At 39.5% G+C, this 279,299-nt stretch overlaps 6 protein-coding genes across 18 annotated transcripts; 4 read left to right on the top strand and 2 right to left on the bottom strand.

Annotated features, from left to right (window-relative positions):
- The first annotated feature begins 4,415 nt into the window (after positions 1-4,415).
- alkbh8 (alkB homolog 8, tRNA methyltransferase) lies at positions 4,416-17,047 on the top strand. Of its 3 annotated transcripts, XR_010667157.1 has the most exons (13): positions 4,416-4,566; positions 5,190-5,323; positions 5,409-5,509; positions 5,592-5,723; positions 6,318-6,413; positions 7,094-7,198; positions 8,564-8,634; positions 11,152-11,258; positions 11,589-11,749; positions 12,517-12,776; positions 14,804-14,953; positions 15,930-16,780; positions 16,811-17,047. XR_010667157.1 is itself a non-coding variant. In XM_020639961.3 (12 exons), exons 1-12 carry the CDS (start codon positions 4,429-4,431, stop codon positions 16,599-16,601), a joined length of 2,127 nt encoding a protein of 708 aa, XP_020495617.2. In that variant the 5' UTR covers positions 4,416-4,428; the 3' UTR covers positions 16,602-17,047. The 3 variants fall into 3 exon arrangements, 1 of the variants encoding a protein (XP_020495617.2); XM_020639961.3 differs by having other exon boundaries at positions 15,930-17,047; XR_010667159.1 differs by lacking the exon at positions 5,190-5,323 and having other exon boundaries at positions 4,419-4,566.
- Positions 17,048-19,574: 2,527 nt separating this feature from the next.
- On the top strand, positions 19,575-39,517 carry cwf19l2 (CWF19 like cell cycle control factor 2). Of its 2 annotated transcripts, none has more exons than XM_065960485.1 (19): positions 19,575-19,691; positions 21,461-21,571; positions 21,877-21,999; positions 22,157-22,276; positions 22,493-22,612; positions 23,141-23,234; positions 24,561-24,676; positions 25,352-26,084; positions 26,342-26,603; positions 27,977-28,085; positions 29,477-29,578; positions 32,708-32,836; positions 33,230-33,367; positions 37,278-37,490; positions 37,909-38,025; positions 38,160-38,315; positions 38,634-38,714; positions 38,936-39,037; positions 39,170-39,517. In XM_065960485.1, exons 1-19 carry the CDS (start codon positions 19,599-19,601, stop codon positions 39,308-39,310), a joined length of 3,060 nt encoding a protein of 1,019 aa, XP_065816557.1. In that variant the 5' UTR covers positions 19,575-19,598; the 3' UTR covers positions 39,311-39,517. The 2 variants fall into 2 exon arrangements, with proteins under 2 accessions (XP_065816557.1, XP_065816558.1); XM_065960486.1 differs by having other exon boundaries at positions 19,581-19,700.
- A 5,398-nt stretch (positions 39,518-44,915) lies between these two features.
- gucy1a2 (guanylate cyclase 1, soluble, alpha 2) lies at positions 44,916-83,292 on the top strand. The gene is made up of 9 exons (XM_020639980.3): positions 44,916-46,395; positions 53,067-53,128; positions 54,167-54,291; positions 56,384-57,294; positions 67,922-68,134; positions 68,770-69,042; positions 70,853-70,996; positions 76,775-76,929; positions 77,183-83,292. Exons 1-9 carry the CDS (start codon positions 46,084-46,086, stop codon positions 77,400-77,402), a joined length of 2,415 nt encoding a protein of 804 aa, XP_020495636.2. The 5' UTR covers positions 44,916-46,083; the 3' UTR covers positions 77,403-83,292.
- A 17,033-nt stretch (positions 83,293-100,325) lies between these two features.
- On the bottom strand, positions 100,326-109,880 carry aasdhppt (aminoadipate-semialdehyde dehydrogenase-phosphopantetheinyl transferase). 2 transcript variants are annotated; one of them, XM_020639996.3, is made up of 7 exons: positions 109,534-109,880; positions 109,317-109,430; positions 108,934-109,063; positions 108,081-108,202; positions 107,087-107,248; positions 102,178-102,246; positions 100,326-101,047 (listed from the first exon to the last, which is right to left on the bottom strand). In XM_020639996.3, exons 1-7 carry the CDS (start codon positions 109,675-109,677, stop codon positions 100,943-100,945), a joined length of 846 nt encoding a protein of 281 aa, XP_020495652.2. In that variant the 5' UTR covers positions 109,678-109,880; the 3' UTR covers positions 100,326-100,942. The 2 variants fall into 2 exon arrangements, with proteins under 2 accessions (XP_020495652.2, XP_020495651.2); XM_020639995.3 differs by having other exon boundaries at positions 100,326-101,024; positions 109,534-109,878.
- Positions 108,240-116,912, top strand: msantd4 (Myb/SANT-like DNA-binding domain containing 4 with coiled-coils). Of its 4 annotated transcripts, none has more exons than XM_020639991.3 (5): positions 108,240-108,371; positions 111,280-112,001; positions 113,212-113,307; positions 113,423-113,722; positions 115,044-116,912. In XM_020639991.3, exons 2-5 carry the CDS (start codon positions 111,894-111,896, stop codon positions 115,806-115,808), a joined length of 1,269 nt encoding a protein of 422 aa, XP_020495647.2. In that variant the 5' UTR covers positions 108,240-108,371; positions 111,280-111,893; the 3' UTR covers positions 115,809-116,912. The 4 variants fall into 4 exon arrangements, with proteins under 4 accessions (XP_020495647.2, XP_020495646.2, XP_065816853.1 ...); XM_020639990.3 differs by lacking the exon at positions 108,240-108,371 and adding an exon at positions 110,296-110,390; XM_065960781.1 differs by lacking the exon at positions 108,240-108,371 and adding an exon at positions 110,497-110,631.
- Positions 116,913-121,223: 4,311 nt separating this feature from the next.
- gria4a (glutamate receptor, ionotropic, AMPA 4a) lies at positions 121,224-232,478 on the bottom strand. 6 transcript variants are annotated; one of them, XM_065960775.1, is made up of 18 exons: positions 232,076-232,478; positions 229,186-229,344; positions 186,970-187,209; positions 181,767-181,819; positions 181,396-181,527; positions 178,988-179,041; positions 177,795-177,953; positions 172,814-172,981; positions 171,545-171,649; positions 170,627-170,737; positions 162,407-162,613; positions 159,770-159,985; positions 158,614-158,774; positions 143,304-143,502; positions 137,672-137,919; positions 133,094-133,208; positions 129,595-129,732; positions 121,224-124,859 (listed from the first exon to the last, which is right to left on the bottom strand). In XM_065960775.1, the coding sequence occupies exons 1-18, from the start codon at positions 232,167-232,169 to the stop codon at positions 124,695-124,697; spliced, it is 2,724 nt and encodes a 907-aa protein (XP_065816847.1). In that variant the 5' UTR covers positions 232,170-232,478; the 3' UTR covers positions 121,224-124,694. The 6 variants fall into 6 exon arrangements, with proteins under 6 accessions (XP_065816847.1, XP_065816846.1, XP_065816849.1 ...); XM_065960774.1 differs by lacking the exon at positions 133,094-133,208 and adding an exon at positions 131,146-131,260; XM_065960777.1 differs by having other exon boundaries at positions 124,719-124,859; positions 129,485-129,732.
- Between the last annotated feature and the right edge of the window lie 46,821 nt (positions 232,479-279,299).

Here is a 279,299-nt window from a genome sequence, read left to right as displayed (position 1 = left end):
TTTATGCTGAGGCTGATATCCTAAAGTGATTTTCAGTTTCTGTCGATGCAATAATGAACTGCAACCAACTCCAAGCTCATTGCTGGTTGTCTCATGGCTTCATCCTTTCATTTTTGAGTTAAAACTAAGACTTATAGGTGGCATGTTTGTAGCAGGTTAATTCACATGGCACAGTGGAAAAATATTTTTTTGGACCTCTAATAATAATTTTGTACTACATGTCCCATGACAATAAGCCTACATATGAAATATGTAATATATTATGTAAACTATGAGCAGAGCCAGTATCACTGTAACCCTTTCCTAAAGTCTTTATGCTGAGCCTAGTTAACTAGATATTGGCTTATGTCTCCTATTCCCTTATAATTATGAAAGTCTAATTCATCCTTTTATCTAAAATACACAATCATATTTTAAACAATGTATTTGATTCCATCAAATAAACATTTAATTTAAATTGGGTATTTTTCTCTTTTTTTTTGGTCCAGTGAGCACCCATTGTGTTTTTTACTTTTACCGTCATGCATGCTGAACTGGCGCTAAGAAAAGGATTTTGACAGCTCACCAGAGCAAACCCTCTCAGCTCATCACTTGTCAGTACTTGACAGCTGCTTACAACGGTGTTATCTCTGAACTAATGTTAAACCCCCTTGACACACACACATTCTCCCGTGCACACAAAAAGGTCGCCATAGGACAAAGTATGTGTGAGCAAGACTCTCTTGAACCTTTCCATCCACTGGATTCCAAGGTCATTTCCAAAGGATTTAACAGATCAAACCGGCTGCCATTTTATCACCCTGCTGCTCTGTCAGCAGGGGAACGAGAGATATTTGACCCAGGGATTCCCATTGTCATGGAGATCCACTGCTGGGGCAATTGAATAAAGCAGGGAGGGTGTGCAGGCATCTCTGTGCACGGTGGACCACGGCCCACTCCGACAGCTGTGTGTCTGTTTAAGATAGAAAAGTGCTGGCAGGGTTACCCTCTAAATCAGTGGAGAGACAGAGGAGTGTCAACACGGCTTCAGTGACACCATTCCACACATTCTGGGACACTGAATATATCTGTGTGTCTGTGTTTGTTGTGTGTGTATGTTCAAATGTGTGCATGCCATGTTTGTCAAAAAGGGAAGCTAATTTGGTGAAAATTTTGACGTATCATCGCTGTGACTGTAAACGTGGACATATCATATTCAACAGCTTTACAGCTATGTTTGCTCACAAACACCCCAAGATAAGCCAATAAGAGTACTATTTCACAATAAAGCAGTGGCAAGAGGTAAGTAGCTTATAAACAAATACCCTGTTGATAGTTTGGGGAGACATTCAAATCACAACCTGCCATTGCATATAAAATTCATGCATAATTTGAGTTGACACCTTGGAAAAAATATATGGATCCAGATATTAAAAACTCTGTATCATCTTGCTGGTGAAAATATAAGTGTGAATATTTTTGACACATTTGGAGAGATTTCAACTTTTGTTTCAAAAAAAGCGAACAAGGCTGGGATAGTTCTACATCTTCTTTCTTTTAGAAAATATTCATTACCATTAACATTCTTTTTTATGATTCTATACCGCTAATCTTACACCAAAAATGCTTACATGCAGCACTTACCTACTTACTTCTGACGTTTTATATATTTTTGGAGCAACTTCAACGTATTATTATATTGCATGTATTGTTTATATGGCACATATGACACTTTATTTGACTAATTTACAGTTAAATTAAATGTATGATGAAAATATATCCTTATCCACAACTATAATTATTCCAAACAAAAGGGGAAAAAAATATTTTACCTACCTGTAGAAAGGACAACCATTTGTTGTCCTACACATGTAAACATCTTTATTGCAGTTTCTTTAAATCATGTTATTCAATACTCATCTTAAACATCTGCAGTTTTAACTGTTAGATTTCTTATCAGTATTTACCTGTCTAAGTCTTAACCTCAGATTTTGTTTTACTCTCATCTTCCTCAGACATGAAACATATCTGCTTACACATTGTCCCCAGAGAGTGGTAAAGATCAGAATCACTATTTTAAAAAGCAGTATCTGGTATCTAGATCCCTCCCAACTCCATCATGCAGCTAATTAGAATGCATAGCAGCAACATGAGTTTAGCCTCTGGATACTGGCCCTGCATTCTAAAGGGTGATGGCGTGCCTCATGGTACACAAGTGGTCCCACTTTAGTTGTCACTGTTATGGTGCTGTTACGGCTTGGCTGATGTGTGAAGCGAGGCTGCCCTTGGTCAAATAGCAAGGGAAATATCTTCCTAAGCCTGTTCATAACCTCAAAGAGACTTTTTGGGACAGCGACAACCCTTCGCCCACATTCATTGTTCATTAGATGCGGAACAAAGTTAGTCTAGAATCAGATCTCACCACATGGTCCAACTCTCGATCATGTCACGTAAGGTTCATTAGAAGATGTATCATTCATCAGCTACCAGATGGACTTTATGGTAAGATTGTTTTCTCAACTGCTGTTTCCAAGGTCAAAAGTTAACTTTGAATCTCAGGTTTCCAGAAAACTTGGACCAGAGGCTTTAAAGTTAAAGTCACTACTTCATGGTAAGATAGAGTGACTTCTTTGAAAGCTCAAGAGCAGCTTTTAAATGTGCTGCTGGAGACATTGTTTGCAACAACAATAAACTCAAGGGAGTCAAGAACACAGAAAGTAGAATAAAATGAAAGCACAATTGATCCCTGCCTTTAAATAAATAAATATTCCCCATTTTCAATGAATTTTTTAAGTATTCTGTAGACTGTCCCAAAGTACAATGTCTGAAAATCCTGATTAATTCACCAACAAATGAATCGAGTGGATTTCCATGGTTATCATCCCATGTTCATAAGGGAGTGAAGATTAGACTGTTTTGAAAAACAATATGGAGCTAAGGGTTGTGTTCATGTCACAGAGAGCAGCCATGGTCCCCTGTCCAACCACCTGTTGTTTTGCACACCAAACTAAGCATGCTGTTAAAACGATGAAGGGTTACCACTGGCCGGCAGCCCAGCCTGGCACTGTAATTACCAAGATGGCTGTGGACAGGTGAGGGCTTCATTACACAACACCCCTGTATTAATGCACAAACACACACAAATGTCTCATGCTCCTAAACACATACAAAAATGTCTACGTGCTTGCTGGAACACATGCTCAAACCCACAGAGAAGTCATTAATCTGGCTTTAAAGGAGTTTACACGCAGGATTGGAGCTATTTTGTGGGTGGAGGGACAAGGGTAGACAGGGAACTGAAACCATGACACTGCACCAAAACCAAAACAGATATATTACAGTATGTTTGGTTGTTATTGATGCATAAAACTGGAGCCAAAAAGCCAACTGTGTTTATACTTTTACATTCTCAGGTTTTACAGGATCATCCTCACTTGCCAAAATGAAAGTGCAGTCTGATGATGGATGAATAAAATGGATGAAAATGGAATGCCAAACAGTCTCCACCAGGATAGTCAGCACATATACTTCTATTTTATCTCTTAGTATCAAGTTAGCAGGGCCTATATGATCCCTGGAGCATTTTTGTCTGCCTTTTGTTTGGGAGATTAAGAAAGGCATGTAGCGTGGATTTTCCACCAGGGTTTAGGTCCAATATGATGGAGCCACAGGGTAAAGCATGGGACAAACATTAACATTAAAGAGAGAGTAATCCTAAAAAAAGAGAAATCCTATCATTAGCATGCTACTATAGATATGTAGCACAGCCCAACAATGGGCTGGCAAGGAAAGGAAATGGAAAGTAAAAAAAAAAAAAAAAAGAACTAAAATCTTACACATTGCTGAGTGACAAATTAAGAATTTAAGATTAATTTTAACAGTAGAAAAGTTTTTCTTTTAATCTGAAACATCCAGTTTTCAAAGACGGTCACAATAGAAATTATTTGGGAACCATTTTCTTCTTATTGTGATACAGGTAAAGGAAGAGGAATAAGATGTGGTATTCAGTGCAAGTACATTTTAGTTTGAAGCATTTAAATTATTTTTTTTTTTAAATGTATGTTTAATATCCAACAGGCTGACAGACATGAAAAAAATGTATTGAAATACAACACAGTGCTCCATGACAATACGTTTTAATCTTGACTTCTGAGTAACACTTTTGATAATATTTCCTGTGATTTGAGGAGGACACTACACACTAAAGAGCATGAGGCTTAAAATAAACGTTTTTTTCCCAGGACATTTTAACAAAATTTTAGCAAAAACAACTATACTATCAGCGCAGTAAACAACGTGCTTTCATCAAATGTAATTTTTGATTTGCGTTGAAGTCGTCCAACCATAAACAGGAGGGGGGTGCTGGCTGGTGCAGCGGTACGGAACTATCTTCAGGAACTATATTGTGTGTTGTGCTCGTTGCACCCGAACAAAATAACACGACGCACCATGGACCCTAGTGTGGAAAACAACGTGAATGGAATAAGAAGGAGCAAAGAGGAAAAGAAAATTCTTAAAAGACAAATAAAAGTCAGTTACACTCTCTTAAAACATGAAGGCATCACCACCACATCGCAGCCCACCAAGGTACCGGAAGTAACAAACACAAACACTTTTAATAAACAGGAAGTGACAGCTGCGAACAGAACGGAGCTTTTTTTTTTTTTACCAAACCAGACTCCATACATTACAATAATATCTACATTTCTACTCAAATTGAATGCGTGTTTAGTTTATGACGCGGCTTGCATGGTTGTCTAACTTATTGAAATATATTTGAGCTCGTTTTAGTTCCATAAAAGTCTACTAAAAATGAGCACACACACAAAACCTTCTTTGTAAAATTAAATTCAACTACCTTAAACTTTGGGTCGATTTGAATGTGTTTGTCAGAATGTGCCTCGGAAAACAGACTGAAAATATGACAGAGCAGAGAGAAAGCATTGACTCACATTCACATGGTACTGCTGTATCCCAGAAGACATGTAACACAGGGACAAACCCATACTTGAAAGGTACAATAAAAATATAATTTGTTCAGATATGTGTTTGTATCATGAGAAGAAGCTTTTCACTCAGGCGAACTTGAGTTTGTGTCTTCAATATGAGGCAGAGCACAGCAGTATTGAGGGAAAAAAACTACCCTCAGCCTAGAAGTCATGCATCTTAAACTGACCCGTCTTAAACCATCTGCTTCTCTCTTGCTGCAGAATTTGGTGGTGGCTAACGGCGGCCTGGGGAATGGCGTTAGTCGAGAGGAGCTGCTGTCAGCGCTGAAAGAGATGGGAGAGCTGGAGACGCTTCTCATGCACCCTAAAAAGCCTTTTGCTTTTGTAACATACAGGTGCTGCTTGAACTCTGGTTGAACACATTGAGAAGTTATTTTCAACATTCAAAACATCCCTTTGTTATTGTCTTTCTGTTTCCAGGTCTGAAGAGAACGCTCAGAAAGCGTACGTCCACCTCAACGGGCAGAAGCTGCAATGTGGAGAGAACAGTGTCACACTCTACCTTAGTTATGTCCACTCAGGTAAAAGAAATCTTTGTTTGCCTTACTTTTCAAAACTAGGTTGGATAACATATAATATACATTCATTTTTCTTTGTATGCAGTAACTTGTGAGGAGGAGGCGTCTGTTTCATTGCCGGAGGGATTAACCTTGGTGGAAGATTTTGTGTCCCAAGATGAAGAGGATCTGTTGCTCGCTGCTGTTGACTGGTCGTCTACAAATGATGATGTCTCTGGTGAGGGTCTTTAAAACTCAACCTACATCAGTGTAGTGCATCAATGTTTAAAAAAACGTGTCTGCAAGGCATTCAGGTAGTTTGCAAGGTATGTTGACAAACTGATATAATTGCAAATATTAAAACATATCAAACGAGAAATATTTAATGGTGCACTTCATTTAAAGCAACAATATGTACGAATTGGGTTTGGTTTGCTTTGGCGCCCACTGAAGGTCTCTGAGTGCAAATGCAGTAGTGCTGTTATGCCTCCCCTTCCCCTGATTTGTGAACTAGCACCATAAAGCCGTATGCTCTTCCCACGAGATGACCTCGTCCCGCTGCCAAAGTTAAACAGCGCAGTAAACGGGTGATCGGGCCGAGCTATGGACATGGGAGAGACGCCATTCTCACTTTTAAAAGTCGTTTTGCTATTAAATCGATCTTTGAAACAATTTTTTTTAAGGTAGGAAAAGTTACATATTGTAGCTTTAGAGTGGAGTAACTGCTTGTATGGTGTATTACATTTAACAGGTAGCTTCCTAAACACTGAATCCAAAACATTTAGAGATTTTTGTTCATCTGCTTTGCTAACTTCGTTCAAATGACTTTCAGCTCAAAAATCTCTGAAGCACAGAAAAGTCAAACATTACGGGTTTGAATTTCGCTACGACACGAACAACGTTGATAAGGACAAGCCCTTAGCTTCAGGTGAGTTTTCTTTCTTTTAAAAAAAATGTTTTTACATGTTTTATATTTTACAATCAGGGTTTTATAGATCAAATTATATATTTGACTGTTCTTGCAATAACTCAATCAGTGATTACAATTCTTTCATTTAGTGACACTGCATGCTTTTCTGTGGAATCCTCAGTGGTGTCTTTTACGTTAGTGCTGGTGGCCTTGGAGTTGTGTTTGTGCTGCTTATTTTGCAGCCATAACAGTCATGTCTCCTATTATGCATAACTCTCCTTAAAAACAGATTTGTTATGGAAATAATTCAACCCCCGACCAGAGTGTGTCCTTATAAGGACATGAACTATTCAGACCAAAATTATTTTTTGAATCAGGCTCTAAACATATTTATTTCTTCTGTTTAAAATGAACATTTTAAAATGGGTGCGTATGTGACTCCTGGGGCTTTTGCAGCCAGCCTCAAGTGGACAAACGATGAACTGCCGTTTTTTACACTTCCACTTTGGCTTCATTTTTCAACACCTGAGGTTTCCTCTTGGTCAAAAGATTGTGAACTGTGCACATAAAGCCTGGTTCTCTTGGTTACATGCAGACAAACTGTTACATCATTATACAGATATTGACAATGACATTTAGAAATAAAGTAACAAAGGAGCTAATGAGTGTTTGGTTTGTGTGTCTTTGTATGCATCCAGGTATTCCTCAGGAGTGTCTTCCTTTCCTGGAGCGATGTGTGAAGAAAGCACACATCAACATCCTGCCAGACCAGCTGACAGTCAACCAGTATGAGTCTGGACAGGGTGAGCCTTCGTTATCATAAACATACAATGTTAATTCAAAAATTTTCATACCAATTATAAATCACATAAAAAAATCATGCGTTCATCCAGGAGGGCTTCAACACTAAATCAATACCTCATTAGGCTTGGTTGAGTGCTGCAAGATTTTAAACAGGAATGCAGAGGCAGGAGAGACACACATAAAAACGATATGTAACTTCTCCCACTAAAAATAATAGTTTTGAAGGTCGATTTAATAGTACAACTAAAGAGAAAATGGCATCTCTGACATCTCTACTGCACAGCTCGATTGACCATTTGACTATTTACTGCGCTCTGTGATTTTGGCAGCAAGTTGAGGTCTTCTCGCAAGATGTGCGTATGGCTCTACCTCAATAGATCCCACACAAGACTTCAGTTATAAAAAGAAGCCAGTTAGCTCGGCTCTGTGCGGTTTGATACAATAGCTGAGGCAAAGAGATGGAAGAAGGAAAAATAGAGAGTGACCAAGCAAAAAAGCAGAGTGTAAATCCCTGCAGATATTATTTATACCAGATTGCGACGTCACGTAAAGCTGTATCGTTATCTGTGTCAATTTTGTCTCTTGTTGAGCAGCTTTACCGAGTGCAGAAAGTCTGCTAACCAAAGTTACGGTATGTCTCAGGTCTGCACACACATGAATAATTAAATCCATCTTACGTCAAAAAGTTCTCTCTTGCCTTGTGGATCTGCAAGTTGGCTTTTAAAGTTTGAAACCATAAAAACCTCAACTAGCATGATATATTACTCTCTTCAATGTAGCTATTTAGCAACAGCCCATAGATGTCATGAGACCGGTTGAATACGTACGGTACATACTTCTCATGTAAAGAGTTTGCAAACAACGGGCTGAAGACGCTTGCAGAGTCATATTTGTGCAAACTCCAGTTATATAACTGTACCCTGTCAGTCGACGTGGTTGTTTATATTCTCAAGCCGTCTTTGCTCACTTCACATTCTCTGTTTGCTAACAGATGCATGTTGTCTAAGAGGGGAAGTAGTAACAGCACCAGGTGTTTCTTTTTTTAACAAAACATAGGCGCACACAAGTAGATGTTTGCAGCTCATACCACAAGGTGGCAGCAGAACCTTTTCACCATGTAATAAGAAAATGCTTTGGTTCCCACCTGTTTTACTCTTCTTTAAATATTAATTAAGTTAAGAAAATGTCACAATGCAAACAAAGGTTTAAATTGAATAACACCTCTATTTTGGAGCTCATGACCAGATTAGATTGAGTTTCTTGTGAAATACTTGGATAATTTTAGTTTCACACATCTTACAAGTTTGCATAGTGTCCAGCTGTAGAGAAAAGGACTATATCATTTTATTTTTTTATTTTTTTAGGTATTCCTCCTCATGTGGACACTCACTCTGCCTTCGAGGACACACTCCTGTCACTGAGCCTGGGGGCCCGGGTAAGAAGTGAAACCTCCACTATTCAGCAATAAGCTTGTATAGACAATATTGATTCATTCGTCTAAAAGTAAAATGTAAAATACTCAAAGATTGAATTGTCATGTGAAAACAGTTTTTTTGTATTTCAGCAGTGAAAAGCAAAAAAGGGTGGCTGTAAATGGAATTCACAAGTGCTTCATGTGTCTCAGGGGGGTGGGGGGTGGGGGGGGGCATGGAGCTGTGCAGCAGTATGATTGGAACCAGTGTCCTTGTTATCTGACTGATAACAGTTTCTCACCTTGCTCGCAAGTCTCTATATCTCATCCTTTTACTCTCTCTCTCTCTCTCTTTCTGACGTGCTCATGTTTACTACGGTTGTCTCTCATTCACCATGTACTTTTATTAGTACAATATTAATGACTTTGTTAGAGCGGGGACACAGTCTCCCTGCTTTAACGACCAGAAGAGAGTCAGATTTCCACATTCCAAACACTGGGTGTTACTGTGTCCTCGACTGGATTGTGTGGCTTCAGTTCGACGCTGCATCGCCGGTTCAGTCTCGGCAGGGAGACTGCTGCTGATGAGCACCAATCTGTCCTGACCTGTCTGAAACTCAGAGGGTCCATTAGCAATCAGCTGTCATTTGTCACAGCATCTGTCACATGCACACACAGACAGACGGCACGTGTGATTATGAGGCACTAGATGTATTCAGTACAGAGGACAGGGCAGTAAGGCACTTGAACACTAAAAAGATGCTCCAAAAGAAAGAATTATTGACCACAAGTTCAACAATGCTCATCATCATAATTTACTTGTTAATTATGTATTTTTATATACAAATAACATCAAGTGGACACAAAACAAAATCAGAAGAGAAGGCAGAAGCTATAAGCGAGAAAATATTCATGCTATCGATAGGTTAAAGGGCAACAATGGACATGAAATAATCAGTGAAACAATTCACATCAGTAGAAACAACTAAAATATTGAAAGACAAAACACTAAAGTCAGAAATATTAGAATCAGACATAAAGGTAATATTCATGTATCAGTGGTCACATAGTCAACATGTGACCAGGAAGGTCCTATAAAATCCTTCCAGGAAGACCTCAGCATGAACACATGAATTATTCACATCACAAAAGTCAGACAAATCAATGAAGTATCAGCAAATAAGGTGTGACTGAACCCTCATGGAAAGGTGTAACATGTAACTGAGTATGTAATGATTGTAGAGAATCTATAATAGAAAATATTTCAAGGACTTTTTAGAATTGTGGTGCAAAAAGAAGTAACCCATATAAGAGATTTAGATTCTTACTTTATTGACTCCAGTCTCACTGAACACACATACACATGAAAACTTATGCAGATTGGTTGTTTACATTTTCATATTAAGTAGTCATGCTTAATGGGTTTATTGAGCCTGTTTGTGTTTGCAAAGAGAGAGAAAAATAAATAAATTGCTGGTGTGTGTGTGTGTGTGTGTGTGTGTGTGTGTGTGTGTGTGTGTGTGTGTGTGTGTGTGTGTGTGTGTGTGTGTGTGTGTGTGTGTGTGTGTGTGTGTGTGTGTGTGTGTGTGTGTGTGTGTGTGTGTGTGTGTGTGTGTGTGTGTCTCTCTCAGGGGATGATGAATAGTCTTGTTGTAGAGCGTAGCTGCCTGCATCACCATCGATTTAGTCACATTCCACCGGTTTCATTGATTGGCTGGTACTCAACAGATGGGAACATAGCAGTTCTGTGTGTGTACGTGTGTGTGTGTCTGTGAGAGATTTCTGTTTATGGTTTCAGGCAAAGATCTGATCATTTGCTGGAGTTGCATTTACATCACTTTCTCACAATAATACACAAACACTTCTGCCCGTCTGCACACACATGCACATTCATACCCCTCTACTTCACAAAATCCAATTTTCCTGCTGTCAGAACTGGGGGAGATGCAGTTAAGAAATTGCGTGGATGTAATTTCCCAGCAGAGCTCATGCTGCTACATGCTGTAAGGAAACATTGGGATCAAACACCAATGAATTGGATATTCTTCTGCTGGTTGTTAGTGAGAGAGCAAGGCAAAAAATGTGAGTGATGTCACAGCAAAAAAAAAAAACTAGAAGCAAGATGGAAGACATTGAATTTTTATCCATCTCTGCCCATGTCTGTTGTATTATAATAGTTGTTAGTTTTTACGAGATAAATTTGCTGCCAAAACAGAATGCGATCAGTGATGAAGCACAACCAAACATATTTTATACATAACTATTCACTATGATTTCTTTTTGATAGTAAAAGAACCAAAACCTTTATCGACCACCTTAGTTTGCTTATTAATGACACAGTTTTCTGGGTTTCCTTAGGTGTCTCATAATGTCAATTACCCAAACAGCTGTACAACACTCAAATAGCATGAAGTACTGAAATCTGGCAATGTCCTTTTGAAGAATTTAGGCTAAGTCAGCAAACATTTTCCTCAATGTTCATATAAAATTTCTAAATATTCATATCTTCAATGCATACTCTGCCTGTGTGTGTGATTACAGACAGTGATGGAGTTTCGTCATCCTGATGGTCATCTTGTTCCAGTGGTGCTGCCACCGCGGAGCCTCCTGGTGATGAAAGGAGAGAGCAGATACCTCTGGACGCACGGGTGAGCTGGACTGTGTCAGACGGAGTCAATTTATCTTGACATGACAGTGGAGTGACAGTTCCTTTCTTGGCTGGTTCATTGAGGGGAAGCACCGAAATATTGAATTTCTCTGACCTTCCTCTGAGCTTCATACTGTAGTTTGAACAAAAGAGTCGGTCTGTAGAGTTTCTCTACACATTTTAATCCCTTCATGAAGATAAACAGGGATGACAGGCTCAGGATTTTGTCATGCTCACATCTTCTGGTGTTCATATGACATGTCAACTGGACAGATTATTCATAGCTAGTAGTTTGTGTTTTGACGGTCAGTTGTCTCTTACCTTCTCTCAGGATTACTCCCAGGAAGTATGACATGGTGCCGGCCTGCGACCCACAATCCCCCGCTCTTAAGACAGCTGAAGTCGGGACCCCTAGCAATCTCACTCTGAGAAAGAGGGGCACTCGCACTTCTTTCACTTTCCGCAAAATAAGACACAAACCGTGTGACTGTGGTAAGACTTTTCATGTGCACATTGAAACACAACGTCACTGATTACTAACAAATCTTTTACCACTGGTAGATGTTACATAACTTTTTGGGGGGCCTGTTTTTGGGTAGAATACCCTTTTTTCCTGAAATACTCCTGGTGAATCACAACCTTTAGATAAATTCTTATGAACAGCATTCTCTCCTCTGGTTTTGTACTAACTGTCCCTCCAATTTTAGACTGCTATCCAAATTCTCCATTCTTATAAAATTTTAAAGAACGTTCTACTTATTTCTTTGCACTCTTTCTTAGACATGGAAATGTGGGTTAAAAAGGCATTCACAGCACTGTAACTGCACTTTTAAAAGTACTTAAGGATCTATTATTAGATAAATACTAACTCTGCAGTTCTTGTGCCTCTTGATCTCACCGCTGTGTTTAGACAGTAAAGATAAAGATAAACTTTATTGATCCCCCATGTTTTCGTAGACTATAGCAGTCATCTTGAATTCTCTTTTTGAGTTTTTCTCTAAACCTTTATGCATGAAACGTAAACAGTGCCTCTCCCTTGTGGAGTTCCCCTGGGTTCTATACTCGGTCCTATTCTTTTTTCTCTTTAAATGCACCCCTCAGGTGACATCTTCCACTGTTATGCAGATGACACAAACGTTTACTTTCCTTTGAAACAGAAAGATGTTACCTCTTTAAAAGCACTTTTTGACTTTTTCAAGGACCTCAAATCACATTTATAATCATAACCATAAACCCTCTTTCTCTGTGTCTTTCTCCAGCCTTCCCCTCTGCCTGTGATAGTCAGGGGGCTACACCTCCTCCCCCCTTGCTCCCTTGTTCCCATGCCGACGCAGCCCTTCTAGAGGAGGAGTATGTGCATCGGGTGTATGACGCCATCGCCTCCCACTTCAGCAGCACTCGTCACTCCCCCTGGCCTCGTGTTTGCCACTTCCTGACCTCGCTCCCTGCTGGCAGCGTGCTGGCTGATGTGGGCTGTGGAAATGGGAAATATCTGGGTGTTAACCCAGATGTGATTTCTGTGAGTATCACAATGTAATACCATATTATCTATAATTCAGTGGTACTTGGATTATCAACATACAATATGCCAAGCTACTTACGTACTTACTTACGTACGTCATTTATCTACAGAAAAATGTCATAACTGCAAGGGCTGTTGTTGGAAACAGCCAACAAATGAGGTACAACTCCTCTTCTGCTACTTCACATATACAAGTAGGGACTCTGATAGATTCAGAGGGATACGATTTGAAAGCCTCTTTAAGACTCATCCTCTTACATCAACAATCCATCCTCTTCTTAATGCAAACATTTCATGGTTAGACATTTAAAATAGTTTTGGGGAGTATATTGAAGCAAAACATTTAGCCTAGCTTAGCATAAAAAACTGAAACTTGGGAAAATGGCTGGCCTGTCTCGGTCTTGAGGGTAAAACAATACACTTATCAAAGCATGTCTTCTTTTTCTAATGTAAACATTGATTACGAAATCCCTTCTGGTTTTAGGCTGTGTTTCCTGTTGTTTCTTTTTCACATGATGCAAAACTTAATACATCAGCTATGGAGGTGCTGGTAGGTGTATTCCTTTTGGAGATAGTCAGGCTACCTTTAAGTGTTTGTGTACATTTTAAAGAGTTAAAAGGTTTTTTTTTGGGGGGGGGGGGGCTTTAGTGCCTTTATTGTAGAGACAGGACAGTCGATAGAGTCAGAAATCAGGGAGATGGAGAGTGGGGGAATGACATGTAGGAAAGGAACCACAGGTCGGATTTCGAACCTGGGCCGCCCGCTTGGAGGACTACAGCCTCCATACATAGGGCGCACACACCAACCACTATGCTACGGGCGCCCCTTGTGTTATTTTTTAAATCTCATTCTCAGATAAAAGTCAAATTTGTTGAGCTCTGACAAAGTTAGAGATTTGAAAATAATCTGTTGAGATACTCATTCCTGTTCAGGTGTTAATGCTTTATAATTACAGTGAGTTTCAGTGAGTTTCACAGTAACAGAGGCCTTGAATTGAATCGTCATGAATGTAAAAAAGAAAAGAGGTAGTATTGTGAAGCTGCAGTACCCAGCTGTTTGATTATTTACCTTCTAGTGTGAGTGTGTCTGCTCTTAATCGTCTATAGGCAGGCAGTAGCTAGTTTGGTTTTTTAAGTTACCGTACCTCAATTGACACATCTTGTCTAAATTAGCATTTGCCATATAAGACCAACTAATACATCCCACAGGGATTATATCCTTGGTGCAGCTGCATGTGTTACCCTCACTCTTATTTATGCTGCTCCCCAGTGTTTGCATTAGATCTCCGTTTTTATGGCTGTAGCCTACATTATTTGTTTATGTATGCACTCTGGGATAGTCATGTTTTGGGATTTTGAAGGTGCGTGTAAGCAGCTTAACATTACTCTGACCACAACAGTGATAAATCTACGCTCTGAGAACATTGTGATCCTGTAGGTCACATGTCAACTTCCTGAGCTCAATCTGCTACTTTTCTCCTAAACTGCTTTCCCAGTCAGTGAGTGTTATCTCCTTTTGTCTTACTATTTATTGCCTCTGCCTTTTGGGAACATGTCTTATAAAGCTTGGTTAAATTGACACATTAGACAAAATTCAAACTCCTCTTTTCCTTTTTGATTTCCCTCTAGCTTCCGTCGTCTATACTTTCATCTACGTCTGTGTTTTATAATGACTTAACTGTTCCCCCTTGATTTCTGTACTTAATCTGTCTCTCTACAACTATCCTCTATTTATCTCACTCACATCACAGTCCTCTATCATTCTTCTTCTTGTCTCTGTACTTTCTTCCACATCTCATGAATGAAGGAACATTTCTGTTCTTGTTGCTCCCTGTGTGGATTATGTTATTTATTTGGGGTAAACTAAGAATGATAACTGCATCCATAAATTCAGCTAAGACAACAACTAAGTTCTGTGTGTGTGTGCGTGTGTGCGTGCGTGCGTGCGTGCGTGCGTGCGTGCGTGCGTGCGTGCGTGCGTGCGTGCGTGCGCGTGCGTGCGTGCGTGCGTTGTTTCCTTTTAGGTTGGTTGTGACCGTAGCAGTGCTCTGGTCCACATCTGTGCAGAGAGAGGTTTCCAGGCGTTTGTATCTGATGCTCTTAGTGTCCCACTGCGAACAGCGTCCTGTGATGCTTGCATCTCTATTGCTGTCATACACCACTTTTCCACACAGGTAAGCATGTTGTACACTGAACATCCAAACACATACACAAACATGCATACAGAATAGTTATAACCATATAATATAATACTAATCCAAATAAATACATCAGTCTCCTTGTTGGTTGTAGTTTCAATGTTTTATGGTAATGTGGATCAACTAACAGGCTGCAGTACTAGAAGCGTCCTCTTAAGGACACAAGTATGAAAAATAATTGGCATCCATCTACTGCTTGTGAAAACTGGTCATGTGACTAATTTTGGACTGAACAATTTAAGTGTCTTTTTTTAGGTCTGATGTCAGTGTAATGAAGTCATTGTTTAAAACTGAAAAGAAAGAATTGTACTGCTGAACATCTTAAGTCTTATTTTTTTTATTTTTTGTCATTTTCTTCTTCACTTCAAACGACTATTGAGAAGGTAGGAGAGTAATAACTCTCCTACCTTCTCAATAGTCCTGTGTCTAAAAAATATTAACAATTTTAAGCATCTGGGACTTGTGCATGGTTAAATGTTATAGCACCAATGTTACTGTATGTCCATGTCAAATAAACAAATTAATAAAAAAAAAAACAAGATTGCAATGCAAGGCATCCAGTTCAGCTCAATCTTTATCATTTTTTGTCATAAAAACAGCATAGCAAAAATATTTCTAAAACATTTATAATTTCTTTGTATAACTTGGAGCATTACTAACAGCAAAACTCCAAAATGTCCCATTAGATGGAACATTTACTACATTAAGAAAAAAATCTAATTTGTGAAAACAACTTTAAAACAAAGTTTAAGGAAATGATTCTATTTTTTCCACCCAGCTTTTTTAAAGAGACAACTTTGAATTTTGTTTTCTCTATGTTCTCTTTTACACATTTGATTTGGTTAGTTCACAGGGTTCCTCAGGAGATTATGATAGTAATGGAGAATTAAATCATTTGTGTGTGTGTGTGTGTGTGTGTGTGTGTGTGTGTGTGTGTGCGCGTTTGTTGCAGGACCGTCGGCTGGCAGCAGTGAGGGAGCTGGTGAGACTTTTGAAGCCTGGAGGTCGAGCGCTCATCTATGTCTGGGCTTTTGAGCAAGAGTACAAAAAGCAGAGGTCCAAGTACCTTAAAGACCAGAACAAGGAGGGCTCTGATATCCACAGCCCCACCAAAAACACATCAGAAGAGAGCCAAGAGCCTCATGGGAAATCAAGCCGACATCTAGAAGACGACAACAGACCTGTTAACAAGATACAAGATGATTCCAAAGTGACTGATGGTAAACTTAGTGTGCACACTAACCGCACAGCCTTCAACACCCAGGACCTTTTGGTTCCCTGGCATCTCAAAGAGGGGAAAAGACGAGGGGAGGTAGAACCAGTAGAGACTGGGAGGAAGGACAAAATGAAAGACGATTCCAAAAAGACTTCTGGAAAGTCCTGCCCCACTACCAGCAAAGACTCTAAACCTATTCCTAGTATCGGCACTACCCAGTCCTCCACTGTGAAACCAAAGTCGGAGTCTGACAGCAGCCCAGCGCCAGTTTTTCACCGCTATTACCACGTGTTCCAGCAGGGGGAGCTGGAACAGCTGTGTGGTCAGGTGGCTGGAGTCGAAGTGCAGAGCAGCTACCATGACCAGGGAAACTGGTGTGTTATATTAGAAAAAGCTGGTACCCTCTAATTTAAGATCATTCAGATACAATGTAATGAAACAATTAAGAACGTTTTAATTGTTAAAGTTCAGAGGAGAGAAAATGGAACAGACATGCCATCAAATAAAGATAAAGATTTACAAAGTCCCTTCCTTAATTGTGCACTTGAGTGATTTCTTGATAGTATATGGAAGTGACATATTACAGAGTGGAAAAAGCCGACCTTCATGGTCAATAGATAGACTGCAAAATCGATCATAAACATTAATGTCAACTCAATGGTAAACAGCTTGTTCCTAAGTTTTAAAGTTGAAGGGCCAAGATGCAATGTGGCATTTTAGGAAGGAGGGATTTGTTCACATTCAAATATATGTTTCCCTCCCATTTATACATTTGTCTGACAAAAGGAGCATCTCAATGTGGTTCATGTCCAAATGATGTATTTTTTACATTAATAAAAGCATGTTAAAACGTTCTCATGATTTTTACATCACAATCATTGTCGTACATTTTTTGACATGAGTAGACAGATACATTATGCTACACGCTTATTTAAAAAATGATTTAAAGCCTAAACATATTTAATGGAATTTAGCAGTTTGTTTGCTTTGTGTGTGGTCAGGTTTTGTTTGGAAATGAAGCATAAAAAAGACATGACCAATATTAGGATTGCTGAAAAGCAGGCATTAAACACATAGAAGAAGACAGTTATTCAATACTACTCATTTATGTTAGCACTGCAGCTGAACAATCTTTTTTATTATTATTATTATTGCAAAACTAAAGTTTCTTCTTTTGGAGGAGCTGAAGTGTTTGTACTTTACACTGCAGGTACTGACATTCGGCCAATTTGGCCCAAAACTTAAAGTTTAGTTACACATCAAAGTGTTAAAGCTAGTTATTTATACAGTGTCCTAAAACAATGGATTTGTGTCTCACGATTTTTCTTAGTTGTTTTTACCTCAGCCTCCATGAATTATTCAGACTCTAATGTCAATACAGCGCTCCCAATAGCCTCAAACAGAAGTCAGGGGGGTCACTTCTGGACAGATGGCAATGGGATTTTAAATTAGGATCCAATCCTATTGAAATTCAGTTTTTGTGTTGTTTTTAAATTTTGGACAAACTGTTGATCAATCAATTGTTTATTTTAGTTTAGACTTGGTTTAATGTGAGTGTATGACGTAATCCCCCTTTCTTTCTTGCTCACAGAAGCATTCATACACGATGTCTCATATTAACAAGATAGGTTTTACCAGACGGCTTTAAAACAGAATGAATTGTAGGATAATAGGGTATCGATGGCAGAGGAGTGTAGCGCTGTTATTTGTTGTGGAGGTTGGTAATTGGTCAGCAGCTCCTGGTAAATTACTCCTGTGGCTCCTCAGTCCTCAGGGACCCACACAGATTGACACATTGTGGTGCTGCGGTGAGAGAGATGGCTCTGTGGCTTTTATTGACAGTGGGTTATTGATTACGGTGAGGCAGCTTGCTCTGTGTACGTGTGTTTGTGTGTTAGGGAGAGATCCTTTGTGTGCAGCAGTGTGATTGTCAATGTATTGTTGTAGTTCAATCTCTCAGCAGAGTCGGTCACTTGCCTTTTTGAGGAATAATTCAAATTTGAAGTTATCCCTCCCTTTGGTAAAGACAGGCTTGACAGGCTTAATGAGATTTTATATCTTCAGCTCCCAGGAGTAAAGAGACATTCAATACTGAGATAATGTGTAACACTTAACTCATGTAAGATTGGTTTTATGTGTGATGGTGCAGCTTTGAAAATGAAAAGTGATGCAATGGCCGAAATTAATCTAAGAGCAAAAGTACAAGTCCCTATGCTTTAGTCTGGTTTAGGTGTGGAGAGTTTAATAATGAATTTGGCTGTTTCTGCTTAAGGAAACTGTGAATTGTTTTACATAAGGGTGCTGTTATACTTTGCAGCAACATTGAAAAAGATTGTAAAAAAACAAAATGGACAAGCCAACAGCAAGCTCCCATCAAAACCCACCTAACACCTGGAGCAAAAGCCTGTGAGTAAAAGCTGTCACAGCAACATATGCACGCCAACGGTTTTAGAATATAATGTTCTGTTTTCTGGTTATTCTACTATTACTCCTTCTTCCACAATACTTTTCTTATATCTAATGCCTGTTTGCTGTCTGTTGTTCTTCCTATAATTGATCCCTTTTGTACTATTATGTCGTTCTTGAGAGTAAGCTGAGGATCAAGGCCTCTTGTGTTATACAGATTGTATTGCCTGGATGCTGACACAAATGTGTGAGTAAGGCTTCAAAATGAAAATGAGACATATTTTCTAGCAGGTTTCACTTTACACTGCAAATAGCAGAATAAGCTAGGTCAGGGGTGGGCAACTGGCGGCCCGGGGGCCACATGCGGCCCCCCATCAACCCTCAACGTGGCCCTCAGGTCAATTTTTACACATCAATAAATTCGAAAATATGACAAAATCTGCCATGAAAACCAGAAATATGTCTATAATTATATTTGATCACTGGTATATGTTGAGTTAAATCTGAGACATAATTGACTGTAATCGTTTTTGTATCCTACAATTTGGCCCCCTGGTATATAGTGAGAATTAAACGAATGTGGCCCTTGCTGCGACCAAACTTGCCCATCCCTGAGCTAGGTCGACATTCTAACCTAATATTCATAACCTAAATCCGCTTGTGCATACACATGTTTAAGTTCATTATCTAGTTAAACATATTAATGAAGCCTGATACATCTGGATTGAATTTTGTTCATACAAGGGGCTACGCTTAGACTTTGTACCGTAGCCAACACCCTTTGCACAAAAACAACCCCTTCATGTGTGTACCTTTAGCTACCTTAAGTTTAACATTTTGTACCCAAGTCATTTTGCCATAAAAAAAAATAGGCATCATTTTATCTTTATGTTAATGATGATGTCATTAAACTACAATAACCACAAATCAACGATTGCCGTAAACTCCCACGCTTTCACGACACCCAAGCAACAACATTGACGACAGTGCAGTGGTGTCATGGCGGCGTGCGGAGTCAGTTTTGAGAGCTCGAGCAGCATAGAGGACAGAAAGGATGGCAAACGACAGGCTCGAAAAGAGGCGATAGAAAAGGTATAAACTGTAAATCAGACTAACCTGTGAGTCAACCGAGGTCAGCTTTGTGGCGTCATATTTGACTTTAATGATGCAGGTTTCGACCGAATGGAAGCTAACAACCTAGCAGGCCAATAGCTAAGGTTGCGTTTACGTTATATTAAAAAGGTGTTTTTTTTTAATCTCACACCTTAACCGTGATGTAAATTGTCTCCTCTCACAGCCTTTATTTATTCCGGAGAGCTAACAGTACATGTGTGTGCACAGGCGGGAGGATAGTGCATGACAAACACAGATAGGAGACCTGTTACAAAGATGCTTTACGTCTTGTCTGTTACAAGCATAAAGATTAGGACAGGCTTTTGTAGTAATCACATGTTCACACAGGTTTTTGAATCGGTTTTTTTTTTCTCTCCCTGAGCAGCTGTGTTTACTGTTACCAGACACACACACAGCAACACGGAGCATTAATGATGAACACCGAGAGATGTAAAGACACTTATCTGCTCGGCTCACATGTGCTACACAAAACAATGCGTGGTCCTTTTTAAAATGCCCTTTCTAGTCTGTCAAGTCAAAGTCAACTTTATTCATACAAGCACATTTATAACAGCCGAGGCGGACCAAAGTGCTGTACAGTAAATCAGGCAAAATACATTGCGTCCAAAACATCATAAAGACACGTGTAAGCAAAAATTAAAAAAGTGAATTAAAACACAAAACAAGAGTCAAAGTTCTAGTAGACACTGCTGCTGGGATAAAACACTCAACTAGAGGTAAAAAAAAAAAAAAAAAGCCAAGAAAAAGAAATGTGTTTAAGTGACTTAAACTGCTCAGTTGTGGCAGCAGATCTTATTTTTAAATGGTAATCTGTTTTAAAGTGTCGAAAAAAAGCTTTCGATCGGCCCTGGTTTTTGAGCCTTTGTTTTGGGCACGTCCGGGAGCAGCTGGTTGGAGGACCTTGGTGCTCTGGATGGAGCATGAACATGTAGTAGTTCACTTAGGTAGTGAGGTGTTGAGCCATTTAATGATTTAAAAGCCAGAAGTAAAATTTAAAAATCAATCCTGCAGCGAACAGGAAGCCAGTGGAGAGAACGGAGCACATGGGTTATCGTGGTCCCTCTTTTTGGTGCCTGTTAGGAGGCGAGCAGCCGCATTTTGAAAAGGATTTGGGCTCATAATTACTTGATTGAGTCACTTTGGTCGCCGCATGTACATTTCACTAGGGCTGGGTGATATGGACCAAAACTCATATCTCAATATTGTTTAGCTGAATGGCGATACTCGATATATATCGATATGTATTTTATTAACAGTGAAAACACATGGAAAAAATAAACTACCTCTTTGTGAGTTTAAAAAGTAATATTATAAAATGAAAATGTTCCTTAAATACAATAACAGAGAGAGAGAGAGGAGAAGCAGGGTTAAGAGGGACTGACAGTCAGTCATCATCAGTGAGATGAGGAAAAGGTGACCTGGCACCTCTGTAACGTTATTTTAATGCAACTTAAACTATATCGATATGAACGATATTGTCTTACTCTATATCTTGTTTGAAAATATATCGATATATCTTAAAAACTCGATATATTGCCCAGCCCTACCTATCACGTCACTTGTCAGCACTACAAAATGCATTTGAAATCTGTATCATTGGTTTCATAATGAGAAAGAAAAAATATCACAGCTCCAAAGGATAGGCATTAGATGGACATCTTGACTGCAAATGCTGGTAACCTTGCTGTCATCCGTGATTCATATTTTGTCCTTCTTGTTTCCATCAGGCCAAGCAGCAGTATGACAAGGAAGAGAGGAGGAAGGAGCTGAAGAGGCTGAGAGGCGAGGACACATGGATGCTCCCTGAGATCAACCAGAGGCTGCAGGCGATAGAAGAAGTAAGATACAAAGCCTTCTCTCACTTATAGCTTTGGATGTTATCATAACTAGAATAAAGACCCTGACACATCAGTGTATTGCAATAGTTTGTCGGACCTACTCGATGACAAGTCATGAGTATACTGACTGTGTGTCGCAGGAACATTTTTGTCCACCTAAACCCACAATATGAAGACAAAAGTTTTACCCTGCAGGCACTCTTGTGTGATTGAGGACTGACAGTATAAATGTAATTCACCTTAAATATACAAATCACACAGTTAAGAGAGAAAAACATAACTGATGACGTCTGTACACTTTGCAGGAGGATTCTTTGAAGAGCAAAAAGAAAAAAGAAAAGAAATCTAAAAAGAAAAAGGAGAAGAAGAAGGCCAAGAAAGAGAAGAAAACCGCAGAAACGGGAGATGGCTCTAATGACAGCTCAGAGGTAAGATATTCAAACTCAGAATTCCTTCTGGCAGGGTCTGAATCTGAACTGTTCACTTACAAGGGATTTTTTTGATCCATCATATTTCTCTCTCTCTCTCTCTCTCTCTCTCTCTCTCTCTCTCTCTCTCTCGCGCTCTGCCTTCTCTGTCTATCAGGACTCGGGGGATGAGTGGGTTGAGGCCAAACCACAGGCCCAAACTGCTAAAGCCTGGAAGCTCCCTGATGACTCTAAACCTTCAGAGAGCAACCAAAGCCCAGACCAGAATGTCCAACAGGTGACCTCCTAAACCCCTGCAATGCATATACTTGAAAACTCCACGCTTCGACTGTTGAGATGAATACTTAATACTTCATCTTAATAGAGCGTACATTACTACATTTAGTACTGTATCAAGATTATTATTACATATTTAACATGCAAACACAGTTTTGACCTTTTCTGCTTTAGTGTTAAACTGACTCATTCATGTTTCTTTCTCTTTTTCCTGTAGAGAGACGAATGGATGACCTTTGACTTCCTGGCAATGAAAACTACCTCTACAACAGAGAGGAGAGCTGAGAAAGAACGGCTGAAAGACGAGGAGAAAGCAAAAGCACAGGCCATTGAACAGGTGAGTGTTTGTGTATGATGTATGCAGACATGGCAGAATCACATCTGTGTTAATAGACACCTGATGTAATATGAGAAGAGACGCATAGGGGAGAAAGAGTGATCTTGTTCTTACATGGATTGCACACTATTTGAAAACACGGTTGCATCCTTATCCTAATTCACCAGCTGTGTGGTTACCAGGGTAACCGCTGTGTTTACATATTTATTTCCTGTTTGTATCTTTGTCCTTCATCGCACTGTTGTCACTTCACTCACTCAGAATTCAATTAGTTATCTTTCATACAGCCCTGTTTTTCATGCTACTGATCCATGTGACTTTGAACTGCCCCCCCCTGGGACTAATAAAGTTTTTTTAAGTGTATTGAAGAGGTCGCTCCTTCTTGGAAAGTGATATATTGATGTGTGTGTGTACCTAATGCGGTCGGCAGATTTTTTCTTTTCTTTTTTCTTTTTTTTTTTTGCATTTGTGCCTCTGTTGTGTTGTTTACAGAAATGATTCCTGTGTGTAAATTTGTATTTCCCCCAGGCTGGTTTGCACAAATTGGAACTTAATCCATACTGGAAAGATGGAGGATCTGGTCTGCCCCCAGAGGAGAAGGCTGGAACTGCAACAACAAAAGGTAGCACCAAAGATCAGTGGGCTGTATTCAGGCAGATGCACAAGTTAGATTCTTAAATGTAAAAAAATCCTCAGAATAGTTGAAATCCTGAGTTTTTGTTATTGTTCACAATGAAGCACAGTCAATACTCTGTTATACTCAGGTAAACATCAGATAACCTTCAAGTGTGCAACCCTCTTTTGATCAATCTGCTCTGCACAATCACATTCTTATCACACCCTTATGTTTACTTGCAGCACTTTACACTCTTCTGCATCAGCCTTCTTTTCTTAACAACATCATAATTCATCTCAAAACAAGCTCTAGTGACCCTCCAGCCCTTCATTCATGTATCAACCCAGAATTTTCAGCTTGGAAAGGCTTTGTGTGAATATGTCAAGGATGATGGCACACCATTACCTGCCTGATTCAGAGTTAAAGAGTGTGATAAAATAGTAGAATTTAAAAACACCCAGTAATGTGGTCATAACGGTTAACATAGAGGTTTTACCAAAGACTGACGAATAAGACAGAACAAGGTGAGGCTTCAGAGTCAGAGATTTAGGAATCCAGAGAGAGAGAGACAGACAGACAGACAGACAGACAGACAGACAGACAGAGAGAGAGAGACAGAGAGAGAGACAGACAGAGAGAGAGAGAGAGAGAGAGAGAGAGAGAGAGAGAGAGAGAGAGACAGGGTGTAAGCTGTGTTAAGCTTACAAGCAAAAGCAGGCATACGTACACTTGTCTCTTATCTCTCCACTGTGAGTACAGTTTCCTCTGGAGCAGACATGGCTTCTCTGCTCTAAGCCTTATTTTACCAGAAAGGCAAATGAAGCCGATACAAACACCAAACACACGCTCACCTGCTTTGCCCTTCATATGTATGAGGTCTGTATATACATTTGTATGGTCGTTACTTTAAATGATGAGAAAACTTGTGGTTGTTTTTGTAAAAAGGTCTTAAAAAGGAAAACGTAAGCGAAGACATATGAATTAGCTGTGTTGATTGAAAGTAGAATAGATTGTTGTCGTTCTTTTATACAGTGGATAAAAAAAAGTCACTTTAAGGATCGCCGTCTCTTTTCAGTTGCAGGTGTAAAATGTAATATTTGTGTGTTTGCCAGCCTAACACTCTTTGTACGTCCAGCCTTTAAGCAGTTCTCAAACACTCTGGCTCAGTTACTTGATGTTGACTTTGATCCCAGCTTTTGGCTGTTACATCTTTAATGTTTTATCTCTCCAGGAAATTGTGTGAAGTGTTGTTTTTGAAATAACTTTTATGTTCCATGGATTTGAAGACGGATTTTTCCCTTGAATCTGTTTTTTTTTTCTGTCTGCCTGCAGTCTCCGTAGTGAACGACGCAGGTCTGAGCTGGCTGAGGAAGAGCTTCCAGAGGATGAAGGAGCAGGCTGAGAGGGAGCAGCGCAGCCTGAAGGATGTGGTGTCTGAGAGATACGGGGTGAGAGGACTTTCACGACTGCACACTGAAGCAGTCACCTACAGTTAAGCCAAAAAGTCACCAGACGATGAGGAAGTGACACAATATTCAAATTAAATCAAGATGAGATTAGAGTACACATTTGATTCCTTGTTACTCTAAATGACACACACACACACACACACACACACACACACACACACACACACACACACACACACACACACACACACACACACACACACACACACACACACACACACACACACACACACACACACACACACACACACAGTTCCTTTCAGCAGTGTCAGCATTTGTGTTCCTAGTTGACAGCATATAAACTGCGACAATCAGAACTGTGTGTGTGTGTCTGTGTGTGTCTGTGTGTTTCTCAGCAGTGCACCACTATATTAAATCTAGTACAGCAGAGACGTCTTCTAACATGGTGGTACATTATGTTTTTGGTATCCATTAAGCCCACTTTATCTTAAACATATGTGTGTGTTTGCTTATTTTTGGTCTCAGAGCTTTTTGTATTTATCAGTTGTGATAGAGTACGAGATGTCAGTATAATGTCTTGTATATAAAAACTCCCACTTGGGCAGATTTGAGTAAAACACAGCTGGTGTTATCTGACAAAACCTGGGAAAGCCTTCAAGTAATTTAATATTTCTTTTATTTCTCCTTTTTTAGTCAATGGAAGAATTTCAGCAGAGACTTGATGATGCTGAAAAAGCCGTTTACGGAGAGAAGAGAGGAGGAGGAGGAAGAGGAGGAGGAGGAGGAGGGGGAGAGAGGACAGCAAGAGGCGGATGGAGGAAAGGAGACAATGTGGACAGAGGGAGGATGTGGAGAAAAGAGGGAGAAGGAGCAGACAGAGATCAGTGGAGAAGAAGTGAATGGGAAAGAGATCCGTCACCAACAGACAGACAGAGAAACCGAGCCGGGAGAGGAGAGGGCAGGGAGAGAGAGCGGGGAGGGTATCGAGGGAGAGGGGAGGAGAGAGGTGGAGATGGTGACAGGTTTAGAGAGAGCGATCGAGACAAAAGGAGAGACAGAGATGGTGAAAGAAACCGAGAGAGAGACAGAGAGACGGATAGAGATGGTGAAAGAAACCGAGAGAGAGACAGAGAGACTGATAGAGATGGTGAAAGAAACCGAGAGAGAGACAGAGAGACGGATAGAGATGGTGAAAGAAACCGAGAGAGAGACAGAGAGGTGGATAGAGATGGTGAAAGAAACCGAGAGAGAGACAGAGATAGCGTAAGATACAGAGAGAGAGACAGAGACACGGATAGAGATAGTGAAAGAGAGAGACCTGTTACATCATTATCATCAGGGGAAAGTTGGAGTCAAGGTTCTTCCTCTCTTGGGTCACTAAAAAGCCGCTTCCTCAAACCCACTGAAGATGACGATAGCGGTGAAGGTGGGTTCATATTAAGGCCTTTTCTAGCAGTTGTCAGAGCACATGCACAAACATTTTGTCCATTTCTATCCAAACTCAGGAAACACCACTTTTCTTTAATCAAATTAATAATAATAATAATAATAATAATAATAATAATAATTTATACTTTATTGATCCCGCAAGGAGAAATTTGTTTGTATAAATTGTATACATATTCAAACACGTAGGGAGTCTCAGAGGCCCTAACATGCTTTAACACTTTCTTTATGTTGTAGTTTTAGAGCGTCGCCGCCCTCCTCCTGCAGGTCGACCCAAAGGGTTCCTAAAACCAACCTCTGACGATGAAGACCCTGATCCACGTAATACAAGCATTCCAACCTGGAAGAAGAGCAGCAGTTCTTCCCGGGAATCTTATAGCTCTGAGAAACAACAACAACAACACCAGGAGAAAGAGAGGGATCCTGGGAAGGCTGCAAAAGCTCCTCAAGACTCCGGCATGCACGTTGATAAAGCTGCTGCTACAACAACAACATCAAGGTTATACCCTTTTGATCTTTTTGGCTCATTCACATGTTTCTTTAATGATTTCAATCATTTTTGCACTGATTGAATTCTCCAGTTTGTATGACCTGTGTTTCAGTGGGCATAATGAATGCATTGATCCCATTATTGTCATTTCACATGAAGCACATCAGTAATAGTGTTACTATGCTATACACACAGACATCTTATATACTGCTCACAAACTTCACTGCAGCCACTTAAACAGTATTTTGCTGCTCATTTTTTTTAATTTCAGCAACACTGTAAAACATAGTATAAAAAATTTATTTGCATTTATCTTTGGAATATTTTTCATCTTGGCTGATAGGAAATTTCTCATTTCATGATTAAAAAAAGTAAAAAAATCACACATGCTGTGCTTTCTGCAGTCTAACCCTTACCCTTAGAATCTTTCAAGGGCCACACACACAGTTAACCTGCATGTGCTAAAAGAACTTCAAGACAAAATACTTAAAAGGATCAATCTGCATTGGGTCATATTTATGTTGACACATACAAACCATTCTATAAGTAAGTAATCCCTTCCATAAAACATGGCTGTGCCTTCACATGTGTGCTCTATTAGTCCTTATCTTCTTCTGCACATTAATCTTAATATACCAAGAAAAAACTCCCCATGTCTCTGAACTTGCCATATGTTATCTGTTGTAATCGTAATGGCTATCTTTCAATTCAAAGGACTCTGTCTAGTAGATAATATATATGAGTATTCTGTCCCTTTACAAAGACAGCAATCTGCAAAAACCCGAAATGTGAAACGTACCTGAAATAATAACCATTGCATCATGGGCTTATATAATTTCCTGTTTTCACGACAGTCCAACCTATAGCACCGTCGTCGGCCAGATGTCAGCATCACTTCTTTGAGAAGCTTTCTCAGTCGCTCTGGGTTTGCCTCATTAGGCTAAGTTGTTTGGGTTAAACCAGCACCCGTGACCCCCGCAGCATGAAATGAGCCTGCCGAGTGGCAGCAGAATGAAATGAGACTATGAGGAGAGTAATAGTGTAGAACGATGCTTCCCAGGCAGCACTTCAGATCCCTCACAGCAAGGCTGTAATGATCTCTAGGGGATGGGGGTGCAGAAAGGCTCAAATGAATCATGACAGATAAACAGTGTGAGGGCACATAAGATTACAACTAAATGGTTAAATCAAGAACATCACAGATAAGTTTCCTGTTATAAGGGTTATTATTAGGGGGGAATAAGAATGTCGGAGTTCAGGGGGGAACCGAAGAGAAACTCTGCATTAAAAAACAGAAGTTAAGTGCTGAAGAAAGGCTGCTCTAAGCGTGGTGCATAAACATATTGTGGTAGGGATTTTTTATTCCTCTGTATTTTTCTTAGGAGTGAGAGTGAGAGTGAGGAAGAGGAGGAGCAGGTTCCGCTGCTGTCAGAGGAGGAGATGAACAAACTTGGTGCCAAACTGGTGAAGGCAGAGATCATGGGAAACACGGTGAGTGTCATTGTTTCACATACTGTAAGAGTCACTGTGACTTTAGAAAACTTATTGGCCTGGAAACACAGGACAACAACAACCAGGCCTTCAGCATCTACTGTTTTAGGAAAGGAATTATTTGAAGTTGAGAAACAATTTATTAGCCTTATCCTGTTCGGAAAAGTTTCCCGGAGATGCTGTTAATCCAAGGATTATCATATCTCTGAGGAACTTTCACTCCTAAAAGATAAATTGGATTGACTTGCCAAAACATAAATTCAACACTGTGGATCAGATCAATAAATCATGTGTTCTCTCCTATAAGGATCCTGCACAGTGTCTGATTCTCTTTTTTTTTTTACTGGTTGTTTTACTTTTTGGTTTGAACATTTGTATCTTAAAAATTTGGACTCTAAAAGACATACTAGCCTTAATCTCTCTCTAGCATTAATACTGCATCACGCCATAATGCAAAACGTATATCAACACATGCACAGAGATTTATTTTCAATGTGTAGCTTTAATAGGACATGAGGGGATCCATCAATTTATAACTATTGATCTGTGCACTTAACTCCCTCTGTCTGTCTTCATGTGTCAATTCTAAAATAGAGTAATATATAGAGTAAGAACTGCCTGTTAAACACACACACACACACACACACACACACACACACACACACACACACACACACACACACACACACACACACACACACACACACACACACACACACACACTGCATGGACGCACATACTCACACTTACAATGTCAAATGGTATAGGTATCAGGCGGGTCTCCATCATCTCCCCACAAGACGAAACTATCAAACAGATATATCCAAACCACTTGGTGTGTGTGTGTGTGTGTGAGTGAGTGAGTGAGGGTTAAGTGCCTGTAACAGTCATTCACTTCTATTCACTCCTATTAATGCTTATGTTGAAATGTATTAATATGTGCCATGGCTTAAAAAGTTATTTGTGTGTGTGCGTGCGTGTGCGTGCCTGTGCGTGCGCTCAGTCTGCACTACCTCAGAGCCAATGTTATAGAAATACATGCTGCCTATAAAACATTAGCATACCACAGTTTCTCTTTCTGTATCTGGCATCATCTAAGCCTTTCTGAGTTATCTAATAGGCTGTATTTTTAGAGGCTGAATGATCATTTTTACATGACAAGAAATCTGCCAAGAACAGTTCATCGTCTTTTTAAAATCTTACATTGATAAGACTTGTGTGAATCAGTGTAGTGATACAACAGAAAACTCAAAGTACTTGGTCTTTTTCGATTCTCTGATTTTTTTTTTAAATTTTCAAATTAACAATGAATGGGTGACCAATCTTTACATTTTCTTGCTTTTTGAAAGGCATTTTTGTGTTATATAAATATATGCGTGTGTTTGTTTCAGGCTATGGTGGAGAAGCTAAAATCCCAGCTTGATGCAGCACACAAAGCCAAAGAGATCCACGCCAACCAACAGAAACAGCAAGAAACAGCAAGATCAAAACAGGTGTGTAAATGTATTATCTGTAAGTCTCTCTCTTTCATTCTGACAGGTATTGTGTAAGTAGCAAAGTGTTTGCACAGGTCGATCAATTAGCAGAAACAGCGCTCAGTCTAAAGGCGCACTCACACTAGGCAATCCGTACCGCACCCAAGATCATTTGACCTTCAGAGTCCAGTTCGTTTGACTAGTGTGAGTGCCCAGGTAAGTCCTGGAGCAGTGTGAGTCCAGGCCAGCGGGGGAAGGGGGAGGGGTCAATCGTGCTTCAGAACTGTACGGAGCAACTTTGCCTGGTGTGAGTGCGCCCCGACAGAATGGAATGCAAAAAGAAAAACCACCCAAAAGTTAAGTTCAGAATCTCTCCAAAATGGTTCCAACATGAATGGATGTTATGACCTTCATCATACTGATAGAAACTTTTGCAGTATATCAGACTGCATACATTTTGCATCATCTTAAGCCAATTGAATGTCTGTCAAATAAGAGGTGTTCAGGAATACTCAATTTATTTATCATTCCTTCTCGATTCCTTTTATCAATCTTAAAGGTCCCATATTATGCTTTTTTTGGTTTTATATGCTCTTTAGTGTGTTTTCCAAGTGTCCTGTGCATGTTTAGGCACATCTATTTGCAAAAATTCAAAGTCCACGGAAACGCGGCTTCTCCTACCTCCTCCTGTTAGCTGTAGCATTAGCCGCATGTAACGCTCGGTTCTAGCCCCCCTCGATAAAAATGTGTCAGTCCGACAAGGACTGACAAGGTGCTAATGTTTATGCTCCCCTCGGACGGAGACAAAGTGGCTGCATTCCCTATATGGTAAAAGAGGCGGGACATTTCCGAGAACCGTGCTGAGCAACTGACCAATTACGGCAGAGCGGATCGGCAGAGCAATCAGAGCAGACTTGGCACACTTGGGGTCTAACAGTGGGGGCTCAGCAGAGCGTAGCTGACGGACTCAAAGCGTAGAGGGAGTTAGGATGAGCAGTACATGAAAACAGACACTTTTTTCCGACTTTAGCTATTGTGAACGTACAAAAGTAGGAACATAGATTAAATATATGAACCCCAAAAAGGGCAGAATATGGGCTCTTTAATATTTTCCATTTCACTTTCACAGAGCACTTATTCCTCTGAGCTGATATCAGCACAGATTTATTTCCCAAGATTTACAATCGATCCAACACACACACGCATGTCCACATAACACTAAAAACCCAGAGCAGATTGACACATGTTTAGCTGCATAAATCCAGGTAGAGACACAGCAACCTAAATTGGATACTTACACTTATTCTCAAGTCATACAAACTCAGGAATAGATAAACACAGAGACTTGCACACGGCCTCTAACCCGACACCAACACACAGATACTGAATCTTTCCAATCTTTTCCCCTCTCCAATGGTCTAAACGCTAATCCAAACACTGAAGGCCATATTTTCTCTTAAATTCTTACACAGACACTTAGGACAGTTGGTTTCAGCAGCATCAGACTCCCTTAACATTTCAGACAAGACAAACATGCACCCGTCTTCAGCTGAAACTAAATCCTCTGCAGTTACATATGACCCCTTTTTAAAAAGGAATTTGTTTATTTGACGTCTTTTTGCAGCTCAGTTTTGAAGTCTTGCTGTCTTTCTGGACACAGCTCCTGTTTGACATTTTAGCCGACCCCTAATGAGAAACAAATGCTGCCCCTACCAGAGGTCATTCAGAGTGGGCCCCCCCCCCCCCCCCGTGTTTATCTGTGCAAGAGAATAAGAAAAAATATGACAGGAAGTCACAGAACACATGTAACACCTCGTCTGCATCTGTTGTACATGTGATTAATAGAAGGCAATGGCAGGGAGCAGACTCTTCAGCACTGCTTTATCTCCCCTCTCTTGTTTTCAAACACACTAACAGAGCATATTTGGGACAGGAGGAAACTCAAGACAACTTTATAAACTCATGTAGAGCAGGTCATGATTTATTAAATAACTTTATTTGCAGTGAATGGTAAAGCCAGATTCATCCCAAATAAGGCGGTCACCACGCATCCTGAGAAAAATGTCATAATTCTTGCATTTTAGTGCACTCATCAGCTGAGAGGTACTTCAGCCTTCTCAGATTCTGGAGTGCTGTTGATTTGCACTCATTCGAGGTCCTTCCAGTCTGTCTTGTTATCGAGGACTTTCGGCTTGTCTTCACCAGTCAGTGTTTCTGAAGCTTGCTGTCTGCTTCATATTTCATATTTCCAATGCGCTCAGTGCCTCAAAAGGCTCCACTTTCTCGACTGAAGCAGAGAAAATATTCTCTTCCATCATTCTCTTTCTGACAGTCCAGTTTGAGTCTCTTGTGACTGCCTCACATCCTCGCTGCTTCTCCCTCCTTGTTCGTGTTTCTTTGCCGCCTCTCTCTACTTGTCAGGTCGAACATCGGCCTCTTATAGGCTGTAAAGTCAGGCCCTGGATGCTGTTACGTAAAGATACTTTTTTCCCTTTGTGCAAAAATGGATTGTTCCAACCTGCAAGAAACTTCTTCAAACTTTTTGATTTCGTAAAACACATGTTGACAACTAAATTGACCCTGAAAAACTTTGTAAAGAAAGTCAGGTCCTCCATTTCTCTGTAAAAACACACCTCCCTTTTTATTAACAAGAAAATCAACCTTTATCTGAATAGACAAATGTTATCTCCAGAGCGCCCTCCTCAGATTTCTTCTAACACAGTTGTCGTCCAAGAGCGTCTTACTGATGGATCACACAGAGAAAAGATGATTCATCATAAAATAATGTGAACAAGTTACTCATTTATGTAGTAGTGGTGGCACTTTTTAACCCAGCCCTTTCAGAAGTTAAGATATTTTTTGGCATGAGAAAAGCTTCTTACAGTATTTTCATGATGTCAGAAGCTCCATTTGTTAGAAGAATAAAAGTCAGTCTTTTCTGCTCCGTCACACACGTCTGCTGCTCTGAATCCAAAACATTTGCAAATGCTTTCTGTTAATTTCACCCTCCTTCCCTTCATCGATTAGTGACGCATTTGCCTGACGCGTAGGTGTTGCATCCTCTTGGATACACAAATACTGTAAAGTCCTGTCCATGCTATACAAACGTGAAAATAACTTGGATGTGTTTTTTTTTTCTTCTTCTAGGTCACAGGTCGCTCCAGTGAAGACCAGGAAGTCCTGCTGTTCAGAACAGACCAATCAGGTCGGGCCTGGCCAGTCAATGCCCCGTCCGGATCCCTGGAGCCCCACGGAGGACGACGGAAGAAGAAAGCGGTAAAGAGGGAGGGATGACGGGTGGTGGGGAAGAAGAAAAACAAATGCCAGGACAGCAGGGAGGGACATTTTTTACAACATGAAAATGGCCGCTGCACACATGGTTAACATAAATCTTGAACTGAGTGAGAAGCCAATAAATCTTGTGCACCGTTAACATGTAGAGTTAGTGGCTTAGTTTAATATACTATCTGTCTGCTTTACATCTTTCCCTCTTGGAAAATCTCAGGCCTGTCCATGTTCACTGCTAATATCTTCAACATTTTGGTTGAGCTTTAGATATATCAGATTTTTTATTTATTTTTATTCAGCATCCAATTTCATTAGCCGTTAATTGTCCTCTCCTCCATCCTGCATCCCCACACATCCTCTCTTTTCCTCTCTCTTCTTCAGATTGAGACTCACGTTGACGGGGAGCGTGTGCGCTACTTCCAGGATGATGATAATGTGGGTCTGAAGGAGATGGTGAGGAGGGAGAAGATGAGCACTGCGCAGGATCAGAATGCCCTCTACTCTCGCATGGCTTCAAAGGTAAGAAAACTTTTGCAAAACCTTGCAACTCCTGGGCCCTGGTGACTAAGACGTGTGTAAATACTAAATAAATAAACGCCTGGTGTCTTAGGGCTTAGATCAGTAATTCTCTTGACAACACATGAGCAAGGTGTTTCACAATCTAGCAGCCTCACTGTTGGTTTTTATCACAAAATCTCAATTTAGAAAATACAATTCTGGAGTCAAAGACTTTGTACATTAAAGATAACTTTAATGTAATACAACTAAACCAACTAGATTTGCATTTATTAGCAAAGGGGAAGTTGTTTGATTATTTTAGGTGTTTTTATTCTGTTTCATCTTTTCCTCATTTGAGCCTCAAAGCACACCTCAGGTTGTCTCTAGAGCACTGCTGCTCAGGCCTTGGTTGGTTTTTCTTGTTTTCATAGAACCAAAGCTGCTGCTGTCCACTGTCTTCTGAAAGAGATGATGAAGCAAGAGCAGTTCAAGTTGAAGAGTAGAGTCTCTATGACACAATAATTGAACAGTAACCCTGCATGAAACTGTTTTTCCTAAACTTTCGTACCAGGCAGAGAAAGTGCCTTGTTGTCAGTGGTTGTAAGTGCATCAACCTCTTAATTTGATACTGGTACTACATTTGATAAGTATATCCAGATGACGGTGTGTTTCACACATTATTCTGTTGTCGTTATCTGAATCCCAAAAGATTAACTTTGCATTTATAATCTGTCGAAGATAAGATAACTCAACAAATATTTCTTGCATCTCGTGATTCTGCAGTCATTATTCAATCGCTCATATAAAACCAACTTCAAAACCAGTCCAGTCCGGTGTGGGGATGTTGTTCATGTTGGACTTTCTGGTGTAATTAGATAAAAAAAAACATTATGATACATAATAATAATAATAATCATTTTAAGAACATTTTATCAGCTGCAGGTTGGTTTCCATTTATTTACAATAATCTGTCAAGTGATTGCAACATAATGTATGTTTTGTCAAATATCTGGAATAGACAAATTCTGAAGAAAGCAAGATCAGTCTGGGCCAGCTCTGATCGTCCTCTCACAACAGATACACATTTAGTGCAGTTAATGCAATTAATCTTCTTTAAACCATGACTGCACTTACAAGAGGCACTGTAGCACTTTATATGTATTGCTACCATTCCAGTGTAAGTTTTGGGGCCGATACCGATATTATTTAGAGAGAAAAATTCCTATAATGACATATGGGCCGATATCTTTCTTCGATCTAGCTACAATCTTTAGAGATCAATTGATATAAATAAACAAACACAGTTCTTGCGTTGATCAGTCAAACCCAGTTATCAGATTCATAATTGAGACAAGATTTCTTATACATTTGAACAAACATCTTTATTGACCAGAATAACAACAGTGCACTGAAACACAAGTCTTTACTTAGAAATTAAAAATAATAAATACAAAATATATAATAATGAATGAAAAGCATATAGAAATATATAATAAGCTTGAATAGAATAAACCTAGTTGCATCAGCACATATCAGACATAAAATTGGCTGATACCAATATCGCGTAATGCTAATATCGGTTGATATTATCGGCCATGTGAATAATCGGTCGGGCTCTACAAAAAACATCAAGTGAAATGTTAGATAAAAAGTCTAATTATCAAAATTAGGAAGATTAACAATCGAATATCAAAGTTAAAAGTATCACAAAGGAGCCAAGTCAAACACAAGATCATTATAAAAGAGAATACGCCAAAACGATCAGATATGGTAAGTGTGTTATATATATATATAATGACATAAATAATGACATGTTATATGACTAAATATATTGTGATGCTGTTACCAAATAATATATTGAAATAATTAAACACAATTTTGCTTTCGTAGTATCATGATCACATCCTCATTGGTTTAAAACCAGAGGTAGAGCAAATTACATGTATTTTTTTGCAATCATGAAAAATGGCTTCTGATTTGTATTCCTTACAGTTCCTCTCGTCTATCATCAAACATAATGACTTTTTGTTCAGTGTGACAAGTCAACCTCTGCTTAAAAGAGTACAAAATGACATCTTTGCTGATAATCATAATTGAGAATTAAAACTTTGTAATACTCAGGTGGGTTCATGTTTTATTACATCCATTCACAAACCTACCTTTTACTCCCTAAACTTCGGAGAGGTTGGTCAAATTTTGTGTCCTGTTTCCCAGGTCTGTAGAGAACCCTGATTCATTAGGCACTTGTGATAATGACTCTCCCCCATACCTTTTATCTCCCCTCACTCCTGTTTCATTAACACAGAGCAACAGAAAACAAATAGCTAGCAGGCGTCTCATTTCTGTCACAACAACAGCGGCGTCAGATTAGATCAGCCGCAGCTGAAAACTTGATTAAAAACAACGTGGGGTTACCACCAAGGCACGGCAGAGGACACAGATAATGTTGTTCCACTGATGCACACTGAATGCTGCTTTGTTGAATTGATCAAAAATTGTCAAAATTGATCCTCCGTCTCCGCTGCAGCAATACAAACCAAGTTAGTTTAAGGTACAGCTGTGCTCAGGTGTTTTATGTCAAAATGTTTATCTCAGATTGAGATCTCCATCTGCAGATTCACATACTGCACTTTTCCTCTCTCTCTCTCTCTCTCTCTCTCTCTCTCTCTCTCTCTCTCTCTCTCTCTCTCTCTCTCTCTCTCTCTCTCTGGGTAAGAATATGACAACAACGTAGTATGATATCCTACTGACAGCTTGTGTGTATGTTTTTTTTAAAGGAAGCATTTATAAACAAAGGGATTGGAGAAGTTGCCATGGCAATAGAAAAAAAAGGAAAGAAAGATGAATGCTTTGGCTCTATCCATGTTTTTTGTCCCCCTTTCCCTGAGTTTATCTGTCTTCACTCGCTCACTCTCACTCATTCACTTATACAGGCACACTCTCAGACACACAATTGCCAACCCTTGTACAGTTATTCCACGTGCCCACGTACAAAAATACACACCCATACACGAATGCTGTGCACCTACAAAGAGTGACACTAAAAATACATCTACAGTTACCATGGCAGGGATTCTATAAATACCAGTTTAATCCATTGGTCAGAGACATAGTGCATTAAGTCAGCAGACTAGCATTGTCTGGAGATTTAATGTAGTTTATTTTTTAATAGTACATGAGTAGTGTGCCAGACATATGTTATCTCTTCTGCTCTGCTGCTACATGCTGAATTCACAATCTATAATTTAAAGGGCATCAAGAATGTGTCCATTTACCAAGAGACATGTGTGTAAATCATGGTGTGATGGGGATGTATGTCAGAAAATAAAACTGTCTTCTTTTGGACAAATGCTGCACGAGCTGCTGCACACTTAGTGCTGTCATTTACACACACACACACACACACACATACACACATGCATATACATGCACACACAAACACACACATGTACATTCCCTCCCACGCTGTCACTAAACTAATCCAATTTTCACTCTCTCTCACTCACACTCACTCCTACACAAGTAGTCATGCACACACACTTAAGCCATGCTCGCCTCTCGCGCTCTCACATGCACACTGATACCAACCTGTTGCCTGGTCGCCATGGCGACAGGTCTCAGACGTAGAAGGACCAGTGTCGATACTCAGCATCCTGCCTCACACGGTTAACACACATGACAAACTTACATGCAGGGCAGTCCAGGCAGAAACACAGAATTTGGCCTAGAAACAGCACAGAAGGATGACCATCTTTAAAGATAGTGATAAAGATAAATAATTCACTGAAGCGCACCGTGTTATTACTGATGCTTAAATATGTTCCCAGATTTGGCCTGCTCACCATTCCTTCTTTCTTCCCTCTTCCTCCATACATCTTCTCTCTGTCTCCTCTGTTGTCTCCATCGCCACCACTTCCACTCCACTCTCCAGATGATGGGAAAGACAGACGGCGACAACTACACGCTGGATGACATGTTTGTGTCGAGTGCAGCACAGCGGGAGGGCGAGGGGAGGGAGGAGGAGAGGATGAGGAGCAAAGCCATTGGGGAGAGTAGGAGGCTGGCGGCCTCCATGGAGAAATGCCACTACTGCTTCAGCAATCAAGAGCTCCCAAAGCACCTCATAGTGGCAATAGGGAGCAAGGTAAATGATCACAGGTTGGGATGTTTGAAGAACGATGGAATCTGTTCTCAGTGTCATTCATCTAATTACATTCAATGTGATGGTTTGCACAGTTTCTCCACAAATAGAGCCGGAACCTTGATTTCTCTATAAATCCTTAAAAATAAATGTTTACTAAGTTGTGTCATTAACTGTCCAAAACCAGAAAATGTTTGAATTTTTCCATCTGTAAATACAGTGTTTTCATTTTTCTTTCTTCTTAGAATATAATAAAAACTGTTATTAAATTGTCCGGACAGTCTTAGACTAATGGATCAGTTGTCCTTTCATTACAACTCTTATTGAATAGACTCAAGGCTTTGTCTTATTGATTATAAAAAAAAAAAAAATCTTCAGATCTATTGGATGCATATCTACAGTATGTTTGCATTGTGACCAGGTGTACCTGAGCCTGCCAGCAGGAGTGTCCATGACAGAGGGCCACTGTCTCATCTGTCCTCTTCATCATCACTGCTCTGCCACCTTATTGGACGAGGATGTCTGGTCAGAAATGCAGGTTAGCCAATCAAGACTTGTTAATCTTGTCAACATATCTGTTATTTTACAGGAGAGTTAGATAGAATCTGAATCTGATCTGTTTATTTCAAACACTCATGATAACCTCTATGCTGCTTTTTTTTTTGTCCTCAGCTGTTCCGGCGTACTTTGGTGCGTATGTTTGAGTCCCAGGAGCTCGACTGTGTGTTCATGGAAACACACATGAACCCACGCAGGAGGCAACACATGGTCCTAGAGTGTATCCCACTACCACGAGAACTGGGGGATATGGCACCCATATACTTTAAGGTGTGTGTGTGTGTGTGTGTGTGTGTGTGTGTGTGTGTGTGTGTGTGTGTGTGTGTGTGTGTGTGTGTGTGTGTGTGTGTGTGTGTGTGTGTGTGTGTGTGTGTGTGTGTGTGTGTGTGTGTGTGTGTGTGTGTGTGTGTGTGTGTGTGTGTGTGTGTGTGTGTGTGTGTGTGTGTGTGTGTGTGTGTGTGGACTCTCCTTTTCTAATCAACTTCATTTTGGTTTGACAAACAAAAAAGTTGCTACCGATCTGTTAAAGTTATAACATCAAAATAGTGCATATGTTCTTGAAAGTGTTGAAACTGTTTGTGCTTTCAGAAAGCTATCATGGAGTGTGACGAGGAATGGGCCATGAACAAAAAGGTCGTCGACCTCTCTTCGAAAGACATCCGCCAAGCTGTAAGCCCCCCTTGTCATTGTTTTTCCATTTCTCTTTCTTTTACTCCTCCAAACCTTTCTATGTAAGTTTGCAGTTTTCTTTTCTTTTTCTATCCTTTCCTCTCCCCTGATTTACTTTCTTTGACTGTCTTAACTTTGTATCTTTCCCTTTACTCCTTTCTGTTGTTCTCACCTCACCATCCATGGAAATTGTCGTTTATTGTTTGTTGAATACCTTTCAGGTTCCTCGAGGTCTGCCTTACTTTGCAGTAGACTTTGGACTCCAGGGAGGGTTTGCTCATGTCATTGAAAACGAGCAGAAATTCCCCCATTACTTCGGCAAGGTCAGTGTTGACAGTACATCTCTATGCCTTCCCTCCTTTTTAAACTATAACGTGCACGTGCAGCGTAAAAACAATAATCCAATCCAATTTTGCCAAATATTTCAACATGATAAATCCCTCTTTCTCTTACAGGAAGTGGTTGGAGGCATGATGGACTTGGAGCCGCGACGTTGGAGAAAATTAATCCGGGAGAACTTTGACGATCAGAGGAAAAAAGTCCTGCAGTTCGCACAGTGGTGGAAACCCTATGACTGCACCAAGACGGAGGGTTAACAAGACTAACTCACAGAGAGGTGTACAACACTCTGCTCAGAAACAGAGACTACACAGACATGAATCAAATACACTGTTGTTCCCAGAGTTGAAGTCACATATGGAGATAATGGTGCAGATGCCTTCATGATAATTGGACACAAAATCTCTTTTTTAGAAGTTGTAACATGAGAACTTGTATTACTTAAATAAAAAGTAAATGCTTAACTTTGATTTGTGTTTTTTATGTTGCATGCAAGAAAATGTTTCATATCTCCTTTTCTTTCCTCATCAAAACTACACATTTACAATAGGTTGGTGAACAGTAGAATAAGTATAAAGGCATTTTCAACATCAAATACATCAAATCCCCTTTGAAGCTGCATCTGTCCTTCCCCCTGTTTTTTTAAGTGTCTCTTATCCATACTGCCCTCCCCTATGCTGCAGCCCCCAGGATTTAATATCTTACTTTGTGGCTTCTTAATCCTTTTGCAGCTGTCACTTCATTCTAAAAGGTTTCAGTGTCATCACAGCCACATGTGCTGGCCTAAACTTGAGCGTACATGAGCAATGAAGCCCCCTTGCCCCCACATTTACCCCCACTTTTTTATCTTTCAGCTTTGCTATTGGCTGTGTGATAATCTTCCAGGTGTCATTTCAGACACCCTGTGATACAGATTATAGTGCAGAGTTTGTTTGAATCTCAAGGGATGGAAATTTGGATTTACTGTTAAGTTTATGTTGTAACAAGAGCAATCTTCCAAATTAATTATTTTTTTTCTTGCTATTAGAAAGCACCGTCATTAGGAATAAGAAAATCCCACATGTCGATAATGTAACCTTTACATATATGTTGAAAGGGAGCGCGGTAGCCGAGTGGTTAATGTGGACGCCCCATGTACAGAGATTGTAGTTGTCAAAGTGGGCAGCCTGGGTTTGAGTCCAACCTGTGTCTCCTTTCCTGCATGTTATTCCCCACTCTCTCTCTCTCTCTCTCTCTCTCTCCAATCTCTGATTCTGTCAACTGTCCTATCTCCAAATAAAGGCATAAAAAGACCCAAAAATAAAACCTTTAACAACATATACAGTATGTTGAAAGGATAATAGTTAAGCTGTGAAGGTCAAAACCCTGGACAATTTTTCAACCTACAGATGTGAAATGTTGGTCATAATAGCCTAGGGGTTATGACGCATGCACCGTATACAGAGACACAGCGGGCGTGGGTTCAAATCCAGCTTGGGCCCTTTGCTGCATGTCATCCCCCCACTCTCTACTCCCAACATTTCCTGTCTCTCTCCAGCTGTCCTATCTCATAATGGCTAAAAAATCTGTTATCATCCTAGGAATTATAACGATGAGTGTACTCGATCTTCAAGATCTTGAACCAGTCCAGTTGCCTTTGGATCAAGCTTTGAATGAACCATGATCATGGATGACTGAGAACCTACACAGACAACTATGAGTGTAACTAGGAGTACATCAAAAAATAGTGCCATGTTTCAGGATCATGAACAAAGAAAGAAGAAAATAAAAATAGGTACATGGATAAAGAAAATCATATAATTTCCTATTGGAGAGAGAGGGAGTAATTCATAGTGTAATAATATCCTGAGAGCAGGGAGATTGCCTGATACTTGCAGAATCAACACCTCAGCCACTGTCAGCAATGCCACACTGCTGAGGAGACAATGAAAGTATTCCCCTCAGGAAGAAAAGCGTTGCGTTTTGTCGTTATTGACCATTAATACAGCTTGACCTTGGTAGGACTCTTTTCATTGTAAAGATCAGCAAGCCATGGTGAAAGCAGTGTCTCTGCAGCTAGCAGTCAATGGGTTGTGGAACATTTATATTTTCTGTGCACATAGGAGGGACATATATAAAAACAATAATTACATTGGTCAGCCCCCCTCTGTTGCTTACTACGTGAATATGATGTAACCACCGACATGACCACAAACAAAGACATTCAAAGTGTGCTTTCAAAGGTCAGAGCATAATGTTTCAGGAAATTCAGCTGGATCTGTAATGTTGTTTTTAACAACATGCAATTTGCTGCTCTTTAACCTTATTTGTTCCTTTTGAAATGATCCCTTGGGACAGTATAGCAGGTTATTTATATTGCGCAAGTGACAGAGAGGCGCAGGTTCACGGTTAATAGCAGCAGAGTGGCGTGGAGTGATGTATGGTTATGGCCAATTAGATTGTTCAGCGGCAGATTTATGACTGAGACGACCATCTCTCTCTCTCTCTCTCTCTCTCTCTCTTCCTCTATCTGCCACTCACACACACACACACACATGTTCTCTCTAGAGCTATTTTGCATCCCCTCAGACTACCATTCTGTTTCATTCACCCTTTGCTAGCTTTCTAATTTCTAATGTTTGTAAGTCTTTCACGTTCTAGTTTAGAATTTACACAGTCATTGTGCATCATTAACAGGCAGAAGACATACATTTCTTGGACTGAAAAGGCCATAAAACAACATCTTTTTGTCAGGAAATCCAAAACTGACACCGACACGCTGCTAACACAGCGCCAGGGATTTTGGATTGGCCCGCGTAACTTTGGCTTTTTAATACCAGAAGTTACTGTTTCCCCTTCTCATACTATATTCTAAACTTTTAAAGACCTTGCTTATGATGTTCCTCTGACAAATTAAGGATCTAGAGACAGCCTTTTGTCCACCTTTGTTATGAGCTTATGTCAACAGAAAAAGCCTGTTAGTACTTTTAAGACAAAATAGAGACAATCAGACCAGGCAGGGACATTCATCCTCTCCTCATGCCTTTCCTTGGTGGTTTCTAGGATTTGTCTGTTTCTTTGGGAAATAAATTTACAGCTGGGCCATGAAAGTGTCAGTCACTGTGGATGAGATGGATGCGTGCGTGGAAGATGGTATTACATCTTTGAGGAATTTACTGACTTTTAGACTTAGACTTTCTTTATTGTCATTCGAACTTGTACTTTACAGGTTTTTACTTTACAGATAAGAACGAAATTTCGTTGCATTTGGCTCGTTGTAGTGCAGGAAAAAAAACAGCAGCAAGTATTTACATAGAAAAATAAGGTGCAGATATAAATAGATATAAAAAGAAAAGCTATGAGTAAAATTACCTGCAGGTGAAAGCTGAGTCCCTGTCCTCCACATGTAGCCCTCTCTGTGCTCCACTGATAGAACCCTCTGTCAGGAGTCATGTTGCTCAACAAAGAAACATGACGTGCGTGAGAGCGTGCCCCTGCTCGTTTTACAGACATGGGTAGCTTAAAACGGCCTGATTTGATTGGTCAAGACTTCACATATGAACGCAGCATCATTAAAATGTCTTAACATTTTTTTAAAGGGGAAACTGTATTTAAGGTGTTAAATTGCATTCATATATCAAATATGAATCAGTAAAAGCACAAGTTAGGAAAGTCTATTTTCTCCCAGTGATTAGGGTGGGCCAACTGCACAAGTGGGGGGTGCGGTGGGGGCAGGCCCTTTAAGGCCCACCTATAAAGTTGTGCCTGCACACAAGTACTTTCCACTACATATAAATACACACTTATGAGAACCTTTTCTAAAAGCTCCAGTGAGAAGTACACAGCATTAAAATTCTCATGTTGTGCGTCTGTGTATGTGATGTGGCAGGCAGTGTATGAAAGCACCATTGTGTTTCATGTTGCAGTTTGTCTGCTTATCTCTGGGGAAAGGTGTGTCATGAGGCCGAACTCTTTTTATCTCTCTGCATTCCTCAACATCTCAAATTTCAGACACTGCTCAAAGTGTGTGTCTACTCCTGGATGGTTTTGCCAGTATATTTTAGTTTTTTCTCCTTTTGCGCACAATTATTTGATATATCTGTGCGTGTGAGTGCATGTTGTGTGTATATATATATATGCAGGCTTGAACCTAAGATGACAGAGTTAATCTGTCTGAGGAACAGTTAAGGTGCAGTATAACTCTTGAGACTTGCTGGGTACCTGCTTTTCTTTGCTAATGCTATTCAAATGTAAAGTCATCCATTCCAGCTGTGCCTATTGAATAAGGTTACCACGAGGTGCCCCTTCCCAATGATAGCCCAGTTACTGAACCATTGCCATGTCTGCACTCTGCTACAAATGGCTGTCTGGCTTATCTTCTCTGGAACATTATTTATCCTATTGTACTGCTGGCTTTATTAAATGCCCGCATTATAACTGACTGATGGCGGACTGATTGCTAAAAGTGAACATACAGATAAGGAAAGAGAAACTGTGTGTAGTGTGTTAGGGCAGGAGTGGGCAGTGTGGGTGTGTATTATAAAGAAAAAAAGGAGCTACATTCTGTGCAATGTATTGGGGTCATGCTGCTCCAGAAAGTCAAATGAATTAGTAGGCACCTCCAGGAAATTACACTGTGTTGTGTGTGTGTGTGCACATGCTTCATGATGCATCATGCTTGTTTCAGTTTCTCTCTGCTTGTCCCTTTGGGGATCTAAATGAACAGACATGCTCTGCCAATTGAGGTCAAGGTCATTGCTGTGATTAGTGCCAGACATGAGCTTCATTCTGTTTTCTGACGGGGGGGCAACAAGCGTGTACCATTGCCGCTGCCAGCTCCATTATCAATCTGTGGAGCCATGTTTGTCCTTGCATATACTGTTGAACACATTTGGCACATTGCCATGAAGTTGGCTTATTGACCATGGCTGTTGTTTGATTGCAATGAGATTTTTCTTGATTAGGATTTCCATTTAGTTAATATTGGACCAATCATCAGTTTGTTGGCTGTAAAGATGTCGCATGTTTTAAAATCTGTTTTTAACTCCAAGTGGAGATGAACATGTATCCAAAATTTTGCTTTCAGCAAGCTCAACACTTCTTGTATTTGTTCCTGATTTAATTGCCTGTTTTTGGACTTTCATGTTTAAAAAAATTACAGAATGGTATTTAACACAAAATGATGAAACAACATATTACAATGGAAATGTCTGGTTATTTATTCAACTTGTCCAATAGATCCACCTTTAACTTTTCCTATCAGCAAGTCCTGGTCATTATTTTTAAATATACTTTAGTTCCTTCTAAACTGCATCCAGTTTAAAAAATGATTGCTATATGAATTGTATGCGTGTGTTATGATGGCAGTAGGAGTAATGTTTTGTTTTTTATAGGCTAGCCTTTTGCTTTTTAATATGTTAATTTATTTTGCACCAAAACACCAAGTCAAATTCCTTGCATGTATAGACATACTTGGCAGTAAACCCAATTCTGATTTGTTTTGGTCCCTGTTGATGGTCCTAACCCTTACCACCTACAATTTCCAATGGTAACTTACCATTAGAAATGGCATTGGCACCTACACTCTAAGTTGAGATAGGAGACAACAGAGACAGATGCTGAAGTCATTTATAGTCAGAACCATCCCTTTAGTTATCAACCACATCACACTGTCTTCATCAGCTGTGGAGCTATACATTTCCTACATGGTGGTATAGATTTGCTCACATGTAAAATAAATGAATATGCTACAGAATCTCTATCTATCTATCTATCTATCTATATATCATCAGATTGGTTGAGGTTTATTGACCAACTAAAACGGAGAACAGCGAGTTGCTGCTTACTTCACTGCACGAGGTCGGCAGAACGCGCATCACTTCACAGGTGCGTGCTGCTGATGGTTGTCTCGCTCACTCACTCTCTCCCTGCTCCACATCTCGCACACCTCCACTTCACCGCCTCGACTCCTACTTTGCTCCTTAACCACAGGAGACGACAACAATACACACACACAAACACAAAAAAAAAGGCACAGGAGCAACGACGAAGGAATATATAAGAACGATGGACTTATGATGAGAGGAGGGTCAGTCGGCCCCCCGACAGACTGGAGAGCCGCTGTCGCAGAGGAGACGCAGCAGGCAGCAGCAGCAGCAGCAGCAGCAGCGGGAGGAGGACGGAGGAGAGAGGGAAGCAGCCACATCTGCCGTGACTTTGGGGAATTCTCTCTGTCAAAGTGGGGAGGATAGGGGAGTCGTCAAGCCCATTCTTTTGGATGCCGAAATCCTCTGCCTGTGCAAGGAAGCGCTTATGTGGCGGAATAATCGTGATGGACCATTATGTCGATTTTTTTTTCAACCTTTTCTCAGTTATCTATCCTGCAATTTCAGCGTCCTGTTGTGGCGCGACACAACATTCATCGCCGTATGTAAGCCAGCCACTAGAAACGGCTTTCTGGCTATTTGTTAACAGTCGCTAGGTTTTTTTTTTTTTTTTTGTATTTTGCTTTTTTTAGGCATCATTTGAGAGTTTTTGGCCCTTTCTGCGTGGAATTGTTTTGGGGGTAAAGAAAGACGGGTTTTTTTTTTTTTTTTTTAAGAGGGCGATACCCCCATCTCCTCCCCTTACATAAATGTTTGCGTGCCGTTAGTGCTCTCGTTCTCGGTCGACCCCCCCCCCCCCCCTCCACCCCCCCCTTCCCTTCTATCCCTCTGAATAGGTCCGCTGAGTCTCACACGCAGACAGACGCATCTCTAATGCACACATAGACACACGCTGGCCTGGACACTCTCACGCGCACGCACGCACACACTCACACACACACATCTCATATGCATACGTAATTATACAGACAGACCTTGCCACCCTCATCCTCCACCAACCCTCTCACCCCCCACTATCTGATGACTCCCCGACGAGGAGTTGGACGTGGTACGAAACCGACTGTAGCATCATCATCACCACCACCACCACCACCACCACCATCATCCCCATCTTCAACACTACCACGGTCATCATCACCATCCTCCCCCTCTTCCTCGCCACTACCATGTCCTCGTCGTCGCGCAAGATCTCCTCCGAGTCTTTCAGCAGCTCGGTGGGCTCGGACTGCGGGCTTGAGAGCCCCGGGGGAGATGGGGGTGACGGCGGTCTGGAGACGGCGGAGGAGAGCAGAGGCTGCCCCTTCTCCTCGTTCCCCTCCTCCCACAGAGCGGTGCTCTGGAACGGCCGCAGCCCCGCCGACAGGTCTGCGTGCCCGGCGGGCGAGGAGCAGCAAGTACCCCACAAGAGGGTCACCAGGAGGAGACGGGTGAACCTGGACTCGTTGGGGGAGAGCCTGAGACGACTTACATCACCCATGGTAGGCCTCCAGCTCGGTCAGAAGAGCTAAAAATAACATTGAATAGTCATGTAAAAGTTGCTACACTGTATCCCCTGTAGTCGTCATCTCCTTTCAAACTGCACAAATGTTCAATAGGATCTTGGCCAGATAGGGAGCAGTTACATTTATAATGAGCACTGTTAAAAAGCATTGCTAAATTGGTGGTTTTATCATTCATTTTTTAAAAACATGTGTTTTCATGCTTATAATAAGCTGGGCATTATGGATCATGGAACAGCCGAATAAGGATTGTTTTCTGGCATTGTCAATTTGATGATAGCCAGAGGCACGTCTCCCACAGCTGTCTATAAAGTTAGAGAGAAACAAAGCCTGTAAGTTGCATTACATGACACAACTCCACTAGAAGTACCAGTGCCCCGTATCCCAGACATTGTATGTTTCCACATCATAATATAACATGTGCTGTGCTGTCTCTTAAAAAAGCCCATTTCATCCTTCCCATCTAATAGCCCAATGATCTGGCATATTATATAATAAATATTTTGTTCTGGAGCGGGAGAGAGAGATATATTCATGCCCTGTCTGTGTATATGTAATGATGTGAGGAGTGTGACGGATGAGCCTGTTTTTTTGTGGCTGTGTCCCAGTTGTATTACAGACTCTAATGCAATAAAGCAGTTATTAGAACCGAGCACAACTGTGATAGATGGGGTATTATAGGGTATTTTTTTTATTGCATCCTTTTATGGTACACCAGTTTAGAATTTAATTAAGTCTCCTGTAATTTTGGCAGCGTTATGTAGCAAGTCAACAATAATAAACATCCTAAACATAGATGTCACAGTTGTAGTTAATCTAAAATTGAATGGGGATAGTGTAAAACTGTACATTTTTTTTATGTAGCAATTGCATCAAAAAGCCTGTCCTCAAATTAAAAATCTCAATTGAAACCCTTGAAGCCCTCGAAAATGTTGCACTTTGGTACCATCCAGTATAAAGGAGATGTCGTCATTGACCGACAAAGCAGACCTACAGTATATTATCCAATTAAGACATTATTTACATCCTTCACTACCAACTGGAAAGCAAAGATACCACAAAGGTAGGTATTGTATTACAGGAGATGGCTGTATTTAAAGCCACAAACACAAGTATTGTTTTTTTTTTTTTTGTACATTGTGGATATGGTGTGGTCCAAACAGTTCAAGGCTCAACCTTTTTGTGCCATCATGTGTGTCATTGGTAACTTTTCTTACTTAGGGGCGGCTGTGGCTCAGTTTGTATAGTCGGTCGTCTCTCAACCGGAAGCTTTGGGGTTCGATCCAGCTCCCGCAGCAACATGTCCGATGTGTCCTTGGGCAAGACACTTAACCCCGAATTGCTCCCGCTGCTTCGTCGCCGGCATATGCATGTGTATTAATGGGATTAGTTACTTCTGATGGTCACATAGAAACGTCTGCCATCAGTGTGTGAATGGGTTTTAATGGGTAGGTGTGACCTGCGGTGTAAAAGAGCTTTGAATAGTCAGAAGACTAGAAAAGCACGATACAAGCTCAAGTCCATTTACCATTTACATGTAGTGCTGAACCCGAACACGCATGACAGTTCAGTGGTCTCTCATTTGACGGTTATGTATCTACTGTTCTTATAAGTCAAGATACATTAGACAACTTACTAAACGATCCAAGGTGCAATAATTGTACTTTGTATCACATAGAAGGAGCCGTTCCATCTCGTCTGAATGTCTTGATGTAGACAGTTTGTGGGCACTTACCGTTCAGTCTCAATGTCTTAAGACTGATCTAATACTGATATTAGATTGAATCGGTCCTTTCTCTAGCTGTCAGCCAAACATCCAAATAAGATGGATGTTTGGTGACACCTTGGATATAATAGTTGTAATTGTTTATTATTAAAGAATATTATTTTTGATCTTTTCTAGTTGATGTTATCTAGCTATGGATTCGCTCTCTTGCATGACTTCTGCTTTTATGATTATTGGAAATTCAATACACTTTAAAATGCATATGCAAATTGCATATTTTGATGAACATGTGTCCTAATACTAAATAGAAATGAAATATTTTAGGAGTGATGCCCAAATAGTGCACGCTGGACCGCCCTGTAACGACACTTACTCCAACTACTGTGGCCTGTCTGCTCTGAACGTTTTCCTTTTGAACCTTTTATGGTTAACACTTCAGATAAAAACAATCAATCAATGAACAATATTGTTTTATGATTGGTATCACATATTGCCTAATTCACTATTGTTTATCTAAAGTATTGTTTCCAGACTATACTTTTCGACAACCATTAGATTAAATTAAAAAAAAAAGCTATAAAACTAAAGTGATTCATGGTCATGCACATTGCTCCATCTGCTCCACCTTGTTTGAGTCTGCATAGCACACATTGTATCATGTATGGGTTAATGATCTGCTAATAGATGGCTAGCTAGCTCATCCGTTTTTTTTTTCACTGCTCTTGCTTCATATCTAGGAGTCCTGAAGTCTTGTGGGTTCCTCTAGCTCTATTTCTGTTTGTTCCCCAAAATCCCCACATAATAATAGGCACTGCTGTGTTTTCATCAGACTACAGCAGGTCGTGGGAATATGCTTCTCTAAATTACGAATTCTAAGACCCTGTGGTCCAATTCCTGGGAGAAATAGATGACACGAAGAAATCTACAGTAAGACAGCAAAGATTGTAAAGCATTTTTTGGCTGCAAAGGCACAACCTTGCAGAATAATGAAATTCAAAAGCACAGCTAAAATGTGAAGTTGGTGTATATTGGAGAGGACCACTGAGAGCCAACTTCAGCTCTGAGCTTCAGCTCTTACTCGCTGCTGATTTTTAATAGATCTGTGAAAAACGTTGAGCAGAGTGAACACTTACAAATTGGTTTGTATAACAGGGATGAGAATAGAATAGAATTTACATGATTCAGGACTACTAGGTGTTTTGGATTGATTGTGTGTTTGCAAGTAAGTATGCTTTTCCTTTTAGTGCAATTACAGGCATCAGTTCATGATCAGCTGAGCCTTTTTAAAAGTATGTAAGGGTTATTATGGTACCGTGTGCTTTAGTTACAGGTGCTGGTAAAGGATTGGTATCCATTGTCTTTTTTTGTTCAAACATAAAGCATGCTTCATGTTTTCCAACTACATAGTTGTTTATGCTGCTAAATTCAAACTTAATTGCTGCTGTAGGCAGGAACACACATGCATATTACACATTAGGCAGTTATTCATTTCCCTCACAACACACATTTTATTATCTTTTTTGTTCATTATTTTTCTTTGTGTCTCTCTCAACCACACACACACACACACACACACACACACACACACACACACACACACACACACACACACACACACACACACACACACACACACACAAACACAACTCAAACAGAGTGGCTGCGTGCAGTGGCAATGCCTGTTGTTGACTGCAATGGACCGTGACGGAGAGAACAGAGCATGCTCTCTGTGGTTGTCTTCACCCTGACCACACTGACCCAGAAGCTACAACACACACACACACACACACACACACACACACACACACACACATAGACACACACACACACACTCACTCACTCACATTTACATTTGTGCAAACAGTCATTTTCTGTCTCCCTTTCCCACTTTCGTGTAATCACATGGAAGGTGGCCATTAGCGTAGTGACCCATGACGTTGATCAAAAGGCCCTGAGTGTTGGCCACAAATATGAAAAGTGTGAGACAAGTGTGTGAGTGTGCTAATGTGAGAACTCACACACATCCTAAATCTGTGGTCGCAACTTGTCTACTGTTATTATGGGAAAACAGCGACTTCAGCTTTAGCTGAAAAAGCAATTTGTTCATTTTGCTACATGCAGGTGTGCTTGTCCGGTTTCCATGGACTTTGATTCAAACTGCTTTGTAGTAATAGCTTGTTGAGGTTGAGGCTGATATTGATTCATAACTCCGTTGGCCATTTTGTGTTCCCAAAAAATGCATGAAATGTACTGATACTGTTGTGCTTTTAAGACCACTTTTAATCATTTTCACATTTGTAAGACTCCTGAAAGTGGCATTTAAACAAACAGCAGGGGGAGTACAGATGGGTATGACATTAGGGATGCACAGTGACTCATATTATCACCGTTGTTGTGATATGACTAAGCTTAACAAATGCATCACATTAGACTGCCTGAGATATAATTATAACAAAGACTATTTTATGTACACGATACGTGCCTTCACTCTCACTCAGCATGCAAACATTTGACCTGACAGAGGAAGCTGGATACATAGGCTTATATTTTTACACCATTTAGCTAATCAGATTAAGCCCAAGCTACCCGTGAGCTACCCTAAAATTAATTGGTGTCAATCTGGTGTCAACAGCAAGGATAACTCTTAGATTGGCTGAAGAAGAAAAGAAGAGCGAGACAAATGTGGACAAACATTGCTGCCACAGTGCTATGTCATGATTTGAAGATATTAATATGAAATCTTAAAAGCAACCATTGTTACACAGTTGGAATATAGGAAAGACAATGCAACGTGAAACTCCTATCTGAGGCTTAATTCAAGTTCATAAGCAACATTTTGTACACTGAAATGCGTATGTGTGAAGAAGATATTTGTCCCCAACGCTTCAGTACTGTTAACGCCATAGTGCTTCTGCACAAGCAGATTGCAACAGAATTGTTTTCTTTGTACCTGCTTTATGCTGCCTCCCCCTGACAGTGAGGCCTGATGAGTCTCATGCTGGGATTATCTGCCAGGTCTCATCTGGTATACGGGTTTCTATTTTCTTAAATAGTGGTGGCAGCTTTCCAACAGTGCTGAAGCACTAGTACCCACTGCTTTGTGACCATACAAGTAACCAGTTCATGTGGATGTTAATTTGTCAGAAAGGTGCATTTAAAGATGACAAAAAGGAGCTGGTATGCGCTGTTGTTGTTGTTGTTGTGTTGCAGGGATTCAGTCCTGAGACACACAGAAAAGGCAGGTTCACACAAAGCAGATAGAAGTGTGACTGAACTTCACAGGGAAATAAATCAATGCAGGGCAACAGAGCAAGAGGAATGAAGTGAGTATTGGTGAGATTCTGCTCCCCTCCCAAGATAAAGAAACTGAGCAAATAGGAGAGTCACAGCAGCCGGTTTAAATAAAGACGACAGTAAAACAGCGAGGGAAAGGGGCGAAAAGGGGAGATGAGAGTGAAATTTTGTTGGGTCAAGTTTTATTAATCTTCCTTTACATGCTAATGTAAATACTCCTCCCAGAGTAGATGTTGTTCTGAGATTTAAAATCCACAATGTGAAAACAGACAAGCTCTATTTGTTGAAAACTGTAACTAGCGCCCCAACACCTTTGTTTGTGTGAGTGTGTGTGTGTGTGTGTGTGTGTGTGTGTGTGTGTGTGTGTGTGTGTGTGTGTGTGTGTGTGTGTGTGTGTGTGTGTTCTCTCTCTCTCACTCTGTCGAGGAGATTACTTTGTGACGGCTATTGACTTGTGTGTACAGTAAACATTCAAGCGATTGCAACAATGCAGACTGATGATGATGTATGTATGTGTACAGTATGTTTGCACTTTTGTGTGGCTGATAACAGTACGTGTTTGTTCATGATGTGTACACACATACTGTAATGCATGTTCTTCTGTAGTAAATGAGTAGCTGAAACAAGCATGAAGTGATTTATTGTCATGAGAATTTTTTTTTTCTTGACATAAACACACATACAGGCATAATGTAGACACATTGACGTAATCTTTTCCACTTCAGAAACAGAATTTTACACAACTTGTACAAAGTGTCCTTGCGTTTGTGTTCGATCAGGCTTGCTGTGGCTTTAGGTGAGAATAATAACATATAAGCAAGCATTGTTTCAACTTGCTCCGAGTGCTAATATTCTATTTTTGATGCTATGTACATGAATTTTGCATGAAGAAAAAAATATAATACAACCCTTCTTTGACTTCACAGTGAAAGAACTATATTCACTTATTACAAACGTCGGCTGGCACATTCAGATTTGTTCTTTAAAAGCACACACACCCTCTCTCTCTTTTAGCTCTACAAGTCCACAGCTCAATAGTTTATATCGCTCTCTTCCCTCCCTGTCTTTGCACAAATACACACACACACAAACCAACACACACAACCGCACAAAATCATTCCTGTATCTGTCCGGAGTGGGCGGCGGCCTCAGATTGACCTCTCCAGCTGGCACTCTGTGTTCTAGCATTGTCACTACAGCATCGCATTCAAGCTGCATCACAGATAATCACCTCGGGTCCGCCCTCTAAAGCTTAGGCTGTCAGAAACACAAAATATGCCATCTTGGCAGACAGACAGACAATTCACAAGTGTATTGTGGTTATCTTGACATTTTCTGACAACTTTTCAGACCTCAATGAAAGGGGATATTTAAAACAAATGACAAAACATAAAACCGTCTTTGATGGGGGCAAATATCAGGGATATTTCCTGTGAAAACGCCTGTGACATAACTGTGTGTCTTTGCTGCAGTATATACTCAGTTGATACTTTAGCAAGGCTTTTTGTATGCTGAGATAGACACATAAGGTGCAATAAATGCAATCACACATTGGTGCTCTAATAAATAAAAGATCACACATACAAATGCATTTGTTCTTGTTTAATATTTTCCCTTTTTCATCTTGCAGACACAGACTGTTCAAGAGGCTCTACAACGAACTCTCCAATACTACAGACAACAAGAGATCAGGTATAGCAACCTTTTTTAAGTTTTTGGTTCTCTTCCTGACTGCTTCTCTTTTATCGGTCTCCAAAGTCACACACACACACACACACACACACACACACACACACACACACACACACACACACACACACACACACAAAAAAAATTGTCAAAATTACATAACTCAGAAACGATTCAGAAAGGCACAACATGTACTAATACTGTCCATAAAGCATACACAGTTCACAAATGTAGTTTCTGGATTTGGACTTCTTTGGATTACTCTTTTTCTCCATCAGACATTGTGTACTTGATCTATGTATAATGAACCGCCACATGTTGTACCTTCAGCAATAATACCTGACACACATTTGTCTCTTTTGTGGCCTATAAATGGGGTCTATGTGTCTCTATGGGGATGTGATTGAGTGACTTTGGACTAAATTAATATGTGTTTTTAGAAGGACGACATTGGTATGTGTGTGTAGGCATCTGCAACTTATGTGATTGTCTTTGCAAACGATATTGTGTTACACAGTATCTCAATAATGTTTAATCCAATAAAAACAAATCAAGCTTTGGGAAAATGATATTCTTTTAGTGTAACAGTTCAATGAAGCCTGTGACCAGAGGATTTGTACTCTGATTGACCATATGAGTGTGTGTGGGAAAGCAAGAAAGAACATCCATTGGTCCGCCTTTATAACCATTGCTGGTGTGACCTTGAGCCCTGTCTTTCTGTCCAGCTGCTCCAGGGAATCTGCTCAGTGTACAACAAGTATGAACCCCACGGAGGATAACTAAACTGACAGGCCACCCAAATCATCCACAAAACTACCAACACTGTAGCCTAACTTTGTGCCTATCCATACAAATAGAGTACGCTGCACTTAAAAAAATGGCTTTTTAAAATCTAGCAGCAGTATTTCTTTCCGGACACAAAGACGTCGTCATTCAGAATAACCTTCAGCACTAAATGTGCATACCTTCTTTTAAGAGGATTCCTTAAAAATGATTGGTGGCAGCCCAACTTTCAGTGAATTATTGTTTGTCTCTTGACAGGTGTCAGGAAGTTGCTAGTGAGGAGAGAAGAAGAGAGAAAAGAGAAGATAAGTGCCCATTCCTCGAAAATTCTGGCTCAGAGGAAGATGTTCTCCAAATCCTGCAATACATGGCCACCATTCTGGGTAAGTTTATGAAAGAAACACTAAAATGTGTGCATTTTTGTGTGTTTGGTGAGAAAGGGATGTATTTATTGGACAGTTTTCACCTCTGCTTTTCTGGCCTTGCTCTATTCCTGCTGCTTTGGATCAATTTTACAGTACCATGTTATTTTTATGACAAGACACACACAGCTTCTCTCATTTGCTCCCCATGCCTGTCCATAGTGATCAGTGTCGTTTGTTTTAACCTGCTTGTGTGTGTGTGTGCGTGTATGTGTATGAACACTTGCAGAATTGCACAAGTCATCCTCCAGGGCCTGGACCTCTTAAACAAATTGTAGACACTTTTAATAAAAAAGGGAAATACAGTATCACGGCCTAGGTGGTTTGCATAAACTCAGACACAAATATACAGCTATTTACAAATGCTTAAACACACACAAACACTGTATGACTCACTCTTGAGGCTTACAAAGTCTCTACGGCCCATCATGAAAAAAACACAGACACGCTGTCCCGGTGAGTCACGCAGTACAGCTTTGTCCTCCCTCTGTTCTATCCAAGATCTTTTCCATCCTCCATCTACTTACCTCCTCCTAGTCCGTTTCTGTACAAAGCTTTCACCAATAACTGTTCACTACTACTTTTTGTTACCTTCTCTGTCCTTTTACTCATCTTCTTATTTGTGCTTCTCCTCAAAGTGTCTTTTGCTTTACGTCTCAGCTGTATGTGTATACAGTATTTGCCTATCTCTCCATCTCACTCTGTGTCGTCTATGTTAATAAATAATATTATGACAAAAGTCGTAACGGCAGCAGGCTAAACAAGTCGCACATACGTCCTTCTCTCAATCCTTGTTTTCAAGTCCTTGTTAGGGGATCCCGTGGTGTTCCCTGGCCAGATGGGACATGTAATTCTCCAGCATGTTCTGGATCTGCCCAGGGATGTCTTCCCTGTTGGATGTTCCTGAAATACATCCACAGGGAGGATTCCAGGAGGCCTTACTGCCAATGAAGGCATCTGTGCCCAAACCACATCAACTGTCTCTTTTCAGTTAGAGCAACAGTTGGACACAGAGCTCCTCCTTTATGCTCATTTGGCAAAAGTAAACAACTTTTGGCCACTTGTGCATTTGTATTCTACCAGTCATCAACCAAAGGTCATTATTTAAGTATTTTTAAGTATTTTTAAGTATATTTAAGTCACGATCAAACATGAATCAACTGATAATTTGAAAGCTTTAGCTAAAGGAATTGCACCCTCTTCACCCTCTATATTGCAGACGTCACTGATGACGCCAAATCAATCTTGCTGTCAATATCTATCTTTCACATGGCCTCGCTCACCTGTGTGTATAGTGCTGTGCGTCATGGTTGACTGAGTTTATGAGTTCAGTTTTCTACAGGCGCATTGCACATCATGTGTCTCTGAGCCGATATTGAGCTTTAAGCTCTTAGTCAGTGCAGTCACGGTGCACCAACACCTGCAGTGCACCCCGAGCCACTATATACAGCACCTACCTTCTGCTTCAATCAAAATACACAATCTAAGTGTTATTTAACATGGGTTTTTAACATTGTAGAAGTTTGACCTAACTTCTGAAGTGAAGTTTATTTATATAGCACATTTCAGCAACAAGGCCAATTCAAAGTGCCTCACACACGTTATCGAAAGCATTAAATCAAAGGGAAAAAGAAGCATTAAAATAGCAAATTTCATCACCTAACCAAACTATGAACAATCACAGATATGATTAAATATGAGAATGTTTAAAAAAAAAAAGAAAAGAAATACAAACACATTAAATGAGTTGTTTGTAGTTCACTTTCTGCTAAGGCTTAAAAAGCCTGGTTTAAGTTTTGATTTAAGATAACTTTAAAGACAATTTGCTGTTTTCTGTTAGTCCTAGCCAAAGCATGTCATGGCTCAGAGGTTCAGGATTCATGTTGTTGCTGTTATAAATGGAATTCACATTTCTACATTAAAATATAGTCAAAGACATTAACCAGTTACGTTCGGGCTGGTTAGGTGTATTGTTGTATATAACTGTAACTAAGTTTACAAAAAATGTAATTTTGCGTCCCTTACACTGGTGTTTTGTTCCCCCCTCTCCCAGGAGTACCATTCTGTGAGCTGCGAGAGCACTTTGGAGAAGAGTTCTTCAGCCTTTGCTTTGAAGAAAACGAACGAGTGCTTCGGGCTGTAGGCGGCAACCTCCAGGACTTCTTTAATGGCTTTGACGCCATTTTGGAACACATTCGCACCTCTACAGGTCGCCGTGCCTCATCTGAGAGCCCCTCCTTCCAGTGTAAGGATCCCCAAGAGGAGGAGACAGGGAGAAGAAAATTGGACAGTGTTGGAGAGCGAGGAGAAGGAGAGGTTAGAGGGAAGTTGTTGCTTCTTCATTGTTTCAACCCGGCCCCTGTTGTTGGACTGGTCATGCCTGGGCTAATTAGAGCTGTTGCGAGGCGGATCTTTCATTCAGAAGTTGAGGTGGAGGAAGTGCCACCTCTTACTCCCTTATTACCTAATGAAGATACAGAACACGCAGACGGTGACTCAGCAACCCCGACCCCAACTGCATCACCCACTGCCTCGCCCTCTTCCTCCCCGTCCCCACCCTCTCCTTTCCATACGTCGGTTCCCACAGTTTGCTTGTCCTTCCAAATCACAGAGACTTGCCCACCTACCCTCTCCTCCTTCCCAAATGCTGCCCCCGTGAGCACTAAACGGCCCCCGCACTCACTCTCCACCAACCCCAGTGATCTGCGCATTGGCCTGGCTACGTTTTGCCGTGCCTTTCCATTTCACCTGGTCCTTGGGCCTCACATGGAGCTACTTCAGCTTGGAGAAGGGTTGAGGAGACAGGCTCGCATTGAGCCTCATCGAAACCTCTCATTCAGGGACTGTTTCGAGATTGTCTCACCCAAGATGGAGCCGTCGTTCCGGGGCATTCTTCTTAGGCTTGCGTCCCCATTTACAATCCGTACAAGGCCTGACACCACACAGACAGGCACCAAGGAGAAGGTAAGGCAACCTACATAACACATTCTCATTATAGAGAAAAAGATTGCTGTAAGAGTAACAGCTTGGTTTATTGAAATCCAGCTATGAAATTTAAATGAGATTGTTGGTAATAATTATTTATAATCAACAACTTCCCTGAGACATCTGCATCAAAGAGTTAATCTCCAACATATCAATTTTGACCCCTGGATAGTGTGTGTGTGTGTGTGTGTTTTTTTATTTTTTTAACAAAAATAGATAATTGTAAAAATCAATTTTTGCAGCCAGAAACAAGTTTCCACTGTTTTTTTTTTTTTTTAATTGAAGCACTGCGAACTTAGAGAAAATGGCCATGTTGATTTAAGTTCTTCATGAAAGTAGAGGTTAATGAATTGAATTTGAATGACATTTCTGAAGTTCTAAGTCGTCTTCTGTGGTTAACCGTCAGATGCCAATTTTGTCTACATCAATACTCGGTGACTTTAAAAAATATGTTGCAACACAATCCTAAGTCAGTGATATGTTGCCTGGTAGATGTGAAGTAGGGCTGCAAAATGAATTGAGTTACAATCTTGATCAAGATTTTGACCTTCCCACGGTTAAAGAAACATGAAGAACGGCACCTTTAGACGTTCAAAATGCATCATCTGCCTGTAGAAACCTCTATGTGGTGGTTTATTGCAAATGTTTAAACAAGTATATTACCATATTTAAATTATGTTAGCAAGTAATTATGTTCTCTATGTATATCCTCTAACCCCTAAAACCAACAGCATCTGTTTGCCCCATGTTCTATCTGCACCATGCGCGCCAGTACCAATCAAAGCCTCTCTAGTCAATGCTTGTGTTTCCACTGCACGGGCCACCACTCAGTTTCACTTGAAATATGCGCCCAATCTATTTCCAATGGAGGCACTTCCAGCATACGTCGACTTCAATTTACAGACGCCCGATCGTTATCCCACTTTATCAGCATTATGCTTAATTGGGACTAAGTGAAGAACAAATCAACCTTTGAAAGGAAAATTAAACGGTTGTTTGTATGTTGTTCTCTGTTCCTGTGTGATCTTGTAGTTCTCCTGTGATCTTGTGAATTGGAGAATCTAGCTACTCTTGGCTGCACTGCACTGTGCTTCAGAAAAGGTTACAGTGGGGTGGGCTGTGGGCTGTGGGCTGTCGGACAGAGCAAAACCATGAGGCAGAACGTGCCACACAGCTCCTGCAGGGTCTTGGTGTACCATGTTAATGTTTGTTAACACACGCCTTTGATCTGTTCAACTTGTTTCCCTTCAGTTCTCTTTTCTACAAAGACACACACACACACACTCAGCCTTCTCCTCCACAACAGCTTTTCTCTTCCTCCCTTCCTGCTCTATTTGTCAGTACACTGCATGTTTACAAAATTCATCAGTAGTTCAGTTTTTTATAAAGTTATCCAAATAGGTTAATACAACTCACACTTTAAAGGTTTCACTTGTGATTCTATTATGACAAACATTGTGATCCGTGTTTTGATGAGGCATGCTGTTAATAATGTAGCATTTGGCCAACTAATAGGGGCCGGTATGGGCCAGATTTTTTGTCCCAATCCAGCCCTGGCAACAAATGAGAAGCATATATATATATATATATATATATCTATATATATATATATATATATATATATATATATATATCTATATATATATGTATCTCTCTCTCTCTCTCTCTCTCTCTCTCTCTCTATATATATATATATATATATATATATATATATACACTGTACATGTCATACACAATGAACAATAAGAAATAAAATAATGTCGCTATAATTAATAAATAATCGTGATCTAAAAATGTATCAAAATAATCATAATCATCATTTTGGTCATCATCATGCAGGCCTTGTTTGAGGTTTGAATTAGTTCCAATTTCCCTGAAACAATCAGACAGTTGTATCCGTCTATATCCAGTTCTTTATTGATCAGATGGTCTCCGCAGGCTGTCAGTGTCAGTACCAAATACCCTGATGCTAAACAGAACTGACAGATTGATCAGAGTGATCAATGTGTGGATGTATAGTTGTGGGGTAGATGTGAGAGAGGCATGTCTTAAACGGCACTTCCCAAAATATTTATGTCATTTTTGACATAAATATGTCAGCATTATGGTTGGGAATGCACGTGATCTGGTCAAACAGTCACTGTGTGTCCATCTATCAACAGTCAGTGACTTAACGATAGTGATCTTATGCCGCAGCCTGCTCTAGTCTGTGAACTTATTGTTATTCACAGATGGATTTTTGTTTTGAGTTTGTAATGTTATGTAAGGAAGGGGTGGTTTCATAGGGGAGCAGTGGTTGTCTGTGCATTACTACCTTCTAACAAAAGCAAGAATATATATTTTTTATCATTTCTTCAATTTCGTGATCTATTCATATGATCTGTGACATAAACGTGATCTGATCCAGTGGAAAACATCTTAAAACACAATTCTACACATCCCTAAAGACAGAAAATGTTGGGAGGAGAGAGTTGGGGATGGCATGCAGCTAAGGTCGGATTTGAACCCACAGCCACTGCAATGAGGACTAAAAGCCTCCGTATATGAGGCGCGCGACTCAACCTCTCGGCGATTCTGTGTCCCGCTTTAGGCTAATTCTGAGAGTTGCCCTCTCTGATCAAAGAATCACTATAAGAAATACTTATGTGAATGGACGGTTTGTTATGGAAGCAAATCATTGTCTTATCTTTGCTCTGTTTTTACTTCTTCAACAGCTGTGCCAATTTACAGAAGTGCATGACCAAACGGCAGAAATAAAGCTTCCTCAAATAGGAATATGATAAACTTGTTTGTATCATTCTGTCTGTGAAGACTTGAATGAACAGCATTACAGATCCGCAGCCAAAGACAGAGGGCTGGCCTTTCATGTCATGTTTCCCCCTCCTTGTCATAACGCTGTGAGCACTGGTCTTTGTCCTGGCACATAAAAAGAATCCACAGACAGATAGCAGACTTGCATTGCGCTCCAACAAGTTAGTTACTATTATGTCAAGTAATTGTTTTTTTCTGCAGGATAATTCAATGCAGCAGAGAATGTTTAAAGTAAAAAACATTTATAGATATTTTGTATAATTATAGATTATGTATTTCAAAATATTATGTATAGGCTGTGTGTGACTACTACACTGAATTAATACTATAATAAAACTAGTAATTACTATTATCATTGGGGGGGGGTAAAGTTATTGTATTGATTTAGAGCCCCCTGGTGGCGGAATCTACATACCGTGCCTTTAAATGACATCATTAGAAATAACATTGCCCATGCTTCTTATTGTTATGAATAGAATGTTTGATTTGAGGGATGCTTGATTTATGATCACTATTTTCACTGCTTTTTGATGTTTCCATTGTGCTGATCACTTTGTCGTATGCCATTGACTTTAACCAGCAGATCAAAATGAAGCATTTTTAATTGAGTTGAAGCCTTTTTAAAATTCCAGAAGCGTGTGGTTTGATAAGGTAACAGAGAACCTGACAGGAAGGTTGGTGTTTAGATTATGTGCAGTGACCCTGTTATCATCTCTTTCATATGTAACGTCTGCACATCAAAGCCGGTGTCATCGAGTCAGTGCACCATATGCTACTCTCCCTTTTTTTTGTGTCATCAATGATCAGGTACTTGACAGATTTGTGTTCCAGAATGTGTTTTGTATCCCCTTATCTTTTCCATATGAATCTTGTGTCACCTGGTCAGAGGCACAGAACAAAAGGAGAGAGAAAGAGAAGGATACACTGACATTTTCACTAGAAAGGGCAGGAAAAGAAGGCGACAGGCCAAGGCAAAGAGGCCACAAAAGAGCTCCCCCCCTGTGCTGCAAAGTGTGTGTGTGTGTGTGTGTGTGTGTGTGTGTGTGTGTGTGTGTGTGTGTGTGTGTATTTGAGTGGCCTGTGGTGGATTTGCAGTTTGACTTCTTCCCTTTCTTTGCCCAGAGACTGTGGCTGTGCAAGGGACAGTCAAAGACTTACTGAAAAGGTCAAATTGCATCTCTGTGCGCCTTTTTCTGTGTGAGCACTGCGGTCAGCACACAGGGGAGAGTACACACTGTCACAGCTCTTCTCTTACCAGCACATAAGTCTTGTTCATTATTTTTCCCTCATACAACAGTATTAAATCAATTTTATGTTTCACAAATGATGGAAAATACAGTAAATACAAGTAAAGGCTGTTTCATCACGTTATTTGTTGTTTTCTACAATCGCACACTCAACTGATTTAACCTCTTCAGCTCTTCTGATCCGGCGGAGGTTGCTTATTTGTAGGTCAGGTTTGTTGGCAGTTCTTTACGGAAGCTGTAAAGCAGAGCTGACCTGAGTTCTGAAATCAGCAGACACTCGGCTTTTTTGTGTTTTTCCTCGGTTGCCAGACATAAACACACAAAGTTACACCCTCACTTTTTGAGCTGGGTTGAATTGGATGCTCATCTTTTCTTTCTTTTCAAAATAGCTCAACGAGACATAAAACAGAGGATCTATGAATCACAACACCTACCTCCACTGTTGTGATGCCAGGGTTGTAAACATCTAAAAGTTGCCAAACTCTTGGGTCATGGAATCAAAATGTTGGTTGGGATTAGTCAGTGCTTTTTTTTATTTTATTGTCGGTTAGGTCTAAGTGATCAGTGTATATGTTTGAATTGTAGCCTGGACCAGCAGTTGTTGTCAAAATGACATATTCTAGTATTCAGATAGAAATCCTGATCCTTTAAATGACATTTTTACCCCATGTGATAGGTTTACACAGATGCACAATATTGAAGAAATTACTTCTGGAATGAGGAACCAGGATGTTGAATTAAACAATGTTTTACTTGGTGACAACTACTGTATTATATTTGTAGCAGCTGCTGAATTTGGTGTTGTTTGTGTGTGCATATGTGCACCTGCATGTCTGAGTACAAAGGGAATCTTGACATTTAGCACCACCTTTGATCCAGCTGTAGATAAATCACTGCTTTGATGGTTTGTTTGTTTAGGAGAGAAGGCTCTGTGTAGTGTTGGTCAATTTACGAAACATAGTGAATGAAAATACAAGGGAGGAGGAAAAAGACACCAACAGTAACTCTGCTTAGTAAAGTATGAGCAAAGCCAGACCTAATTACCGAAAATTAACGAATACAACAGAAAAGGGGCAACATTTTTCAGCAAATCAACATTAGACTTTGTTAGCTCATATGCTAATTTTAAACAACAGGCAACCTTATTTTGCTCATATCTCAATTGGACAGTGTTACATGTTACAATCGTAAAGGTGTAAATTCAAAGCTTACTTACAGCAAATGATTAGTATAGCTAACAGGCATTTTTGCTTGGAATTGGTTTGTAAGCTGTATCGTAGCTGTTTGTTTATGTGTTCTTACAACAACTAATCCATTGTCTTTTCAGCTGCTAATCAATGAAGGGTGAAATGAAAAGCCAGATTACACATGCTTGTTTGACCTGAAACTGTCAAGAGAGAAATGGATGGCATTTGAGTAATCCTTTTTGTGAACATTGTTTCAGGTGTGTGTTCCTTCACTCTGACTACTAAAGGTCCTTTATTCATTATCATCAACTTCTTACCAACTGATAAGCCTGTAGACATTTATTTCTATTTCTTGTTCATATCGTGTAGTATGGCATTCAAAAAAGATTGATGTAAATATCTGATTCATTGCTGATTCTTTTATGAAACATAAAGGTACGAGGTAGTGCTGCAGTGTTTATCAATCGCTAAGACTCTGTGGAAGAGAGAGTGTGTGTCAGGTCATGGGATGTAAGAGTACTGAAGAATATCGCAACGGTCTAACACGATAAGAACACGGCAACACTGCGAAAGTGTGTGTTTGTGAAGGACAAGAGAGGCTGACTCATTGACTCTTTGCAGCTCAGTGCTTGTTCATATAAATGAGCGTCTGTTGACATCCCGGAGTCTGCTTACGAAAAAGACAATCCATTTGCTGTCCACCTCTCACCATCTTTCTCTCATCTCTCTCCCTCTCATACCTTGTTACCATTTTTCATGTCCAACAATCTCAGCCCCCATTCTACTTACTCCTCCCATTCATTTCCTGCCTTAATTTCCACCTGTGGCCCTAACTAAATCTAAAATTTTAAAATTTTAGATCAACCTTCAGCTCACTGTTGCCTATGGCGATGGCATGCTGAAGCTGTACATGATTTTGACAATGCTGATAAGTCAAACATGAACATCGTAGTGTGCACTGCTCATGTCTTGCTATTTTAAGGCGTAACATTAACATGGAGTTGTTGTGTACAATTCAAACCTCAATCATGCACACTAAAAAAGACAATTGCGCACAGATTGACCACTAGGAGTCGGATGGGAGATATACAGTCCTCTCTGCCAAGTCACAAAAACCTTGAATCCCGTTATGGATTGTCTGTAGAGATATCAAATTAGATTACTTATTTAAACCATTTTAATTGGATATATTTTTCAAGCATGCTTTGTGAGAAAACATTTTGTTCTCAAGTAAACATCTTAATTCACATTTGTTTTACTTTTGTTTTTTATGCTATGTACTTTGTAAAATGAAGTAGGATATAGAAAAATGTAGAAAATATGTTTTTTTTTACTAGGCATCAACATTGTATGTGTTACAAGTGCAGAACTGCCTTGATGAAAAATGTTACTTTCTTGTGGTGGCCTTGAACAAGTGCTAAGTGTAAATGTATCAACTTGGTATAAAGAAGAATCACTACTACACACCAGCCTCCTTTCACATCGAGTGTATTTTTATCAGCTTCTGTAAAAAAAAATACACATTTCTCACTTTTGGCCTCCCTCAAGTTCAATCATTATTGTCCTGTTGCTTCTTTCTCACTATTTTCATTACACCTAATCATGCTTTCATTACTTCTTTCCCCCCCATGTATTTTTCACCCCCTCTATCCATACAGCTCTTTCTAAAAGGTTGCTAGTTTTGACATTTGATGAGTCCCCTCTATTATTTTCTCTTTTTTTTTATTTGTCCTCACCAACACACTTTCTCTGCCCAACCCCCCCTGTTTCTGTTGCTTTCTCTCCCAACCACCTCGGTGTTCTACTTTCGCCCTTCCTTCCTCCTTCACTTACCTCCTCTGCCTCTCCTCTGTGCCGGGATGACAGAGATGCAGGCAGCGAGAGAGGAGAGTGCTGAGTTAAACAGAGACACACAAGTAGGACAACACAACTGCCTCCAGGGTGTGTGTGTGTGTGTGTGTGTGTGTGTGTGTGTGTGTGTGTGTGTGTGTGTGTGTGTGAGTGTATTTGTGTTTCTGTGTGTGTATCAATGTTGATGTATGTGTGCATCAGTATGTTTATGTGTGACAGAGTAGGACAGTAAATGAGCGTGACTGAGAAACAAAGACAGACTCAAAGGTGGAGTGAAACTGTAACTCTGCCTTCAGGTTGATGAATAAAACAGCTGCTCGTTGGACATTTGATTGAGTGAGGTTTTCAAACAGTGGTTACAGAAACGAAAAAATTAAATACCAAAACAATGAAACTAAAACGACCATGAACAGAAATTGTCAGGATGTCTGAATGATGCTGTAATGCAGGGCTACCATTATTTGAGGCCCTAAAAGTCGGCAGACGTTACTCTGAACTTTGTGGATGCTCAGGTTTCAACTGACTATTCAACTAATTCAGCTGGTGCTTGTGAAGTGCAAACGCACCAAGTTGCAAAGCCTACCTCCACAATGTGCATGGCTGCTGTAGGTGCTTGTAGGAAACAGACTTTGAAGCACAAAATCTGTAGAAGCCTCATTTCTACAAAATCTCACATTGTTTTCTCCATCCCTGAATGTTCAAAAATACCAGCAACATCCCCTTGATACTGACTTGCCACTCGTCTTGTACAAGCCACATGTCAGTTGTCCCAAAATATTGAACTTGTTTTTATTATTATAGTCGTAATAATATTTGGTGGGTAACTTTAAATCTAAACTTAATGGCAACTTCAATCCTTTTTTTAGACTTATTGTTTTTACTACAAATAACATCACATGCCAATAGCCAGATAATGTAGTGCTGGAAATATCTGGAAATGATAAAACAAATGTGAATAAGTACACTGTAACCCACAATAACATTCTTCTTAGTTTTCAGCTAAGAACACTTTCAGCGATGCTTACCACGAAAAGCCTTTTAATAGTTTCGCTTCATTGTGCACCACAGCTGTTTTGACAGGTAAAGCGGTTACACATGGATACATATTGCGCAACTTTTATGTCTCCGAAATGCATGCTAAGGAGCTTAAGGCAGCATTTTCAGAGCTAGCTTTCTTATTTATTTAAAAACTTTTTTTTAGCATGTGCTACTGAACATAAATGAGCGTGTGCATGTTTTAGTGGTTGCACTCACATGGCTGCTCTCAACTCTCATGTGACACCAGGACTACTGCTGTGTTTCTCAGCGCGTGTAGATGTTGAGTGTACAGTAAGCAACTGTGAATAAAGAGTAGCGGAAGATGAAAAAGAATGTGTGTTCTGCATCACACTTAGTTGTGTGTTTCAGTGAAATACTGTGTCTTGAACTTATACCCTGTGTGGGTTGTAGACTGCATATGTCCACATGTATGCATATGTGTGTTTATATGTATGTATGTCAGTGTTCCTGAGAAACAGACAGTCAGAGGCAGAATGTGTGTCTCTATGGATATGTGTGTGTGTGTGTGTGTGTGTGTGTGTGTGTGTGTGTGTGTGTGTAGACTATATGTATTATGCAGACCTAGGAGAGCCTTGTGCTATAAATAAAACAGGGCTGCAGTGTGCGAACTGGCGGAATAATCTATCTGACACTATGGAGAAAGAAAGAGAGGAAGACATAATGTAAGAGACAGAGTAAAGAGCATAGAGAGAGAAAGAGAGAAAGGCATGAATGAAAGACAGATGAAGATGAAGGGAGAGGGAGAGAGAGAGAGAGAGAGAGAGAGATACCCTAAAAAGAAGCTAAAGAAATGAAGGGATAGGAGCAAGGACTGAATAGGAAAGGGTGAAATCATGTAGAGGAAGAAGAAGAAAAAGAGTGGCTTATCCACAGGGCCTCAAGCAGAGGTAGTTACCCCTGTGAAACAGCTAAGATTCATATTCAAAAGGACAGTAATGCCTCTCCTCAGCATCTCCTGGGGTAATCAGCAATACATCCCTATTTCAATCTCCCTTCAACTGCAAGAGGAACGATCTTTTGTTTTCATTCTTCACACCTGACTGAAAGAAAATCAGCAGGTGCAAAATGTTAAGAAATGAGTGAAACCAATTCTTTATCATACTCTGAAGTTACTGCTGGCTTATATTCTGCATTTGCAGTAATCATACTATAATGTTATTGAAAAGTACGATGAAACATCTTTTTTTCGTCTTGATTTGTGTTGTTGTTCACTTCTTTATTTGTGTTGTACCCACTCAAATACTAAAGTCATACTTCAATGATATGACCTTTGCATATGATCATAGCTCATGATATGTCGCTTGAGGACATTTGAACTGACTGTATGACTCAAACCAGTGACATTTGGATGATGACAGGATTGTGTATTTCATAATTAGGTCACTGATTTACCCAGTTCTTTGTACAGGTAATGCGTTATTATCAGATGTTGTTACACGAGGTTAGAAGTGTCTAAAAAATCATATTAAACAGTGTTGTTTAAATAATAATCAGGGTTCCACTATAATGTGTGCATGTAGACATGTGTTGTGTGAATTATGTCTGCATATCTTGTAGAATACAAGTTTTGCCAGTAGACATCAAGTTATGAACTTTGACCTAATTTACATCCTGAAGACTTTTTGTTTACCCTTGAAATACAAAGGTATTGATCACTTTATAAATTGTCTTTTACTAAATAATGATGCATTACAATATTTATTTCCCCCTTTTATAATACATTTTAAAGGAAAAAGCTACACACCTTGAGCTTTATAGGACAAAAGACAATGCCTGTGTGTGATGTAGAGAGATTTAAAGGTAGACATGAGCAATAGTGTGGTACAAATACTACATAAACAGTGACTGATGTATTGGATCACATTATTTAGAGAAATCCAAATATCAAGTGGACATAATATCCATTAGGGCTGGGTATTTCCCACAACCCCACGATACAATACGTATCACGATACAGAGGCCACGATATGATACGTATCCTGATATACTTGGATTTCGGATAACGCCCATGTCCTACACAGAATTCACTACAAGAGCTGTTCTTTATTGGTGAGAATAACAGCAGAGGCATTTTAAGGATCCTACAACTTAAAACACTTCAATTAAGGTCCTCAGGGATCCTAGAAATACATTCAAATATTTTAATCCCAGAGCTATGGCTATGGCGTTGTTGTGAATTGCAGCCGTATTGATTCTGTTACATCTGCATCGATACATGTATTTGCAAGGAGCACATGACGGTATATTGCCCCATCGATATTTTGACCATCTAAATCTTAATGTACATTATCTACCTGGAACAACCTGTCTCAGTATTTCTCTATATAATCTGTCTGTATGTTTGCACATGTATCACACAGAACTGTATGTAGACCTAGAATAAAAAAAAAACTAGACAAGGCAAATAGCCTGACTTTTTATCTAACATCATTTGAATGCTCTCTTTGCCAGGTCATGGAGTTAAAGGGTCAGATGATCCATGTGCCCGAGTCGTGCTCCCTGATGTTTCTGGGCTCCCCACGTGTTGATAAGCTAGAGGAGCTGATGGGCAGGGGCCTCCACTTGTCAGACATCCCCATCCATGATGCCACACGAGACGTTATCCTGGTGGGGGAGCAGGCCAAGGCCCAGGACGGCCTGAAGAAGAGAATGGACAAACTTAAGGTACATCGGTTGTCAGTTTTTGTGCGTTTATTTATATTTACACAGCAAGAGAACATGAACATGAATTCTCAATGCCTCGGCTGATTTAAACTTAGTGTAAGTTGTTTAATCTATTGGCTAGAGGAATGTTGCTCCTGGGACATACTTTTAAAATTCACTTTTTCAAAGATCCTTTTTGCAAGTTATTGAATCTTGACCCAAGCCAGTGCATCAGTTATAGGCAAGGCATGGCAAAGGTATTAATAGAGCACCATTCATACATTGAGCAATTCAAAGGGGTTTACAGAGTTGTCATGACAAGCATCAAAAGAGATATGACATTAGGCAAAATTAAGACATTAACATATCCAAAAGAAAGACAGACGTATATCATCGTGACTTGCCTGTCTTAAGAATGTATTGCATTAGACATACTTGATGTTATTAAGAAACTCACCCACAGACACAATTAAGCATATGCAGATAAACACGCCCCAAAATAAATCAAATTAATACGTGAATACATTTACATGCACCAGCAGTTTTAATTTGGCGCAGTACTCCCACATCCCTGCTTCATTGTCATCAGTGCATTCATCAGAGGAAAGCACGCCTAAGAGAACACTGTTAATCTTCTTCTCCTCTCTCTCCCCTAGGCCACTTTAGAGCGGACTCATCAGGCCCTGGAGGAGGAAAAGAGGAGAACCGTGGACCTCCTTTATTCCATATTTCCTGGTGATGTGGCACAGAAACTGTGGCAGGGTCAGCCAGTACCGGCTCGCAAATTCGATGATGTCACAATGTTGTTCTCAGACATTGTGGGCTTCACTGCAGTGTGTGCCCAGTGCACACCCATGCAGGTCATCTCCATGCTGAACGAGCTTTACACGCGCTTTGACTACCAATGTGGCATTCTGGATGTTTATAAGGTCAGTAGATGAGAGGTTCTCACATCTTCTTTGTGTGTTGTTGGTGAATACCTGTTGAGACAAGACGTTTCGAAAATGCATAAATCACTGGGTGGGGCTCTAATGTGTTAGGATTATAAAATGTTACAGTTTCATTGTATTAAATGAGGTCATCATTAAAGTTAAATTGATTTCCAGGAAGGTACAGACCCGCTCTCATGGGGTCTTCAAGTGTTAACTGTTGTGTGAGATCAGTTAAATCTTTAGGGTTTTTTCTGCGCTGTCATTTGTGGCTGTTCTCGTGCTGTGGAAAAAGTCACTGATCAATGTGGGAGCTTAACAGAGATGTGTCAATATTGTCCATGTGACTGTGTGGCTGTGGGCCTAGTTACTCACTTCACTGTCGTCCACAGCATTTTCCTCATTCGTACTCTCTATCACCAGAACAGTTATTCCCTTCTTTTTCACTCTTTCAATCCTCGCTCTTACCACCAATGTATCTCTAATCTAATTACCGCAGTCTCTGTGATAACGAGATATACCTGCCACATTGCTTTAAAAACATGCCATTCCTCTGTGTTATCAGATATGTCATGCTTTACATGTCTGTTGAAAAAGAAGAAGTTGTACATAGTCAAAATAAAAGGGATTGAGAGAGTATAAAAGAGGGTTTATGTGTGAAGTCGTCAATGAGTGAGTGTGTGCGTGGAAGAGAAAACAGGAACAGGAGGGACATGGTGAAGAGATTGAGGCACCCATATGTTTCCATTGTCATGGTTACTGTGGAAATCATTTAGCCCATGGCAGGCCTAAATGAGGCCAGTTTGTCTCCTAGTTTTTCCTTTTCTTCTTCACAAGGACCGTTTCTTTTTTCTTCTCTTTTTTTTTTTAACTTATAAAGATAGCATCACACCTTGACAATGGCACTGCTTGTTTGCTTTGTTCAAATGGGCTCAGGTTGCAGTATCTCAGTTTTGTGATGAGCTAAATAAGGGTATGCCAAACAAATATGTGTTGTTAAATGGAAAAAGAAGAAGCAACTTCCACAGCAATGCACAATTCAATGTTTGGACCTGTCATCGTTATGCAAGTTATTTAAAAAGGGGAAAAAAGCAGCATGTGGGAAACAGTGTACATTTGCTAAAAGCATCAAGAGACATGGTTTCTTATTGTCTATATACAAATCCACTGATAATTTGCATGAATTTAGCTGTTCAAGATTACACCTGACTGAAGCTGATCCGTGGTTTATCAAAGGCTTTAAGCTCTGTTCTTAAAATTCTTCCTTGGTGGGATGTGTTATCTATATCAAGAGACGTGCATGAGTTTTGCTACTTTTGTCTCTAATGTACAAACGGGTATAGGACATGAAAAGGATTTATGTTCAATTTTGTTCTTGTTTCCTTACAAATCAACATCCACCTACTTGTCATACCATAGCTGAAATATCTATATAAGTATATCTGACTCTGAAGAAACAGTAACTGAAAGATTCAAAGGATTAAGCATAATAAGGGATTTTCTTCATCTGCAAATGTTTGTATTGTATTGTTTTTTTGGCTTGTCAGACTGGGTCAGAGGCAGAGCAAGCCGCCATAAGCAGGTTTATCCAGATCCCTTCAACTGTTCACCAACTGTTGTTGTAAAGGATGTAGGCCAAGAGACTAAGACAAAGAGATTATGTAGTTCTTATATAACAAGAGGAATGAAAGAAGAGTTTTTCATTTCTACTACTTAATGAAGCGGGTATGAGTTATTTCATATACAACTGAAAAAACTCACACGTATTCATTTGAGTGTTTCTGCACCTCCTCCTCCATTTCTCAAACAGATCGAGACAATAGGTGATGCCTACTGTGTGGCAGGCGGACTCCACAAGAAGGTTGATAGTCATGCAAAGCCAATCGCACACATGGCTCTGAAGATGATGGAACTTTCTGAAGAAGTGTTGACACCTGATGGGAGACCTATTAAGGTGAGCTTTTTTAGTCACTCCTTAAAACATTCTTGGTCAAATGTTTGAATCTCTTTTTTATGTGTTGCATCCTTGATTTGTTTTGTCCCCCCTTCTTTTCCGAGCTGAATCTCACTTAGTTATGTGGCATTTTCAATTCTTAACAGGTTGATTATACATGCCTTTTTGCCGAACCAATGACTGTATCTCTATGTCCTTGCATATTTAGTATTAGCCTTTTGTCTTAGTGTAGTTTATTGTATATAAATAATATTTTTTCCTGCTTTTTGACTTGATACAAATCCAAGTAAAGTTCATAATTGCCTCTGAAAGAAGAGGCTAACTTTCCACTGACTGATTATAAATATAAAAGAATCCTTGTGACTAAAGTTCCTTTATGAGTGTAAAAACACGTACTGATTACTTAAGTCTCAACATTGTTGTGTCTCCAAGATGTTATTCTTGGCTTGTAATGATTTTTTAATGTGTGTGGGGAGAGGGGTGTGCTTCAACTTTGACCTCAGATCAGACGAGACAACCCGCTGAATTTAAGCATATTACTAAGCAGTAGCAATAGCAATCTTTTGAGAAAGGTTTTGTGCCTCTCTGATGGACATTACATTTGTCAATCAGCATTGAGATACTTTGCGTAATACAAGCTTTAAGCACCATGAAACACTTTTTGCAGAAGGAGCCTCAGTAGTGTGATCATATGATTACAATGCTTTGACAGTGGGTCTGTTTTGCCTGAATGGATCTTTGTTTTGAATATGTTTGTGTCGGTATTTGCACATCATTTTATTTCAGAAGGCATACCGAAAGCCAAGGTTACAGCACTGGAGACACTATGTGCAGTTGCTATGGTAATACAGGGTGCAACCTGTGCAGTTTCCATGGTGACAACATAATGACATATTTTGTTGTTTAAGTGGGTGGATCGCATGTAAAAAGGGGGAAGATAGATGAGGAAATCTGAAGTAAGATATGTACAGAAGGTTATTTAAAGACTGGATTCACTGAATCTATTTTTAATTTAATAAAGAGCAACACCAACTTAATGATGCCTAGTTTTAAGGTAAAAAGTAAGGATTTACTTTGGATGTCCGTTCCATGTGTTTACAATTAATTAAACAAGAGAAGTGATGAACATTTATATACGGTCTGTTTATGACTGGCCCTCGAGCCAGCTGCCCATGTCCCAACACAAGGAATTAACAATAAAGCTGCACACCCTGCTGAATGTGTGTACCATACCTTTGTCTATTAGGCATGTCCTAATCATAGCACTGACTGAAGAGGAGATGCTGCCCCCTGAGAGTTTTCCTCACAGCTTATGAGAGTTGCGACAATTTTGACTCTGAAGGGAAATTCAGTTCTGATCAATTACACGTTTCTGTTGTGCAGATGCTTAATAAAGAAATGTGGATTCCACTTGTATCCCTGTTTAAATTCAACTCTGCAGACTCAGAATAACGCCAACCTTGCAATCTATTTGCTAATGTGTGTGTTTACAATGTGCCCAACTGCCTAAGACAGAATCTAAAACCCATAATAGGACACCAATACCAACGTGACGTTTTGTACCATAATGCGTCTAACTGTGGTATGTGAGTTTGTTTTTTAACTGTCTAAGCGCTGATAGTCTTCTATCTTTTCCTCTCCATACCTCAGTCATTCACTTCTCTCTGATTAGACCTGCTTTACTTTCAGTTTCTTTATTAATCATAAGCTGGTTAATCTCTGCTCATTAAGTTAACCAAGTCAGTGATAAAATCAAGTTTCACCATCATATGGTGGTGGTATTTTTTCCTGTTAGCAGTTTTACAATAATGATTATTGTAGAAATCCATCAGATATATAAACTGATGTAAAATGAAATGTTGATAATCTGTTCACCTTAAAGGCTTACTATGCGATTTTTTGATCCAGCAGATGTCGCCCTTGAGCACCAGCATGAAACCAAAACAACTCGCGCTGCATTGTTGTGTTAGCATGCTAACGCTAGCGATCTTTATTATGCTCATATCTTCACACGTAAATTTACCTGAAATGAGTGTGATCTAGAAACACAGTTAAGCAGTGAGTACAGTATGTTATTCTTATTTTCTCTAGTCCCTCAATTAAACAACTTTTATACGTGAGGGGATGAGCCGGCTGGCCGTCCGTCCAGGCGATGTAAACAAACTGAAGATAGGACTCGGAAAACTCTGAAAACATCACAGACAGTGGGACTCGGGTGTTACACCCATTGTAGACAGTCATGACTCACAGAGTTATTTTCAGAGGATATACTTGATTTCTATTACATTTAAGTGTGAAAACTTGTAAAGCCTTTAAGGATAAATAAATGAAGGTCATGTTCATATTTATTTTCATGAGAAAAATCCTGTCTGTGTGCAACAGCATACATATTATTCAGTTGCATTTTTCCTCCTTGGCTTGAAAAGTAAATGAATATACTTATAAAGAAGTGAAGGAAAAAAGGCGATGACTGATTAGATAAGTTTCAAACCCTCATGAATTCAGCAGAATGCAAAGTTAACTCAGGATATAATTTATGTATATAGACCATCAGTCCAGTCTCCGTCAAGGTCGTCCATCACTGTTTGGTTGCCTTGGTAGCATTATGAGACAGGTCGTTTTCATACAAAGGTATTACCTGATGTAGTTGGATATTACGTCCGCTTTGGCACAGGTCATATTTAAAACAAATGTCTTGTGATCACAGAAACGCTTTCACCAATGTCAATGTTGAATTGCTGTTTTTCTTCTTTCACTGTTTTCAGCGATATTATCAATCAATCAATCTTTATGACAAATGTTATCTCGTTATCACGTTTTACAAAGAGCAGATAGAAGACCTTACTCCCTGTTATGCTACAAAAGTAAATTGAGCTATGGGGAGATGGGATAAGATGCAGGAAGGATTTCTCCTTTGTATTCTTCGCGTTCCTGTTGTCCACACTTCCTTGCCGCTGAGTTGGAGGTTGGACCAGGCCGTGCATGATGAGGACGGCAGTGGTTTTGGGGGCGACACAGTCCGATGGAGGTTGGGTGGCATCAGTGCCCACTAATCTCGCTGTAGGTCGGGGAGAGCTCCGTTTACTATCGGGACAAGGCCTCCTCCAGAATCGGGCTTGCATAAAATAAAACTTCTAATAAGTGCAAACATGCTTTTTTGTTTCATGACAGGACGGCACCTGTAAAGAATCCTTCCTTTTTCAGCATTAAGTGCTGTTGATTTTGACTTGTTTGAAAAATATACACATAAAACCAGGAGTAAAATGTCTTTGAGAGAGAGATAGCTGCTTATTAACAGACAGGACACTGATGTCCATTTGTCTGAGAATAGAAAGGCCTTGCCAAGCATTTTTGGCCTGTTCTCTGGTTCTTCCACTTTCTCTCTCTCTCTCTCTCTCTCTCTCTCTCATCCCACTTCCCCTCTTCATGGCTCCCTCCCCCTCTTCTCCTTTCGTAACTCTCCCCTCTGCAGCCTCTCTTGAACTCACTCCCATTATTTTCCTCTTCTTGCTTGCTCATCCTCTCAGTTTTTTTTTTCTTGTACTATTCTTTTTTTTATATATATATTTTTCCCTCTGTTATGCTCTCCTCTTCCTTATTCCTCCTCACTTCATGTTCATATAGAGGAGAGTTATAGAGGTGCTCAACACTTCAACGTGATAAATGCTGTTCACTGAGTGCACTCCACTCCAGCCAATGTTGCACTGTTATGCAAACTAACATGAGAGCTGTGAGAGAACTGAGAGTAAACGTTCAGCGAGAGCAATAGAGTGATCCGGGGACACGGAGAGAAATAGACAGAGGTGCGAGAGACAACAACATATATGTTTCCATTCGATTGCAGGCCTGTAGCACGATCTTTGTGCATGTGTGCTGGTGTATGAGTACGTGAGTTGGTGTGAATAATAGGTATAACTGATAACTGAGTTTCCAGTATAATTGGTTTGTGTCACATAAGCTACTGCAGTGTATTACAAAAGTTCTACTATATTCATCAAGTTTATACTAGAGATGTGTGGAGTCATCTGTGTGATCAATTCGAAGGCAAATGTTTGGTTACATTTTGAATTGTATAATATTATGCTGTTGTTATCAGCTAGGGTAGATTGAACAACAATATCAACTCCCTGTATAACCCAATACAGTTGAACAACACCGAAGTCTAACTCTTCTGTAATAACTTCAACGCTTGACATCACTGCATTAGTTGGAGGGAAGGGCTTCTAAACTAGAAACTGAATGTAAATTAAACAACACTGACTCCATGAAATCTCCCTCCTCTCTCAGCTTCTTTTTCAGTCTCTCTCCATCTCTGCATCCTTCTGTCAGCTTGGCCAGAGGCTACAATATGATTGGTTGTCCGTGCTGCTGCGCCATTTGCTCATTGGCTCACTGAGGGCCATGTGCTGTGAATGCTGACTCACAGCAAAATAAAGAAGGAGAGAGGAGCATGAACGTTACTGTGTCTGTGTTTTGAGACTAAGAAATAAAGAGGATAGTGGGCGCTGGATGCAGATTTGTTTGTGTGTAGAGCGGTTGTCTGTCGGAGAGACAGACAGAGGAGCGCATGGCCATCTGTAAGCAGTTTAGCTGAAAAATAGGTCACACAAGTGCACCTACCAGATTTCCTCTCTCGCTCTCTGTCTCTCTCGTTTTCTTTCTCTCTCCTCCTGTACTGTCAAGGTTTCGCCTTCTAAATATAGTTGCAGTTTGTCTCGCTCTCTCTTATTTTCCTCTCTCTCTCTTTCTCCTTTGTCTGTCTTTCTGTCCGTGCTCTTTCTACCTCACTACCCCCATTGCCTGTTGTTGCCATGACTACCTTGCAGTATGCTGGCATGCACACAGTGGCGTTGGATACCTAGGTGATGAGATGCTCAAATAGATCATTACAATTCTACTGGATTCCACTGACTATTGTGTACGTGTGTTGTGTGTGTGTATGCTGTATGTATGGTCACTTGATCCCAAGTGGAGGAAATCAATAGTTTGTCGAGTGGCCATCAAGTGGTAAGGTCAAATTGGGAAAATGGCCACATAGCTCCCACTCTGCCATCAGCCATTTAAAAATTCATATCTCAGCCAGATTATTATGCTGCACAATAACTGTTACCAAGGAGAGAAAGAAGCAATTATATATCTGATTTATTTCCCTCGCCAAATCTTTCTATTTTAAGATTTCATCACTTCAAACATGTACTTGAAATCAGATTAGATAACAGCTACACTAGTACAGATTTATGATTTCCATTGCTTATCTCTATTCAGTGGATTGATGTGCACACAGCAGACCTGTGGTTCAAAACAAGACAAGGTTTTGAAGCCCGGCGATGTGACCTCTTACATCGCTATGACAGTTTGCACATGGAAGTTAAACAGGAATTTCTCAGTTCCATTTTTGATTTAAAGGGGAATTCATCAGCGTCCTCGGAACAAAATGTCTGTACTCATTTGAAAAGACCTTCAACCATTTAGGGCAACACAACCTGTGATGTAGCTGCGTGGCTCTTTTCAATCAGTCATCGTATTCAATCTGCCCCATATGAAATAAAAAGATGAGTTTTGTCCGACTATGAGCAGGCTGGTCTATAAATCTGTCTGAACAATGCAAATAAAGAGTAGACGGATTATATAGGCTATTAAACATGGTTAAGAGAGTGACATCTTTAGAGAGGACTTATTAAACTATTTGCTAATTAAACATATTACTGGTGGTTTTTGTTAATTTTCTATTTACAATCTTCTCTTTGTTCTTCCCCCTCCTCCCTCTCGTTCTCTCAGCTAAGGATAGGTATCCACACAGGCTCGGTGCTTGCTGGCGTGGTCGGGGTTAAAATGCCTCGGTATTGCCTGTTTGGGAACAATGTGACACTGGCCAGCAAGTTTGAATCAGGGAGCCAGCCAAGGTGTATCAATGTTAGCCCCACAACTTACCAGTAAGTTACAGCACTCATCTTACAATGACAAAAGATGCATGGACAGAAAACATGCAAGGTCTAATTTTTAACACTGTTGCTATAACTACAAATGCTTATAAATGCCTTAGAATGCAATGTGGCTTATCTTTTCATTCCTATATACTGTATATATGTGAGTATGTGTACATGAATTGAAATATCAGCCAACTATAATAAGTTGTTTTTTTTACCTTCACGTTTGAAGAAATGTCTTCCCTTCTCTTGTCAACAGGTTGCTGAAGGATGACCGTTCTTTTTCATTCGTCCCTCGATCACGGCTGGAGCTCCCAGAGAACTTTCCCAAAGAGATCCCAGGGACATGTTACTTTCTGGAGGCAGGGACTTCTCACAGCCATGCCTCGCTGACCAGCTCTCGCTCGGCTCCCCCAGCCTCTATGAGGAAAGTCTCCTACAGCATCGGGACCATGTTTCTAAGAGAAACAAGTTTGTAGGGTCGGAGCACAGACTTGTATTAAGAGATACTCATCATGTGAGGGGGCAAGTTTTGAACCTGTTTAAATGTGCAGGAAATTAATTTCACAGATCTATGGATATGCAAATGCAATGGATGTAAACTTGGATTCAGACCTGGGCGATGACTTTGAAACTTTGAAAATGACTACGAATGAAACTTTAAAAGATTCTCTCATCATTGGCGAAAAAAAAAAAAGGAACAAAAGGCCCTCATCTTCCTCTGGAGAGGGGGATATGCTTCAAACGACTCAAGGAACAGCAGCTATGCTCGTTTCACGTAGACCCTAAAACAAGGACTGACTTGGTCAATTAGCAGAGAAACCTAAATATAAAACGTGATGATCTTGCTGGTTTCATGAGCTTCATACCTGGTATCTAGCTTTCTCCATTGGCCCTTTCTCCCAGGTGGCTCTCAACAAGGCTTGGAGAAAACCTGGACACAGACTGGTGTTGCACTGGTTAGAGATCAACAGAATTGCGGAGAAAGAACAAATCTGCTTTCAATTCAAAAGTGGATGATGACCAATGACGACGTATGAACTTTGAAAAGATGGCAACATCCCACAAATGTTTGCTGTGCATCATGGCCTCTTATACAGGGAAGTCAACTGATAAAGAACAATATAACTCCCCCTCATCCCCCTCTAACTGTTACTAAATCCTGTCATGCTCTACCAAACTCAAATCTAACATCTGCTGCTCCTTACATCAACCCACAGTAGGACCAGGTTGTGGGATCAGGGGGACACACTGAGAGGCACATACAAGTAGATATGTTTTAATAGGGGTCAAGACAAGAAATGCCAAAATGGCTAGGACTAAGCTAATCTTAGAGCCTTTTCTGCTTCTAACCTATTGCAAACTATAGCCGACAACAGTCCAGCCAATTCATCGCAAATAATATGCTAGGACTGAAAATTAAACCCAGCTCTGTGCCTTTTTTACCGCTTAAGTCAGGACAAGTATAAGATGAATACATTTGTAATATTTGAACCGAATAAAACACAGAGAGAGCTTCATTTATCATCTTTCAATTTGTTGAATATTTTTTTAAATTTCTGTTCAGCTACAACAGAGTGAGCCTCTTTGATGACGTTATGATATGTGCCAAAGGTTAAGAGTCACAAATTTGAACCTGTGACGTCAACTTATGGTAGGCGCCTTGTCCCATCCCATCAAGCTACCGGGACACTAATTGTGTCTTACTTTTAGAAAGATGTAATCAGCTCTCCTTAAATAGTTCAGATATTAGAAATGCTGTTTTGTTTTCCAGATCAACCAATACCAATAATGCCCAGAAATATTACTAATACTGTAATACTTAACTAACATATGAAGCATGCTCAACATGGTTCCCATTTTTTTTTCTCATTGTTCTCAGCCATGTGGATATAAAAGCTTTCACTCGCCCCCTGCAAGGAAATTCACTTAGGAGGAACCTCATGCCTTCCAGATACATCCACATCGCTCAATAACCCAGAAAATCTGTCAGAAGTTTTTGTCTGAGAGAATAGTCAACATACATTTCAAAAGTGAAGGGATCATGAAAAAAGGACTTTCAGTATTTCAGAGACTGGGCACATTTGGATGATTTACACAACACACAAACATGGCTGCCATTTCCCTCGTTGACATACATGGACGTGACTCTAATTACCGTACATGTTCATAAGCATTAATTAAGCATTAGTCTCCATGACATGTCAACAGAAATGTTTTTTTATCTAACGTGTATGCAAAGATGAATCAAAATCACATTCTAGTTGCAGCGTATTATTGATGAGCTTGGATAAAATTCTCTAACAATTTAGTTCGTTTAAATTTAGACAAATAGTATAACGTGTAACGATATAACGATTACCTCCTTGGGGAAAATGCTACAGCATACACGATATGGTTTAACTGACGAATAAGATGATCACTCAAATAATAACAGCTTCTCTTGAAATTGCAATACATATTAGTGACTATAGGAAACTGTGGAACTAGTTTAAATTAACTTTAATTGACAAAATTGCCCACGAATGGGAAACGTGTAAGCTGCTACAGTATGTCACTACATTTGCCAAATGACCAACTGGTTGCTGAACCTCTTAAATGATTCAACGAAAATGTGCCAATTGATTTCTGAGACACCACCAGCACAGGGTAATGTTGCTGCTAAAGTAAATGTGTGCTACCTGCTGTCTGTGTACTTTCGGACCAACACATTTTGACACTTTTTCAGCTCTGTGGCATTGACAGGGGATTCGTCAGGAACATGAACTGGCTATGCTATGTTAAACACAGCTTGAAGGGAAAGCATCAGAAGGATAATTTACCTCTGACACAAAGACTAAGGACCATCTGGCTCAGTTTCACCATCTAAGAGACAATGTGCCCTCTAACTGAGATAAACACCAGCATAATACAGCAGTGTGTTCAAGCAAGGATGGTAAGATGAGAAGCAGTGAAGTCCAAAAGGTATCTGTTTGACCTTCTGACTGTTTGAGCCAGACATTTTCTACAAGTGCCAAAAAAATTCAGTCAAAGGTCATTATGCGATAAAATAATCAAATTCTCTCATCAGATTCTCTGTTAGCGTTACCATCACAAATCTTGAAGCCGTTGCACTCATTCAGGTCTTCATACTTTTTGTCGCTTAGAGTAGACACTTTTGAAAATAATTTTCCATACAATTTGTAGTCCATAGAGACAACATGGACTTGGAAAAATAACAACAACTGATAAATCCAACCATGTAGCACACACATGGATAATTTTATCCTAAATATCAGGTATTATAGCATAACAGAAATATGTATTTTAACCAATAACTAGATGTAATGAAGTGTTAGGACTAGAAAACATATTTACAGTATAAATTGAATTAAGACACGTTGAAATTTAAAATCTTAATAAGTAGCTTAATTTCATTTTGGAGCTTGCTACACCTGTTGGATAGCACTGAGATGTTAACAGTTAATAGCTCTGTTGTAGCAAAGCCCAAATGTTTCACGAGACAAAAAAGATCTATAATCTTGATGTTTTTTTGTGATAGTATACAAAATCAGAACTATCAACATCCACCTGGGACATCTGTAAGTCAAAAAGTTTATGTTCACACAAGTGATTCAGAAGAAAGGCACTTTGACATTTCTCTTTATAGTTATATTGACAAGCTGGCCACGGATCAGTCAATTCTGATTCAGTATAAATGGTCAAACACACTAGAGAGCGGTTCAGGTTTTCCCACAACTTAGAGGATGTTTACCATGTCTATAAGGCCTGGGGAAGTTAGCCTTAATTTGCCCTTAAAACAAATTTGAGTATAACTTCTGTTTAGGGACCACCAACATTTTTTCAGAGAGGTTCCTAAAGTCTTGCAGGTCTACTTTAGTGTGATCAAAAACCCCACATGAACAAATTGACCCCTTTGCGGTCCCTCGAGCATTAGTTTACTACAGAGGGTTTAACATAAATCACTCAATTAGCAACAATGACATTTAACTATTTGAGGAAGATAGCAACACAGCTGCATTGTAACATGTAGACAAGATGAGATAATATTTGAAGAACAGCAACGATGTGCCGATGATTAGTCATATATGTTAGCAGTGATGGCAATTGTTGCTAGCTTAGCTGATAAACTGCCTTTGTAAACATTTTCTACATTGTGTGTCTGCTTGTTTTTAGAGGTTTTTAACATTTTAAAAGGGTGATTTTGAGTTGCCACAGACCCAAAAGTATGCGTGACTTTTGGTTCAAAAAAGAAGCCATTATAAACACTTTTGAATCTGCCATGAGGGACTGATTTTACTCAGTGTTGGTATGTTAACTGATCTTAAGTGTATTTGACGGTTATGTTATTGAGCTCAGGTTAACGTTTTCCTGAGGCAGCCTTTCACACATTGACACACAAGAGTTCCCTGACTTCTACCCTGCAGTTATTTCTACTATACATACATACATACATACATACATTATTGTGTACAGTACCCCAACTAAATCTGTTGGATCTTAAATGTAAAGCAGGTGTCATTTACATTCAACTGCAGCAGTACCTGAATTCTGCATCTAGGCTAAATAAAGGATATTACATCAGCGTTACACCCACACAACTTGTGTGCACTGCTCACATCTCCAAGACAGTCAATTCTTGGCATTATATTAGACGTTTGTTCCCATATTACATGTCTTGCTGATATAGTGCGGGAGTGTTGCAGGTGCTGGTTCTCTACAGTGTTGTCAGTCATGGACCAACACACTGCAGTTCAAATTGTTGGTCTCACAGGCCTAAATCATAACCACAGTGGTAATACAACTGAGCTGTACTGTATGAGCTGTGTCAAATAATGGATGTGAACACATGTTGTCATGATCCTGAGGTTAGTGTGGGAGGGTACAATAAGAGAACTTATTGAACTGCCAATATACAAGCATAATAATTTACCAATAAAGACCTATGGCACCTTTAGCAAACCAGTTAATGTTTAGGTCTATTCAATATATTCAAAAAGATAAAAATACATTTTAAACACTTTTTTCTTGTAATTCACAAAATTATTTTAATTCGTCCCATTTTCTATTGGCTTTGGTTTCTATTCCAGCCTCTTACTTCATTTGACTGTATGTGTCAAAAGCCAGGCTAGATCTTGTCTACTTGCCAGTGTCAAACAAATCCTGCCCACCTTTCAAGGTCACATATTATGCAAAATACACTTTACTATGTTTTTCGAACACTAATGTTTCCCCTAGTCTGTCTACATATCCCCAGTTATGAGCAAATTCCACCCTCTCCATCTTTTGCCTGCTCCACGTTTTCAGAAAATATGTAATTAAACAGATTTTCCCTTTCTGACATCACAAAGGGCAGTATCCCCTCCCCCAGGTGGGTGACATTGCCACAGCTAGGTGTTTGTTGTACCCTCAGAATCTGCGTAAACAATTGAGCAAGAAACATTCCCTTCTGGAGGGGGCGTTGTCAGATACAAATTACCTGCATTTAAAGGTACAGACCCAGGAACAGCCTGTTCTGAGCAGGGCTGAAATTGAGGTGTTTATAGGCGTGCTAAAATACAGGATCAGAGTAGATTTTTGGCAGGAAACTTCACATACATGTTGTGAGGGCCTCGGAGACTTGTGTAAGGTTGAAAATAATAATAATATCTAATATAGTGACCTTAAAGTAATGCTTTTTTTGTTTATTTCTTTTGAGAATTAAGAACTAATGTAACGTTTTACACATTCATTTTTTTTTGAATGATTTTCTCTAAGTCATGGCTTTATAAAACATTTTCTCCAACATGTCATTCTAATGGAAACATGATGTTACTAAACCTGTGTTATTAGTTGGACTTGCTATAAACTGATAAACCGTCTTGTTGCTGAGATCAACTACAGCCCCCCCCAAATCCTGAGTTACAGTTAAGAAGGTCTAAGTTGATGGGAAACTGGTCCCTATTCATTTAACATGAACCTGGTTCTAACAGCAGAAATAAAACTGGTCAATGCTTTTCATACTTAGACAGGTCCTCCTAATGGATGTGCATTAATCCACCGTTCCTATTCTATAATAGTTCACAGGAAAATAGTAGCTTCAATGACGTTAACTGATATTTGATACTAATGTTTGTAAAATCCTACAACTTACCATTTCACTGGCAATTCTCTTTTGGAGGCACTGTTCCATGTCAGATATCTGGTCAGCGTTTTTGTATTTTGATGCCATGTAATAAAGATACAGAGCCGACCCTGGACATGTACCTGTTAAGAGCCTGTGTTTGGATACGTGTATGTAGAAGAGGATGATGACAGCTGTTGGTTTCTGACTGACATTAAGGGCACATCTTCTGTCTTATATTATGTAAATAAAAAACACCAAGTATATTTAATAAGGAAACAAGTGTGTGGCTGTTACTGTGTGAACATGTATTTACACATCTGTATATCACTGACATGAGTGTTTGAGTCTGTGTGTATGGATTTTAGTGTGTGACAGTCAAAAATATAATATAGATCCTGAAATTAATTCATCTGATGTTTTTTATACACATATGCAGCACACACAGAAAAGGCAGCACTTTTCAGTTAAAACGTTGAGGTACAATTCCTCATCAGTTGTTTCCCATGTTTCTGCATAAACCACCAGGATAGTATGCCATGGGTTTACCAAACGCTGGCGTAAAGGTTGAGATCTTTTGCATTCAGAAAACAAAAACTGATTTTTTTTATCATCATTAATTTGTTTTTGAAAAACCTGTTAACAAACAGTTGCTAGTTTACAAATTCAGCAGTAATGGAGCAGCATTATCTTACATTTGGAGTTGTGTATGCAAGCTCAGTGTTTGGTCTCCACCTACTCTGTGTTCACCTCCAACTGCAGGGTTTTTTTTTTTGGTTGTATGCTACTCAGCAGGTAGTGTGCAGATGCACATTTTGTACTGTAAGTTTTTCAATGCAAAATCAAACAAAAAAACATGCTTTAAGAGTGATATGGGAAAGCAAAACTATAAAGACATGGACTTTAGACAGGTAAACACTAAGTTAAAACTCTAACATATGAAGGTGATAATTATCTGTAGGTTTTGTTACTCTGCTAACATCATGTAACTGGATATGCTGTTAGTAAATAAGTATCCAGTTCAATCAAATCAAATTTATTTTTCCAATTAATTATACAAATCTTTATTTTGCTTTGACTTGATTAAATTTTTACCTGACAACGGACTGTTTCAATCTATGAAAAAAATGATCTCTACTCCACAAAGATTCCACCCACACAGGTGTTTTCACTTGTTGCCTGATGAGAGGTCTTCTCAGGAACGTGTGGGCGTGTACAGACTCTGTTTGATTGGCATCTTCTGTGTCTTGCTCACTCAGCTGCACCTGTTAACAACGTGCACCTAAATAGAGGTCAAAATGATCTGGTTAATTGTAAAAACATGTAGCAGTACTGGGCCTTAAACTTCCAACTTCCTAAGTTATGGAACAGTTTACCTGTCCACATAAAAACTGCTCAGTTTCTTGACACTTTCAAGGGGACTTACAAATACAACCACTCAACAAAATACAAGTAAAATGACAACTCAACCAAATTCAGAAAACACAACCAAATGTAGACAAAGCAAACACTGACGTGCTGCAGGTTGCAAAGATCCTAACAGATGTGTTTGCAGGAGACAACTGGTGTTAATTACTGTATGCAAGGATGGGACCTGTTCCTTTTACTGGTTTGTGACTGGCTTCCCAACAGTTTAAAATGACATGCCGATGATAAGCCAACAAGGACATTTATTTTCCAGCACCATTGATGAGAAGCTGAGAAAAGAAAGTTGCATTTTTGTATTACAGTAAGCTCAACAGTAGAACCATATTACCGATGTAAAAATAAAAGTCACTTTGTTAGGTCACCTAACAGTGCAAAGCATTCTATTGTTACAAAATGTCTTCAGCTCAAGTTTTTATACACATCACAGGTTAAAAAGAAACAAAGCAAATGTATAATCCTGTGTATAGAGGTCAGACATTTTACACAGGTACAGAAAGGTTGTTGGTTAATTGTGTGACATTTACATCCAATTCTCCAAAGAGGTCAAGCTGAAAGAAAAACATACCAAACCACCCCCATGTTCTTCAATAAAGAATACACACAAAGAGATCAGAGAGCATCTCCTCTACGGGATGTCTCCATAAATAATGACTGCATAATTCAATCTGATGCCGAGTGGTCTGACACACACTGACACACACACACACACCTCACAATAACTCACCACTGCTTCATTTGGCCAATATGACAGACACACAGTATAAATTGCATGACCTCTATTCACTCATTCATGCCATCAGTGTGTGTGTGTGTGTGTGTGTGTGTGTGTGTGTGTGTGTGTGTGTGTGTGTGTGTGTGTGTGTGTGTGTGTGTGTGTGTGAGATTTCCATCAGCATGTTAGCTTGTGCGATGTTATGCCACAGCCAACACTCACCCGCCTGTGAAGGGATGATAGTCCACGTGAAATATTCAGGTCTCTCAATGCCAATTAGTGTAATGGGGACTTATTTGCATATACAGAGGGTGTAAGGGGGGAAAGATAAAAGAGGGAAGGATGGATGGAGGACTAGAGGGTTACAGGAATTACAGGAGAGACAATAAATCAGATGTAAATGCACAACATTACTGAAATTGTTGGTTAGTTTTGGCTTCTGTTTGGATTTCTTTAAAGAGGTGTGCAAGAAACATTAAATAACAGGTGGCACTTAAACAAAGCCCTGCTGGTCGCCATAGGGCATTGAGTAGATTTCATCCAAGCTCAATATCATCAACACTGATCAAAATAGTCAGACTTGTTTTTGTAAAATATCCACTATTTCATCAGTTATCCTTTCTTGCAACATTCTTAAGTGAATTCCTGCTTCATCTGGTTAAGTAGGAAAACATATTAAAAAAATATTAATTGAAATCACGCTTCACACAAATCAGATAACTTGGATTAATTTAATTTGAAATAACTGATAAAGTAAAAACCAGACACAATTTGTTGTTTTTAAAGGGATATCATTAAGTACCTTAGTGGATGTATCCAAAAGTATCCTTCCAGAAATCCAAGTCTTGCCTATATTTTTGTTAACACAGAACTAATAGTTTATTACAATGACATGCTCAATCACGAAGGGTAATTAAATTATGTGACCTTGTTTACAAATCGTTAGTTCTGGTGTAACTCTGTCATATAATAATGTTGGCCAGGGATTTAGTAATTATAAAGTTAGCAAAGAAAGGATTGAATGTTAGAATAAGCACTACCACTTACTAATGCATTTTCAAATATATTGTTTTACCCTGAGGTAAGGCCCCATATGTCATCTGGATTTATTCTATCACTCATTGCACTTGCTAATTAGTCTTTGAGCAGTAACTGTCTATGTGCTTTCCCGTCCTTGTCAGTTTCTTGTCATGTTCACCATGTATCTGTTCCTCAAGACTTCTCCTTGTTTTATTGATTTTCCTCAAGGCTCCTTTTGTTTTCTGTTAAGTGCATTTTTTTACCTTTCAGTTGTTAGACACAAGACAAAATGTTTGACAGATTGACATTTATGAGAGGCTAGAGGGCTATGAGCAGCAGCATAGTCATCCAGAAGGTCCAGTTGACTAACTCTAGGCAGTTCAACAATGGCAGCATTTCAATTTTGCTGTTAAAGGCAGATAGATCAGATCAGAAATACTATATTAATCACCATGGGAACATTCCGTGTGATTAGCAAAGACATGGCAACAAAAACAATAGAAAGAGGATAGGGCCCAAAATGGAGACTTGCGGGACCCCGCAAATAAGAGGCGCTAAAGCCATAGAAGCTATTGACAGAATAACTTCTATCGGTGAGGTAGGTTTCAAACTATTAGGAGGCAATACATTTGATTCCTATGCAGACTTTCCTAGGTGTGAAAGTAGGATCGTGTAATACACCGTATTAAAGGCAGCAGCCTGGTCCAACAGAACCAAAATAACAGAAAAATAAACTTTCGGTTTCTCCGAGGAGTGCAGTTCATCAGAAAGTTGTAGAATATTCTTTGTTAGCATTTCTTATGTTCCTGTTTCCTTTCTGAAGTTTGTTTGTGGTGTCTGAAGTTGTTTGAATGATCTTGTTGGTTGAGTTGTCTGTATATGTTTGAGCAATCTGTATTTGATTGTGTTGCTGCTCTTTGGTTGAGTTGTCTGTATTTGAATGACTTGTCTGGATCTGGTTGAGATATCTGTACTCTCCATATTTGGTTGAGTATGTATGAGGTTGTGTTGTCTATTCTCGGGTCGTTGGTTGTGTTACCTTTTGTCTTTCTCGGGTCTTGTTTTCTGTATTTTGACGTGTTGTTTGGTTGTTTGGTTGTGTTTTATGTTTTATGTTCTTATGTGAGGAGTTTCATTTCATGTTTGGTCATGATATTTCAATTTCTTTATGTTGTCTGTATATGGTTTGGTTATATGGCTGTATTGTCTAACTATTAGCGTCATTTTTATATTGTGTTGTCTGTGATTTGCTGGGCTTTCTGTTAGATAATATTCTCTTTAATTAAACATTTCTAAATGTAGCATGTCTTTTTCTTATTTTGTGTACATTTTGTCTATTTATATATGCTCCTTTAATTGCAGTGTGTCTGCTCTCGAGATCTCCGTAATTATCAAAATGATAAGCCCCTGTTTGTTATAGTAGTTATATCTCCACAAATTCACAGAAATAAGACAGAGGACCAGACCAAATGACCTTGGTGCCAACTGAACATATATGTCCTTTCCTCTTTCCACATTAAGCTAAATTACATCAAAATCATTAATCATAAAAATTGAAAACACAAAGAGTAAAAGACTTAAAAGGAAAAATAATTGTAGGATAGAAGATATACAACTCTGTCTTTATAAACCATGATCAGATTTATTTATATCTGTGGGCTGTAAACATGTAGATGAAGATATATGAAGGAAGGAGTGACCTTCGTCTTCCTTGTTTTCCGTGTAAGGTAATAAACTGTCACACTTGGGCTAATGGGGCGTGTCAACTTACGCCCACTGCACTGCCCTGCAAACCTCCACATGTGTGTGATTGTGAGTGTTTCTTCTATCTGTGTATATGTCTATAGCTTAGTGGAGGGTGTTAGCCTTATAGATAATGACTTGTTTTCCTTTTTTTTTATTATTTCCCATCCCTCCTTGCTGTCAACACTTAATTCATTTCTCTCTTTCGCCCTCTCTAATCAGCGTGCACATAAATCTCTGCTGTCTTTTCTTACATTTAAATCATCTTTATTCAGACAGTGGCTCATTTTCTGCACCGTACATCCCTTTCATAACTCCTGTTTCAGCACTGCTGCTCTGCAAAACATATTTTTCACGATTAATTATACATTAGTGACTACAATTTTTCTGAAGGCCTGGTCTTCTATGCCAAATTATTTACATTAGTCTAATACTTGTGGCAATCTGAAAGTTAGAAAGCATACCAAACGTCCAACTGAACTTGGGGAATTAATGTCTGAAATGATGCATGAGACATTTAGATGATTTGTTTCTGGAATGATGCAGTCTTAACTCATTAAGTATTGGGTTTAAATATTTATGGATGTAAACACTTTTATGGCAAGTAAGAGCATGCTGATGCAAAATTTATAAATATGACAATATATAAAACATCATAGAAAGCAGTTACAAACAGGGAAAAAGAAACAAGAGAAAAATATGGGAGACAACTTGAAACCTCACACAACTTCAGCCAAAACAAGCAATAATCCACGTTTCCTGCCTCTCTCTGATATTTTCCACCAGGGTCACCAGAGTGGAAAGAGACGAGCAGGATTGGAGGATTAGTGTTGATCCATGCAAATTAAAAGATCACGGAGGCAACCTCACAAGGCCGTGTGAGTAGGATGCTCTTTGCGTGAATCTGCATGTGTTTGTTGTGTGTGCAGAGTGTACAAGTGTGAGTGAGCTCCTAACCACCACTACCCCCCCCCCATCATTTACATCTTCCTGCAAAAGTATCTTTTTGCTATGCTGTATGCATTTGTAGACAATTTTAATTCTTTAATCCTCATTGCTTAAATAAATATGATGCAGCAGCTATGACATGAATGGACATTGAAGACCCTGTGGTCAGCCATATGTAAAATCCTGGTTAGTCTAAAAAATCAGAGTGTATCACCTACAGGATTATTTAGAAAAAACACAATTAGCATGAATTATGCAGCAAACATTTTGTCCACTGGCCTGCAAAGCTCCCATTTGATTCTTTTCAAAATAATGAAAACATCAGACGGACATTTATTCCTCTTTGAGAATAAAGTAAATGATTAAAGTAAAGTTCTAAGAACTGTTAGCCACTATTGAATATCAGACAAACAACAAACAGAGAGAGAGTAAAATATTTTAAAGAGCATTTTCTGAAACTTTGGATGAATCAAGGCTTTTTCATCCTGTCTCCAGTCTTCATGTAAAGCAAACTGGCATAAAAAAAATTTGAGTCGGCAATTTTCTCAAGTAAATAAGTAGCAGTGTTTTTAAAAATGTTAAAATAATATTTCATGAACAAATTTAAAACAGACACATCTGATGTTCTTTTTTTCAAATACAGCAGAGACAGAAGATGTTACATAATGTCCTTTGAAGTCCATCCATGGATGTTCAAAATAACTCACAGGATGCAGACACACAGCTGATGAAACAAACTGTATGTGTCTCTGGGTTTGTATTCTGTTGTGTGTGTGTGTGTGTGTGTGTGTGTGTGTGCACGTGTGTGTGTGTATGTGTTGTTATTGGTGTGATTTAAGGCTACACTCTCAAGATCCTCCTACTTCCTGGAAAATCACGTAACTTCATTACCATGCTCTCATTACAGACTCATTTGGACCAATCTGATTGCTCGGTAATTCAATCATGCCATATAAATAATGAGAGAAATCTATAATTACTGCAAATATCCAGCCAATTAGAAAAAGGACGCAGCACTTGCTGCTTCTCTTTATTGTGCTTCGTTGGTTATTTACATGACATGGATCACCCCTCACCTCCTCGTTAAACTGGTTGAAGTTATAATGAAGGGAAAAAGAAGTTATGAAAGTAAACTTTACTGATGTCATCGAGAGTATATGTGACCATATGGACATGTGGCCTGTTTTACATCCTAATAAATGTCCAGCTCTGTAAAGTGACAGTTACAGACTGACGGTCATCTTGACCCAGTCATATTTCCGCACATTGCAGTCAGGGTTTTTGTAGTGAGCAGGGAGTTGCTTTAACTTGACATTAATCACTGTGACTCAGAAAGTCAGTGTTTGTGTTCTCACTCCTGGGAGAACACAAACACTCCCGTCCATGTTTGTCTTAGGTGGAAGAGGGTTTAGGTTTTTCGATTGATACTTATGGCTTCTTTTTCTTTTACAGCCGACAGGAACTTCTAACCTCCTAAGCGAGAGAAGAAGAGGATAAGTGGGATAAGTGGGACTAGACAAAAGGAGGAGGAAAGCCAAGATTGTGTCAAATAACACAGGTAGGGATAAAGAGTGGCAGAGTTATATAAGGAACAAGAAAAACCAACACAAATCTGATGCACTTGTCAAATCAAATTCCTAATACACCACTTTATTTGCATGGGTTGTTAACTTAGAAACAAACGGTTTGAATCAAATAAAAACTGACTTATCCCTTAAACAAATCCCAGAACTTCTAAGTTTATGAAGATAAGGGTGGGAAATAAATATTCAAATTGCATACATTTGTTTTAACATTCATTAAAAAGATGAAGGGGGAATTAATAGCAATAAAAAAAGTGTATCTATTAAAGCCCATGCACTGCACAAGAAAACAATCATTTTGATTCTGATACTTTTGCTCATATAAACCTAACCTTTAGAAAAAGCATCCTGATCTGTCCAATTCAGGAAAATATTACTTCATCAAATTAATTTGTAAATTCTGCTAGAGGCACAAATAATCCTGTTCACTTTATTTGAAAGGACAGGGAACGACATGCGGTGAAAGGAGCCACAGGTAGGACTTGGCCCGCTTGGAGACCTTTTGCGTCGGTACATGGGGCGCAACTTTTCTACCACTGCTCTGAAAATACTTTGTGCATGGACGTTATCAAAGTGAGAAGTTTAACCAAGCTATGGTAGCCGTGTGCAGTGAAAAAACAAAAAAGAAGAAGAAAAAGCAAAGAGCCAAAATGACACATCCAGTTAGAATTCAAACCCTCTGCCAACAAGCCGGATATAATTTATTTCTCAGACAGCACTTTTCATTTTCTCTTTCATGAATTGTTTGATGACATTCTAAATTTAAACATCAGAAAAATAACACAAGGTTCATAAATCATGAGAAGATTTAATTAAAAACTGTGGATTGGAATGTTCCTTCTCTGCTGTATTTCCTCAATCACCCCTTCCTCCCTCTCTGTCTATTTTCTAACAAAAGCATCTATAAACACATCAATAAATACATACTGTGTTTAATGTGTAATGAAACGCTAACAGAGATTCATGCTTGTGCACATACAGACTTTAAACATATCCCCAGCCTCTTTGACCTGTGACCTTGAAGAACTCATCTTCAATTAGTACTGTCTCCCTCAGCTGCAAAAACAACCCTCACTGTGCGTGTGTGTGTGTGTGTGTGTGTGTGTGTGTGTGTGTGTGTGTGTGTGTGTGTGTGTGTGTGTGTGTGTGTTTGTGTTTTTCTGTCTGTTTATGTCTGAGAAAGAGTGTGTACAGTGTGTTTGTACCATAGGGTTTGTACGTGCATTTATCCACATAGAGAATCGGATTGGAATTTTTGGATGTTTCTTTTTTTTTTACCATTTTGTGTTCGGAACAAGGAGAGACAGATTTGTTTATGTTCTGTGTGTGTGTGTGTGTGTGTGTGTGTGTGTGTGTGTGTGTGTGTGTGTGTGTCTGTGTTTGTGTGTTGGCTTATAAAAGCCACTACGTAATGTGGTTGATGTTATTAAGGCTGTTGACTGTGTGATAAATTGCCATCTTCATTTTACAGTTTTTTTACATCTTGTACAAAACACTTAATGTGAGGTGAAACCGACCACTTACATTGCAATTTGAAGGATAATTTGTTTCTTGAACTCCTAGTTTTTGTTGTAGAGATAATGTATTAAGACACTGGAATTCAGTTTGTGCAGCCAATGAATTTGGGAATTATTTATGTACCGACGGCCATGTTTTATACAGCCTATGGTTATTCTGCAAAACTCTGCAACACAATGATTGCTGAGGCCAAGCAACCACAGCTGCCAGCCTCTGAACTGCAAAACAGTTGAAAATGAATCGAGTAAGCCTTTCCAAAGACAGCATTGTGGAATGCAAAAGATAAATTCTCACCCTAAACACCTTGACCTCTGTGATGCACAGCATTTGTCTCTGTCAGAAGCAGAAGTCTTTGTTTGTGGCAGGTTTGCATAAACTGCTGGAGGTCACATGCTCCTATTGTTTGGTTAAAAAAAAAAACACATAATAATATTGTATTATATTTCACAGAGACAGACTGTTGTTTGGATGAGGATAATCCATCACACACACAGGTTCTAAGATTAAAGAGCATGGTGAATGATGTTGTTTTTTTAATTCGACAGGTTGATACCACAGAGAAAGGTCATCTAGAGTATGTAAATCTATATTAGGGCTGAAAACCCATACCAGAAAAAACTGCATGTGTTAAGTCTTTAGTGTGTGTGTGTGTGTGTGTGTGTGTGTGTGTGTGTGTGTGTGTGTGTGTGTGTGTGTGTGTGTGTGTGTGTGTGTATGTCCATGCCCTTTGTCTCCTACCCTACAGTGAGGTTTATTTTCGGGGTGATGCATGATGGTTAACTCCCACAGGATCTTCACGCTGTCAAAACAATTCTCTTTGCATGTGTGTGTGTCTGAGTGTGTGAGCATGCAGGTGTGGATGTTGCTGGTTTGTGTAACAGCTTACAGTGCATAGACATGGATATGGATGGATTACTTTCAGACTGTGTGTGTGTGTGCAGGCTGAAGAGTATTTTATAAGCACAGCTGTTGGACTTGCTGTCTAGTTATTTGAGAATGCATAAACGGGAAAATTCCTTAAGTGCATAAAAGTGATTTAAACAGCAATGATACTGTGTTGTGGGGGCTCGCTACTAGATCGGATAGATTTACATTAAATACAAATCCTCAGTATGTAACTACACAGGCAGTGCACATTATCCTCTATTAAAGTTCATTCAAGTCAAACTCTCTGAAGAAGGTTGCATATAGTGCTGAGCCCTCCTGGCTGAGCTATACAGATTCCAGCGTCCGTTTTTAGACCTTTTTTTTCCGCACAGTTTTCGTTTTCAGGTCCATATGGTCAGGTCCCAAAGGCTCCCATATGACCCTTATATTAAAATATCTTACACAAAGCCTTATGTCAGCTCCATGTGATGTGTTCAATGACAGAACAGCAGAGTAAACAAGATTTGAACACACAGCAAGCCAAGTAAAAATTTGATTTTCTTCTCAAAAGAATACAAGAGAAAGCCAAAATCATATCTTTATTCAAATCATTGGTTGGTGAAAGAGAGGACCCAGATGGGATGCCCAATTTCCTTACATGTATTGGCTAAATCTGTTCAAGTCTTTAGGTAGGAATTTAACTTGTTTAATGCACGTTTAAAGAGACATTTTGGGAATTGTAGCTCGGAAAAAAACCCCACTTTTAGTTCTGCTACAACTTTTTTTTTCTAACATTTGGTCACTTCTTGTGTAACAAACTTGATCTAGTTTCTAGAATCAGGTTTTACTCTGTGGGACAGGTGCAGGGTCATGCAGCAGAACTGAGTTTGAATCCATTTTGTTGTATTATTTTTCACTGCAGTGGCAGTTCTAGAACACTTTTACTGAGGGGGCCAAACTGGGGCCAGAGGGGAACATTAAACCTAAGTGAAAAATAGAAAAAGATGATCGCTTTAAAAAAAAAAAAAAAAAAAAAAAAAGCCAAATGCCAAATAATAGCACACATCATTAAATACCACAACATAAAGTACCACAACATAAAATACCATGATTCAAATTTGTTTCAGTAACAGTATTTAAAGCTAGATTGTGAGTCCGGATGTTGAGTCAACACTGTGTATGTGTTATTAGGGGGGCTCTTCCTTTTGGAGGGGTGGCCACAGGAGGGACCAAGCTCAGTGTTACAGGGGCACTGCCCCCTGTTGGCCCCTGCCTAGAACCGCACATGCTTCACTGTTGCCATTGTGTGTTAGTCAATTGATTTTGTGCACCCATAACCATCGTCAAAGCACGTACAATCACTGATCAGTTTCACAGCTTTGACACGTCTATGTGTGTTCATTAACCGTTTCATTGTCCAGCTATCAATCAATTTGATGAACTCAGTGGAGGTGGAAGTGTCCTCAGTATAAATCATTATTTTTCTCTTTACAAAGAGACTTTTAATTATACTCTTATTTTAACCATTTTACACTTCCTCTTTTAAATCCTCCTTATTAATTTGTCTTATCTTATCCATCCGGATTGCCTCAACATGAATTTCTCTCTTCCCATCCTTTCTGAAAACCCGCTAGTCCTCCATGATGAAGAGCCCCACATCACCTCTAGTAGAGGACTGCAGATATTGTTCCACAATTAACTACGTAACTTGTAGAAAGATATTTCCTGATCAAAGAAAAAGAAAGAGTAAGCAAAAGTGGTGTGGTGAGAGTAGTTTAGTTTGGGGGTATAATCCTCAAAAATGGTTGTCATGAAGGAAGCTTGATGGAGTCCCCTTAACTGTTGACTTCCTGTGTATTATATTATCAGGATGTGACACCACAGGAGAAGAAGAAGACACCTCTTTACTTCCTCTGCTTACTAAGACCTCTCCTCATCTGTTTTGTAACGTGATGTCTTTGTCTTGTCCTATCCTGTGCTCAGTCCCTGCTGCTTCCCTGCTCTCACAGGGGATCTGAAGAAACTCTCCTGTTGCCCTCACCCACCCTCTTTTTCCCATCATGACCTTATGACTGAATCTAGAGTTCTGCCTGCAGCTCTAGATTGCATTAGTGCAGATGGCTGTGAACACACATGACACACAAGCATGCACACACACGTGCACACACACACACACGCACACGTGCACACACACACACATACACACACACACACACACACACACACACTGGGTTGTATTAACACAGCTGGCTGGATGTAGGTGCCCCAGTTCCATATGGAAAATAGGACAGCTATGGCGGTTATGATTAAGTTGTGTGAATGTGTGTATTTGTGTCTTTAGGCCACTTGTCCTACAAGAGACAGCAAATAATGGCATTAAAGGGAAACTGATGTATGTACACAACAGGTTACATAGAACAAGTCAAATCCTCAACATTCATTCAGTTGTATGGCGTCACTAAAAGATCTGATGTTTGTTAATGTAATGAAGGTAGGGTTAAAGGAAGCGTTAAGATATTAAGTTTGGTTTGATAAAATGCACAATTCAAAGATTTTGCAGTAGCTTGCTGATGTCTGGTTTCAGGAGCAAATTTCTAAATCTTGTTAAAACAACCTTTAAACTATACAGGACTTTTGAAACATGCATGATCTTATCTTTACAGTAAACTCATGATTCCCCCACTCTCAAATATTCCCTTAACAAGCAAGCTGAATAAAAAACACAAAACACCACACATCAGATGAATATGCTCACAAACAAACACACACACACACACACACACACTCAACAAATACACAAAAACCCTGGTCATAAACTGATGAAAAAAGAGAATTTGAATCATCTGCTTTTTAAAGTGTTCAGTGTTGGGGCTCATCTCGGGTCCTAAGGCAGGGCGTCCATTTACTTAAATAAAAAAACTAAAACTAAAAGCAGCCTCCCCTGCTTTGGAATATGTTCGTGAGACGTTCAAAAGATCTCTGCTCGTGAACCTGAGAGTTCTAACTGGTGTGAAGCTGATACAGAGAATTTTAATATTCTGTAATGCATTGACAATAGATACACACACATACACACACACACACACACACACACACACACACACACACACACACACACACACACACACACACACACACACACACACACACACACACACACACACACACACACACACACACACACACACACACACACACACAGAAACACACAAAAACCCACACATGACTGCGGATTAGCAGAGATGTTGTATAACATTAGAAGTAATATTAATAGAAGTGAAATCTGATGAGAAAATCATTCTTAGCTCCACTTTAAATGCACACGTATGCCCCATACACTGCTCACAAGTTTACACAAATACCTTCCCAAACCCTCAGCATGCAGCCAAGAGTCACAATGGATGCTTCTGTAATCAGAACGAATCAAAAAGTGTAGACATGTCCCTGATTGCTTGTGTATTACATTTCTTGACTATGTCAGTGTGTGTGTGTGTGTGTGTGTGTGTGTGTGAGTAGTTGTGGATACTGGGTGTGTACTGCTTTGATTGTGTCAAATGTGGCGTTACTTGATAATCACACATTGGGTTGGGCTGCACAGTGCATACAAAGTAGGGGAAAAATAAACAGTGATGGGACTCTGATGGTCTTGAGGGTAGGCCGCGCCCCACGTATGGGCCATGCGAGTGGCCAGGGTTAGAATCTGAAGTGATGTTCCCTTCCTGCATGTTATTCCCCACTCTCTCTCCCTGACCCTGCTTTCCTATTCTAACCACAGTCCTATCAAATAGGAAAAGCAACAACTGAAAAACAAACAAACAAAAAAGCACTTTGACCGGCTGATTTTTACAGTTACATTTAAGAAAACAGGCCTGGAATCAACAGAGCTCAAGGGTAACGGAGGGTGAGTCTGTCTGATAAGTAAAAGATCTGTATCTAAATTTCTCCTGTTGTCAAAAGACTCCATATTCAACCCAAAAATGAACATTATGCACGATGTATGACAAGAGGCCATGGCTGCTGCTGCCATCATTTCAGTGTGTTCAGGCGGGTGTTTCAAATTATCATAACTGTTGTTTATGTTTTTCCCCCTTGTCACTGATTAATAACATTCACAATTTTAAAACTTCACCTGTTAAAAACAATCAGGTAGGACCTATTTACAGTTTGTTAGTAGGACTGATTTCTTGCTGATACTTAAATCAATGCTCTTTTTAGGATTAATAAAATAATTGAACTGGTAATGGTCGGGTTTGTCGATAAATGTGGGGTTGCCACTCGTGCCAAATTTGCCACTAGTGGCAAAAAGCAATCCAGTCTTGTCATCAGTTGCAGTGACACTGTTTCATATTTAAACTCACACTAACCTCAAAAGCCTGAACAGATAAAGGAGAGCCTCACTCGGGGCAACTTCAGCCTCCTCTCTGCGGACTTCAGGCTGCCGGCTGCATCAAAGTAGCTTCACACTCCCTTACAAGTCCACGAGGGAAAAAAAGGAGGAAAAAAGCCTTTGAATTTGTTTTCCAACCAGCCAACCAGACATAAACAAAGTCTGCTCTATGACACCTCAATAAATCATCTCTGCTTCAAATGTGTTCTTTTACTGCAGTTGTTGAGATTTAAAACTGTTAAATGTTCTGAAGGTCTTGTCTCTTATACACTGCACTACCCTTTCCTGGTTATTTGCTAGAAATCAAATATGACTGTGAGCCTTATATCACAAGCTTCTGAAGTAATCATCCACTTTATATCAGTGTTGAACAAGTCAAAGTGTCTATGCTATGATGGCAGACATCTTGTTTTGCCCTCTGGTGGACAGTTTGGATAAGACGATCAATTGAAGGCTAATGGAAATTGCATTGGTGAAAAAAAGGCTATCTGACGAGAGGAAAAGTTATTTAATTTATCCTGAGACCAGTAGCTCGTAGCAGTTATTTACAAATTCTGTCTCCACCAAATGTGTCCAATCTTAACTTTAAAAAGTAACAAAGCAGAGTGTTAACACATCTTTTCAGCTGGATTCTTTAAGGACTCAAAACGATGTATATTCACAGTCACAGTTTAAATGACTGACATTAGGAAATGAGCCACATAGAAATGCAAAGAAAACTGTGAGTAGTCTGTTGAAACACAACCAAAGGTTCAACGTTTGTCAAGGCAAATAGCCAGTAAAACACTAGTTTTGGGATGGCTAATATTAGACTTCATTTGGGGTCCATGCCACCCAACACTCAGATTCTAGAGCCATGTTGCTAGCATGACTAAAGGGTTACAATTGATAACTGCTCAGCTAACAAGAACATTTCTCCAGTCAGAAATAACACACTATAGTGAATCATTTCAGTAGATAAATAATACTGTGTAAAATACATTGGAGACTCATTCAAGGGCTGTAATTGTTACAGTTCGAAAGGTGTTTCTCTATGAAACAATGGTTGAAAAGCATGGGGTTTCCAAAACTTTGAACTAATTTTAAAATCTGTACCATTGATGGTTGGCCCACATTTTCTCATCAAGAAGAAGAAACTTTGCTCTTATCTTCAACAACTCGTGGGAAAGGGTCTCGTCACTTCTGGGTACTACTGGGGAAACTCTGTCTGATGCCTGAAGCACTCTTGTGTCCATGTAAAAAAAAAAAAAAAAAAGAAAAAATCCATTACCATGGTCTCCTCTTAGACACGCCAGGAAACCTGAGGAGACTAAAAATGGCCTCCCTCAGAGGAGAGCCTGTGTGACTCCAGTCTGACCCCTTTTCTCCTCCTTCACCGCCGCAGAGAACACAAGATTTAAGACGGCGAGGAGGCAAACTAATTCTCTCCAGCTGGAGGCAATGTGTGTGTTTTCAAGCCCTATTTCTTTTACTCGCAGCGCACATAAACACACTCGCAAAAACATGCACTTTGATGACTGCACCATTTATCTGTCATACTGTCTACAATGTGTCACAGACAAACACAAACAAATGACCTCAATGAAGACATTTGAACAGCACGGCTGCCATTTCATCCATAATTACATTTTTTTTTTAAAAGAGAGAAATACAATAGAAAAAATGCCTCAACTGCTGGAAGAAGGTGGAAGAAATCAAGAGAGCAATATCTGACATGAAGTGGAGCAGCAGATGTACAGGTATCAGATAGCAGGTCTGTGTCACACAGCCCACACAGGGGTCAAGAGGCAGGGTCGTGTGTGTGAGGGGCATGCAGTACACACAATATTTGTTTGTCAGAAGAAACATAATTATCTATAATTTCCTTTCCCTGCACTTTGATCTCTGACAAACAAACAGAGAGGGATGCACGCAAGCAACAGAATAGAGACCAATAAGAGCACTGCAAATAAAAGAAATAACAATACAATAAATATGACTCACAATACAACGAAGATAATAATGACAGTCACAAAATTATACATCAATTCTGGGGAAGATGCAAGTTGGTAACATGCATTATTTGAACAGGGATGCATACAGATGAAGAAAGAGGTGAGGGGACAGAAGCCGACGCTTAGCTATGAGCCGGTCCAAGTCAAGCCTGAAGAAACCACTTTAATATAAGCTCGATCAAAAGGAACATTTTAGCCTAAAAGTTGAGTGTGTTCTCATCCCAGAACACATTTACCTGCAGAAGAATCCTTTAATTATAGTGGACTCTGCCTCCCATACTAGTTTTGAGATGTAAATATCTTCAATTTAATTTCAAGATCCTGTTTATTTTGACCGCAAAATAAGACGATGATTTGACTTTCACTATTCTGTCATCTTCTTACAAACATCTACCGTACATTCCTGACCTAAATGTTGTGCAGCAGCCACTTAATGTGTGCTTACATACAAGTTAAGATTGTGGTGAAAGCAGAGAGGGTGCATACTGCACGGCGTCTATCATTTGATCTCTAACTTCATTTTCTTACTTTATGTGGAGGAGAAAGATTCTGATTACAGGTTGCAATTTGAATGTGATATAGAACTGAGGGTTAAACCTGCACAACCTTCCACCTGCTCTACTTGAGAAAGTCAAAAAGACAGAGAACAGAAGAGAGAGAGAGGTGGAAGATGGGGCAGAAATGGACTGCGAAAAGAGAGGGAAGGAACACAATGGTCAGCTAAATGTCCTCGACTAAAACAGATAAGCTGCCAGATGGAGAGAAAGAAAGAAAGGTGAAAATTCATGCAAGATAAGCGGATCAGAGATACTTGGCAGTAAAGAGGAAGTGAGAAAGAAGCACAACTCGACTACTTCACATACAGTCATAAACACAGGGCTGCAATATGGCTGCCAAGTTACTTGAAAGTAAGTCTTTGTAGTGTTGATCTATGTAACAATACGACAAATAAATGTGGCTTGTTTCATTAGTTGTGGTCCACTGTAATCCCTCACATGGTAAAAACAATCAAATACTGTATATTGAAATAAAAATTGCCAATAGTTATACTCCTTTGTGTTCTATTAACTGGGTTTACAGACTTTACAATGGACATGAATCGTGATTAATAAGAATATATTTATTTTCAATCAAGCTCTGTGTCTGATGAGACACAGCACACATAGAGAGACCGAGAAGGTAAAAAAAAATAACAACATTGATCATTTACTTACATTGAACTCACATTAACAGCTGGAAAACTTGGCTAAACAAAGATAACTAAAGAAAATAGCCTTCAAGAGAAAAAAAAAACAAGGCGCTCAGAGAAGATTTGATGATATGAATTGAATCCTTTTCATTTGTAAAAAGACAGCTTTTTAATTTTGAAAGCTTATATGATCAACAGGACTAAATCATTGTTCAACAAGAAACGTTTGGATGTACAGCACAGTATTGAGTATGGAGGATTGCTTCTTAGGAAGTATTTCTCACATTTTTATGATACAGTAGAAGGTGTCAGGTGCTCTATGGATTCTGAAGTCCTCTGAGACAAACCTGTGATTTCTGATGCATCTCTCCATATCAGTCCATGTCTTTCTTCTCTGGTACTTCTGACAGGTGTGTGTGTGTGTATGTATGGCAGGTGTCCGTGTGAGACAGGAGGTTATTGTCTCTGTCTCTGCGGAGCTTCGGCCTTCATCTGGAAGCTGTCCCAGTAGGCGGGGTCTTCATCTGTCAGAGGGGAGGCGGATGCAATGAGGTCACTGAACGACAGCAGTGTGAACGTGGTGGGAGTGGGAAGGGATGGATGAAGAGGCTGAGGAGAAAACAGAATAAGGTCTAACCATGATTATTTTGACACTTAGATTTAGTAAAGTCTCAACTAAAAACGATATAGTGATGTCTGCAAAATGAGTCCGGCCCATCACCCAATATGATATAGAACAATGATAGATAAAGGACAGCTCTTCAACATCTAAATGATTATCAGAGCATTATAAAAAGGGAGATAAATGACATTTTAGGCAGTGAGGATGAGCAGGGCAGACCACCCAGCATGATCTTAATGAAGTCAAATAAACTTTCCATTTTGTCCATCTTGCAATGCATTCATCATTTCTCAGTTTTAGTAGGAAAGTCAGTCTTTCCGTCTCATGAATCTCGGTAACAATTTGAAGAAAGTGATCTTCTGTGGGTGGATCAGCTTATATCCATTTACAAGTCATTGTTTTTTTTTCTGCTGCGACTGTAAATATTTACAGGAGGTTGCTGCCATTTCCTGTTATTCCCTCCAGCAGATCACGCAGATAAAGAGACGAAGAAGTCAAAGGGAAACAACAATACAAATATCTGCTGCATGATTCCCCAAATCTGACCCCCAAACAGTCGTATCTTTGGGCAGAGAACACAAAAAAAACAGTGATGTGCCTCATCTCTTGCTCAGTATCTCCAATATGCCTGGTTTGTAATTGTAAGATATTTTTTCAGTTTATTTTATGAATTAAATATTGGACGAGTCTATGCATCTGAATGCATAGATAGAACAACAGGTATTTTCTTTCTCAATGTTCCATAATGTCCACCAGCTTGTCTCTGACGTCGTCTGTCTGATGTGACCAGCTGCACATATAGGTGAGAATTCCCTTTTTATGACAAAAAGTAATACACCATCAATATCTTATATTTCTGTCTTTCATTTGTTTTACCATTCACCTTGTTGCAGTGATGTACAGATGAACAACAGCAATACGTGTACTCACTGTGACACCCCTATTGGTTGCTTAAAGAATTACTACTTTTAAGCCCGGGGTAAATGTGCTTTTTTAAACACTGCTCACGCGAGTCATGGGAAAAAAATTGCATTTTTATGGCTGCAAAATAAATATCTAAAAATGATTTAATCACACATCCTAGGAGGAATGGACAGAATTCAACAAATGTAAGACGTTCAACATGTAAATGTTCCTTACTGCAGAGCCTGGTTTCTCTGCTGGTCCCAGTGCTACTGCCACATGATGGTCAGCATCCAGTAAGCTCTCCTGCACGAGAAGATACACATAACACAACATCTCACACTGACCAACAAACGTCACGTTATACTCATTTGAATTTAGAGTATATTATTATACACACATGTATTCACAAATACCATAAACAATATGACACATACTGCATGTTCATCTTTATCAGCTGTTCATGCAGATATTCACCCTGCATGCATCCATGTGATAAATGCATGCGTGTGTCTCGTATCTGACTGCATAATTTCTAAGGAGAGCTATTGAAGGTTCAGACAGATAACCAGCTGTATTTACAAGTCACACAGGAAACATCAAGCTTCAATATATTCACTGAAATCTGTCAATGCTGAACGCTTGAAGCTACAAATCCATTCTACTGCAAACATGATTAATACATATTGCCAACACCAGTTTTTTTTCAACCTTGCTTTTGTGTTTTTATTTTTGCAGGGCCTTCTTGCTTTAATATAATCTGATATTTTTGCATTGTATATTCATATTTCAAAGCACACACAGTGAAGCCTGTTGCACCCACTGTCAGTATATCCTGTTGAGGAGAAAAACATTTAAAGGTTTTTTTTGGTTTAGAAATTTGTCCAGTCAAACTTTTTGTCTCAATAGAATTTGCGTAACAGTTGTTGTTAGCATGATGACACACTTAAAACCTGAGAGGCCAAACTGTGTGTTTATGTAGGAGTAACAGGTGCTGGTGTGTGTGTCAGGCAAGGGGCTATGCAGAGAATAAGGTAGCATAGAAAAAAGATGAATAAAAAAATGATACAAGAAGGGACATATTGTTTTGAAATGTATGTAACTGTTTAAAAAAGAAGACTTTACTGGCCATGTGTAATCGTGTGTTATTGCGTGTGCTTCGGTGCCTGTGTCTAGAGGCTGCAGCGATGACCTCATCAGAGGTCAAGCAGGAAGCGATAACTGTCATAGCTACTCTCTGATTTAGCAAATGAACACGCACTGATCCAGAGGACATGCGGTCAACAGCCCCGCCGCTCCTCTCATCGCTCTGGTAACACTCGGAGGTCTGAGCGTGCCTGTCTATGTAAGAGACACATCCAAAAAACATTGATTTTGTTTGAGTTCGTTTGACCCCTCAAGGTCTCTGCAATCATTCACTGATTATAAATAATGATGTGTGTCCCTGTTCGTCGAGGCTGACTGGGAGATCACTGGCTTCACCAAGGTGTGTTAGGACGATGTGTATGGCTGTGTCCATCTAAAATGCTTTTTTGTCATTCTGTTGGGCTTTTAGGATGTTTGAGTTAAAGAATGTTCTTTATTGTTGAAGAGCATTTTTTGCTGTTGTTTTTTACCATAAATATTATCTATTGTCAGCTATCTATTTAGTATTCAAAATGTTTGTGTTGTCCTGACTCTTGTTGTAATTTTTCAGATTGTTGCCTGTTTTTGTTCAGTCCTTTATTTTGTGGTGATGACTCGATGGAAAGTCTAATAACATTTAATTAGCAATCAAGTATAACCATCCGGCCCGGGGCACTCCGTAATTGGCCATCCATTCTTGCATTACAGTATAACATGGCTGTGTTAATTACTTGGCTGATTGGCCAATTGTGCATAGGAACAGTCTGCTATCCCTCGATAGTACATTATTGACAAGAAGAACAAACCGCTACTATAAAATTAAGCGGTTGCCATGGACACCTCTAATATGCATGGCTTGCAGTTAATACGATTAGATTAGATATACTTTATTGTCCTCAGGAGGGACAAACAGACCACAAGACAGGAAACCCATAAAAAACAGATCTAGTAACACATTAAAAAAATAATAATTAAACAGTGAGTAATAACAGCTACAAAGTTAACAGTTGCTATGGACCCAGCTTCAACGGCAGATTCAGATGGACTATTTATTAACGGAACACATTTAACAATTTTGAATCAATAAAACCATTCCCAGATCACTATTTTTAGTAGAAATAATAATTTATTTAATGAGTATCTGTTGGGGTCTCGCTCAACCTGCCGGGGTTTCATTCTTCTCTACGCCCCCCTAAATAAATATTATCCCTCACAGAACTTTATTGGTATCTCTTTGAAACATACTTTGGTATATGTGTGTGACACATGTATTTGTATTCCTTCCTTTGATGGACACTTAAGTTATTCCATGGATTAAATGAATATATGCATTCATTTAATAAGATGACTCATGCTCATTGTTTTTACATCAAATGTGTTGCAGTGAATCCTTTATCCAAGATGAAATTAATTGGAGTGCATATTTGCACTAAGGCTAAAATAAAAAAGTATTTTCTGTTTGTGCTAAAATGACGTAATAAACTAAACAGAGCAATATGAAGAATTTCGTAACAGCAGATTACTTGACGTATTTAGAGGTTGACGAACTGTTTAATCCTTTTTGTTCTCTTTCTATGACCTATGGTATGACTGACAAGTATCTCCTCAAATAACAAAATGACATTTGCATTCATAAATATCAATATAGAAAAGTTGTGAAGCTAGTTAGTATCCTTGATGAAGCTCATTTAAATTAGAGCCCGACCGACCGATATTAGCATATCAAGTGATTATCGGTATTGACTAATTTTATCTCTGGTATGCGCTGATATTACTACAATTATTCAGCAGTCAAATAACATTTCATCTGAGTTTTCTTTCTGGCTGTCACCAGCAGGGGGGCTATGTGGATTAAAACAACCATCATCACTCTCCAGCGTGTCAAACAGTGAAGCACGTAAATGCACAGTTACTGTCAGCTGAGTGATTGATCTTGTCTTTATTAAATATCTTTTTCATAAGTGTTTGATAACTGCATCTGAGGGATCCACACAATGTGTGTCTCTATATCTCTCAATCTCTAAAAATCAAAGAAAGATATGAGCCCATATATCAATATCTGATTTTTCTCTTCCTAACATCGATATCGGTATCGGCCCCAAAAATCTCATATCGGTCGGGTCCTGATTTAAATATATGCACTAATGGGAAATAAAGCAGAAATGAGAGAGTGTGATAGAGATTTTTCCCTCTAATAACAAATATGGTGCCTATTTTTCTCCTCTGTCCACTGACTCTTTCGACAACTTTTAATCCCTTTTAGCCCAACAAATACAACATTCTGTTAACAGGGTAACTTGTCTTCTCCCCACAATCACAAGCTAAAAAAAAAAAAAAAGAGAAAAAAACAGGACAAATGCATTGCCATCTACCTGCGATCGATACGGGCAAGCTGTTATTCTCTAGTGTGAAAACACGGACACTAAAACAGCATTAAAGCTTCACCACCCCAAGAGGCTTCGAGAGAGAGAGGAGATGTAACATCAGGCTTTTCGAAGCAGTGGTAACCTTTTAGCAGTCACTTGTTAATCTCTCTGCCACTGGGCATGGTGGAAAAAGTGAAGGGAGGAGTGGTGTAGAGAGGACAAACATGAAGGAGGGGGGGGGGGTGAGGAGCAGGCAGAAGAAGAGAGCAGATACATGAAAAATGAAAAAAATGAAGGAAAAAGGTGAAGATAGAGAGAACACATCAAGGGGGGGGGAGTAGAGAGGAAGGTGGAATGAAGGTGAGGGGATAAGACAACAAGGCGACGAGGAGCAGAGAAGAGGAGATGAAATGGAAAAATAGAAATGGAGACGAGTGTTCTGCTCTGGTGCTTCTCTTATCTCTTGTCGTGGTGTTTGGAGGGTTTGAGGGCCACTTGATAGCCCCGCTGTTGCAATCTTCTGTGTGTATATCTCAGTAAAACCACCTGGGATTCACTTTGCACATGCATTCAAGGGGGGGGGGCACCTCAGCTTTTTAAGCTCATTGATTTCTTGAAGGCTTTGTGAAAATACTCCTAAACTTGTTCCTTTCCTTTTAAAAAAAACAACAAAAAAGTGCCACAGCAGTAGCATCAGGTTGGCAAGCATCAGGACAGGGACCAGCTTTGAATACTCAGTAGGATAAAACCTGGATTCTCCTGTATTTTAGTTATTGCATTGAGGTATGGGACACATTTATGACTAATACTTAACCTGTACGTGTTAGAGAAAAGAGCACTCAGACATATACACCAGGCTGAACGTTAGAGAGCACACTAACAGAGTTCAGCAGCTCACATGTGTTGAAATGTAAAGATCTAGTTGATTTAAAAACTGTATTAGTCGTGTTTTAATCAAGAACAAGATCACGACCTGACAATCTACACAAGTTGTTTGTGTTTAGATTTAAGTGAGGAGGATCAGAGACGAAAATGTAATTTTAGAAGTCCATTTGTGCATCACATACTTCAGTAAATGGAGTGAAACTGCGGAATTCTCGAGATAATGACTTCAAATGCTGTTCAAACATTATTCAATTTAAAAGAATGTATAAAGAAAAAGTCATGAGAAATTATGAACTTATCGAGTAAATCTAACTCTATGATTGATTCAGTGTGCAGAAAAAGTAAACTATGGTTGGCAACCTGATTCTGTATCAACGGTAACGTATGTTATTGAAAAAAGAAGCAGGTATTATACGTTTTCCTTCTTCCTGCTCCTGTTCGTTCATGGACAGTGTAGAAGTAGTTTGAGTAAATATTGTAAGATGTGTGTTATTGTGTTATTGTGATGTACTCATACACTGAAATAAGATCGCACACTTTTGGCAGGATAAAAACAGTGAGACGAATTCAAAATGGGAAATGGGAAAAGTGAATGAAACCACTAGAACTGTATGACTAAAAAAGTGATTTAAACATCAGTGAACGATACATTAAATAAGGCTGTTTGTAAAAACTACTCAAAATAAATATCACAACTTCCTTTTAAATCAATATTTTAGGCAGTTTTTTTTTTTGTCCTTTTCACTGTTAGCATCCGTCTTCAAACTCACTTCAAAAATCCAGTCGTCTTCCTCATTTTCGTCTAGATACATCTTGGTCTGGTGCAGAGCATGGCCCGCTGTGAGAGGCTCAGAGGTCAGGTGAAACTCAACCCGCTGCAGGTTGAAGCCCAGGCCTGTGCCGATGGCTTTGATGAAGCTCTCCTTAAGGGCCTTGGTCGGAAAAAGAAAGGAGGACACCCAGTCATGTCATGCAGAAAATAATCACAGGCACTTTGAGGCAAAAAAAAAAAAAAGAAGACTTTTGTGTCTCGCTAAGCTGAGAAGGAAAGTCTGTGTGTGTGTGTGTGTTTCATGTGTTTTGGCTCAGTAGCAAAGTAACTTAAAACCACAACAGATGGGAATCCATGCACACATGTATAACAGTGTGCATACAAAAGAGATACTTGGTGCTTATGTGTGTTGAGCCAAAACCCCTCTCGACAACCAATGAGCCACAATAACAGTATTACAAGGCTAATTGCTATGGCAACCATGGAACTCTGACATTAGTCAACAGTGTGATGATGATATCAGAGCTGCTTGACGTCTCTGTGCCACCCTCTCAATCTCACCACATCTTTACTTAGCACCGCCGATTCTGCTGATGTCCATCTGCGTGTGTTGGTGTGTGTGTGTTTGTCTTTTGTGTGTTTTTGGCAAGGAAGGAAATATATTAGACAAACAAAAACTGACAAATACTGAGAAAGGGAAAATAGAGACCTATTGTGTATCTGTGAGGAATACAAACTAGGACAGACAAGGACAGAATGTGAGAAATATGAGGAGAGAAAAACAGAGTTAACACTTGTGTGTACAAAATGTATTAATGTGTGTATTGTGTGTGTGTGTGTGTACATGGCTCAAAGGCCATCATAAATGTTATTTTTCTTCCTACGTTTCCTCCACAGACATGCGCAAAAAAAAAACAAGACGAGGAAAAGGCACTGCTCATGGGGCCAAGAAATGCAATGTGACGACAGGGTAGTATGGCTGCCATGGTTACCCAGTGGCGGTAGAACGTGGCGAGCTGCTGGTGCTCTGAGCCGGCTGACTGGATGACGCTCCACTCGTACACTGTAAACTGACGAGTCATGATGCGGAAAAACTCCGGCACAGAGCTGCTACCTGGAGGGGGGGGAGAAAGACAGAGGGTGGTAGAGGAGGGAGAGGAGAGGACAGAGGAGAGGTGTGAGGGACGATGAAGAACGATGGAGAAGATATCAGAAGTGAAGGAAGAAGAAGAAGAAGAGGGGAAATCAGAGTAAGGTGTGCGGAAGATGGAGGCAGACTTCAGGTAAAGCTAGCGAAGAGATTATCCAAACAACATTGAAGGCACCCATAACACACACACACACACACACACACACACACACACTCACACACACACACACACTCACACACACAAGGAAAACCAAACATCTGCAAACCAAGGCAGCGTTGGCCTTGACTTTTAACATACACAAGGCAACAGTGAACCCTTGTGGTGAAGTTTTAAAGAAGATATTTAAAGAAGAAACAAATAACATGTCTGCCTTATTGTGGGGATTGGGAATTATTTCTGACAGATTAGACAATTGAAATGAACAGCTGAGACAGAAGTTTGTAGTTTTATTTTTTTTAAATAAGATTTTGCCATGATTCAAAAAGCAGCAACATCTGTAGTTACGTTTGTTCGACATGTTAGTGTCTTGAATATTGGAAAGACAACTAGTAGAGGTTGTTGTAAAAAAAACAAAAAAACATCTCTAACATGTATTTAACAAAACCCGTGTGCATCTGTGCCCTAAAAGCAAGCCATTTCTCAAGTTTCAGCAAAATATCTGCAAAAACCGATTAGACGAAACACCAAATATCACCTGGCATGGCGGTCTTCATGATATCCACTCCCACTTGCATCCCTTGCTCTGCAGCGAGCACCGCGTAGTCTCCTTGATGTGACAGGTTGAAACTCCACGCAGGTTGTTTAGGGCCTGAATCAGAACTGACCTGGACGCACAGCGAAACAGCAATCGTTAAGTAAATATTTAAATTATATGACAACAATAATCGACATCAATGAGCTACTTTAAAAAAATGTTTAAAAAAACTGTGAATGTGCAATAAGTATTTAAAGGGACAGGTGTGGTGTTAAAAGGGGGGTGAGACTGAAAGGGGGGGGGGGGGGGTGAATAGATATCATGAAACAGAAGTGAGAGAGTAGTTTCCTTGCTGGATAAACTGTAGTGAACATGGTGTGAACCTTGAGTGGGGCTGCCAGGTAAGGTTTCCCTCTAGGTGATCTCTCCAGTCTGATCTGTGACCAGGGGATCCCCATCCTCTCACACACAAATCTCCTCAGCAACAACCTGCCAGCCTGATGGGGGGGGGGGGGGGGTCAGAGAGACAGGCTGTGAGTGTTTACGTGTTTATTTTGTAACAAGCGACAGCAGCTGGAGTGTTTTCAGTCAGAGGCTCACCACAGCTGATTTGGCATCCTTGGCAAACACAAACTGTCCGATCCTGTCCTTCTCTTCCCGCTGAATGCAGCGAGCAGCGAGCAGCCAATCAGACCTGCTCGGTGTCCACGAGCCACAGCGGAAAGCCCACCGAACAGAGCCCATCTCCTCACCTATTCACACCTGTTCATCTAGACCCCGAAGAGCGTCAGAAGTTCGCTGACATTTGGTTTCGCTTGCCCATTGTTCGTCAACAGAGGTGACGTAAATAAAACACACAAAACAAAACGCCGCCACACTGTTTACGTTTTAGATTTCGACAGCCGTTCACATGCCCGGAACAGCTTGGCGAGATCTAATGTCGTCATAAGTGGGCGCGGTGGAGGATTGACCAATAGCAGCGATCGAAACTGTGCGCAACCAACGAGGCCTTCAAATGCTCTCAGAAGTATTGTAAATACCACACACTGCGTTGAGAGACCCATAAATACACATTTTTTTTAATATGATTCAGCTCATAAGATATTTTAGAAAGTGTTTACTGGAACAGTGCGACTTTAAAGATTGTGTTACTCAACCAGCCCCCTGTTAAAACAACGTCTCTAAAACGGGCCAGCTCCTACACAACCAATTACTTTCCTCCCTTCTGCACAACTTTGGCAGATAAATGTGCAGTTCTTCTTCAGAGGTAGTAAACCTAATTTTATCGTTTGCTCCGATGTTTTATGCAATGTATTATATCATACTGGCGCCTGCCAATCCGTACTATTTTCGGCTTGAACGCGCAGAGGTTACCGTTTCCGAGTTTACAGTGAACGCAGCATTGAAATTGTACCTCTAGGATGTTGTTTTCATTGCAGAACATCTGTGTGTGTAAGGTGAGATATCTTCATAATATATTTTAGATCATGTTTAAATGCAGGCGGTGGTGGTCGGATTGGCAGCCAAGAAGACTGCATTACATTTTTTAGATATTGATGAGGATTTTGGGTTGTGCTCGTCAGATTAGAAAAAAAAAAAAAAATACTCGTAGCGTACTATTGCTCGAAAACACTCCGTTATTTTAACTGGGAATTTTAATGCGTGTGGGGATAACCTAGAAGCACATCTTTATTGAAGGTGTGTTTTTTTCTTCTTCTATGTTTAGTCTACCTGGAGTGCACACAGTCTTTATAGCCTTAGGTTAATTTGTCCTATTCTATTTAAACATAGGCTGTGATATTGATACTGTTTATTTTCTGCTTCTTATCTGAGGTTTTAAGGGTTATTGTTGCTCCTGAGAAAATAGAAACAGTTAAGTGCAAACAGCAGTATGGCAGGATATGCATGCTGTATCCCCCTACAATAGATTTTCTCTTTATTGACAAATATTCAAGACAAGGATAGATCCCTTTCTAAAGATTTACATATAAAGATAAATTCTCCCACTTTGACCCATAAAATAACACTGACGTTTCAAGGACACCTGCTACTAAGTCTATTGCATGTAAGATAAGATAAGATAAGATAGATGAGATATACTTTATTATACCCAGAAGAATTTGTCTTGGACCCTGTCCTGAAATTAAAAAGTGCATTAATAGAGATCATACAAAACATGTAACAATTCTGTTTATACATAAAACACCTTGACCTTGTATTGCAAGGGCCGTATAATGTGGACGCCCATCAACAAATAAATATAGCCTACCTCAAGTTTGGTTATAAAAAATCTGCACATTCTGTATCCTATTAATACACAGTGCCTGTTCTCTGTCTTTACTACAGGAAGAATGCAGCACCCTGTCAGCCTGTGATGCTTCCTCCCTGTAAGCTCCTCTGGCAGACATGCAGGCAGAATAAACAAAGGTCAAAAGTCTCATCTTGATAACCTCTGTGGCCTTGGCTTCATTTAAGAAGAACCCCAATCCAGGCAAAACTTCCTTCTCCATCTGAAGTTCGAGAAAGATTTGGATGATTAACTCAACAAGCCGACCAGCTGTGACCTCTGCAATTACACACACTAGTTTGTACCTTACATCTACACATCTTCAAGTCTCACATGCTGCTGCACACAGGCAGCCTCTAGTGTAACAGCTGGGATCAGTCTCCCAGGTGGAACACTTCACAGGGACTGCCGGAGCCACTAAGGGATTCCTTGTTGATGAAACTGAGAAATGGCGTAACAACAAACATCAAAAAATCTCCATCAGACGCAGGACGGAGCACCCACTTTCATCTGCTCTATTTCTCTTTTCTTTTTTTTACCTTTTTACATTTCTTCTTCCACACAAACTCTTTCATCTCTACCATAAGATTTATTTTTTTCCCCCAGTTGTCTCTCCTTGTCTCTGTTTTGGGTTTTCCAACCCCTCCTTCCTGTCAAGCTGGATTTCCTGCAGATGAAGCATCTGAAGAGGAAGAGGAAGAGCAACTACAGTGTGAGAGAAACACAAACTCTCATCAGAGAGATCCATAAGAGGAGGGACGTGTTGTTCTCCAGGCAGCAGGTGACGATCTTTTCTTTTTTCCCCATGCTATCTGATAAGAATATATACATTAAGAGCTGTTAATGCATTAAAAAATAATAATACATCACAAATAAGTACCACCATGCTATGCTGCAAACAAATGTTGCAACATTTTCTGTTGAGCAGGATGCTATGTATGAATTTGCAATAATGCTGATGCATTTACTGCACTCCGATCAGTATGTAAAGAACAGTAGACAAAAGACTTATGTTCTGTAATCGCTGTGCTCTGAAGAGGAAACTGAGTTGGACATATCATCAACAGTAAGAACCAGTCAGCACAATCATGTATGCAAACCCCTCTGTCCAATAAGCAACTTTTTCCAAGTCGTCTTCAAGCTGTTGTAAAATGTTTGTACATTTCTTTTATATATTAGTGAAAATCAGTACATATGCTTATATGTACTTTACGTATAATAAAGTAGAGACAGATTTTTCTTAGGGGGCTTGGACAACATTAAATTACTGTAAGAAGTGATTACCCAATAGCAAGGCAGAAGCACAAGACAAACATTTGACTTGGACCAATCAAGTAGTTGCATCAGTAGCTTGGCCCATATTATTTATATATTTTTTATTTTTATTTTTATTTTTATTTTTATTTTTATTTTTATTTTTATTTTTATTTTTATTTTTAATTTTTTATTTTTAGTAAGTATATTCCCGTCCCCTGTTTTCTGGAGCTGCTGTAATGCAAAAATTTCCCCCACGGGGGATCAATAAAGTTGATCTTTATCTTTATTACATCAGTATTGAAAAGTAGATGCTTTGTACAAAGAAAGTGCTTTAGAGGTATGCCAAATACGTTTTGAATTATTTGAAAGTTGAATCTCCATTACCTTGGATGTCCACCAGAGAGCACTAACACTGTTCATTTTCAGCCGAAACATGTTAAACTCCCATCTTCATCAGAACTCAAACAAACAAACAAACAAAAGGAACACTGAGCCTCTAAATGCAACCCTTACAAACAAGGTATATAGAAGAATATATATCTTTCAACCAATCCATCACTATTACATTGTTTTTAAGTCAGTTTTGATGCTGGTATTTGCCTCCTACTATCCTGAGGCTATACATCACAGGATGATTTTGACTAGCATGGCAGCTTTTTAATGCTTAATGGAAAACTGGCATTGATATAAAACATATATTGTTTGTGTTTTTTTTTCCTCTTTGTGTTTGACAGAACACAGCAATTAATGAGCTGAAGAGACAGGCATGGGAGGAAGTGGCGCAAGGTGTAAATTCCCTGGGGGAGGGAGAGCTACGCACTGCTGCTGAGGTGTATTTATTTATTTGTTCCAAGTCATGCTTTTACTTTTTAAAATCTCATCCTGTCTTTACCCCCTCTAATCTCTCGGAACACTTGCTTCTTTCCTTTCTGACCTTCTGCACAGGTGAAGCGTCGTTACCTGGACTGGCGTGCACTGATGAAGAGAAAGCAGCTTCAGGCTGAGCTCTCGCTCTCCTCCTCCTCATCCTCCTCGTTGGTCATGAAGACTGAGTACGATCAGTCGTCCCCTGAGCACGAGGCGGCTTCTCTGGGATCTGGCTGTGACCAGCTGATTGACCTCTCGGGCCTCTCAAAGGATTGTCACTGCGACTGGCCGGAGCTTGAGGGTCTTAGTGAGCCGAGTGGACAGGCCATGATGGCACCTCTGGGTGTGAAGATGGAGGACGACGTCAGTGAATACAGAGTAAGAAAAAGAAGCTTATGGTGCTATACGGTAATTATTATGTCTGTAGGAATAAAAGCCTCTGTAGATTTTGATTAAACCTAATTCAAATATGCATCTACGTAGTGGTTCTGTCAGATCAGCTTTTGATACAGGACTTCGATTATTAACACTGTTATAGGAGGAGAATCAGTCTATACTTACATGGCACTATTTGCTTTAATTAGCTTCATTAATGTCCTCATCAGCAGCAGTTATATGAAACATATCACCGTGATTATAGCACATTATGTAGCTCAAGTGGCCCTTGTTAGTCTTTTAATGGAACACATGTAGGTCCACAAGGCAGGTCAAACTTAATTATCAAGACCGTTACTTTAATTTAAACATGACATTTAATGTTAGTTTTTGCTGATTGCATTAAGCTCTCTCTCATTATCTGTTCAGATTGTGAGTCGTATGTTATTATCTTCCACAATCACTCCATAAGGATCCTCCAATTTAGTCTTAACAGTCTTATTAAAGTGTTTCATGGTTAAATGTTTCATGTGAGCCAGACTATTTGCAGCTGAGAGAGCCTAACACTTCCAATGCGCTCAAAAAACACATAGCATTTTCCCAAACACAAACCTCCCAACTATATGCTGTGAAATGATCCTCGATAATCTTAACTAGGATCTTTATATACAGTATAAGAATCTAAAAACTACAGAGGCAGGTATCCGGATTTTTTAGATTCGAGTATGGCTCAAGCTCCAAACACAATCAATCCTTTATTTCCCATAATGCAACTTTATCTCACCCTCTTCATAGTTACTTTGGAGGGCCATGCTTGGAATACAGGATTCTTAAAATCATTTTAAAGAAGAGACAGGCATGGGAGGAAGTGGTGATTTTAAAGTCAGTTTGAAAATCACTCAACAGATGTGTTTTTGATAGTTGATGAGTATGTTATAGTCCGCCTCATGGGCTAAACGTTGTTTATTGTTGCTTGCTTGCTAATCATTAGTGGCTCCTTCTTCTTCCTTGTAATCTTCTTCCTTATTGGCTATTGTGGTCCTTGGAAATTTCTGACATATTCAGGCAAAAAAAAATCATTTGTTTTTGATGTAATCACAGTAGACTCAACGAGGGATCGCAAACTCTACGAGGGTTTCAAACTGGAGCAGTTTAACCCAGCAGTTTAGATTTCTCTCTCATTGTTTAGGGGTTAAAATCAGCTATAAATCTACCTGATACTCCTGTAGCCTGATCCCAGTCTAAGGCTGTGCAAAGCTTCCTCTACAGCCACATCATAAACCCTTTTTTCACGTGTTTTAATGGCTTCACCCTTTCCCTCTAGCTGAACGGTGACGGTGACGTGGGAGATGGAGAAATAGATGAAGATGACATCCCCTCCCTCCTCAGTGACATGGAGTCACGTGGGGAGGGGCATGTCAGTGATGTTTACTCTCACAACGGGGACTTGGGGATGCTCACCTCCTGTAAAACGCCGACCTCCACATTCAGCAGAGACTTGACACTTCCTGGGGGCCCCATGGGGATGTCAGCTCATGTTCTGGGTGGAGTAACCAATCATGAAAACACGGGGGCGGGCTTTCTGTTTGCTATTGAGAAACAGCGATTGGAGCTGGAGAAACAGCGCCTGGCTGTGGAAACCGAACGCCTGGGGGTAGAGAAAGAGCGACTAGGGGTGGAGAAGGAGCGTCTCCGACAGATGGAGGTAGAGAGGGAACGACTGCATCTGGAGAAAGAGAGGCTACAGGTGGAGAGGGAGAGGCTGAGGCTCCAGCTGCTTAGCCAATCCGAACATGCTGACTCCTCCTTCAACCTGCCGCCGCAACAAGGCCCGCCCTCGTCCTCCACGCCTGCTTTATCCTCCACCCACTATGAGGGACAGAGAGATAGAGAGAAAGAAGGCAAAGGCTGGACGTCGGCGGTGGATCTGGAGACGGAAAGGCTTAAACTGGAGAAGGAGAGACTGCAGCTGGAGAAAGAGAGACTGCAGTTCTTTAAATTTGAGGCTGGCAGACTGCAGATTGAGAGAGAACGCCTCCATGTGGAGAAAGAGAGAATGCAGCTGCACAAAGATCATCAGGGCCATTGAGGAAAAGACTTAAAAAAGAAAAAAAAGAAGAGAGATTTAACAATATGTTGAGTGGCACAAGCAGCTGCTCACCCAAGCCTTTCACGCATTGAAATTTGGCCAAGGAGAAGACTGACACAGAGGGCTGACATATTTACGACCATCACGATAACGCAGTGCCTTATGATGTCTTCATAAAATGGGTGACGGGACAAAAAAAGATACCATGATCATAAAAATCATGAACTAGGATTCGTTTGGCACACACAGCTGGATAGCCCTGAGCATCTTTGATTTATACAATGTGACAAGTTTGAACAGCTGTTCAGTGCACCATCTAAATATGCTAATGCACAAAACATTTGACAACAAAAGCTGTAGTATGAATGCAACACATGCTTTTAAGTGTAGACATGTTTTATATAAGAATATGTGAACAACTGGAAATGTTGTGTCCTAATCTTTATTTATGCAGCAAATCAGTGTCAAGTAATGCACTGCATGAGTGCTCGCCTTTTTTTTTTTTTACTGATAGTTTTATGTTACGATCAATGCTGTGTTAAAATGTTCATTGCATGTTAATATTGTGATTTTGTAGGCTGGCTTTTAACCTGATGTTACGCATTTTGTTACAGTTGCCAAAGCACTTTTTGAACAAGAAACTAAAGCAGCTAAATTTGAATCCAGCCATCATTTTGTTTTTAACACCTGTGCTGTTCCTTTTCTAAGATTAGATGTTTTTGGCTGTAAAGAGATGTGGACCTAATACCTGTGACGAGCAGTTATGTCTGGAAGTTTTGGTTGCATGCAAGAAAACGTGAGTGTTTTAATTTCTGAGACATGTTACAGTGTCACTTGAAGAGTACATATCATCCAACACAGCACTTTGTACTATTATTGTTTTTGAATATTTGTCCATTTTCTTCTTAAAATATCTTTATATCAGATAACCTGACCTGTTTCTTATCATTTTTCTTATATTGTCAATAACTGATATGTGTAAATATCTGTCTATGCATATCAGTTGTCATATTTCACTCATTCCTTTAGTTCATGGCTGTGAAAAAACATTTAGACATTTGTCTTCAGAGTTGAATAAAATCAAGCCCCACAAGTACTGCCTTTGATGGCCAGCCTCTCTCATGTCTTTATGTTCCCAGTGCTGCCTTCAGAGAGAGATATTAAAAGAGAATCAGAAGATGATTACATTTTATTTGTCCTCTGTATGGGTGCTCTCAGAGAGCCCATCAGGGGGTTCTCTGGATCAATGCAGGCTAATAAGAAGAGACAAGCGTTTAAAATCACTCCTAGAGCATAACGCCAAATCTTTAAAGAGCCAACTTTTGAGGATTTCACTGAAGCTGATGTAACCCAGTGACACAGGGCCTTTTTAAAATATTACATTTGAATGTTTTTTATATCACGGAGAAATTAAAGTGCAAAAGTTATTTTTTTTTGCTGCAAAAGTGGAGCTCTTAAATGAGCAAGAGATTATAAAGGTGGCCAGGTCGGGATGACATTTAAAACATCTAGATAAAAAGTGTGAGCTTCTCTCAACTCTCAAATAACATGAGCCCCCACAGATCCCAACATACTGTACTGTACATGTACACACACATACTCAGAGGCGCTGCTTGTCAACAGGTTAGGCAGGCAACTGCTTGGGGCCCCAGACCAGTAGGGGGCCCCAGAGGGCAGACAAAATTTAAACTAAAGCAGCGACCCATAATGTGCAAATTTTGCATTGACAGTAGGAAACCTCCCTAAGGGAGCCCCTTCTGACAGCATTCACTTCCATTGCCCTGCTGAACACTGGTTGGAGGGCCCCCCCAACTGATTTTTGCCTTGGGCCCCAACAGACTCTAGAATCGCTACTGCACATATTATACTCACACAAACACAGTCACTAAAAATTTAAGCTCACAACAGGCAGATCAAATAATAAAGACTGCTCTATTTTTTGATAGCTGTACCTAAAATATCCTTTGCTTGCTTCAGGGTTTGTGTTGAATATCCACGATATTGTTATGAAAATGGTCCCTCAGCTTAGTGCTGAGAGCCTAGTGACTCTCCTGACTGCTGTGTGGACTGTATGAAACATGTCAGCTGAGGCCAGAGATGGAGACAGAAATAAAGTAATATTTCCTCTCCTAATAATAAAAAACATACAGGTGGCACAGATTGAAACTAAAAGCTCACGGACCTCACTCTTGTCTGGGTCTTGCTAAAAGTTCTCTGCCCATGGATTTAAGAGCTCTATTACCTTTAAAGCATGTCTGACATTCAGTTCACTTCGGTTTTCGGAGATTCGAAAAAGAAAAAATTGTGGATGGACATCAGAGCTGATCTCAGGTCTTTGTAAGCAGAGTTGCTGCAGAATTCTGAACATTTTTCATTTCACAGAGGGTTGCTTTAGTAGTTTAGACAGAAGAGAGATACAGTGAGTCAGCTGAGCCTTGCCAAACTGACATTCAGTCTTCGGTTTCACTTGAGCAAGAATTCTTCGATGTTGACATGTTTTTTGTGTGTGTTGCAGTTAATGTAGATTACAAAAAAGAATTTTGCAATTTTACGTCTGTTTATGTGTTGAAGGTAGATTCAAATACGTTCTTTTAGAGAAAAAGAAATAAAACAGCAATCAGGCTAACATGCGTGTCACTTGAACATGTAGCAGCAGTGTGTCGTTTGAATATGGGGAAATATTCTGAAAAGTGAAAAGAGTAAGTTGTTGTTCCCTTTGGGCATTTTACTCAAGATGATTTGAGTTTAAAAGCGCTGAAGGGATTTTCTGATTTTTTGCAACCTCCTTTAGAAAATTATATTGACGTACATTGACAATGGAAAAGCTAAGGGTGTTCTTTCTCCACAAGCCACCATGATTTCTCATTAAGCTTGCACTTGCAGCACTTGTACGTCATGATGGTCAGTGACTACTCTGACTCTGACTACATTCACTTTAAACATGGTCACAGTGTACCACGAGACGAGACAACAGATATTTTTTACTCACTGTGAGCAAAGAGATCCGAAACAATCCTTTGGTTTGAGTTCCCTTTGATTCACTTTTGACTCTTCACTTAATTATTAAATCACACTTTTATGATGGCATGAAAATAAATACAAATCTTTTTATCCTCATTTAGTTGGAAAAGGATAGTACCAATATAACAGCTTAGAATCACAGACTTATGAGTGCATTTGCTCTCATCATGTCTTATCTGTATGACTCTGTTTATGCAATATGTTATTATTATGTTTGTTTCAAAAGTACTTCTCAGTAGTCCTGAAATAACTAAACCACAACAGTACCAACAGCAGCGGTGACAACAACAAAACAGCATAGGGGTGAGCTGCAGGGAGTGATTATGGAATTCAATTTCCTATATCCGATCAAAGAAAATGTGAGAGCGGTGGAGGTGGTCATGAGGGGAGAGGATCTCTGGATGAGAAATCAAAACAAATGCAAAAAATGGAGAGACAAGACAGGTAGGACGGGGGGGGGGAGACGATGAGCAGAGGAATACAGATCAGAGGAGGAATAAGGTGGGGCTGAACAGAATGAGGGATAATACAGAATTGAGAGAGATTGAGGAAGAAGAGATGTAATGAGCCAATGGAAATCAAAAGGGAATGAAGTCTGCTGTATCTCTGCAGATAAAAGAGACTGATTGAAGATGTGTGTGTGCACATGTGAAGGTTGCATGTGAAGGTTGCAAGGTTAAAAGGGTGGCAGAGCCGTCTCAAAATTGTTATTTTGCTTCATCCTCGGGTAAATGGGAAATACTTGTCTGTAATAACCCAGTGTGGTAGGTGAGTGTGTGCTTGTTTGTCTCTGTGTGTGAGAGTTTGAGTGAGAGGGGATATAATGGGAAATGCTTGTCAGTGATGGCTCTGCATTAGGGGTGTTAGGTCTCCCTGGACTGAAAAAAAAGGAGCCCAAATGACACAATGGCAAAGGGATATTTAACCCTGTAACTGCTGATCTTAGCAGTATTAGAAACCATGCAGCATCTGGCTTCTGGAACAATTGGTATACAATCAAGTACAGACAGTCATAGTCTCCAGATGATGAAACTTATTGACTTTGACGAGACTCTTTATGTGACCCTCACCCTACCATAGGTTAGACTTTTTTTTGGTTAAACAATTTTGGTATAAGATGATAATCCTTGATAATTTCTGGATTCATTTACAGTTATTCATGATCCCCTCTGGATGATATCACTTTGGTAACGCTTTTTTTTGTTAAAATGTAAGTTGAAGACTGAATACAAGTTTTCTAGCCTTATTATTAAATGTCAACATACTAACATGCTACTCAATAGAAGTAAATCATACTGGCCAATCCTAGCATTATGAACATATTAGCATTTTCATTGGACGGATAATTTAAAGTGAGTCATTTGAGGTACTTATACACAGTATTACTACAGTACAATCTGCTCAGCATGGCCCCTGTTTGGCAAGGATGGCTGTAGTACTAACACAGAAGCTAAGCCATGTATTGCTATGAATTGGATCTAGAGCTAAATAAAAAAAAAATGTCACAAAAAAAAGACCAGCTTGGAAACAAAAAAACACAGTGCAAGAAGCTAAAGCTGTAAGGCAAAGATCACTCAATGAAAGTAGGAAAACTACAAGAATGAACAGTCTGACCGAAACATTAAATCTAATCTAAAGTGTAACAAAGTGTCCATCTTATATAGGAATATAGAGGTTTTATAGTTTAGAAACTTTAGTAGGAAATATCTTTTTTGAAATCAAATGATCCAATGTAGGGCCTCTCTAAGCTTTCTCACCCTGTAGATTCTTAGACTTATTAATTACCTTAAAATAAATTTTTAAAGTATGGAATTCAGGCATTATACTGCGTCTTAGTTTTATGCACATACGTATGGTATGTGTTAAGCATATCACTTTTCACGTTTTTACTGGATTCACATTCTGTTGTGATAATGTGGCAAAAATAAGAGGTCAACATTTGACTTTTAACCTTTTTATGAACTCACATACAGCTTGTACAGGCCTGGGACTCCCACCACATGATCAGGGCTATCAAGAGGGGTATCAAGAGTTGCTCGGCAGCAAGGTGATTGTTTTATGAGCAATTACTTAATTTGATACATCTGCTGTCCCTCAAGGTTATGCGGTTGGTTTGAGATGCAGTGGATCTCTCCTAATATGATAAAAAAAATCATAAAATGATCCTGTAAAAAGAGTATTGCAATGTGCCATACAACATGCACGTCTTACAACATTTCACATGATATTTAATTACGTAAACTGCATTGTTTTAAGCTTTAAAACAAAAGAAGTCATCAATGTGATGTGGTAAAATTAAATCAATTCTGTGATTTGGCTGTAAGAAAGGGTAGCCTGGTTATAGTCAAAAAAAGGAAAGAAACAGTTCATGAATAAGCACACAGAGAGGCCATGTTTAGCATTGATGTTTTACTAGAAAAAGAAACCAAATGGAAAGACAGAAATCAAGAAATAAAAAAACAGTGTGTTAAAGCCAGAGTGTTGACAGCCCAGCGGTCAGCTTTTCGCCGTCACTGCATGAAATCTAATGTTCTGGAGGAGGCGAGAAACAACAACACAACAGTATCTTGTAAAGTTGAACTTCCAGGTGTGTGGGTGTCCTGATAGTTAAATCAGTGGTATCTGTCTCGACAAAAGTAATTTAGCTCTAAATCCACTATTTGCACTATTTCTCTGAAGCTGGATTACTGCAGTTCTGCTGCACTGACCCCAAGAGCTAAGAAGAGGTGATTGGAAACAGTCTCCCTTATTCCATTCAGCCATAAAGAGACACTTGTTGTTTTAAGATAATAAAATTTATATGGAGTTTAACCTGAACACATTTGATGCAGAACTGATGCATTGGAGGTGTGTGTCTCTAAGTGTGTGTGTGTGTGTGTGAGAGTTTATCAAAGAAGTTGAAGTTCTTCCGTGTTTTTTTTTTGTTTTGCAAAATGTTAATGGTTACAAAGTAAAACGCTTTGCAATGTTCAGAAAAGAGAACCAGATGAAGCTCAGATTGTCAGTTGGTGTCCCGGGTCCAGAATTCAAAGCAGCTATCCCATTATTTTTGCAGTGTAATAGGGCAGAAAAGTAACTTGTCATTGCTGAGATGCACTTTGTACAGAGTTCTGTCTCATAGGGGGGCAGAAGGGGAGACAGAAGCAATAAGAAAGGAAAGGGGGAATACAAAACAAGAAAAAGAGCAAGAAGGATTTTAGAGACAGTAGGAAGGTCACAATGAAAATTGAATCATAATTAAAAAAAGACAATAAGGAAGAATTAATCCTCATATGTTGTATGGCACAATCTCTGTGCATGCTTAATTGTATTGCAACAAAAGGAGTAAAATTGCACCAATGTCCATAGAAAACCTTTCTTCTTTTGCTAATTGTTTTTCTCCGATATTAATGCAAGAACATTTTTCTCTCCCAAAGGCTGGCAGCAAAAGGATGTGCCAAAACAGGCAGCCATATGGTATATTACTAATTCTACTTTTTAGAATCGAATGGATCCAATTATGTCCACAAAAAAAAGTGCATACCCGGCTCAATTATGAGTCCAATCTTTAGCTTCTATCTTCAATCTGTGGCTTTTGATCATGTTGGATTTCACTGTGTGGCAGCCTCGCATCTGGTGAGAAGACAAATAACAAAAAGCACTGAGGCGATGAGGAAATGCAACACAAATGCTACACTCTCCAAATGTCAGGCCGCTCTGTTTTCCTACTGCACTGAAGCCACAATGGCCCCCCCTCCTGTCCTGAGGCCACCCTGAAAGTGTTCTGGCCTCCAAGTGTTGAAGACTGTAATCTGCATGCTGTTCCAGAGGGCATGTAGAATTCGCAGACAGAAGATTACAGGAGTAAAAACAACAGTTGGACAGTGACAAACAGTGAAGAACTACTTGTGAAAAAACAGACAAACAGGCGGAAAATAAATAAAAAAATCGCCCAAACGTCTCATGGTGCTGAAGCAATCACTCTGAGCTGACCCTGTGTATGCAACAATGTGTGTGCGTGCCTTTCCATCGTACGTGTGTGTCCATGTGAGTACCAGATGGACATTCAGTGTTGAGCTGAACGCACAAAGACAGTGGCTTATTAATATTCTCAAGTTATCAAAAGAAAACAAAAACAGCCATATAACAGAATGTATGCCATGGCCTCTGACAATCTGTGATCAATGTCTTCTATAGCTCTCTATAGACGTATAGATATATATTCATTTGTATTATATATAATATGTAGATTTATAAAAAAAGATCTGATCTTAATTACAAGTAGTGGCATTTTTTTCTTTTATATTCATTATTGCAATGAATTGTTATCTAAGATGATGAAAAAAAAAAACAGGTGAGTTCTGTTTTGCTACGCAGTTATTTACAACAGTTTTAAAAAGCAAGCTTTTCTGATAATGGGACCTTTCTCCAAACGCTGGAAAAAAGAATGAGGATCTCACATGACGACCAAACTGCCCGTAAGACTCGTTACTTTTTCAGAAACTGAAAGCTGAATCTAAAGGTCTTCAAGTAGAGTGGAAGTGCACAGAGCATGTGGCCGGCGGTTCTCAACCTTTTCTACCACCCTTGTTTTAAAGTACTTTGATTTGTTTTGCTTTTTTTAGTGTCTGGAAATTTGTATCTTCATTCACGCAGACATAGAGGCAGAATTTTTGCTATCCCAGATACCTTGTTTCTCTCTCCAATCATTCGCTTTGCAGTCTATAAGGTCCCGGTGTGAGGTTGAGAAACACTTTGTTAGGTAGTCATATGAGATCTGCTCATGTGTCGTATTTTTTATTTCCCACAACTGAATATACAGTTTAAACCTCGCCTTTACCTCTATGCTATTTAGCATATCTACTGCCATGAAGATGCTGTTGATGAAGGACTTCTTGAATTACTACAGTGATTTTTTCTTTTCTTTTACAAACCCCCTGTGAGTTCTGCAGCCGAGATCAACCGCACGTAAGTGTTTGGGAGGTTACTTCTGTTCTATACCGGCGTGATTATCTCACCAGAATGGGGCGAGAAATCATTCTCTATGCGTAAGAAGAAAGCAATTTTTCATTCAATTCGAACAGTCCATGGCAAAAAGAAAAAGGAGTGGGTTTGCACAGTCTGAACGTTCAAGGTTACAGTTTTCTGGTCTTCTAAGGGTGATAAAACCTGGCACTCAGTCTTTGCAGGCAAGTAAAGATGACCATGATGATGATGATGATGAAAACAATGTTTTGGAGTCTTAGTAAGGCGTTGTCAAGGGGTGTGGCATACTGGCCAACATCGTCCAAATGACGACAGAGCAGGAGCAGAACTGTTTGGTTGTATTTTCTTTATATATACTGTCGGCTGTGATCATCATCTTTATCACTATCATCATCATGATCAGGTAGATGGTCATGTTCACAGCTCAAAGTTCATTTCATGTCAGTCTGTGCTGGCTTTCTGAAGGTATGACGATATCAGGAGGATTTCCTCTCCGGAAATAATTATATGGCTGCTGCAGGCAAGTGTGAGAGTCAGAGATGTCCTTTGTTACGTTTTTTTTTTTTTTTAAATCCACTCTTCTCTCCACAGTTGTATTTCTCTTGTCTCTTGGAAAAGAAGTCAATGGCAGCAGGAGAGTGAGATGAGGATGTGCACTGTGTGTCTGTGTGTTCACTTTTTTATAGAAGTATTTGCATTTAAGTATCTGAAATTGTATTCATGTCTTCATGTGTGTGTGTGTTTCTATGCATGATAATGGCATGTGTGCGATTGTATGTAAGCACATGTGTCCGTGTCCGTGTGTGTGTGTGTGTGTGTGTGTGTGTGTGTGTGTGTGTGTGTCTTTGTCCCAGTCTGTATGTTGGTGTGTCGTTAAGGCACGGCAGGTGTTTTTGGTTTTCAGGGCAGTCCAGAGGAGACCACTGCAAGGCCAGGGTGTCGGAGAGGGGCGTGGCCAGCATGCACGGCTTTGGGGCAATCTGGCGTCAAGACGCGGCCATTCTCCCCCACACTTCCTGTGATGGAAAGACGGGCCTTGTTCCGCATGGCTTCAGAAAAAGACAGCTGAATATGAGAAGAGATGGAGGAGGGTGGAGACAGCAGAGTGGAGATTTAGTTTAAAAAGAAACAAACAGATAATCTTACAGCTGTAGAAACAGTTCAACAAATGCCACCAGTTGTGTAAAGACACAACAGTTTCAATACAAACACATGCACAACAAATGTTCATACATGCTAGTGCCTGTGCACATAATACTGTACACCACCACAAGTATACGTTAGACATGTCTGAGGGTGCAATCACACATCCATTTACAGTTCACTTTTTCAACTGGATTTGTAAGTCATGTTATAAACAATCTTGTGTTGAAACAAATAACTCAAGAGTCATTGCCAAATTAATCAGAATCAATGTCTATAACCAATCATCTCTGAAGTCATTTTCCAAGCAAAAAAAGACAAACATTTGCTGCTGCCAGATCAACAACAATTTTTAAACCTTTTTTAACTTCTAAGTATTCTTTGTACTACTTACATGTGCATGTGATTTAGGCTGTTGTATTTGATTTATATGTATTGCCTTTGGCTGGAGGAACTTGTCATAAGAATTTTTCCACTATATGTGCCTTTTAATTACGTACCAATTAGTCGCACTACTGATAAAGCTGTGGGCCTTATTTTATTGATCTGGAGCGCATTGTCTAAAACGCCAGGCGCAAAGCAAATCAGGTCATTTTGCCAGCTATGTGGCACACAATCTGGGTGCCGAGTTCAGTGTGTGTGCTTGTTTGCTTCTGCTTGTATTAGACAGAACGCGCATTGGAGCGAGCACTCATCATGGAGAGTTTCCTGTTTCAGCTGGAGGTTTCTGAATATTTGCAACTCAAACAGGAATCTCCCTAGAGGTAGCGCTGTGTGTTTCCTCTAATTCTGACATCACCAGACTGAAATCATATTGAAAGAAATGTTAAGATAACAGGGGAAGCTGAAAACAAAAGCTTGGCGTCTTTCCGCCCTCTGCATTAAAAAGTTGTCAGCAAATGCAAAAAATATATTCTATTAAGCAGTGGGAGCACTGCTGTGCAGCCCCGTGTGTCTGACAGGGTTGAAGTCTGTGATGAACTTCTTTAAGTATGCCCATTTTTCTAACGTGCACTCTAAATTGCAGGAGCATACTGCATGATAGATAGTGGACCGTGTCTTCAAGATAAGGGTGCACCACCTGTGCGCCTCACCTCACCTCTAAGACCAAAACACCCATCAGCGCTAATTGGGTGCAAGTTTGCTTACTTTTTACACGAGGTGGGTGCTGGGGGTGAAAACGGCATCAGATGGAAAAAACAAACACTTGTGCTGCCTGCCACGATGCTTTGGTGTAACATTGGGCCCTGCGTCTTTTAAGTAGGATTACAGAGACAGTAAACTACTTATTGCCTGATACACATGCAAGTACCTTGGTTGCTCGGTTGTTTTAAATGTTTTATTGTTTGTTTTCTGAACTACATTCACCAAAATTTGCTTGAAAAAGAACTAAGATTTCCATTTTTGCATCAGCTCAGAACACTTGCATGTTGTGCATTCAAGTATAAATGTTCATATTTAAACAAGCTGAATGCATGTAGTAATGCCTAAGAGTTTAAAATTCATTTCTTAAAACTGACATGGTGTGGATGCAACCCAAACTACACATTCAACTCTCACCAGAGGGCTACAACACAGTGCAAAGGCCACAGTCACATATTTGTTATTTTACCAAAGGTAACAGTGAACGTATATGCAGGCAACAGTCAACAAACATGTACATACAGTAGTGGACAAAGGGGATTTGGGTTGTAGACATCTGCATTTCAGAAGTGACCATGCATTTCTGGGTTCTGGGTTTGAGTTATCTGACAAAAAATTTGGGTGAGGATTTGAAAGCATATAGGATTTGTAAGGTGAGGACTTTGGAAAGACAAACAGAGAACATGAAGGAGTGTTTTTTTTCCTTTAAGGGTTCAGATTTATAGAGAGGGAGTGACTGACTATACTGCTCGGAGTAGGGGGGGGACACTTCACACAGGCAGGCTACTCTGTGATGTTTCAGTAATGTTAGCACTGCTGCTGCTGTGAGAGGAAAAACCTCAAATCGGAATAATAATACTTTAATTACTTTGCTATGAATGAAGTTAAAGGCATTTCCACCACAGTTAATGCCAATCCAGTGTGAGAAGCCTGTGTAAATTAGAGATTCTAGAGAAAGGAAAATGTAGCTGTTATGCCTTTGAGGTCTGAAATTAAGCAACCGTAAGATTTTCTTATTAACTAATGGCTTTCATACAGCATTAATATCTGAAAAAGTTTACTCTGCGATTACAAACATCCAGCTGTGTGTGGTAACACATTAGCAGAGAGGAAAGACAACAGCTTACCCTCTTCCTCTTTAAATGAGTGCTGCCATGCTGATTTATAGCACAATTTAAAACAAAAAGAGAAAACCTTCTTCTCTAAAAGAACCTCCAAGACCATTTCCAAGGAAAATATTTTTTTTGGCTTCTGTTGATTTTTGTAACTCAACTCTTTTGGATGAAAATCTTAAATATGGCAGACATCCAGAGAGTTTCATAGCAGAATGATAAACGAAAAGCTGTTAGTGTCAGTGTTACTTTTTGGCGGAAGTAGCAATCTACAGCAAGCATTGCACTTCATTTGATTTTGGCACCTTTCCCCTTACACAGATAAAAAGCCAATATTTAGCGTTCTGCATGAAGCTGTCTTTACGTCAGCATCCTGAGTATTGATCCTGCAAATTGTCTCAAGGTGATTATCAAATATGATTTTATTATGCCTCTGAAAGGTTCTCAAAGAGTTTTCTTTCACTTAATTGGTCTATTACATCAATAAACATGGGTCATGTTTTTAACAAGCACATCACTGAGTAGCCGTTCAATATGAAGTGTTCGCTTCATCAATAATTCCTCTGCATTAAAACAAAGTAACTGGGCTGTTTGGTAGTCGGGGCTGGAATAAGTCAGAAAGCTTGTTTGGACTGTGTTATACAGAGGTGCACAACTCCAGATTATGTATGACATATTAAAGACACTATATATGGAGAGGTTTATTTAAAGTCACTGGAGCTGCAAAAGGTCAGTATAAGAATAAACTATTAACAGTACATGCATTCTACATCTATGTGGATTTGTGTATCCTGGTTTACTTGAATTCATTTAATAGTTTTTCTATCGGCTACATATGAAATTAAGCACCAATCCATGAGCGCATACAGTATAAGGTATCCCTCTAGGAATGAGGCAAGAGGGACAAGTCATTACTGTAGGTGCATTTATAACATTTTGTACATTATAGAGGGATTCATTGAGATAAAAAAATTCGAGTTTTACTGCAGGTTGGCTGATATCTATGATCAAAATTTTTTGATCAAAAATCAAAAAATTAAAAGCAATTAAAAACTGCTGCTGGGTTAAAAAAAAAAAAATCCTCCGCCTATTTCATTTGTTCCCGTCACAACTCGAACTTCCATAATTAAAAATGTTACCTTAAGTAACTTAAGATAAAAATCTGCATTTTAAGCAACATTTTGACTTTTCTCAAGCTGTCAGAATTCTCAGCCTTCATTTGTTTAAATTGGCTCAATAGCTGCAAACGCTTTTTGTGTTTGTCTGATACTGCAGTGGTACTCATGGTACTGCTCATCTAGTTAGGGAAATTATCTTGGGCTTCTTCTGATATGAGAGACAACTTGATAGTATTTTTCATTCCCAGGATGTCGATCACATAACGACTTGATGTCCAAACATTAGATGTAATGAACATGTGGCTGGAAGTAGATGTTAGTGAGGAACAAAGTTCTGATCTGACGATGGTAAATTACGGTGTATTTCAAACATTTGAAGAAAATATTTTAAAAAGGTTTTTAAGTATTAGTTTTTTAAAATTACGCTACAACTATTTCAAGTGATATTTAAGAAGGTCTGTTAATAGTCACACCTGTTTTTAGTTTTTTTTAAATGCTTAACTTTGCTTTCCCTGGTTTTATATTCTCTATATAGTAAAAACATTTGGGTTTTTGAGTGTTGTTTAGACAACACAGTCCATACTTTAGAAAATTTGGCAAATTAAAAGTGAATACTAAAGGTGATAATTGCATCTCTACATTAAGTATTTTGTCATCGAAGTGGAGTTGTGCATCTCTGCTCTTTCAATGTTTAAGTCTCAGCTAAGGTAACAATGCAGGTGCCTATGGTAAGTCATCAGCCAAGAGCATCACCATGAATGTCATCATCACCATCATCACCACCACCACCATCATCATCATCATCATCATCATCATCATCAGCAGCCAAAGACGATGGAACCAAATCTGTAGTCTAACAAATCTAACCCCAGTCTAGCCAGGGGATAAAAATAACAACCAAAACAAAACACATTTGGACCCCAAAACTAAGAAAAGAAATGCCCAATAAATAAACCAAAAAGCAAAAAAAAAAAAAAAAAAAAAGGTTGGAGAAATATAAGAAGCTACATTGGTTCCACAATGCTTGACCACATCGTCATCACCACATGAAGTACAACACGGTTGCGATGGGCTGCTGAGTCAGCCTCTACATCGACAATACAAAAATCTACAGCACCACCACCATGATCAACACCACCATTACCCCACCTATATGGGAGCCGCTAAGTCCTACCCCTATATCTTGACCCCCTCGGAGCCGTACACGTTGTACCCCTCCCTATAAGTGGCTAGATTCTGGGTGCTGGGGGAGGGGCTGGGGCAGTGGGGGGGGCTAAGGTCCACCTTCATGCGTTTGGCTTCTGCTCGGGACTTGTAGCAGAACTCGACCAGGGCCACCAGCATGGCCAGGCCCAGACCGCCAACAAGGATGTAGAAGACCCCGGCCACGTTGGACAGGCTCAGAGCCTGAGATGACTTGTCCTGCAGAGAGGGAGCAGGGATGTGTGTGTGTGTGTGTGTGTGTGTGTGGGGGGGGGTGTTGGGAGTAGAGCAAGGAAAGAGGGGTGAGGGGAAGGATGAGTCAAGGCCGGATGTTGTGGGAAAAAAAAAAAGGTGATGAATGAAAAACAAAAAGGGAAGCGAAGAACAGGCAGAGTGATGGTGGAGGTTTAAAAAAAAAAGTATCATTACGAGAAGGTGAAAGAATAAAAGGAGAAAGTATGAAGGAGAAGGAAGTAAAGGAGGAGCAGCGAGCAACGACATGCCAAAACATAAGAGGTGAGAGGTTGGGGGAAGAGGTGGGAAAAAGCAGACAGAGAATGTAGGCAACAGTAAGTTAGCAGAGAGAAATGGAGACTATAACAGAAATATAATCAGAGACAAATTCTGGTGTTATACTGTTTTAAACTGTGTTATTATAGTATGCTACTACAATTACAGTTGTTATCACTTCATTTACATTCTACACCTAAGACTACAATTAATACTAAAATCATCACAACAGCTGCTACATACAGTCTTACACATCTGTAACAGTCCTACACACAGACTACATTTCTACAACTTTAACATTGAATGCACATCTCATTAAAGTCAATAACAGAAATAAAATGACAGAGCAGGCTTAATTCTGAGCGGTGATGACATTTAAAAAAATATATATTTAAATGGTATTTAAAGGCTCCAGTTAACTAAAGTTCTTTAATTTAAAAAAATTCATTTTCTTCTTTGAAACTTGATATGTCTTACCTAAGTAAAACATTGTATTAACAAGACAAATGCTTGTGAATAATATGGTAACACTTTATCTTAAAGGTTAATCATTTTGTCTACCAATTGTCTGAGAAATTTCATGAAAGTTCAAACTTCATTTGACCTGCAGTTAGTTTTTGCCAAAACAATATGTGGGTCTACCAGTAAAACAAAGCATTACCATGTTGTACTCCTGGTTATGGATATAAAAAGATAGCCTTGGTTTGATTACGTTTGAAACCTGAGGGTGAAAACTATTTTCTTCTACTAGGTTACTATCACTAAAGCTAAAGGCAAAGCTGATGCTTAGGCTAATGCATAAAGATAAAGTGATAGTCTAGATGAGTTTCATGAAAAAATTGTCAATGTGAAGTGAAGATGAAATTGTTCCGGATTGGTACAGGAAATAAACAAGGATATAAAGTGATTGTCATTTGATGCATGTGAAGATGTAAAATTGGTCTATATGTTGTTCAAAGTCACTTGATGGACTGTAAAGTCTACTGTGGACATTAAAGAGATGTGTGTTAGGCTAATTGAGAATATAGCTAATGCTAAAACAGTAGTTGGAATAATCTGGAGCGTATTAAGGATGTGAGTTTTAGGCTAACGTTTTGTGGGCCGCAGCAGGGTGAGACTGACCTTACTTCCAGAGTCCTTGGGTCCACACTCTCCCTTGTCATACCACCATTTGTTTTTCAGTTTGTCTAAGACGCCTGCTTCGCTCAGTTTCAAAACTGCAAGGTTTACTGGGGTTCTTCGCGTGTAAAAATAACATAAATAACATCATAGGACATGTTATTTTATGTTATTAGAGTATATTACATTTGCATTGCACAGCTCAGTCACATAAAAAAAAGGTACTTTTGTTCAAATCAAGTGACCTAGCATGGATCCCACTGAGTACATGTGTGTATGCTCGATGAGGAGGGGCTGGGGGGCGCGAGGAGCTAAGGCGAGCTACAGACATATGAGTGGGACCCACCTTTGTCACTTCAGGTAACACACCCATACTGCCCCAGCTGATCGTCTACTGAACAAGAGGCAGGTACTGTTAAGCTAGGACTATAAGCATTGTGCTAGCACTGTACTAAGACTGGGAGAGGACGCTGCAAGGAAAAAAAAAAATTTGATTTCAAACTTAGACGACTTCAGGGCCATAGGTAAATCCCTCCTTCTTACAGGTGTCAGCTTTACTTGATGCCCGTCCATCTCACTTTGCAACATTCATAAAATGTTTGACTTTAAGGCAACTTTCAGGTCAGTAAGTAGGGTCTGCTTGGCTAACATGGGGCAGGGTGAAATATGTCCACAATCTGAGGATAACTTGGCAAACATTTTGAACAGATATTGATCTGTTCTGTGACTTTGGTAATCCTTTGACGCTTCATCTAGCGCCAGCAGGCACAAATGTTCATTCAAGAACATAAAGTATCTCAGTAATTTGAAGTCGACTTGGCACAAAGAGATCTACGGTCCCCTGAAGAATCACCAAAATGACTTTGGATATCCAGTTATACCTCCTTTAAAGGTGAGAATGATAAAATAAAGTTTGCTAAATGGTACTTCTTGGAATTTAGTGATTTGTTCAGTTCTCACAAAAAGGAACACGTTTCTTTAATTCCTCTGTGATTATTTAAATATACAAAGCAGAACTTTTAGAAGTACATTAATCCGGTTACGACTGCTTAAACAAACAGAAGACAACAAGAATCATTAAAAGAAAGAGGAAACAAAAGAGTGGTTCAAATGTTTGAATCAATAGAATTATTGAAATCCAACTAAAGCACAAGGGAGAAGGTTTATCTGGTAATTGCATTCTGCTGTTATCAATTATTCATCCACCCTTCTGCTTCAAGTCAACCTGAGAGGGTGTTTCTCACTTTCCTCCTCGCTCCTCTCCCCAGAGCTGCCACTAGAGGGCGAATGTTCCTGTCTTGACAGTAATTGCTCTCTTTATTTTCCCAACTATCCATCACTGAACCCGCTTCCCATTACCCCTCACTCTGTCCTTTCAGAGGGGCATTACCAGATCAGAGCCACACACATTTGAAATGGTTATTATCATGAGGAGTGCTTGATTTATAGTGTGTGGCCCTCACCTATAGAGGAGACACATTCCTCTGTATGATATTGAAAAATTTATCTTGGATGATTCTTCATAAAACCCTATTCAAAAGTGATATTTTAAAAGCATTTTCATTATCTTCAGGGCCTCCAAAGGGAAAAACTAATTGATTAAATTTAAAAACGCTTTTATTTTCAGAGGGTTTCTTTTTATCAGAAATGTCATATTCTTCTATTCAGTGCTTAATCAGCTCAAGTATTGTATCTTTGTCACTGGGTCTGAACCTTTTATTGTAAAAAGGCACACACTACTGACAACAGATGCAACATTCTGCATAAAAGTTGCTGGGTGTCTAAGGACATTTTTTGGGGTGTTTTTTGTCCTTCCTCTATGCTTCTTGACTTTTCACCAGGGCAGATGCGTGGTTACACTCCCAGGACGGGGGCCGTCGCGGGCTGCCAAGCCGGTGAGCGGCCCCCGCCCCCCCCTAGTGGTGGGTTTGGGCAGACAGAGAGGGCTAACCTTGGAATCCCCTCCCCCGCTGCCACATTCTCCTTTGTCATACCACCACTTGTTTTTCAATTTGTCCAACAGGCCCTGCTCGTTGAGCTTTAGAACGGCCAGGTTGACCGCGTTTCTTTGAGTAAAAAAAAAAGGAGGGACAGATAAGAAAGTTTGGTCAGAGCAGAGGATGGAGAGACAGACAGACAGGATGGACAAGGACCACAGCCGGGGAGGAAGAAAGGGGGAGGAGGAGAGGGAGCAGTGAGGGGAGAAATCAGAGGAGATGAAGGGACAAAACGTAGGTTAGTGGTGGAGGATGTACCCCAGACAACACTCCCTCTTACTCTCTCTCTGACTTTCTCTCTATTTTTTTAACACATTAAATATGGATTTCTGTTTTTTTTCTTTTTCTTTTTAAAAATTTGTATTTATTTCTTATTTTTGTCCTCTGTCGCTTTGCTTTACCAGGCTGCACTCACAGAGGAGTCATATTTCCTGTTAAAACTGTGTTAACCAGTTCTCTGCAGTCTGCTAATGGTTCTCCTGTACCCTCCTGCTGCTCACTTACCTTTCTACTATGCTGTGTGTGTGTTTGTGTGTAAGTGTGTGTGGCTCCAGTTTCCTACAGCCCTCCTGCTCACACCCCTGAAGCAATTGACCTCCAAAAACAAATTCAGGGACGCAGGCTTAATATCAGGCATTCATGTGGAATGAGCACATAAATTCAGCAAGGATTTATATCTAGCATGTTTATAAGAAAAAAAAGCTTCAGCACAGTTTTCAGTTTACTGTCAAGATTCACAGTCAATATCCTGCAAGGCTATATCCAACCATGGTTCATTGTATTATTTTTTTAATTTTTAAGGCTAACATTGTGAACATATTCAAAAGTAAGAGTAGACTTGTGTCATTTGCAGACAACTTTTGGATCTCAGATTTCAGTGCTTCTCTCTGGGGGTGTACGTAGGAAGCCTCAAAGAAGCTGGGAATAGTTGCACTACCATGCATCAGAAACCTAACTTTAACAATGACAACATGGATCTCATGGGAAGATTTTCAAATCTTTTGAAGCTGATATCCATAACTGAACTGATATGATGTATCAGCAGTGGCTGTCCTAAGAGGTTAATATTCGATTAATGTAATGGTAAATGGTAAATGGACTTGAGCTTGTGTAGAGCTTTTCTAGTCTTGTGACTACTCAAAGCTCTTTTACACCGCATGTCACACCTACACATTCACACACTGATGGCAGAGGTTGCTTTGTATAGTGACCATCAGAAGTTACTAATCCCATTCATGGGCTTTCATACGCTGCTGACAAAGCAGCGGGATAAATTTGGGGTTAAGTGTCATGCCCAAGGACACAGCGGACATGTTGCTGCTGGGGATTGAACCCTCAACCCTAAGGTCAAGTGACGAATGACTCTACCAACTGATCCACAGCCTTTACGGTTGTTAACATCTGTCTTAAGCTTTGCCACAAGACAGAATCTAACAAAAGTGACGTAGTCCTTAATAAAATATAAAAAAGGCAAAACGTTGTACAACATCCAGAAGTACTGGTCATGTGGTATAAACAAACCTGTTTACAGTAGCTTTTAGTTTTCCGTAAATGTTCTAGTCCTGATCATGTATTTTGTCTCTTATTGCGATGCAACCAGTTGCCTGTTCCCTCACCGCAACATCTGTCTACAAATGTCTGACTGTCAACAAACTCAGCTGCAGGAGCTGAATGATTTTGCATACTTTCTCTGCATCGCCTGAATAAATTCCTTTATTTCCTGTCTCCCCTTGTTTGCTGCACTTTTGCTTTTTAAAGTGACCTATAAAAAAAAAAAAATCGTCCTGTAGTCCTTTTCTGCTGTTACCACTCTCTGCTGACCGCCCTGTTGTTTGTGAGATGCTGCGATCAGGCTTGGCTAATCTCTACAAAAAGGTCACTGCAATTGCCGCGTGTCTGTTAGTCTATCCTCATATCTGTGCATCAGCTTTTCCGATTGTCCCACCAGATCACAGAATGTGTTGTTGGACAGGTGATAGTATGAGCCAGTGACTGAAAGGGGCATATTCAATTGGTTGTTAGGTATGCCTCTCTAAATACGTACGTCAAGAGATTTAAAGAGAGAGAGAGAGAGAGTGTTTTCATGGGTTTCCTGATCTATTCTTCAAGACATGACTAATCTCATCAATGTCAGAGGTAGGAGAAAACAGTTCAAACATCTTATTGTCAGTCATGATTATAACAGTTACATATACATAATCAAAGGCAGTTATACTTCAGAAAGCATACATTCCTAACATTCAGTAATTACTGACATCATCAAGTTATATTAGAGCTATGTTTAGAACACCGAGAGGAAGGGTGCCATCACCTGACGTGCGCACTAGCAGCCACATGTGTGCACCTGGTAGACTAGGTTTCCGCAGAGTGGGAGAAGCCAGAGACAACCGTGGATAGTCCCAGAAATGCTTTATGGCTTGGGAAAGGGGGGAGTGGGGTGGTTAAAAGGGATCCATCCACCCGCTGTCTGCCACTTTTCCCTCATGAACGGAAAAACCTTTGAGTAAATAACAAGGGATAAATGGTGGGCTTTTTCTGAGGGACTCGTTTTCAACACACAGGAGAAAGTTATAGGACAGGATGTGAGGCTGATATTCTGTTTGTGTTTTGCGTTTCACGAGGCAATAATAAAATACTGACTGAGAGACTGTGATGGAGGGAGATAAGAGAAAAGAAGTGGTCCAGCTTTTGCCTTTTTTAGTCAATTATTTTCCCACAGGAGGCACTTGAGAGATTGTTGAGACAAAACGTCTTTACGGCTGTCACAGACTGCTGGAAAATAAATGCATTTGTTCGCATACCTCAGTGACGGCTATAACGACTGTAGCTGTAAGTTACAGGTTTGACTGGGGCATTCGCTGATAAAGGGGTGCTATAATATATCTATGTGCACACACATGTCGGAATAGCATAAGTTTACCATTGCAGTCTTCTCTGATGGATTAATGTTGGGTCTTTGTAAATAATACAACAAAGAATAAGGTCTTTTACCTTCTTTTTTGTAAAGTGTCTTCAGATCACATTTGTCATGAATAGGCCCTATATAAATAAAGATTGATTGACTGAATGTTATTCAACTAAAAAAACATGGTATCATATAGATGTCTTCAAAATAGGTGTATAGTTTTTTTTCCAATTACAAAATAACACAGCAGAGCTTCTGACTACTTGTTGCAAGTGGCACATTAAGTCCCTCCTCTGACTGGACACATTGTCTATAACCTTTTGGACTTATGGGGTGGCACTGGTCACATTTCCAGGGGGACCAGGCCCCACCCTAGACACACAACTGTCAAGTTTATAAAGTTAATAAACAAGTGTCTCCTGAGGGAATATCCAAACAAAGGATTTTAGGACATCACTTTCTCATTCAATTGCTCCAGCTAACACACTCTCCATGAAGTTTTAAACATTTGTTTGTACATTCAAAATTATTAACCACTGATTTCCCCTTGATTTGGGATGAATACGGGCTCGTCCGATTGCCTTTCATATTTACTTTAAAATGTATTTTGAGCAGAATTAGAGGATCTTTTCTCTTCTCTTATGTGTTTTTTTTGTTTTGTTGTTATCAGATCTGATTTAGATTTCTAGTCCCCCATTTTTCCAGGCCCCTCTACGTCTCACTTTTAGTCCCCTGTTCATCTATAAATTTCCCCTTGTGGCTCAGGATGTAGAGGCAGCAGTCTGAGGTTCAGCCCCTCCTCGCGGTCATATTCAGTTCATAAAAAATCTCCACCATAATAATCATAACCATCATCATCACCATCATCATCATTATCACCATCATGACTACCATCTCTGAAGATGAAAGGAACAAAGAGACGAGACAACGGGAAAAAATGGACAGAGTTACCTGTGAGGTGGCCCTGTGGAGAAACAGAGTGATCGATAAAAGGACGGAACGTAAGACACTAAGGGGACGGACCGACGAATGACAATGACACAGGACATTGGACACAGTAATGGAGCCCTAAATTAACAGTGAGATGGACTGAGTGAAAGGGTAGCTAAAAAAAAAAAGAGATATGTAAGGAGGGGACCAGACCGAGGAAAATAAAAAAACTCAGGGAAGGGAAAGTAAGATGAAACATAAAGTCTGCATATTAAATCGACTTTCACATAGCACTGCTGCTGGGTGAAAACCTATAACTGATTCTTTATATTTAGAGATTATAGGCTAAAACTAAATTTATTTCTCAGGCCATGATTTTTACAGTCAAATTGAGACTGATAGTGCTATGAGAAACAACCAAAATCCAAATATGATCAACTGAATTTCTAATGGATGGAATTCATTGTATTTATTTTTCTTTGCATGTGATTACAGCTACTTGTAGCGATTTTGGGAAAATAAAGGTTACGATTTGACCTTAAGTTCTTGTGAATGGCAGATTTTCACCTGACAGCAGTGACACTTTAATCTACTGTATGTTGAGTTTAAAAAGGCACAGCAGGGTAGGTGGAATATCGCAGCAATAGTACAGCATCAGCGTTGCTACTGTCTCCTATTGTTACACTATTCCACCCACCTTAACTGTGAGCCTTTCGGTGTAGCAATCCCATATCCTTTGGAGTCCAGGTTTCCCCCGACTTTCATGGTGTCACAGGGCTTGCGCTGCTCTGTGTACTCGTTCATGGTGGACTCCAGGAGGAAGGCGTACTTCCCCTTGGACTTGCGCACCCTCGCCACACCTTCGCCTGTGGTTTTGGTGAAGACAGTCGGTTCAGCAGACTTCATATATGACCACATCTTCTCGTATACGGCTATTTTGGACCTCTGGGATGGGGGAGATAAGGGAGAGAGCAGAGGTTAATTAGAATTGAACTGGCATCAATTTGCGAACATACAGAGCCAGATTTTCCCACAGATGACAGTTTTCATAGAGCAGAGAGAGAAAGACTGCCAAGGGAAGGGAGATCATGTGGGCCAGGCTGCATACAAATGCTTTCGCTTGAGGAAAAGAGATGACAGATTGAGAGAAAGACAGGCAATTCAATCCTAAATTGCCTGGATCTGTGATGCATGTAGATAAAAAAGAACATTCTGGATGGGTAAGGTCTCACAGGTGGAGAACACGGAGTAACATTTCAATGCAAGTTGCTCACTAAAGGTATTTCATCCTTTTGCCCTTTCTGTGATTGAACTATATATTTATATTTAAGTACTTGTCCAAGATGAATAACTAACCAACTAACCTTAAGGTCCTTATCAGAAAGCCTGAATTTGAGTTTCATCATCATGTTGATGAAACCCAATTGTACCTTTCAGTTTCCCTGCTGAGTTGAAAAATACTCACATAACATAAAAGTACAGATACCATACAGCTTCTTATAGCAAGACAAGACAAAAACAAATATTATGTGTAAAAGCCTAAACAGAAACTGTTTATGCACCTCTCTTAATTGGCTCTTCAGAACAAAAATCAAGTTTAGGGTTATCTCAGTTTTGAAGCCCAGGTTAGAAATGTCACTTATATATATATAGTATTTAAGTATTTAAAAGATCAGAGCATTTTTCTGCAGATTATTTAGATACTGTACATTTTCATGAAGCTTCAAATACTCTGCTAAAATACTTGGCCAAATGAGTTTGCCACAAAGTCCCCACTGTTTCAATGAAGGTTTGCACAAAATTAAAAAGGTGCTGGGGGTGCAGGTGACCTAGTGGTTAGTTAGTGTGCCCTGTGTACAGAGCCTACGGTCCTCACAGCGGGCAGCCGGGATTTGAATCCGACCTCAGGCTCCTTTGCCACATGTCATTCCACTCTTTCTTTTCCTGATTTCAGACTCTATCCACTGTCTCTCAACAAAGGCATGACAAGCCCAAAAAATAATCCCCCCCCCCCCCCCCCCCCCCCAAAAAAAAGGGTGCAAAACAGGATTGGGAAATGTAATGTATGAAAAGAAGCTACGCATGGTTGGCTTTTAAGCAGATTTAACACTCACCTTTTCTGTCATGATAACACGTCCATACTTTGTGTTTATTAGTTTGCCATTGTCACCTGACTGATTTTATTATTCAAATTAAAAATGAAGGGGGATAGTTATATGCTCATCAGCTAGGTGTGAGGCAATCAGAGCTACGGATTAGAAACAACATGCCATGCTTAATGAGACAAATTGGTTGATCTGAGATGTAAAACTGAGAGCTGAGGAGGTGAAAACAAAGAGCGCTATTCATGATGTTGACACAGTGACACTCAGTGCTGGTTATTGATTAAGCATGAACGTTTCTTCTTTGCTCCTCCAAAGGAAAAAACATGTTAGCATTCAGGCTTAAAATAGTCAATTAATTAAAATATAAGAAGTGTTCTGTGATGGTTTTCTGTTTTTGAAAAATTGCATTTATTTCAATTTTTTTATTTTTCCTCATAACCAGGTTTTATGTTTTTGGCTTTATTTTTTTTTTATCTTAGAGACAGAGTCAGAAATCGGGGAAAGAGAGACAGTGGGGAATGACATGCCTGAAAGGAACCGCAGGTTGGTCTCGAACCCGGGCTGCCCTGCCAAAGCATCACAGCCTCTGCACATGGAGCGCACACAACAACCACTAGTCCACCGGAGCCCCTCATCAATTTTTTTTTTTTATAGATTGTATAGCAGACTGATTGCACTGGTTCCTGTGGCTTCCTATGGTCCCTGAATACAATTACGCTGCTGATGGAGTGAAGTCTCTTCCATCTTCCATTTTGCTCCTCTGGCACAAAATGACATTTATAACCACATTTAAAATGTAACTCTACGCCTCCCTTGACAAGTCATCCATAAATCTTACTTTAACTGACTTTATGACCGGAATAGTGGCACAGTGATCTGGTTGTGCCATTATGAATTTGGTCAACTGTTGTGACACAAGAGCTTTTTTAGAGGACATCTATCTGCCATGAAGCACTGGATTGTATTACATTCAGTATATGCCATGCATTTGTGTGTATACAAGCAGCTTTGTGCACCAGTTTATGTATAAAAAGTGAGAGTTAATGTGTTTTCAAATGTGTGTGTGTGTGTGTGTGTGTGTGTGTGTGTGTGTGTGTGTGTGTGGATTGTGTGTACTCAAGAGTGAAAATAACAAGCAGAGGAGTCAAACTGTCATCCTCCACAAGCATCCTGCTCCCTTCGTCTATTCCTCTCCCGGTGATAAAGTGTTATTCAGTCGCTCTGCAAGCCACTAGCCTTAGCCTTAGCCTCAGCAAGTGAAACTAGTGTCAGGGTGGGGGGGGGGGGGGACGATGTGCATGTGCAAGCGAGTGTGTTACTAGTGCATGACGGACACCTATCCCATAATAATGTCACTTACATCCAAGAGGACCAGAAGGATACCTTTCTTTGCAGTCCACCCTCTCTTACTCTCAATCCTCCATCTCTACCGAAGTCAATCATTATTTGACACTAAAACGCCTTTAACCGCTAATTTATTTGCACTTTTAGATTCATTACTTTCTGTGTGTATGCATTTAGATCTGCCTGAATGTGTGTGTGTGTGTGTGTGTGTATGAGAGTGAGTCTGCGTCCAGCTTTTGAGGGATGCGTGACAGAGCAGTGTTACTCTTTCCAGATTCTTAAACAATAAAAGAGGCTTCAAAGGGGGAAATGAATGATGCAAGTCACCTTCAGGCATAACACACTATATGCAGAACACACTTGACAAACAAATCTGCTCTGACGCACACACTTACATGCACATGCTTACATATGGGGCTGAATATATGCATTGGTGCATGCCTACACACCATAGAAACACACATACACGCACAGATAATTAATGGTGGTGGCGAATCCCCCTCAGCTGTGGGAGAGTAAATTGCTTTTTCACCCTCCACAGATTTCAGTCGCTCGTTATGTTGATGATGCCAGAGCCGCTCACAGAAGCACAAACTGTCTGCTACAAGCTCCACCTTCCCCTCCTCCACTTCCCCAAACACACACACACACACACACACACACACACACACACACACACACACACACACACACACACACACACACACACACACACACACACACACACACACACACACACACACACACACACACACACACACACACACACACACACACACACACTAGTGCATACATCTTTGCAAAGCATTACTGTGAGTTTGTATGCTTAGATACACACACAATGCATGGGCAAACAAACAGTTCTGAATATTTTCCGACAGAGCTTGATTACCTGACAGAGCGGGTTTGTTTCTGTGCATGCGAGGAAACTGGTGTTTTTGTACCAGTCTGCAGAAATGTTCTGTCTTCATCAGCATTGTTTGCATGTGTGTCACTGCTTGTATGTGTTTATGTGTGCTTATGTAATTGCAATCCAGTTAGGTGAAGGGGTCAATGGATGAAGCCACTATAGGGCCACTCCTCTGTCATTGTTTTTTTTTGCTTTCTATTTTCAGATACAGCTCCCTGTTGTATATTCCGTTCAAACACTGCGTCCCCATAACCATTTATTTAGTCAATTATTAGTAAAATTATAGCTTTATTTGACAAGGTATGAGTGTGATTAAAGTGCAAGAAATCCACTGTGGCAATGATTGTACTTTAATCAAAAGGTAAACAAAAATAAATTACCCAGGTGCTTTCGCTTCAAGTAATCAGTGTTGGCCTCTGAAACCTTGGTGTTAACTTTGAACAAGACACTAACTTTGATCCACAAATTTTCCAGAAAAAGTGAAAGCCAGACATATCAGTTTAGCATCACTCGCCAGATTAAAGCCTCTCTTAACAGAAGATCAGTAGAAAGTCATCCACTCCCTCCTCTCCTACCATCTGGGCTGTAGTTAATTGTTTTTCACTATGAATCTACTATGAAAGCTTTGAATTTCCCTCGGGATCAATAAAACATCTATCTATCTATCTATCTATCTATCTATCTCACCCCACCTACAGTCAGAGCCGATTTATGCTGCTCTACTTTTGTCTGACTTTGATAAACGAGACACCGCCACTATCATTTTTTCCTCAAGTGCTTCCATTTCACTTCACAAGAAAGTTTGTCCCTTTTCAATGAAGCCCCACAAAAGAGCAAGAATGCAATAATGGATGAAAGGGAGAGTGGTGATTCTAAAAGCAAAGTATAGCAGAAAGGCGTCTTTCAACCACAAGACACACATGGGTTAGACCATCACTTCATTTAATAGCCGTTCAAACAAGAAATAACGTGCACAGGACATATGACAGTTCTGAAAGCACATTGTACCTCAGTTTACTAAGTCACCAAGTTTATTTACGTCAACATCTGCTGGAGTGAAATGTTCTTCTTGTTTCAAACCTTTTGCAAGTGCATAACTACATTTTCAACACATAACCTGAAAACTGTGAATATGCAATTTTGACTTCTGCTACTGCATGTATGATAAAGCCTCTGGGAGGAAATTACATTATATATATATATATATATATATATTCTTTTATTATCGGGGGTGGGGTGGGGTGTTGTTGAAGCCATCAACATATAAAGCAGTTAAGCACAACGCTGGTCATTGTCTTCAGTCTGACCAGCAACTTCAGAAATAAAAACGGAATGGAAAGAGGTGACTGGATTGCGTTGTACAGGTATAACTGTCTGCTTGTAGTGAATTATTAATTGCGGTGAAGCATTAGTCAGACAAAAGCAGTCTGGAATGTTTGATTCCACATGGACCACGTGGAAGCAAACGCAGCCAAAGCCCACAAGTTGCTTGTTTGGGACATGCAACTTGGACATCATACAGAAACAACAACCCTTGTAAAATCATCGACATGTCTGTCCTATTTTGAATTTCTTTGCAGATATCTTGATGGAAATCGGCAAAAAAAACTGATATAGTTTGCAACTGGTATGAAACTGAAAACAAGTGGTAAGCAACTCACTGCACTGCAGGTGGTCAGAAACTCTCTTAGCATGTCTGTTAAAAAATCTACATCATTTTATGTCAATCTTTTTCATTGACACAGCTTTTAAGGTATCCTAAAACTCTGATAAACGTACAGTACATACACAGCTAGTTGAGCAGTAATGGGTTATTATGTAAAAATATCAACAGCGATACAAATAGGTTGGAAAAAGTCCTCTTGCTGGTTCTCTGAAGCGTCAACATTTTCTCTCCTTCTCAGCACTATAACAAAATAAAAGCCTGAAAACACTGAAAGAACTAAGAACAGAGTGTGTCGAGTCCATACCCTGAAGAACTCCTTGGTAGAGCCTGCGTCCAGCGTTCCGTAGGCTATCTCTGTCTGTTTGGCCAAGTCCTCTGCACTCTCTATGGGGGACACCATCCTCTCCACCGTGAGGAAAGCAGCCAGGTTGGCTGTGTAGGAGGAGATGATGATGAGCGTGAAGAACCACCACACACCTCCGACAATACGTCCAGACAGAGACCTGCAGAGAAGACAGACGGAGGCAAGGGAGACAGAAAAGGGAGTGAGGAGGAGAGTAAAGGCAGACAATTGCAGATGAGAATTCAGCAGAAGGACGAGTGGAATATAATGATGAGTGTGAAGGTTAAAGGGATAGAAATGAAAGACAAAGAGGGAAAAGAACAACAGGGAAACATAATTAAGGTTTGCTCCTCAGAGATACGCAAAACAACACGCTGTAGTTACACAAAGCGTTTTTTCGACACCACTGTGTGCATGACTGTGAAAATGACAATGCTGCCGAAGTAATTGTCTTCCAACCCTTGAACCAATTCAGCTTGAACAAAAACAAAGGCTACATGAAACAGATTGTAATCTGGGCGCTCCTCCATCTCGCTCCTCCTCACTCCCTTCCCATTCTCATCTCTGGGTTCCATGTTTACTCTCTTTATCTTCCAAATGTGAGCACAAGCATCAAACTAAGTGGCAATTCATTTTGTTTGCATGAACTAGTTGTCACCTTGTAAAGGGGGAAGAGAGCAAGCAAGAGTGAGCACATTAGAGAGGAGAGGAAGACAGAAGAAAGAAATAAACCGTTCTCTTTTAAGTGCTGCATTCAATAACAGACCTTCAGACTGTAATGAGCACAAACAACAAAATATCCACACTTTAAGATGGCGAGAAAGAAATTGAAGAGGCTATTGGACAAGACGTGTGCTTTCAGGTTCACAATTTTCTTTTAAATTATAACATTTAACAGATCATTACATTCACAGAGATCAACTTCAAGCACCGAGCTTCCATTAATCGAAAAGTTCATGTGCTTATATCACAATAATTTCAAAGTTGTATTATGCTTGATTAAGAGGTATAGTAAATTAAGTGTATTAATCAGGGTTGATACATTTAATTATAACTGCATTAACTGGTTTTTGGCCATTAGAGGGCAGTAAAAACATCTGTGACTATAACAATAAACCATTGGCCCATTCCCTATCTACAACCGAAAATCCAACATTGAAGCCTCACAGACTTTGATGACGGCAGGTATGCAGTGTGAGCGTGTGAGGGCTTGAGATGGTAAAAATAAGGAATGGGACATGACTTCGCAATGACAAAATATACAAGTGCCAGTATGACTAAACCATCTGGTAAATGTTAGTCACTCTCTTTTAAGCTCTGTTTGTGTCACTATCATTTGGAGGAAAATGGAAAATATGTGTCTAAACAGGGGCTGGAAAGTGTAAGTCAAAGGTGATTTTTGGAGCTTTTTCTCTGAAAATAGCTGACTATATTTGACAGAATTGCTGCTATAAAGTATTGAGGACAACATAACCATAAAGCATTAACTACAAACTGTAAAAGTTCCCAGAATCTGGCACTGAGTTCAACTGCAGATTTAGGGGATATTTTCTTCAGGCTTGAAGGTATCAGCAACTTTTGAATACATGAAGTCATTTGACCAACTGACTGGTATAATAATAATCTTGATTATTATTTCACAGTATATGGATGATGTTTGTACACTCTGACACGCATTCATAAAATAAGACCCAACAATTTTTGCATAGGTTGTGTGGCGACATCACCACTTGGATGTCAGAGCAGGGATGTACAAGTTATTCTTAGGGTAAGCTGGTTATGAGAAGTGCCAAAGAAGGGAGAGGGTAAAGGAGAGAGCAGAGATGCAGGGAGGCCTGACTCGGCATAAATTGTCACCTTTTAGATCAACTCTGCATTCTACTGCAGTTCATAAGCCAGCACACACACACACACACACAAATATGAATTGATAACGCGTCCCGAGGCATTGATCTGTTGGCCTGAGCTAATGAAGATGGTTTGTTCTGTGATGGATTTTTCTGTGAAACAGTTGTTAGTTTTTGTTTTATACTCCCAAACAATGGTCAAACTTTTTTCCCCAATAGGTAATACTCTAATAAAGAAACTTTTGTTATTAGTCATTAGTTTTGTCATTAGTTTTCATTCTGATAAAACCTCAAACAACATTTGTTTGTCGTATTCATCAGTATGTGCGTCTATCGTACCAAAAAGGACAATAAGTGCTTAGCACTGCTAAAAACCTTGATTTGACAATGATATCATTTATAGTCCTGGTGCTCGGATCAACCAACACAACAATGTCAACTCGTGTATTTGAAAAGTCTTCTCAGTAGGTTCTACGGGGTCTCCTAAAGAAAACAACAGGGGTGTGTGATCTAATTGGTTAGCTGTCACTGTAGCTGTGACAGTTTTATTTTAAATTATCTGATGCAGCGACTGTGTGATTTAAGTGGGCATCCAAACACGAGAGTAAGGGGAATAAAAGCAAAACAAAGCTGAAGAACTTGACATAACAGCTTAATTTATTTTACCTAATTAATAACCGACTGCTAAACTTAAGGTGCCATAAGTAAATCAAAATATAAAATCTGATTTCTACATTTTGGTTTGATTTTTTTTGTTTTTTTTGCAACAACTTGAAGAGATTATAAAGTGATCAGTTGAGGACTTTCAAAAGAGGTGTACAAATCCAGACACTCTTTTGGATGAATTAAAAACCCTTTTTTTAGATCAGCTATTTCAAAATAAAATGTCTAAAAAACATTATTTTTAAAATCATTATTTTATATGCATATATCTTAATTATTTATTATGAATAATATGTATTTGGTGTTTAAATTCTTAATAAAAAGCAGGAGGTAACAAATAATGTTATTAAATGATTCCTACCATTTAAGATGTACATGGTACCAGACTTCTAGTGAGCCCACCTACTCACATCAAGAATGAACACACATTATTTTATAACGTTTGGACTGATGCCTGATCCACTGTGGTGGAAAAGTATCTACAGTTTAGAATATAAAATACTTTATTGTGTTTACTTTGCAAGCAAAGAGAAGAAATGTGCCTTTTGGTTGAAGTGTGCAAAGGCATACAATAACCTCATTTAACCTTCTGTTCAGCTATAAAAATGTACTCATTTCATTAAACTAATTTTGAGTTGGCAGAGTGAAGTCACATTTGGCTTCAGCTTTGCTGAGCTGCAAGTGATTTGTGCATGCATGTGTGTGTGTGTGTGTGTGTGTGTGTTTGTGAACATAATTACAAACAGCTAAATTAAACATTATAACTCATAACTACTGGTTAAACGTATACACAACATAGACATGTTAAACAGATTAAACCCTTAATTCTTGGAGGACTTGCACTCCTGCTGAAAGCTCGAAATAATAAGAATTCTTAAGTGCAAGTAAACACAGTCTGTAATGTGGTTTATCAAATGACAGAGTTGTCTTTTGTCTTTCATAATTTCTCTTTCATATCAGACAGAATAAATGCTTCATCATACCGGGTTGCTATGTTTATGAAATGTACTTTCATTTGTTGGATCCATACAACTACCAGCAGCAGGTGAATGCATACAGAACATTTTTCCAGGATATTACAAGATAAGAAGACACCTATACAGCTACCTAGGACAAAGTTTCCATAAAAAGTGTTAAGATACATCTAGAGATAAATGACTCTTCCATTTGTCGGGTTAAGTTCAAGAGAAGGTTGCAGAGCGACACTGATGCAAATGGAATAAATCAAAGAGTAAACACAGCAAGTCGAGTTAGCAGATTGCATCATTAGTGGAAGCCATATTGTTAGTGTCTGACAGAGTTTGTTATTTAAGACATGCAAGTAAAATGGTTTGTTTCTCAGGAGGCTTGAAAGCCAACAACAACGCAGAGATATAAATAGTCTTGCTGAGGAGGACATGATTAACAACATGCGTGTTTCAACATGTGTTGTCCTTGATTTGTCAACATGTCTCTGTGCGTTCTTGTGCATGTGGGTGTATGGATGAAAAGGTCGAGAGGGAGCACGGTTTGGCCTCGGAGGGAAGTTGAGAACATGTTATAGCCTATATGAAGGGGGGTCGATGGAGCATGCTGGAATCCGATGAGACCATGTTCGAGAGCTTGAATGTGTGCGTGTGTGTGACTTCATTTGTCCTTAAATATTCCATTTTTTTTGTTGCAAGTGTACTCTTGGTGTGTGTGCTTGAGCTTTGGGATTGACGTCCTTTTTGACACATCAGTGTGAATGTGCAAGTGTGTTACGCCTGAGTGTGTAGTTGTGTTGTGTGTTGGTATGCAACAGGCGAATCATTGTATAGCAGGTCATGTATCATCTATGATAGCCAACAGATTGCCTCCACAATCCTCTGTGTGAAAGATTAATGGCATGCTGTTCCTATTTCTCTCTCACACATACTGTCACAGGCACACACACACACACACACACACACACACACACACACACACACACACACACACACACACACACACACACACACACACACACACACACACACACACACACACACACACACACACACACACACACACACACACACACACACACACCAACGCCTACTGATACAGATTCATTTGATCCAGTGCATCAGAATTTTCTCATCTAATAGTAGAGACAGCAGTTTTAGGATGCGTGTGCATGTGTTTTATTTTCATTCTTAATGAGGACAGAAATGGTTTCTGTGAAGTAGATTGGAGCTGATATATCCAAACACAAATATCCAAACAACAGTAAAGTGAGCTGGATAGTCATTGTCCACAGCTGTTTCCACATATACACTCCTGAAAATATCTAGATAGTTTCAAGAGGACTGCTCCGTTTATTCTCCTGACCTGGCTGTTCACATGTGCACCTCACAGCGTGGTACTATCCCTGTCAGAAAGACGTGATTTAAAAAAACGATCCAGAAGTAGCAGACGAAGCAACAGAGTTCGCTTTATGATACTATAATGATAATATTTGCCTTTATATCAATGCTACGTGTAGTTTAACAGAATCACAATATCAAGAAAGGAACAACATATTGGTTCAAAAAACATAATGCAGCCGTTTAATTACGTTCACAGAGATTGTAGTGGTCGCGTTTACACATTCTATGCACCGTGCAGCAGTCACATTATATAAAAGTAAACACCCCCCTCCCACTGACTTGAGGTGGATAATAATATCCTCAGGATGATATCCTGCTGCGTTCTCACATTAGCTCACTTGCTGCGGAAAAAATACTAGGGGGCTGGCAGCTAGGTGGATGTTCGCGTTTCTGGATGTTTCTGCAAGTGTGAAAGCACTACATGAGAATTTTCAATTTGGAAATAAGCTGGAGTTGTTGTGTTCCCACAGTACATGTAGATAAGTGACAAGTGTTACTTTTTCTATCTTGTTCCCAGCATCATTACTAAATCTTGTCAAACTAACTCGGACACACCAGACATCAGGGTCGATGTGTGTTCCATTTGATGATGCAAATCATGAGCATGTTCAAAAATTTATTTACTAGTTTGCTAAGACATGCCGACATGGAGGAAATGTAATACTTTGGTGCTGTTTTCTGATTGGGGAGCAACAAGACATATTTTATCAAGAGATGCTGAATGACATGTTAGCCATGCAGTTAGGAGGGTCTGTGTTGGCAATGTGAAGCAGGAATGTTTAATTAGTACACAAAAACAAAAAAAATGGAAATAGAAATACAGACAAGCCCCTTGTTCATCGTTTTTCTTTCTCACGAGCCACTTTCACATGTGACTTTTTTCACAACTCATCCATTTGGATTTTATGAAGGATGCAAGTCATGTATAGTTATCTGCATGGTTGACCTGACTGACTGGCGGGCGGGATGTACTCAAAACCTGCCTCAGCTCAAGCTCTTAGCCTGACTAAAAGTTAGGTTGAGACAGAATTTCCAGCATGGAGACAGCCATCAACCGCCTGAAGTAACCAATGGCTGACTTCACTCAGGCTTCGTCCACTATTGTTTACAGTCTATGGTTAATACTGATTGACACTTTACATAGCAACCTTTGCCATCAATGTGTAAATGGGTGTGAATGGGAAAGTGTGACCTGCAGAGTACAAAGCGCTTTGAGTAGTCAGAAGACTAGAAAGGCGTGATACAAGCTCAGGTCCCTTTACCATTTAGGCAACTGTTGACAAATGCAACACATGGAAGAGGAATCGATGGCTGAAAGTGATTTATTGCTAACTGATAGCTACACCGGAAGCCGTTCGTTATTAATCCCATAGGCGTATAACCAATGGGTTCCCAGATTGTAGTTGAACAGTCACTATTACAGAGCACTGCTTCTCTTCCAGCTCCCAGGCACCCCGACCTTCCCTTACCCAAACCAACCGAGTATTTCCAATTGTGAGAGCTTGTCTCAACGGAGCATTTCACGCTGTGGGGTACATTTGTGAAAGGCTTGTCTGGAAAATTCAAAAATGTTGAAATGAGTGAAAGGGGTTCATGTGTGAAAGGGGCTTTACATGGACTACAGGTGTGAAATAAGGCGAACAGACTGATGGATTTAAACTCTTCAGAAGAGAAGAGCTGGACAAAGGGTGTGAAGCCAAAAAAGACACACACAAAAGAAAATCCCATTAATTGATTAAAGTTGAGGTGCAGCAGGGAGATAAGGAAAGATAATGAATTTAAATAATAACAGGGATCATGAAAGTGTAACATAAAAGATACGAGATAAGCAGAGGGAGATTAGATTATTTGCAAAATGTGAAAAAAAAAGTATTAACAAAGAATTGTGGTCTGATCAGTGACCTTGAGGGGAATAATAAGTCAGTAAGCATTAGCACTCAGCTGGAGTTAGTAAGTAAAACCATCAGCTAGATCTGCAGCTGACATTAACTATTCAACACACAAACAGCCTTTTAGTCAATACTTACACATGACCCTCACAAACAGGCACAAATGCACACACTCTTAGGGCCAGTGTGTGCCCTCACCCGGCAGCAGACACACAAGCACGCCCACACACATAAACAGCAGCAGAGAGCTGTAATTTCAGATGTTTATTGACAGAGACAGATCCAATCCCTCCGAGACGTTTACTGGTGATCAGTTTACCTTCTTCTTCTTCTCTCTTTCTCTCTCTCCCTCTCCTGCACTTGTTTGCTCTTTTTTCCTCAGTGTACACAAGCACTTTTCTGCCTTTTTCACTCATTAAGAATTCCAGTCCTGTCACCTGACCATCCATCACTATGTTGCCACCCTTCACGCGGTGACCAGCCCTCTCTTTCCGACATTACAAACCCCCCAAAGCCTGGGCTGAAAGATGACAAGTGTGTGGTGCAAATGCCATCTCAAGGTCATTCTGACGATGTGTGCGAGCGTTTGTGAAGGCGTCCGTGTCTGCTGCCAGCCATTACCTTCTGCTTGATCGGAAAGGTGAAGGAGCTAGTCAACGGCATGTGTGTAGGAGAAACACGTTTCTTGCACACCGCAAGGTTCTTTAATTCTAGCTTTTCTCTAGCTTTTTAAGCAGGCTGAACTGAAATTAAGTTAGTGAGAGAACAGTAGCAGATAAAGGCTGAACAGGAAGGAAAGGAAAACAAGATAATGGATAGATGGATGGATCAAGAAAAAGGAAAGAGAGAAAGTGGAAGTCTTCGGATTGTGTGTTGTTCAGAGTCTCCAGACTGCAGAGATGACTGCAGCAGGAAGAGAGGCACCCACACTGAATACCAATGGACCTACTATGGCAGCTCAATACACAATACACACTACCCATGCACAGTCACATACACACACACACACCGAGACGGCGCATAAAGTAAAAAAAAAAAAGAAGCTTTGTAAATCAATGACCAGTTGACCAAGCGATGCTTATTCAGGTTGTTAAGATGAGATAAAAACAGACATGTGTTTTTGAAGATAAAATACAAATACAGTTTAATGTTCCAGTAGTTACACTTCAAAATATATGTATGTATTCACTCTCTCTCTCTTTCTCACACGCACACACACACACACACACACACGCACGCAAACACACACATGCAAAATGACTGAAAGGCATTCAACTAGTCTGTAAGAATGTCTCTTCCTGCAGTGTGCCTCCTATTTATTCCCATCTCCTCTTTAAATGTCAGCCTCAATACTATGATCCCTGCTGACCATACAGAGACCTCGCAGGAAGGATAAAGAGAACAAGAATGGCCATTCTATGGTCGGGCAAGACATGAAAGATGGAAAAAAGTACAGATAATGTGAAGGAAAAGTATTTTTCCTCTTACAGAGTTAGAGGATGTAATATTGTCCATAAAAAAGTCAGTACTGAAAATGATTGTTTTTAAATATTTAACATTCTAAAAGCTTGCGCAAGCATTTTATTTAAGAAGCATTTGTTATTAAAATTCTCTCCAATATCATGATTATTAGTGAATCAAATGCTCTTACTCAAAAAATCCCAAATCTAGCATCTGAGGTTTTTATAAGAGTGTAAAAAAGTCTTTGCAGTCCTTTTCATTGGGAGTGAAAGAAATGATTGTATGGCTTACATGCCTGTCTTCTTTTATCCATCTCCCTTTGCACATGAACTCATTGCACATGACCAGAGTTCTCCAAATGCTAATGCTTGTGATCTAATAGTACAAGAATGTCAGAGAAAGGTATTTGATAATGATTTTATGCCGCCCTTTATCCAATTCTCTTGCGTGGACTTGACTTTAGTCAGTACAAGTTCAAGTACAAGTTGTGCTTGAGGGAAATGGCTTCTGCATTTTTTTTGGGGGGGGGGTTTGTGGTGGATCATTTTAGGAGTTATCTTGGGATTTTGTGTTATGACATCCTGACTTTCTTTCATCTTCGTCACATTTAACTTTAAAAACATCTTTACCTTTTGTAGTAAGGAACTCACTTCATCACATTAACTAAAGCTCTGCAAGCGCGGCCTTAGTGCAGATTACACCTGCCTCACATGACTGAATCAACACACCACACAGAAGAATGCAATGCTTTATAAGTGAGACCCGGGTGATCAAGTTAAACTCTGGCTGAGAAAAGACACTGAAAGCTCCCAAATCATCTACAGTATGTATAATCTAATGAATAATTTTCTGGTTGTGATATTTGATCTATAGCGGCTGTGGCTCAGTTGGTAGAATCGTCGCCTCTCAACCGGGAAGTCGAGGGTTTAATCCCCAGCTGGGCAACATGTCCGGTGTTTCCTTGGGCAAGATACTTAACCCCGAATTGCTCCTGCTGCTTCTGTGGCGGTGTATGAATGGGATTAGTTACTTCTCATGAATGATACAACATAGAGACTACTACCATCAGTGTGTGAATGGGTAGGTGTAAAAGCGCTTGGAAGACTAGAAAAGCGCTATATAAGCTCAAGTCCGTTTACCAAGTCCATATCTGTGCAGACTTTAGAAGGCAGGTAGCCTGCCGTAGCTATAACATACTGTTTTTCTGGTGTCACTTGTGAGAGGAGTTAGCATTATCTTTGCCATTTGTCTGCCTGCAAACGTGGACAAGGGAATGTGAGATAACAGGGAATGTACTGTTGGGACAGAGAGATGATACAACATGATAATATACATGTAATATCTCCTTTTCCTAAGGACATGATGTAGTGTTTCTGCAGAGTGGTGTCACAGTGGAGGCTCATCCATCACATGGTTTTATGGCAGAGAGCCTGGTCTGCAGGCTCATTTCATTTCTTCATTAATGAATCCAATGAACAAGTTCATTTGTCTTCTCATATATTTCCTAACTCTTGTATAATCACAAATTTCACAATAACTGAGATATTTTAGTATTTGATATGTGAATAAAGGGAACAGTAAAGGACGTTTAAACACGTCAGTCAAACCACATCGCCTTTAGCAGAAGAAGCCCACACAGAGAGATTAGGGAGTGAGTCACTCGAACAGCTACAGGTGAACACTGGGATGGGGGTGAGGTTGCTGTATAAGCATGATGATGATTGATGATGAACCTACAGGGCTAACAAGAGTAATGGGCCAGAACGAGTGCTTACTAGATTGTGTTGTAAACCATCTCCCTTTTAATGTACTTCATTTCCTTACATATACCCTTTCATATCATATTGTGTCATGTCGTTTTGTATCGTTTCGTATCACATTGTACAGTATATATGTGTATATATCACTCATATCATATCCCATCGAAGCACATCTTATCATATTGCAATGTATCATATCACATTCCATTGTATCACATCGCAACGTATCATATTGTATCGTTTTGCATCACATCATAATGTATCGTCCTTAAAGGCTTACTATGTGACTTTTAGGGCGCAGTCACACTGGCCATCCATACCATGCCCAAGCACGCTTCAACCCTAAAGTCCAGTTTGTTTGGCCAGTGTGACCGCTCCGTGCCGTGCTTAGACACGGTACACTTCCTTGGCTTTGGCACACTTCAGAGAGGTGTGCTTCGGCACGGTACACTTCATGAACGAGCACAAGCACGCGGGTAAACAACGCTGACAGCCTTCATTATGGAGAAATCCAAAGTTTCATGGCTGTATCTGACTAAAATGACACGATATAAGCCACAATGTAGCTGTCATGTTCTCTGCCGCGGAATCGGCCGCACGTCTGAGCACGCTTCATAATAACATAAAGCATGCATGCATTGTATTACGACGTTATGTATAGTTATCTGCATGGTTGACCTGACTGACTGGCGGGCGGGATGTACTCAAAACCTGCCTCAGCTCAAGCTCTTAGCCTGACTAAAAGTTAGGTTGAGGCAGAATTTCCAGCATGGAGACCGCCATCAACCGCCTGAAGTAACCAATGGCTGACTTCAGGCGTGCCGGCCAGCGTGGGAATGACGCAGCGGGGGGCCAATCATGCTTGAGTACGGCATGGTACAGATGGCCAGTGTGACCGTGCCCTTAAAGCAGTTTTTCAGACTAAAACAAATGCTCCCTTCAGACACACTTCCTTTATTTACCCGCTCCCCCTCCCCCATGTCTCTACTCTTCCCCCGCCCCACCAGTCCTGTTTGACTGGCAACTTTCTGTGAGTTATTGTAAGGTACGGTACAGACATGTTATGATACAATGACATATGAAACATTTCATTGTCCGGTAATGGTATTATGGGGACATGTTTCTAATATGAAGGTGTGTTTTTCCTTCCAAGAAGAAGGAGGAGGATAAGGACTGACTCAGCACCAATCAACTTTTGCTCATTAGTTGGTTACGTCAACTTAAAAGTACTTCTATGTCAGTATTGTGTTCACTTCATGTTTGTACTTAACTTTCCTCCAAGACCCAGGAATCAGTTATTGCAGGTTCAATTACACTCTAAACTCAGTGGTGGTTACAGAGAGAGGCAGAGAAAGCAGTGGATGAGTGAAAAAGAACAACTGAAAAAAAGATTCCTTGATCAAGCTCAGGGATGATTTGCATCTCAAAGTTGATTCCATTATATGTTTGTCATTTTAGGACAAATCAAATGTTTCTTTCCATTTGGAAAATCCGTTGGTTCTCCTTCAGTTGTACTTTTGCGACATTAATATGCCCCTAATTAAAATTCAAGGAGGTCGTCAAGCAAATTTTGACAAGCAAAGGTTTGAGACAACAAACTCTGAAAATGAACATTTTCTTGTTTGAAGTAAAAGCAAAACAAAATGATTTAATGTTGGAAAAATCAATTAAAAGGTCCAGTTTGAGTTAATTCATTATATTCAAAATACATCGAGGTAAACAGTCTCAACAACACATATTAAAACTTTAACAGCTTTAACACAAGTGCCTGTCTTTCTCACCCTCTAATATTCCACTCACACATTTTCTCTTGTTAAGTGAAAGAAATTAGCTTCAGCTGGCCCTGTCAAGATTTTTATGACAGGCAACCCCAGAGTCAGTAAAAGGCTTTAATATTGTCACAAAACCAAAGCAACTTTAAGGGACCATCGTTGGCATGTTGTACATCAGTAAATGATTATGTCAGGATTCTGGTGGATTGATCATATTTGTCTCTTTGTTTATTTTCTTTTGGGTTGGATAAGAGTTGGAATTATATCTCAAAAGTGCTTTGTCTGGTAGTGATGTTTGACATTACCGCATTTAATGATGATTGCTATGGATATTGAAACATACGAGGCATTCTGGTTTTGAACTGCCTGTGGGACAAATAAACTCATAATAGTCTGTCCATTCTAGATTGAAATCTCTTTTTTTTTTTTACTGTCTTCTTTTCTAATTTAAAAGCACACTATGTCTTTCTTTTCCCTGACTCACTTTGTCTCTCCTGCTGTGTTTCTGACTTCCCATGTTTGCTGACTCCTCCCGTGTGTTTATGCATTATCACACTCGCCAGTGTGAAGAGATTTAATTGGCTGAGTCACGGCATGTGTGAGGACTTTGGACGAATGCATTGGTTTGTGACCTTCCTGGCTGAAGAAATATCTACCATATACAGTATGAGAGAAAAGCTGTGCCATTCAATTCTTACATTTAGGTGAGACTAGAATGACACCTGGGTCCGTAATTTGGACTGTAGTCCGCCATTTGGTGATGGCTGCTCTAGACACAGCGTCCCTGGGTGAGCGGGACTTCTCTATCCCCCACATGGTAGTAAAAAAACATGAATCATGCTTGAGCGTCTGACCAAAACATAATCAAGCTGAAGGAAGTACCAACCCATCCATGTGAGCTGAGAACAGCAAAGCCAGAGAGAGTTTGACTACACTCTCTTTTTAGGAAGTCATTATTCCACTAATATTTACATGAGGTATATTTGATATATATAATATATATTAATATTCAGAATGTTGCATATCATACTTTTAAAAGTCATAGCGAGTACAGCGCATCAATTGAAAATGAAAAGGAAAAGAAAAGACACAAAATGATAGCCCTAGACCTGAAGTAATCCTGGCCTATAGAGCAACTGTGCTGTACTAAAGGTGACAGAGTGATGACAAAACTGGCTTTATGTTAAGTATCACATCATCACTTTGATAGCTGAAGCTTATGCCCACACATCCAGTGGGCGGTAAGTGACTAACAAGTTTAGGTGTGTGCTGGTTTGTTGCATGTGAATGTAAGCGATCTCATTGTGTCTAAACATTTGAGTGCACACTGAGTGTGTGTGTGTTTGTTTAAATATGTGTGTGTGTGTGTGTGTGTGTGTGTGTGTGTGTGTGTGTGTGTGTGTGTGTGTGTGTGTGGGTGTGTGTGCAGCTGGTTTGAGTGCTTTCCATTATGTGTTTTGGGGTTAGAATTGGACTGTCAGTCACAGTAAAGAGGGGAGGAGTGGGAGACGACAGGTGTCCAGGAGCGGGGGAGAGAGGAAAGAGAGAGCATGAAAGAGATGGATGAAAGTTTTCAAAGAGAAGGGCAGAGGAGCAAAAAAGAGGGAGGCAGAAAGTAAAGTTTGGCCAGCAGATGCAGATTTTTTCTTCTTTATCCTAAAAGTGTCTCAAAGATTAAAATGAATGAAATAGGAAAAATGATATGTACCTATATTAGTGGTATCTTGATTTAGAGCCTGGACTTGAATTAAAATTGATAATGAGAAGGGACCTCTGAGGGTGGAAACACTTAACCAACCTTCATTGAAATAGCTATCTCTGAACAATTATTATTCTGAACAATTGTAGCATGAAATGGTTGAGTTTGCTACAAAGGCAGTAGAATATTCCTCTATTGTCTCCATGAATGCATAAGAGAGCAGTAAAGAGTTACATATGGTCTGGATAAGAACAAAAAGATACAGACATGTATGAATGTATTTGAGGTTGTAATTGGGCTGGCAGTACCTCAGTCGGCAGGGACTTGAGTTGGGAACCGGAGCTCAGTAGTGCTCGCTGTGGTCAGCCCTCTCACTCTGATATCTCTCAATAATGCATGCCCATATGATCCTGTTTGTGAATGTGTGTGTATTTCAGCCTATGTGTGTGAATGTCACAATAACAGAGTGTAAAACTGAATTTCCCCTTGTGGGACTAATAAAGTATATCACCTTGTTTAAGAAGTTTCTATAATGAGGACCAAACGTCACAGCAATGAGGACTTTTTATCATCAAAGCTCCTTTCACACATTAATCCTAATTCCTGACATTTTCTTGACATTCAGTTTTCCAATATTTGCCTTTCATGCAAGTCCAAAGTGTGGGAGTTTGTTCTTGTCAGATGCACTCACACAACTTGAAGTCATCTGTTGTGAGTGTCTTCCTCTTTGGGTCTTCTACAATGATAGCTGTTTCTGGATAAGTATCACTAAAACATGTACGAGGAAATTTCCACTGTACAAACACAACATTGGAAAACATCATCACTCCACCCACTTGGTCACAGTGAATTTTCCAGACTATAATATGCTGTGAACTTTGAGTGTACTTTTTACTACTGTACTGGCGGGGAAGTCTGCATATAGTGGTGGTGAACAAATTTGGGCATTTATTTTTAAACATACAACCCTGTTGAGTAATTTTAAGGACTCGCATGTGTGAAAGGGGCCTTAAAATGTCAAGGAAAAGGAAAAAAAACTTGCCCATTATCACGTTAGCCATGACTGCAAAACACAAACCACATTGCACAGCTCCACATCTTAACATGAAGTGTTAAGTGAACATCCACATATTTCCCATCACTTCATATTATTCTCTCTCGCACACGTTACTCTAACGCTCACACCTTCTCGCAGCTCATCCTTTATCACCCTCTTCTATCTGCTGCTTCGTCTCTCCTCAGATTTGCTCCCTTAAGGTCTTGAGGATGACGGCCATGAATATTTCACTAAACTGCATTCTCAGGTTATCAATAATAAAATGCCATATTCTTATAAATATTCTAAAAATACTGCCGGACTCTTCTTCTTTAGTGGTGCATTAAAGATTCATACACATCTAGCAAACTGCTAAATCTCCAACACCGTAGCACATTTCATATGGACACCACCATTGGACTACATGCAAGTGTTTTCCTCTCACTCGTGTGTTTTTGAGCGTGCATATGTTTGTTTCTGTGTATGTGTTTCTAGCAAACCTTGAGCTTCTGTAACACATTGTCTTAAAAAAACAAGTGAAAGCAAGAAGAATGCTAAAAGAGGTGACTCACATAGTCAACAGTCTGAATCACCACTGTGAAATACTAAAGCACTTTAACATAACAGGCATTCAGGCTGACACACACGCTATCCCTGCCGACACAAACATCCTCCACACAGACTCAAATGCTAACGCTTATTCTCGCAGTCTGACACACCTGCGCTCACAGATGCACTCACTTGTCTCACACACGTTCTTTTTTTTCTCCCTCACCTTGGCGAGATGTCGCAGCCCTGTTGCATGAAGGCTCCCAGGGAGAACCAGAGGGAGTTGAAGATGCCAAACTCGTTGGGAGGTTGGTCAGTGGGGCCCTGCTCGGTTGTACCCTCCTCTGGCTCTTCGGCATGCCACTCATACGGGCTGAAGCGACTCACCTGAGACAAACAAGGAACATTTACAGATCGTTTAGAGGTCAGAGGAAAGAAAGGAAGACAGAAAGAAAGTACAATATCAGAACAATATATAAAAACAGATGCAAATGAGGAGAGGGACAAATATATTACCATAGTGATGTTCACAACAACATTAAAGCAAAGAAGAAAGTTGTATTGCAAATATTGAAAGTAAGAATAAGTTATGAAATAGAGCAGCTTGGTAGGGTGTGCACTGTAGGTTCCTCTATAGCAACAAATCTAGATGCTTTCTTTTAGCCTAAAGTCAGGTTAAAGTCAGTCGATGATTTATGAAGAACACATTGAATGTGGTGTGGCACTTTTATCTACATTATTACTCAATAAACCAATACCACGTTCTGTTTCCAGACCTAAATATGTTGATTTCTGACCAGTTTGCAACCTTCATCCTGAATAAGTGATTGTTGAATGTCCAAAAGACATTGAATGGATATTTTCTGTTAGCGAGCTTGATTTTGAATATTCATATGGATGATGTACAAAAAACAAGACGTTGCATCTAGCACTGCTAACTTGACAGTAGAGCTCTTAACCAGCAAAACTGAAGTTGGAGTGGTGTTCAGATCATCGCATGCAAAAGCTTATAGGGTCGCAGTACAAGGTTTTAAAATACAAGCTGGGAATGAGAACTTCTTGAAGATCTACACCTGAATCACCTTGTCATTATTATGTTTTTTTGTGAGTCTTGCACATTAAATTGTGTAAATGAGTAACTCCTCCCCAATACTTTACAGTATGTATTGAATTAATTCCTATACAGAATTTTTCTCCATCACCATGAAAGACATTTCAACTGAGGGGTTAAAGGAATAGTCCTCAAGACTAGTCCCCAGAGCCAATATAGAAAAATGTTCAACTAAAAAAGAAATCTTTTATATCATCCTAAACCCAAGCCATTAAAACTCTTCAAAGCGTTACAGCTCTCAATCCAGTTCAAGTGCTGACATCTTACTCACCAAAAAGAGCACAACACTGACTCCGATGTAAGCGAACACTATGCACATCCAGATCTCGTAGGCCAGTGGGTCCAGGAAGGAGAAAACTCCTGGTTTGGATTTCTGCGGCTTTTTGATCATGATGGAGATTCCCAGAGACATGAAGGGCTTCGAGAAGTCGATCACCTCTTCTCTCACCAGAGTGATGGTCAGTGGGGCCACTGCAATTTCTGCCTTCTGCAAAGAGTCATTTGGGGAGAAAGTATGGAAATATAAGATTAGTGTAGTTCATTAACTCGTGTAAAAAAAAAATTGTGATGGTGGAAAGGACTTCTCTAGAGGCCGCATTAAGAGAAAGTCTTAGATGAAGGAAGGAGATATAAAAATTGAAATAGAGGAGGTCGTTTAAAGTAGACAAGTTTAGTAAAAGATTCTGTGGAGTTTGAATCAGGAGCAGCATAAGGAGGAGAATAAGGAATATAAGGAACGCACCGAGAGGGAATTGGTGCAGCGGGGGTGAGAAAAAGGGGAGAGGAGAGAGTTGAAAGAGACAGAGTGGGTAGACAGAAAAGCAGTCGAATGACAGAGAAGTAATTCATACGTGGGCATGAAAGTGACACTGCTAGAATATAAATTAGTCTGCAAGGTCTCACACGCATTTGCATACATGCAAACACGCATACACACACACAGAGTCAAAAACATCATTCATTCAGCACACTGAGTATCTGTGTCGGAGTACCTGTGCGTGTCTAAACAACGTCTGCAGTCTTAACTGGGAAAGAGGCTACAATAACTGCATTTCAAATGACAAGTGTTCTAGTGCATGAGCGAGGATGTTACAATGCATGGAAGATAAAACAGAAAGAGAAAAACAAGAAAGTCAGGAGTGATATGGAAAAGAAAAGGAGGAGCTGGCAGAGGCATATCAAAAAGCCACAACAAAAAGAGAGAAGAAATAAATTGGAGACAGAAAGCAGGGGATGAAAGGACATGACACAAAGGATAAGGAGAAGAGAGTCACAAGGACATGTAGATATGAAAACAGAGCAAAGAGGAGAAGTGTAAAGTGCTGAAATTGTCTAAATGTGTTTTCTCTGTGTGGCAGAAGAGTCATCAGAAAGGACTGTGAGTGTTTGGAACAAATCAAACCAGATTAGTGAGTGCGGTGGTTCTGCTGCGTCACCTTCCACTAGACGGGTTCCGGAGGCTAATTAATTCTGTCGCTGTTCTGCAGCGAACGTCTCCGATTTGGCTCGTCTGAAAAGTGACGACTGACATTGTCTTGTGCATGTTGATAAAGTTTGCATTCAGACAACGCGGTTAAATCCCAGAATGTGCATAAGAGTGAGTGGCATAATTAGTCAGGCTGCCAAGTTCTGTAAGAATTGAGTGAACCCTTCTAGACACAGCTTCACTGCAGGAGGCTGACATGGGAGTTAAGGAGCAGAAGAAAACTTTAGTGCACCACAAGAGCTATTTTTAAGCGTTGTCAGCTACTGCTTGATGCCTTGTGTTGGGATCACAATAGCAGAAGCACATTTAATGCAATTTGAACTTCCTGCAGCACATATGAGCTGTAGAGATAGTAATATTCACGCTCCAACCATTGAGCTGTGATTTGTGCACTTTTTCTGTGGCCAAAATGTGCGGTAAAAGTTGATTGCATTGCAGTATAATGTACATCAAAAGGTATTAGTCTCATACTCTTAGTGTAAAGTAATTCTAGAGTACTTCAACTTGTGTCACTACACTGTAGAGGAAAAGAGTCAGATTTCAATTCGTCATAAGCTTTTGTTTCAATTTGGAGCTGTAAGACAACATTCTGAAATAAAGCATCTTAACAATTCTGTGGATAGTCTATTTAGTTATTTCATCACTGAAGAAAATAACTTGAATAAATTGCACTGTTACGAGCTATTAGGAATCTCAATTTGTGTACATCGTTTTGTGAATTTAACTGAAACAGAAAAAGAGCATTCATATAGTCACAAGACTGACTATTACAATGTGATATGATTTGATAGTGACGATACAAAATAATATGATACAATACGATATGATATACTTGATTGTCCCCTTGGGGAAGTTTGTCTTGAACTAACACTGCTACAAGCATTCAGCTGCCTCCACAATTAATCAAAAACTATTTCAGCAAATGTATTAATAAAGTCTGGGATTTAAATGCACCTTTTTCTCTGTGCTATTTTGAGTAGTTAAGCAATTGATTGATTCCTACAACTAGAAATGTTGCTGGGTTATATGTACAAGCTGCTCCAATGAAATCGCCATTCGTGGAATTAATAAAGAATTGAGTCCCATCAATGCTGTCATTATTGTTGTATTCACTTTCGTAACTCTGTAACCTCAGTGTTTTCTGTGTGATTGGGAAATCATCTCATGGATAAGATTCTAATGTTTCTGGTGTGTTTTAACCTGTAAAGGTGGTCAGAGACTCCTTTGGTGATGTCATCTATGAATAAAGTGAGGTTGAACTGATCAAAGTGAATAAACACGCTAAATTTGAAGAAAATCATCTTGAGATGTGAATTCTTAAGATGGATTTCTTCAATGAGTAAGTAAAAAAAAAAGTAACTTCAGAGCAAAATAAAACAAACATTAAGGTACAGTCAAGACTAAAGCTCTGTCCAAACTCACCCCATACACAAGTTCTCCCACCATGCCATTCCATATCTTCGTGTCTGGATCTCTGGCTCCGTATTTCCCGTCCGGTACGATGGATATCTTGTATTTGATTCCGATGTGTTTGGCGATCTCAGAGGCCAAGTCCACACAGTATCCCTCGAACTGGTCATTTCCCTCATAAAGTTCCCAGTTTTTCTTCAGCATCACATAGGGACCCTCCTACGAAAGCAGAATAAAGGGAGAAAGACAAAGCTGTTTGGAGGAACATGAGAGCAGCGATTATTAAAAGAAGGAAAATGTACATGCTGTACAAAGAAAAATTGTTAAAAAAAGGAAAATGATTCTTGTTTAATATATTAGGTCAATTACATGTCCAAAGGAAACATAGTACTTTATTAAATACACAAAGGGAATCAACTCAAAGAAACAGAATTCCAATCAGCTACATATGGACATCAGCTTCTACGGAAGCAACACTTGGATCAAAACATGAAGATTCTCTGCTCAAAGTCACACATCCACATTTTTTTTGACATATCAAAGGAGGTAATCCTTTCGCAAACAAACCATGTTGTCGGGAAAACGCAGCAGCCACAGCTTGAGAAAAACAGCTGCACAGTTCATACGACAGGAATAATATTAGAGCTGTTTTGAAAAAGGTAATTTCTCAGGTAGATGTTTTATGTCTTGTTTTTCTGACATGCAGCACCTTGTTTTATGCTTTCATCTGACTCTACATGCCTCCACTGGGACCTGCACCTGACTTGTTACAGCTCTAATGCTAGGAGAAAATAAAAAGGGGAAGAAAACTGCTGCTTTGGTAATTTTTCTTAAAGCCAACACACATGCATGGTCACAGAAAAGCATGCTCGTACGCCTGTGCAGGATTTATGTGAAAAAGGAAACACACATACACAGTTCTGAATGGCAGCGCATCCATCAGGAGCAGTGAGTTATGGTATTATGCCTGAGGCAGCTCACCCTGTAATCCACCAGAAACCAAGCCTATTAAAATGCTATCAAAATCTTTTTAATCAAAGACTAATCTCATCTAATTAATCAAACAGGCCGCTATGATATCCAACACTACTGCGCCAGGAAATGGTTTATGAAGATAATAAAACACAATAAAATAATGATAACATGTTGTGGATTGAATTCTTCAGTCAGGATATTGATTCACATAGAAAACAAGGACAGATAATTAAAGAGAATTGAAGACAACTAACTTATTTTAAAAGGATTCAAATGAGGAATACAATCACTCTGACACAGATTGAGAAGAATCGACACAACAGTTTCTATCTAGGAAATGGAATTACTTTGAAAAAAAGGTGCAGTTCAAACACAATCAGCAGAGGGATTAAAACAATCTGAAAATGAAGTATTCCATTTTCTACAAACAGATGATTTACCAATTGATGTTTTCTCTCTCAGTAAACAAAGGGTTTGAAACTAAAAAACATTTATTTGAGTACTATGAAATCAATGTAAGGTAAAATACTAATATTATTATCTAATGGGCTTACATGAATTTGTATCCCATTAACATACCATCATTGTCATTTTGAGCATGTAAGCATACAATACATTTTAGAAAAACAGACATTTTTAAGCAAACAAACAAAATTAAAAAAAAAACACCCCAAGCATAATAAACCATTACATGGCCATTTCTTGAAACAAAATACATTAATTCCAAACATCAACCAAACAAATAAGCTTTTAATTTATGCTTATTTTTTTCTTTCAACCATTTTTATGACTAACATCATTATCAAAAGAGAAATGTTCCCGTGTCAGAAAATACAGAAACATTCCTCATAAAATGTCATTATCAGGGACATTAGCAGGACCCGAGGAGCTCATCCCATCGACTCAACATGAATTAAGATGTTTATGAACAGCAGAACAGTTTCAAGTAAATGCTCTCTAATACATCAACACAGTCATGAGAACTGCTCTGTGGCAGGGATAACATGTATTCAAATGTGATGTGAAATTATGTTTTAAACTTTAGTTTTCATTGATGTTCTTGAGGTTTTCAACCTGGTGTGACATCTGAAACACCCATCAACTAGGCTACTAACTGGATCTAAGTTATAGTAAAGAGTACTTTTTTTTAAGAGTTCAAAGTGCAACCAGCTGCATCTTACTCGCCTTTTATGTCATTACATAATGTCGGGACATTCTTGGTATTCTTGTTAAAATACCCTCACTGTAGTTTGTTTTCCAACTGTGCATGAGGTATTTCCATGCAACTTTTACCTGCCAATGACCCTGCAGAGGATTTCTTCTCAAATTAGACAGAATGAGTTACTTGATTTATCATGATGTCCGTCCTGAAGGTGCAACTATTTGATTATGAATGACAGCACAGTGCTTGCAATGTTTAGTGTATGCTCAACAAAAAAATATCACATCATTTGAATAGAAAGACAAACATGTTGCCTACAATAAACTTTAGAGTTGCCACTGTCAAAGACGGAATATTTTTTTCAGGTTAAAATGAAGCAAGATGAAGAATTAATGACGTAACCGGAAAGACGTTATTATATAAAATGACAAAAAACTAGTAGACTATCTTTGACCATCTCCAGCCTGGAATTGGTTTGGATGACTTTCTCTATGGCATGCTCTAATAATTGCACTCATTGTACAGTAGCCAAGTCTTTATTTGTGAAGAACTGCACAATAATCCACCTGAAAAGACAATGCTGCTGGAAATCGGGAGAGATTACTATTGTGTCATATTTAAAGTGAAAAGATAATAAGGATAAGCTAGCTACTAATTAGTCACAAGAGCTAACATATTACGCTTAGTGCTAGCTAACTTATGGTTAGCTTGCTAAGGGTCAGAGACAAGGGTCTCAATGGCGTTCAATATCGTGGCGAGTAACGCTGTGGATGAGATGGTATTTGCAACTAGACACATTTGCCTAGGAAATTTTATATACATAAGCAACTTCCCATTTGCAGATTCAAAAATACCATGGGGAGGTCTGCCAGCAGTGGTTCTGTTTTACTTTAAATCCTTCTTAAGGTCTGTTATCAGTTTGCCCCAGATGCCTTTGTCTCTGTGTGAAGGTAGTGTGCCAGTGCTGTGTGTGTGAGTCTGTTTGTGTGTGCACTGGGATGTTAGTCTGTGTATTTCCTGCTGGTAAAGAGCCATCTTGGATGTTGCATGTGGATTCATGAATAAGGTCAGGTCAGGAAAAGGGATGTGAAAAGACGAGAGACATAGGAAGGAAATAGGAGCAAAGACCAGGAAAAGAAAGGGAGAGAATATTAAAGATAAATTACGATGGCGAGAGGAATGAAACAACAGAAGAAAGATCAGAACACAGAGATAGCTATAAGGGGAAAATAGGGAAGTGTGAAGGAGCGATACAAAGAAAGAAAGAAAGAAAGAAAGAAAGAAGAGAAGAATGAAGAGTGAAAGAGGCTGAAACTGGATGAAAAGACAGACACGGAGAGATGAAATGGGTGGAGGAAAAGAGGGAGAACAGCTTTGTAGAAGCGAATGGTAGAGGCTGATAAGACATGAAATACTTCACACTGGAGCCAAAGAGGCACACAGGACTCTCTATGTAAGTCATTTAGCCAGCCAGTGTTCAAAAGAGGCACCTGACTGGACAATCATCTCACTGTCCCACCCTTCATCTGGCTGCCAATCAATCAATTCAGCTTTTTTAAAAGCCAGACTGTCACAAAAACGAGTCAGCCAACCATCGAGACATTTAATCAGCCCATGAGATGTCCTGAGAGGAGAGCCAGGCAGTCGGTTAGTCACAGCCTGTTTCAGTAAGTCAGTGGCCCAATCAGTTCATTCATTAAATAATTGCTGCAATTACAGTACATAATCATCTATCCAGTCTCATATTTGGCCAGTGAGTCAGCATGATTATCTCACAGCTATTCAGCATTAAAGAGGGGAAAGCAGTTCAGCCATCAGTCGACCAGTCAACCAGAGAGCAACTCAGATAGTCAGCCAGTATACCCAGTCTGCCAACTGGCATGTTACCAATGCAACCTGCCAGTTTAAAAGCATTACACAGACAGGTAACTTACCAACCAGCCAAAAATCAAACTGTTAAAAAGTTACTAAACCAACATACATATCATTTTTAAATTCCCCACAGTTTGGGCTGAACTTGTGGTATGTTCTTCCGAAGCCGACTTTCAGAAGCTTGCATATTTTGTCTTCTGTTTACATAATTTGACCTACTTTATACTACTTTTCATCAATAATGTACCCAATTAATATCAATGTCTCATCTGTAGCTCTGTGTTGGAGTTTCATGCATCCTGATGAGGAGCTGGAATAAGAACATGAACCTTTCATTTATTGACACACAGAGGGAGGAACTATAACAGGACTGTGCAGCAGTTCTTTTTGGCTCTCACTGTGTTTGAATTATCCCTCTATCATACAAAATTCACTCAATAAAAATTTGTTTTGATTACAAGTCGGAACGTTTGAAATAATTGAATACTAAGTTAACGCCAATTAAACATACAAATTGCAAATGGGGAATTATGTAAGCAGTAGTTAACTTATGCTGAAGTGTAATCAAGATTCTGTCATATCCTCAGGGGCTGCTCACAAGAACACCAAGTACTTAAAGGCAAATAGAAAAAATGCTTAACAAACAATCTCACTGATTTTGCTTCCCTGATACAGGATGTGTGAGTGTGTGCTATGTAATTTAGAACATGTTTATACATGTACTTCTTATAGTTTGCATGACAAATCCTGCATTTATCGAGGTTTTCAGAAGAAGCAAGTATCATGTCACACCAATTTAACTTAAAGGCTTCATATGCGATGTTTTGATCCAGCAGATGTCGCTCCTTGAGCACCAGCTTGAAACCAAAACAACTTGCGCTGCATTGTTGTGTTAGCATGCTAATGCTAGCGATCTTTATTATGCTCGTATCTTCACACTGCATGTAAATTTACCCGAAATGACCGTGACCTAGAAACACAGTTAAGCAGTGAGTACAGTATGTTATTCTTCTTTTCTCTAGTCCCTCAATTAAAAAACTTTTATACACGAGGGGATGAGTCAGCCGGCCGTCCTGGCGATGTAAACAAAGTGAAGATATGACTCAGAAAACTCGGAAAGCATCACAGACAGTGGGACTCGGGTGTTACACCCATTGTAGACAGTCATTACTCACAGAGTTATTTTCAGAGGATATACTTGATTTCTATTAGCCTACATTTAAGTGTGAAAAATCACATTAAGTCTTTAAAGCAGAATGTTTTTTTCAAAGATGTATTTTTGGGCCACTTTTGTTAAATAAGAAAGCTTAAGATAGACATTTTGGGAAGAGAGAGTGGGGGATGACATGCAGCAGAGGGCCGAGGTCGGATTTCAAACCCAAGGCCGCTGCGATGCAGACCATTTCCTCTGTACATGGGTCACGCAACATACTCGCTAGGCCATACGGTGCCCAAAAGCTGTATTTTTAATTACAGTTGTGCTAAGGTACATGTTCTCATATATATATAAAAAAAATCATTACAATGCTAGTGTGAGAGTTAAATAATGCAGGAGTTGAAACTTTTATATTGTGAAGCATGGGGGTCTCTAGTGCTGGAGACAAACGCCCCTAGTGTTGAATACCTTTCAATTCAGGTGTAGAGCTCTCAGAGGAGTTAAAATGCTGTGGAGGAAAGATGGCCCAGTAAGCATGACTGAGTAGATTTACAGAGCGACAAAGCAGAAAGATGAAGCTTGAGTATCAAGAGAGTTGTATGGAAAGGTGAGGGCAGCACAAGGACCTGCCCATGTATCCCTCCCCTATTCACCTTGTCCCCAAATTACAGGGAAAAACTTTGAAAATATAGAAAGGAAATATTCAGTTTGGTGTACGTCTATCAGTTTGTGCTCCCAAGTTTACCAGAGAGAGAAGAGATGATTGTTGTTTCTTCTAAAGAAGAGCAAAGAATTTGAATTAACAGGCCTGTCTGATGGTCTGCTGATTTTGTGCGGCCAGATGTCAAAATCTGACAGCGGGTACAGAAATCCCTCGCAGAGCTTGTATCCAATTGTGGCTTATGTCATGTGGAAGACAGAAGCACGGTGAGCAAGGCGGCCCAGTTCCACACAGGCTCAAAACATGGCACTCATTAATCTCCTTTCCATCCGTGCAGCCCCTCTTTGTATCAATGCAGGGAACCCATCTTTATACAAAATAAACACCTTTTCAAACAACACAGAGAAAAAAAAACAGACAAAAAAAGAGTATTTGTATAAAGTTTTAGAGACACTCAGTCTATCAGTCTGTCTGTCCCCTCTCTCTTCCGAGGGGGTGCGACTCAGGTAACTCTGTTTCAGTCTGTTGCTCTGCCTGCAGACCCCCGCATCAGTGTCGCAGCAGAGGCTTCCTCATCATCAGAGGCTGCAAAGAGGAGGAGGCGGCTGAGCTAACGTTAGCCAAGGCCTGCTGAGGTCACCATCCACAGAGAAATATGCGGGTGGGGGAGGGCATGGTGGTACAAAGGAAGGATTGAAAGACACAGTGACAGAGACAAGACAGAGAGAGGGGATACTCGTGTTGGAAATAGTCAGACAACAGGGCAGACAGACATGGGTGGGAAGAAATAGGGAGGGCGGCACACATGGGAATGATGCAGTAATGCCGAACTCTGTTCTGCACACTCTCATCTCTTTTTACAACCACACAAAATGAATGTGATTAGTAAAATCGAGCCAAATAGACATTTCAAACACTTTGTATTAACACCGTACACATATGTTCTAAACAGGGGTATTTTACAGAAAACAATTTGCTCTTTCATTTATATGAATTGTGTTGCTGTTTTTATGTACTTGTATTGGGCCTCCGTGTAGGCACCACACAACATGCTGCACTGAGGTTCAACACATCGCCTGTGGAAGTGTGCACGCTTGGAGGAGGGGCTGTCACTGGGGACATTTAGTCTGGCTGAATTCATTTCTCTGAACTCTTCCTGCAGCATGTGCTTAGTACCACGTCTGGCCACTTGAGGCACTGTAGACTTTCACTGTACTGTCAAATCAACATCTGAGTACAGTTGTCCATTCATAGGTATTTATATGAGCTCTAAAGGCACAACTAAAGATATTTTGGTCATACTCAGGAGTTTTCTGAATGAAAGAATGAAGCTTGAAGTAAGATGCTGACTTGCCAAAAGCTCAAGCATCTGTGGCTTGTTTTATCTCTGGGCTGAAATTAGTCCTTTGAGTTGCTTTCACTTGCATCATTTCGCATGCCCAATTGAATTAGACTGATTGCATTTACAGGAAGGGGATGGCCACCATAAAAAGGCTGCAGATGGGTGAAATGAAATCAAATGTAAGCAGAGGATGTGCACAAATCCAGCGATTAGCCCTCCGTGTTTGTCGAAGAAAGAGGAATAATTAGACCAGGCTGAAGACCGGTGTCTACGTGGAAACCATTAGAAGAGACTGGACTGGGGTCACCTCTAAATAGTGATCTCAGGTCAGCTTTAGATTTTCCTGCTAATGAAACATTAGTGCAATCTTCTAGCTGGACAAGTGCCACTTCCTCCTGGCTGTGCTCCGCGTGCTCACTGCAGTTTGTGCAGATCACACAACTCTAACCTGAAAATCTGCTACACAACAACCCCTTGCTGTACTTAATAACCTTGTTCTCTGAGACTAAATGTATAATACAAGACCACACAGGGATGTAAAATCTTACAATCAAACCTTAGCTCTGTCTATGATCTGTACAGTAATTATTCTGTGTGGAAGACAGACTTGCAGGCCCTGAAAAATGTTTGCTATGGGACATGTATTTCTATGGCTAATAACCAAGGGTGGATGATTGCATTCAAATATTGGCATATTGGTTAAATCTGCAACCAGTCCAGCCAAACCGCATTAACTTTAAACACAGTATTTTACCTGAACCAAGAATGTTTCCAAAACATGCTCATAATGTCCTTTTTTTTTTTTCTTCAGATCTAATTTTATTCACCTTCTGTACACCTAATGTGTCATTTGGTTTACCCCATTTTAAGTCTCTATAAACAAGTGCTACATAAGTTAAAAAAAGATTTGAGCTCGGAAATCAGGTGACCGCAAGCTTTTGACTTTTGGTGAATGGAGGGGTTGTGGAAGTAAACTCTAAATTTCAGCTTTTGGAGGAAAGCCTCATTCAAAACCCCATAACCCCAATCTCGGCAGAAAAGAAAGGAGTCTGAGGGTACATTACCATGATGGTCGTCACGACTACCGTCCGGTTCTCCATAGCTGTGCTGTCATTGGATAGAGTACTTTCAGTCTGGACCAACACAAGTTTGTCTATGTCGTTCCAGTAGCCAATCTGAAGTAAACAGATGAAGACAGATGTTAGAAGAAGATAAAAAAAACATCCAAGAAAAAAGTATTATCCATTCAATCCATCTTTATGGAGCAATTTGTGCAAAAAAAATAAAACATAAAATGCTTACAATAAAAACAAGACAGACATGACACAAATAAATGGTGAAAACAGTGGAACCTGTGTGAAATAAGGTTAAAAGAAAAGAATGATAAGAAAAATTCAACTGAACGAGTTCACTCCTGCAGATTTCCCAAAGGAACACTACAAGATGTTGAGAGATATTGAGTTTGAGCCAAGAACTTTCAATAAACACACATTGCTGTCCAAGGAACACTTGAGAAGCAGGAGCATGGTGTTATTTCTTTGTTATAGTTGCTACATATTTCCTTTTATTTCCAGTATTGAGAAATGATGACTTCTTCCAACCTTCTCTTCGCTATCATAAGGAAGGATTATGTTCAGTCTTTCTCGTGTACAGTTTTATGTTCCCTAGGTTATGTGGGAGGTTCTCTCAAATGTACACTCAGAAAAGCTGTTAAGGCATTATTATTATTATCAAAAGCTACTACTACTGCAGTAAGACAGTTAATAATCAACGATTATGAAGGTAATTATGCTGTAAAAGAATTCATTTCTTGAATGGTCATTCATCAAGAGGGATGAAAGAAGAAAAATGCAGCAGCAGCCAATGAAAGGAATTATCCTTGAATAATAACAGAGAGCTCATGTCCTCTTAAAAGAGGCCTGCCAATACAGAGACTGAATGTGATAAGATTTGTCTATGTCTATGTCATGATGCAAACCTACCTTGCGTGGTCCGTTGCTCTTCAGTTCAAACACGTCCATAGTGTAGTTGACCCTCCGACCATAGTGATCAAACTGAATGTTCCCCGTCAGGCCTTGAATGCGCACCTGAGTTGACAGCGACAAATACAGTCAGGACTTGGGAAACAATCAAAACGAAACACTACTCAAAGTTACACTTGCTAGTTTTAAGTCGTCCATATTTCATTGAACAGTTGCTGGGGCCTTTATAAACATCAGTTGAATAATATACCAGACTATTTTTTTGTTTAAAGCACACTTGTATAAGAGGCTCTTATCTCTCATTTGCTCAGTTTAATTATAATACTCACTCATTCGCAAACTTAAAACTTATTGTATTGCTTTAAATAAAAATTCCCTCTGATGACTTTAGATGGACAACAGAAACATTTGAGTACATGATTTGGAAAACTCTTTCATAGATCCAATGTACCACGTCAAATCTAGGTATTGCTGTCTTTGTGACACTTGATTATCTCTATAAGATACAGTTCTGCATATATTGAGTATTTGCCAAAAACATGATTTTATTGTTATATTTAGTAAATTAAAGCAATGTAACTGAATACTTCTGTATATTTAGTTGACATGTATCTACTCATGTTTCCCTCCAGACTGTAATTGGGACAGGCTTTTACTTTTTGTTGGCCATGTTTAAAGTCATTCAAGACTGCATCTTATGAGTTACCAACTAATACTATACTTGAGAATATGCAGCAGGTCTTTTTGGTTGGATGCTTGAATGTTTGTCTGCCTCCATAAGAGGTAGTAATGTTTTATCACCATCATGGTATAGCTCTGTTTTGCTGTTTTCTGTGTGATATTGTTAAAAATGGAATGGAAAGCCACAGAAAACAACAATGAGAACAGAAACTTTTCAGATAAGAAAAGCTTAAAGTTGGGGTAAGATGTGGAGTAAGACATATAGCATCCATTGTAAATGTTAAGATAGGTACCTTATAAGTTAATGGAAATAATTTCAGTGTCCCCAAAAATGTAGAAATATAAGTTTGCGTTTTACGTTAAGTGTATAATGACTCTAGTTCATATACTTCATCTGAGTCCCAAAAGAATTTTAAATGTCAGCATTGATTTATTCTGGAACATTTTCGCCTTTTTCATCCCAGATGTTTCACTGACTCTGTTTGTGTTTGTGCTTGTGTTTCTGTGCGTGTATCTATCTGTGAACATCTGTCTAAGCATTTGTCAATCTGTCTGTTCCAAACTATACAACATCGGACTTGTGCCAACCTGTTTGAGAGCACGCTCCATATCTATTCCTTGGTTCCAGGGAGCAGCTGGATTGGCAAGGCAGTCCCCAGCGTTACCACGACGACTAATATCAATTTTCTGGCGCCGAAGGGTGCGGAAGGCCTCGGCCATTACAAGGACGCCATCATATGTTAGAGACGAGGTATACTGCAGAATGGAAGAGAAAAAAAGAAAGAAAGAGAATTTTTGCACATTTTTAAACTGGGTTTGACAGATAAATAAATAATTATTGGTTCTTCTACAGTAATCCCAACCAATCCTGTCTAACCAGCAACTCTAAGGTACTGCCAACATTTGAAATAAGGAAGATATGATAAAAAGTTTCCTGTAAGAATCAAATGAAAACTTGATTTCACTTTCCTGGGCTTGGCTTGTTTTGTTTGATCAGATCGATATGAGGTGTGTTAACCTTTAATCTTAAATTATCAACCAAATATCCCCATTTAGAGGCTGATACCGTAAAATTAGTCTTCAACAGGGAACACAGGTATTTCAGTTTAGTCATTGTAAAGCAAAAGCTGCACTGAATTCTTCTAGAGTGTTTAATAAACTTAAATTATTAGAAGGACTTGATGTCTGTAAACAGTGTCTGAATAGTTGCCATCTGCAAAGTAGAATATTCTGAAGTGAGAGAGCTATACCGGAAACCCTATCAGACTTATTTCTAAAATGGGAACCAATTTAATCCCAGACAACAACTGTTACACTGTACCAGCCTGCCTTATCTTCATTTGAACCATCCTTATGCAAACATGCTGAACTGTGCCTCGAGCCATCCCACCGCACTGACTTTTATCTGACTTCCACCATTGACACCGGTTAAAACATCAATCAACAGCACTGTAAATGTAACATCAGTGTAAATATGCCAGTTTGAGACAGGCTTGTCGTTTTCAAATACAGTCATTGAGCCCTTAAAACAACATTAAAACAGTGTAAATCATTTTGTAGATCTGTTTATTACAACAACAGTGTTTTGGATTTTCCTTTAGGTTCCAAGGACTTATTAGTGCTTTCATTTGGTTATTTTTATAAAACCGGCAACACACTTTATTTGAGAACTTGAGTAAATTACAAAACTTACCAACTGCAAGTGAGAAAAAGAGAAAGAGATTATCTGTCTAAGGAAACTCTTAAAATCCTGACAATCCCGACAGATTATTTGACAAATTAATTATAGGTAAGACTCAGCGCAGCAGGCAACAGCAGCGCACACTCGGCTGCAACAAACCCACCCAGCTCACACACAGCGCTACGCAGACTGAGGCAGTCAAACACACAGCAGGCTGCCTTCACATCACCGTGGAGACAAGCAGAGAGATGAAATAGGAGGAAAGAGGGAAGTCAGTAGACAGACTCTGCCGTATACTCTCCACGCCACTGCAGGTAGTTTTTTTTCCTCACTCTGACACCCAGTGATTTGGATCGCAAAAGACGAGTTTTGGGAGGCTGAACAACCATGTCATCCTCCTTTCATCTCTTCTCTTGGAAACTAAAAACACCTTAAGGTTTGCAACTATGATGGCGACGATTGAATCCAAATCAAGGAGAAATAGTCAACGAAAGTGAAGCAACTAGCGTAACAGTTCTCTGTCTCTGTCAGAGGGAAGAAAGAAAAAAAAAAACCTTGGAGACGCATACAAAGCAGTATAGTGGCTTTTATGAACTTCAAACTGCGGAACATGTTTAAAGGATCAGTTCAGATTAAGTTGAAATAAAATTTACCAAATTAGGAAACTTCAAATCTGAACCTCAGATAAAACATATATCCTATATTAAGTTTGTATTTCCATGTTGGACCAAAAAGCTGGTTTATAAATGATGCATGTATTAAAATAAAATATCTAGTATGATCCACAAAGAAAGTAGTGTTAATTAAATTGTACCTGGAATAGTATACATAAATTATTCCCCCTCAAGGTATTGTGTAACAACTCTTTTAAACACTCTTTTAGTCTTTGCAGGTCTTGACATGAATACTTTGAATACTTAAATTCTATTCAGTTGAATCTTACTTTGGCATAGATGTTAATTAGCTGTTAGCAGTTAGTGTTAACATGCTAACACGCTAAGCTAAGGCACTGACAAAAGTAATAAACTGGCTAACTCTAACAGTTAGCGTAAACCACTGCTCTGCAATCATACAAAAGGACCTTAAACATATTCTGTATCCTAAACATATCAACTTATTGTTAAATATAGGCTCTGTATCTTGGATATTTCCTTCTACATTGAAGATTAATGTGAGGCCATTTGAGGAGAATGCAAGTGTAACACTAAGAAAGAAAATGTCTGGTATGTTTCTAAAAGTTCAAGAGGGGGCCTGTCAACATGGACAACAGTGCAAGGGGCTCATACATGAATGCAGCTTAAAAGGTTGCTAATCTTTTCAGTGATTTAGAGATTTAGAGAAAAGACACAAATCTGTTTCTGCTTTTTATGCTATTTAAATAATCTCAGCGTAGACTGTACAACAGGGAACTTCATCTAAAGGAGGCAGGGTTAATGACTCAGTGATAACACAAAGTTTATTCTTGTTTTGTCATCAAATGAGATGAGAAACTGAAAGAAAGACAAGAAAGTAGCCTTAAATCCGTATTGAATAAAATACTTAGTTTATAAAATGAGGTCTCCATCAGTGTCATCAAACACTAACACATTGAGGAACATTGACTTAGTCAACCATTTTATCTTTGGAATATGCTAACTCAGTTATTTTATACCTACAGGCATTCATATTCCCATCAAGTACTTAGTGAAAAAAGTGTAAAAAAAATAAATGTATAAATCACCCGAGAGGCTATACCTGGAGAACATATGGGTGATCCAAAGCATTATGGCAGAATTTGGATGATGTTAATATATTACTTCTCCAGGTCACTGATCATTTTCATTACATTCCAACAAAAACTGGAGGCAAAGCAGCTGAGAGTCACTGGTTTAAGAGATTTTGATTAATGGCTAAAAGCAGCAAACTGAAAATCCAGTCTCAAGAGCGGAAAGGACAATCCCCGATAGTGCTTTTCACCCACACGTTATTAGACCAGAGTTCTGCTTGGCCTGAGGCTACGAGCTGGCCCAAAGCTGACTGAACTCTGTTTTTTTCTTTTTGTTACACAGCACCAATTAGCCTGGAGCAATTTGGAGGCATCTGTTGCCACAAGAGATATCTAGTTTTGTTGTATTGTGTTGAACATTTCAAATTGTGTGTCCTTGTTAGCCAAAGGCAGAGGTTAAACTCCAGATGTCAAAAATATCATAAAAAAAATGTTAATAAAGTTTTGTAGACATGTCTAGCTTCATTCTTTTGTATCTAAACATGTTCTTTGTGTCGATCTGTCACACACATGCATTATACATTTTCCTCCATTAACACATTAACATTTCTGTGAAAGACAAGAGTCAATTGATGCAGCTGACATCCACTAATGAGAATTCATCAGGTCAATCTGAGGACGATGATGAGCCAATTAATTTGGTCCTTGGGTGACAAATGATGCTCCAATAGTGAAGGAAATCACCTTCAACATATAAATGCAGCCCTGAAAACCTCCGACACACAGCAGGGCCTCTCTGTAGATACTACCCCATGCCTGTGAGTGTGAACCAAAGAGCAAGGGGACACAATGCTGCAGTATTATGTATATTTAATAGGTAGGTGGACATATTTCTAGTTAATATATACACCGATCAAACGCAATTGGCTGCAGGTCGGCATGCGGTCAATAGAGGTGTGAGGAGGAGGGAGGAGAGAAGGACACTGATAGAGACAGACGGGGAAAAGGGGGAGTAGTAGAGACTAAAAAAACACAAATGTTTGTGACTGAAAGGGACATTGGCAGAGAGAGGAAGAAAACACGATTTCAAGAATGGTGAGTAGACAGAGGAGAAGAATTATACAAGGTGAGGTAACCAGACACTTTTATAAGGAATGTAATTGCAGATTTGCTCACAGAACAGGAATAAAAGGGGGGCAGGGGGGACTTTAGTTTGACAAAGGGAGATAACATGGAAGATCATGCAGGTCAGATCATGAGAAAAGAAATTTGGACTCAAGAATTTGCCTCATATTATCTTTGACACATAAAAACAGAGTCAGAGAAGACTGTATGTATTCAATCATAGTATGATTAGGCAATTATCCTCTTTAACACCCATAGGTCACACTCTGATTGGCTAAGACCCTGCACCAAATGCACTATGCCATACTTTGAACAGGTCAAATGCAGCACATCATCCTTACAGTACCTGTATGAATCCTCAGTATCTTTGGTTTCTATGAAGAACTTAGGGCACATTTTGCACACCAATGTTCAAGGTTTGTGTGTGCACACTGCATAATATGCATGTCGATACACACATGGTGTACCTTTATAGTGAAAACATCATCAAGTAGCATGAAGTAAAGTAAATAAATAGTGATTCCTCAATTAAGAAGTCACAATAAAATTGGGATGTTTAAATAAATACTGAAAACCTTAAAAAACTGTCGTGCTTTAGCCCCTTTCACACATTGAGTCTTCGCCTGGAAATGTCCTGACATTGCCAGCCCCACTGTAAAGAGTCTGCATGACTTATGCACAACTGATTTGTGGATGCAGTAGGAAATTCTCAGGTCCTCAGATGATGTTGTTAAACTGAATTCTGCTGCTTTTTACCCTTTACTGATTGCCTCAATTTTCTATACACCTTTTTCACTTTTGCTTTGGTAACGCAAATACGTCCTTATACATGTTGTGTATAAACAACATGGACCAGATGGGTTATATCCAGGAGTGAGAATGTGTTGTGACATGCACACTCTCCAAATAAAATGCGCAAATGCAAAAAGGGAAAGCCCAGAAATTGTCAGGACCTGATCGTCTGAAAATTGTCTTGAAATCTTAGAGAGTTCTGGAGTTGTGATAGGGGCTTTTTATACGTACGAGTGATACGGTACAGGACAGAATATTGTCATCACCTTAGGTGGGCTTTCAGATCCGGGGTACTCTCTCTGATCCAGTTTGTTCCAGCGTTGCATCAATTTAATAACGATAGCTCTGCTGAAGTCCACCAGCTGGAAACCAGTCACATTGGCTCCGCCGTGCATGAACCTCTCCAGAGATATGTCCTTAAAACCCTGTGACAGTGACAGACAAAGGTAGAAAGACGGAAAAGAAAAGGTCAAAGGAGGCTACAAGTGTTGGAACACATTCCAAACCGGTCACAAGAAAAGTCAAATCTGACTACAAAGCCCTCTGACTGACTGTGCGCTGACGAATCCCTCTCCACATTCCTCAACAGTTTACCTGATTATTTATAACTACACTTGATATGGAGTGGCTTCCACAGCTGCGAGTGTGACTTTTATGCAGAGTGACACTTTGTAGTGAAGTGTTGGTGGAGTGGAATCCATTTGGGAACAGGCCAGAGACAGAGGCAGAGCGTGCAGACATGTGAGGGTTATCCTGGGTTGATGGATGCTAATTGCTGAAAGCTCTAAAAGCCTATCTAACTTGACCCACGCTCACAAGCCCCTCTTTCACCATCCCAGAGAGACTTTCATGGGAACAGATTTGGGGATTAAGGTTAAAACAATATGAAATTTACAGATATGTATTTGGGCAGCTGCCATGGAACTCCTGCTATGTCCAGATTGGTAATTATTTACTTTAGTAGGATTATTTTTTTTCTAAATCATTATAAGAATCAGAATCAGAAATACTTTATTAATCCCAGGGGAAATTTCGGTGTTACCATTGCTCTTCACACAATACAGCAGTAGGAAATACAATAGAAAAGAGATAATAAAATAAGCAATAAAATAAGCAATGGAACTGGCAAGCATAGCGTTTTTTTTTATTTATAACTCCACAAAAAGAACATCTTGGGGACAAGCTACGTAAATGTCGTTGCAAGGTTTTGTAAAACATGTCTCGTTATGTTGGCCTAAAAGATGTGGACAATGATTGTCATGGCTGACTTTTAAAGACCTTATCCCAGACATTTTGTTTTTGTGTGTCTGTTTGAATCACAATGTCCTCTGTGGTCTCCCTTGCATATGAAAAAAAGAAAGGATCCACAGTCAGATGTCCTAAACAAGACTTAAGACTTACTCTGTAATTAAAATGTCTCAAATTAACCACCAAAGTCATTCCCTTTCAGATGTCTTACCAGGTTTGCTATGATGTAATGGTAACCTTTTACATGTTTTCCCACGCTGACAGCCTGAAAAGAAAGAACACGAAGAGACAAAGATTAATGTTAAAATAGTGTAAGGGTGCAGGGCAAGGTGGTGTGGGGACTTTGCCTAACAGGGATTCTGGATAACTTTAGCATTTTGCATAAAATGTCAACTGATCAAAGGCAGAAGACATTTCTTTGTAGACAATATGCAATGGTCAAGGCCAGATTTTATAATTAATATGAAATGATAAGTATTTTTTTATTATTATTTAAGCTTTCCCTTCAAGATCAACCCATAGCACCTAAAGCCTTGTTAACTTGGGCCGACACCTCAGCTTCTTTTCTTTTCCACACCAAATAAGCTCAATACCCCGAAGCTTTGTGTAAAACGTATCACTGATGATCTGTCTGCTATGTTTGTGAGATTGTATGGCTGATGGTTAAAGCATTGTTGCAAGGTCAATATTGTTATCTCACATCAACTTGTTGTTATGTTAATATATGTAAAGAGGGATTAAGATACTTGTGTTGAAATCTCATAATGTGAGATTTTGATGCATGAGAGTCTTCATTGTTGAAGTGGTGCATCAACTTTATTAATAAATCACACACACACAAACACACACACACACACACACACACACACACACACACACAGATCGCAGCTGGCGAGGGCAGACAAACAGAGCAGTCAGTGTCTCAGAGCAGGGATGCTGGCCAGTGCCAGCACTGCAGAGCCCACTGTGACGGGAGTGTGTGTTTGTGTCTCAGTGTCTGAGTAGAGTGTGTGTGTGTGTGTGTGTGTGTGTGTGTGTGTGTGTGTGTGTGTGTGTGTGTGTGTGTGTGTGTGTGTGTGTGTGTGTGTGTGTGTGTGTGTGTGTGTGTGTGTGTGTCTGTTAAAAAAACCAAAGAAGCCAATTAAGAAACTGTCAGCATGTCTGCCTGGTACATAGATTTTAGTGCATGTTTACTGTGCGTGTGCAGAACTATCAAATGTGTCTTCAAATACAAGTATGTCTGTTTGCTTAAAGCTTACATTATGCACTTATACGTGGGGGTTGAGGTGGTATTTATGTGCGGTTTTGTGTGTGTGTCTGTTAGCGTTGTGTGTCACTGAGTTTGTCAGATGTGAAGACAGATGATCAGATGTGATGACAGGTGGCAGAACCAATGGGATGTTTCTCTGAAACCTAAGTCAGAGGGCACACAGGCACACACTCTATCTCTTTTTTTTCTCTCTCATACACACAAATATACACACAAACACACACACACAAACATCTGCGCCACCTGTCAGTGCTCAACCGTGAGGCAAGACAGATAATCTAATGAATTTGGACAAGCATAAGGTGTCAGAATGTGTGCCTTCATATATTGTATGTCTTTGTGTCTGTTTGTGTGTGTGTGTGTGTGTGTGTGTGTGTGTGTGTGTGTGTGTGTGTGTGTGTGTGTGTGTGTGTGTGTGTGTGTGTGTGTGTGGACAGTGAGGAGATCATACACTGATGTAGCCTGCTGGGGAAGTCATATTTCTCACTTCTCTGAACTCCAGAGAAAAGCTCAAATCTAGTTTACTTTCCAGATGTCAAAAGGAGAACTGTTTTGACGGACACCTCTAATATAGTTAAAAAAACAATAATATATATTTAGTAATTTATACTCTTTCAAATAATTATTGCACTCATAACTTTACAAAACTAAATGCTTTCCTTCTTACAGCTTCGCCCCGGTGGACTAAGCAGAACCACTACTGATCTTGTCCTGTACATGTGTACATTTTTACTAAGGAAAAAGCTCATCTTTCTGAAAGTAATCAATCTTCTTCCTGATGGTCTTATTTTGTTTTTAGGGGGGTTTGGACTGAGGTATCATGATTAATTTCAGTCCGTTTCATGCAGCTAAAAACTTCTCACAGGAGCTTTGATTCAGTTTTATTGGGGCAATAAGATGTCATTGTGTGGTAGTTGTACCTCATTATTTATAGTTAAGTGCTGTTGAGTCCAGTGCAGCGATGTAATCTTTGCCCTGTTCATAGTAATCTAATTGATTTTAAGGGTGCATAAAAAATATTGTGTGGCCTCCACTCAAACAGTATCTCATGATCTCATTTGTTTCAGGGTCCTTCGGGTTCAAAATTAGTGTCAGATATTTTATTTTAACCTTTCAATGTCCTCTATCTTAGGACTTTACTGTGTCATTATTGGCAGACAGAAATACCAAGATAGTACTTTCTATTATTAATAATACTTACTTATAAGTTAATCATGTTTTTTTCAGGCTGAATACAATGAACTCAACGCCTTGATATATTGTGGCTTTACATGTCTGATTACTTTGCTGATCTCAATACCACAGTTGTAACACTGTGTTCTGCATAGTAAGCATTATACTAATGTTACCTGTTCGAGGATGTTTTGTAGTCTCTCAGGCTCAAGGTCAATGACATATTTCCTCTCCTGGCGTCTGTCCAGGTCTTCTAAAAGTCGTCGGTACGCTGCCTCATTGAAACTCTCGACACAGATAGCGCTCACCTGAGTTAACATACATGCATATGTTAACAAGAATGTACAGTATATATGAATACAAACACAGCGCAAGTAAGAATAAGGTCATGCATACAAACAACAAGCAAGATAAGAGGTGTAAAAACATTGGTGTAATTATATGCATATTCTGTGTGTGTGTGTGCGCATGTTTTTATCGGCCTGTTTCAATTCAACAAGTGTGTGTTTGTGTGTGTGTGTGCATGTGTCTGTGTGTGTGCTCTGACCTGCCATCCGTTCTGCCCTGCTCTCTCCATAATTGCCTGCAGTATTGCATAACCTGCACAACAGAAAGGAAAGTAGAGAAACAGAGAATTAATTTGGTAGTAGGTAGAAGCTGCACTCCGGACACAGAAAAGTAATAGCCTGCACTGCAGATTTTTGCAGACAAAACTTCAAGGCAAAAATTCACACCTAGTTGCAATATCTTTAAAGGTCACATATTATGCAAAACACACTTTACCATGGATTTCGTACACTCCCTGGCCTGTCGACAAACCCCCCAGTTATGAGAAAAGTACGTCCTCTCTGTCTGCCTCCTCAACTTTTTCAGAAAATGTGTGCTCAAACAGGCTGTTTGGAGTTTTTCCCTTTGTGACATCACAAAGGGTAGTAACCCCTCCCCCAGGTAGGTGACACTCACACAGCTAGGTGTTTTTTGTGCCCTCTGAGTCTGCCTTCTCACTGTCAAAAAAAGGGCAGGGTGCAAGAAAGCTCAAGGCACCAAAGGCCTTCAAGAGAGGGGCGTGGTCGAACACAGCTCATTCGCATTTAAAGCTATAGACTCAGAAACAGCCTGTTCTGAGCCGGGCTGACAGGGGGTTTATTGGCATGCTAAAATACAAGATCAGAGTGGATTTTGAGTAATAAACTTCCGAAACATGTTTGGGACTTATTTCAACTTGTTGAAAAGGAGGATAACACGCAAGCTTTAACAGCAAGTTCATTTCTGGGTCTATATCACTTTTCAGTGGATTCATCAGCCCATCTCACTTTACCAAATGAACACTGTTGCAATGTGTTCAAATGTGAAGGAAAAAAAGAACACTCAGCACCTTAGCAGTCATGTCTTAAATTCCACTTTATCAAACAAACCCACAGAGCTTAGCAGGACAAAGACTTATGTGACACAACAATAGAGACTGTCAGTTTCATTTTGAGAGAAACTGTTGATAGTAACGTTTCATTGAAATTAAACTTGCCATTGCTCCTAGTTCAGCTGCAAATTTGTGATTGAAATGTAAGTCACCTGAGAAACACAGTGCCACTTATCAATTTTATAGCCTGGAACAAAACACTGTGTTCTTTTTCTCCATCCTGATGGAGCACAGTGTTGAACAGGGTGATTGTGCCTCTCGGCGTGATACTAGATGAGTTTCAAAGTTATTATGAGTAGCAGGTGGCGACACCAGTAACAATGCATTATAGAATATATCACAGTGTGTTACATTGAAAAGCTTAAGAGGGGTCAATAAAGCAGGAAAATATCAATAATAACTTCATATCACTAAAGGAATCCTGCAGAGAATTGGTTTTCAAGTAAATATACTTTATCATGAGGATTATTTGAATCTCTATCACATTGGTTCCCAACCTGGGGCCACTTCGGTCTGCCCTGAGTTTTTCAAAATTAGATTTGAACACATGAAATAAAATCATGTTAAAACATCAATGGGACATTTGTACAAAGGTCTTTTGTTAAGAAGTGTGTAGGCATATTCTATTAACGGATTTTATCAATGAAAACTATTCACATTCATATTAATTATTGAAATCAATTCATCACTTTTATCAATGTGGGAACAGGGGGGCTCGGCTTTTCTTAAATACAAGTGGGGGGGGGGCTTACATACATACATGTGTGTGAGAGAAGCATGTGTCTTGTGTGTGTGTGCGTGTGTGCGTGTGTGTATGTGTGTTTGTGTGTTTGTGTGATTTGCTTGTATCATCTAACTCAGATTTATGTAATGCATGCACAGATACACATACTGTAATTTTGTGCATGTCTTGTTACATGCTTGTATGCATTTTTCCCTATGGACATACCTCATTTTAAGTGTGTGTGTGTATGTGTGTGTGTCGGCAGGCTGTCTGTGTAGCCGACCAGAGCAGAGAGCATAAAACAGATAACAGCGTTACTGCCCATTTTCCGGCACATTACCGTCAGCAGGGCCTGATGGGAGCTCATAATGAAGGGCCCTGCCTCGGCCAAGTCAAGGGTGAACACGGCCCAAACTCTCACATCTATCCACCGCTTCATTTCCCCCTCTTTCCTTTCCTTCCTCACCTTACTCTCTCCTGCCTTTTACCTCCTCCTGCTTCTTATGTATGCGCCTGTATATCCATAGAGGCTTATGATCATGTCTATACTCTGTTTCTCCGTAATCTCCCCCCCTTGCTTCCCTTCACCGCCTCCAATCTACCTGCGCTTCCTCTCTTTTCCCCTCATCTCCTTGTTTGTCTCCTTCTCCCTTTTTTTTATCCAACCTGTCTCTTTTGCTCTTTCTTCAGCTGCTCCACCAGCTCTATACTCACCTCGTCTGTCTCTCCAGCAAACCCTTCTTCCCTCCTCTTTCTCCCTCTGCTCCCTGGGTACTTACTCAGAAAACCTGCACCAGGGTAATGCCACTCACAAAGTCATACTCATACACTTAGACTGTGCTGCTCACTGAATCCCTAACATGCTTCTACACCAGGGGTCGTCCAATGAAAATTCAACAGGGTCTGGCTGAAGAAACACTCCTCAAGGCAAAGTCTGGATCATAATAATGTCGGACTTGTGATATGATTTAATGCCATATATTTTAAAGGAGCCTAGTATTTGTATTATTGTTTGTGGTTGGAAACAACTTCATGTCAAATCAAATGAAGAAAGTTAAATTCAGTGGTAATACATCCGCTATTATGAACTGGAAAGTACTCTGATAATAAAATAATAATGCTCCTTACAAAATATTAAAATAAACAGTTTCTTCTTTAAAGTAAAAGTTTTTTTTTATTATTTAAAAACAGAAAGAGCTGCTCTTGAGTGTATTAAAATAAAAAGGCTTCACTTTGGAAAAAATTAAATATGTTCGAGTTTCAATTTAATGATAAACAATCTTAAAATTTCACATCAAAGAATTAATAGCTTTAACCCCTGCTCATCTTTCCCTCTTATATTTTATCCCACTCTCACACTTTCTCTCTTGTATAGTGAGAGAAATGAGCTTCAGCTTACCCTGTCAAAACTTTCAAATCTGAGCTGAATTTGAGTCAGGGCCAATTTTGTGTCAGTGAAAGGATTTCTGTGTTGACCTCAAAACCAAGCAAGTTGTTGGTCAGTGAATCGTTGTGCAGGATTATGGTGGATTGGTCATACCAGACTCTAAGTTCATTTATTTCCCTGTCCTCAGATCAGATGTGAGTTGGTTTGATTGCTCAAACGTTGTCTGCTTTGTGTCCGAATGATGTTTGACATCAGGATTGAATGATCCTGAGCGTTAAATACGAGGCATAGTGGTTTTAAACTGCCTGAAGGGAGAACAAACATAGAAGAATCCATCCATTCTGGTTTAATAGCTTTTTTTTCCCCCTGACTTCTTTTCACAAACTCTCTGCCCACTGAATACTCTGTGTGTAAATGTATTAGCACATACCCATCGTGTTCACTCGCAATGCATGATCGGCTTAGTAGTGTCACGTGTGCTGATTTTGGAGAAATGCATTGGTCTGTGACAAGCAGCAACCTTTGGTGTTGAAAAGTGAAGCCAATACATACAGTGCAAAAACCTGAAGTTCATCAGTGTCTTCTTGAGGCTGGCTGCAGAAGCCCCAAAGTCACATACACACACATTCAAAAAAAGCCTGTTTTTACAGCATAAGTAATCCTGCTTACAGCCTGGTTTGTAACAAGAGTTTGGTCTAAATAGCTAATTTCTTTGACGGCACATACTGTACGCCATCCTCCATGGTGATTTTATGAAGGATAAGGATTATTGATAATAAGGCGCATGGTTGACCTGACTGATGTGTGAGCACGGTGTAGGAGGCTTAAGACCGGCCTCAACTCCAGCTCATTGCATGTCGTTAGGGTGAACGAAAAATTGGTTTGAGACGCAATTTCCAATATGGTGACTGCCATAGTTGGGCTTCTGAGACCCTACTTAATTAACAAATGAGTGTCGTCACTCAGGCTTTGTCCATGTTAATTTAAAGTCCATGGTCTGTGACCTCCCTGAAATCGCTACCATAAAGGCAAGAAGAGCTGCGCCATTTAAATAGACTACCAAAGCATCAAAGGCTGCACTGTATGAAATAGAAGCAGTCATCACAATAAACCTGGGTCGGGATAGGACGGCACCTTGGTACAGTGCCTGGGTCCAAACAGCCATAACCAAATTTGGTGATGGACCTTTTATGTATACCATTGTCTGGGGACTTTGTGTCATAGTTTGGCCTGTGATTTCTCTCCCTGTGGCAGGGAATTAGTGTGTGTGTTTGTTAGGCACAGAGGAGAGAGAGATACCGTTCCGAGCATTCCTGTGACAGTGGTCATGGGGCTGAAGGTATCAGCTGTGCCTCCTCCACTTACTTTTGTGCACTGCATGATGGGACAGTTCAATTAAAAGCATGTGAATACTGCCAGAGTTGATGCCATACCCTGGCTGAAAAGTGTCAAATTAGCCCCCCGTGTCTGCAGCTGTATCTATTCATCGGGGAAAGTGCATTACGGGGAAAGTGCATTACGGGGAAAGTTTCCTACGGTAAAACCAAGGCTCTGCAGAGGAGAAACTTCAAAAAGATAATTATGACTTGCTGATATAATAATATTGTTCTCAGGGTGCCATTACAAATTTAACTCAAATTAACAGATAATTATTCAAGGAAAACTTGTTTGGAAGCAGACTCAATTTTTTTCTAATCACCCATAACTGAGTTTTTTATTCTAAGCCGTCATAATGATGGCAGAGAGATGGTTGTTATCGCTGCACAGTTAGTTAATCGCCGGCTATTCAAGGACACAATTCTGCTCAAGCTACAGTCTTTTGGTAAGTTCTGGTACAATTTGAACTTAGACTTTAACACAGATACAGCCCTGTTTAAAAATCCTTCTCTGACTTTTTTTGTTCACTGAAAACAAAGAAGCAGAGAGAGTGAAGTAAAAACTAATGTCTGTGGGAGGAATACTGTCATCAAAATGGTTACGGAAGAGCATTATGAGGGTTATTGCTGTCACTTAAAAACTTGAAATGAAAACACTCCAGTCACACAGTTTCCTCTCTTGCACCCTGGATTTTTTACATCTTTAGTACTGTTGGGTCATAAGGAAAAGCCTTTCAAAACCCCATATAATAATTTGGGGGGTAAAAATACACAATATAATTATTTCACTCTGGAACACCATGCCCTTCACATACCTTGTTAACCCATGTGTCACAGTGTAATTACCTCTGTCTGTGTCGTAGAGGAAGACAAATCGGCTCCAATCGTAGTGGTCCAGCAGCGAAAGTAGAGCCCCTCTGATGGACGGCCGCAGCTGCAGGGTGAACTGGCCCTCTCCTTCTGTGGGGAAACTGGGCGTCACCAGGCTGATGTGCAGGGCCCCACAGAACGACGTCAGCGTGTTCACCGAGCGCTTGTCGTAAAGGCCGAAGATGGCAAAGACCCCCCTGGAATACTGGGAACAGACTGATGCACAGAGGGAGGGAGGGAGGGAGGGAGGAGGGGTGTCGGGGATAGAAGGATCCAGGTGGAAGAAGGGGAAAAAAATGGGAAAAATGAGTAAAAACATTTTTAAAAAATACATTCAGAGACACTGTTTTTGAAAGCTTAGCATTGATTTGACAAGTCAACAGAATAGGAAAAAAATAAAAATTAAAGGATAGAACTGAGGGAGACACATGGTACCTAATTAACTGACACTGATATGTCAACTATTTTAATGAGCAAGAGCTTCAGCTTGTGTCAAGGATACCTTTTCACTCCTAATTAGACCCAAATCGGTAACTTTGAGTGGTATATGAGAATCGATAAATCTTGAAACTGCCCCATTAATCAGTTTAGCAGAAGTCTTGAACAGATTCCTCTGATAAAAAGTACCCTATCTATAAAAAATAAATAAAAACTTTTCAAATTACTGTTTATGTCGAGTTCTGTTCAAGGTTTCTGCCCATGAAAAAGAAGATCCGTCATGTTACTGTTGCCAATTGTGTGCTCCTGGTGGAAAAAAGTTGGTTCTCTGTAAATATAATATATGCTATTTGTAATGAGAAACTTTTGTTGTGATTCCCGATATAAAAAAATAAAATGAATGAAAAGCAAAATCCTTCCCAGTCACTTCAAGCAGATGTAATTTCAAAAAGCCCACACATTTACATGTGCATGGGTAGAACTGCACTGTAGGCTTCTGGCAAGCAATTTTCAAATTTTCAGACAGGCACTAAATCATTCCCAAGAGGCAAAAACTAGCATGGCTGCTTTTACACTTGTTAAGGAAATTTCAGCCAGATATTCCCACCTGCTTCGAGCTTAACATCCTTAAGATCCATCTATCCTCACTCTCACACACGCACAGAGACACATACAATGATACCAAACCCTTGACCGAGCCGCGAGCTCACTTCAAATGTGAAGTCATTTTCCACTACAACACTGCACCTCAGTCTTCAAACACCCCGAAGCTTTCAACCATGACAGAGAGCAGAGTGAAAGGCACAGACGTCCTTCCCTATCTAGCTTCCATAAAAATCTCTCCTCTGCCTCAGTTCGTCGTTCATCCGTGCCGCTCGACCAAAACAGATTTTGAACACACAAAAAAAAATCTCTTGGGTGTGTGAAACGGAAAGTGCAGCAGATTTTGACAAATCAACCGAAATGTGCACACAAAGCCTTCTCAGGATTCCACGAGTGAAGAAACCAAAACTGTGTGTCAACAATTTTCTATATACGGCCTTTAAATGTTTCTCTTTGTCTGCCCTTTTTCCTCTGTCATCCTCTTATTTATTTTCCTCTTCTCCCTGTTTAGCCCCATTCATCCTTTCAGCTCGATTCTTGTAGGCAGGGGTGTTTTAAGCCGGAGCTCCATCCTGCGTCATTATTCACTCTCCAGCCTGTAATATACGTCACACTGGAGTAAACAGTAAGACGGGGAGCCGGGACTGCAGACCTTGCTATAGGCAACAACCGACCATCACCCTTTAACCTTTACAACTTCTTTTGCATCACTTCAAACCTTCTCCCCTCTCTTCTGTTTTCAGGGCAGACACTGCATCCATCCTCTTTCTTCCACTTTCCTTCATCTCATCCTTTTCGACTGCCTCCTCTTTCTGTTCCTCCCTCCCTCTCTCCTCCTGGGACTTAGAGTAATTCCATTATCAGCTATAAGCCTCAGTAGGGGTAAACACTGAGGGAGATGCAGCTTTGGTTCTTCGGCTTGTGGCAATTAAACAAAGCCGAGGCCTCTGCACCCAAGAGGTGATAAGGCGGGGATTTAGCCTCTGATTATGACAGCAGCTAAATGTCTTCAATTCAAAGAACTAGCATACTACGTACTTAGTATGCATCATTCAGAAGAAGCTGAGTCATGTCGTCCTCAAAGTCAGCAAACTTAGTGCCTCCAAAAAAAAAGATTTTCCATGGATTTCCAGGTTTTATTTGATAACTCGGAGCACATTGCAAGAAGGAGCATGTGCGTGTTTAACTTCTGAGTGACAGGTGCTATATTTTAACCAGACACAGGATCAGTCTAAAACCTGGAATGTTAGAAAAAGTTTGCACAGAATCCTTCAAGCAGACATCACAATTAAGCACTCAGGAGACAAGAGCAAAAGTTCATCTAAAAATAAATTAACAGCAAAATGGAAGGATTGAAACAAACTGCAAACAGAGACAGTTTGTTGAGATATGTTGCATTTATTTAGATAGAAACATTGAGGGGAATGCATTCTTTCTGTTCAGTCATGTTGCTCTTGTACCCCTGCAAAATGGCTCTTTGCAGAGAAAAAATAATGTGCTTACACTGTGTAAGGACAAACTAGAATAAACATACAATTGGATTTCTTTGACAGCAGTGTCATTGTAAATTCCATTACCTTTGCTCTAAAATGAGTTAGCGTTTTCAGGGATCAGCTGTTTTTGGTAAGAGAGCAGAGAACAGAAAAACACTGGCAGATAGATAAAGAAAGCATTACACATGTGAACTGACATACTGGGTAACACACCGAGTTGAGTGCTGCTCCCATGCCAACTGATGCATCTTTTTCAGAAACTTGACAAAAGTACTGGCCTAGATGCAGTCTGTGACATCACTATCTGAAAGTTTTATTTGTCACCCAGCTCCTGGGTCTCCATCAAAACTTAAGGAAATATTGATAGCCTTAATCCCAAAACATTCTATTTTTAACAATGCCAAGACATCTGCAGCCATACACAGACAGGCCCAGAGCATATAACAAAAATATATCTTATTCTCAGTCTCATGCTTCATTCACCCACACTATTTTCTCTCCTATATTTCACCTCTTCCCTCCCTTATGACCTTGTTTTGTATCAAAAGCCTTCTGATCCTTTGCCTCTCCTCCATTCTTTCTCCCATCTTACTCGATCTGATGTATCGCTGGATGGGCTTTTTTTTTCTCTGCAACCCTGTCCAACATCAACTCCACCTCCACTCCCACCACCAAGCCGCCGCAGGGTTGGAATGTGCCAGACAGTGGCGTCATTGTAATAAAATGTGTGCTAAGCTTGCTCCATAAAGCTTTAATGAGAGGAAGGGACCAGCAGCACTGTGCATCATCACCACTGTAAAAGCATCCGACACAATAGGTCTCCTGGGACGTCCTCTACCTGCACCTCTCGATGCCTCCCCCTCATCTCCATATGTTCGATTTTTTTTGTTGTTGTTGTGTACAACCCTCTGTCTTTTTCAGGTTCCTAATTGCTCGCTCTGTCTGTCAAACCTTGTCTTATTGCCAGTGCAGACTTCTCCATAAATCTCTTTTAAAACCGTTCTCCCTTATCTGCATTACTCCATACTGTATATCAAGCTCGAGCATGTGTGCATCTTCCTCGCCAGCTTCCCCTGCCTCTCTCTGATTCATTTCTCTTTGTGCATTTAGAAACCCCTCTCCATCATGTGAATCCATGGGCACATCACTTTACTTATTGTAGTTCAAATTCAAATGTGACCATTTGCATAACAGGGGAGAGAATGCATTGCTTAGGCAGCACAGTACTTTACTAATATCTTAGCCCTCTTTGCATTGCTGATTTCTATTTCTCTACCCTCTCCCATATTTGCCCCCCCCCCCCCCCCCCCTCCATATTCTTTCTTTTTCTTTTTTTACCCCTCTCATCACAGTGCTTATGTCTGTGGGCCGGCTGCTTGTTTGTGTTTCATATGACACTAAGAACAGATGCTCACAGATAACCTGCTGCTGATTTCCCTGTCACTGCACCACAGCTCAAAAAATACAAAAGCAACACACACTTGCATAGACACAGTCACCCATTTTTTTTTTTAACACATAAAAGCAAGAACTCCATCCTCAAACACATACATTCAGCTTTACAACCTCCTGCCCCAAATCTGTGCATGCTTCTCACCCTTTTGAATAACAACCATCTATAGCTGAAGTCAACTTCTACACACAGAAACACGGCAAAGATACCCTGGGCTCTTATAACCTGCAGCCGAAGGCCAAACAACGTTTTTTTTTTCCTCCTGGCATTGCCCCTGGTTACCTGCAGTGTAGCACAGTGATACCTGGAGGGCAGAAGGAAGGTAAATGCCAATCGTAGTGTTCGTTAGCTATACAATTACAAGAAGAATCAACCACCCAAAGCTTCACACTGACATTCAAGAAATGTGCAAGTTGTATGCTCAAGAGGAGTGAGCTCTGGTTTCTATTCTGATACAGAACCACATGAGTTTTACAGGGAAAAGCAAAAGGACTGGAGCATCCTGCAACCAGAAGAATGGTGTTTCTCCAGTGACTGAAACTGTAGGCTAACACAATCTGACACAACTAGTTCAAAGTGTGAATTAAATTAACACTTCTTGTCAGTTATAAATACTGAAAAAATGGTAAGTATGCAGTATGGAAAAGGATGGGTTTTCTACTGCTGTAACCCTGGTTTTAGAAGACTAAAGTGGGACTGAAATGAATAGAGTTGGCGTGAATTCTCCGACCTAGTAAAATCCTTGAATGAACTTTGACAGATGCTTAAAAAAAAAAAAACTCCAATGAAGAAGGCTTTAAAATGGAAAAATTATAGAAGTTGTTCCAATGCCATAAGACTTGTACTATTGTATTATCATGTTTCAAACATTACTATTACTAAAGAAATAGATGATAGCCTACATGTTTATAACCTTACCCACAGGTAATTTAATAATAATTTAAAATTTAACACTTTTATAGTCCCAAGCTTTGACTGTACAGGCTTCTCTTTATGCTATTAAAGGTTGACATGGCAGAGGGTTTGTATTGTATGGTTGATCCTAGTATTCTCTATAAAGATATCTAAACAACATAATGAACATCATCAGTATTGTACACAATTCATGCCACATTTTCACTGCAGGATATGTTGAGAATAGTTGCTTAACACTCTGATTCTGTCCTCACAATGAGTTTCTACAAACAGTTTTCTTCAAGCACAACCTCAACTTAATTTTTAGGAAAAACTATTCATGAAAATAAAACAAAACAGAAACAGAGATCATGAATACACACATGGAGAGCAGCCCTCATTACTGGCTTCCAGCTGCGCTACAGCTAACTTTAGCTCAATTTGACACTCGATGTGCAGCGAAACAACAACCCTTTTCATTTTTAAGTATTTGGCAGTGTTCAGCCTTAGCCAACAAAATCAGATGATATATATGTTGCAAATACACAAAATATACTGATACATAATCTGACAATGTTATTTTTTATCCAGAGGTAGCAGGTGCAGTGAATTTAAGGCATTTGCACATGATTTTGAGGATGTCTTAAGAGCAGAGAGGTTTAGCTGATCTAGGTTAAGGCTCTGAAATGCTGTATCCCTAATTAAACCAGCTCTGTGAGGAGTTTTTAACATGTTGTGAAACTGACCAGAGAAAAGAGTAGATTTCCAAACATTTCTCATTGGATGGCTTTCAAAGCTACCACAGGAAATGTCTTCATTTGTCATTTTATGGGAAAGGTTTCACAGTGAGTGATACTTTAGCCAGGTAAAAAGAATATGATATGTTTTTTGACAAGCCTATATCAGCGAAAATATCAAATATATCTGTTGACAGGTTTTGACAAAATTGACACAAACCCAGCTCCCTATGTCTATATTGCAGTGTGCAGGAGATCCATCTACTCTTGTCTGTATCACGATCTTTTCATAAAGTCATCAGTACTTTAAAAGGAGCAATACATAACTCTGACACATACTGTTTAAAATTGAAAGATCAAATCTGGAGTTCACCAGTAAAGTACACATAAAAAAAAAAAGTAGTAGAGTACAACATCTTCATCACACATGGTTTACATTATTAGTATGTGGTTGGAGGTTGATTCTTATTAATGTACACTCAAAGCTGGTTACAGAATCAGTTCAGAACCTTGAATGACTGGATGCTGTGAGGGACCCAGCAGAATATCATAAATGATGTCAAACTATGGCTGCATCCTCTAGTAAACATGCAAATGTAGATACACTGAAAAACCATTTTATATACTGACAAAGGCATTGCATAGACCATAACGGGGGGTTATTATGAAGACCAGAGACAAAAGAAAGTCTGGAGATCAATAGTATCTGGCAGAGAGCACCGTCACTGTATGGATTTCATATTTGTTCCACCTCACTACAACACAGATTACGGAACAATGGGGCAACTTCTCAGGGTGACACAAGGGCACCTAAAGACGTTAGGAAAAATTGCTTATATCTATATGTAGAGGTAAAACACCCATTCAAATGATGCTTTAAGAAATACTCATTATATAAAAAAGGTGAGATTATTACTTGCGAAGTAATTTGTATCCATAAATCACCTTTAACCCTGTACCTCCCCCCTTGATTTAATTTTACCAGGACAAAAACGTGTAATGCATTTATGAGCAGCATTTTTTTAACATGAAATGTTAAAAGCCGAAGGGATCAATATTCTGCAAGAGTGTATGCTCATTATTTTAAGACATGGGCTAAATTAAAAAGGTTTTAAAAGGGTGACCAACTGGTTTAGAACACCATCATGACTTCCAGATAAGGAGATTATCCAGTATTATTTCTTAGAGACTTAATTATTACTCATAGAAAAGCAAAACATTTTGGTTAAATAAGTTCTAATATAAAATATGACAACAAGCCTTGTTAAAATCGAGTGAAGTTAAAACTGACAGCAGGCCTCAAGTGTGCTCATCTGCAGCTTTATAAAGAGAGGAGAAACGATAAAGCTCTGCAATCAATCGTCAGGCAGGGGACTTCTGCCACCTTATGGATTTCATATCTGATCCTCTGCACTGGAACATAGTTTACAAGATAACTGAGCCACGCTAAAGCTTCATAAACAGGCCGGCGATTATTGAGAGTGATAGTGTATTGTGTGCCGCGTTGTATCTGTGTGGGCCCGCTTCTCCGCACTTGTGAATGAGGCCATTCATCCCTCCCGCTTGCTGCCTCCTTCTCCTGTCCTGTCTGTCTATCGTCTCTCTTTCACAAAAGAGCGCCTCAAGCTGAGAGGAAAAAGGGGACTTCAGTTGTGTTCACAGTGAGGGAAGGGGGAGAAGAAGAAACAGAGAGAGATAGGGAGAGAGGGAGAGGAAGAGAGTGGTTCCAAAAACCCACAAGGGGCTCTGACAGTGACGAGAGAGTGCGAGTGTGCCAAGAGACACTGCAGAGAGGGAGAGAGGGAGAGAGAGAGAGAGAGAGAGAGAGAGAGAGAGAGAGAGAGAGAGAGAGAGAGAGAGAGAGAGAGAGAGAGAGAGAGAGAGAAAGCATAAGAAATTAGTTAATGAAAGTACACAAAAACCAAAAGAGAAAGCAGAAAAATGCTGCCCTGCTGACCAGAGAAGGGAAAAAAAAGATTGATTTTAGTCCTTAAATGCTCTCTCTTGATTCAACCTCACACATGCTCGAGCTGACTCAAAATAAGTCCATGACATTTGTTGGCATCCATGTCTGAACTGATGAGGTCAGAGGTGATGGACTCTTGGGTAAAACTGCCACACTGCCACTTCTTTATTCTCTTTGATTACATCTTTACACCTCTCCGCACCTGTTCTTTCTCCTGTCCTGTCCTCTCGTCTTCCTCCTCCTCCCCAGACTTCTCCTCCAGGCTCTGTCCCTCAGGCTGCATGAATAAAGCTTCTAAGAATAAGAGCACTGATTTGGGAAAATGAGGGCCAGTGCCCACGAGGGGGACAGCTATCTCTGTGGGCTTTGGTGTTGACACAGTTGGCAAATATGCTAATAGTTTCTGACAAATGCGTTCCTCCCTTGTGTCGTCTAAGAAGGGGAAACAAATACTCTCTTAAAGAATAAATAAAAATAATTTGGATCCTGCTGCCAGCTGTGTAAGTCTAAAACAAGGAATGTTTTAGACTTGTAATGGCTACAAACTCTGTTTTTTTTCTACACTTACATTATTAGATGGCCAGCCTGTCTCTCCAAATATGTTATAATATTTTTATACCACTTACACCAGTAAATCATTTTTAAGGAAGCATGGTAAAACTAGATTACTTTCTATCAGCCCAGTTTGGAAACATTGTTAAAAAATATCATGTTCTCATTAAAGTTTCCCATAGGCTTGTGGACGACATGTCTCAAAGTCTTGAGTTTTGCATTTTGACTTTTTCTTCATCATGGTTGTGAGGCCGGCATTAAAGCAACTTGTTGAGCACAGGTAACCATGCCTTAAAGCATGCGCTGATTTGTCATCTATTTGAATGAAAATGGAAAAATTGAGCATCATGCTGTATTGAGGAAGATATTCTTGCCATTGAAATCCTAATCTCATCAAGAAAATTAGATAATAATCAACCGAGAAGTTGGATCAGTTTCTATTCGCCTACATAAAAACAGGCTTCTTCATTTAATCATTGGAGTCGCACCCTGTTGGTCATTAGAAAATAAATGCAGCTTTAAGATCACGAGAGCTTCTCTTTTGAAACCAATATGCTATGTACACATCTTCTCTACCATCTCTTTTCAGGGCATGGAGCATCTACTATGTTGCCCCTTTCTTAACCCTGGGTTTTGCCTCTCAGGCTTTGTACAAAAATCACTATCTTTTAAAGTTAACATATTATTCTCCTTTTCAACAAGTTTAAATAAGTCTCAGAGGTCTATGAAATATGTCTTAGAAGTTTCTTGCTAAAAATCTACTCTGATGCTTTATTTTAGCATGCCTGTAAATCCTATTTTAGCATTGCAAAGAACAGGCTGTTTCTGTGTCTATATCTTTAAATGTAATAGGGCTTTCACACTTGCAAGAAACTCCTCATATTTCCAGGAGGAACTGTATGTATTTAAACGCAAACAGCAGAACTTTTTGGTCGGACTTCACCCGGAGTTTCTCCTGCCAGCACCCAAGTATTTTTTCCACAGCAAGTCTGAGCTGATGTAAGAACACAGCAGGATATTCTCTGGAGAATTCACCTCACCAGTAGCATTGATATAAAAGCAAATATTCTCATTATAGCATCGTTTAGCTGACTGTGTTTCTCCATCTGCTACTTCTGCGTCTTTTATTTGTTTTACTTCATTCCTACCTTGGGAGACCCCCTGCCCCCCTTCCTGTCTGACAGATAGTCTCCCGCTGTGAGGAGCATGAGAACAGCCAGGTCAGGAGAATATCCTGAGCAGTCCTCCTGAAATTATCTAGATATTTTCAGGAGTGTATATGTGAAAACCACTTGAGTAAGTTGTGTTTGACCACTTGTGTCTCTCAATACCGTCATGAGCAAATAAAACACATTCTGGTAACATCCCATTAGTGTCTGGAGTTCATATCTCTTAGCTCAGCAAATTACTCGGAACATCGGGCTCGTCTGGCACAAACAACAAGTGACAGAGTTTGGCCCGGTTGTTGCTTTTCTGTCAGACAAAGACAAAGAGGCATTACCAACAAATCAGCTGGGCTCAAGTATTCTGGATATTTACTGGAACTGGAGCCCATCATAACCCATGCTGGCCAAACAAATAAACAAAAAGAGCAGGCCATTGGCTTAAGTGGCCAGGGAAGAATGATGTCTCTCCTAAATCACGATAAGCACATACTGTACATCTGTCATACCCTTTTAAGACAGTTTCAGATTTGCTCTAAGACATGATATGGCAACATCAGACACCATGACAGCATTGGCTTAAATATATACAGAAACTGCCTTCAAACGTTACTAATTTGATTAAGTGAGCTTTAAAACCATTTACTAAAATTAAACCAAGCAGAATAGATTGGGTGGAGAAGGAGCAACATACCTTCAAGTTCTATGCAGCATGTTGCTTCAGAACACCTCAGCACAACCAAACAAAAACAGGATTCTCTTTTGACTTTTAAAGGCCATATATTATCCTAATTTTCTACTGGTTTAAATAAGTCTCAGACGTCCCCAAAACATGTCTGTGAAGTGCCTTGTTAAAAATAAACTCTGATCCTGTTTTATCATGCCTCTAAACGCCTCTACAACAGCCCTGCTCAGAACAGGCTGTTTCTGTGTCTGTAGCTTTAAATGTAAATAAGCTGTGTCTGACCACGCCCCTCTGGAAGGGTTGGGGTGGTTTTGGGTATTCCCGCTCCATGCCCTATCGTTAACAGTGAGAAGGCAGACTCAGAGGGCAGAACAAACACATAACTGTGGGAGTGTCACATGCATTCGGCCCTTTGTGAGGTCATTAAGGAAAAATCTCCAAACGGCCTGTTTGAGCACAAATTTTCTGAAAAGTGGAGCAGGTAAAAAACATAGAGGATGGACTTTTCTCATAATTGTGGGCTTTGTAGACAAACTAGGGACACATATTAGTGTTATAAAACCATGGTAAAGTGTATTTTGCATAATATATGACCTTCAAGCTCAAGATGAGTCAGCTTGAATAAGGAAAGTATCCTTGAATGTATTACTTAGTTGACCTTGACATCCATTAAATGTAAACCTTTAAGCAGCAACTACATTAAGCAATTCCAACTTCCTGATGCTCTCACCTTTTCAGGAACAAAACACTGCTTGTTATCATGGCAACATTGTAAAACATGTCCTTAGGTCCTGTGTTCACTGAGGTGCTATAAATCGTGTAATACTTGGACCCGGAGAAAAATAAACTGTTGCCAAAATGGTTGCTGAAAGCAAGTCTTCTGACAGAATTATACACCAGTAAAATAAGCATTAACAAATGCATGCACAACTGAATACACCCATATTTGTACAGAATATATAGTAGAGACGCTCTGCAGAAGCCTTGCCTCACAATGAGGTCTGCAGCCACATAGATAAATGACTGAGGAAAGAAGAGAGAAAGTAAGAGAACAAGAGGAGAAGAAAAAAAAAATCACCTGCCATAGTGCTTTGCTGTGTACCCGTAGGACATAATCCCTTAAACAGGGCTAATCTTTGTCTGCTTATATATGTGTGTGTGTGCGTGTGAGGGTGTGTATGATAAAGAGAAAGATAGAAAGAGTAAGGGAGAGAGAGAAAGAGAGAGAGAGAGAGAGATGTGACAGAGAGCCTTTTTACTCCAGTCATCTTTAAGCACCACTAACAGTAGCTAAAGCCCTGTGGGCCTGTCCGGTGCAAACACAGTCATTCATCACACGCACACACAAACTCACATGCACACATACACACATGCATGCACACACACACAAACACACAGACTGCTGATATCAAAACCATTCATCACTGCAGACAAGCGGAGAAGGAGGGGAAGAGAAGAAAGTGAGGAGGGGAGAAGAAACACGCTCACTATGCAGGACTGATACAGTATATGTGCTGTGCTTTCATCTCCTTCTGAGGCAGCGATCACACAGAGAAAACCTGAAAAAAACACAGATTTCCTATGGTATGACACTCTTGGAAAGCACTGCTCTCTTCTGATATTCTTTGCTTATTTTCCTTGCTCTTCTGTATCCATGTATGAACCTTTAAATATTTGTATCTTGTCAATTTCACACAAACATGAACCAGGAGACCCCAGGTGCATGGAGACATTTCATCTATAGGTGTTTTTTTTTGGTTGTTTTTTTTTAAAGCAGAGCCTCTGTTGAGACACGTCTCTGTTTCAGTGCCCAAACATGATGAGTGATCTGAACGGCAGCCCCGTAGAGTGCTAACTAGGGCATACAGAAGTGTGCATGCAGCAGGGCCTGCTGGGACTTCTAAAATATTAGTTAACAGCAAATGGTCCCTTTGTTCTTCATGTCGTATCACAAAACCCAGTTCTTTAATCCAGGACACATATTCAACTGATGAATATATTTAAAAAAAACATGTGAGATAGAATCACTTTGATGAAATGAGACAACAACTTCTCCTAATTAAATGTCAAAACACTTTGTTTGCAAATGCCCTTTCGAAAGACACATGGAAGTGCAGTGAAGGACAGCATCATTTGTCTACGCCTTTAAACCACTACAGTAAGTTTTGGGAAAATAAATCCATTATATAATCAACTAGGGGTGACCCCAAATAAAGTCCAAAATTTGCAAGAGTCTCATACTACTGCCACACTCAGTCAAACACCTTATGGAACAAGGATCATTCCATTCCAGCTATGTGGGGATGTACATATTATAAAGGCACCTCCTTTCAACTCATGATCTCATTGGCCCTTATAGGCTGGGAACAAGAAATGGAAGGTTGCAATTGGCTTAAAGAGGTGTCAATCTAAAAGCCAGAGTGCAACCACCAATTTTGATGTATCACAGTCAAAAAAAGGTCATTTTTAACAATGTATTTCCACAGACTAATACAGTGGGAAATCAGGCAAAGTGTTGGCAAATTTGAAACAATCTGTGGAACTTTATGGACGTATAGCGTTTGCATAAAGTCTGTCGCTGGATTTGGATCGTCAGGATAATATGATCAGGAGAGTACAGTAATTATCCAAGTGAAATTAAAAATAGTTGTGTCTATGTCGTTGGTCCCATTTTGTGGCATCTCGGCTGGCCTTTCAATCGTTTCTGTTTCCCTTCACTAATGTAGAGTGACTGTATTACAATCTGTGGTGGATTTGTGGAGCTGGAGTCTCAAGCTGAAACTCAAACAAAGAACAGACTTCACTTCTCTGTAAAAAGTGTGCAAACACAACATTTTTAAAAAGGTTTAGAGAAGAAGAAGAAAGGCTGTGGTGGCAGTTTTATCTCCTCTTATTTTAACTTGTTCAAAATAAAGATAGCATTAACCACACTATAACAAAAACAGGACTTGTAGGTTTATGATCATATTGGTTGAAATATGAAATTATTTCCAGCCCAGAGTTAAGCCCACATCTCTCATGACCCAGGTGGCTACAGGTTTTTGTCTGTTCAGTCTGAGGAAAGCTAGGTTGTCCTGTACCTGCTTTTAACCTGATTTGTCCTGTGATCCAGGATCAAGACAAACCTCTGCTATGCCTCCATGCAGCTCCATCCTCAGCCACTGGTCTCTCCACACAGCCTACATCTTTGCAGAACTGGTCTGAAATCTTTGCTTATTCCGTTTATACTGATTCACCTGAGTCTGTGTTTTGCATTTTGGGTCTAAAAGAAACTTCCACTCTCATAATGCTTGCCATCTGTGGGGCTATTAAAAAAATGACTGACCTTCTTTGCATCTGATTGAAATGAGTTATAATACCACCAGGCAATGCACTTATTCATAACAGGACGGTTCTGAAACTTCAGCCGAAAATTCTGCTTAGGTGCCAGTAATTTTAACTTTGGATGCATCACTGCGGATTTGGATTAACGTCTAATGCTAAAGGTAGTGCTGCATCTGCTGTGCTTTCTTCATTACAACATCGGTTTAGTGTTCACACACAGCAAGGTTCCTGCTTTAATTTAAGTATTCAAATTTAGACATTTAAATCCATCTAAGTCCCAATATGTTTCTTTTAGTGCTGTAATTAAAGCTCTAACTACTGACTGATGCATTATGATGCAGACAGTGTGACAGTGAGACTGAGGAACTGTCAGAGATAAATTTGTATAACCTTCTCTTCTTTTGTCTTCTTTCGCTGTTAAACTGCAAAATGTCTCCCTGCCTTTCTCACTTGTAAGTTATCATTGACCTTGTCTGCTCGACTTTGACAATAAAATGTATGGCGATACAAATAAAAAGAGTGATGCAGTTTCTCAAGAAGCAGAGTGATGCAAAAATAGTTCCTAGCCAAAAAAACTGCATCTGGATACTGGACTATGTGTGTGTGTGTGTGTGTGTGTGTGTGCCATCCTATCCTTAAAACCACAAGGAATTGCAAAATATTACTTGATGGAATGTCATGAAAGTAAATTAAAAAAAAATGTGTCCTCATCTTTACACACACACACACACACACACACACACACACACACACACACACACACACACACACACACACACACACACACACACACACACACACACACACACACACACACACACACACACACACACACACACAGGTGTTTGTTTGTGTCTGCCCTTCCAGCTGAGTAGGGACTGAGTGTGCTCAAAAGATAAACAGAGCAGTAATTTCACAGAGGAAATGACACCCAGCACCCATTTCTCCTGCTGTCTCACTCCTCACCTCACTATTCCTCATTTCTCCTTAAATCCATCCATGTCTTTCTCTTGTGTAGCACAACGCAATGATTCAAAACGAAGAGTTCAGACAAAGATGGACATAACTATTGAAACAACTGCACATGATCCCTGCCAAAAGCCTGTGTCTTCTGATGTAAACCTTGGCCAGTTGTCTGTTGATTGGTCTGATCCTGAGTTTCTGTTTTTTGACACTTAAAACACTGAACTTCCCATTGCTATTTATAGGTGTATCTCAGTGTGTCATTTGTGAGTAAATTAGGCCTAATCCACACGTCAGCGGGTAAGTTTTAAAATGAAGGTTTTTGTCCTCTGTTCAAAAAATGTTTGAAAAAAAATAATAATAATTGAAAGGAAAAAGGTCTTCATGGATAATCAATGGTTTTGTTTGTTTAAAGTTTCCAGAAAAAAAAAGATGCTTCACATAAAACTAAGAGTATTCCATCCTGTCATTATTAGCACTTCAATGTAAGGTCTGTCTCTATTAGACCAAAGTTGTACAGTAAACTACAAACTGTTTAGAAATCATGGAAGGCATTCCTGATGAGGTATAGACTGCATTAACTACAGCATATAAAGACAAAGAGAATACAAAGCTACTTCTTTAAATGGATGTGCTAGTTTTATGTTATATACTTAACTGGAAAAAAAAGCAAGAGCAATAATATTGTTTAGGGCTTTATTCTTATTTATTAGAGCAGATAACATTCTGCTTTTAAGATGCTGTCTCTCAACCCCAACACTCCTCTGATAACACAAGTTGCCAGTAGGATTGTTAACAAGAAAGACCAGTGGATGGAAGAAAAAGCCTTGGCACTGGGTGTCAGATATTTTCTGCCTAAATTGGAAGACTTAAGATATTGGCTGTTGACTCAATTGTTGCAGGCAATAGCTTGTAGTTTTCAAGATTGTTCTAAAAGAGACTGGGGAGAAATCTTTAAAGTATCAGCTATGTTGCAGATTCATGAGTTGTCCATTGTTGCTCTGTTCTGTTTGCATTTCAGCTTCAATTGTCTGCATGTAAACAATCCAATTGTGTCTGCTGAGCCTCCTTCTCTGGCCTCTTTACCTCCTTGTTTGCAACAAAAAAGACGTCTGCTTCTTAAAATGTAAAAGGCCGAGCATATTTTTTACTCAACGCGCCAGTGTTATTAAAGTTAAAAAAACAATTTCACAAAAAGAGCTTTGTGCTTCCAGTAGTATCATATCGTCTCATAGAAACAGTAGAAACCACGACTAGCACTTTCCCCTGAGCATCTGCAACGTGTTGCCGCTTGGTAAAAAAAGAGGTGCTTGGGTTACACAAGCCGTAAGTGTGTCGTATTTCTCTTAGAATGAGCCAAGACGGCTATTTAATTAGGAGTGCCAAATCTTATTTGTTTGTATTTATTCCAATTCAGTGCTGTGACTCCTGCTCCTGCAGACCCTGAACCTCCTCTCTGTCTTCCCGTGGGCTTTATTATAAGAGATTGGTAAGGGCTATCTTTTCAAAGAGATTTCAATTTCAGGTTTAATGAAAAAAAGTGTACAGATGATTTGAGAATATCAATGTCAATAGACATAGATATACACTGGACATTTAGCCTAGGGGATAAAATGTTGAAAACACATTAGACTTTAAGCTCCTCAATGTGTCATTTAAAGCGGATATCGAGCTGGGTAATAAAGGACCATGGTTAAATATATAAGCTCTAACACAGAATTTGAGGGGTAAAAAAACAGGAAGTAGCATTTACGTTGTTATGCAAATAGGTTCACAGACAATCATTCTCTAGACGTGTTGATTAATCGCAGAACGAGCTTCACAGATTTCCATACCTCCCTTTTAATAGAAACTCTGGGATCGAGGTACCATAAAACTAGCCTTATAGTTTACATAGTGTAATCAAAAGGCGAAATAAGAACATATGCAGTCAGCACAAGAGCAATTTCAGTAATTGTGAGGACAACCTTGCAACAAGTGTTGATGCAGATTTGCATGATTACTTTCAATATACCATTTTAGAATGTGACTGTGACAGGTTTGGAAAAATGTCAATAATTAGAAGCGCAAAACTGCGCTCTTGCAAATCCATTGCCAGTCTGTGGCCACTGTTTGTGAGTCTGCTTAGCTCCCAGCCTGGGTAAACACAGATTGTCTAAGACAGAAGGTTTGGGAATCCAAAACCAACACATTAATCATTAAAGGAAAGTTGTGAACAAACTTGTCTGGTAATGACACATTTCCTCCAATGCTAATATAGCTGACAAGGACTGAACTGGTTCCAGATACGGGGGACTAAATTGGGTTAGTTGGAGAAAACGCTGATAAGCAGGACAGATGAAGCTAATTAGCAAGTAAAAATGGAATAATCTTGCATAATCTTCTGAATAATAGGGGTGGCTAGTTGATGTATTATAAATAGCCAGCCTGTGATAATATTTGAGGTTGATTCCTTCTGTACATTCTGTTGATGGGAGCGCAGTAGAAAAGTGTGAATTCCGATTTCTTTCTCTGAATTTGTCTTTGACATAACAAGTGGGGAGTAGCTTCAATGTCAGCTCCCCAAAAAGTCGGGATGAAGAATGTGTAATACTTAAGGCAGGGTGAAACAATTAAACTGAGGTAATCACAGTAAATAGAGCTTTCATGGTGCAGTTTTCCAGAATATGTTTCGGCTCTCATTACTATAGCAACCATACTACAACTTTCAATTCCTTGTATTCCTTTTTTTATAGGTTTGCAGGACATATAGCACCCTCCCCCGACACCCTCAATTCCAATTGTCAGACGCAAAACTGCCTGATGTGTTGTGTCTACTGTTATTTCCTGGAATTAACAAAGAGATAGAAAGACAAACAAAGATTAACAAAAGACATTAGGCTCAGCACAGCACACCTGAATAACAAACAGTAAAATAAAATAATAAGGAGACAGAAAGGGTGAATGTAGGACAGAATCTAACCCTTGTGTTACTGCGAGTGTCCACAGTCCTGAATGTAGCCACAATTTCAGTCCCCCTGGGAATCTCCACACACAGACACACTGCAGGAAGGCAGCATAGTCAACTTGTCCTCAAGCAAAAAGTCAACCTCTGCTGATGAAAGCTAAACACACACAAACACACTCACAAAAATCCATACACACACACTGCCTGATTCACCATCCCTGTATGCTCATAAATTCCTCTCTTTCCTCAGGACAGTCCTCCATAACCTTAGACGAACTTACCAACACTTCACAGCATCGATGATATATACTTAGCAAACACACACATAAATTAGGTTTCAACAAACACAAGTCTTGAAGCCTGGCGACACACGGCCATGATTAAAAAAAGTTGCGCCACCTTTTAACCTCACTAGACAAAACCACACATTAAGCCTTAAGAACATTTTTTTTCCTGGTAAAAGGTTCAGTCTGCCATCACAAGCATTTCAACTGACCTCTAAAATATAACTGTGAACCAAATCTATTTTCCACGTTGTCCTTGGCTAAAGAACGCAGTTTAATGCTGCCCTTTCACAGTGAAGGGATAATGAATTGGCTCCAAAAGTCTTACACTTCTAAAGGTTGCTGCATGCTCTTCAACACTTTTTGCGTTACAAAATATTCCAATTTACATTCTAGCCTTTTGCTCTGGCACTCATCTGAAGAATTACAATGAGCGAGCTAAAGGAGTTTCAATGTGATGGTCAAGCACAACAGTGAAAAGAAACATGAAATGGAATGGAACAATGTGTCAAAATGCCTGGAAAGCTGCAGTGAAGTGACCATACAAAACATGTTTGAATAACAAAGTAAACACACCAGGGGTTGAAAGAGATTTTAGAGAAACAGGACTGCACCCCAGAGGTTTACTGGTTCAAGTGAAGTGAGGGGAGAGCAGCGAGTAGTGCTCTAAGTTCTCTCTTGAACCGTTGTTGAGGTGCCCTTGAACAAGGCACTCAATGTTTATTGCTGCAGTGGAGCTGTTCATTGCCCAGTGAAAATAAAAAGGGGGGGGGGCTTTGATGAAAGATAAGTGGTGCCACATAATATAAAAAGGTCGCAGCTTGTTAACTTTGCCAATGAAGATCATTAGAGGAAAGATATGTGCACATGTACTTATGAAATGATCTGCAGTTACAGCAGTGGTTCCCAAATATTTTCGGGCAGATGAACATAATTCCCCCCTACCCCTCACCATACACAAAACGTATATTGACACACACTAAACCCCCTGCCATGCATGCTCTTTGCAAACACTTTGTATATATTTTTAGAAGGTATCTCAAACATTGGCTGCAAAAAGTTAAGAATAACAGATGAGACTGTGACACTAATAAAAACCCCAAAACAACTAACAAGCAACTTTTCAAGAAGAGGCAATTAAAAGTGAAACTGTATCATAAAGCTTTCATATTTGTGTCACTGGTGAGGATTCACTTTCAGCTTTATTTTTACCTGGAAGCACGTTCACCTAGATGCCCTAGGTTCCACTTTGGGATCACTGATTTACAGTAAGATAGCTACGTGACCTTTTAGTGCACGTGGCACGTTTACATTCCTACCTCATGAAATTTCAATGGGGCAGGGTTGGGGGGGTTACAACGATTACTTTATAATAATTCCTGAAGCATTTATCATAACTGAAGCATCCATAGGCATCATTTAAGGTAAAGTCATCTAACATTCACATAACTAAATTAATATTGTTAAAAAATAAGAATCTGTACAGGGAAGATAAGGAAGTAATGAATAAATATTAATGTATAGAACAGACTTCAGAAGAAGCTGATCCCATGTTGATGGACTAAAACCAAAAATTAAGTGATCACTCTTCTTTTTTATTGCAGAATATCTACATTTTTGACAGACACAAAAAAAAATGACTTTGACCAGAGTCCTGAAACCCAACATGCTGCCAAGTGATCAAATGCACAATCATGTAAGGACTGTGAAATGTAGAAACATACCGCTAATGTGAAGTTTTTTTTGCTACAACAGGCAATGACAATACATAGCCTGCATGGGTCACAGCTTTCTTTCTTTTAAAAAAAAAATGTTTTTCATGCAGCGTTTCCAGTGATTTATGGTTTTTTTTCTCTGGTTAAGGTTTTGTCCAATTTCTACAATGAAAAAAGTTTATCAGAGAAGCACAGCTGCAAGAATGTCCTAGAAAGCCTTCTGAAAGAGATTTTCCCCTTGACAGAGAAAATGTGGGAAGAAACTCTATTCAAGTTTAGAAAGTGCAGCAGTATCAGCAGAGATTGTGTTTTTTTTATTAGTACAGCCACTACAAAATAATGTCAAACGATTGCATTTAAGTTCAAATAAGACATGGATCCCTATGAGGCTAGTAAACATCATCGATTCACAAGTAATTGGCTGTGGGACTTGGGCTGAATCATTTCAAAAGGACTAGTGGACAAATGCTGAGTATCAGGATTTTGTTCTTTATCGACAAAGTCTGATGACCAAGGGCTTCGTCTTTGTTAGCCAGGATTAAACAGCAAGGGATAACTTCTAATCAGTCCTTTATAAATCACATCTTAACCAGCACAAACAGCTTTATTTCTGCACTGGGGCACACAATCATATCTTTTGCATTTCCTTTTAGGGATGGATTAATTGATTTCACTGCATTAAAAGAGTTTCAGTGTTATGCAGCAAACATTCAAAGCTAGCTAAGGCCAGGTTGCTTGCTGCGGAAAACCATCCACCCCCTTGGGCTGTTACATACTATACATATATAGCATCACACATGTGCAGAAAAACATTCAGAGCCTTATATGCACATCGAGTTTTTAAGAGGCTCTGTGTGATAATGACTCACTCGCTCACTCTTCAGGCTAAGCTGTTTGCATGCGTAAAACCATAAACAAACAAGGCAGATAATTGCGCACATGAAATGAAATATGAAGACGAATGTGCAAAGACATGTGCAGGATATGAACAACTGCTTAGATGGATGGCTGGATGAGCACAAACGCAGCAGCACATACACACACACACAGGCGCATTGAGTACTGTAGTTTGCTTCTCTCTAATCTGCCTGAAAGAAAATATTCCTGCTTGCTCCAATTAAGAGCAAAGTAGACATATTCCAAGCTTTATGTGCAGTTAGTGTCATATCTGTCTATTTCATATCTCTCTCTCCGATCCCTCTTGTTCTCTCGGCTGGCGACCAGCAAACCATCCAGTGGATCTAAAAATGCACAATTCCCTTCATAAAAAATAGATTTGCTCTATAAAAAGAAGCTACAATCTATATCCCCCAGTCCTTTCAAGTTGTTTCTACAAAACTGGAAGTGATCTGAAGGAGGACACAGTGAGGACAAAAAGGACCTCTGGTGAGAATACATTTTAATGTTGGTTAATCCTTATAGTGTCCTTATACATTAAAAAGAGAACTCAGGGGTCATGTCACATTATGGTGTGGTCTTTTTTTTGCTTCGTCTCTAATCCATGATGCACGCTGGCACTTATGACACACTGCAGAAACGAATAACCATCTATTATGCAGTGTTGGATGGAGTGTTCATTGTTCAGTGTTCATCCACTATTGTGTCAGACCGTTGCAAACATATTGTTCAGCATTTTTACCGGGGTTGTGAAATTGGGCCAAACAAAAACATCAGATGAGAAATACTTAAAAAAGAAAACGTAATAACCTAAAATAGTGAACAAGCTCTTGATCAGGACTGTGTTTGAGGGCTTGAAAGTAACTAGTTTTGACACACACCCCGTAAAAAAACAAAATTTTTCTTTACTTATTGATACTTATTTATAAATCATAACACATGTATTCATCAGATAGCAATAAGTAAAGTCTTTTACCTGCTTTTTTTAACATAACAATGAGTATGGGCTTTTTACCTGCTCTTTTGTAATGTTAACAGACAAAGAGTAAGGTATTTTACCTGCTTTTCATAAAGTGTCTTGAGATAACACTTGTTATGAGTTGATGCTATACAAATAAAATTGAATTGAATTGAATCAGATGAATGAAATGAAAACAACTTTGAGCAAGACAAAATAAAGAATTCATGGTAAAAAAAAATAACACGGTATGGATTGATATAAAAGGGTATAATATAGAAGGAAACTGTAGCTTACCTCATAAATGTTAGCTTACATTGATTATCACAGATCAACTGTGTATAGAAGATAACCTCTACATTACAGCAGTTAGTTGATGCAACTAATTATCACGACAAGTACATTAATACTCTCAACATGAAGTCATTAAATAAAACAATTAGTATCTTAAGCTCATTAGTTTGAGTAATTCATGCAATCAAAACATTTAGCATATTAGCAACATGTAATTACAGTAGCTCTTGCATGTCCTCTGTGCTGTATCTGTTGGAAATTACTCTTCATCGAGTACTTTTGAAGAGCATAATAATGCTGACTCTTTTTGTTATTTCACATCCATCTATATGTGTGGGTTGCATGGCGGTTTGGTTGAGCAGTGATTCCTCACAGCGAGAAGGTTGGTTCAAAATCTGATGGCATGCTGGGGCCCATTCAATGTGGATTTAGCACGTGAGCCTGCTCATGCTTGGTTTCTCTTGGGTTACTCTGGCATCCTTACACACCCCAGAGACATGGTTAGGTTAATTGGTCACTCTTGGTTGCTCGTAGCTGTTAGTGTGAGTGGGTTGGATTTTGTCTCAAATTGTAAGCACTTTGATTGACGGGCCATCTGTCTAGTGTGTGCCCTGCCTCTTGCCTAATATCAGCACCTCTAGCCCCCAGCAACCCTTTATGGATAATGGAATAACATTAATGGTTAAGAGACTAAGGTAGTATAAAGCTATTTAGTACTGGGTTGCTTCTAAAACCAATTACCACAAGAACTAAGGCCATGAAGGAAACATTACTTTTGGTAATAAAGCAATCCTTTCAGCGATAAATTGTATTAATTGATTACTTCAAGACATCCTGAATTTCATGCTTTTGGGTCCTCATCTTTAGCCTAACAATGTCTCTCATGCCTCTCAAAACCAAAGGTGGGTATGTAAGTGAGCATACTTTTCAGTTGTTAATTTGCATGTACATATTGGTACACAATTTGTCAAATAGGAGCATCTAAAATCTAATCTAATACTGATTCAAATTTCCTTTATGACCAATTAACTCCCACCTCATTACTGTATTATACACCGCAATGACACTAAATGACCAAATTCATTGGTGTACAATCTCATAGACAACAGAAAGTCAGCCTCCTGCTCCCTCACTTCCTCTCTACAAAACCAATCTCCTTCACTCCATCTCCCCAGACGGCTGCTCTGACGATATTACCTTCCCATATGGAGAATATTACTCTAGTACGCCATCTGTACTATCATCCTATCATCCCCTCGAGCGTGTGACCACTTCTGTGTGTGTTTGTGTGTGTGTGGGTGGGTGTGGGTGAGTGTGTGTATGTGTGTCAGGAATAGAGCCTGTGGGAAAACGAGTGGAGAGAGGGCAGGACGTGTGTGTGTGTGTGTGTGTGTGTGTGTGTGTGTGTGTGTGTGTGTGGTGTGTGTGTGTCTATAGTCATTTGAATAAAGAGATGGAGGGTGCCAGTAAGTTCATGTGCACTGGTTCCCACAGTTCACAGTCTGTACCGCACTGCCATGATAAGCCACAGAGTAACAATCCACACGTAGAACAGAGTGTCAGAGTTGATGCACTGCGTCTTGCTGAGTGTTTTCAAAAGTCCTTCCATGTCCTCAGGAACACAATCATCATTGTCATATCAAATAACAATATCAAATAACATGAGCATGGCCTCATAACCGACACATCCTTTTTTTTTTATGTTCAACATTAACATTTTCAGGGGACTTTGGCTGTCTTACGCTGCACTTGCTATTACCCTATTAAACAAGAGTATCACCAAATGAACCAGGACTGACGCCTTAAGACACTTGAGGTGATGCTGTATAATAGGCATAATAAAGTGAGAATGAGAAAGACTGCATTCAGTAGCCCCTTTTCGGACTTCTTTATTCGCAAAATGACATAACTAAACCACGGCATAATATCCCTGGCTCAGTCTATGAATACACATTGCGTTTCGGCATTGCGTAAAAACCGCTAAGCGGGAGCTCCACATAGACACACAGTCAGACATGCATGCACACACAGAGCTTCCCGCTTCCCCACTAGCTCCACTGAAACTGTCATGCCTCTGTTACTATTACAACACCTTTGTTACTATCTCCGACGACAGTACAGAGGGGGAACCCTACGTCCCCGAATTACACCTCTGTGAGATTCAGTTTGAAAGCGAATCATCACAGGGGCGTAAATATCGCTGCTTTAAACAGCAGTCCTAGTAGGGATAGTGTGGGTTTGGAACCAGTTTGTATTTCACAATTGGAAGTAAAAGTTCAGCATGTGTATCCCATTGCTTTACAAGAGAAAAATGTGGTCAGGTAAAAAATGGCTAGATAGGTAGATAGATAGAGCCAGCTCTAATCTCTATCTCTTGGTTAGCAGAAGAGTTACTGCTCTGATTCTATCCTCTCCCTCTCTCATGTTATCAAGCCTCCCCACATCTCTCGTCCTTCACCAGACAAGAAACCTGACCCAAATCTTTCCTTTCTACTCTCACCTACTGCCTTACAAACACAGAAACCTGCCTTAGGTGATAAAAGAAAGAAAGAAAGAAAGAAAGAAAGAAAGAAAGACTTATAAGCACTATATCAGTGACTGTTGACTTCACTGTACATGGGCAGCGATTATTTGAGCTAAATGCTTACAAGAAACAGCCTTCACGCTTACAGTGATAATACTAATGTGCTGTTTTTTAGCATAATGTCGACATTAAATAAATGATGGTGCATTAGTTAGCACTGCCGAGTTACGGCAAGAAGGTTCCCAGGTTGAAAGCCTGGTCAGACACGAGCCCTTCTCTGTGGAGTTTTTATGTTCTATTTTGTGTACGTGTGGGTTCTCTGCAGGGACTACGACTTCTTCTCACAGCTCAAAGACATGCTCTTTAGCTAAATAGCTGACTCTAAAAGTGTGAGCTGTGGTTGTCTCCATGTGTCGGCCCTGTGATTGACTCTCCATGATGTACTAGCCTCTTGCCCAGTTACAGCTGGATTAGGCTCCAACCCCCAGCCACTCCAACAAGGTACATATCCCTGTACAGTAAGCTACAGATAATAGATGGATGGATGATTACATTAGTACTTTCCGACGATGCCACAATAGCGTGAGAGATAAAGTCCCTGATGGTGTTTCCTGAGGCAAGCAAAAGATACTTCGTTTTGCTGACAGAGAGCTCACCTCCTGCTTCTGCTGAAGAACAACAACTCATGTTGACCACGTCTCCCCAAACATTGTGTCATTCAGCAACGTTAATCATTCTTTATATGATTGTTCTCACAGCAATGCATTTTCTTTGCATCAGCTTGACATCACGCGAGATTATACGAGATCACATCCGGTGCTGTGCTGTAGGTGCTCCCTCTGGCAATCTTGTAGTGTGTGTGTGTGGGTTTGAGATTCGAGAGAAGAATATCTGTGACGTTTCAACTCGAGCGCATAAAGTATAAACATTATCTTAGGATTTATTTTTAACTCGGCCCATGTGAATGCTTTGACCTGCTGGTAGTGCTGTATGAAAAGCGACGGCATCATTAGATCAGAGAGGTGCAATAACTGATATTTACAGCTAGAGAGAATGTGATGCCAGCGAGTGTGGAGTTCAATTTAACACAGAGTAAGAGTATAGTGGGCTCCATCTTGATACAGAAATCACACTCCCACACACAGTCTGACATTTACCTTTGGGAGTTCTTTAAGTGTAATTACTAACTGTACTTTGACAACTATTGCAATCAAGGTTTCTGAGTAGAGTTTCCCTCCAGCTGCTCACTCGACAGCCAGAAATAATAGCTGCTGATGAAGGCTGTTTAGCTCTTTTGAATTTAAATCCAGAATGTACTGCAGACAGGAGGAAGGATAGGCACATAACAGGAAGAAATTCTTGAAACATTAGCACATATTTTCACAATAATGTAAGTAGGCTACATAGTTACAAAAGACTGTCTAGACACTAGCTAGACAAAATGTGGAACAGACAAAGTCCCCTTTAACTTGAGAAATTTAGAGGGAGGAAAACACACACACACACAGACAAAAAAAAAACAACAGCAGAGGGGGCCCTCCAGGCAGTTGGTGATCCCATTTAGTAAGCACCCTCTGGTGACTCCTCTAACTAAAAGGGCCCCAGATGGGAAGGCTTTGACCTTGTTATGAACTTTTTCCACACTGCCAAAAGCTAATGTGGATGCTCGGCTAGTTTACATTTCCCAACCCAATGCCTCTCTAAATGGAGTCATCAGATGATTGTCGTCGTGATTATTATGCAGGCTGTGTGACTCACAAGTATATTTTTATGGCACAGTTTAAGGGTCTCTTTAATTAAGTCGGAGCCACTTACACTTAGAGGAATTTTGTTTGAATTAGATTGCAATCATGTTTCATTGTCTGCATGCGCTTTGGGTAAATTAATAAAGAGCTAAGCAGAATATTACCAGTTGTGGCAGGTGCATTCAGATGCTTTACATTATGTAAAATGACTGATTCCAATGTAACAATCCTGCATGCACAGTAAGAGTGAATCTTCTAGAAATGTGGCTTGAAACATTAGAAATGCACATATGAAATGAATGTCAGAGCCTGATAAATTATAATAAACTTCTGAGAGAAAATAACTACATTCTAGCTGTTTAGGACCCTTTCTCAAGACTGTGTTGAAGTTAGCAATTTTATCTGTGAAAGTCCAATTTGTTCTCAAAGACATGAATGCAATGCTAAATGATGGCTCTGTATGCAGTGACTAAGCAAAGCTCCCCGGTAAACATTCAACACCTGCCTCCAAAAATAAATGATCAGCTCCCTGAACTAAACCTGGTCAGCTGAAAATAGATAACCTCCGTCAACATACAATGCACAGGCCAACAATACTTGGCATAGAGGAGGGTGCTTATGCTGGGTGTAAACTGACCATTAAGAGAGCCCATGACTTTGATCATGTCTGTTGTGATGAGTGAATTTGCAGCTTTTTTCTTTTGTATCGGAAAACATTCATGTATTTGCAGTGCAGTTCATGTTAATGCTTTTTCAAACCTTTTCCAGCATGTTTTATTTGAATTGCCTTCATTTGTTTTGTACTTTTGCAGGCGTTTTTAACTTTTCATTACCTTCTGAATTTGCACTCTGTTTCTCTTGGTGTAATGGGAATCATTGGGCACGATTGCACTTGTCGGCTTTCGTAGTACAAGTTGCTCTCAGCTTGAAGTAAAAGTCCGGTGAGACACATTCTCGAGCATACGGTCTGCGTATCTAATCACCACGAGAGTCTGCAACTTGCTTCTGAAGTAACACCTGTCCTTCATCAGCGTTCTCATTGTTTTTCTTTGACATGTTTCTGTATGATTAAAGAAGAGGAACTCCTCCGAGACCTCCGTGTGAAGCAGCAAGTGTTATCATGCGGCGCTCCGTTTCATACAGCCTCACAAGTAGAAGAGCAGGAGGCTGAATTAAGAAGATGTGGCTCAGCAAGAAACAAAAAATCCCTGCAGGGCTGCTACCAGGGTGAAAGCACACTACTCATAAAAATGCAATCGTAAACATTCCCTCAGCACAGAAACAGGCTCGATTTTGGTTTTTAATCATGGTACAGGGATTCTCTTCATGTTCCTTCACTTGTGAAGATAAGACGGCAGACACCGAGAGTGCTCAGGGGTAAAAATAGAAGCAAGGGAGTATCCATCCATCACTGTGACTGTCTGGAGGGCCAGATCGATTGCGTATGTATGCTCGTGTGAGTGTGTGAGTGTGTGTGTGTGTGTGTGTGTGTGTGTGTGTGTGTGTGTGTGTGTGTGTGTGTATGTGTGTGTGTGTGTGTGTGTGTGTGTGTGTGTGTGTGTGTGTGTGTGTGTGTGTGTGTGTGTGTGTGTGTGTGTCTACTTTTTGATGCTCTTCACTACCTCAGCAAGACGAGCCAGAATGAGTGGGCAAACTGTGATGTGACTTTTGAAACATACATACACCAAAGACACTTGTACTCTCGCTCTCTCTCTCTCACACACACACACACACACACACACACACACACACTCAGGTAAACCAGCAGGCCAAAAGAGATAAATACCAATGCTTTCAAAAAGAAATCGATCTCTAAGGCCAGTATAGAACACAAACAAGAACATGTCCAAACAAACACAGAAGCCATCTCTCGGTCTTACATAAAGGTTAAAGACTAGCTTCTACTGCATTGCTGAGAGTGTGTGCATATACATATGTGCTCATATATTGACCCTCCCTGCCTCTTGCTGTGTGTTGCCCCCCCAATAATCGCCCCGGAGTGCATAATTAATTATTTTCCTCTATTTTCATGAGAGCCTCTCTCTCTCTTCATATGAGCTCTACTCTGATCCCTTTAATAGCTTTTTTTTTTTTTGCTTCCTACTCTGTCCCTTCCTATTTGTAAGTGTGATGAATTACCTGCTGGTTACCTTGGAATCTATTCCTCTTGCTGAATACCAATGGGCCATTAGGGATGAATTGGTTCAAGGCCGACATTGGCTTTGAGGTTTGGGAGAATTGCAATGAACTCAATGAGCGAGCAGGATTTAACCAGTTCAAGCCCAACATGATTGTGTATTCTAGGATTTCTCAGATTAAAGCACAGAGAAGTAAGAGTTCAACTTTGATAACACATAAAGGAATGTAGCATTGTGGGTGTTTTTTTTGTGTTTCCTGTATGCATTTTGTGAAAGGAAGTGTGTCGGTGCACACATTGCCGTGTGTGTGTGTGTGTAAAGGTCATGCCTCTCATCTCTAAGTGAGCCTCAGCGAGAAGGCCTGAGTGGCAGCACTCATCAATATTAACTAATGCCCTTCCTTTCATCCACATCATAAATCCATGGAAACAAACGCACACACATGAAGGTTTTGGGATGGTTCCTTGTTATGTGTGTGTGTGTGTGTGTGTGTGTGTGTGTGTGTGTGTGTGTGTGAGAGAGAGAGAGAGAGAGACAGAGAGAGCAAGAGACTTGGGTTGCTTGTTGAGACTCATGAAGAAGATGGAATGGAAAAATGAGGAGTACTGCACTAAAACAGTGTTGTATAAAACATAATAAATGTATGAAATTGTGCAAATTTACAGAGATGAGTATCAGTTGAAGAAAGAAAAATCAAAAGAAACATAAGGACTGATAGATAAGGGGGATCAGATGCGATGATGAAGGTGTGCATGCTTTTGCAGCTTTTGTCCACAACTCAAGGCAACTTAACGGCTGATAAGTAATTAGACAGGAAAAGTGACAGACAGAGGTGTGATGGTGAGAGAAAGGGAGAATTGAAGTACTGTAAGTGAGGCGGGAGGCGGGATAAAAAAGGTAAACTGTGAGCGTAACTCAAGGAAATACAGAGGAGACACAGACAACAAGAAAGCACCATGTTTGTGTTTGCGATTACGCACGAGTGCATGCTTGTGCTTTTAAGCGCAGAATAAAAAAGCAAAGTGAGAAGAAGAAAGACTGCAAATGGAAATCCTTTGATCGGGACATGAAAACAACAGCAGCTAAGCAGAGAGAGTGAAGAACAACAAAAAGACGTCACAGACAATTACTGCGAACACGGCTCTGTTCAGTTTAAACACCCCTGAGTTTTGCTTAGGCAATGAGTAACACTTAAAATCCTCTGTCATCTTCTTTCATGCTTTTCATCTTCACCAAACGCCACAGCATAAAAAACGAACAAAAAAAAAACAGAGGGAACTGATATTTTACTGTTTACAACGCTGCTTTCATGTCCAGTGGGAAAATGGAGCTCTTAATGAAACATATTCAACAGACAGACAGAGGCAGTCGAGGCTCTTAAAGTGAGAGAGAGTGAGTGTGTGTGTGTGTGTGTGTGTGTGTGTGTGTGTGTGTGTGTGTGTGTGTGTGTGTGTGTGTGTGTGTGTGTGTGTAATCTCATGTAGGTGTGGGTCAACGTGTGGGTTAAAGAGACAGAGTCTGCCTTGTATCCTAGTGAAGTCAGATTACCTAGAGGGTATGTGACTGTTCATTGCAGCATGCAGCTTGGTTTGATGATATGATTTACGGTTTATTACAACAGAGACTTGAACACAAAGGCGAGAGAATACGGTGCTGACTTGGAATTCATATTGACATGTAAGAAAAAAAACCTCCTTCTCTTTTATTCTTGTTGCCTACCTGATGGCGCCAGCTAATTAAAATGTTTTTCTGATAGTCACTTTCATATCAAGTGGCTGAACCAGACCAAGCACTGCAAAATGTTGTGGGAGGATTTTACTCAATATGCTTCAGGCTTAGTAGTCTGTAAAACCTGCAATAAGACAAAATCACTCTGCCTCAACCTGCCTCAAGGAGCTACAGAGCCACAAAAGGAATTTCATTAAAAAGGGTTTCAGTACTGCTTTGGTAATGGAACACATTCCATAATGCTGTATAATGTGGCCTTTTCACACTAAGAAGAAATACTTTGTGTGGGGCAGAATTTCAGATATTCAGTGAGTGAATATCAGTTCAAAAATGTTGCAGATACAACCGAATATATTTGGGACATTTTTTAACTTAAAAATCTGAAAGCATTCACAAACGTAAGTGTCAGCCTCTGTTGGCTATATTATGGAAGCAAGATTTCTTGTCTCTTGTGATAGACACGTTCTTCCTATTCCAAAGAGCTTCACATCTTCAGTGACAGTTTTACTGAATAGATTTATTAGACCCAATTTTGAAACATAATGGTTGCATTTCAGCAAGAGCCATTGGCTGTTTCCTTTTTACTTATAGAAATTATCTCTTAAGTTGCTTTTTTTTTTTTTTTTTTGGCCTGCAGTTGCTATTGTAGGATTTACAGGAAAATGAACGTGATTTTGTGTTTTGTAATCTCATCGATGACAGTTTAATTGTTCCAAAATCTATTTATTAACTACTGTAGCAAACGCTTCATATGCTGCTGCTTTAACTACTACGCATTAAACTGCTCAAACTGCTTTTTTGTTGTTGTCCAAAAGCATTCTCAGACTTTCCAATAGCTGCTGCTGCTCAGGTGTGGGCAAATTGGTGGTTGTTTAAAAAAAAAAAAAGTGCTACAAAAACACAAACCATATTTTTTTTGGTGGATCCTTTTTTGGTTTTTGAAATAGCTAAATAACTGTCATGTAAAAAACTACAGCCATGTACACCATCAAATAACATGACAACGGCCTCATTAACAGATAAATCAGTTGTTGTTTTTTTTTATGTTAGAATAGATAGAGAATAGATGCTCGGGGGACTTTTGCTGTCTTACACGGCACTTGCTATTACCCTATTAAACAAGAGTATCACCAAATAATCCAGGACTGACGCCTTAAGGGAAGACATTGGGGTGATGGTGTATAAAAGGCATAATAAAGTGAGAATGGGAAAGACTGCTCTCAGTGTGGGTTTGGACCCACTTTGTATTACACAATTGGAAATTAAGAGCAGGAAATTACCAAAATGACAAATATTGAGTGTCATGCTGCGCTGTGCAGACAGCCTTCAGCACTATATGAAATATACTAAAAAAATAAAAACAGTTACTGGCTGTAACACACTCTCACCATTGCCAGAGCATCGTGGACTTTCTGATGAAAGAAGTGAGACACTCTGAGAAACAACCTGTTTTATTGCAACAATAAATGAAATCATATTACCTGCAGCCAAATGTGTGGATACATTATGACTGTGCTGCATGCGTTGATAATATTGCTGCTGTTTGGTCATTGCGGCTGTGGCTTAAACGATGCAACAGCAGCAATTCTTCTGGGAGCCAGGGAGCACTTACAGCACTCCAAATGAGACCCCATACACACAAAAACAGACACAGCTGAACACACACACACACACACACACACACACACACACACACACACACACACACACACACACACACACACACACACACACACACACACACACACACACACACACACACACACACACACACACACACACACACACACACACACACACACACACACACACACACACACACACACACGCCCACACTGATGATATACAGTACTGTTCAGTTGTTGTTCAGTACTGTTTTAGTTGTCATTGGGGTTAAGGAAAAATCAAAAATTTGAAAACTTATGTGGCTGTTAGGTTCTTCACTGAAAGAAACAAGCACAAAGATGCCAGACGATGTCAAGTATGCATTATATACTGTACAATAACACAACAGAAATGACCCTCTTGCTGGCAGAACCATAAACGCTGAGTCTATTTTGACATTGTGAAGTAAGTATGCTGACTATCTTGAAGCATAGTCCTTTTAGCATTGCTGCTGTTATGTGAGGTCTTCACACACTGACCTTCCTCTACAGTCTCTGTTACCAGGGGTGTCTCCAGGGGTGGCCTTAGATGCCCCTATCCCACCCCCTGAATTCTGATTGGCTACGACAGGTAACACCACATAAACTATAGCTATTGCTTTCAGAACAGACAGAGTTAGAACTTAAAATCAAACTAACTTACTGAGCTTTATCGAAGGAGTCTGCTATAGCATCTATTGTTACTTTTCAGTAGGACATTTTCTTTTCTTTGAACTTCTTCTGATGGCTTCTGAAGATACTGTACATTTTCTTTTGGAGTCTTTAAGAATCAACCATGACATATTGACGTGTTGCACCTCTGTTTTGATATTTAACACAGGAATGAAACACCTGTATAATACCTTAGTGTTATTAGTACAATAGAGAGGATTAAACAGGCATATACTATTTGGACCTATGTGCGTGCATACATTCATTCAAATTTTCTCTTTATTTTGGATAATGTAAAAATCCTAAAAATAAAAGCTCTGTGTGTCTGACTACTTCAAGTAAGAAATTACACTGTGGGGGGAAAAAAGTCCTTGATAATTTGTGAAAGTGGTTATTTGCAAGCCGCTTCATGAAGCTAACAAATGCACATATACTAATACTGTATGTGATTATGTCAGTCAAACGTTCTTGACTAGATGAAATAAGAGCTATTGTTTTGAGGAAGTAGTTTAGAAAGTAGAGTCATGGCCTGTCAGGCTGGCATAATCCTACATTACTTTCATAATTACACTGTGGAAAGTATTGTATAGATAGAACAACTGAGCTGTATTGTTGCTCTTTATTAATGTTTCATTATTACCATTCCAGTTGCAAAAAGTGACTTTAACTCATCTCTTAATAGGAACATGATAAGCATTTAAACTATTTAAAGTTATTACCATCTGGTGAGGAAGAAAATAAAGCTCTAGTAAATGTACCTTTAAATAAGGAATGTTTAAATTACATTAACCCATTACTGCTATGCTTTTAGCACTGAACAATATATGTATCTTGATGCAAGGAAAAGCATTTAGGGGCCTGCCAGGGTTATCCGGCACTTTCAGTACGCCGCTTACATGAATAAAGGAAGCTTTGCAGCACAATAAATCTCCCTGCCTTGCCAGGATTTCAGATATTATTTCACTCAATTTCCCCCAGTGTGGCCATTAAGAAGACATATAACCATGCAAAACGTCACCAATAAAGATGATGGTACAGTGCTATTATTGAGCGTCTCAAATCATGTAGAAGTGACTGAGCCTTTTAATGAAAGGAGTGAGCGAGAGAAAGGCACACAGAAGTGCTGTATACATGGAAGTTGGAAATATATGGACAGGTTGGCAAATCAATGTGTATGTGTCAAATAGAGAGAGTGTGTTTCTGTGTGTGTGTGTGGGTGTGAGGGAGAGAGTTTCAGAATCTACTTAATCAAAGCTCCAAGGCTACACATGAAAGTGAAACACTGAAGAACTCTTAGAGTGTGTGTTTGTGTGCGCATGTGTGTAAATGTGTGTCCCCATGGTCATCGCTGTATTAACACCTTTTTCAATTTACAGCTAAATCACCACAGAAGCTGTAATTTTCTTGTCAACATGGGAACAAGACTTGTCATTCTGTGTTTCATTTGGCACCTTTTAAGTAACATAAAGGTGTGAAGGAAACTCTTGAAATAACTTTTTGGAAAAAAATGTCAGTGCGAGGTGTTGAAAACAGTGACGTCAACCTACATCAAACTTGCGACTGATCACTTTCGGAAGAGCTTTTAGCATGACAAGAACTCCAAAAGGATGTAAAGTGACTGTTAGGCTATATTTATTTGACTGTGCTAATTATTATGAGCCTCTTAGAATGGAAAAGCACAGTTTTGCAAGAATTTCATTTTACAAGAGACATGAAAAATCCACAAGTGTTTTTGAACATATATTTGGGTAACCTGAGTGTCTACCAGCCCACAAAATTTGAAATAAAACATCCAGTCCTTTGTTTGTGGTCTGCATACGTTTTACAACACAGAGAAAAATGGTCTGTTTCAAATGTGCTCTCCTTGTGACATCACAGTGGGTTTCTGGCAAAGAAATACCTTCCCCTACACTAATATCTCCACCCATGGACTCCACCCCCAGCCTAGAACAAAACTTTTGTGCAGGTCCGCCATTTTTATTCTCACTAGTGAAGGAGTAATGTCGACTGGGAAAACTCAAGGGGGGCTCATTGCATTTAAAGAGACACACACCAAAACGGAGTGTTCTGAGAGACCTGGTATATACAGGGTCACAAACCTCCTCTGGTGCTTGATTCATGTTATATTTTGACCAAAGCACAGCACAGATGTTTCATTTAAACCACAGTGGACTGTTTGAAAAGGTAGAAAAGGGGTATAATATGTCCTCTTTAATGTACTTTATAGTGTAACTTTCTCGCAAATAGAGCAACACCAAGTTACATCCAGGTATATTCTAATGTTATGTTTCCTTCATATACAACAGGGATCAGCCACAAAGGAGGTTTTGGAGGTTGAGGGAGGGGGTGGGGGGTCAACAATGTTGCACTGCCATGTTTCTCATTTCTAATTAGATAATGCAAATGCATGAATTCAAGGTGTGGGGATTGAAAGGATGGATACTTCTGCTTGTCATGACTGTTCCTGTTGAATTTGGATGACTAATCGCTTTCACCACGCTGAATGAAATCATTCTGTCCTTAACCCCTCACAACAAAACAAGAGTGACACCTCAAGGAGCTTCTGACTCCCACGTTTTCACTCTGTCAGGCCACAGAGATAATCAGGTGCAGCCAGGATGTAAATGCAATCTGTGGCAGTCAATAGTACATAAACAGTATGGATTTGTGAATGATTCACTATAGGCACAATCTATTAACTCTAGATGATAAATGAGGTTATGCACCAGTGCAGTAATCAACCAACCAAAGCACACACTTAATATCTTCATCATTATCATAATTTCTGTACAGTAGGTACACAATGAAAAAAAGAAGTAGACCGAATGAAACAGAACAGAATTATATAGAACAGACTGAAAAAACACAAAGAAACTGAATAGAATCTTTTCATTTCAATTCAGTATGCTTTTTTGTCATGCATGTGACAATACTGCCAAAGCATATCATAACAAAGAATATAACAATAATACTAATTAATAGTAAGAATTCAATAGTAAGAATAATAATGATCAATACTGATTAATAAATATGAGTAAGAACATATAGAATATAACAGTAGATAATCTGGAGTATAGAATCAAATGAAGAAAACAGAAAAAAATTACAATACAAATAATAGAATTAAAAAAAGAACAGAATATGAAAGAATGAAATGGAATAAAAAGGAACAGAAAGAGATATTATCACAGAGCAGAACAATGGCCTGCTGCAAAAGCTATATAGAAAATTCTGTCAGAGGTTTGGGTGTTAATCCAAACAAAACACAACATTGAAACAAAATAGTGTGTTACTTAATTTGTGTCAGTTATATTGGTTGCTCGACGTAGACGTTGGGTTCATCTTAACTATTAGTGAATATCGTCCATATAATATAGAAAAAATGTCTTGACTTCATGTGACCAATAAATGAAAGGAATTTTTATTATTATTGCAGTATTTGTTACAGTGTTTCCTCTTTGTCTCTTAACAGACTAACGGCTGAAAATAACTTCTGTTAACTGCCGTTAATCGACAAACAGAAATGAAAATGTATGTCAAATGTGAGAAAGCTATATGTTTGATAATTAAAGCATACATCCTTACAGCTAGTGTAAAATAGCATCATTCGTGTCAAGAGGTTACAACATGAGCTAATTAAAAGTTACGTCTTGCTCCTCTCATTGGAAACAAATGTGTCATACATGTGTCATACATGTGTCAAATCATCGCACATGTCTTAATATATATATAATATAGATAAAATCAATCACGGAGAACGCACTGCAGACTGCAAACAGCCGGACCAGCGTATTTTATGGAGGCCTTTACATCTACAGGCTAGTTGTAAGATTTAAGTTGTCCTTACATTGGAACCTTCTCAGCTGCAACACCTCAAATGTTGGTAGGGCAAAAAATATTCCATTAGAAAGTGCAGCCAAACTAGACTACGTTTGAATTTAGCCATGGCTGGTGTTACATAGTACAGAACAGATATGGAGAAAACAGAACAGAACAGAATTTCTAAAGAACAGAATTAGAATATAATAGATCTGAAAGAAAAGAAACCAACAGAACAGAATAAATATACAGTCTGTGCTCATTCTGGGTTCATCATGTGTCATAGGTTTTGACTTGGAATGGATTAAAGGAGAAGAATTATCCCTCATATAAAGAATCAAGTTCAGAGTCATGACAGCACGTCACCGCGTCTCTCAGCCCCGGCACCACAAACCAGCCATGAACACCTCTTTGTTCGAAAAATCCTTTCCTCTTCATTTCTCTCTCCTCTATCCCTAATTCATCTTATCACTTTCTGTCTATCTTCATCACGCTCTGTCTCAGTGGGTTCTTCCCACAGCACACACACAGTTCCATGCCTGTGCACTCATTGTCACACATGTTAGCACCCATATGCTTAATATGGAGAGAAATGTCACCACACATATTCAAGATTCCCTGCAGCTTCTGGTCATGTTGTGTATTATTTGCTATAAGCTAGTGAAAAAAAAAGAGTGGTGAGCCCAGTGGAATTGTGTTGCTGTTCTGGCTGAGGCACATCAAAAGACACATATACACAGAAGGAAAAACAGCTAAGAGAAACTCTGACATAAATATGACTCTTAACGGAGGCAGAGGCTGATACAAGGGTACGCATGTGTGTGCAGAAAACAACAAAGAAAGACTGACAGCAGCAGAGGCTGTATGGATGTGTGACCCTGGGACAAGAAAATGGGTTGTATTCCTTGGTGAGTAGGGGAAACGACGGGGACCAAGGATTTTTTATGATCCATTCACGCTTCCTGAATACTAGAATAGAAAGGACCAAGCCAAGGTCAGAGGCAGAACTCCCTATTCTAATGCCAGGCGGTTGCTCTACACCCGGAGCAAGAGTCAGGTATTAATTTAGAGATCAATTCACCATGCCTGCGCGTAGAGGAGAGACGGAAAAAAACATGATGAAGAATTGAGGAGCAGAGAAAGAGAGACAGACTCTGAGGAGGAGACAGGGAGAGAGTGATGGAGAGGAGAAAGAGAGAATGGAAGGAGGGAGAAAGCAAAGTGGGCAAGAAGCAGAGACAGAAAGAGGGACAGACAGAGAGAAGTGGTTACGCATGTTATGTGTAGCCTGCGGAGAGACGGCAGACGGCTCGCATAGAAGAGCTTCATTCTCCAAACACTCGTCCTCTCATGGCCCATTGCCCAGATGACTATGTGTGTGTATGTGTGTGTGTGTGTGTGTGTGTGTGTGTGTGTGTGTACACCTCTAAGATAGACAGATGATGATATGTAGGCAGAGACAACCTCTGGAAGGGAAAGAGAAATAGAGTTTGCTGAGCAGGAAAAGTAAATAAAGTAATCTTGAAGTAAAACACAGAACAGAGAAGCAATCTGAAAAATATATTTTCAAAGAATAAAGTCTGTGTCATACTAGTCTAAACTTTTCTTATTGTCAAATAGAAGGGCACTTGGAGACCACAAACCTTAACCAATAGTGCTTATCAGACTCCAATCTGCGCAAGAATTAATTGGGATCTTTTATCCAGGCAACATCTTTCCATCATGTTCTTTAATAATCCTAACCCCTACTGACAATTAAGCAGCAGCAAAAACACAACTTCCTGTTGAAAGACACATTTATGTTACTCCATCCTTCAGACGTGTACAACTTCCCTCGCATGTTGGCTATGGCACCTTAGCCCATTTGTTTCTATTGAGGCCATAACTCTTTTAAATTGGGTCATAAATATACGCTTAATTTCTAAATAGGCTACTTAATTCCCACAAACAGCTGGGCACTCTAGCTCTAAGCAAATCTTACTCAAACCAGAAAAAAATTGTGCATATGTTAGGGACTATTTTCAGTCATGGATGAATACACATTTCAGCGCAACTTGTAGATGTGTGTTGCAGGATGATTTGCTTCGAGTTTAGGCCCAGAAACAATGAAAATGAAAGTTGGAGAGCATATCTGAATGACTTTGGTGATCATTCATTTTTCCTCTACCAAACCTTAGAGATTTCTACTTTTATTCAGAGAGCTGAATGTTGTCACTATACATGATAAATACATTCTCGTCATTCTCAGTATAAATGAGAAGCAGTTTGTTCAGAGTAAGTCTGACACATTTCATGCAGAGCACAAAAGCACTGGGACTTTGCACTTTGAGTATCACTCTGCCTCAGGAATTCTGATGACAGTTAATGAAGTTCCAGCAGATAGACTTTAAATTAATCAGGCTGGTATCTCGGAATCACACAGGCCACCAAAGGACCTGTCAACACACCATTTTATAATTGCTTATAGCTTATAGCCGAGTGCCTAAAACAGAATCATGGTTTTCCAGTGTAACATTGCTCAATTAACTTTGGGGATTTGTTACCAAAGTAGATCTTGTTAGCCTTCCTAATACTTTTGCAACATATAGAAGCACTTTATAGGATTATTTCATTGTTGGCTTTGGCCTTTTAATTGGATTTTCTTTACAATAACAAAAACATTGGCTGGCCTTATCCTATATAATTAATTTTCCCATTTTAGGGTGGAAATATCCACATATTGTAGATCTATGGTGGCACCCATCCATGTAGAAATATTCTGTATCGGCATCATTTTATGAACAATTTCCCCAAATGTAGATTTAAATAGTTTTTTTCTTATATTTAAAAATATTCGTCTGCACAACATGGATTTGTTTCAACTGAACCGTTGGCAGGTCACTCAGGTTTAGTGGATATAGAAGAAAGAGGAAGTGAGAGTACTAAGAGAGAGCGAAACACCCAGTGTTATATAAAATCTTGATTTCTATATTCAATACTGTCCAACCCAATCTTTTTTCCCCTCAACACACCCCTTTACACATCACCAATAAAATCTCTGCTCCTCCTCCTCCTCCTCCCCTTACATTAGAAGAAAAAACACCTGATGTGTATGCAATGTGGACCTCCCCACTCACAGTGAACAAAAATAGACGCAGCATGTAATGATATTTGTGGGTGGGAGGTAGTGGATGGACTATTAATTTTCCAATCACTGTAGGTTGTGTTAACTTGTCTATTCATTCATGTGGAGCTACAATACAGGCAACGGGAGACAAACAAACTTAGAAATTGCATTACACAGTTTTGATTTATGGCTTTATGTGACTTGCATTTGGCTGCAGTTAAATTAAAAAAGAATACCCTTCAGGGGTATAAAATGTCAAAATGTATTTTACTCCTGTGTACCTGCAGCACAGATCAATCACTATAAGATATTTAAGATCTTACAGACATTGACGCACTCTAAAGAGAACCATTTCTCTGCTGTTTTCTGTAGCCATGTTTAACAATGGAGCAGCTCATGTCAGATTTGATTTATGACTTGAAGGTATTTAAGGATACTTTTTAAACACTGGTAAATAATACCCAGGGGAAAGTATGGTATTATACTGTATTGATCCTGATGCTCCACCTAGTTAACAGCCCCAGTGGCCCATTTGTTAAAGTTTAATGAGAAAAGGAGGTGAAACATTACAGTACAATTACTTGAAAATGTCCCTAAAATATGATGGATATAACACACTACTGTGTAAGACAGAGGACATTATATGACATGATACCCTGTTCTGAACCCCTTTCAACGCAGAGGAAACACATTTTATTTAAAGTCATGCTTTTATCAACAAATGTGTTGAATGAAGTGCAAATAAAAACCAAACATATTCAATTACTTAAAGCTAATGGGTTATGAAACAGACTGAAATGAATACTGATGCCTCTAAACAACATACAAAAGAGAACAGGATCCTCTGTGACAAGATTGATTATTTCTACATAGTTATTTTCCATTTCTGTCTTTGTTATATCTAATTCAGATTTACATCACTGAGCCAAATGAATCTTTGTCAAAGGAAACTTTGAGAGAGAAACTTTAATGGCATTTTATAAAGAGGGGAGTCTTGTGTAGCCCCTCATCCTGAATCCTAGAGTTATTAGTCCCATCTTGTAGTCACCAAACAGTCACAATCAAACAGAGAGTCGTTACTAACAGCATGAGTAAAGGGCATGATTCAGTGTCACCCAGCAGATGTTAGAAAGCAAATAACCAAATACTTTAAAGGATACATTTGTAAGATATCTCCGGAATTAAATTATGAAATGACCTTACAATATCATCAGATATAAAGGAAACATGTTATGTTGAAATACTGGCTTCTCTAACAACAATGCAGGCAACCCCACACGGCTGTTTTGGACGCCCCTCGGTTTGCCAGGCAAACGGCAAACCAACAGGTGTTGTAGAGATGCAAGCGGACAAGTGAACTGGTTCAGATAGAACTGCTTCTACCTGGCCTAAAAAGCCTCTGCATTTTTATAATAAGCCCAACAAGCAGAAACGTGGTATAAATAAATGCTGAAGCTTTCGTGTCCACAACATGGCAATTTGCTTGCAAATCTACTCTAGGGAGGAGGGGGTGGGGGGGGCAGCTCTTGCCAATGTTTTATATTTAGACGGCAGTACCCATTTCAAACGCTATGCGTCAGAGTTAAGGCCTGTGTCCACAGACCGCGTTTTTCTGTGCTGCCAGAGCTTGTTACCAATGCAGCAGTGTCTTCAGCATTCACCGTCCTGAGTGCTAAAATCACCTTGTCGCTAAGCTCACAGCACTCAGGACTGAAAGAAGTTCAACTTTTAGAAAAGCGCCATGCTCATCGATGTCACTTCTCCCTCATCGACCAATCAAAATCAAGAAGCGGCGGGATATCTGATATCAGCTTTGACAACAACAATGGCGGAGGAGACGCCAGTCCAACTCGTCTTTTCGAGGGTACTTAAATACACCTAACGGACATTACAGAGAGAAGCAGAAGTTAACTTTTGCAACCTAGCAACAATGAGCACTGTTGAGAAGCGCTCTGGAACTGAGGTTTTGGGTGCTGTCTGTGGACACAGGCCCTTAAATATTGTTCCTTTAACAGGATCACAGAGAAGTTGTGTCTGCAAAAGCAAGAAGTCAGAGTAAACCAAGTGAGAGTGTCTTACAGTCCATTCAAAGCAAAAACAAATTATATTGTCAGTAATCATTTTTTGATCACAGAGTACAATAAGATGATTTTCAGTAAATTACAAAGTGAGACAAGTAGCACTCAAGAGGCTAGTCAAACAGAAGGGATGAAGTTATCTTCCCCTTCTTCCATAAACTAAAAAGTAGGCCATAATCATTGTGAATGAATTCACACAACAGTTCAGAGAAGAGCAGAAAATGACAATATGTGATTAGTGTGGGACAAAGGCAAAACTGGTGGCTTCAAAAAGCACACATTAACATTATAAATGTTTTCTTTTAATGTTTATATTCTAAACCATGCGAACAACATGTCCAAAACAGAAGAACAACACTTGTTAAATGGTTGTCTTTGCATCATAATAGCAGAGCCAAAGAATCCTGTGAGCTATTATATACAAGTTTTGATGCAGGACATGAATCATCCTATTTGAATATAAATATGTAGTTGACAAATTGCATGTATTATTTCGGGGCCAATACATGCTACTTACTAAGAAAGACAAACACAGACACCTGTAGCATGCTGAGCACAGCACTGCACTGCTGGCAACTGTTGGCTTCCCACATAGCCTTGTTAACAATGACTTGCCAGTACAAACATCACTAACTCTCTCTCACAGTCTTCCTAGGTCGAGCGAGAGAGTGAAGGATTAGATCTCAACTCCCAGAGAAAAGAGAAGGGGAGCAAAAGATTAGCTGTCATCCCTCAGAAAGATCAGAGAGGACACAAGAATCAACTATTTCACTCGGTTTTGGACACAAAGGGCCCGTTTTCATCAGTGTCTGCAGCTGAGGTTAATTTGATATGTAGAATATATTTATAATGAGGTCAGGTTGTTATTGGTACCGTTCCAAAGGACAAGGGGAAGAGTTGAACGACATGCAAGTGGGAAAAATATGATTTTATAAATATTTTTTAACATAATTGATGACAAAAATAACCCACACAACTTTCAAAATGCATGGCTTATCATTAGGCCCATTAAAATGTAAGCAGCACTTTCTAAAACCAGCATTTCAAAATGGAAATTTGATCCGGCACTTGTGCAGTAAAGCCAGTTTTACACAACAAAAACAAAACATAACACAGCCCCGGTTTTTTGCGTGACAATTATGAAGATGATGATTGAAGTTGCAGTCTGATCCTTTAATTAAATTAAGATCCTAATTAGACCATTTCTTCTTCCAACAGTATAGAAAGAATAGAGCATATAGAGGCTAACAAACAAACATGCTGGATGCCAGACATTTAAAAGGTAAGAGAGAAAAAATAGGAAGAGAAATAGAGGAACTTTGCACATATTTGTTTCAGCCTTTTTTGTAGTTGCATGCACATTTGGTACTTACATGCATTGGTGACAGCGAAGCTGTTGGCCGTTTCTATATTGTCGACGTGCGGGACCAGGTTAAAGGGCGCTTCCGTAGCGTTTGGGCTGGTGTTGTGAAGGAAGATAGCTAGCCGAAACGCTGTATACTCCTGATCAGTATTCCTAATGAACAACCCACCTAGAGAGAGGGACACAGAGAGGGGGGCAGAGAGGAAAAGAGTATGATGGAGAGGAGAGGAAGTGAATTATTGTTGGGTGGAAAAAGGGACGGAGACAGGGAGAAGGAGAGTAATGTTGGGAGGAAGGATAGATAAATTGGGAGTAAGCAGAAGAGAGGGGTGATGGAGAAGAAAGCCAAGATCTTCATTAGCGTTGTTACAAAAAGGTAATTTGTCTTCTAGCACATTGTCACGTACAAACATGAGTGCAAACACACTTGAGGATACCCACACTGTGGATTTCATTGATGGAATTAGAGGATGGTAGAAGGGGACAGAAGAGAAGAGAAGAAAAGAAAGACAACAAAGCTGACAGGAATTCAAGGCAGCCAAGGGGATAATGAGTCAGAGAGGACATAAAAGACAACAGAATGAAGGCCGGATCAGACAGAGTGAGAGAAATGAAGGAAGATCATGGAGGATACAAAAAGAAAGGGTGAGTGAGGTAAGTGTCCTTTACAGATGAGGTCTAGCTAACTAAAAAAATAAAGATGAGAAAGAACCAGTGAGACTAATAATTTGTATATCAAAACTAAAAAGATATGGAAAAAAAGACACAAGAGATTGATACAGTTATTATTTATATCTTATGCCCATTGTTAATGGAACATGTTGGTTGGCTGTACATCTGTAAATATTCCTGTCAATAAATGTGTTCATAGTGCCAATTGTATAGATTTTCTCTGTATTTCCTCAAACAGTAATTGTAACTGAACTGAAATAAACGGATGTGACTTAAGTTTTACTGAATCAAACTCAACTCAACTGAGTTGGATCATAATGACAGACTGTAAAGGCTTGACTTCACATCAGGAGAGAGAGAGAAAAAGGAGGGAGTACGGAAAGATGACAGGGACGGAGTGTGGAGGCAAGAGCATATTGAGCAAAGCAGTATCACTACATTGAGCCACTTATGTGTACAACTGTGTGTCATGCAAAGGAGAACTTTGCAGGATCTTTCCTTTTTTGTACCTTAGTTTTCTTTAGTTTTTGCAGCTTATTTGATCAGTAACCAATTCCTTACACAAAGATAACACCCATTGGACATGTGTTAGTAATGTGTAAAGCAGATTTTGCATGAACACAATAATTTGATGGGTTTTAATAAACTTTAATGTATCTTTCGTATCGCAAATCTTGGGTCAAATGTCCAATATTTGTGTGGCCACAGACAGAATTCCAAATTAGAATGCACACATACATTTCATCTCGGTGAGGCGTTTTGATATGTCCTAGTCATGACATGTTATTGCACCAGTCTCTCTAAGAATTTATACTACAAACCTTCTCATCTGTGTCTTTCTCTGCCTCTGTTGCACACACAGACACCCATGCACATGCACACACGCGCACGCACACACACACACACACACAGACACCCATGCACACGCACACCCGCGCACGCACACACACACGCGCACGCACGCACACACACACACACACACACACACACACACACACACACACAAACACACACAGACAACCAGACAGACAGACAGACATGCAGAGAGAAACAGCCTGTGCTTCCATTGACATTACACTTGTGTGCAATGCAGAGATATGCAAATGAGTACTGAAGTGAACTGCTGGAGAGCCCAGCAAGTAATCCTGTATGTATATTTGAGTGTTTCAGGAGAACAGTGGGAGACAATGTGTGCGCTTCTGAAGGATCACATATGCTTAGGTACACGCAGTGACCATGCACGCATGTATGGTTTATGTGTGCACATATATGCATTCTGGTGTAAGAGTGAAGTTTAGCCCTGCATGGTGTACAATATGTGCACACAGAGCCTACAATATGTGTGTATTTCTATGACTCCATGTGGACTATGTATATGCTTGAAATCCTGAGCAAGTATTTGTTTCTGCATGTGTGTGTGTATGTGTGTGTGCCAAGAAGAAATATTTAGCATATTAAGTTTATTGGCAGCTGTAGGGAGACAGAGTCAAGGAGCCGAATCTCATTATAGGACCTCCCAGATGCCCCCCACAACGGGTGATGCAGTGCATTCATTACCACACACATGCCTTTACAAATGTGTGTGTCTACACAGACACACACATTTGTAAAGGGTGTGTGTAGGAGAGAGGGGGGAGGAAGGGAGAGAGAGAAAGTTCCAACGTGTGTGTGTGGTCAGTATGCCCTATAGGTAAACCCTTTGTTGATCCCGATTTAGTTAACTTTGTCTCTGATCTTTAAGGCAGGTTTCTCCAGCACTGACAGGAGGGTAGCTGGAAAAGGGCAGAGAGAGAAAGGGAGAGAGAGAGATAAATAGAGAGAGACAGAGAGAGAGAGGGAGAGAAAGAGAGAGAGAGAGAGAGAGAGCGAATACTGCAGTGTCTAAACATTGAAGAAGACTCGAAGGGAACAAAGCTTGCTGAAACATTCATGAGCCCAGATCAGCCTTTAAAATACATGCAAACACAGTGAAAGGATAGCAGGAGTGCAAAGTTCTTCCTTTCATGAAACAAACGAGTCACATTTTTTTTTAGAAATCAGATGAACAAGATGCACCAAGACGTGCTTTCTCTTCTTCTATCATTCCTGCTTTAGAGTTACACAGTAATTTGTGTTTTCAAGGCTCAACGTGCACCCCCCCCCAAAAAAACTGCTGTCCACCAAAACGCATGATATCAAGTGTAGTGTGTCTGATATGATGATCCGTGCGTAAGAATCCTCCAACTCACCTATCTGCACCGAGCTGGGGAAAGCCCCTGTCGCCAGTCCCCACAGGGCGGAATACAGCCCGAGAAAGTGCCAGGAAAAAATAATAATCCTCATTTTTCTTTGCTTTAATCCTTTCAGAAACTGTTGAGAGACATCGGGAAAGAGAGAAAGTGGGGAGATGCAAGAGAGACAGAGAAAGAGGGGGGAAAGGCGCCAGAAAGGGGGGAAAGAAGAAAGATATGAGGTTTTTCCCCAGTTTTGTCCAGCAGTATTCCTATTCCATGATGAGATCGTTCGTTTCTTCCCCCTGCAGTGTCCGCTCAGGAGATAGCCGTGCGCTCGGTGCACATGGAACGACGCGAAGAGAGAGGGAGAGGAAAAAAAAGAGTGGGGAAACTCGCTAGAATGATTGGCGAGCTCAGAGAGCAGCCTGCATGGATGGACTGGACATGCGCACCCCGTCTCTACCTCTCTCTCCTAAACCATCACCCACACACCCTCGCTGTCTCTCTCTCTCTCTTTGCCCCTCTCCTCCTTTCCATCTCTCACTTTCACCTTCCTTGTCTGCCGTCTTTATTTACTAACACTGAATTGGCTTGCTGTAGCCTTTTGATAAGGGTTGGTCTGGGCTAATGCAAGTAAAAGCAAAAAGAAAGAAAAAAGGAAAATAGTGAATGATCCGCGTGAGTGTGCTTGCGTGCGTGTTTGCGCGCACCACTCGGTGGTCCCCTCTGTGTATGCTCGACAGCATTTAGCCTAACAAGGCTCATATTTTGTTTTTGTCAGCACTTCCCAAGATCATTAACACAAAAAGCGCCCGATCGCGCGCCAAAAACAAGGGACAAGAGATTCAAGGAAAAAATGCAATCTTAAGAGAGGGGTTCGGCTTGGCTCAAACTAAATTCATTACAATCCATCCTGACGCATTGGTTAACTCCGCAGCCAAACACACTCTGTGCTCCCCACTAAAGCAGAAGCATTTAGGACAGCTAACAGAGGGAAACCTCAGGCCGCCTGCAGTTGCGGGACTCTGATGGCGCCCTGGGGACCCGCTAAAATCGTCGTTGTGTGGATGTTAAACGTCACGACCTCGTGAGCACAAACATCTGGCTGCAGGAAAAAGAAGAAGACTAGACCACAAGGCATTGAGCGCGACCACAGGGCAACACAGAATGATTTAAAAATGTGTTTTGTGCATCTTAAAATACGATAATAAAACGCTGAGGAAGAATCAAACATGGAGTAAATCTCTCAAAGTACATTATGCTATAGCTGTATCCAAACCACAGTGGTTTTTTATCTAGCATGCGCCGGTAGCAGGTCGGTAAAACTGACAGACGGTGTGGGATCGCGTAGTTACACGGTGGAGAGCACAGTTTCATTTTTCCAGATGGCAAAACGAAACGAATGTTTTATGGCTCGTCCCAGTGAAAGATGCACTCTGTCCATCTCTGAGGGGTTTTCCCACACGGTTACAGAACATAAGAGTATAATGAAATAGCCTGGAACAAATGAGAGTTCAACATATCTTATATTGAACATTGCACGATTTGGCAGCTATAACACACATGGGTGGCCTCCAACTCGAATTTGAAGTTGATTTTAAGCTAAAATAATCGGACAAAATCTTGTGAATCTCTCTTGGAGATCTGCCTGTACAAAAGTGTAAGTGCCTGCAAAGTGCTCAAATACATGTTAAATTCGGTATTGTCATCCTCATGTTGCAAGCGTCCAGTCAGACTGGCGGACTCTGTCCATGGTGCTGAAACCAAACTGCGCTGCATGCAGGCAGCAGTCAGACTCTTCACTGCTTTCACACCATGTGCCTCTGGGAGTCTGCAGGCATCTAAAAACAAACAGCTCACCAGGAGTTGACATTGATGAGATGCGTCTGGTGCGCTAATTAGGAAATTCACCTATAGTGCTGCAGACTGGGACGCTTTCACCTGCCCTCCGTGTCACCTTTACGGACACGGGGAGCATTGTGCTGACATTTAATTTTTGATGCCTAAATTTGACAACGGGAAAACCGCTTTAAAGCTCAGGGCTGATTCTCATTGTTGTTGTCTACAACATGTTCTCATTCACTTTGGTATATCTTTTGATGTCTCATTCTGACGCACAATATAAAAACTGTTTCGTATCGAATTGACTCACACTGTTGCAAATATAATGCTTCGACAGCACCCAAACACAGGCAGTTGCTCCACTTTTTTCAAATTGAAAGTGGGGAAAGCATCCAACAAAAGTGCAGTGTCATTGCCAGTGCATTTATTCTGATAAGAACAATTAGGCCAGGGCTCCCAAACTGTTTAATCCCATCTGAAAGTGTAGCTCTCTCTTTTACCTGAGTGGCAGATAAAGATGACCAACTATATTACCCATAGTTTCTTCAAAATCTCAATTATGGTTTTATTTTTGTAACAAACATTGAAGTATTAATCTGATGAGTCCACTAAAGATCCAGGTAGAAACATGCAACATAGGGGCCCTTTCACATGGCTATAATAACTCTTAACAGTCTTTTTGGCATTGCTGGACGATTAGTCTGCAGCAATGATAGCTCTACTGAACTTCCTGTTGGCTTTTCATTAAAAAGACAGCTTACAGCTTACAAGAGTGTATAGAATGCAGTGGAGGGATGCTTATACAAAGTCATTTTCCCAAACTTTTCTTGATAGACGAAAAGGTTAAGCCATCTTAACTTTAATTACTGTGCTTCATGATGGAGGTTATTCATTGCTGTTTATTTTTAGCATGCAATCAACGCAGATGTTAAATCCTGAACAGAATGTCTCTTGAAGGGACTTCATTGACTCTCGGCTCTCTTACTTATTTATGAATACTCACTGAATGTGATAATGACTTCTCCTGCTGTCTCTTAGCAGTGTGTTTTCATTCTCCTTCAGACTGACTGGGGACCTCAGGTTTTACTGTGAGTGGGCTAAATAAAGTATGTAAATGCTGCTGAAGGTTTGACACAGTTACACAGTTAAAAAAAAAATGAATAATGCATTTTTACTTTTTCTTGCATCATGGCACTAGTATTAAACACACACAGGAACTTTGTAAGGCCTCCCCTCTGGGGAACATTCTCCTTTTTTTCTGCTGGTGACTTGGTGGCTGTTTAAAGGCATCTTTAAACGAAGATGTCTTGCTGAATTCCACATGACACTATTAATGGTCAACCTCTGACATTATGTGCTATTGGAAAACACATTCATTGCGCTCATTCAGCATTTTTCTTCATTGGTAATCCATAACAGTAATTAAAGGAAAACATATTTTAAAGGAAATGCTTTTGTTATACAGGACACAGTAGGACACTTAGACACAAAGAATGAATCATTGTTATAACTTTCTAATGCTCTCCCACAGCAACAGTGTTATCTACATGTAAATGTGTTTTCAGAGCAAATTTGCAGAAAAATATCATTGAACTGTTGCAATGTTGATGTTTTTTAAACAGCAAAATGTAAAAAAAAAAAAAAGTATTCCTCATGAGAAGAGGGACATGATTTAGAAATGAAACCCTAGTCGGTAACATTTTATATAAAGGTGCTTGTAATAAGCACCTTAATATAAATTAATATAGTTAATGAATATCTTACAAGCCAATTATAAATTAATTTATAGTTTAATTAACACTCATGAAGTATTATTAATGTTAATAAGCATCTTATTAATGTTTATGACGGTATATACAGTGTTAATACGTTTCTAATAAGAGCCTTGTGTCTTATAAGACATAATGAATGTGTTAATTATGCCTATATTAACACTCATATAGTCTTATTTGTGTTAATAAGAACCTAATAAGGTCTTATAAGTGACTTATAAGTGACTTATTACCTGTTATTAATGCTTATTACAAGCACCTTAATATAAAGTGTTACCACCTAGTCCTTTGTAGATTTCCTTCACCAGGAAGTGCATGCAGGACTAGCTGGGATGACAATGAACCCTACTCTTTGATAGGTTGGGTTGAAGGTGGCGTTTGTTCATCCATTTAGAGATATCAGCAGGGCATGATGAAATTCTTGCAGAGATTGTTATGTCATCTGATGGGAATGACAGAAAGAGCTGGGTGTCTTCAGCAAAGCAATGATATGATAAACCAGAGCAGAGGATGATTGAACCAAGTGAAGTGAGGTGGTTTATATTGAGAAGAGAAGGGGACTGAGCTCTGACCCCTGAGGCACCCCGTGGATAAACTGTGAGCTTTGGAGACTTATCCCTTCCAAGACACTAAAAGATCTCCCTGTGAGTTAGGATATGAACCAGCGAAGGGTAGATCCTGAGATGCCAAGAGAGAGTGTGGATAGGAGGATTTGATGGTTCACTGTGTCAAAGGCAGCTGACAGGTCTAGCAGAAATAGAATTGAGGCCTGATCAGCAGGTCGAGCCAAATGTAACAAAATTGGTTACTGACAGCTGGGGGGGTGGGGGGGGGGGGGAGACACCCATTTAAGGAGAGGAGTTGACAATGTGCATAACTGTAGCATGAAGTGTAGAGGAAATAGTCTGTAAGAGGTTAGATGGCATCGGTGGTGGTGGGCTGAGAGTCCAGCAGAAGCTCAGAGACTTTGTCCTAGGTCAGAGGGGAGTATGAGGGGAGTATGAGGTGAGTGAGGCGCTATTAATTGGTGCCTGTAGGCTGAGTTGGTCAGGTTCAGATTGCTGAAACAGTTGATATATTCCTTATTTGTCCTTGAGAGAATTTGTATTCTTCAAAGACTAGAATTGTGAAGATTCAAGAGAAAGACTCCAACCAAACAATGTTTCCCTTGCCAATAAACTCATCACAATGGCCAACACTGTGTATGCACTTGAAAAGAAAAAGAAAAGCTTGCATTTTATTTATTCCTTCTTGTTAAAGAAGTGTACTGTATTGTCACATTTATTGTACAAACTAATTCATGTTTAACACACTAGAAATGTATGATAAGAAGACATCTTTTGTAGGATACAATGAGTCGAGGTTTGGGGAAAACAAAACATACTTCTGCTAATGCATGACCTGCACTGTCAAACTGCATACATAAAATTAGAAGAAAACAAAACAAAACCCTTTTTATTCTAACATAGCAAGTCATTATGAAGGAATTCATGGTGGAAAATATGTCTTGGTCTTTCATATTCTAAAGTAGCTCTAATCAATATATCAATATCAGATATTCTTAAACCCATCAATTTATATATTGGCCATATATCCATATATCTTTGGTTTGGCCAAAGTCAATAGCTCAGTTCACTGTCAATATAAAGACTAATCAATGTGTACGTCTAACCATATTGATTTAAAATTGACACTTTAAAAGTGGTGTTGAAAAACAAACCTTTACCTCTGGTTTGGGTCTTTTTTGACATTTGAGAAAAGCAACCCATTTTGATATACTCCTTCACTTTCATGGGGAAAAATGTGTTTAATTAGACTGCTATTAAAGTCAAAATGGCATAGTAATGTTGTTTTTTGCAGGGCAAATTAACAAGTTTAATTCAAAGTCTCTACAGACTTTGGTACAAACATAACATGGCCAATCTAGCTAAATAACAATGTCTCAGCTACTGTATGTCCAAACCCAGATGGATCACTGCTAGAAAAGCCAGATTTCACAATTAAATCAGGGATATTAGAAACGTTTATACTTACTGAACCTAATGTCAATCAACCAACAAGTGTCTTTATCATGCAAACCAAAGTTGCAAACTTGGTTAGATTCTTTGACACGTGAGCCATGTGGCTTTCTGGATAGTGCAGACAGCACTCTGATACAGTCTGTCATATTTCAGCAAATGTTAGTTTTTCTGCTAATAAAATTTGTACAAATATCAATGGTCTGCATGAATCATATTGACTTCCATACCCTAACCCTTTACCTTGTTGCCATGGAACTATGTTATAACAATAATGGTTCCCTCAGTGTGAACATTTATGGAATACAGTTCAAATTCTATTAGTCAAAAACAGTGCCAAAATTTGATGTTCAAAAGCCCTAAGTTGTAGTCTCTGATTAATCCTTTTAGTTGAATTGCAGTTGCGTGCACATTCATTTGAAGCCCTTTTAAATTCCTCTCTAAATCACCCAAACACACTTACATACTAAAACGCATGCAGAGAGCTACCACACCAGGTTCTGGCCCAATCCTCTAAAGCAATTTCGTTTGCTGGCCAAGGACATCAACCTCGCCAACCTTGTGATAAGTGGACAATGATGCCTGCTGAGCCACAGCTGCCAATACTAATTAGCACTTAGCATGTAAACATGTTCAACTATAAGGCTGAATATGATAAACAGGAACTCTGCTAAACATCCACATGTTCTCATTGTCTCTGTGAGAATGCTAGAATGCTGACATTGCAATTTCCCTTAAAGCACCACTGTGCTGAGTACAGATGAAAGAGCTGCTGGTCTAGCTGTAGGCTCTTAATGTTTATGTTTTTAGAATCCGACTGATTCCAAGCTCTCTCCTTGTTCCAGCCATTACCTTCTAGGAGGTGCGACAAATCATCGCCACCAAGGACAAATAGATGAAAAAAACAGTTTTTCCCCTCACTGCAATATGGCTCTGCAGCGTCCTGGCTCCCCTATTGCCTTCTCATCAAACGGTTTGTAGCTGTTATATGATATCTGATGTGATTGTGGCTCAAATGTTTTTCTTTGCAATTATGATGATGGGACTCTGCTGTTACACACTGTACCAGAATCAAATTCTAATAGCCTTGCTGTGCAGACATTAGACTGGATTGATTTAAATAGAGTGGATTCTTTCATCCAATCCTTTTTCCCCCCTTTTTGCTACTGCCCCAAAAATAGTTTATTCGGAGTTTGGATTGAATTTTAACATTTCTCAAAAAGAGAAACATTGAGAATCAACGATTGAATTACAGAAAATCTAAGATCACACAGTTTCTGTATCCGTTATGTTTCCAAAGCTTTACAAATATGTGCTATATCTGACAATGTGACATCCTAACACTTACCTTCAGCTCCCCAATATCTCTAATATTGCCTGTCTGTATCTGTCACCTTCATCTTTCCATTGCAGTTGACCTTGTGGTCCTTGCAGACAATAGCCTAAGACCTTGGAGTTAAGATGGAGATTCACTGTCAGTGCACGTTTTAAATGGCAGAAGCACAAATAAACCCTGTATCAGTTAGTGCAAGCTTTGTCTTTGGATCTCTTTTGTTTGAGAAATTAATTAAAGGCAGTGAAATGTGAGTATGAGTGTGTTTGTGTGCATATACCTCCCCTCCCCCATTTTCCCTTGACCTAACATCATCTATTTTGCTGTCATCATGCAGAGCAAAGAGTCAGTATGGAAGGACCTTCCATAGTGTGAACTTAGCATACTGAAGGATGGCATGCCAGTAGCTTATCTAAAGTTATTTCCTTGTTATCAAAAATATGGTGGCACAATCCGTCCGTCCGTCCATCCATCCATCTATCCATGTGTCACAACTCCTGCTTGAAAGGTTACAAGAATAACTCCCCCATTCCTTCATCTCTGGTTTTTCATCCATCCATCCTTCCCTTTCTCCATCCCCTCCTTCTGATGACTCATCAATCTAAATGTCTTTCTTCTCCTCCTCCTTCCACACCCTCCTCATACTCCTCTTCCTGAAGCTCCTCAGCTTTATCCACCTCCTTAGCCATGTGCCCTATGACTCATCCCCTTAACGGAATTCCTCAAACTTTACATCCATCCGTTATACCTTCTGCATTTCCTTCAGCACACCATTTGGGTAATATCAGTATCCACCAGTCCTCTCTGTATCCTTCCCTTAACCTGTATCGTTTCATCTCCATTTTGCCCAAAGCCTTTCTTTCACCCAACTGCGCCAAGTGAAATTGCTTCTTTTCTCCTCATTTCTGCTGAGGAATATCTCTTTTTGTCACACTCTTCCTCACTCATTCCTCCCTTGCCCCCAGCAGCTAAGTCTTGTATCTTATTGGAAACAGACAAAAAGACCATTAGCAGATACAAATCAATTGATGGTGTTACACTGTGATGTTGCAGCTGGGGACTCCTCGCATTACTCTAAGTAAAGTATGGATCAATGCGAGTCAATGGCAGCCACTGAACAGTCCATTTATAACATGCAGCAGCAATTGCTCAGCCTCTGTGACTCGCAGCGGATTTCTTCATTCAAGGGATGGGTGGAATATTCCAGGAGTAATGAACAAAAGGCAGCAGCCATGCAATAGTCATGGCTTTTGTTTTTGTCACTGTCATGCAAATCCATGCTCCTCCTCATTCAGAGGCATTTTATTTTCATCTTTTCTGGAAAAGGGTTAAAATCTTGCTCTTTTTTATATTATGACAGGAAAACAATTTCCATCACTATATATAATACTGTATATAATACTGTAATGATGAAGTTACAATCAAGTTTTTAACTTTCATTTGTAACAGACTCTTGTTGTCAGTAGACTCAGGAAGACGAAATGATCACCGTTCGCTTTGAAGCAAAAAAAGTGTGTGGTAGTGATATCAGAGGCATCATTATCTGTGTCATTATCTCTATCTGTTCAACCAAAAGATTTTCTGGGTCTGTTTTTGCATATACAATTGGAAGTGGGCGTGGTTTAACAGTAGGTGTGTTTTTAAAGCTTTCTTGCATCAATTATTATAAAGAATTAAAAAACACTTCTATCAAATTACATAAGAACATTTGATTAAAGGAAGTCATGATAATTCTGGCAATGCCTTCAAAGCATCAAAAATAATTCTACAGACATATAAATAATTATGAAACATATTTCTACCTCTTTTTACTGAATTTTACTGTTTCTCTCTTGCTCATTATTTTTATTTTACACAAAAGTTTTATCAACTGTCTGGACACTAAGTCAAAATGTAATTATGTAACTGTTGGCTTTACATCTTAAATGGATTAAAATCGACTGAGATACAAGATATATCCATGGACTGTATACATCATTATATGATTTACAGTCTTGAGAGTGAATAATGTTATATATTATATAAAGTCTAGCGCCTTTAGGTGTAACCAGCTGCCACATCAGGCTTTCATCTGCCATTGCCTGCCTACAGTAGCTCCTCCTATCCTTTGCATCTGTCCTCCTCAATGGCTACAGAAGTATAGAACTTTGCATCCAGAAACTACTCGTTTCCCTAAATGATGAAGACAAAGTTAAAACCAAACAACCAAAAACTACACTCTGAGCTTTCTATATATATTTCACGGGGGGTTTTAAGAAATCTGCCTAGCAGACACTAGGCTTTAACTGCCGAACTATTAATGAATCCTCCCCCGTCTCTCATGAGACTATGAGAGACAGCTGAACTGTCGGTCTGCAGCCTGCTTTCCTGCGAGTAAAGAGTGGCGAGCTTGCGATAACTTCCGCCTTGTGGACTAAATGAACCGATCTTTAGCTGGGTTTTCTTTAAATGGAGGATATTAACACATCCGGGTAAAAAGACAGTTTCTTAGCTTTATTTCAATGTACACTGAGGAGGTTTGACCTAAATGGAGCAACAGCCTTATTGCATTAATGTAGTAGGAGGGGGCCGAGGATGAAGACTGGAGCGGGAGGGCCTCAAGAGGTGGTCAATAATGCACATTACAAAATAATGACTTTTTAATAATTCCGGATAATAAAGAGCGTATTCGGATATAAAAATTATACATATCAATGTCTTTATCCGAGCCTCTCTGAATTCATATTTGGATTCAGGCTAATTTCCAGTTTCTAGCATACAGCATACCAGAGATCTAAAAAAAACTCAAAATCATAGACGTCCCTCTGATGATCTCAAAATATTTTGGACCAGATCAATCTTTGTCCAAACCCATTTAAAGGGGATTGGTTTAAATTGTGTTTCTTTGCTTACTTGCAACTTCCTAAATGGACTGCTATTTTATAAGTAAAGTAGAGTATAAGGTTTTAAATCCTCCTACTCTTAGTAAGAGTCAATTGATCCAATTTGATTTGGTGTTGCGCTAATTAACAACATTTGCCCCTCAAAAAATTGTTTTGTTATGTATATTTGCCAACAGTAATATACAGATAATTACTTGATTGTGCTTTAAATATAAATGTTTTACCCAACAGAATAATGGTGTTCATTATTTTATTTTTTTAAAGATTTATTTTTGGGCTTCTTGGGCCTTTATGGAGAGATAGGACAGTGGATAGAGCTGGAAATCAGGGAGAGAGAGAGAGAGAGAGTGGGGAATGACATGCAGGAAGGGAGCCACAGGTGGGATTCGAACCCGGGCTGTCTGCTTTGAGGACTACAGCCTCCATAAATGGGGCGCGCGCACTAACCACTGAGCCACCAGTGCCCCAATTTGGGGCATTTTTTGTCCATATAACCAAACATAATGTTTAAAAGTGTAAGCTGAAGACAACTAGTGACCAGTTATATCTTGTGTATAAATCTGCTGATTTACTACTTGAAAAGACAAAAGTAAGAATTTGAGTTGACAGCTTTAGTGATTTTGAACACAGTGACAGTGAATTTAAGATTTCAGCACAAAATTGAGGCGGAAAGTGTCACAACAAGTCCCTGCAGACAGTTCTATAGCAAAGAAAAGCTGAAGCTGGAGTGTCCACGCATGCCGTATTTCGACAAACCTTTGAAGAGATTTGAAGCATTTTGAGGAACACACTGATGATTGACTGAACTAGCATGCTTCATTACAGTTACACACTCCTCTCAGTCTCTCCTGGACCTGTCAAATTAGAGCCCTCTTTGCAGATAAAGTGTGACTTGTAAATAAATGCTATTATGGTGGGACTCAGTGACAGAGTGGCAGCATGCTGCATCAATATGACTACCGGCAAGAATTAACGTCAGGCTAAATTACAGGCAGCTGGAACCACGAGGTTGCTAGTAATTTAGCAATTAAGCCAGCTCTGTTGTGCTTAAAGTGTTCTGGACGAGTCACAATTTATTGTTGCTTTAAAACACTGATATTGTCTACTGTGTGAAGAGCCTTTTGAAATATGGTATAGGACAGTACACATGAATAAGTATGTACATGTAGAGTGGCTAACATCATAATATCTCACTTAAATTTAGGAGAGGAAATGTCATTTATTGTCAAAGTTTGTACATGAATAACACATGCTTTAAATCCGCAAGATTTCAACACACTGCATGCAAATAATTAATATCTTTCTAAAAAAGATTTTGAAATCTCTTTGTGCATCAATGTACTCTACAGAATTTGCACTTGCTTAATTTTCTTCTGTAGAATTTGTGATTTGTCATCGTCGCCTCTTTTTAAATGTATGCTAATGGAGAGGGTATGGAGCCGGAAGGCAAATGACCTCGCCTGGCTACCTGCTAAAACCATTAAACATCACCCTTGAGTGCCTGTCAGATGAAGATTAGCCTCTCATGCGATGGTCCTGGATCTTCACACACCTTGTGTAAATACTCTGCCCGGGCTCTGGCAGCACAGACTAAACGCACACTGTTTGACAGTTCTTAGACAGCGCTGTCCCCACTGGCTGGCAGATGGCTAATAACATGAGTGTATGAACACCCATACACACAAATGTGCACCAATGTCCATGCAGGCTCACATATGCATGCAAATACAGATCTAAACATGTACTAATCAAAATAAATAGATATACCTTGTGAAGTGTTTAAGGGTGTGTGGGTCCATCTTTCATATTTTTGTAATTTCATGTTATTTTATTTAATGAATGAACACAGAATATCTCTCTCTTTATCTCAGTCACATCTCTTAGTCAGATCTGTGCCAGTGTCTTTCTCCTCTTCTGTGATCATGCCATGGGCCAACAGAAAACATCTGGGCGTTCACAGTGTGTGTACGCATCTGTTCAAATGTGTATGTGTGCTCACTGCGAGAGTGCACTAGATTTGCAGAGAGCCTGTTTGTGCGCGTGTGTTGGTGTGCGTTGGCTTCTCAGCAAGCCTGCCAGGCTAAGAGTCCAACATCTGTGAGTTCAGATGTTTTCTAATGATATGCTAATGGTGCTGGAGGGAGACAAGCACAGAGGCTAATGCAGCGGTCATAAACCTCTGCCTCCATCCCTCTATCGCTCTGCCCTCCTACTTTCATGATGAGCTTGATATTTTGCCTTTATTCTGTTCTTTTTTTACCCAAATGAACTACTTTAACATTCAAAGAATGCAAACGTCTATGAACTATTTGAATATGTCAGTAAATCCATCCCTTTTTAGCCTATGAATCACGTCAGCAGTTCTAGAGAACACATATTATAAAAGCAGCAGTTGGTCAAGGACATTTACACTCAAGCTGTGATGCACAACAATGAAGTGAGACGGTCATTGTTGTAGTCTAAACTTTACTACAACAAGTCTGCTCAGTTGCCAACAACAACGAAGGCAATGTTGCCGCTTCTAGCTTAGAGCAGAGTTCACTTTATTTGTAGGAAATTGGTGTGATATTTGATTTAAAGATCCTGTGTTAGAGCAACATTCAATGCATCTAGAACGCAATTAAATATATCACACATATGTGAAGTTACCATAGAGTTAGCTTACTTTATATAAGTAAGGAAATCAGGCATTGTTCTAAGGTCATTACTGAAATTCAGAGGAAGCTAGAGCACAATGATTTGTAACTCAAAAACAAAAAATCTTCACAGATAATTCAAAAGACACATCATATATGTTTAATATGCCAATATTGTTTGTTTCAGAATGCTGTATCACTCATTAATGCATTCAAAATGTCAGGATATGTAGCAACATAGTTTTCCACCATTACGTTGCCTTTTTTAAATATACAGTTGTACTATTCAAGGTTTAAGGTAAGCTGTATTATCCCAGAGGGACATTTTGATTTACAGCCAGCAGTGAATAAAACAAGAAAACAAGTGAAATACAAACAATTAACAGCCGGTGCAGTTTGGGCAGATGGCTGCTCATCATGAGTCTGGTTTTGCCCAAGATTTCTGCCTCTTAAAGGAAGTTTTTTTTTGTCACTGTAACTTTGCTAAGTTGCTAAGTTGCTAAGTGCTGCGCTCATGATGGATTACTGTTACGTCACATTTGTTATGATAGAAATATAAACTATGTGAGAATGTTGTTTCTACTACTTTCAGCATAGCAAGGTGTTGTACCTGTTCCTAATGGCTTATTCAATCGTAATAATGACATTGGTTTTACTCTCTGCACAATAATTGTTTTTTTTTAAATGTAATGTCTCTATGTCCTCCCTGCTTGTTTTTTGTTGTGGTATTAGATTCTGTTGAAATTGCTACCTCTCAGGAGCAATTTCAACAGATCTTTTTTTCAAAGTGCAGATTTTAAAGCAAAATGTACACACAACCTCTCTCTATCCCACAAACACTCACAGCCACACACAAATACACACAAACAATATATGCGACCATCTCCATGTTCCATCCAATCCCCTGACTCTCTTCAATAATAACCTGAGGCTTAACCCCAATCATGGCAAACAGCTCTGTCTGTGTGTCTGTGTGAAAAAGAGAGAGGGGGGAGGGGGGGCATCTGTATGATGTGAACGTGCTCTAAGAGAATTGGCCTCAGAGAAATTATTGGATTGGATGAGGAAGGTGGGGGTACATATAAAGGCTTTTATGTCAGCTGACTCTGTCTTATGATCTGTGTCTGATTGTGAGTCCTAAGGATTGAGTGAGTGCGTGTGTGTGCGTGTGTGCTGTGCGTGTGTGTGTTTGTCCTACATATGACATATATTCTACACATGGTGGTTGTTGTTTACTGTGCATTTCTATGTTGAACTCCTTAATGTGTTCAATAAAAGCTAGTGCCTTACATCATGTCATGTACAGTATGCACATGTTGAAGTTTAAGGAACAGAGTGCAGAGAATATAAAAATTCATGTGTAATAAACTGTATGAATGTGCATTTTCTAACAATTTAATAAACCAGAACGCTCACACTTTTACATACACACAACGGTCATATATTTCACCCGAACTCTGTTAAAATTGATTTCCTCGTTCAGTACAATCAATCTTCAATATTCTCAAAGGTCAACGTAGTTAGACATGATTAGGAAGATTACTAAAAGATACTCATGGTGTCTTCAAAATAATGACATGGAGCTTCGGAATCTGGTCTAGTTTTGCCTCATAATGTTGACAGATAGAGCCCTCTGAGATTTGATTGATCACAAAAGTAAATATGTACAATGGCCTCGCTATGCGAATAATTTCAGATTTAAAAAAAAACATGCCTTGTAAACAAATGTTGCTTTCCAAAGGAGTGGGGCCTACAAACTGATGGCTTTACCTCCCATATTACTTTTAGTAATTTAGGTACCACAAGCAGGACTGCATTCTGGGAGCGTAATGTTCTAGAGGGGTAACACAGCAGTATGAGCTCTTTAAGGGAAGATGCTGCCTGACCATTAAGAGCTTTGTTGGGGTGAAGATTTCCAAGGAGGTGTTTGGGGTTCCATCTATCTCACCTGTGCACAAACAGCAGGTGGAGTATTGTCTACTTAAGATCATGGTGGGGAAATTGTTTGATAACACACTTGACAAAGGTTCAGAGGGAAGGAAATGTTGTAGTTTAGATTTTATAGGTAGCCAGTGCAGAGAAGCTAATGTGATCTCTTCTCCTAGACTGTAAACATACTGCAGCATATTGGACTAAGAGTCTTTTAAAGTAGAGTCAGTAGCATTGTCCGTTGCAGCTTGTAAACACAACATTCAAACTGGGCCCCTCCTGCTAGGCTCACCACCCCCAGAAGTGCACACTCAGTGCAGAACGTGGTGTGCATGTTTACTATGTACCTAAACAGCAGGCTTCTGCACGCTAGCACAGTCTAACCACCATTGCTTGGTACCTGCTTGTCCAACAGAAAGCAGGCCAACTCCACGTCTTGCGTGCAAAGCCATGCAAGGTTCACCCTTGTTTTTGAAGGAGCTTTATCCACTTGGCATTACACCTTACTATGGTTATATTTACTCTTCTGTGCCACTACATACAGTACGTATCCGTTATATTCGGCGGTTTGAATCGAGTCCAATCCGTCAAGTGTATCAACCCCTAAACTCACCTGCGTGCTGTCATTGGCTGGGGGAAACAAACTGACTCCCCACCCATAAATGTCAACTAAAATAAAACAAAACATCAAAAGTCAGGCCCAAGACAGGGACAAAGTCAACACCACACATGTATGGAGGCCCCTAAATGATGATTGAGTCGCATCTTTGTATGAGTCTGTAAGTTATTTTTTAGGAAAAAGCCACTGACTCAATCTTTAAAGACTTATTAGGGCAGCCTGATGATAAGGAATTGCAATAATACAACCTGGAGGAAACATTTGCATGGACCAGTTTTTCTACATGGAGCTCTATGCAGAATGTATGTTACAAAGTATGTATCGACCACAATGAGTGATTACTAAGTATCAAAAAATGAATCCTCCTTTGGATATTTGAACCCTGCACAATCCAGTGCTGTCATCTAACCCAAAATGTGTTTCATTAATGCTGCTTTTTACTGTTCGGAGTCGTTGGGGGCTGGATGCTGATTCGAGCTGTCATTGGGCGGGCTACACCCTGGACTGTTCACCAGTCACAGGGCTGAGATATAGAGATAGACACACTCACATTCACAACTACAGTCAATAATCAATAATTTACTGGCATGTCTTTAGACTGTAGGAGGAAGCCGAAGAACCTGGAGAAAACTCACGCATGTACAAGGAGAACATGCTAAATTCACACAGATAGGCTCCTGTCCAATGGGGATTCAAACCAGGAACCTCCTCACAGTGAGACAACAGCACTAACCACTGCACCACCATGCAGCCTATTTAATGTAGTCTAAATCTTAATTTCAATACGTCACACTACATTGAAAATGCGAATATTTTACATGTGACATGATATCAAATCAGTGGCAAGGTTATCAATGTCTTGTCCACTTTCTTTACAGACAAGCTTTGAAATCCTTGCTTGAAATCAAGAAACATTCACAGCATTGGAGTCTGAAAAGGGAAATGCTTATACTGCTTAAATTTAGCAAAAAATGGCAAAAAAAAAGCTTGTGTGGGCAACACGACAAAAGGACATTAATATAAAGGTGCATAACTTTGCATATTTTCTCTGTTAGTTTTATTAAGCTTGCATATAAATGTGCGTATGAATAGGTTTTGCATGCTATAATTCGTGCCTCGACAATACTTTTGCCTCAGTCCAACTCAAACTTTTGTTGGATATCATAAAACTTCACATCAGATTATCTGGCAAATGGCTGAACATGCATATAATTAAAAAAGCTCTCGCTGCATTAGTCATACAACAACTTATCTTGGCAGGTGTTCCATCTTTTCAGGCTCAACGCTCCTCTTCAATTCAACAACATTTTACTGCAGCAGACAGAAGCCCCCCGCCCTCCACACACACAGACACTAACTCTCTCTCACACACACACACACACACACACACACACACACACACACACACACACACACACACACACACACACACACACACACACACACACACACACACACACACACACACACACACACACACACACACACACACACACACACACACACACACACACACACACACACACACACACACACACACACACACACACACACAAAGCCTAACACATATACAGTACATGCTAGTGGCAAGGTTTTGTCACAAGCTTTTGGTAGAAAGCAGGTGCTCATGAATATTTAAAAGGAGGGAAATGGTCCAGTCTGCATTTCAAGCTAATAAACATGAACAGAACGCATGTATGTGTGGGTAGTAAAGGTATAAGGTTGTGAGATAAGAACATACATCTATGTACTGTACATATATTTCGGTGTGAAGATTTTCTTTCATTAATGTGCCAGATTCAGGTGACATATTATAATCAAAAACACCATTTTCCATGTATTTTCTGTCATCAGTATGCACAGCCTATTTCTGGCTAAGAAACACAATTCAGTAGAAATCAGGAACACAGATACATGTCAGAGATTTCACTGAGCAAGAAACACAAATAGAAACATGTTTGAATAGTTCTTTAAAAATCTTTGAATTACTTATGTGGTGCAATAATGCTCTGTTCAACTTGGGCAGGGTTATCTAATGTCAACAACATATAGTGTTTATCACTCAACAAGTTTCATTTGAGATCTCTTTTTTTCCCAACTGGTAAACAATTTCGGCTGCTCAAAATGTATACATAAATATAGCATATACAATTTGTACCTTTGCTCTGACTTATACATATATTCACACGATTTTTAATTAGTATTTTTGTTTTTCAAACACAAAATGCTGGCATAACAATATTTTGAAATGATATGTATTTTTTTAGATTATTGAATTGAATTGGATTTAATCAGACTGATGTAATTGAGAATGATGAACAAAAAGAGCTGATTTGAAGGAAAAGAGAAAGCAATTGGATGGAGAGTGATTGAACTTATAGATATACAAATAAATAAATCTAAACGTCTCAGTGAAATTACACTAGTGCAGCCAGTGGGTTATAGAAGTCACAGAAGTAAATGGAAAGTAAATGTCTTTTGCAGAACTTAAACTGGCAAAATCCAACTTTTGAGGAGCTAGAGATATGTAGAACCTCAAATAACTGTCATCTATGGACTGTAAGCAGTTTACAGAATATACCTGTGTTTGTGTGTGTTTAGTGTGACGCAAAGCATGTGTGTGTTTGTATTTATGAATACTGCTGACAGGAGTGAAGACTACCGCAGTTTTCCCTTTCTTCAGGCCCTCTTGTTTGGCTTGTTAGCGGGACACAGAAACAGAGCTGTTTCCTTAATTGTCATAAATAATGGACCAATCATTTGTTTTTCTTGTTAACTGCAGAAAATTATGTCTACGCGATACACAAATGCATTCACGTGTACTGTATATGCAAGATACAAGGAGAGCACGTGTGACTGTTTGTACCAAGACTTGCCTGGCCATACTTTATGCATGAAAGTAACCGCACCATAAGAATGATCATAAATTATGTAATTTCAGGTTTGTATGTGATTTATGTTGCTGCACAGATGTGTAAAAGAGCGTATAAACAGGTGAGATTTTAGTGAAGTGATTTAATCTGAGACGATTCTGTACAACCGTATGTTAACGGATAACCTTTGTCTTGTTCTAATAAGGGCGTATAGTGATGAGAAAACCAACTCCTTCAAGAGTGTGTGTGTTGACCACTATCTACCGTCCCCAGCAGTTCTAGTAGAGAGTGAGAACCCGGTATTATCCCCATTGAGTTGAGGTTTGTGTGTGTGTGTGTGTGTGTGTGTGTGTGTGTGTGTGTAACACACAGCAGGGTTGTTGTGGGCATCAGAAGTATTAACTAGTAGTTAGATATTTGCGGAGCACTTTGTCTCTTTGGGAGGCAGTAAAGGAAGTCTCAATCTTTCTCATGTCACGATGCTGTGTTTGGCTGTTTTTCCTCTTTTATTGTCCTCTCAAGGCATGCTTTGTCACTTTATCATTTGTAAGAGCCTAATGTCCTTTTTTACCTCGTGAGTCCGAAACCAAAGGAGCTTCAACCAAAATAATCACTAAACTTTTAAGTCAGCAAAGACTACACAATAGTCTTGACTACTAGTAATCATCTAATTTTGCTCATAAAGTTACATGTTTCATCAACATGATTAAAGATATTCAACATTTAGAACATCACTGGTTAAACTAAACTCACAGCTAATTGAACACTGTGCCAGGTTTTCTTTTAATAAATCAAAACTCTGTCACAGACATCCTTAGTTTATTCAATTTCAAATCTGTTTGTGGACAGATTTTCATTGTTTGGCATTCCTCCATTAACTAAACAGGAGGAACAAGCAGCAGAGAAACCTACCAGATGGATCACAGGGGAAATGATCGTAGAATAAGCCTGTGATTAAATCCTACAAACATCACAAACATGATATACATCATAAACATTGGCAACAGTTGTGTTATGCCTTATCTAGCCAGTGGTCTCTTTGTGTTAATAAAATAATGTTTTTTTTCTCCAATATACAGTGTTTACTGAGCAAACAATGTTGAAATGTGTTTTAATAAGTCTTTTGCATATAAATGTAATCACATAAATATGAGTCTAAAACAATTAACAACATGGATGTATTCACTTTACCTATTCATTGTGGATTGTATTCAATTTTCTAAACTCAATATTTATTGGCAGAAAGGTTTCAAGGACAATTTTGCTCAGCCTTTAAAGAAAATAAGGATTGTATGGTATCTAGTAACAGGAACATCACAGATAAGTTGAAAAAACATAGCTTACATAAGTAGAACTACTGTACATAGGGTTGAATGTGTGATCTCTACCATTTAATCACACTGAATAAAGCCAATTTTAAAAAGTGTTTCTGTGGCTTTGCATGTCTCTTCCTATGACCCAGGCAGGAACCATCTTATGATACAAGTATAACTCATTTAAATTTGTTACATCACTTTTTAATTGAACTATTTTGAATTGATTTCCTCACCGACACAACACAGACTGTGTGCACTGGAAAAAATGTCTCCTCCATCATACTGAACACAGGTGTACCACAGGGTTGTGTGCTGAGCCCTCTACTGTTCTCTCTCTACACACATGATTTCAAACCCCGACAAGAGATTAAGTTTGCAGACGACACCATCGTGGTTGGCAGAATCCTCAACAATAAGGAGTCACCCTACAGCACAGAGGTGGAGGATCCCTGACAGCTGGACCCAAGAAAACAACCTGATCCTGAAAGTGGGGTAGACGAAAGAGATGATCCACCAGTACAAGCTGAGCACCTGTCACTTTTCTAAATGTATTGTATATTTATTGTATTATTTAATTGTATTTTTTATAAACATTCTTTTATATGTATATTGGCAAGTTTAGTATTTTTTTAAATTTGGGGTTTAGTACTAGTATATTTTGGGTTTTAGTATTTGTATATTTTCTATATTTAACTACTGATTTTAGGCTCCTACAGGTTTATACCAACATTATTCCATTGTGCTTGTACAGTGACAATAAAGATATCTTATCTTGAATGGAAAAAATTGTATCAGTCTTTATTTGAGTGCAAAGTAGGCATGAATCAGCAAATACCTTACAGTTACTTCTTTTGCTGTGTTCAATGTTTTCTCTGGTAAGATAAGAAGAAATTTAATTCCCTTGGGAAAAAAAAATCACTAACAATATCAATTGAACCCTGAGCCATGCAGCTAATGTCAAATGAGCAGGAATGTAGCACTCTGGCCTGCATTTTAGAGGGAAAAGGGGTTGAAAATATTGAAAATAGCTTTCCAAAATCATCTTGAGACTTGCCAGTAGGTCATATACCCCTCGCTCATCATAACTGTGTTGGAATACTTCCATGAAAGCAATCCTGCAGCTCACAGAATCAGTGGCCTTAGAGAAGGTATGTGAAGTGCATGCAGAGAAAGTAAAAAATGGTGGAAAATATTCCAGGAGGGTATACTGAAGGTAGACAAGACAGAAAATGTAATCAAAACAAAAGCTTTCGTGTCAGGACCAGTAGTATTTGGCGAATCCTCTATTGTGTCTGGATAGTTTAAAGTCATCGAAGACTGTGGAGAAACACTATTGGACATGAGGCCCTTTGAGCTGCCTGCTGTTATTTGTGCAATTTTTTTTATTTTTTTTAATCACTTCTTCCTTATAACGATATAAATCAGTGAACTTGTGTGATATAGCTCAGACAGTCGTTGTAAAACATTGAGCTGATGGCATTATTCACATGTCAAAGTGAAATAAAGCTTTGTTTGGATTGGCATAAACTCCTCTTAACACCAGACACATGCCGCACAGTGAAAATGGAGCTTTTGCCAAATAATTAAGATGAGTTTTAATAGAATTGCGAACATGACACATTTCTTGTTGATTCATGCTTCATATAAAAATTCCTTATTCTCCCGTCATGGTTCCCTGCTCTGTCTTCATGCACAAACATGACTACACACGCACACAGACACACACCAGACCATGCTTAATTAGTTATTTCCGGAGGTAGTGGGGAGCTAAATGCCAACCATCCGTCAGTGGTTTACTGTGTGGAACCCCCTCTCTCTTCTTCTCTCTCTCTGAAAATCATCTGCTCTCTCCTCTCTTCTCATTTTATTCTCTTTTGCTATACATCCCTCACTCTCTGTCACAGACCCCCTCTCCTGTTCTTCATTTATTTGCTCTTTCCCCTGCCCCCTTTTTATTTTATACAATTCATCCTGCTGTCTCATTCATTTACCTTCTCCCCTCTCACATCCACGATTTTGTTATGTTACAGTAACTCCACCTCCATCCTTCTGTCTTCATCTTTCCCTTTCACTCCTTCGACATCTCTCGACAGCTCTCTCCTCTTGCTCTCTCTTGCTGGGCTCTGGCTGTGAGCTGTAGGAGGAGTCTCTAACCTTTCATGACCTTTATCTTCAGTGCAATGAGCTTCTCCCATCTCTCTGTTGGTATCTATCCTGATGAATAAATAACAATTGTTAATATTCTGTATGAACAAGAAACAAAAAAAAATATATATATATATATGTGTACTCACTCAACCAATCAGGATAATCATTTGCTGTAATATGATTGTAAATAGAACTGCCCAGCCAAGCTACCTACATTTTCATTTACTGTATCAACCAACAAAACAATGGCATTCAAATACAGAAACAAAATACAACTATGGGAGAATTGGGGCTGACAAGAAAGACAAATGCTCTCAATTATGAAAGAAGCAAATGAGACCACGACTATCTAGACTGCAGAGCCTCAATCCAAAGATGCATTGATGTCTCTCTGGTGGCAAAAGGTTGCCAACCCCTCACTCAGAATATTTTATTTGTTTCCTTCATTGTACTGTAACTACTGAAGCTTAATAACTCTGTCTCAATCTATGAAGCAGTATTGCCTACCTCTATATTAGCATGTATCCCTTTGCAACCCTGAGGAAAAAGTACTGGGAATGAAATGAAGTCAACAGACCCTACAGAATCCTCCAAACACTAAGCACAAACTTGCTGAACCAAGTGGCGCTTCTGTCAGTCTGACCTCCTCAGAAAAAGAGGGAAGAATTCAAGAATAAGAGTTAAGCCAACCAAGCGAACCTGGCTGCTCCATTATCCAATCTTCTTCTGGCGAGTTTCCCGTTGCATGAAAAGTGAATGGTCCAAATGGGATTGGGCTGCCAAGCTGAATGTTAGAAACTGTTTTTCCTACACCTTACAGAGACTTGGCTCTGTCTCAACATCCAGGGTCAAGTTTGATGTGACAGATGGATTTTAAGATGAGTGGAGACGAGCTCTGTGTTTACATCAATAATGCTAGGTGATCAGAATTGGTCAACATTTTTTGGAAAAAAATGCAAAGAAGTGGACTTTTTTGCTAATTGGGTGCCGGTCATATTCTCAACACAACATGCAAAAGGAAAATTCAAAAGATCATAAAATAATGATGATTTTCTGGATGTTTACATGTGTACAGTATGTGTATTCACAAAAAACTCAATATATTCATTAAAAAAAATGTAAATTTCAATCTAGTGTATATTTTTATTATGTGTGGCATGAGGGAGTCAGTTTTATTTTGCCCAGAAATGTCCTTGATTCATTCATGTTTGAATGTTTGGAGACACATCAAAAAGGTGATGGAAACAGGACCAGCATGGTTTAATCAGTTTTTGCTGTATGACATGTTGATAGGACTTGCTTCATCTCCCGACAACAAATGGATATGATTGATGGGAGATGAGACAAGTCTTGTTCATTTTCTCACCATTCCTTTGCTACATGGGTGTGTTGGTAAGGAAATGGGCCAGAGAGAACACTTGCAACGATTCTGACAGGCGTTTCCATCCTCAGTAATGACGTCATAAGCCATCACAAGACCAATGCTCTGCTGTCACCACCCTCAAATCACAAGACTTGACTCATGTGGATGGAGGTAACTCTGTTTGCATCATGGCAGAAGACCCATTGTCCCCTGTGGTTTTCACTGAACCAACGTGACAATCCATTCTCTTGGCTGGCTGTATTTGCTGAAAGCTGTTAGATGCGTTACCCCTGCCACATCTGATATCTCCTCTGTTGGTGAGGATGAGGCAGGAGCAGTTGAGGCGGCGTTGAGAATACCCATAACCGCATGACAAGAGTGACTCAACTAATGATGCTGCCACCATGGCCAATCCCATTCCTGGGGGGCATTTTCTCAGATGAAAAGAGCAATAGGCCAGATGACAGTGGGGGGTAGCTACTACTTGTGGTTTGGGCACTGGGTGAATCATTGTGGTGGCTTTAGGGTTGCTCTGGTTCTAAAATACATTTGTCTACTTGTGCCTGAGAATCCCAATGGGAGGACTTTTAAATGTTGTATGGCAAAAAGAGGACATCTGGGCTGACTCTTCAAAGACTTTTGCAGTGTTTAACTCCAAACTCTATCTGACAGAGGCTTGTGGCATTCAACGCTCAGGTGTATCTGTCATCTATTTTATCTCGTCATCCTGTATTTGGCATGAGGGCTGGGTTCAGTCACTTTATCTTAATGTGTCTCCTGCAGGGAGCGAGGCAGAGGACACACGGCTGTGTTTAAATCCCCACAGTGGGAGTTACCGGTAGAGCTCAAGCTCTCTGGAGTCTCCTTTGAGAAAATGGAGTAGATTCTATTTAAGGTTCTCTCTGTCAAGACAGCTTCTCTCCTGGCTTGATTCGGCCTGGGTGAATAGTTATTAGACCAGCTAGACCATCGTTCCACCTCTTGCCAGTTTAAAGACACCACATAGTTTGTTTGGTAGACAATTTCACATGACCATTATTTCAGTGCAAGCTAACAAAAAAACACCTGCAACCACATAATTGGCTTGTTAATAAATATTATTGCTACCAAACACAGCACGCAGGAACCTTTTTCTTTGCAAGCCTAGTGATTAAGCAACCGATATACACATTTTTTGTGGCGAAAAAAATACGTTTTGGTCTGAAACTATTTTACTTCCATGTTAAGTTTAGTTGTGTAAAACTCGTCCCATAGAAAATGAACAGGGCAGAAATCTCGTCACAACAGTGCAGCCACATGGTCACCCTGATTTATACTCTGTGTCCCTTTGAGCATCAGCCCTTCTCTAAGGTTCAAGCCGGTGCAGGATCTTGGCCTTTTTCTTCAACCTCACATTATGAGGAAAAGGTTGAAGTGGCATCGCATTTTTGCCCTTTAGCCCTTCCTCAAAACAGTTTTCTGTTTGTTGTGGTACTGTGAATTTAAGGATAGCTGCATTGCACGAGGCATTGATCCAAAATCCAAAGCGGCAAAAGATTATTTTTGTGTTCACAGAACTAGATTTACAGTTCAAAAAACATTTTTTACTGAAATTGTAATGGAATCATATGCTATAATTAATAGGGCACACATCAACAAGATCTATTTTTATAGACTATATATATAGACTAAATGCTGCTTACCCATAATTTCAGTCTGTTCTTATCTATTTTGACTTATTTCTATCAATTTAATTAATATTAATTTATGTCATATGTCATATAACACTGTAACTTTGATCTTTTGATTTAATTCTGGCTTTTAATATTTAAGCACTATGGATGCTTCTTTTAATTAATACATTTTCATTTTAATGTTGTTTCACTTTTTTTTAAACAAATTCTAGGCATCTTAATTTGTAATTGGTGAGAATTGGGCTGAAGTCTGATCCAGCCTGTGAGCTGTGACTCGACACAGACGGAGCAAACTGAGAGCCTAAATCCTCGAGACAGTCTGAGGTGGATTGTTAAACAGAATCCACTTCGAATAGGCGAGACCAGCCTGTGAAACTGAGTCCATCAGGATGGTAAGACTCTGTGGTCAGAGACCTCAGAGCACCGGATTCTTGTGTGATTACAGAGCTGATTACTCATAGTTATGATTCACTATTATTGACAGATTAAACGAACATTTCTCTATTACAAATTAGTAATGACTAAGGGTGGATTTCACCACCTCAGCACCCAAGGGTGTGGTTTCCAGGGCATGTTAAGGGCTGTGCCTGACACAGATGGAGCAAACTGTGAGCCTACATTATTGTTAAGACATTCAAGGGTGGATTGTTGTACAGAATCCATTTCAATTAGGCAAGACCAGCAGGTAAATCTGTGTCCATCAGGAAGATAAGACTCTGTGGTCAGAGCACTGTAACACTGAACAGCGCGCAGACTAGATGTCATTTCATTCACAATTTGAGGTTATTTTCATATCTTGTATTTTAATTTCTTATTTCAACTTAATGTCATATTTATTTTGGATCATATTTTTTTAGCAAAATTTCACATTTTATTTTCCCTGTGATTGTAATTTGTTCGTTTGAATGATTTTTAAATGTTTTATTTTCCCTCTGTCATGATGCTGTTGATGTCTTGTGTGAAGCACTTTGAATTTCCTTCATATATAAACTTGCCTTGCCTAATAAATAATATAACAATATAATTAATTAATTGCATATTTAAACCATACATTGCAAAAAATCAGGGCAAAAGTGATAGATTAAGCAAATACATGTTCAATGATTCATATGGTTGCTCCTTGTATGAAGCAGGTACTATATGAGCAGGGGGATCTGCCTGTATTTACAGCATGCAGTATGCTTACATACTTGACAGTGTTAATATATATATATTAAAAAGACTGTGTATGATAAAAAATGTAAGGTACAGTGATTTTAAAGTATAACAGGATTACTTTGCCCTGATTATCTCACACCTTCAGACTGATTTAACAGTTTTTATATATCTGAAGGACCATTGTCCTGTCACATCATTTGTGGAGTTTTTAATATATGTTTAGCAAGAGATTAAACTTGCACAGGGGAGGGGATTTTAGATCAGTTTTGGCATCTTTGCTGCATTCACAAAGGTTGGTTTTCAGTTCATGTTAGCATGTTGGCATTCAGATGACGATTGCTGTATGGTATAAAAGTAAAGTTAACAAAACAGCAACAGTATGTGCTCATTTTACAGAGTGCTGACCTTCTCCTGCATGATCTGCATGAGAGAACGAGAGAGAGAGAGAGCGAGAGAGAGAGAGAGAGAGAGAGAGAGAGAGAGGGAGGGATAGAGAGAGAAACTGTGCAAGTAGCCAAACTGGCATGTGCACAGGAATGTCTAATGTTATATCATTAAGAGTTGTTTCTTGTGACCTGGAAAGAAACAATACTCATTTTGCACCTCTACAAAGAAAATGAGCCGCAGCACACTGCAGTGTGTGTGCGTGAGTGTGTGTGTGTGTGTGTGTGTGTGTATGTGTGTGTTTGTGTGCCTGGGTTGTTCACAGCCTTAGAGTAACTAAGCCAACTCAGAGAGGGAGAAACGAGGAGCAGGGGAATGCAGTGAAGGAGATAAATGTTTTTTATTCAAAGGAGCCAAGCCCGTGGCGCCGTGCTCCTTCTCTTTTTTCCTCTCGTTTAATTAAGAAAGCAATCCCTCCTTCCCCTGAGCTCCCTCACTCTCGGCCTCACTCGTTCTGGCGGAAGCCACGTTTAATAAATGATCATGATGATAATGGGGGGTGACAAGGGGTGGTGTGTGTGGATGAGTAGGCATCGTACGTGGGTGTACATGCATGTGTGTGCATGTGTAAACATCAACACCACGCTAACACATATAGAATTAAGATTTTACATGTGACATAGTGAATTAGTTGGGTTAAAGTAGAGAAGCACAACATGAACTTTAAATGACAAGACAACCTAATGCTTTATGGAACCAGCAACATTTTTTTATCATCTATTAATTCATTTTCTGGAACCGCTGGGTGCTACGCTGCAAATACTACCAGAGCACTACTCTGTAATCTTTTATCATTCTGCAGGAGACGAATAAAGCAAATTATGTGCACAGTGTTAAGCATAAACACCTGAATTTGATTTACAGAGAGTGAATTTGGATTCTTTTTTTTTTCCCCATTACACTGAAAAAAGTGTTTCCTTTATAAGACCACAAGCTGTTTACATAACAGCAGTCAGGTTCCCTCAAGGCTTTCTGTTTTTAGTTCACTGGAGGTTCACCTTCCTCTTTCTCTTCCTCCAGCTTCACATTTAACAAAACATTAACTGTTAGCAGCATTATTTTTCCCAAAAGTTTTCCAATTTCCACTGCCTTCCCCTGTCTTGGTTTACAACACTGCACAAGAAAAAAAAAAAAAAGGTCTCAGACTCATGCTGAATTATTTCCAGATTTCTTGTCACATAACATGACTTCTTTGGCTGACACTGACACTGACACTGAAAATCAAACACAAAAACATCTATTTGGAAAAAAAAACAAGACTTCCAGTTTTAACAGTCACAAATGTCTCTGTCCCATCCAAACATGTTATTAAACACTACTACAGTTTTTAGATGAAAACACCACTATAGTGAAGCTTTGGTTTACCCTAAGGGAAAATACCTCTTGGTTATTTATAGAAAAAATGGGTTTGGTTTGGAGTATTTTGTTTAATAAGTTAAATTCATATGACTTTTGGAGACATGCATGAGTAAGAGTTTTTGTATAGGTTTAGGGACAATCATGGCTATGCAGTTGACCATCCAACAAATGGGAAACAAACTGTATCCTCAGTGTAACGGTATGAAGTGATTTATATCACATTCACATTATATATATATTCACATGGTTGTGAAGATATCCCTTCACCAATAATAACTCTTAGTCATCTACAGAGAATAACAGGAGTGAACCATGTCACTGTTTCAGAATGATCAAAAATTACAATTACTTTAACAATGTAAGTTATCTCTATGACCTGACAAAAAATCTATAAAATATTGTCCAAAAATAAATCTCATATTTATCTTTCCAATGTTGTGCAGTTCACACAAATTGAACAAGATCACGTAAATACTTCACAATTTGTAATTCTCAACTAAATTCACAGTCCAAAATGTTAACCTGTTCTGTTTATTATTCATTTATTTAGCTGCATTGAACCACTTTTTTCATCCCTTATTGTAGTCATCATTCACGTTCAAGATTGAACTCAAATAAGGCCACTTGAAATGGCTTTGTATAATAAATATAGTGATTAATTAAAAACTGCTTTACGAGGCCAGACAGGCTATATAATCCCTTCAGCAAGCTCTGGGTCTACCCCAGGGTCTCCTCCCAGATGGGAGTGCCCAGAAAACCTCCAATGGCCTCAAGGACCCATCCTAATCAGATGCCCGAACCAACTAAACTGCCTCCTTTTGATGCGAAGGAGCAGCAGCTCTCCTCAGAGCTTCCCCCGAATGTCTGAGGCTAATTTTGTCCGCTTCTATCCCTGATGTCATTTTTTTCAGTCACTACCCAAAGCTCATAACCTTTGGCGGAGGTTGTAAAGAAGATCAACCAGTAAATCGGAAGCCCTGCCTTAAGGCTCACATCCTTCTTCACCACGATGGTCAGGTATAACGCCCGCATTACTGCAGATGCTGCACCAATCTGTATATTTCATGGTCCATCTTACCCTCACCCATGAACAAGACTCCAAGATTCTTAAACTCCCTTCACATCGGGCGAAGACTCACTCTTCATCCGGAGGTGAATCGAACGTTTCACGGTAGCCTAGGAATCCCCCAAGAGAAATTGGAAAATGTGGCTGGGTAGAGAGATGTCTGGGTTGACTTTCTTAGCCTGCTGCAACCCCAACCTGACCTCAGATAAGCAGAAGTAAATGGAAGGATGGATGGAATTCAAAACAGGTGCTTTATTAGCATACCGGCACAAAACATAACTTAAATCTGAGGGAGACAGAGAGGGAGAGGGAGAGAACAAGAGGCCAGCAGCGAGTTAGAATTAGAGTTCAAGTTTGCCTCGGGTGTTCTGTTCTAACATCAGCATCCATGGGTGAAATAGACTCTGATATGGTTACTGTGGCTAAGCATTACTACAGTATGAATGCATTTGGGTTAATGGGAAGAGTATGGCAACCATACATATGATCCATGCTGACATTTGTTGGGGGAGGAGTAGGTAGTGCTTCATGACAGGGGAGTAGGGACAAGAAAATGTAAGAAGAAGCCAAGAATGAGGATGAAAATGGTTGGAATAAATGGAAAAATAAGAAACCAGATCCATAGGCAAAGAAAGGAATAGAGTAGCAGACATTAGAAGAGAGAGCAGCAGGCAAAATCTGAATTGGTTGGTGCAGATAAAGTAGGAGATTTGAGGATGGGAAAAAGGAAAGATAAGATGAAAGGAAAGGAGTTTCTTAAAAGGGTCAACAAGAGAATGGGAAAAAAGGAAGGGGAACAGAAAAGAACATGGACAGCAAAAAATGGTAGGAGGGACAACACATCCTGGAGAGGAAAGGAGACTCAGAGTTGGAAAGGCAGTAATCAAAGTCGAGAGGAAAATAAAAAGGAGAAGGGAAAAGAAGGAGGAATAGAACAAAAACGAACCAATCACTGGATGCATGACATATAAACATAGGGAATCCACCAGAGCAAAGCATTAATATGGGAGGATATTGCAAAACCCCAAATTAGGTTTAATTGGTTCTGCTTTTACAGTGAATGCCATATTTTTAAAACATTTTGATCAACAGGAATAACACAGTGGAATGTGGAAATAAATGTAATGGGGTAAAGTGACAGAGCAAGTGAAAGCTCTAAAAAGACAGATATCTCTGGATGTCTGTCTCATTCTTATAACGGTTCTTTGTAGAAACATATTTTATTCATTCACTGTTGAACTTTGTCTCCACCATCTTTTCAGGGTTTGCTCAAGAGGGCCGTCTTGCTTTCATTTGGAGAATTATTTCTTATATCTGTTTTTTTTTTTTTTATCTTGATCTTGAACCTTTCTTGCCCCTGTCCATCACCAGAGTACTCACTTTTGCTCCCCCTTTACCCATATACACATCAGCACCAATTACTTTAATTCCCAGAGTCATGTCACTACTGTAACATATATCAAACCAGCTCACATATAGAAGACAAGACTTACATTCAGTCAATGGAGCAGGATAGATGTGCTATTGTACTGAAGATGGGATATTGAGGGCAGTCATGTAAACATGCTGGCAAACACACATCGACAAATAAACAGATATAAAGCTCCTTTTTCTGTTGCTAAGGGGTCAAATGTCTTAATCTGTGTATTTCTCCTTCTCTGACCATCTATTCTCTCTCACATAAACAAAACGACTGCGTTTGTGATTATACCATGCTATGGTACACAGAGTGCAGTGACAGTTTGTTGAATGGGGTTACTTCAGGGTCCTGTTTTTATAGGGAAAAAGATTCCAGAAACACTTCTCTCTTGACAAGATAGAATAATGGACTTATTTTGAATGGTTTGTAATCCAGACCTCTAGCGTTAATCTACGTAGCCTCCCAAGAGACCCCATCAGAAGATTATTGTACACAGAGGCAATTAGTAAAGAGAAAAAAGTAATTTCTGAAACTGTATTTAATAAAATTGAAAATGATCTGTAATTGACTCAAATCTTGTAATGTGCATTTTTGATCAACACATCCAAATGTTTGAATTTTAGTCACATTTATGTTCCAGTGTGCACACAGCTGTGCATCCCTGTATGAGCCAGCCGCTCTGTTGAGTCTAGAACTTGCTTGATTACTTATAAAAACAAGTGGAATGAAATGAAAGTTTTTCTCATGTCACAGAAAAAGTCTTGAAGAGCCATCTCCCTGGAGAAGATCACCGCTGCAGATACTTGGCAACTAATCAATGACTGCCATTAGAGCCAAGTGTGACCAAAAAGAGCACAATTGACTGTTTGTGAAAGAGAATTCCACTGTTATTCTCTTCTTTGCTAAACATGAGAAGAGAGAGAGGGAATGTGGGGTTCAATTTAGGTGCTTGAATGAAGCCCTCATTCTGATATGGACAGTAAATTAATCCAAGTTACTCAAATCTATCTTTTATAAGTCTTGATGACAATGTGCAACAACGAAATCCAAAGGAAAAAGGCATGTACTGTAAGACAAAGCAGCTCGACTTGGATTTTACCAATCTAAACACCTCGGAAAACGTACATACATTACTAATTCCATCAAATGATTCAAACCTCTGTCCGTCGCTCTCTCTGTCCCTGTCTCTCACCCTGAGTCTGGTACAATGGCGCCCTGTGGGCTTCCTTCACTGACAGGAAGGGAGCCGCTTTTCACACTCAGCCAAGATACACAGCTGAGCGGAAGATGAGCCCCCTTTCTGAGCTTGTCTCCGTCCGGCGCACCCCCACCCTTTCCCCATCGTTTTTGTGGATCACACTTCACTCCCATTTTTCTCTTCTCTAACTTGACCATCCACGCATCTGTCTACTGCCCACTCTCTCTCTCTCTCTCTCTCTCTCATAGTGAACTCATTCTCATTCACTATTTGGCCATTGCTAAATTACTTGTTTCTCTGGTCATTTTGAGGTGCTTCTTTCTTATTTGAATATCAAATCTCCTCTCCCATACCAGTCACACACTACATATTCTCCGACATGTATTTCCTTAGTTTGGTCCTGCAAGGAATCCTCCCTGCAAAACTTCCATGGCACCCCTTTTGTGTACCATCAATGCATTTTTCCAAAGCTATATTTAAGCTGCTTTTCAGCGGTTTATCTTCTAGATCTCTTCTTTTACTATCCCTAAGTCTGTGCAGTTCTCTTATAGCTCTCAGCCTGTATTCCATCTCAATAAAAAGATGGCAGCACAGAAAGACACAACAGCAAATCTTAGTCCTACAACATGTGATATATGTTCATGGAAATGTTAGGCGAGGCAGGGCATGGCAAGTTCACGTATAAAATAAGGCAATTCAAAGTGCTTCATAAAATAAATCAAAGGCATCATGAAAAAGGAAACAAGAGACAAAAGAAGACCTTTACAAATCATTCAAACAAACCATTTACCATCACAGAGAAGATTGAATATCAAAATGTGTAAAAATAAAAATAAAAAAGTCCAAAAGAAAGAAATAAATATGACAATAATCAAAAATAAGAAATCAGAGGACTCATGTTATATGCTCTGGGCAGCTTTTAATGTTACAGTTCTCTGAAGTCCCAAACTTTCTTATCTTCCCGACGGACACTGATTCACCTGCTGCTCTTTCCTTTTAGTCTCTGTTTTTTCTTTATAAAAAAAAGTTAAGATAAGAGTACTTCTTTGGCTAAAAGGAGAAAGCTATAGCCTTTTTGGATAAGGACAAAAAAGACATCAAATCACGCAAAAATTACCCTGAAACACTTACTTTTTGAAAACATGAATTGTGCCAGATCACTGACAAAGGCTTGATGCCAAACACACATCATAAATTGATTTAAAGTGCCTCAAAGTGTGCTTTTGATTTCAGCTTATGTTATATAACTTATTCAAAGAGCTCTATTTTGATGGCGTAAAGCATGCTGTCAAAAGCACGCAGTACAAAGTGATTTGGGGCGTGCCCGGCTACAAATTGCTAGTTTTTAATGGTGCACAGTCTTGGAGCTTAGTGAGGCGCATAGAGTAAATTAGTAACATGGGTGTGATAAGGGAGTAACATGATCAAAACCAATCAGAGTGTCAGCTGTCATTCAGCCAGGTGAGCCTGCAGGCTGGTGCATCACACAAATGATTACAGTCTTTATTTTTAGATAGATCAAACACTGGCTAGCTCATTTAACTTCTCTTTTTTCTTAGTGCCCCTGAACACACAGACATAATACAGGAATGTATAAAATATGTTGATGGCAGAATTGAGTTTCATTTCCCCAAAGTATTCCTTCAACATCAGACAAGATCAGAAAGATGTGGCTTACATTTCCGCGTGAGACACAAATGGGTAACCTCATTAATAATTAAAATCCCCAGACAAGAAGACATGAACGGACAGGTTCAGACATGATATATGTTAACTAATGTTCTGTGTGATCAACATCAAATAAACGTAGGCTGTAAATAGTAATTTACTCCATTTATCTGTTGGATTACTTGGCTATATTCTCTTATGCCTGCTTAAAGGACAGTGGAAAGTCTTTATTACTATCTGTGGGCTAGATTGTTGGTGGCACTCATAGTTATGTATAAGAATTGTCATAGATCCAACTCTCTGTTGCATGAGAGTGTGTGATGCCTCTGCATATGTTTCTGCAGCATATTAGACAGCACGCAAATTGAAGCGATCACGCATGGTGGAGAGCTTGGTGTTGGTTGACATCTCTTGGCCCTCTGTCTAATTAAAATAATTATATCAGTCCTGATCATATCATATCATAATCATATCTAACATATCAGCAAATGAACTGATATTAAACTGTGGAGTACAGTCGTTAGTACAACAGCATATTCAGTGGGTAACTCGTGTTCAATCGATACACTTGGAAAAGGCAGAAACCATGGACTGGCTTATGCAATGCATTATCTTAAACTCTAACTCAAATATTGTCAGAATGTCAACTTTGCAAATGTGTTGAATTGTTTTTGAAGCAGATCAAGGTGTAGTCAGCTGGAGCTACTTCAGCCCTATAACCAACTTTTAAAATATCTGCCTATACCTTTCAAATGGTAACTGGTCTAGGGGAGTATACCGTTCAGAATGTGTGACTGGTAATTACAGTAAGTGTACATTATGTCATCATATCAATGGACATCACCATCTGACCAGCCAGAAGCAAAGATGGCCGCTCAGGTACATGTGAGGTGTCCCTACCTTACTCCATGCATGGTTATTAAGCATAAAGAACACATCCTCCAGGAAAACTGCATCTCCCAAGACCACCAGGTACTCTTGGTGTCGACAGTCAATGTCAGACAAACCTTAGCTGGATTTACCATGTGCAAGGTTTCGAGACTGAACTTGCTGGATCTGTGCTCAGAGAGTGTGCAGATCAAGTTGGCAAATGTGCTCAAAAGCCAAGGGATAATCACTTCAATCTTAAAACCACCATTTTCATCAAAGTGGCAAAAGGACCAGGGCATCCTGCCACTTTACTATTATTATTACAGCTCCATTCTACTCAGTACTCTGTTCTCATCAATGGATCCAGTGTGGAACAAGTCAGAAGCACCATGTGTTTTGATGAGCACACTGCTGATGATCTCCCTGGTTACCCAACAACAGAGAATTGCTACTGCTCTCATAAGTCTGGTATGGGAACAACACCACAGGCCGCAAATCCCTATAGTGGATACAGATGTTAGCAATCAATTTTTGGGCTCTTGCTCCCAAAGACCCACATGTGTTTATGCATTCTGAAAAAAAAACAGCCTCAATAGCCATAAAAGAGCTATCCCACCTTTACCACAGAATAGTTACCTTGCTGACATTTTTAAAAGAATCAACGGTTTTTGTGGAAGACCTCAAGAGCCAGCAACAGCAAAATAATAAGCATGGTCATTGCCAAAGAAGCTATGATTTCTAACTTTTCTAAAGGCTCAATAGGATTCAAATTAAATTTATAATATAATAATAATGTAATGTGCAATTAAGTCTGGCCCCATCTTTTGCAGGAATGCTAGTTCTAATAAAAAGGTGCTTCCTGCTGAACTGCACTTTCCTGTCGTTCTGAGGGTATGTGGCCATGTATTAAATTGGAGACAGGTCCAACATTTCATTTAATCTCTATTCATGTTGGAGGCAAGTGTCAAACAGGGAGTGTTCCACAGAACAGTTAGTTCCATGACTCCTCCTTGCTCCCTTGCTCTGTGTTAAGGAAATAAATAAATCTGTTACTGTTTCGTTTCTGTAGCTCTCAAACTGAATGATTCTCCATTACTTTCCATGAAGTTGGTTCAGGACTGTTTTACAGGTCACTTAGTTCTCCCTCTAAGATGTGTGATTTTGACCAGACAGCAAGGCACACAAAGGTTGTTCATTGACGATTGGGGTTACAAATGGAAAAGCTGCCCATCTACAGTAAATAAAACCACAATAGATTCTTTACCAGTGGCCAAATGGAAAAGTCATCCAGCGAAACATCAGTCCCTTGACAGCTTAAAGGGTTGGGAATCTCTTGCTGTGAACTAAAACCATTGGAATATTTAACTGTTGTTCAAACAAAAAAACAGTTTCATATCTTGCTTGTTGGCTACCTGATTTTCCTGCCATGAGTCAAAGAGTTTTGGTCACTTCACTTAACATTTTTTGGTATTTCTGTTAACGTTGTTACTTTTATCAACAGCTTGAACAATGCAGGGCTCCTTAGGATAAGTAATTCCAGGTATTACCATCCAATTTAGATTTTTGCAAAACTTTTTGGATATACTATTGCTGTAAAACTGTTTGTAAATGCATAAATAGATCCACAAATGTGAATTTAGATTCAGAAATTCATACACATGTAGAAGGGATTTTTTTTATCCAAAGAGCTGAAAAAACACACTAATTGTCCGTTTACAAGTGACTTTTGTTACACTTCTGCCATGCAAGATCCTGAAATGTGTATGGTGATCCACAAATGTTTCATCTGTTTACCCATTAGCAGATCTATATAAAATTGATCTAGTTGCACATTTGTAATCTATTTACACATTTACAAACTGTTTAAATGTCTCCATGGCTATAATGTTAAAGATAAATGTTGCTAATTTGAAGTTTTTAATGTGCATTTGTCTGTCATTAGTCATGATATTCTCATAACTGTGCTGACTGATTTTTTTCTTCTTTGCAGTGTCTCTTTCAGTGTTTCATGCTCAACTGCCCCAATATTGACACATAACAAATGAACAACTTTCAACCTGACTCACCCACAAATACTCTCATGTAGATAAACCACTGCATTCTTAGAATCTGTATCCCCCTTAGGCACCATCAATGGCATCTTTTTTGTCCCTTAATTCATAAACCATATGCAGCTGCCATACAACATACCCACAGAGGTACAGGTAGACACCAATTTTGATTATTGATTATTGAAAATACAGACATTAAAAAAATAAAATAAATGAAAACATACAGTATGTGTCAATTTTGACCATTGAAATGAATGGTTGTTGTGTAATATGTTTGCATACCACTGGGCCCTTTTAACATGTAGCCTTGGAGCAACAGAAATGCACAATAAATTATTACAGCCTGCAATACATGGTTTGGAATGACAGATGTTACATGGGAGACATGGACATAAAGAAAGAACCAATATGGAAAAGAATAAAAAAACATGAGTAGGGGTTTTGAGACATGGTCCCTATTAGGAGCAAGTATGAATGGGAGGGGCAGAAATTACAGTGATTGAGTGGACAAGTGTGTGGGATGACAAGGGCGCATTGGAAGTGAGAGATGGGAATATAGGAGAAAGGAGATATTAGAAGAGATTAAGTAAGTGAGCCTGCAGGTAGAGAGGAGAAGACAGACAAAGAATATGCATTTGAGGACAGATAGCTGGGAATGAGAGGATAATGGGGAGTGAGCCCAGTTTTGAGAAGTGACAGGATAGATGGAAGGAGCTTGAGTTGAGATGGAAAGATACAAGGAGTGGGGTTAAAAGAGAAGCAAGCAGTGCGAGAGAGAAAAGGAAGAGGGGATGGACAGAGATAAGGGAAGGTCACAAGTGTATTTCTTTTTTATTCAGACAAAAGTGTTTCTTAGGGAGTCTCTTGAGGAGTATATTCACATAAACACACAGGTATGTTTGTGTGTGTGAAAGCAGAAAGGCAAGCAAAAAATTTGAATCCATAGCAGATTACAAGTTATTGCCCTTCTATTGGTTTAGGCCCAAGTTAAGTCAGAACTGTGTTGGTCATATAAAGACTCAGTTTGAATATTTATTTAAAGTAATTTTTAATTCATTTATAGAACAGTGGAGTCCGATTGGCTCATCATGACCCGACTCAGACATGTGCACTGATGACTAGAACTTTGACTCGAGCATTTAATGAATTTGGGCTTGGAAGATAGAGATAAACTTGAACTCATTCATTGATAGAGACAATATTTAGTTTTTGTAAGTTTTATTTTTTATTATTCAGCTTGGGTTGAAGACTTACACAATGTTCCCCTTTCATGCACATTCACATGCCGTCTTGTTCAGCCTCAGTTTGTGTGTCGTTGTGACGCGCAGATTGCAGTCATAAAACTACAGATTAGGCAGACGGCGTCATAAAATTTAAAAATCAAGATTAATAACAGGTGGGTTGCAGGTATTATTTAGCTGAGTGGAAGCCTGCAGTAGTCCCACTGCAGCAGAAACTGCAGTCTATAACGAAGAATCATACATTTAAACTTCTTCTTAAACCCCAAATTTACCAGAAAAAAATTAAATCATGATCTTAGTATCTTCAGTTTAAATAAAATGGTTAGAAGAGAGAAGCAGAAAAATAAGCAGAAAACAAAAACAAAATTCTCATTTCCCCTGTCCCGAGCAATAATTCAAGTTTTTCATGTTTTTATTCAGCTGTAAGCTTTCATATGTCTGTAATGTCTGCACGTGTGCTCAGTGTGTGTTGTGATATGCATTTTGTAGCTTTTGCTAGTCTGCTACAGGAACATTTTTGGGAAGCATTGCCAAATATTTTATACTATTGACTGAATAACGTCCCCATTTGAAGTCTTAATCCATCAAAGAAAACTGAGAGGTTTTCATTTCGTCTAAAGCTCCCTGTTCCTCTCAGGCAGTAACCTTGATAACTGCCAGTGAGCTCCTGAACAGGCAGCATTACTATCAAAGCAAAGGAATGTTGTTTTTTTATTTTTCAGGCGCTGATAAACTGGATTTCAAACCTCAAGTGTATTCAAGTTGATACAAATGATGGGGTGTTTTCCCTATAAAAACATGATTCATTTTGGTCACACAGATATGCTAGATTTTTATACTCTGTGTTTTAACTCCAGCAGTATCAAAGCAAACCAGAATATTGAGTGTTTGTAGCCCCTTGAGTGTTTTTCTGTTACATCAAAGCATGATCAGTTTGATTTAAAACATTTTTCACAGGGTCGATTCATGATAGGTATATTCATAAGGAGGCTTTATTTTCAGCATGTTGATTAACTTGATGTTGTGTGAAAAGAAAACTTGTAAAACTGGCGACTCTACTCGTCTTTGTGAACAGCAATCATTAAAAACAACGAGACAAAACTTACAAGGGCCAGATCGTACATTTAGCCCAAAGTGTCCGGGCACGCAGCTCAGGTGTGTTTCCATATTCTCCGCCTGACACAGTCGTAATTTTCTTGCCCAGTTCTTGTGTAAATATCAAATGAGCTTAAGCCCACGTTAGCCCTGATGGGTGTTAATACCTCAAAATTTAGGTTTGGTCTTCTGTCTTGAGGACACAAATCGACTGCGCCTCAAGTCTGGTCTAAAGTCTGTTCGGGAATTATTGTCCTGTTATGTAGAGGGAAATTAGAAATAATGGGCATACATAAAACTCAAGTAGCTGGTGTCCTATTGCAGATTCTATTGGCTGCCAATGTTTTTAGCTCAACTGCTTGAACTCCTGACACCCATTTGCATTAATGCAAAATGTTGTGTTTTTGTAAATTGTACTTTGTCTCCCTTTGTGTCTGTAACTTTGTGTTTTTGCTGCTGACTGTCTTTTCCAGTTCCCCCTTGAAAAAGAGGTTCTTAATCTCAATGGGACCAACCTCGTTAAATAAATGTTCAATAAAATAAATAAATGATAAAGGAGTTTATAACAGACTTCCTCTTTGCCACAAAGGAAAGTACAGCAAATATCCCACTGCTCAGTCAAATATATTTATCATCTTCTGACAAATTCAAACTGAGTTTTTGGTGGGACAGAGGGCTGAGGATTCAAGCAGTGTAAATAAGTAAATTATTGTTAATTGCAAACTGTTATTTGATGTAGATCACACATAACATTAATTGACATAGATCCTGTCCGAGCCTGTTGGCATGTCTGGAGATTTTAATAATTAATGAGGTTATGCTTTTTTTGCCTCATGTGGAAATGTTTACCGCTTCTCTCTTCATTTGGGAAAGCAGTGATGTTTCTGATTGTTTCTGATGTTGTGGAAATGCTTCAGCGAAAACATGACTTCAGTCCACCATCAACATATTTCTTACAGTGTCCTGTGTGTGTCCTGTGTGTTCGAGGCCCAAAGAAAGAGATTTAAAATAACCCACCTGGCTTCTGTCTGTTTATTAAGAAAATGAATCTGCTGTTTCAATTGCAACATGCCAGCCTAGAGGGGCACCTGGATGGGAATGAGAGCTGACACTCTGGTTAGTTTGAATCATGCCCAAAACACACCTACTGTATAATCAAGCAACTTAAACCTGTACTTGATTGTACTCTGCGTAATTAGCCAACATGTCCCAATTCACTTTAAACGTCATGCTTTTGACAGCCTGCTTTATCAAAATAGGGCCCTACGTTTTTTCTTTAGTTATTACCACTAACACACTAATAAAACTCCAACTGCAAAATATTGTCTTAACTTAAAACATACGTGAAAAAAATGAATTTACCTTGTTATTTGAGTATTTTACCAGTCAAAACATCAGCTTACTTTGTTGTATAAAGGATGCTTTGCAGGACTCAAATATGATATCGGAGCAGAAACACACATATTCCCCCTCTAGTAAGTAGTCCCTCTGATGTTTTTTTTTGTGTCAAAGGCTTTGTGAGATTTTGAAGCTTACTTTGTAGTGTCAGTTACTGTAATCTACATCCTAGGGTCATTTGGTTTTCTTGCTCATTTTGCTGCATTGAGTGCCAGTCGGGCTGATTCTTTTACTGTTTATCTCGATCTGTGGAAGGGATCTGATCTTCAAACTAAATGTTGCAGAGCTCAGGAGGGCTCAGAAGAGACACAATGACATTCAAAGTTCAAATAGAGGTTGTCAACTTACTTAGAGTGCTTCTTGGTAGAAGGACTTTAAAAAAATGTGCAGTAATAGTACTGTTCAAAGTAATTCATTTATTAATGTTGAGGCAGAATGTGTATTAATTAATTTAATATGAAAAACTGTTACATCTTGGTCATAAATTATTTTAAAGTTATTTATAAATAGAAATCCTTTTTTCTGTTGACCCCTTTTTTCAGTTCATATAATAAGACAACATAGTCTTCATGTCAATCACTTTCTGACAATAAGCAATTTTCAGTAAGAGACCTAAATCTCATATGGAGCATATGTCCATTTTATTGATTTTAGTAAATTACCCAATGTGCTTTACAATTGCAATATACATTAACATAAAATAATTGCAAAGCACCTACCTGACAATACTGATTTTCCAGAAAAACTTAAGGAGCAATGCATTTACAATCATTTTGTGACTTTGATCCTCCTTCAACATTTTCCCAGTTGAATAGCTTCATGGACAGCTTTAAATAGCCTCTTTTTTTAAAGGAAGAATGTTCAACATTTTACACATAAATACAGCAGAAATCAAGTATATCCTATATAAATGTTTGTAAATGTCTCTCTGAGTCATGACTGGCAGTGAGTGAGAAGTGTGAGTCCCGCCAGCTGTATTGTTGTCAGGCCTGTTTACATCATGTTTACATGGACAGGACGTCCTTGCATACATTTGTTTCAGTCAAGGACTAGAAGAAAGAAGAATCACATAATCACTGCTTATTACGATGTCATGTAAGTGTCTTTAGCTCACGGTCATTCTGTGTCAATTTATGTGCAATATGAAGCTATGAGCTAACTAAAGTGTGCTAACATTAGCCTCACACAACAATGCAGGCCCCAGGCAATTGCAGCTCGAGCCAAGGACAATTTTGTCTGCTGCTTGCGCTGAATGGTGCTTAATTATGGTGCTTTCTAATTCACAACTCCTTTGTGTGAACGCGAGTGGAGAGGGGTTGATGGTGTGTCGCTGCAGGAGAGCGGAGGTGTGGCCAAACAGCAGTTTGTTTTAGTTTCATGCTAATGCTCAAGGGCGACATCTACTGGACCAAAAAGTCGCACATTCTTCCTTTAAGGAATATGAGAAATCTTTAAGTTGTCAAACAAATTGTGTACTACTGTAATTTTTTAGATCTAATTTATTTTTGAATCCCCCTTAATCTGTCTCTTTCTTTCCCCCCAACAAATAGTAATCTTCCCACAGAAGATGGGACCCCTGTTGGTAACTGAATACCAGAGATGGAGACCAGATAGAAGGGGGAAAAAAAACCTTGTGTTAGTGTTAGTGTTAGTGTTCTGTATGTTCTGGTTATTCTGACCTCAGAAACATTACACACAGCAGAAGTGAGTGTTATCTGCGATCAAAGCGCACCCTCTCGACTGCACACATTGTACGTGCTCGGTCTGGATGAACACATGGACGGCTCTCACATATCACAATGAAACCTGGTAGTTAAATTGCACATTATCAGTGTGTAACCTTAGCGTGATAGAGTGTGAGTAGATAATTGCCCGAGTCAGAAAGCTTAACGTATCTGCAGAAAACAAACACCTATTATATGAAGTCAGCTTCTTTTCTTTTTTTCAAATATCCAATTACAGGTTGTCATGTTATGGAGTGTGAACCAACCAAATGATGTGAGGACGTCGCAAACACACATAGAATTTTGACATTCTAAGGACTGATCTATCTCTATAGCAGACAGCAACTAGGGTCGCAGCTCTTATCGCAGACTCTTGAGGACAAACTGTATCCATATTTATTTATCCACAAACAGATTTCCCGATATTTTAATGTCAGTCTATTTAATGTGGCGGGGGAAAACCCGAGATAATTACAGCAGAGAAAAAGCACAAGAGGTTTAATGACACAAAATGTGGCAGGGTATGACATCGTAATCACCAAATTAATAGAACAAATGCAGTGAACCCTAACCAGACCATGGTATAGGATATGACATTATTTAAAGAATTGTGAATGGAAAAGAAAATGGCGAAAGACTTTGACACTAAACAGGCAGAGATCCTTCATCCAAGTGATTCGAGTGGTCCCTGCTCTTTTTAAATGAGTTTTTATAGCTACATTAAGACATGTTAATTAACATGAATTACTATTTCCATGGAAGCTGTCCAAACCGCAGACTCTTTTTAGCCAAACAAATAAAACTTAATTTTAAAATCAATTCAAATCAATTCAAATCGATTAAATGATTCAATTGAATGATTCAATCAAATCATTGATTACCATAATAAGAAGCCATGTAAGTGGGATAATGTACAGTGACCGGGTGGTTATGGCAGAATGAAACCTCAATAAAGTGAGGCAGGACACTGACTCTGAGGGAGCGGCTAACGTGAGTTGCTTGGCTCTCAAGTGGAAGGTCAGGGGTTAAATCCCCAGCTCCTGCAATCACATGTTGAAGTATCCTTGGGCAAGACTCTGAACCCCAAAATGTATCCTGCTACAATGTGAATGTGTCTGTATTTGTTAATAGTTATGGGCACTTTAAGTAGCATCCTCTGCCGTCAGTGTGTGAATGTGCTATGAATGGGTGAATGTGACATGTAGTGTTAAAGCGGTCAAAAACTAAAAACATGCTATACTGTGCAAGTCCATCAGTCCTTTCACGATTTACTGGACACTACTGTACCTCGTACTAAATTGCTGCTTGTGCTGTCATTTGTTCATGTGAAAATATTATTGATTTTAAAACTAAGCAATTTGTTTGTTGCGTCTGCTGGGGCACAGATGCTATCATCCTCATGTCACCAAAGCCTCGGTCTAATTGCTGCACTGTTCCTCTCTCGTCTCAAATTGTTGCTTGACTTCTGTTTTCGTTATGTATTCAGCGGGGTGGTACATTCACAGTAGTCCAGACACGCAGTGAGCAGTGAGTGTTTGAAGGCCCCAGACATTGAAAACAAACCAAACAGCTTGTGTATGCCAGTAAGTGTTGGCTGTCAAAATTCCACTGGAAGGCCCCTCTCAGATGAAAAATTCATTAATTTGTTTCCGACAATGAAGACATTACATAACAACGTGTCCTGACATCCTCTCGTGAGGAAAAGAAGACCTTCTGTCATTTCTGTGGAACAAATGTGTTGCTGTAATTTCCTCGCTCAGCCAAAAACGCTTCCTTTGCAGACTGAGGAGAACGCAACAGAGTATTTCTCAAACAAATCATCCTTTAAACATCTCTATTATGTGTTTTCCTAGTCAGAGCGATGTGTTTCAGTCTGAGCTGTTTCTTTTCCCCTGCCTCTCATGTGGTGCTGGCTCCCTTCCCCACAGGTGGTCCGGTCATGTCATTCATAATAAATGAGTGCAGGTTTACTTCCCCCCTTAACCTGCGTGACTTCCACTCTATTTATATCTGAACTGTCATTTCACATACACAAACACACACACACACACTCGCACACCCTACTCCACATCGATAGGTCTGCAGGGGTGTTGGCTGCTAGTCAGGATCAATCGACACACTCAGGAGACATTGCTCAACTCGACTTCTGTTTAGCAGTTTGTTTAACGCTGTTACAGTGTTCCTATGCTGTTACAATAGAATCAACACAGCACATGTATTCAATAAGATATTTAACTGCTACAAACAAAGACAAACACTTTGTGGTAGTTAATCAATATATATAAGAACTAGGGTTATCAAGCCCTCATGAAGAACTCAATGGTCCAAACATGTTGGCTTTTTGAATGATTTAGCCATTAACATAAAGACCTTTCTCCCTCATTGATACGTCTTTCATGCCTGGAGTGCCTTGTTTCCCCCCTTTTTGTTTGTACAAGAACTACTTCTGTCTTTCTCAGACTCTTTAGTCCTATAAATTGGCTTTGAGATAGTCTGGGGGAAAAAGAAGAGACACTAAGAATCTCTTGAAAGTACCACAGATGGTTATCGTAAACCCTTGAAGAAAACATCACTTGCCTCTTTTCAATTATTATGCTGTATTTGTCGGCACAATAAAGCTGCCCTTTCCTCGACTGTCTCCTTTAGCTATTGGGTAGGTTTAAACATGTTGAAGCAGCAGAAAAGATGGATAAGATTTACATTTCCTGTGTTCTTCATGTGTTGTGTCTATTAGTTATATAAGACACAGAAAACCAGACCAAACAGCAAACAGCTAAACATCCGAAGAAAAAGGTCAAATCATTAGTTGCAGTGTATATTGTTGTGTCAGACTACTCCTCTCCCTCTTCTATCAGGATGCATGCCCTCTATCAATGCAAAAAAAGAAGATTAAAGTAACAAAGAAAGAAGAATTTAAGTGTGTAGGCTGTACCATTTTAAAACTTCCTTCATAAAAAGCTCACTCTGAATCTGCCTCTTATTGGCTTACTGGACTCGTTCATTTTAAAAGAGGCAAATCATTCAACTCAACCCAACTCAACTCAAATGGTTTATTGGCCTCTATGTATTAGAAAAAGGAGAATATATAATATAAAAGACGCTAAATGATCAATTCTTCATCATTAACATAAATAATAACAATAGCTCCCTCAAATCATTGAACTACAATCATAAACACTTGTAGTAACCAGATATAGCTCGAGGTTTGGGAATGATTCAGGCTTAGGTTAAAAAAAGCTGTAAAAATAATGCTGATTAAAAGTTTAGGCCGGAGTGGGATTTTTCTATATTTGAAAATAATAGAAACAGTATTCCCTAACGAATCAATACTTAGAATCTAAAAGCCTGCACCTGAAAGAAAACATATAGAGGAAGCTCCCTGTCCTAAAAATAATAAATACAGAAATAAAAAAAGAATATAATTTAACATATTCAGGCTGCAATCCCTCCTCCTGTGTATCAGTTATGTAACTTTGTGGATACGGTGGTTGAATTGGTGCGTGATTCTTACAAATGTTGTCTTCAAAGAATTCATTAAATATAAAATGCTGACAAAACATGTTCACTGTTTATGTTTTGATCAGGCTGATTTACATGAATCTGCATGTCTCCTGCGTCGAAGCATGTAGATGTGTTCATGTCTGCTTCTGCATTTTGGTGGTCGGGGATGGATAACACAAACACAGACACATATTCATGGGTTCAAAGACATTAGCATGCATGGACTACATGTTCACATGCAAAGACCTAACCTGCCTGACAGTTGCAAGAAGAGTAGGAAGAGTTGATTGGGTTTTCAGGAATGATGCAGCAGAGATGAGCTCATTAACTATTCATGATTAGCTGAGTTTGTTAAGTTGTGTACTGTTTTTATGAACTTAAAAGGAGGAGGATAAAAAGCAAGAAATTATGACTTACTCTTCGTGTCTGTGTATAGATACCTAAATCCATTTGTGTTTACACTTCAAACTTATGTCACAATATTCCCCATTAAGTAGTTGCTTATTAGCATGGTAATTGGTAGCATATTAGCAGGTTATTAGTCTTCATTTGGCCTTTATTAGTAACTTATTCTACATGACCATAGTCAATAGATAACAAGCCATTGCAGCAAAGGCATATATGATCATAATTTATGTAGATAACAACTTCCTAAGTTACTTCCAGTAAGCAGTAATTAGGAGGGTTTTGAGGGCAAACTCTTAATTATTGGCCTATTAGCTATAGATTATTGTCATGTAGAATAAAGTACACGTAAGCACTCAAGAATTACTGATAATCAGCCATATGCTACTAATTAGCATGCTAATAAGAAACTATGTAATGGTGAATAATGTGACATTAATTTAAATTGTAACTGGAATTACATGTATATCTCGTCTTTATATGTGACATCAAGACTAGTCCATGGATGTTTAAAAAGTTCCCAGTTTGAGCTAGCAGCTAAAAAATTATTCAAACGTACTTAAAATCGTAATTTTCAATTCTTGTAGATAACGTTGTAGAGAGGCTTTTAGCTCAATGTAATGTTCATTTTAAAAGTCTGTGGGTCATACTGTCCAAGTTGATGTCCATTTTTCTGAATAAAAGTATCCTACCAGAGCTTCTCATTAATGGGCACAAGCTCTTCATACAGACATCATGTTCATATTTTAGACCATTACAGATACTTGCTGATATAATCTTATTTACTGACACTCTCCACTTACTAACTAATAAGTTAAACATTTCTGTGTAACTGTCTATAGAACAATTATTATTAATCTGTATTGATATATTTTTAATTGTAGAACTGCTCTGTTGGTACTATTGGGATGTGTTTGATTACTTTGTCAAACATTTTCTGTTTGGGGTGTAAAACAAAGCAGTCTTTTAAATAAAAGCTGAGTTTTAGTTTAAAAAAAAAAAGGTTGTTGTCACCTGCCACTCATCTGACTTGTAAAGCCTTGGTATCAAATGCAATCAAGTTGCCTCAAACTTTGCCTAAAAAACCTAACCCTCCCCTAGACTCTTTATTTTTCAATCTACCTTTTCCTTAACTGGTTTGTGTTATGATTCAATGACTAAAATAAGATTCCTAACTTTGAAATAGCACAGGGGGGCAATTCAACCCTAGTTTTATAAAAAGTGCTTTAAGAAACATGGTTTGCCCACTTTGAATCAGATATACAGGGAGTCTTCCGTGAGAGCCGCTCTGAAAATATAAATGTATCCTGTAATGCTTTTCAAAGAGATTGTCATATGCCCCACCAGCGCTCCTGCTAATGCATTATCCATGTTCTTTGTGTTTGAAGGTAATTCCTGCATATTTCATCCTAAAAAAAGGAGTAAGATAAAAGCCTTTTCACTGAAAATCAAATGTCAGGAAAACTCCTGAGCGCAACTGTAGGTTAGAGAATAACTGTGTGTGCGTAAGCGTTTAAGAATAAGTGATGTATTTGCTTGTATGTCACACTGATGTAATGGAGACTAAAAGTGATCATCTGACACAACGTCCTGAGTCTTTTCAATATTTTACATCTGCATGTCGCAGCAATTTTCCAACATATTTTCAACACTACAGTTCTAGGAAACTCATAAATTGCTGTTTTTTTTTTCAGCATAATGATTTAGTTAGGAGAAAATTGAATGGGATTTTTTAATGGGAAAAGCTAACTTTAAAGGGATGTTGCATCCATTACAATTGACATGATTACACATATATTGAAACACAGAGTTGTACCATTTTTAATTCTGTATCTTGTGTGTCTATAAGAAATTGAACTTAAGCTCACACAAAGTTATAAAGATGTCAGTATGGGCACCGTACAAATATAAAAAAACAGGACATTTACACTTTTTGAACAAAATAGTAAAACGTTTGTAGTTTGCTCCTTAGCCGAGGAAAGCTTCTTCTGGCTACTTAGATTCATGGTGGTTACAACAGATTGCAAAATGAAATATTTTTAGTGCTTCGAAAAGTATCAACATGTCCATGAGCATTTCAAAGCAATTCTCCAGCATTATCCAAATAACCCACTTTCCATTCTACTCAGTAGATAGGATTCAGATATTTTGCCAAAATGATCCAAACACTTTCAGCTCTGTGAAATCAAAGCAGAGTATTGGTATTCAGACACCTGCAGCTCAACATGGTTGAACAC

The sequence above is a fragment of the Labrus bergylta genome, chromosome 11 (genome assembly GCF_963930695.1).
Source record: "Labrus bergylta chromosome 11, fLabBer1.1, whole genome shotgun sequence".
Taxonomy (NCBI): Eukaryota; Metazoa; Chordata; class Actinopteri; order Labriformes; family Labridae; genus Labrus; species Labrus bergylta.
This window is presented reverse-complemented; position numbering and strand designations above follow the sequence as displayed.

Bases quoted from the DNA above. Each gene is read 5' to 3' on its own strand.
- cwf19l2 (XM_065960485.1), top strand. From the start codon at position 19,599: ATGGCGGCGTGCGGAGTCAGTTTTGAGAGCTCGAGCAGCATAGAGGAC. The intron at 26,604-27,976 runs GTTATACCCTTT...TATTTTTCTTAG, and splicing joins GCTACAACAACAACATCAAG to GAGTGAGAGTGAGAGTGAGG. The intron at 38,715-38,935 runs GTAAGCCCCCCT...AATACCTTTCAG, and splicing joins CGAAAGACATCCGCCAAGCT to GTTCCTCGAGGTCTGCCTTA.
- gria4a (XM_065960775.1), bottom strand. From the start codon at position 232,169: ATGAGGATTATTATTTTTTCCTGGCACTTTCTCGGGCTGTATTCCGCC. The intron at 187,210-229,185 runs GTAAGTACCAAA...TCTGTGCATCAG, and splicing joins CTTCGCTGTCACCAATGCAT to TCTGTTCCCAGTATTCCAGG. The intron at 181,528-181,766 runs GTCAGAGCACAC...ATGTTAACTCAG, and splicing joins CAGGGCAGAACGGATGGCAG to GTGAGCGCTATCTGTGTCGA.
- aasdhppt (XM_020639995.3), bottom strand. From the start codon at position 109,677: ATGGGCTCTGTTCGGTGGGCTTTCCGCTGTGGCTCGTGGACACCGAGC. The intron at 108,203-108,933 runs GTGATATTTGGT...CCCCCCCTCCAG, and splicing joins CATGAAGACCGCCATGCCAG to GTAGCAGCTCTGTGCCGGAG. The intron at 107,249-108,080 runs GTAACCATGGCA...TTTCCGACCAAG, and splicing joins CCACGTTCTACCGCCACTGG to GCCCTTAAGGAGAGCTTCAT.
- gucy1a2 (XM_020639980.3), top strand. From the start codon at position 46,084: ATGTCCTCGTCGTCGCGCAAGATCTCCTCCGAGTCTTTCAGCAGCTCG. The intron at 46,396-53,066 runs GTAGGCCTCCAG...TTCATCTTGCAG, and splicing joins GACGACTTACATCACCCATG to ACACAGACTGTTCAAGAGGC. The intron at 54,292-56,383 runs GTAAGTTTATGA...CCCCTCTCCCAG, and splicing joins ATACATGGCCACCATTCTGG to GAGTACCATTCTGTGAGCTG.
- alkbh8 (XM_020639961.3), top strand. From the start codon at position 4,429: ATGGACCCTAGTGTGGAAAACAACGTGAATGGAATAAGAAGGAGCAAA. The intron at 5,324-5,408 runs GTGCTGCTTGAA...TTCTGTTTCCAG, and splicing joins TTTGCTTTTGTAACATACAG to GTCTGAAGAGAACGCTCAGA. The intron at 7,199-8,563 runs GTGAGCCTTCGT...TTATTTTTTTAG, and splicing joins CCAGTATGAGTCTGGACAGG to GTATTCCTCCTCATGTGGAC.
- msantd4 (XM_020639991.3), top strand. From the start codon at position 111,894: ATGAAGCATCTGAAGAGGAAGAGGAAGAGCAACTACAGTGTGAGAGAA. The intron at 113,308-113,422 runs GTGTATTTATTT...CCTTCTGCACAG, and splicing joins AGCTACGCACTGCTGCTGAG to GTGAAGCGTCGTTACCTGGA. The intron at 113,723-115,043 runs GTAAGAAAAAGA...CTTTCCCTCTAG, and splicing joins ACGACGTCAGTGAATACAGA to CTGAACGGTGACGGTGACGT.